The 288,358-nt window shown below is 41.2% G+C and overlaps 2 protein-coding genes across 2 annotated transcripts; one reads left to right on the top strand and one right to left on the bottom strand.

The window, feature by feature from the left end:
* Positions 1–89,341: 89,341 nt before the first annotated feature.
* BHLHE22 (basic helix-loop-helix family member e22) lies at positions 89,342–92,382 on the top strand. The gene has a single exon (XM_038391472.2). It carries the CDS (start codon positions 90,081–90,083, stop codon positions 90,963–90,965), a length of 885 nt encoding a protein of 294 aa, XP_038247400.1. The 5' UTR covers positions 89,342–90,080; the 3' UTR covers positions 90,966–92,382.
* Positions 92,383–100,290: 7,908 nt separating this feature from the next.
* LOC119852085 (cytochrome P450 7B1) lies at positions 100,291–284,799 on the bottom strand. Its single transcript, XM_038392969.2, is given in 12 exon segments — positions 100,291–106,576; positions 110,866–111,044; positions 117,393–117,599; positions 118,039–118,073; positions 118,075–118,114; positions 118,117–118,206; positions 118,209–118,393; positions 118,395–118,444; positions 118,447–118,553; positions 118,556–118,588; positions 125,494–125,630; positions 284,195–284,799. Coding segments are annotated over 12 exon segments (1,638 nt in total). The 5' UTR covers positions 284,479–284,799; the 3' UTR covers positions 100,291–106,285.
* Between the last annotated feature and the right edge of the window lie 3,559 nt (positions 284,800–288,358).

Raw genomic sequence — 288,358 nt, 5'->3', positions numbered from 1 at the left:
TTTCAGTTGGAGTAGTCTTGGGGTGCTATATCTTAGACCTCTCTGTAGCCACCTGCACCATTAAGGAGTTAAGGGCTGGGTGAGTAAATAAAAACTCTGGCCCTTTAGCTGGCACAAAACAACATTTTCCAGCCCTTTTCAGGATAGGAGCATAGAAAATGGGTATGCCACACAGACTGGGTGGGTTCCAAAATTACCTTGTTGACTGGAAGGGCCAGTAGGGCCAGAGGGTTGCAGGATGTCCAATAGATCATGTTGAGTGTCCTGGACCTCCTCAAAGGGTATATGCAGCTGAACTGCCATCCTCTGAAACAATACCTGGTACTTCCTGTGGGGAAGGAGATGGAGCAATTACCTCATCAGGTGAGGACAAAGACACACATCAAGACTGGCAAATCCAGTTTGACTTCCTACATGAACTCTGACAGAGCCAGTTAGCATCAGCTGGGAAAGGAGGATCAGTGAGATTCTTGCATGAATCCAGGTTGTCTGTTATACAGATCACACAGGACTGCGTAAGGTCAGAAAGTAGGATTGACCAGCCAAAGGGAGCCCCCAGCATATAGGGTACCAGTGATTTGCTGGGTAGTCATAATCAGGAAGAGGAGAAAGACAAAACCCACAGGAGGTCATAGAGCCAGAGCTCATTCTCCTCAGTGGGGAAGGCTCATCTGGAGCATCAGGCTCAATCCAATCCTGTTCTTCTGTCAGTACCAGTGGAAAAATGCTATGACTTGTGGATGCGGTAGGGGAGGATCCTCTTCACCTCAAAGGGATTTCTGGTGTTGAAATGACCTAAAGAAGATCAGGCCCAATAGAAGAAGGGATTGTGGACAGGGCAGAAAGAAAATATCCTCCAGAGAGGCAAAGGTTTCAGTCCTTCCTGGCATTCAAAGAGTCCTTGAGGTGGGGACAGATGGCTCCAGGGCATCCGATGGTCTGGTAATTGGAGGATCCCAGTCAGAGCGTGCCAGAACCATTGAATGGGGGTCCAACATGAAGCTTCCAGACAGGACTGGTGGGTGATGATCTTTTGACCTGTGGGATGGAGCTGAAGCCAATATGATTGGATCATTCTTCCTTCATGCCTTTCCTTTTAGGTCTGCCTAAACTCTGTGTCCAAATTCCTTAAGACCTGTACTTGAGTACTCTCCCAACTTGAGGGAGAGAGCGCCTTTTTCTTTGAGGCAAATCTGGACTGGGATTTGTCCTTATGCCTACAGTCATGTCCCTAGTCTTGTGAGAGGATTTCTTGGGCTTAACTATTTTGGCCTCTGCTCTGGAGCTCATGCTCAGAGGGGCAGTGCTTGCATTGATCATACTGTGGTCTCATGGACTTCTCCATGAAGTGCTTCTGCAGATGGAAGTCTCATCTCCCATGGGTTCAAGGAAAGAAGGAGCATCAGATGCTGCACTTGGCAGTGATAGGAGCCTCTCCAAGGCGGTATAGGCAGTGCTGGTGTTCATAGTTGATTGAGAAACAATGTGGGCAGGAGGTACAGTACTTAAACCCAGGATTCTTGTCATAGTCCCTCTCCACATGGAGAAGCTCCCTAAGGCAGTAAGAACTAACTATATTACCTATAAAAAAAACCCTAAAGCACAAAGTCCAAATTTACTAGAGACTATTTACAATACATATTTGCAGGTATTGAAAATAGAGGAAGATCACAATGGACACAGAATTCTAGCTCAGGCCAGGTGGCAGTCAGAAGGACCTGGAAAGATGCCACTCCACACTGCCCTTTGTGCCCTTAGTTCAGAACACAAAGACAGCAACTGCACATGCCCTGGCCAATAGACACCATTTGCTACAAATCTCCAGTCTCGGGCACAGACAGCACATGTGTACCCACATGGGGAATACACATAGGGACTAGCACTCAAAAGAAGAACCATTAATTAATTTAAGCAGTAACTCATACCACAACTAGTCCCATTGTATTAATGGAACTAATCTGTAAAATAAATTACTACTCAGTTTGCATACGAGTATCAGTCTGGCCCAGAAAAAGGAACACCACAACATGAGCAGAATTTAGCCCTAAATAATTAGAATACATACCAAAGAGAAAAAAGAGACCTTACTAAATATAAAAATCTGTCAATACAAATATTCTGTACCATGACTGTGACAAAGTATACAAAAGTTTAAAAATAAACAAAGATTCAACATGAATATCTAACATTCTTCTCTAGAAAAAAAGATAATTTGAAAAATAATGTGAGATGTAATTGGACTCTGGTTGAAAATTTCAAAACAATCTAGAGGCTTTAGATACATATCTTCCATTAACTTAAATCCACAGGACTGCTTTGAAAACGTCATCCAATATATTTTTCCTTATATAAAATCATGTGAATTTAGTGCTTGTGAAAGATGAAAAATGGTAGCCTTGGTGAGTGAAGTCCAGAATGCAGCACAGATTAATAGCACTGCAAGGTATTATGTGGAATCTTAGATCATGTCTCAACCCCAGTTTTGAAGGATTAATTCTAGAGCTAAAAGCTAAATCAGTCTCCCAGTCCATTCAGCCATTGGTTTCTTTGCTTTAAGCCTTAATCAGTATCAATTGGTGTAAACTGAAGTGGGGTCTGAATGATTTCTCCCTCCTCTATATTGAGGAAGTAGGGGAAAAGACCACAGGAGCAGACTATATTTGCATAGACACCTACTTTGTCTTGATGATTGGACAGACAGACCTGCCTTGCCAAAGTAATCCATTTTGGCTGTTTTGTGTTAAAATTCACTTTAGGCTTGGATGCAGGGGTAATGAAATGTTAATATCCTTATTGTACAACTAAAGGGCAGCAGAATGATACTCAACCTGCCCTAATTGAGGGGGTCACCCTAAATTTAAACCTCAGTCACTAAGTAGGAGGTAGTGATACCAATCCAAGCGAAAGTCAGAGGGAGTGGTGACAGATGTTCCTATCTGGTTGTGTAGACTCTTTGAACAGAGTCCTAAATACCATTTTATGCTCTTTACCAGTGATTAAAATGGATCACTCAGACTTGATTCAGAGTCCGGGCTTCTGTTCACTAATCACTAATCACTGACAGGCTGATCAGGAGGGATGAATCTTTAGATCAGGCGCAGGGACAGTGTTGTGGTAAAAGACAACACAGAGAATACAGTAGCAGCAAGATTCTCCACTACCTGGTTGCAGCGAGAGGCAGAGGTGATGGTGAGCAACAGAAAAGGCAGAAGTGGAGACAACAGCGGTGAGCAGCAAAGGCATTGCTTGACACAAACGCCCATTCGGGGTGGGAGGTGAACACACCCCTGAATTCTGGGACTTTGCTGACTTTAGACAGCCAAGTGTGAATGGGGTGCAGCAGATGGAAAGGGGTTTGGAAAGTTAAGGGACTTTCCCCCCCATTGGACTTTCCCACTGCAAAGTGGAAAACTGAGGCAAAGCATAGTGCCTAAGATATGGTGGGGTGGGTGTTTACTTACAGTTTGTATACTTTTGAATGATTGCTGTGGTGTTTTCCCAAATTAGTGCTAAGTTCCTTCTCCCTTTTAATCAAAGTATTCTACTGTTATACACAGACTGGGGAAGTATTGCCCTGTAGATGTGCCCAGATGTGGTGTTAGTTTTTCCAGAGTTCTGAGTGAGAGATTGAGCCAGTTCTGTTTTGTAATGTTACACTGCAGTCAGTGATTAGTATGACTGGCCCCTGCCATGTGACTGACCCCTTGTTACAAATTATCCAGATCATGTGATTGGGGCCAGCACAAAGTCTGGGTTCTGCTGTTTTTTTACATCAGACTATTATTACAAGGCCTACAGCCCACTGAATATTAACCAGTCAGCAACCCTATTCCAGGGTTAAACACTTTAAAAAGGAAAAAAAAAAAATGAATACCCATTGGCCATGATTCCTTTAAAAAAAAAAAAGGAGGGGGGCAGGGGGAAATCAAACCACTTGACACTGTTTGGAAGGTAAAATAAAGAGACACAAAATTGGACTGTTTCTGAAGCAAGAAGCTACAGGCTGTTCTATGGGAATCTTTAACCAATTGAGACACGACACACAGGTAAATCTCTGTACCTTACTCACACTGCATATTAGCAAAATGATATCCCAGGGGTTTGAACTTTATACCCCAAGTTAATTATTTCTAAAATTTCAGCATAAAAATACAGGGAGAGCTACCATAACAAGCAGACTAAATGCCCAGGGCAAACCAAGCCTTTTGTCAGAAACAGAAAATCCTTCTCCTCTCAGACAATGGGCTGTGAAATTGGGATACAGACTCAGCTTCCCCTAAGTTCCAGATACTTAGATCTGAGATTTTGCAGTTTGGGCCCATACCTGCTTTTAATGATAAAGATGGAAAGAAGCAAAGGAAAGCGATTAAATCTCATTCTTGTGGGGGAGAGGTTTCACCAACTTTGTGCTGAAGATTAAATGAAAAGAGCAAGGCTCAAGAGCAAACTGTGTTCCACACATTACCCTTCTTTTTATTTTTCACTCCTGTGCACTGACCTGAATTTCTTCTAGAGCAGTGGTTCCCAAATCCGGTCCGCCGTTTGTTCAGGGAAAGCCCCTGCCAGGCCAGACCAGTTTGTTTACCTGCTGCGTCTGCAGGTTCTGCCAATCGTGGCTCCCACTGGCCACGGTTCACCGCTCCAGACCAATGGGGGCTGTGGGAAAGGTGGCCAGCACGTCCCTTGGCCCACAATGCTTCCCGCCTATATAGCACTTATATAGTATGAGCAGTAAGGGGGAAAAGAAATTCCTTTGATCAGGTTCAGATTTGTTGCCTTTCAGGATAGGTCTACACTGCAGCTGCGAGTGAGCCTCCCAGCCTGTGACAGACTCGCATTAGCAGAGCTGGAGCTAGTTGCGCTAAAACTAACGGTGGGGATGTTGCAGCTCCAGCAGAGACTTAGCTAGTCACCCAAGCTCAGACGCTGGGGGCCAAGTGGGCTTGAGAGCCTGAGCTGCGGCCGGATCCTCAACATCCACACTGCTACTCATAGTGCACTATCTGAAATCTGTCTATTCACACTGGGAAGCTCACTCCCAGTTGCAGTGTAGACATGCCATCAGTTTCACTGGGTGTCCCACTGTCCTGGCATTATAAGAAAGAATAAAGAGCAATGCCCAATTTATGTTTTCTCCATACCATTTATTTTGTATACTTGCCTCATGCCCTCCAATTTGCTTCTTCTCTGAACTAAACAAGCCTAATCTGGTCAACCTCAGAGGCCTCAAGCCATTTTCACTTTCTGTGTTTGGACCATTTTATTTCTGCTATTTGTTTATTTAAAGATGAGGTGACCAGACCTGAACATAGTAGTCCAGAAGATGTCATAGGGGATACTTATAATACACAATAATTGTGTGTGTGTGTGTGTGTGTGTGTGTGTGTGTGTGTGTTCGTTCTATAGACAGAGAGAAATAGACAATATTTTCTGAATATTTATACCAGTAAATCAGTCAGTTTTCTCACTAGCAAATTTGTATGCATTGGTGAGATCCTGGCCCCCCATAAAGTCAATGGGAACTTTGCCATTGGTTTCACAGTGGGATCAGGATTTTATCTTGTATGTTTATTTTTAAAAATGTCAAAATCAATTAAAAAAAGACAAGAGCAAATTAACAGCATGCTTTAGGGCAGTAGTGGTGAAACTGATCTTTCAATTTTGGAGATCTTAGTTGTTGCATATGTACATGCACGTACGTACATGTTATGGAAATTCCTTCTGTACCTCATTTGATCAATTTTTCTTAGAACTATGCAGTGGAAAAAGGATCCAGTGGAAAGGCACAATAGGAATCTCAAAAGACTATTCCATGTCTGACACTTAGTGGTAGGAATTAGGTACTACAGTTTAGATCAGAGACTACAGTAATAAAGAGACACCTGGAAGTCTGTTTAAAAAAAAAAAAACCACCACCAACAACTTCCAGTTTATTGAAGTGTCTTTTAAAATGCATTCTAGTCATTTTCTAAAGCTACAGAATCAACAGGAATAAGAAAAAACTAGGGCTTCAATCAACTGTAATAGAACTGAGATGTAAGAAATCAAGGTATTTTAATTTAATTTGAACTAATCATTGCAAATCAAAATAACTTATTTCATATAAACTCTTAAGGGCAGTGACTACCTTCATATTTTTGTATATTGGCTCTTTATATTAAATAATATTTTCCACAGTGATGTTTAACCCTATGATCTCTATATTTGGGAATCTGGGAAAAAAAGACTAGCAAGTACGTTCTTTCCTCCCTATTTTTAAAACCATCCAGAAACTTAAAGGGAACTTAGTTTAAAAATGTCAATGAATAATTTGAAAAAGAGAATAATTAAATAAAAACCCATGTAGATCTTGAAATCAGTCCAAGAGAAATCAGAAGGGCACAGTTCCAATTACCTTATTGTAGGCAGTGAAATCTAATCTACCAAGAACATCCTTGGTTCTAATACAAAGACCCAATATTGCAAGTTCCCGAGAGACCTCAAATCCCATTGGCTTCTAGAAACCCATTGGCTTCTTGGTGTAATCTTGTTTATGTATAGAGAACATACTCAAAAAGTCCTGTTTCCCTGAACACAGTTGACATAACCAACAGAAAGTTATTTCCTTGCCTAGAAACCCCTAGAGACCCACTCCAGTAGGCTCTATACCCAATAAGCTCTGCTTATTTGCTTCCTTTCAGGCTTATTTTCAAAACTAGAGGTGGGCAGGAACCAACTGGGTTGAACCTGTTGAGCCTGAAAGAGTGCTTGACACATCCATTGGATTTAATGAGGTCAGTGACTGTCCTTGGATCTAAGAACCTCCTCTGCGATGGTAGCTATTAACACCTTTCAGCATAGCAATATCCATCAGGGTGTTTTATGGTCCCAACACCCTAGCAGCTAGAAGACAGAAGCAGCTTTCCTTGTATTTTTAATTTAACACATTAATTGCTTTATAATATTTATTGCTTTTAGTCAGGTACAATTTTAAAATGGAAATGAATTAGATATGTACACTTGCCATGTAAGTGGTAGTGAGGATATCCATGCACTCATTTACATTACTGAGAGATGCCTGCAATGCATAGGTACATAAATGCCACACTGCACCAGTTACTCCAGTATCCTGTCTCTAAGCACCGCCATTGCCAGAAGCTTCAGAGGAAGGTGCAAGAAACCCTAGAAGCTATGTGATAACCTGCCCATGTGGGAAGTTTCTTCCTATTCCCCAGTGACTTGGTGGTTGTTTTATGCCCTAAAGCAGGAGGCTGTTCTTATTGGACAGGAAAATGGCAGATGAAATTCAATGTTGATAAATGCAAAGTAATGCAAAATGGAACACATAATCCCAACTATACATACAAAATGATGGGGTCTAAATTAGCTGTTACCACTCAAGAAAGATCTTGGAGTCCCTGAATAGTTCTCTGAGAGCATCTACTCAATGTGCAGCAGCAGTAAAAAAAAAAAAAAAAAAAAAAAGCTAACAATGTTAGTACCCATTAGGAAAGGAATACACAGTAAGACAGAAAATATAATGCCACTATATAAATCCATACACCTCCACCTTGAATACTGCACATAGTTCTGGTCATCCCATCTCCAAAAAGATATCTTAGAACTGGAAAAAGTACTAAGAGGGGCAACAAAAATGATGAAGGGGTATGGAACACCTTCCATAGGAGGAGAGATTAAAAAAGACTGGGACTGTTCATCTTAGAAAATAGATGACTATGGGAATATGATAGAGGTTTAAAGTCATGAATGGTGTGGACAAAGTGAATAAGGATGTGTTATTTACTCCTTCACATAATACAAGAACTAGGAGTCACCCAAAGAAATTAATAGGCAGCAGGTTTAAAACAATCAGAAGTACTTCATACAACACATAGAACTCACTGCGAGGGGATGTTGTGAAGACCAAAAGAATAACTGGGTTCAGAAAAGAGTTAGATAAGGGCACGGAGGATAGGTCTATCAATGGCTATTAGCCAAGGTGGTCAGGGATGCATCCCCATGCTCCAGGTGTCCCTAAACCTCTGATTACCAGAAGTTGGGACTCGACAATAGGGGATGAATCACTTGATAAGTTAGCCTGTCCTGTTCATTCCCTCTGAAGCATCTGGCACCAGCCACTGTTGAAAGACAGGATATTGGGCTAGATGGACCTTGGTCTGACCCATTATGGCCATTCTTCTGTTCTTATCCACTTAACTGTCTAATTCATTTTTAGATACCATTGAGATTTGGACTCAGTGGTATCCTGTAGCAATAAGTCCATAGGTTATTAACCAAATGTAGAATTATTTCCTTTTATCGGTGTTAAACTGGTTGCCTTTCAGCTTCACAGCATGTTCCTTTAGTTCTTGCATTACAAGAAGGGTAAATAGGAGCACTCCATTTACTCTTTACCACTGCTTCTTTTGCCTACCTTTACCAGATCCCTTCTTCCCTTCCCTCTAAAACGTCCCAATCTCGTCAGTCTCTTCTAATTTTGAAGTCTCTCACATGGTTCCATGATCTATCCCACACCTTTGGCCACCTCACTTGCCCTCTGTTCACTAATCTCACTATTCCAAACCTCGGAGTTGCTTGCAACAGCTACCACTTATTTTAAATCAGGTGACAGATTTCCCTTCCCCCCCCCCACACCCTGTCTGCAAAGTACATAGCCACAGCCCAGAAACAGAAATATTCAGTCCTAACCAGTGATAAGTCTAATATTGTATCTCAACCTCAATAGATCTAGAAATGGGAGCTTTACCCCTCTGGAGAAGGCACTGAGACAGTTTTCTGATGGATCCCAGTACTTGCTTCTATCCCTAATTAGGTATAAAATAATGAAAGCACCTGGTTTTTCATGCAAAGATTCAAACAGGAGTCCCAATAAAATTTTAGAAAAATGCTCTAATAGTTGCAAGATTATTACACATGTTGTACAGATACAGGTCACATGACTGTGTAATATAAAGGTTCTTTTGGCTTATGTTTGGGGTGGCCTACATAACTCACTGTTCATGGCTTTGTGAGTAATGCCAACATCCCAAACTCATACTGATAAGACTAGCATACTGCTCAATGTACTCTATATAAGCCAGAGAGACAAGACATTTACAGATAAGCTAGTTTACAAAATTAGGCTGTCAATTAATCGCAGTTAACTCATGCGATTAACTCGATAATCATGGTTAAAAAAATTCCAATTAATCTCAGTTTTAATAGCACTGTTAAACCAATAGAATACCAATTCAAATTTATTAAATATTTTGGATGTTTTTCTACATTTTCATGTGTCAGTCCGCACTGCTTTGGATTGTTACCAAACAGAATCTGTCATCAGCATAACGCATGTCCTCTGGAATAGTGCTTGAAACATGAAGGGAAATATGAATCTTTCGTGCATCTGGTATGTAAATATCTTGCGACGCTAGCTACAAGAATGCCATGCAAATGGCTATTCTCACTTTCAGGTGAGATTGTAAACAAGAAGTGGGCAGCATTATCTCCCACAAATGTAAACAAACCTGTTCAGCTAATCTCTCAAACAAACAAGAAGTAGGACTGTGTGGACTTGTAGGCGCTAAAGTTTTACATTGTTTTATGTTTGACTAGGTTTTTTTGTACATAATTCTACATTTGTAAGTTCAACTTTCATGATAAAGAGATTCCACTACAGGATTTGTAGTAGGTGAATTGAAAAAAAGTGTTTCACAGTGCAAATATCTGTAATCAAAAATATAAAATGAGCACTGTACACTTTGTATTCTGTGTTGTAATTGAAATCAATGTACAGTAAAAGCTTTTTTTTTTTAGACAGGCATCCTGGGGAAATGGGGGGTGCTGGTAAATTAAAAATGCTGGTTAACTCAGAGGGAGGGGTTTGGAGTGTGGGTGGGTGCAAGGCAGGGGAGGATCTGCAGGATGTGCTCTGGAAGGCAGTTTGGGTCCGGGAGGGGGCTCGGGGCAGTGGCATGGGAGGGGGCTCATGTGCCAGAGATAGGGGGGCACTCACCTGTGGCAGCTCCCCACAAGCTGCTCCCCATCCCTATTGCTCCCAGCAGAGGCATGGCCAGGCAGCTCTGCAAGCAGGCACGCTGCCTCTGTCTGTAGGCACTGCCCCTGCAGCTCCCATTGGAGCCGCAGAGTCAGTGGTTGGGGAGGGGGGACAGAGGCAGTGTGCCTGCAGAGCCACCTGGCCCTGCCTCCACCAGCAACAGCAGGGATGGGGAGCTGCATGCAGGGAGCTGCCGAAGGTGAGTGCCCACCACATCCAGCAACCCGAGTCTCTCCTGCTCCCAACCCCCTTCCAAGTCCCCTCCCGGATGCAAACTGCCTCCCAGAGTGTGCCCCACAGTCCCTCCCATGCCCCAGCCCACTGCTGGCCCCATACCAACCGCACTATAAACCAGACTTTCACTACAGATCAGAAATACCTATAGAGCTTGCCAGTTGAAGTGCTGGATAAAAGAGCTTTTACTGTATTTGAAAATGTAGGAAACATCAAAAGTATTGACATAAATGGTATTCTATTATTGTTTAATAGTGTGATTAATTTTTTTAATTGCTTGACAGCCCTATTACAAATATTTTAGAGCTTTCAAAACTATTGGGAGTATTTTCCACATTTCTCTGCACGTAAAGTCAGGCAACTTAGTAATCATAGTTCAAAAGGAGTCATACAAACTTCTAAAAATGAACTAAAGTACATTTCCTATATATAAAAGTCAAGATTTAAAGTATTTTCAGATAGGTTGAAAAATTTCAATCTGGGGGAACCATGAAAATGTGTTTATGGCATCTAGTTTCCTCAGTTTTTTTTTTTTTAAATCAGAAGCCAAAACCAAAAAATTCTGGTAACAAAAAACAAAACATGTTCAATTATTATTGGCTAAAATTAAAAAAAAAAAAATATTCCATAACCCCCCCTCCCCCCCCCCCACACACACACTTTCTAACTCTCTCTAATCTTGGACCTTTCCAGGGCTAGAAGCAAGTGCTGGGTGTGCCACTGAGAAATTAAGACTCTCTCATCAGTGGTATGGAGCTCTGCAGTGGTATGGGATATTAAGCCTTGAACGTATCACGGGTAAAAAGACTGTCTTGGGTGGGTATAATTTTGAGGCAGAAATGCCACATTTTGGGGACAAGAATGAACCATGCATTTGGCAAGATTTTAAAAAAGAAAAATCTCTTTGACACTGTCTAAGTGTTTGGAATGTTAGAATAATTCCCAGGGAGTTAGATTAGTGGGAAGAGAGCAAGTCAGGTGGTGAAAGATACATGATCAATCACAGGGTTTTGCAATCTGTCGCACTTCCATAAATTCAGGGGGGGGGGGGGGTGAATATTAAAAAAAAAAGAGAATTACCCATTATAAGATGGTATGACAGCAGCACTGCACCACACTCCTTTCCATTAGGAGTCAAGTCCCCTGCCAAGTGTACTTTGCAATATGGGTACGAATTTTTCCAATTACACCTCTACCCAGATATAACTTGACCCGATATAACATGAATTTGGATATAACGCAGTAAAGCAGCACTCCGGGGAGGCGGGGCTGTGCGTTCCAGTAGATCAAAGCAAGTTCGATATAATGCAGTTTCACCCATGACGTGGTACGATTTTTTGGATCCCGAGGACAGCATTATATTGGGGTAAAGGTGTATTGTTTAACAATTTATCAATATAACTAATGGCACTCCAAGCCCTTCACTCACTCACCTTCATGTCAGCAAACTCAAGGCTGGTAAGACCTGCTATGGTATCATGGGAGTCATGTTCAAAGGATTCCATTTCACCAACAGCTTTTAGTCTTGAACTGACATTACACATCACCATCAGCGTCAGAAACTATATCAGGGTTTACAGCAACGTTTCTATATTAGCCTTTAAAGGATGTCCATCAGTTACGTTCTCAGTGGTCAGACAGGTTCATCAGGCAGCAATACAGGAAACTGTACTGAAATGTATTCTACACAAAAACAGAAGAGAACCACCTTACAATCTTGATAGCAGTGATAATCGGAGGAAGCTGTACTTTTCCCCCCCACACAGCTAGGTTTTCCCCCCCCCCTCATTGCCACTGCAGTCATCCTCCACTGAAAGCAGCCACTAATAGTGGGATGGTAGGATGCTAGTTTAAAAGCAGCATTTAATAGTATGTAATATAGTGCAGGAGTGTGTATTTGCAGCATTCCTTGTGCATTGAATAGGAAATACAGAAGCCACAGTGGGAAATTCAGCTGTTGTGGATGTTGAAAGTCCAGTTTTTAAAGGGTACCCACTGAAAGCAGTGTCAAAACATATTCTCAACTAGTACCTAGGTCTTTGTGCCTAAAATTCTCTTTGAAGACAAAATCTTTTCTGAAAAAAATATATAAAAATCAAGATCTCAGACAATAATCAGATGCAACACTTAGTAGCTCCTATAAATTGCTCAGGGAAGAGGATATTACCATTAAATCAGATTCATCTGGTTTGATCAATAGAGGTAAGCAGAGGGTCAGTTACCCTTTATCCAGATATTCCTTTTTATTTGCATTTGAGAAATGTATCCTGATAGATCACTGTGTATGGTGGAAATGGAAAGGGTTACCATCTTTCACACTGGGATTGCTGAGATCATCAATATGATTAGCAAGTCTATTCACAATGGACATGACGTGCTGTATCAACAATGGCTAACCTTTCTTATAAAAGAATACTGCAAAGTCTGAGGTGCTAAAAGCGTGCCATGAAAGGAGATGCTCACATAATAGAACTACAGAAAGGATTTAAGAAAATCAGTTCCAAACTCTTCTTAAAGAGGAATCCTGCATTTCAACACTACTGCTCAGTCTCAAGTTAAGAGTATGGCTAGTCAGCAATTCATTAGCATCTTCATTGGTTGCATAGGTTATTCACTCAGATCTAGGATAGTGAAAAATATACTTAGATCCCAACAAAAGCTGGGTGTCTCAGGCTTGTAAGCTTCAACACCTTAGTAAGAAAGGTCAGATCTATTAGCATGTCAAGATCCAAGAGTCAGACCTCACAGTGTCGATAGCACTAAACCATAGAGCCCTCACGCTAAACAAAAAACTAGCTCTGAATGTTTTGAGCCCCAAGTTGACATGAAGCTTGTAACTCCAATATGGAGGATCTAACGTAACAAAGCTTTGCATAAGTGCCATATTTACAGTAGAATCTGCTTTGATAGTTCATGCATCTGAGGACTCCTGCAATGACATCCCCATGGCTAGGATACAGACATGCCCTGACATCACGGAGGGAGATACACGCTATTGTATACGAGTAGTAGTAGCAGCAGCAGCAGCAGCAGCAACATTGTGGAAAATCCTGGTGCATATATTGACACAATTTTTCTGAAAGAAGTGTTAATGCTTATTAATTGAGAGTGTGACATCAGGGACATCCCTAAATAGCATGGTTCAGGATTCAGTGGCAGAACCCCTTTCCTGAAAGTGACCAGGGTGTTGGCCACCATAATAGGATCTGCACCAGTGCCAGGATATGGCTCCACCTGGGAGGTACAGTCCTTTCATCCCTATGCCAATCTTTGTCTTGCACAGGAGGATGATTTTAGTGTTCATTTCTATCCACAAACGACTTAGCTAGGCCAACCTTGCAAAAGTGCTGGTACATCTATATTTGTCTGAGGGCATTCTGCCACACCCTTCTCCCTTGCAAGGGAAACCATAATGCCTCTAGCACTTTGTCATAGTAGTGCAGGTCCATGCCCAGAACGGGGGCTCAGGCAGGGTTAGCAGTGTCACGATGATCCCCTGTTGATGAAGTCCCTTGGAGCCCAGTTGTATGTCAGCAAGCATGTTCTCCACATAAGGGATGCTGAGCCCATGCCCAGCAGCTAGCTGATTCCAATTGTTGGGAGGGTTCAATAAGTCCTATGGCCACCGGTTCTGGAGAAGTGTCCTTTTCTGTATAGGTGTCACCTGGGAACCAGTGTCCAGCAGGGCATCCATCTGCACACCACTGAGGATGATGGTAACAATCAGACACTTGCTGATTAATTGGGATCATTCCCAGACAGGTGTTGGACCTAGTAGTTGTTCCTTTAGGGTTTGGTCCCATGCACCAAGGACCTCTATTTAAAGCCACTGCCCACTCAGAGCATCACCTTGTGATGTGGCCAGCTTCCCCACGTTCCCAGCAGATGGGTTAGCCAGTCTGGTCGAACTGATCATTGGCCCTCTGCCCGGGCCCTCTCCCTCCCCACTTGACTTGCATCAGCTGGACAGCTTCTGCATCTGCGTCTCTACATGCTCAGCTCCTCCATGTGTATGGAGGACTCATCCAGGAGGTCCCTTAGCCTAGGTCCTGGCAGGGTAGAGGGGTGGGTGCCTGGTCCTTGTCTTCAAAGCTTGGCTGCTTGCTGCCAGGCTGCCTCTGTGTCTCAGGGAGTGGGGGTGTCAATGCTGTGGGTCTCCAGAGATGAAGTGAAGCTTTCCAGCCTGCATGGTCAGACCTTGACTGTTGAGTACAGATAATCCAAGCCCAGCATATGGGTATCAGTCCATCAATGGCTGTCAGGTGTTTGCGACCCAATTGCATCCACAGCCTTCTCCTCAAAGTCCATATTGGTATTGGACCCACAGTTGCAAAACCTGCCAAGCAACAGGGTCCTAAGCCTCTTCTGACAATCATTGCACCAAGTCCTGTTCTAGATCCTGGGTCAGAGAGGGTCTCATCTTTTTGATGGAGCAGAGGATCACTTGGAGGCTATTGGCAAAGCCTCAGTAGACTTGGGTCAGTCCACCCCATCGAGTGCAATCTGAGGCTGGTATGCATTGTGAGCTCAGAGTGGTAGGTCTTGCTGTGTGGTCTCAGTTGTCCCATCAGCTCCAAGCTGTGCATCAGTAAGAGTCCCTTTTTGCAAACACCAGTGCAGCAGCTGGCTCTCCTCCAAGCAGCTCCTAGTTCAGACTCTCTCTCCTCAGCTCAGGGCTACTGCTCAGTTCTTTCTTTGCTCTTCCTGAGCTTGATCCCCATCCTACCCAATCTGTTCACTGGCTCCAACCCTCCAATATGGTCTGTAGTTAATTCTATGTCCTTGTTCTGGAGTGGCTTCCTCCCTCCCCTGAGGCAATCAGGTTTGTGCAGAGTAGCAGGGAAGAGGGAAAAAGGAGGAGAAAGAGCTCTCTACCCAGTCCCAAACTAACTGGTGATACGCTGTTTCAATCCTGAAGCTCCAAGAGACAAATCACCTAAGAGAAAGTTCTCAGAACATCCATGATCTCTATTTGTGTGTGTGTTAAGACTTCAGTCTGCACATTGAGTCAATGCTTCATTGACTCCCCAACATGGAGTCCACAGCATATGATGTTTTTGGTTCCATGCTATAGCTCCGTGCTTGCATTTGAAATCAATAATATTTGCCTCATTGTGTTGATACCTTATCTTTAAGGTTTAGCTCTGCATCAGCATCACTCACCTTGAGTTTTGAGCATTAAGGGCCTGCTACCCATCAATCGTGCTGGGTTTTTGGTGATAATCAGCCAGAGTTCCAAGCTTCAGTGAGTACACTACATATTGATACTTCTGCCTGCATCAAGATTCAGCTTCTTGGCAGGGCTCCAAGCTTATGCTATGAGCCTTAAAGCTTTTTTGTACAAACGGTCCATCCACTAGCCTTACATCCTTACAGGGTTCTCGGGACAAAATATTGAACGCTTGTGAGGTTCTCAACTTATAGCAATGGGGACATTATAAGTAGGTAGCAGCAGACTTTCTGCCATGATTCTGGTGCTCCGTCTTATGGAGGTGACCAGTGCTTAGATATGTCTGTATGAAAAGCTGACTGCCGAGACTTGTCACTCAGTCTAAAGACCTGGGGCAATGGGAGCATCTTCCAGACTTTCTTCTGACACAAAAGAGAGAAAGCCAATGACATTCCCCTTCTACGGTCAAACCTGAAGCAGAGAAGGATTCTAGCACTCTCTACAAGGAGAGGGAGGGAAGTATGCAATATGGAAGCAGGAGGACAACTGAGGCCCACATACCACATTGGCATGGATTAGGAACCAGCAGTACGCAAACTAAGTTGGGGGGACTAGTGGTATTCTCCCAAACTCCACTCATAAACTGAGCTCTATGCACAAGCCAAAGTCTGCTGAAATCAAAATGCCATTCACAGTACCTTTTACAGAGGTTCAAAATATGATCGTGAATACTCAGCACGTTCTCTTGCTATGATCCCATAGCCTGTCTAAAGTCTCCACTGCTACATTGTGTCAATTCTGTAGTGGAACCCCAAAATTCACAAAAAGAAAAGGAGTACTTGTGGCACCTTAGAGACTAACAAATTTGTTAGTCTAAGGTGCCACAAGTACTCCTTTTCTTTTTGCGAATACAGACTAACACGGCTGCTACTCTGAAACCAAAATTCACAGGATGTCATGGAAGTCCTAAAGTGCACAAGATATAAGGCTCAAAAAAGATGCTTTGCATTCTAGGGAAGCCCTAAATCTGTCATGAGCAAGGTGGCCCTGCAGAAGAAACTTTTGTCTTCCTGATTCTGCAGATAACTTTTGTTACAATGGTAATGATTGGCCTGAACTCCCACTTAAATTCAATGAAAACCTGACCAGCCTAAATCTATTTAAATAATACTATTAACCAAAATTGTTGCAACAACAGTCTCCTAACTGGACTGAGAGAAGTCTAGTCTTCATTGACTACCCTCCCTAATCATCTAAACACAGTACAAGCCGTTAACTTTAATGTTTATTTTCTTGAAGCACAACAGGACTTCATTATTTGAATTACTGCATAAATCTGTAGCTTAGGAATAGTCATTGGATGAGCATTATTCATGGATGCAGAGGTCTTAAATGATTCAAACTCTGTTTTGCTCACATCCTCAATAATTACCACCACAAAAGAGAACACATTTTAAAGAACAGGATGTGAAATCAATGTTCTGGAGAATTTGTAAAACAAAATCTCTACAGATTTTTCTCAAGTTCTCTATGGATTGCTACTGACTTCTAATAGCTTAATCAGGAGACCCCTCCCTTCTCCCCCCCCCCCCCAAATGAGCAAGGAACAAGGCTTTTTAAAAAAAAAAAAAAAAAAAAATGGTTAGACTGCCCAAAACACGAAGAACAATTTTAGATCATTTTAAAGTTGTTATATACCTGTTTTAAATATAAAACTCACAGGATTTAAGTCACTTTGATTGTGTTACAGAAAGATGGGTAAACTGGGTGAGATCAAATAAGGGGAACCTTTGCCAAGAACTTAAACCAAAGCTTTTGGGAGATTCAGAAACTATTTAGTTAACTTAGTTGTCATGTTTGGGTTCTTCTGCATTTCTTGATTCTAGCCAGGCCCATAAGCAGAATACTAAAATATTTTTATCCTTTTGACCAGAGCAGTTAGCCAGTATCAGGGTCTTGTGGGTTGCTTCCATTATGAGTGGAAGTTTGATGACTATCAGAATTGAAACTATCCTGCCTATTTACAAGGAATGTACATCAAGTCCCATTTCCCTGATCAGTGAGAAACAGTGAGAGGCAGTTTCTTTGCTCACAGTTCCAAGAAACTTGGAGACAACGCTTGCTCTGGGCTTTTTCTCAGGACCATATTTCCAGTGCTTGTTTTAACTGTCTCCTCTTATGTTCTAATGTTACTGGGCTTTCTGCAGCTACTCTTCACACACTCACATTCCTCCACCAAAAAACAACAAACATACACAATACCAAGGCGCCCTGCATTTGCATTCTGCCCCCAGTGAAATGCCTCAATCGACATAGCTTGGATTCCTGATCAGCATTGCATGTGGCCTGTGTTTGGGTGGTGGCTCCTATTGTTTCAATTATTTCATTCCATAAAGAAGCTTAATTGTTTCTTACATTTATCCTGAATGAAGGGCAGCTGTTACACCTACCAGACTCAAGGGTGTTTCATTCAACACCTAACATCACAATATCAAAAAGGAGCCCGATTGCATGAAACTCCCAGCCCAAACCAGTGAACCTAAAAAAATCTGGATTAGATCTGGTCAAATAATATGGAAAAGTAATTCACAAGTCTTGTGTGACTAATCACTGCAAGTTCTCTGCAATTATTAGCTGGAATGTATTATTTGAAAGTTTAAGATATTCTGACATCTGCTATTTGTGATTTTCATAGATTTCGGTGCCAGAAGGGACCACTGTGATTATCTTGTCTGACCTCTAGTACCATAGGCACCGACTCCGTGGGTGCTCCAGGGCTGGAGCACCCACCAGCAGCGCCCCTATCAGCTCCCTCCCCAGCTCCTCCCACCCACTGGCAGGCCCCACGGATCAGCACCTCCCCCTCCCTCCCAGTGCCTCCTGTGAACAGCTGTTTTGCAGTGTGAAGGAGGCTGCGAGGGAGGGAGGAGTGAGGACACAGTGTGCTCAGGGGAGGGGGTGGAACTGGGCAGGAAGAGGCAGGGCAGGGGTGGGGTGGGGGTCAGAGCCAGGGGTCTAGCACCCCCCAGCCCTTTGGAAAGTCAGTCAGTGCTTGTGTCCTGTACAACACAGGCCATAGACCTTTCCCTAGAGCATATTTTTTCCTGGAACTTATCTTTTAGAAAAGTATCCAATCTTGATTTTAAAATTGTCAGTAATGGAGACTCCACCACAACCCTTGGTTCCAATGGTTAACTACCCTCACTGTTAAAAATTTACACTTTATTTCCAGTCTGAATTTGTTTAGCTTCCACTTCCAGCCATTGGATCTGTTATACCTTTGTCTGCTACATTAAAGAGCCCATTATCAAATATTTGTTTCATTGGGGATAATGGGCTCTTCAGTCTAGCAGAGTAAGGTATAACAATCCAATGGCTGGAAGTTGAAGCTAGACAAATATTGTCTGAGAATCCCTGATATTAATTACAATTTGAACAATCATTTTGAGTGTTGTCATGGCCATGTACCTAATTTGTTATTCTCCTGCTTGAAAATTACAGTAAACCAATCAGGGAGCACAAACAATACCATGCGATTTAGGTGATCAATCATACCGCATAAATAATCAGTTTTGAAAGACACTGAAATGTGTACAAAACTATCCAATGACTATTTATGAATAGCAAATACATTGGTAGGAATCAGAATCAATTTGCACACAGCTCATGAATAGAGAAAAGGGTCAAAGTTTCAACAAATATTACTGGGCAGTGAATGATTTGATCAGCTCCAATCTTTTGGATACCTATCTGAACCTTTTGAGATTTGCCCAGCTCTAACAGAAGAGTGGCAATTATAAGCCAAAAATTGAAGTAAGAATTAATTTACATAGTGAAACCACTACCCAGAATTTTCCATACACTTGCTTGTGTCATCAGAAAAATGATGTTTTTGGCTACCAGAAACAAAGTCCAGGTTTTAAATCTCAATATTTTTGACAAATTTGTGAAGTTATTTATGATGCATATTATGGCCTAGATCAGCAGTTCTCAAAAGGGGTCCAGGGCCCCTGTGGGGGCTGTGAGCAGGTTTTAGGGGGTCCACCAAGCATGGCCAGCATTAGACTCACAAGGGCCCAGGGCAGAAAGCCAAAGCTCCACCATGCAGGACTGCAGCCCACAGCCCCAAGCACCACTACCTAGGGCTGAAGCCAAAGTCTGAGTAACTTAGCTTCGCGGTGCCCCCTGTAGCATGTGGCTCCAGACAATTGCCTTCCTGCTACCCCCTAATGCCAGCCCTGGCTTTTATCTGCAGAAAAACAGTTGTTGTGGCACAGCTGGGCCATGGAGTATTTATAGCATGTTGCAGGGGTATGAAGGGGTGCACTCGCCCTGCATTGGACAGGGAAAGGTTAACCCTACATTATGGGCTGAGGAAGCCATGCCCCCTCAATTCTACTGGGGATGCTCCAAAGGGAGCAGCTCAGCTCACTTGGGGCTGACCGCTGGAGGGGAAGGGTGCACATTGCAGGCTCCAGCCAAGGAGCAGCCGAAGCCCAAGGCTGTGTCTGGGCTGCAGCATCTCCAGCTCCCAGATGCCAGGATATCCATGGAGGACCTGCAGAATCTAGAGTTGCTGGGGATAGTGGGGACACCAAGACTGCAGTAGCGGGAACCAGAGTGCTAACTCATTGACACATGCTCTTTCCACTACCAGGGTCCTAGGCTGGGGCCCAGTGGAAAGGGAGGGCCTGGGACCCCCTGCCTGGGCCACTACCACTCCATTTTTGTCCCTTCCCCGACCGAGGTCACTTTGTCACTAGGACTTCCTGCCCTGCTAACAGGGACAAATCTATTGGCTTTAGCCACTAGGTCTTGCTGCCCTGCTGACTGGGGTGAACCTATTGACTGTGACTACTAGGCCATTCTGCCCTGCTAAGAGGGACAAAGCCATTGACTCTGGCCACTAGGCCTTACTGCCCTGCTAATAGGGGCTAACATGGTCTTTGGCCATTAGGTCACATTTGCCCAGCTAACGGGGGTGAATACACTGACTTTGGCTACAGAGACATAAATGCAGACTACTTATGCCCTGCCCTACATCCTAAGAGGGATGGGATGCACTCACCCTGCACTGGATGGGGTCACTGCAACTCTGTCAGGGGGCCTTAAAAAAAAAGTTGAGAACCCCTGGTCTTGATCACCGATAGGACAGACTCCCCTTGACTTAATAGGACTTTGCATACTTGCAGGGGTCTGTGCTAGTGGATTCAGGTTCAGGAGTGGTGTCTATAACAATTCAGTAACATGTTATGTTGGTTCTGTATGACACTGAGTAATGAGAGTTTCCAATATGAATAAAATTCCTATAATTTTGAGCTTATTTGAGGAAGTTGGCTGACATGACATCCATGAACATTCATCTTGACAGAACTTGACCTATTAATAGTTCTATCATGATTCAACATCTCTAATACTGAAGTTACTTTCATTAACTGGATAAAGATTAGTTGCGACCTCAATGCTCATCTTGTTTTTAGCTTAAATCAAAAGTAGTAGAGGATAGAAATTACTTGAACTAACAGAGGAAGCAACAGATTGTGTTAATTCTTTGGCTAGAACAGAGGTAGGCAAACTGCAGCCCATGGGCCACATCCAACCAGCAGGACCATCCTGCCCAGCCCTTGAACTCCTGGCCAGGGAGGCTAGCCCCCAGCCCCTCCCCTGCAGCCTCAGCTTGACATGCTGCCAGCGCTCTGGGTGATGGGGCTGCAAGAACCACTGGCCTGCCCTGGTGCTCTAGACTTTGTGGTGGCGTGGCTGGCTCCGGATGGGCTGTGCATCTGCCAGTCCTGGTACTCTGAGTGGCATGCTAAGAGCGCGGGGTGGAGGGTTGAATAGCCTTAGGAGTCCTGGGGGGGCTGTCAGGGGGTGAGGGTGTGGATAGGGGTCAGGAAGTGGGGGGGGGTGTCCCAGGAGGGGGCAGTCAGGGGACAAGGATCAGGGTGGTTGGATGAGCCAGGGGTTTTGAGGGGGGCAGTCAGGGGGCAGGAAATGGGAGGGGATGGAGGGCAGGCTGTTTTGGGGAAGGCACAGCCTTCCCTACCTGGCCCTCCATACAGTTTTGGAACCCCGATGTGGCCCTCAGGCCAAAAAAAAAAAAAAAAAAAAAAAAAAAAGTTTGCCCACCCCTGAGCTAGAAGCACATTCATTCAACCTACGAATCTCAAAATCCCATTGTTAGAAAGACAAATAGTTAGTGTTTTTAAACAATTTGAATAATTTAAAATATTTCAGCAAGTTAAGAGTCTGGCTTTTTCAGCCCAGGTTTTTGGATTTCTTAAGCTTTACCCACATTTAGGAGGATACATTCTCCTTGGGTACATCCGCATGTTAACAGGATGTGCACACATAAGCAGATGTTGTGTGTCATCCTGACAACCTATCAAGTCCAGAAAATACACAGGAAGAGCTGGTGTGCCAAAAGTCAGAGGGAAGAGAATGACATTTTATTTTGATAGACTTTCAATTTCTTACCAAACAAAAAGCTAAACTTTCTCCAATGTCAGCTGGTTCTTTCCCATTAGAAAAGAAAGAATGTTTGGACATTTCCAAATGGGCACTGTTAAACCTGCCTGTCCCCAACTTCTCCAGGATAAATTATTTTGAATTAATTAATCTCATTCCACATGTTCTAGTGGGGAGAAAATGGGCTTGAGGTAGAGTTTAACACTTCTTAAAAAGTGACCCATACCGTGGAGTTCAGTTAAATCATAGAAGTTCTCGGTCCTCCAGTTCACAGAGAGGAAGCACTGTAAAATAAGGAATTTCTGTGTAAGATGTTCTCTCTCCCCACTGAAGTCAATGGAAAAATTCCCATTACTTCAGTAGGACCAAGATTTCCCCATGGTGTCCATTCCTCACTGTCCACTGGTCCCACAACACATCATATATGAACATAAGGAATGAAGAAATACAAAAAGTGCAATAAAGGTAAAAGACAACTTTTGAGGTTAGTACATTTTACTTTATTTAATATTTCTATACTTTTAGGGATGGGCCCAAACAGAAATCGCAGCTCCAAGCAACCCTTGGCTCTATGGAAATTTAACTCTAATCCTGCTTTGAATTTTGTGGCTTGGTCTTCCAGCTCTGTATGACGTTGATTTGATCAGGACTGACTATTGGATCTGGATCCAAATCTGATCTTTACAGCTCAAATTTTTTATTGCATTTTCCTGGCCGATAAAGTTTTTTCTTGAAAGACCATTAATTACCTCAGTTTTCAGAAGCCAAGCTCTTTTCAGAGTTACACACTACAGCACTCTTCTGGTAAATCCCGCTTGCTAAAGAATCTATACTATTAACTACATTCATCACCCCATTTGAATGTTTCAGTTATCTTCCATTTGGCATGCCTTCAGCATCAGAATGTTTCCAAAAGAGAATCTCTCAGATTGTGTCAGGTTTTCCTGGCATCCTTTGTCATGCAGATGATTTGTTGGCATGTGGCAGAGATAAAAATGAACATAATGAGCAACTACATGGAGTTCTGAGATGTGTCCAACAAGCCAGCCTCATTCTGAATGAGAAAAGTGAATTTGGAAAGGAGCAGATAAAATTTGTAGGACACATAATTGGCAAACTGAGAATTCAGCTGGACTCAGGCAAACTGAAGGCATTACTCATTTTACACAAACCCAAAGATGTTTCTGTAGTAAGAAGATGCCTAGGCATGACAAATAAGTTTGGGAAAATTCCTACCAAGTTTGTCTCATCTAACAAAACCCTTAAGAGAGCTCCTTAATGGTCACAAAATGTGGACCCAGAATAGCCCACAAGAAAACTCATTTAATAAAATAAAAACTACAGACATCTCCATCTTTTGGCACAATATTCTGTAAACTGTAGCAACAGATGCATCTTCACTTGGTTCAGGAGCAGAGCTCACACAAAAGCAGTCAAAGATTGTGACCAGTGACCTGTTGCATTTATGTTAAGAAGCTTCACAAAAACCTATCAGCAGTACTGCTCAAATGGAAAACACACTAGCAGTCAACACCTGTGAATCGTTCAGTGCCTGTCTGTTTAGATTGAATTTTAACATAAAAACAGACCACATTGGCATTATTGGGTTCAGAGACATTGGATGACCGTCTATCTAGGATTCAAAGGTTTTAACTACAGCTGATGCAATTTTCTTTCAACATTGACTACATACCAGGGAAAGAACTCATAGCAGTAAGCACTATCTAGAGCTTTGATTAAGCAGCCACCAACAGAAGAGGAAGAAGCTTTATGAAAACATGTCAGTCTACATTGACCTTCTTCTGGCAGCAATTCAAGCATTTGCCAGCCAATCTGAGCAAATTAGAGATGAAGGATTAAAAAAAAATGACACTTGCCAGAAATTGATTCAATTCTGACAAAGAGTGTGAAGTCAAAGGAATCAGCTTCCAGCAGACCTACTACCATATTGACAGGTCCAAATGACCTTCACATGGCTGGTGGCCTGCTTCTGAAAGGATGGCCCATACTTTACTACGGTACTTCAGAAAGAGATGCTCTCCAAAATCCTTGAGGGACACCAAGGTATAAACTAGTGCAGGGCACGAGCACAACACTCTGTATGGGAGCCTGGTTCTAGAAGGCAAATTCAGACCTTACTGGAAGGCCACAAGGTATGGAACAAGAAGAAAATTTTAAAAAACAAAGAAAGAAGCAAAAACAAACCACCAGAACAATTACTCTACAATGCTACCTGACAGACTTGGCAGCAGGTAGCCACAGATGTGTTTTTCTGGAAAGACCACTCATACAATAATGAATTCAATTGCTTTTTCAGATATATTGACTTGGCTATACTTACAGACTTCATCCATAAAAGTCATCCAGAAATTAAAAATAAATATTTGGAAGACAAGGAGTTCCTGAAGTCCTCGGATCTGATAATGGACCTCTAAAACGCTCCTAGAATTTGCACAGGACTGATTTTGAACATCACAGTAGTAGTCCACATTACTCCTAGAGCAATGGGGAGATGGAGAGCAATGCAGATTTTAAAGAGACACCTGCAAAAATCAGTGCACCCATTTAAAGCAGTCCTGGCATATCAGTCACTCTCTCTTGCGTATGAAGCATCTCCAACTGATCTTCTGATGGGAAGATGACTAAGGATGCCTGTATCTGTGGCACAGGTACACTTAAGCCCAAGTGGCCCAACCTGGACGAATTTTGAAAATTGGGTGCTTAAATAAAAATGCGGCAGCAACTAAACTTCAGTGTTCAGCACAGAACAAAAGCACTATCTGAACTGAGACCAGAGAACAAAATTTGTTTCAAAGACACCCAGACATTTGGAACTGTTCCAAACTTGGTAGAAACTCCCAGATCCCCCCTAGTGGAGACTCCAAAAGGACTTCTCCAGAGGAATTTTCATCTACAATATTTCCCAACACAATGAAGAAAGGATCTGGAACCTGCAGTTACTGTGTCAGGAAGTGTGCTCTCTTCATATGAAACTCCACACAAACTCAAGAGAAGTGAGAGCATAGTTTGGAAAACTGATCCAGCCCCCCTCCAAGACTTAATCTTTAGAATGGTGTGGAAGGACTACGCAACAGATAAGGAGACATAATAGTATAAATAGTTTTAAGGCATTTAAGTTTATTTTGAATTATTGTATGCACATTCTTTGGTTTAAAAATTTAAGTTTAGTCTTTTATAATAAAGAAAGGACCTGTGGAATGGTTAGAGAGTTCTGGTCCACCACAGTTACCTGAGAGAACCAGGATGAGTTGCAGTGAAGAGCTTACCAAATGTAGGAACTTCCTGGTTAAGAAGTTCTCCAGTTGCTGCTTAAAGCAGGGGGTCTTTGTATTTATGTGCTCATTCTATACTTCCCACATCAGTCAAGAGCTACCAACAGTGTTTATTTGAGCCTGGCGCCAGAGTTTTATAGACAGATCTCTCCACAAGTTGAAAAAGAAGGAAACAGTGATCTAATTATGGGGTTAGATTTCTCATTGGTAAAATCAGGATTCTGAAAACAACAAATTTAGCATCTAGAAGCATTCATTTGTTGTTAATTGAGCCCCAGAAAATAAGACAGAACGCCACTAGCCATCATCTTCAGCCCCCAACTAAAACCTCTCCAACGCATCAAGGATCTACAACCTATCCTGAAGGATGACCCATCACTCTCACAGATCTTGGGAGACAGGCCAGTCCTTGCTTACAGACAGCCCCCCAATCTGAAGCAAATACTCACCAGCAACCACACAACAGAACCACTAACCCAGGAACCTATCCTTGCAACAAAGCCCGTTGCCAACTCTGTCCACATATCTATTCAGGGGATACCATCGTAGGGCCTAATCACATCAGCCACACTATCAGAGGCTCCTTCACCTGCGCATCTACCAATGTGATATATGCCATCATGTGCCAGCAATGCCCCTCTGCCATGTACATTGGCCAAACTGGACAGTCTCTACGTAAAAGAATGAATGGACACAAATCAGACGTCAAGAATTATAACATTCAAAAACCAGTTGGAGAACACTTCAATCTCTCTGGTCACTCGATTACAGACCTGAGGGTGGCTATCCTTCAACAAAAAAAGCTTCAGAAACAGACTCCAGCGAGAGACTGCTGAATTGGAATTAATTTGCAAACTGGATACAATTAACTTAGGCTTGAATAGAGACTGGGAATGGATGAGTCATTACACAAAGTAAAACTATTTCCCCATGGTATTTCTCCCTCCCACCCCACCCCCCACTGTTCCTCTGATATTCTTGTTAACTGCTGGAATTAGCCTACCTTGCTTGTCACCATGAAAGGTTTTCCTCCTTTCCCCCCCTGCTGCTGGTGATGGCTTATCTTAAGTGATCACTCTCCTTACAGTGTGTATGATAAACCCATTGTTTCATGGTGTGTGTGTGTGTGTGTAATCTCACACACACACACACACACACACACACACACACACACACACACACCTCCTCTGTTTTTTCCACCAAATGCATCCGATGAAGTGAGCCATAGCTCACGAAAGCTTATGCTCTAATAAATTTGTTAGTCTCTAAGGTGCCACAAGTACTCCTTTTCTTTTTCCAGAAAATAAGGTTTCTGCTCGACTCATATGGGTGACATACGATCAAATGTTTTAATAGACTCTAGCAACAGTTCCATGATGTATTGATATAAGAAGGTGTGAAAACTATGGATTTTAAAACATCCAGACCTACCTTGCTGGGTATCTTTGTCTGCTTTATGGCTCTAAAACGCACACAAAAATATGGTGGAACGATGGTAAATGATTAACAAGAGTCACATAGGAAAGGGGTATGGGAGAGAATCTGATGACATGAAGTTACCTCATCTCAAAAATCATCTTTTGAGCCATATCCATTGACCATTTTCTTACAGAACAGGCACTAGACATTGTTTCACTTTAGGTAGACCAACTTCCTCCATGCTCCCCCAAAAATGTCCCAGCTCATGAGAGTTGGCTGGTCCAGGGGCAGGATGGCTGGGCAGCTCAAAGTCCTAGTGCTGTTCCTTCACTTTCTGCCTAGGAGTGAAGGACAGCTGAACTAAGCAGCTCTTAAAATTCAGCACCTTAGGCAGCCACTTATGGGTAGTCCTAATACCAGCCCTGTAACTAAGTATATTAGTAAGCAGAATTAGGTTGACATCAGTTGCCTTGCATTGATCTAGCTGTTCAAGTGTCTTCATTTAAATGTTACTCTCGCCGACAGAAGTGCCTTTCTACACTGATTAGTAACACCACCTCCCCACGTGGTGTAGAGTTGCGGTTGATGTAATGTGAGCACTGTGTTGCTTATGTTGACTGTTACGGGCTATCAGGACCATCTCACAATACCCATTGTTGACAATACAATTGATACAAGTGCTCCTGGTGAGGGCCCCCACCGCTGACGCAAGGAGCCAAGTGTGCACACACACAAGCGATCTAATAACTGCAGTGGTGTATGACAAGGTAATTTAGGTCAACAATTTTGGAGTTTAGACATGGCCTTAGAGACATCAGTAGAATACATACAGAGATGGAACAGTGAGCGGGATTCTGTTCTTTCAAATGCATTGTTAACATAATAGTCAACTACATTTCATTTGCAGAATCTTTGTTACGAATGTGAAACAGAACATAGGCTTGCCCAAAGGCAGGACGATTAGGGCAGTAGTTTGGGAAACCTGCATTCAATTCCTGCTCTTGCCACAAGCTCCCTGTGTCACTTTAGGCAAGTCACTTATCCCTTTAGGCTTAAGGTCCCCACTTGCAAAATGGGGATAACAATATTTCCCTATCTCACAGGGGTGTTGTGAGGATAAATATATTAAAATGTTATGAGACACTCTGATCTTACCGCAAAAAGCAGACCAATGATGCGCTACAGATGCCAGGTTGAATTTTCAGGAATGGCAGTGAGAAAAATCACCCTTTTTTCTTGTACGATGAGCAAATTATATATGAAAGTCACTGAGACACAATGAAAATTGAAGCTTCTAGTGCCATTTTTCAGAGCTAAACCACTCTGTCAGACTGTATCTTCTCAGAACATCTCTTAGAGAGAAGAACAGTCCCTTGTAGCAAAGCTATCCTGACTAAGTTTTTTTTTAAAAAGACATTCCTCAGAACTTAGCATTGTCTAACCATACAACTGAGTCTCCATTTTGAGTGCACTACAGAGCTGCTGACTGCATCATGCAGGCGAGTGCTGGAGACTCAAGGATTGAAAAAGTCTGTGGGTATGTCTACACAGGGATAAAAAACACATAGCTGGCCCAGGTCAGCTGAGTTGGGCTCATGGGGTTTGAGCTTTTGGGCTGGGAAAAAAAAAAAAAAAAAAAAAAAACCACTGTGTAGACATTTGGGCTCTAACCTGAGCCCCAACATCTACTCAGTGATTTTTAGCCCCACAGCCAGAGCCCAGAGCAGCTGACCAGGCCATCCATGCTGTGGGTCTTTAGTCCCTGGACGATGGACCCGGTGACAGCCAGATGTAGGGGTTAAATACTCTTTGTCTGGAAAGAGGCATGCAGATTTCTTGAATACAAAATGCTACCACTTCCAAAGTTCTGGATCACATCACATACTTAACAGCAAGATAAATATAGTTGCAATTGTGGAGTAGTGGTGAGAGTAAGTTGTCAGAGGAGAACATGGGAGATCTGCATACAAGCCATGTCATTTCTGGAGGGGATTTCTACATTACTTCTCACTTAAAGTTTTGAAAACTGCACCTCTGTATGTGTATCACCACATCATCATTATGCCTATTTCTATTTTTAGATGTCAGTAAAATTCAAGGAGTACTTGTGGCACCTTAGAGACTAACCAATTTATTAGATCATAAGCTTTCGTGAGCTACAGCTCACTTCATCGGATGCATTTGGTGGAAAAACCAAATTTGGTGGTGCCACAAGTACTCCTTTTCTTTTTGCGAATACAGACTAACACGGCTGCTACTCTGAAACCAGTAAAATTCAAATGATCTGCCCATGAGATTTAGCATGTTCCTAACAAACAGTATTGCTGTGCTTTTTATTCTATATAACAAGTCAAAGAGAATTCTAATGTACATAGTAGCATGGCTGCCTGAGGCAGAACTCCAAATCTGAAAAGTAAAGTTAAGATCCAGGTCTGGATGAGTCTTCACTCTCGTACTAAAACGAACCTAAAACTGGAATCCCAAACCTGTACACAAAGCTTGGAAAAGTTAGGATCAAAATCCACAGTTTGGACTCATGGGTTGCTGTTATTACTTGGGTAGTGCTTGAAGTGTGATAGGGAATTTATAGAAATGTAAGAGAGAAATGGCCTTGGTCCTAAAGGGCTTTCAGTGTAAAACCCAGATCCTGCAATGAGCTCCATGAGGACAGGCCCGTGAACCGAGCTCCACTGATAAGAAGTGGGGCTCCTTGAGAGTGCTGGGATTGGCTCATTGCAGAGCCAGCATCTAAGTTAAGATGTTCAGTGGTGTAATTCTATTACAGTCAATTGAGCTATGCTGATTTACCCAGCAGAGGATCTGGCCCAATGTTGCAAACAGGTGGCTCAGAGGAAGGGCAGAGAAAAGGAAGAATCAGGATTACAATTAAGATAAGATTGCTTGTTATTAGACACATGTAAAAAGCATTTTAAAACAAATTCATATACACAATTACCTATATAAAGCATTTATTTCACACTCACACATACCTATTTATTGATATAAAAAAAATCCAGTGTAATAGATGCCCACACTTGAACTCCTGCTTCCAGCACATGACCAGAACTCCCACATCTAACAAGTTCCAAGGAGTGGACTTCCGTCCCTCCTCCCATGTACATACCCAAGCAGGTAGCTGTGCCCCTGCTGAATGGGTGGCAGCAGCCCCCGGCTGTCAATTTCTTTTCCACCTTCCCTGTAGCAGAGCACCCAGTGACTGCTGCTCCTTTGGCTGTCATTTCAGATCAGCCTAGAACTGATGAACTCAGATTTCCCTGGGGTTTACCCTCAGGAATCATATTTATCTGCCTCAAATTCTGTCAATTTAAAAAAGTTTTTAGGAAGCGAGACAGAGAAGGAAAGTTGATGTTGTGCTCTGTATGGCAGTTGGTGTCACTCAGCCTTAGGTCATCTTTTCCTACTTTCTATTGATATTTGAACCCAACAATTACTCCGTGTGTGTCTCTGTCAGTTCAGCATCAAACTGTGATGAGTCTGAACTCTGCTCCCTTGGTGCCTGCCTGCAAAGTCCTATGATTGACAGGCTTCCTGTGGTGCATGTATGTGACTGGCACAATACCCTGCCAGGAATTTTCTGCCTCCAGATCACTGAATGATTTCACCCCTGAGGTGTTTTAAGGCACATTTCCCCTCACATCCCAAGGCGATGGGAAATATTGGGTCCCAAAGCTTCCAGCTTTTTGCCAACGGAAGAGGAGAGCAGCAATGCAGATCATCAAAGGAGTGGGCATCAGCAACAATGGTCCTTTACCTGGTCTCAGATCTCCAGTACATGGTCCCTGTCTCCTCCTTACAGGGCTTCTTTGCTGGCCAAACTGCAGGCTATATTCAGATGCTGCCTTACAAATATCTTAACCCACAGTACCTGGGCAATAGATAGCAACTCTACAACCACAAAAAGAAAAAAAAAAACAAGGTAGAGAGAAATGGACATTTCTCCAGTTCAATACAAGTCAGAGGAAATGACATGACACTTCCTTAGACCTGGGAGGGACCTTGAAGCTCAGAGATGTTGATGCTTATGCACAGGAACGACTGTTTCAGCCAGCACTTTGCCACCTCTGAGCTTTGGCACCTTTGAACACTGGTTCTTCTGTAATTGCAGATGTATTTGCTTTGATACCTCCAAATATCACTGCCTTGGTATACTAGCATCTAGCTGCTCGCTCTCTCTAGGCTTCAGAGCATTTGTGCATTGGCAGAAAAGAGTAAACCAAACATACCTAGAATAAGCACCAAACACAACTGGTATCCAGGAGCAATATACACAATGAAAACTTCTGCCACTCAAACGGTCACAAATGCCATGCTGTATATTGGTTACCCTTAACCACATACAGTAGAACCTTAGAGTTACGAACACCAGAGTTACAAACTGACTTGTCAATCACACACACACACCTCACTGGAACTGGAAGTGCTCAATCAGGCAGCAGCAGAGACCCAAAAAAAGCAAATACTGTACAGTACTGTGTTAAATGTAAACTACTAAAAAAAACAAAGGGAACATTTTTAAAAAAAGATTTGACAAAGTGAGGAAATTGTTTCTGTGCTCGTTTCATTTAAATTAAGATGGTTAAAAGCAGCATTTTCTTCTGCATGGTGACATTTCAAAGCTGTATTAAGTCAATGTTCAGTTGTAAGCTTTTGAAAGAACCACCATAGCGTTTTGTTCGGAGTTACAATCAACCTTCATTCCAGAGGTGTTTGTGAGGTTCTACTGTATTTGACAATGGGCTCTTCTATCTAGCAGACAGTGGCTGGAAGTTGAAGCTAGACAAAGTCAGACTGGAAATAAAGCATACATTTTTAAATGCGAATATAATTAACCAATGGGGGAAAAAAAAAAAAAACTACCAATAGTTGTGGAGGACTCAGTTTCATAGAATCTAAAGCCAGAAGGGACCATTAGATCATCTAGTCTGATCTCCCATGTATTGCAGGCCATTAAATATTACCCAGATACCCCTGTATTCATAGATTCTAAGGCCAGAAGAGACCATTGTGATCATCTAGTCTGGCCTCCTGTACAATGCAGGCCACAGAACTTCCCCAAAATAATCCTCCATCTCCAGCCATTTTTAAATCAAAAAATGTTTTATTAATAAAAAAGATGCTCTAGCTCAAAGAGGAATTATTTGGACTGGTCATCCTACTATGCGTACATTTACTGCCTGATGTAAATGCAGGCTAATCATCACGACCACTAGGGACTGTGCTGCCTAGCTGCAATAAACTTTGATACCACAAGATGGCAGAAATTTAGCTTTGTTATACAGCAGGTCACATGATTGCAGTGGTCCATTCTGACCTCTCAATCTACCCAAAGTGAGTTGAAGGTAATAATCCTAATGTTTTTTCTGAGACATATTTAATATTTCTCTCATGGGGGAGAAGTGGAAATCAAAGCACACTAGAAATACTGTGTATTAAACAGCAGCTAATGGGCAGGAAGACTGCTTTGTGAGACACTTAAAAGGACATTAGAAAAAAAAAAATGAAAGGAAAATCCTTCACACTGATGAAAGGTTACAGGATTTTAACCTACCACTCTACATTTTAAAAATAATTCAAACTATGGGTTGGATTTAACCAAACAACGATGCAAAAATACCAATACCAATCTTCAAACTCTGCTCCCCTATCTGGGGTGTAACAGCAAGAGCTCCAGGACCAGAGGAGAGTTATCACCCTCCCTTTTTCAAGAATTGGGCCCTAAACAATGAAGTGAGTGTCAGTGTTAACAGGACCACGCTGCTGGCATTTTCTCCCAGATGGAACACACATAAGATTGAAGCTATCCATATTTAGAATGAGAGATGCAAGATGCCTTTCTTTGCCCAGTATTTCAAATGAATGTGAAATATAAATTCCAGGCTCTCAGCTGACTTGTCAAATCTTACACCATATAAAGCATGAAGAATCTTCTTTTGTTTGAGAATTTTAGTTGGCCCAATATTAATTGTGCTAAGGGATCATGGTGATTAGTTCCCTATAAATGCATGGGATGATAGATACCAATAAATAAAGCGGGGGGGAAATGCTGCAAACATAAAAAGGAATAAGAAGAGGATCTATAAATACAGTAGGAGCAAGAGAAAGATGAAGGAAAGTGTAGGTCTACTACTTAGCAGGAAAGGAGAGATAACAGATGACATCAAGAAGGCTAAGGTGTTTAATGCCTATTTTGCTTCAGTCTTCACTAAAAAAAAAAAAGTTAATTGTGACTAGATGTTTAACACAATATCAAAAAATAAGGGATAAGGAAAACAAGCCAGAATAGGGAAAGACCAGGATCAATAATATTTCAATACTTTACATGTATTCAAGTCAGCAAGGCCTCATGAAATTCACCCAGGGTACTCAAGAAACTAGCTGAAGCAATCTTGGAACCATTAGCAATTACCTTCAAGAACTCATGGGGAACAGGTGAGGTGCCCAAGGACTGGAGAAAGGTATTATGTTTGTCTCTCTTTTAAAAAAAAAAAAAAAAAAAAAAAAAGCGGGGGAAAGGGGTGCCTAGAAATTATACACTAGTCAGCCAAACTTCAATTCCTGAAAAGATACTGGAACAAATCAAACAATTTGCAAGCACATAGAAGACACTAAAGTTATAAGTAACCGTCAGGAACAAATCATGCCAAGCCAATTTAATTTCCTTCTTTGACCGGGTTACTAGCTTGGGGCATAGGAGGAGAAGCAATAGATATGATTCACCTTGATTTCAGTAAGGTTTTTGACACAGTCCCACATGATATCCTCATACAAACTAGGGAAGTGTGGTCTAGATGAGATTACTACTGCATGGTACTATTTAATATTTTCATTAATGACTTGGATAATGGAGTGGAGAATATGTTTGTAAAGTTTGCAGGTGACAAGCACATGGGAAGAGTTGCAAGTATTGTGGAGGACAGAATTCAAAATAGAACATAAGAATCATAGAACCATAGGACTGGAAGGGACCTCGAAAAGTCTTCTAGTCCAGTCCCCTGCACTCAATGCAGGACTATGTATTATATAGATCATCCCTGACAGGTGTGTCTAACCTGCTCTTAAAAATCTCCATTGATGGAGATTCCACAACCTCCCTAGGCAATTTATTCTAGTGCTTAACTACCCTGACAGGAAGTTTTTCTTAATGTCCAACCTAAACGGCCCTTGCTGTAATTTAAGCCCATTGTTTTTTGTCCCATCCTTAGAGGATAACAAGAACAATTTTCCGTCTCCTCCTTGTAACAACCTTTTATGTACTTGCAAACTGTTATGTCCATCCTCAGTCTTCTCCAGACTAAACAAACCCATTTTTTTTCCCAATATTCCCTCAATGGGCATGTTTAATACCAAGAAAAGAAGACTGAGGAGGGGGAACTTGATAAGTCTTCAAATATGTTAAGGGCTGTTATAAAGAGGACAGTGATCAATTGTTCTCCATGTCCACAAAAATAGTTGGGTTAATCTGCTGCCAGGGAGTTCTAGGTTACATATTAGGAAAAACTTTCTAACTGTAAGAGATTACCAAAGTAGGTTGTAAAATCCCCATCATTGTTTAACCTGTTCTTAGAAACCTTCACCCACCCTCCGGAATGGTCTAGATCAGGAGTAGGAAAACTATGGCCCATGGGCCACGTCAGGCCCATTGAATCCATCTCTCAAGCACCTGCCAGGGAGTGGGGTTGAGGGCTTGCCCCAATCTGTGCTCCAGCCGGCGAGTGGGATCGGGGGCTTTTTGTGCAGCTCCTGGATGTAGCAGCATGTCCCCCCTCCAGCTCCTATGCATAGGGGCAGCCAGGGCCAGGGAGCTCTGCACGCAGCCCCCATCCCAAACCCCCCTCCCGTCTGCCGCAGCTCCCATTGGCTGAGAACCGAGGCCAATGGGAGCTGCAGGGGTGGCGGCTGCGGACAGGGTGGCATGCAGAGCTGCCCGGCACTGCACCTCCACATAGGAGCTGGAGGGGGGGACATGCCACTGCTTCCGGGAGCTGCGGGGCGGCACCTGCGGATGGGGCAGCATGCAGAGCCACCTGGCCCCGCCTCCACGTAGGAGTTGGAGGCGAGACTTGCCTCTGCTTCTGGTAATTGCTGCCTGGAGCCTGCACTCCTGAGCCCCCAAGCTACAAGGAAAAAACAAAACTGAAATTACAAGTGATTTGTTGGAGACCAGTATGGGGCCAAATAAGATGGCTGCCTGAAGCTCTGAAGGGATAGTTAACCAATCTGACCCCATCAACTCCCCAAACCTGTTAAACACCCCAAGGAAACAGAACAGAGTTGCAGAGGATAGATTCTCAAAAAAAAATTAGAAAATTTTAAAAAAAAAAAAAAAAAAACCACACACCTCACTAAGAAGAATGTTTCTGGCTCACAGTGAGGAGAAGTCTGTCAGGCTCCATGTGACCATATGGCAGCCAAATCAGGCAGAAATGGCTGAACTGAAGAAAAATCAAATGGCTATCAAAGCAGCCTTGAGATGATCTCCGAGTTTAAGACCCTGAGAGATGACCGGACAACCAAGCTTCTCGCAGTAAAGAAGGAAGTTGCTGACTTGGAAGAGAGTCACAGTGCTGGAGACTAAGAGAAGGAAGTGAGAGAGAAACAGAGCGACAGAGCCGCATAGCAGTGATAGAGCAAAGACAGAGGGATGCAGCTTCAACTGAATGACACAGAAAAAAAAAGATTTTAAAAAATGATTAGGGGGCTGGGGCACATGACTTAAAGGGGAGAGGCTGAGGGAACTGGGCTTATTTAGTCTATAAAAGAGAAGAGTGAGGGGAGGATTTGATAGCAGCCTTCAACTATGTGAAGGGGGTTTCCAAAGAGGCTGGAGCTAGGCTGTTCTCAGTGGTGGCAGATGACAGAACGAGAAGCAATTGTCTCAAGTTGCAGTGGAGGAGATCTAGGTTGGATATTAGGAAAATCTATTTCACTAGGAGGGTGGGGAAGCACTGCAATGTGTTACCTAGGGGGGGTGATGGAATCTCCCTCCTTAGAGGTTTTTAAGGCCTGGCTTGACAAAGACTTGGCTGGGATAATTTAGTTGGGTTTTGTCTTGCTTTGAGCAGGGGGTTGGACTAGATGACCTCCTGAGGTCTCTTCCAACCCTAATCTAATATGATTCTATTATTAATAAAAAAAAACAAAAAAAAAAAAAAAAGAGCTAGGGGAAATGACAGCAGCACTCAGGAGGGCAGATATCTGCTACAGATGTGGATTCCCATTTAAACTCTCATTCAGCTTTCAAAATCAGTATTACACAATAAGGGACTGTAAACAGGAAAAAAGTACACTCCAGTCACTTGGGATAGAAATCCAAGTCTCAGGCATACAAGACAACTCTCCAGAGATAGCAACTATAGAAAAGCTGTTGAAAAACTCTTGGCAAATGGTGATACCTGGGGGGGGGGGGGGTGGAAAAAAAAAGACAGGAAAAGACAAAAGACTCTAAACACCATACTGGCAATGGCAGAAGTTGAAGCTGAACTAGAGAACTCGGAAACCTGACCAGTAATCGAAAAACTAATAAGAAGGGACTTCTTGGAGTCACCAGGAATGAACAGCTGAACTGTAACTGTAATGTTATACAGAAAATAGTATGAAGTTTACTTTAATTGGAATAATCAACTGGGGTGATCAATTAATTGGGATGATCAATGTGCCCTGTATTTTAAAACATACAGTAAATGAATAATAAGAGGGGGGATTTCAAGGCTGGAGGAAATTGGAGAAAATAGAGCGGGAAAGGGAAGGAGCCTTTAGGAGTTGTGGGTAATTTCCACCCCTCCCCAATAACTCAAATGATCAGATGGCAATCTATTCCTAAGGGGTGAGGGTCACAGTCCCATAGGTGGAGAATGTACCTTCTTTGAAGTGCAAGAGAAACAGTCCAAGTGCTTATGGAGAGAGAACAGGGATTTAAGATTCAGCAAAGCAAAGTCGTTTGGGGACTGTTTTACAAGTTATGTTGGTATTTCATTTGCAGATTTAGAGTAAGGGGAATGCAGAAAAGGGGAGGGAAGGGGATTAATCAAGAAGTGGATATGGAAGTTTACAAAAAACAGAAACCAAGGTATATTCAGGCACAGAACAGTGAATACAATGTAATTAGAAATGAGAGAAATTGGCAACACAAGGGTATATGTCAAACAGCTAAAGAATCACAATCATTTCAGGTTTTTCCAGTAAGCTAAATAAATAGTTACTCTCAGTGTCTCTTCTTTTTAAAAAACATCTTTGATGGTCAAAGGGCTAAATGAGGTCATCAAAAGGAAAAAAGCCCTGGTAGAATTTAAAAAAAATTCCACTCAGTTATTCTACTTCAAGGAACTCTTTTTCACACGGGACAAATTATGGGCATGAAAGGTAACTTGTTAACAGATGTATTCTGCTTCAGTTAAAGAAAAGAAAAGTGGGCAAAATATTTGCTAAATATGTCCTTCTTCAGATTAAAGATGAATCTAAGGACAAGGAGGGATGATTTATATTGTTAAAAGGCACAACCACTGTGTTATTAACAACAGTGGGCCCAGTGTATCTCCAAACCAAAAAACTTGGTGTAAGGACTTCGTAAAGGGGTTGCAGCTGTCCCTCCATCCTTCTGGGAGGGAGTCCACATCCCCTCACTACAAGGCCTCAGGGAGGGCACAGTTCAGGGGGATTTAGCACAGGGGTCTCTGCCACTCAGCAGGGTAGAGAAGTAATGTCTATAAGTCCCAGCCCTCAGGCAGAGCAAGGCAGCATGCAGTTAAGAGGCTCTGGCCTGTAGCCAGGACAGCAGTAAAGTCTTCAAGCGCACACCCTCAAGCAGGCCAGGCAGCAAAGTCAGGAGGCTCTGGCCTGGGGCCAGGACAGAGCAATAATGAGTCCATACACCTGGGTCCTCAGGCAGGGTGGGACAGCAAAGTCTATAAGCCTCAGACCGGGCAGCACAGCAAACAGTCAGGGGTCCTGGCTCTGGTGGACCACCAACAAACGCAGTCCTCTTGGCGTATGGTGGGGTGGCTGCCACTGCCATCCCAGGGGGGGAGTGACAGGAGTAGGGGGATGAGGGCTCACCCAACTCCACTGCATGGGTCAGTGGGGAAATCTGGCTGCAACACGCTGGCCGGCTGTCAGTCAGCAACACAGCCAAACCATATTCAGCTCCCCTGGGCTACTTCCTACACTCCCATTCAAGGGGGGTTACCTGGATCCCTGGTTCATCATCCATCTCATTGGATGGACAGCTAACGGCAGCCCCAGCAACTCTTTGGTGTCTACGGTGACTGGTTGCTCTGGCATTTCTGCCAGATCTCAGGCACTACACCGGTTGCTCTAGGGTTCAAGCTCCAGCAGCAGGTGAGATACTTCCTTCTCCTCCAGCAGCTCCTCTCTAACCGAGCTGGAAGACCTGCTTTTTATACTTCAGGTTCCTGTCCCACCCCTCTGCTTCCAGTGGGGCGGGTGTGGGTGTCCTGGCTCTGCCCACCAAAGGGTGGTCGCAGCTGTCCCTACATCCGGCTGCGACAGAGGCCACACCCCCTCACTACAGACTTCTTTAAAACACTGCAACACTTTGAGGAAGGGGAAAATTATACTTGAAGGAGACTTCAATTGCACACCGACTCCTTACTGGGATAGATCTAATAAAAAAGACATTGGGGATATGAAAGCAGGTACAGCATTGACTTCTCAGTGCCAATTATTCAATCCTTCACACTGCTGGAGTGAATTGCACCCAGGGGAAAGAGATTACACATTTCTGCACAAGTTCGGCAGAAACTAGCACATTACATGGTCAGATCATGCACCAGTGGAAGTAATATCTGATAGCTGGGCTGGGTCCTGAAGATCACTTTATTGGAAAATTAACTGCTTCCTTCTCCAAGACAAAGATCAGGTTGCAGCAATTAAAAGGAATGTTGTTCAATATTTCCAATTAAATGATACAGACAATATAAAAAGAGGCCATCTCTGGGAGGCAGGTAAAGCAGTATTTAGGGGTCAGATGATTAGTAGAGCCTCTCAACTGAAATAAGAAAGAGCTCAAGAAAAAAATAGAAATTAGAACAGGAGCTAAAAAGGTTACAAGACATTAACAAAAAACACAGGTTCAGAAATAAAATTACAACAACTAACTAATATTAGAGGGGAAGTTAAGTATGTTGATGAGAGATATCACTAAAAAAGCCCTTGGATACACAAAGCAGGTGTTTTGTGAAAAAAAGGAAATAAAAGTGATAGGCTATTGGCTCAAAAGCTAAAAGGGATTCAAGATCAGTGTATTATTCCACCAATTAAGAACAATCAGCAAAATATTAAATATGTGCTGCTACTTATAAAAATCTCTATACCTCAGATACTCCAAACACTGAAATTATTCACAAATATCTGGAAGTAGCAGGCTTGCCAAAGATAAGCAAAATTGATAAAGAAACAAAACACAACAAGAAATCCAAGAGGCAAGTATGAAAAGCGATTAAAACTCCAGCTGAATTTTATGAAGTATTTAAGAAGATATTAGTGGGTCCTTTGAGAGGTACCTTCAATGCCATTTAGGGTGACCACATTTTCAAAATGCAAACAGGGGCAACATGCAGGAGTCCCGCCCAACATGTGTGGTCCCACACCCCTGCTCCCCTCTTCTCCCTGAGGCCAGAGCCTGGAGCTGGGCAGTAGTAAGAGCCTCTCAGGGAGCCCCAGACCCTCCACCTGCACTGCCCAAAAGTAGCCCCCAACCCATGTCCCCACCCCAGGTCACGCTGCCCAGGGCAAGTGGAGGATCCAGGACTCTGGGTCTCCCCACAGCACACTGAGCTCCCTGGGTGGCTCTTAATACTGCACATCTCCAGCTTCTGGCCTAGCCAGGGGCAGGGCTTCAGGGGGAAGAGGAGGAGCAGGCCCTTGTGGCAAGTGGGGGCTAAGGCCCAACTCAGCCCTCCCTCTCCGCCCCGCCCCACCACCACTGGGAAGAGGCTGGTACCACCCCTGCGCCTTGGGCTGCAGAGATTCCAGGACAAATGCTATCCCGGAGTCATTCAGCCTGGAACCGGGACTTGAAATGTATATTTTGGGACTGTCCCACCCAATTAAAGATGGGCAGTCACCTTAATGTCATGCTGTTAGGGAAGGAACTTCCACAATCTATGAAGGAAGCTACTGTGGTTGTTCTCCCAAAAGATGGAAGTGGCCTTATATTTTGCCATTCTCAAAGGCCCATCTTTGTTGAATGATGACTAAGATTTTAGCAAAAATATTAGGTAGCCGATTGCAGTCTATGCTCTCGGCTTATATGAATCCAGATCAAACTGGATTCATTAAGGATAGACAAATATCAGATAATATTTAGAGAGTACTTGGAATCATCCATAATGCAAGTTCAAAAAAAGATCCAATTCTCTTGTTATCACTAGATGCAGAGGAAACCTTTAACAAAACAGAGCAGAACTTTCTGTTTCAAGTCCTGTACCATATAGACTTTGGCTCCCAGTTCCTTAAATGGATAACTGCCCTTTACATGATCCAGAAAAAATCCCTGTGATTAATGGGTTATATCTCTCCTTTTTGAATTACATAGAGGGACTAACCAGGGATGTCCATGGTCTCCTACACAGAGGATAAGGACCAATGGATCCATCACAGAAATAAAACTTGTAGGAACACATGAGAAAACAGCACTATACGCAGAGGATGTAATATTTTTATCTAAACCAAACATGTACCTAAAAGTAGTTTCTAAAGACATCCAGGACTTTGGGAAAGCATCTGGATTTAAAGTAAATTATGCCAATTCTGAAACGTTAGCTATATATTTGCCAGACTCGCAAAAGTCACTGATCCAGAAAACATTTGGTTACAAATGGACAACAAATTCTATCTGATGAATCATAGAATCATAGAATATCAGGGTTGGAAGGGACCCCAGAAGGTCATCTAGTCCAACCCCCTGCTCAAAGCAGGACCAAGTCCCAGTTAAATCATCCTAGCCAGGGCTTTGTCAAGCCTGACCTTAAAAACCTCTAAGGAAGGAGATTCTACCACCTCCCTAGGTAACGCATTCCAGTGTTTCACCACCCTCTTAGTGAAAAAGTTTTTCCTAATATCCAATCTAAACCTCCCCCATTGCAACTTGAGACCATTACTCCTCGTTCTGTCATCTGCTACCATTGAGAACAGTCTAGAGCCATCCTCTTTGAAACCCCCTTTCAGGTAGTTGAAAGCAGCTATCAAATCCCCCCTCATTCTTCTCTTCTGCAGACTAAACAATCCCAGCTCCCTCAGCCTCTCCTCGTAAGTCATGTGCTCTAGACCCCTAATCATTTTTGTTGCCCTTCGCTGTACTCTTTCCAATTTATCCACATCCTTCTTGTAGTGTGGGGCCCAAAACTGGACACAGTACTCCAGATGAGGCCTCACCAGTGTCGAATAGAGGGGAACGATCACGTCCCTCGATCTGCTCGCTATGCCCCTACTTATACATCCCAAAATGCCATTGGCCTTCTTGGCAACAAGGGCACACTGCTGACTCATATCCAGCTTCTCGTCAACTGTCACCCCTAGGTCCTTTTCCGCAGAACTGCTGCCGAGCCATTCGGTCCCTAGTCTGTAGCGGTGCATTGGATTCTTCCATCCTAAGTGCAGGACCCTGCACTTATCCTTATTGAACCTCATTAGATTTCTTTTGGCCCAATCTTCCAATTTGTCTAGGTCCTTCTGTATCCTATCCCTCCCCTCCAGCATATCTACCACTCCTCCCAGTTTAGTATCATCCGCAAATTTGCTGAGAGTGCAATCCACACCATCCTCCAGATCATTTATGAAGATATTGAACAAAACGGGCCCCAGGACCGACCCCTGGGGCACTCCACTTGACACCGGCTGCCAACTAGACATGGAGCCATTGATCACTACCCATTGAGCCCGACAATCTAGCCAGCTTTCTACCCACCTTATAGTGCATTCATCCAGCCCATACTTCCTTAACTTGCTGACAAGAATGCTGTGGGAGACCGTGTCAAAAGCTTTGCTAAAGTCAAGAAACAATACATCCACTGCTTTCCCTTCATCCACAGAACCAGTAATCTCATCATAAAAGGCGATTAGATTAGTCAGGCATGACCTTCCCTTGGTGAATCCATGCTGACTGTTCCTGATCACTTTCCTCTCCTCTAAGTGCTTCAGGATTGATTCTTTGAGGACCTGCTCCATGATTTTTCCAGGGACTGAGGTGAGGCTGACCGGCCTGTAGTTCCCAGGATCCTCCTTCTTCCCTTTTTTAAAGATGGGCACTACATTAGCCTTTTTCCAGTCATCCGGGACTTCCCCCGTTCGCCACGAGTTTTCAAAGATAATGGCCAAGGGCTCTGCAATCACAGCCGCCAATTCCCTCAGCACTCTCGGATGCAATTCGTCCGGCCCCATGGACTTGTGCACGTCCAGCTTTTCTAAATAGTCCCTAACCACCTCTATCTCTACAGAGGGCTGGCCATCTCTTCCCCATTTTGTGATGCCCAGCACAGCAGTCTGGGAGCTGACCTTGTTAGTGAAAACAGAGGCAAAAAAAGCATTGAGTACATTAGCTTTTTCCACATCCTCTGTCACTAGCTTGCCTCCCTCATTCAGTAAGGGGCCCACACTTTCCTTGGCTTTCTTCTTGTTGCCAACATACCTGAAGAAACCCTTCTTGTTACTCTTGACATCTCTTGCTAGCTGCAGCTCCAGGTGCGATTTGGCCCTCCTGATATCTTTCCTACATGCCCGAGCAATATTTTTATACTCTTCCCTGGTCATATGTCCAACCTTCCACTTCTTGTAAGCTTCTTTTTTATGTTTAAGATCCGCTAAGATTTCACCATTAAGCCAAGCTGGTCGCCTGCCATATTTACTATTCTTTCGACTCATCGGGATGGTTTGTCCCTGTAACCTCAACAGGGATTCCTTGAAATACAGCCAGCTCTCCTGGACTCCCTTCCCTTTCATGTTAGTCCCCCAGGGGATCCTGGCCATCTGTTCCCTGAGGGAGTCAAAGTCTGCTTTCCTGAAGTCCAGGGTCCGTATCCTGCTGCTTACCTTTCTTCCCTGCGTCAGGATCCTGAACTCAACCAACTCATGGTCACTGCCTCCCAGATTCCCATCCACTTTTGCTTCCCCCACTAATTCTACCCGGTTTGTGAGCAGCAGGTCAAGAAAAGCGCTCCCCCTAGTTGGCTCCCCTAGCACTTGCACCAGGAAATTGTCCCCTACGCTTTCCAAAAACTTCCTGGATTGTCTATGCACCGCTGTATTGCTCTACCAGCAGATATCAGGAAAATTAAAGTCACCCATGAGAATCAGGGCATGCGATCTAGTAGCTTCCGTGAGTTGCCGGAAGAAAGCCTCATCCACCTCATCCCCCTGGTCCGGTGGTCTATAGCAGACTCCCACCATGACATCACTCTTGTTGCACACACTTCTAAACTTAATCCAGAGACACTCAGGTTTTTCCACAGTTTCGTACCGGAGCTCTGAGCAGTCATACTGCTCCCTTACATATAGTGCTACTCCCCCACCTTTTCTGCCCTGCCTGTCCTTCCTGAACAGTTTATAACCATCCATGACTGTACTCCAGTCATGTGAGTTATCCCACCAAGTCTCTGTTATTCCAATCACGTCATAATTCCTTGACATCACCAGGACCTCCAGTTCTCCCTGCTTGTTTCCAAGGCTTTGTGCATTTGTATATAAGCACTTGAGATAACCTGTTGATCGCCCCTCATTCCCAGTATGAGGCAGGAGCCCTCCCCTCACAGACATTCCTGCCTGTGCTTCCTCCCGGTATCCCGCTTTCCCACTTACCTCAGGGCTTTGGTCTCCTTCCCCCGGTGAACCTAGTTTAAAGCCCTCCTCACTAGGTTAGCCAGCCTGCTGGCAAAGATGTTCTTCCCTCTCTTCGTAAGATGGAGCCCGTCTCTGCCCAGCACTCCTCCTTCATGGAACACCATCCCATGGTCAAAGAATCCAAAGCCTTCTCTCCGACACCACCTGCGTAGCCATTCGTTGACCTCCACGATTCGACGGTCCCTACCCAGGCCTTTTCCTTCCACGGGGAGGATGGACGAGAACACCACTTGCGCCTCCAACTCCTTTATCCTTCTTCCCAGAGCCACGTAGTCCGCAGTGATCCGCTCAAGGTCATTCTTGGCAGTATCATTGGTGCCCACGTGGAGAAGCAGGAAGGGGTAGCGATCCGAGGGCTTGATGAGTCTCGGCAGTCTCTCCGTCACATCACGAATCTTAGCCCCTGGCAAGCAGCAGACTTCTTGGTTTTCCCGGTCAGGGCGGCAGATAGATGACTCAGTCCCCCGGAGGAGAGAGTCCCCGACCATCACCACCCGCCTTCTCCTCTTGGGAGTGGTGGTCGTGGAACCCCCAACCTCAGGACATCGCATCTCATGCCTCCCAACCAGCGGAGTCTCCTTCTGCTTTCTCCCCCCAGACATATCATCTGGTCCACTCTCCGCATTGGTACCTGTGGAGAGAACATGAAAGCGGTTAGTTACCTGTGTCTGTGTTACTGGAACCCGGACATTCCGCTTACCTCTTCTGGAGGTCACATGTTGCCAAGCTTCTTCACTGGCCTCTTGGCTCCTCTGTGCAACCTGCTCTACATCTTTAGAGCTTTGTGCCCCTAGAAGGCTATCCTGAGTTTGGTCCAGAAAATCCTCAGTCTCTCGTATACAACGCAGGGTCGTTACCTGTTGCTCCAGACCTTCAATCTTCTCTTCCAATATGGAGACCAGCTTGCACTTTGTACAGACAAAGTCGCTTCTGTCCTGTGGAAGAAAGACAAACATGGCACATCCAGTGCAGGTCACAGCAGCTGAACCCCCCCCCCTTCCATATCACCTACCTACTATGAGCTTCCTCAGAGACGTTGGCAAGATGTAAGCCTCACTGGGCTCACTCCAGGCGAACTCCCAGGCAAACTCCTGCTGTGAGCTGCTCTGCTGTCCCCGCTGCTCCGCTGCTCCGCTGCCGCTCAGCTGGTTCGCGAGGCTCCGGCTATTTTCAAACAGCCAGGCTTCCCTGACGCAAACACACAGACACCCTAATGCCCGCCCCCTGCAGGCTAGCAGCCAATCAGACACTCACTCAGGCTCTCTCCCTGCCCTCCCAGCAAACACACGCTCGGATACTTCCTCAGCAAGCAAACACACACACTCGGATACTTACCAGTCCCAGGCAAACTCCTGCTGTGAGCTGCTCTGCTGTCCCCGCTGCTCCGCTGGTTCGCTGCCGCTCAGCTGGTTCGCGAGGCTCTGGCTATTTTTGAGTGAATGAAGTGAGCTGTAGCTCATGAAAGCTTATGCTCAAATGCATTTGTTAGTCTCTAAGGTGCCACAAGTACTCCTTTTCTTTTGCAAATACAGACTAACACGGCTGCTACTCTGAAACCCATAAGATACACAGGAATTCAAATCTCAAACAACCCTAGAAGAGTTCTGTGATTTAAATGTCAAACCACTACTTCAGCAAATGAAAAAGGACCTCGAGAAATATGCACTCTCTTGGTGGGGAAGAATAGCCACAGTCAAAATGAATATTCTGCCAAGGATATCTTCCTTATCTGGGATAATCACAGAAGGATTTTGAAATAAAACCCTAGCAGGAATACAGAGGATGTTGTTAGAGTTTATATGGAACAAGAAAAGATCGAGAGAGAGAGAGCAGTTATTTTGTACAGATCCATTAAGCAGGATGGAGTAGCTGTTCCAAATATTCTATGGTGCTATCCAGCCAGCCAGCTCAAAGCAGTAGCGATTGGGAACACCCTCATCCAGCCAAACACTGGGTCTTTATTGAACAAGAAAATTGTGGCAGTGTAAACATCGCTAGGCTACCCTGGAGTAATGAAGAAACCACACTTGCCAGATATATACACACATCCTTTATCAAAGACTAGATTCATCCCAAAACATACAGAGCAGAGATAAGATCTGTTCTTTTCCATCAACAATGACACCAACTGCAAATAATCCAGATCTTAATCCAAATCACAAATCAGAGAGCTTCAAAGATTGGGAGAGCTAAGGAATACACACAACTGGACAGCTATTCAGTAAGAGAAAGATCTTGGAGTCATCATGGATAGTTCTCTGAAGACGTCCATGCAGTGCGCAGTGGCAGTCAAAAAAGCAAACAGGATGTTAGGAATCTTTTAAAAAGGCATAGCGAATAAAACGTAGAATATCTTATTGCCCTTATATAAATCCATGGTATGCCCACATCTTGAATACTGCGTACAGATGTGGTCTCCTCATCTCAAAAAAGATATACAGTACTGGCATTAGAAAAGATTCAGAGAAGGGCAATTAAAATGATTAGGGGGTTGGAACGGGTCCCATATGAGGAGAGATGAAAGAGGCTAGGACTTTTCAGCTTGGAAAAACGGAGACTAAGGGGGGATATGATAGAGATATATAAAATTATGAGTTGTGTGGAAAAAGTGAATAAGGAAAAGTTATTTACTTGTTCCTATAATATAAGAACTAGGGGCCACCAAATTAAATTAATGGACAGCAGGTTTAAAACAAATAAAAGGAAGTTCTTCTTCACACAGTGCACAGTCAATCTGTGGAACTCCTTGCCTGAGGAGGTTGTGAAGGCTAGGACTATAACAGGGTTTAAAAGAGAACTAGATGAATTCATGGAGGTTAAGTCCATTAATAACTATTAGCCAGGTTGGGTAAGGAATGGGATCCCTAGCCTCTGTTTGTCAGAGGGTGGAGATGGATGGCAGGAAAGAGATCAGTAGATCATTACCTGTTAGGTTCACTCCCTCTGGGGCACCTAGCATTGGCCACTGTCAGCAGACAGGATACTGGGCTGGATGGACCTTTGGTTTGCCCCAGAATGGCCATGCTTATGTTCTTAGTGAAGAAAAAGTTAGTTTTGATCTCTAAATAAATTAGAAATCTAATTGGTCCACTCTCCCCTGGTACCAGTACTTTCAAGTCAGGCACTATGTTTCTCAACTTTCTAGAAAACCTGTTGTATACAGAAAGGTAACTTTAATAGAAGCAATGGCATCCGGTCCATTAGGACAGGGGTTCCCAAACTTTTTTCTCTGGGGCACACCTATGCAGCTGCAATAGGGACTGCAACTCACCACTAACACTTCTTGAGGAAAAATTTTAATGATATCCATATAAACTATAACACTGTAAATAAATAACGTACATGTTTCCTTTTCATTTTAATGTAAACAATTGTAATGATAGAAATCCCTAGCAATATGCACTCAAAGAAATGCTTCAAGATCTTTGAAAACAAACCGTTTTAGTAAAACTACACTTTAAAAAAATGTGGTGTTTAAAACAGGGGAAAAACACTTTAAATTTATTAGAGCATAAGCTTTTGTGAGCTACAGCTCACTTCATCGGATGCATTTGGTGGAAAAAGCAGAGAAGAGATTTATATACACACACACACACACACACACACAGAGAACATGAAACAATGGGTTTATCATACACACTGTAAGGAGAGTGATCACTTAAGATAAGCCATCACCAGCAGCAGGGAGGGGGAAGGAGGAAAACCTTTCATGGTGACAAGCAAGGTAGGCTAATTCCAGCAGTTAACAAGAATATCAGAGGTTTCAGAGTAGCAGCCGTGTTAGTCTGTATTCGCAAAAAGAAAAGGAGTACTTGTGGCACCTTAGAGACTAACAAATTTATTAGAGCATAAGCTTTCGTGAGCTACAGCTCACTTCATCGGATGCATCCGATGAAGTGAGCTGTAGCTCACGAAAGCTTATGCTCTAATAAATTTGTTAGTCTCTAAGGTGCCACAAGTACTCCTTTTCTTTTTAAGAATATCAGAGGAACAGTGGGGGGTGGGATGGGAGGGAGAAATACCATGGGGAAATAGTTTTACTTTGTGTAATGACTCATCCATTCCCAGTCTCTATTCAAGCCTAAGTTAATTGTATCCAGTTTGAAAATTAATTCCAATTCAGCAGTCTCTCGTTGGAGTCTGTTTTTGAAGCTTTTTTGTTGAAGTATAGCCACTCTAAGATCTGTGATCGAGTGACCAGAGAGATTGAAGTGTTCTCCAACTGGTTTTTGAATGTTATAATTCTGGCTGATGTGATTAGGCCCTATGATGGTATCCCCTGAATAGATATGTGGACAGAGTTGGCAACGGGCTTTGTTGCAAGGATAGGTTCCTGGGTTAGTGGTTCTGTTGTGTGGTGTGTGGTTGCTGGTGAGTATTTGCTTCAGATTGGGGGGCTGTCTGTAAGCAAGGACTGGTCTGTCTCCCAAGATCTGTGAGAGTGATGGCTCGTCCTTCAGGATAGGTTGTAGATCCTTGATGATGCGTTGGAGAGGTTTTAGTTGGGGGCTGAAGGTGATGGCTAGTGGCATTCTGTTGTTTTCTTTGTTGGGCCTGTCCTGTGGTAGGTGACTTCTGGGTACTCTTCTGGCTCTGTCAATCTGTTTCTTCACTTCAGCAGGTAGGTATTGTAGTTGTAGGAATGCATGATAGAGATCTTGTAGGTGTGTGTCTCTGTCTGAGGGGTTGGAGCAAATGCGGTTATATCGTAGCGCTTGGCTGTAGACAATGGATCGAGTGGTATGATCTGGATGAAAGCTAGAGGCATGTAGGTAGGAATAGCGGTCAGTAGGTTTCTGATATAGGGTGGTGTTTATGTGACCATCGCTTATTAGCACCGTAGTGTCCAGGAAGTGGATCTCTTGTGTGGACTGGTCCAGGCTGAGGTTGATGGTGGGATGGAAATTGTTGAAATCATGGTGGAATTCCTCAAGAGCTTCTTTTCCATGGATCCAGATGATGAAGATGTCATCAATGTAGCGCAAGTAGAGTAGGGGCATTAGGGGACGAGAGCTGAGGAAGGGTTGTTCTAAGTCAGCCATAAAAATGTTGGCATACTGTGGGGCCATGCGAGTACCCATCGCAGTGCCGCTGATTTGAAGGTATACATTGTCCCCAAATGTGAAATAGTTATGGGTGAGGACAAAGTCACAAAGTTCAGCCACCAGGTTAGCCGTGACAGTATCGGGGATACTGTTCCTGACGGCTTGTAGTCCATCTTTGTGTGGAATGTTGGTGTAGAGGGCTTCTACATCCATAGTGGCTAGGATGGTGTTTTTAGGAAGATCACCAATGAACTGTAGTTTCCTCAGGAAGTCAGTGGTGTCTCGAAGATAGCTGGGAGTGCTGGTAACGAAGGGCCTGAGGAGGGAGTCTACATAGCCAGACAATCCTGCTGTCAGGGTGCCAATGCCTGAGATGATGGGGCGTCCAGGATTTCCAGGTTTATGGATCTTGGGTAGCAGATAGAATACCCCACGTTGGGGCTCCAGGGGTGTGTCTGTGTGGATTTGTTCTTGTGCTTTTTCAGGGAGTTTCTTGAGCAAATGCTGTAGTTTCTTTTGGTAACTCTCAGTGGGATCAGAGGGTAATGGCTTGTAGAAAGTGGTGTTGGAGAGCTGCCTAGTAGCCTCTTGTTCATACTCCGACCTATTCATGATGACGACAGCACCTCCTTTGTCAGCCTTTTTGATTATGATGTCAGAGTTGTTTCTGAGGCTGTGGATGGCACTGTGTTCTGCATGGCTGAGGTTATGGGGTAAGCGATGCTGCTTTTCCACAATTTCAGCTCGTGCACGTCGGCGGAAGCAGTCTATGTAGAAATCCAGGCTGCTGTTTCGACCTTCAGGAGGAGTCCACCCAGAATCCTTCTTTTTGTAGTGTTGGCAGGAAGGTCTCTGTGGGTTAATATGTTGGTCAGAGGTGTGTTGGAAATATTCCTTGAGTCTGAGACGTCGAAAATAGGATTCTAGGTCACCACAGAACTGTATCATGTTCGTGGGGGTGGAGGGGCAAAAGGAGAGGCCCCGAGATAGGACAGATTCTTCTGCTGGGCTAACCTGTTTCTTTAGTGAATCAAACTTGGTTTGTGTGTTTTGTTTTATTTGCTCAGTAATCTGCTTTGTTCTGTTTGGTACCCCTTTAACTACTTAAAATCTACCTTTTATACTTAATAAATGTATTTCTTGTTTATGATATAACCCAGTTTGTGCAAATCATAATGTGGGGGGGAGGGTAAGAGGCTGTCCATACCTTCCTCCACCTTGAGGAAGGAGGCAGATTTCGTAATATATCTTTGGGTCTGCACTCCAAGGGAGGTGGACACCTGAATGCTGGGACAAGTCCCTTAAGCTGAGTCTTCCCAGAGCTGATCTCAGTGTCTGTGTCATTCTGCAGTTGAGTGTGGCCCTATCTGTGTGGTGCTGGAGGAGGCTTAAGAGTCTGGCTCAGCAAGACACATAAAAAGTGGGCCCATGCTGGCAGAACAGGCGGGCTCAGTGGTATCTCAGCACATCAGGTAGCATCTTAAAAGAGGCAACTGTCACAGTGGCAGATTCAAGCAGGATAATGTGCACAGCTTACTGCCCTTAGACACTGGTGGTGATTTTGAGTGAGTTTTAAGTGGGTTGGCTAGAAAACAGACAAAGTGGTTACTCATTTGTTATTTTCTGTTTGCTTATTCTGGGACAGGAAAAGTAGGAAAATGAATGAAAGTGAAGCTACCAAGAAGTTGGAGCTCTACAGGTTGCAGATAGAGGAAAATGAAAAAATGCACCAGAGACAGGTGGAATTAAGACAACTGCAGATAAAAGAACAGAAAGCAGAAGAAGCCAGACAAAAAGCAGCCCATGAGAGAGCCATGGAAGCCCAGAAGTAAACTATGGAGCTACAAACCAAAGAAGAAGCAGCCAGGCAAAAAGCTTCTCTGAAGCTACAAGCCAAAGAAATGGAGGAGAGAGAAAAAGTGAGATAACATGAACTGGCCTTAATAGGGAAGTGGAACCAAAACCCCACACCAGGGGGCCCCACCTGTCCAAAAATCCACAAGTGGGAGCAATTGTGTCCACCATATAGCAAATCTGGGGACATTGCTGAATACTTCATCACCTTTGAGAGGCATGTTCCATGTGATTCCTGATGATCAAAAAATGACCACATTGGTTGCAAAATTGACTGGGAAAGCTCTGGACGTATTCAGTAAGATGCCAATGGATGATGCTTCCAATTATGGTAAATTTAAGGACTTGTTTTTGAAAGTTTCATATTACACCTGAAACTTGCAGTGTAAATTTTAGAAGCCTTAAGCATGGGGCTGGGTTAAGTAATGTGGCTTATGTGAACCAAATGAGAGATTTACTGGATAAGCAGGTGAGGAGGAAAGGTATTACAAGCTCTGAAGTGCGATTTGGTTGCTCAGGAACAATTCCTGAATATGTCTAGTGATGATGTAAAACAGTGTTTATGGGATAAAGAGGTGGAAACAGTTGATAAACTTGCAGCTTTTGCAGATAAATTTGGCCCATCCCAAGAACCTACTAGGAATAAATCACAGGCAGGGGTTTAAATTTTGCTGGGAAGCAAGGTCCCTGTTTTACCCCTGGGAAGAAGGAGGGTGGATGGTAGGCAGGACACTCACATCCCCAAGTTCACTCCTCCAGTTCTCATCCCAAATCTCCTGTAAAAGCAGAAGAGCCCAGAAGGTGCTACCACTGTAAATCCACTGAGCACCTGAGGAATAAATGCCCTGTGCCAAGTGGGAACAGGCAGCAGGCAACTCATGGAAATGCTGCTACCCAGAGAACAGAGGCACCTCAGGCAGTTGCCATATATCACACAGGATTTGTAAAGTTGCCACTGCACAACCAGGCAGTAAGCACATGAGGGCTGTCAGAATAAGTGGCAAGGAGCTCCCTGCCTGGACAGATACTGGCGCAGAAATTTCTGTGGACAGGAGAGACCTAGTTCAGGAGAAAGACAGACTGCCAGGACAGATGGCAGAACTTTTGTTAGTAGGGGGTCACAAAATCTTTGTGCCTTTGGCTAACGTGCACATGGAAGCAGGGGATTTGCAAGCTGAGTTGACTGTAGCAGCTGTCCCTCAGAATCCTACACAAATTCTTCTGGGGAATGACTTCTTTAAATGTGGCTAGGGTTGTCCATGGGGTCTCTCAGCAACAAGAAGGAATCTTGCGCTGAAGCCCCGGCAGGAAGGAGCAAAGCTACAGAAACTGCTGAGGAAATGGGAGAAACTGTCTTTTTAATTCCTCTACAGCCCTGCAAAGCAGTTTTCTACCAAAGGTGGGGGTGGCTAAAACCAGCTCGTGTCCTGTGGCTATCCTCTCAGTGGATGGAAGTGTTTTGCCTGATAGTAGATAGCCTGTCCAGGTTGCTGGATGCCAGGAAGTCGCAGTTAAGCACAAAACAGAACTCACTCTAGAATGCATAGGAAAATGTGTCCTAGAAGAAAGGTTAAGATATGGCCCTGCCTGTGTGCAGTGATGGAGGAAGCTTAAGAGCCTGGTTCAGCAAGACATGCAAAAAGGGGGCCCATGCTGGCAGAACAGGCGGGCTCAATGGTATCTCAGCACATCAGGTGGCATCTTAAAGAGGGCAACGCATCACACTCACCTTTAATTTTAAATAAGTCTCTTGCTGTTAGAGACACAAAGAAAACTTTGAATATTTTAACCAATGCAGCAATGTTTAGTGAGTCTGGAATAAAGCTGATTGAAAAAAAAACAACCAGGATTTAATTTTTCCCAAAAATATTCATAAAATCTGTCTACTTCCCCCCCACACACACACATCCCACCCAAAACTTTCAAAATTCAAAAGTTTTTCCAACTGGCTGAATTGAAAAAATTCAATTCTTTTTTTCTAGAATGATAGCTTCAAGAGGTGTGATCGGCCCATATATCTCAGTGAGGTGTTAAGTTAATCTCCATGACCAATTATGATAAGTATCAACATTGCCAATTTCATTGCTCATTAAGCCATGCAAGAAAGGAGAGTGTGGATCACAGATCTGCACAAATCTACTGCAAGTGACTTTATTTTGGCACCAGAAATAGGTTGCATTTGGGAGAAACCACTATTTCCCCCTCCAGTTAAGAAAGAATCAAGCCCATGTAGGCTCTAGCAATCAGTCATTAAATAAAAAAAGATATCTAAAAAGATATGCTCTAGCTCAGTCGTAGGATAGGCTATTTGATTACAATGGCTCCTTCTCCCCTTAAAATCTATTTATCTATGGGGTTACTTACACTGATGAAGAAACTGAAACAGAGAACTGAATTTTGCCCAGAGGGATTAGCTGCCTGTTGGCTCTGAAGTATTATTTGGGTGTTGACTCTGAAGCCCAATGATAGCTATACAAGGGTCACTGTGATATGATAAAGCAGCAACCTGGAAAGGGTTTAGGGGGTCCCTGCCTATCACATTATTGGGTGGATTACGTAGGGAAAAGGAAGCTGGGTCCAGGAGCTTCTCAGGGAAGTGGGTGTCCTCTTTCCTCCTTGCTGACTGAAGCAGGAAAAAGCCTCTGAGGATTGTAACCAGCATTTCTCAGGTGAGTTGGTTGATGTGTTCTTTGTTATAACAATAAACTGTGCTCTGAGGCACGGGCCTTAAGAAAGACTTGGAAATGGAGTTTCCCTACCAGGTAACACAACCCACCACCTACAGTCACCTTCACTAGTTGTCATTTTGGACAAAACATGCACTTAGTCTGAGGTTTTGGGCACAGATTTAAGACTGTGGACGGAGGTTTAATAGCACTAATCCATATACCTATGCCATCTGCAGAATAAATGCAAAATTTTTATATAATTTTATGAATGCAGTAACTTTTAATAGAGAATAGAAAGAATAAGGATATGACTGCCTGAAACTGACCTGTATGAGTTATAATTCCTGGATAGTTTTAAAATGGTAGGTGACAAAATTTCTTAAACAAAATGCAAACAAAAATAATTGACTGGATACATTGTAAACACATTAAAAACTGCCTAAGCAAGAATCATGGTCAGAAGATGTAATCTACAAAATATGATGGATCTTCATAATCTGTTTATAAGAATCTATACCATTAATCCTCTTAAAACAAAACAAAACCAAAATATCTTAGGTACACTCTTTGTGTTTCTCTGTTCATACTTATGTTACTGCCTGGTTTAAAAGACAATTTTTATCTAACTAAGTTATAGATCATTAAGCTGAAAAAAAGTTTGCCCGTTACTGCTGTTTTACCATCTTGCCCCATCTTGTCTCATTAGCAGGAACTGATTGAGCATGAAGGTGTTCCCTGGCTGTCAGTAGATAAAGTAGGTGCTCTTGGCTTTCATCTGTTCTGAATTCTCCTTGTCTCATTATCTTCACAAGGTCAGATTCTTTGATACAGGGACTGCTTGCTTAGCACTCCATTCTGGCAATTATTTGCCTGGCAATCTTAACCATAAGTAGATTGTATGTATATGGCAGCAATGAAAGTATCCACATACAGGTCAACAGCCATATATCCAAATACCGTTAGAAATGTGTTAATTCTACTTATATAATTGTTATGGCTCTACATTATCATATTGACTGAAACACAATGTACACATTAAAATGTATAGGTTTATACATAAACACTGAAATCAGAATCACAATTCATCTTTCCTTTAGAATCAATCCTAGAGTAGTTTTCCTATGTGATTCCTAAATAACATATTCATCAAAGGCATACTTTGCACTTTTCCCCTTAAATCCAAAAGAGTTGCTCTGTGATACACTGGTAATAGCAGAATCAAGTGGAGAAGTGTAGGTGAAAATTAACAACTATTGTGTAGATTTAATAAAGATTATACTAAAAGTAATGCAAGATATTTTGAAAGGGAAGTGTTTTTCTCTTCACTCTGTTTAATCTGAGAAAGAACAGAGGAAACCGACCAAGGACATCTCATTCATGTCATGAATGTAAAATGAAATAACATCAGGGACAATAACTCTTACAGTGGCAAATCTTTTTGCTTTCCTCGATGACAAATCCCACTCACATAGCTCATCAACTTTGACCCACAAAAATCGTATTTGAGTCACCTACATCTCCAAAGCTACAACACAAATGTACTTTTCACATTCTAGAGACAATACATTAGGCAAATACAAATATAAATGTTTTACATTTCTGTTCAATAACTACACCAGGATTACTTAGTATTACTACACCTCTAAACTAATTCTCATATCAGACTGTAGACATCTTTCTTCAGCTAATGTGATGAATCCTCAAAAAATCACTTCATTCTTAATGTCAGTGGTATTCAGATTTATGAAAAGACTTTCAAATTAGCTACTTAATTATTTTTTTCTGGAATATCTAAATAAAATCCATATTCCTGTGGGTACAATAATACTATGCACCTTTTATCTAAGGACTTTTAAAAGTATTATCAACTACATTTTACAGATGGGAAAACAGAGGCACAGGGAGGTTAAGTGAATTATCCAAGGATCATATAGTAAGTCAATGGCAAAGTCAGACTCAGGTCCACTAGCTCTCAGTTCCACAATCTAATCAATCTACTTAATACGCCACTGTGCGTACACACGGACAGCCGTGCATACTCTCCTATCCTTCATGCCAAGAAACTCCACTTGCTACCTAACCTCTTAATAGCTTAAAACTGCCACCACCCCCTGGCTCTACAGCCTGACACATCAATGCTCAGAACATCCCTTCCAAATCACTCATGCACCTCTGGTCTCAGAAAACTCATCCCCAGGCTCAAAACGCAATCCTCTCACCTTCAGTCACCACTAGTAATAATGGAAGCCCTATCCTTCTCCTTCCATCTTAGAAACCCCCTCTAGAAGCAGAAGCAGAGAGACCTATACTCAGAATTAACCCCACAGAAGGCTATATTCCCTCTACTGGCTGTAGCCCATGGACTTCAAGGGTTCGAAGATGCAAGGAGTATGTACAGATAGCCTTTTACTCTGCCTCTGTTAGGTAGTTCTCAATTAACCCTGCATCACTCTATATTCCCAGCACCTATTCCCTCTGCAACATGCAGCCCAAGTACTCCAACTTGAGCCCCAACAGGAACTTCTAGTGACAAGGTGAGCGCCAGTCTCCAAGGCTTGGCAGATCCAAATCTACAAGGGGCCTTCTGGTGGCAGCAGGTAGTACTGCACACTTCCATATATTCGCTACACTTTACAGCTGTGCTATTGTTGGTGGGGTTTGGCCGTATTGTCCTCTAATATGTAGCTTACCAACATATCTTTATAAGTAGCTTCCATTTTGCACCAGTGTAACTGAGATCAGAATCATGTCCAAAGACTTGCAGCTTCAGCATCAGGTTGGCAGGACTACATTCTCTGGGCCACCATCAGCAAGGTGGCCATCACTTGACCATGCTGTTTCTAGCAGCAGTGTTGTGCCAAGGCACCTGTCTCTGTTAAACACCACATCTTCTATTTGCCATTTATTGGATGGGAAGCTGTTTCAAGAGCAAAGAACACAAATTTTCTGTCATTGAACATTTTTTTCCAATATCACCTCAGAGCATTAGTGGGCCCATTATAAATTTGAGGACTAAAATTTTAAAGCAAAAAAAATTGCTTTAGGGATTTTTTTTGTTTTGGTTTGTATCCAAATCATTATGTTTGATTTGCCTCAAACACAAACAGGATTTGCTCTTTTTTGAATATTAATATTAAAAAGCTGAAACTTATTACAGAGAAGTGAAGTGAATTGTAACAGGCAAAAACTGATACCTAATCATTTCAGTGGGAAAAACTTTTCACTTTAAATTCTGATTTTAGATAAGTTTCAATAGGAACATTGGGCTCAGTCCTGGAGGATGTTGAAAGTTCAGAGAGCCAGAGCACACAATATTTGTTCAATACCACCACATTATGTAGAGACTTTTCTGTGCAGAAGTATGGAGAGTACTCAGCTTCCACTGAATTGACCACAGTTGAGGGGGAGAAAGTGTTGAGCAACACACAGGTTGTGCCCAGAACACATTAATGAAGCACTAGGTGATCGGTAGCCAGGGAGGGACTCAGTGGGGATGGAAGGAGAGGAAGAATAACATGGTTACAATGATGATCAGGGAAGAACATTTTAGAAGGTGCATTTTGGATGGTCTGGAGAGGGGTCATGTGTCTCTTGGGAATGCCAGAGAGTAGATGAGTAGAGCATGGACCAGTGTTTTAAATGGTGAAACAGAATAAAGGATTGATTTTCCATAATTTAGCCCAGAAATGCCATTTTCATTTCAAATATGGGAAATAGATATAAAATTAAAGAAGTTTCCTTCAAAATTCTCACAGGCCTACAACTCTTACTCAACTGAATAATACTAACTCAAGCAAAATGTTTCACCAATTTCAATGGGACTACTTGCCCAAGTAAGGGCTGCAGGACTGGGCCCTTAGCTAGGATTCTAACAGTTCTGCCTCCAATATATACACACACCATCATCCTTAGAACAAGAAAAGGATGAAGAAAATAATTCACTGATTTTAATAGGCTTTAAAAACCTCAGTAGTTGCTTAAGAATATGTTTAACATGAATCAGTTCTGCCTCCTGAACCAGAGTTTTATTAACATTTTTAATTAAATTAAAAATGTTAATTTTAGTGCTGGGAAAGGTTCCCAGTTGACAGCTACCGAGACTGTGAAGCCATCTATTTATCCAATGAACAGATACAGTCAAGCCTTCCTCATACTGCCCTTCAAGTGTCTCTCAAACCCATTCAAGGCAAAGAGGCTGTTCAACTGATACTTCCATTCAGTCCTTGCTTCCAAGACAGGCAAGAAGGGAGCTAACAGTGATGTAGACACTAGTCCACTGGGAATTAAACTAAAACCAACAACTCACCACACAAAGGCCAAATCACCATTCTGATGGTAGTGCACTCTCGACATCTCACATGACCTGGCTTTCATTGGCAACAGAGAAATGAAACGCTCCATTACTTAACCCCTGAGTCACCCAGTTCCTACAACCATTACAATTTAATAAGTATAACTCTCACTTTCACTACAGGAATCTCTCTTAAAATTCTTATTCCACACTATAAGCCTAGCCAACTGGGGTCTTCGGGGGGAGGAGGTGGAGGGGAGAGGAGGAAAGAGAGAGAGAGAAGAGAAGTAACCCCTGTCCCCAGATAATTAGGAATTGCATTAATAAAAGAAACAAACAAACAGTTTGAAACAGAAGTTCTTCTCACTTTATTAAAAATGGACAAATTTCGTTATCAGACAAAACTACTCACTGAAGCGATATTCAACAGCTACTTTATTTTTTTAATGCCATCCCTAAAAAAATAGTTGCCTATGACTGTGCACACAGACGCATCACTGCAAATGACCGTAGTATCTGGGGTAAAGCCAAGTCATTTGGTCGGGAGGGCAGTGGGGATGTGATATAAAAATTACTGTATCACTTGTAAAAAGAAAAGGAGTACTTGTGGCACCTTAGAGACTAACAAATTCTCTAAGGTGCCACAAGTACTCCTTTTCTTTTTGCGAATACAGACAAACACGGCTGCTACTCTGAAACCTGTATCATTTGTGTGTGTGTGGTGGGGAAGAAGACACTTTGATACTATTTGCAAGTTTGCCAGTCATTAACTTATTGGGCCAGTGGCTAACCAAGGAAGAAGCAATAGGATCCATTTCTAAAGAGATCAGTGGCCTCTTGTGCAAGAGAGTGCAGAGACAGAGGGTGGAAGAAAAAGCAGGCGCCATTAGTCCAGTCCCAAGCTGGGACAGCAGCAGCAGAAAGCTGCACTGCAGACCAGTACACTTTGCAAGAAAATTTCATCCCTTTCCACTATGCTTGTTTATTTCTCTACCCAAATCCTAATGACTTGAGCATTTTTGTCAAAATGAACTTTTGTTCCTAGTGGAAGCCATGTTACAGTATGTCTCCTACAGTTAAAACAAAAAAGCTTATTGATTTCACTTCGACAAAAAGAAAAAATACAAACAAGGACTAGAACTTAGAAGGAAACAACACTTAAGATATATGCAGTGTTGTTGTAGCCATGTTAGTCCCAGGATATTAGAGAGGTGAGTGAGGTAATATCTTTTACTGGACCAACTTCTGTTGGTGAGAGGAACAAGCTTCTGAGCTATACAGACCTGAAGACGAGCTCTGTGTAGCTCAGAAGCTTCTTCCTCTCACCAACCGAAGCTGGTCCAATAAAAGATATTATCTCACCTGCCTTGTCTCACTTCAGAAGATGACAGAACAGTACTATTTAATGGTTTAGTCAGATCATGTAGCTCTTCTGCAGAGATCCCTCTTATCTCCTGGTGCTTTGTTACAAAAACTTTCCCCACAATAAATACTAGTACAAGCAAAACTGGTAAGACTGATACAGTTCAGAGGTTGGAGTACAAGACTGGGAGCCAGATATTATAGAGTAATAATGCTGACTGTCACCAATTCTGTCTGTGGTCTTGGATGAGTCACTTATTCTGTGTATTAGACTATTGCCAAACTGAGAAGGATAATTAACTACAGTTGTGAAGAATTAAATGAAAGTTGTAAAAAACTTGTGTAGAGCATCAAACATTTCCACAGTGTGATCCACACCTTAAAGGGAATTTTTTTTCCATGGAGTACCTCTTTTTCCATTTGCAATTTCATGGAATACCGACTCACGTGATACGTAACTATACATGTGTAGAAACTACAGCAATTTATGTACATTGCAGAGTAACGCTAGGAAAGGAGTCATGTATTCTTAACTCTCGTTAAGGCAATGTTGCAGCTGGAAACACGAAAAGATAATATGTGACAGGTAGAGCTGGTCAAAAATTTCCAAGAAGTTTGGAGATTTTTCGTCAAAAAATGAGCTTTTTCAAAAATTGTTTTTGTTTTGTTGTTGCTGGGTTCTTTTTGAAATTGTCAACACTCAAAATTTTTCATGAAAAAGAAAAATCACAATTTTTGAAAAAAGCGTGAATCAAAGAGTCATTAAAAGAAAATTGGGTCCATTTCCAACACTTCACAACAAAAACTGCAAAGTTTCAGAATTTTTCACAAAAACATCACTTATTTTTTGACCAGCTCTAGTGACCAGAAAACTCTCCACAACCCAACATAAAGTTCTCCACAAACTGTAGTTTGAAAAATACCGGCTTAAAAAATGCCACATGGAAATGTTTCCCATTTAGAATCATGATGTCACCATTCTATTTCATAATTTATTACTGATAAATAATTAAGAGTTTAAAGTGGGAGTATTTAATCTTTGTCAGACCTCACACATCTTTCACCACCCAACATGAAGCATTCTTAAGAACATTTTATTGGGTCCTTTTATGTTATGTCAGTGATATTCAAGTTTGTGACAAAGCTTTCAGATTGTCATTTATAAAACACTAATATGCAACTATACTTTTATTTCTGGAATTTCTAAGAATTAAAGAAACATATTAGCCAGCAGTGTTGTCAACTCTCACAGCTTTACCCTGACTCCTATAAGATTTGGTGTTTTTCTTAAAGCCCCAGCTCTTGGAATCATGTTATCACATGAGAACTTCAGTGGGGGCTGATGAGGGGGGAGTGTTAAATAATTTTTTAGCCCTTATAGTTGTGGAGACTGAAATCATGGGCCTAATGGTTCAAAAACAGAACCCAGAGTTTATTATACAAAAATTTCAAGCCAATCTCATGATATTTTAGGACTTGTCTCATGGTTTAATACTCAAGATTGCCAATACTAAACCAGGCTTTGTGGGGAGGTACAAAAATAGCAATATAGACTTAGTTTGATCAATAGTGATATATAAAGAAGATCTCAGATCACTTTACCAAAAGTAGTTAGGAATCATTATCCCCATTGTACAAGCAAAAACAATAAACAAGCAACAGAAATTCAGGCAACCCAACTCTCAGTCCTGTTCTCTATCCATTGAATCATCTTGCTACACTTTAAAATAAATAAATAAATAAATAAATAAATAACCCCTTCAATAGTTGCCCCCTTTACACACACACCTAAAAATAACATTTCACAGCAACAGTGCTGAGTGGGGGAAAGCACAAGTCAAAGAACAGTTGGTGTGTGAGTCTTGTTGCATCTTGATCTAAATCTAACCACTTCTGCAATTCTTCCAAACCACTTTCCAGTTTGGTCAGAAAGCACAATGCAGAGCAGCATTACGACTTAAGACCAAGCTGCACCCACTGCCTACAGTGCCAAGGAACTATAAGCCAGTGATTCTCAACCTTTTTTTAATCTTTCTTACTTGGCAGAATTTTACACACACACTTTGAACAGGGGTATACAAGATGTAAGGTAGGTAAGGCCAAAGCAGCCCCTGCTGGTTAATTTAAATATAAAGTCCATCATTAACATTCAAAAACAAAGAGAGAAAGTGAAAGGGGAGAGGCACCTGTAGCATGTTTGCTGTTGGGTCTATCTTGTAAGCTATGCTATGAAATACTCTCAGTTATATGATTTGGGGCCAGATTCTGCTCTCTTTGAAGTCAAAGAACACAGGATTGGTCCCCTTATTTATCACACTATAATGAACCATGGTCATTAGATATTTGAGGCAGATCTGGTTTTTTGCTTTGTTTCCTGCCAGAGGCAGACATCAATAAGAGTACAACTGTTTTTAGAAGATACTTGGAAGTAAGCATTTTCATATATCAAAATTAATAAAAAATAACATTCATCTCTTACCAAGTCTATATATAATTTCAATGAGGCATCAGTAGATGCCTGAACTAATAGTCCTGGCACAATGGACATGATTCACATTAAACCCAAATGCACTCAATACCAAGCCAAATTCTCACTTACCTATATATGTAAAGCTATCAGTAGCCTCCAGGAGCAGATCTATAGAACCTGTAGCTGAGTCAAATTTGAAAGAGGTGCTTCCATGGTACCCCACTGGAAGGAAGAATTAACATTAGAGCAACCCTTCCACACTACCCAGCATAGTAGGGTTGGATACCCTGGTTTCTCCTGCTGTCTCCCATTAAGCCCAAGTCAGCTTGGCATAAATGGGAGTTTGAGGTGTGCAAGGAATGGGTCCTTGTTAAGTGCACAGAAACAGACTAAACAAACCAGAGAAGCTTGGACTTGTAGAAGTCAGCTGTCCCTGCAAAGAGATTGTATTTTGAAGAATTCATGGAACTGACAGAGCATAACTCAGGTGCTTAGAGATATGGATAGATGTAGCTACTAAAATAATACAAGAAAACACAGAACTCAGGAATGAATAAATCAGAGAATCATCACATTAACTATGAGCAATGCACATTCTCACATGGGACCTCCCAGGGTACAGACAGGAACCAGAGAACAATGAAGAGCAGCTAAGGTGCAGCAATAGAAACCAACTCACCTTTCAGTTTCTCTCCCCCCACAGCAAACACCTGCTTCCTGGTCACATACAGAAGCACTACAAGGACACTCTGTTCCTTTCAACAAAGCTAGCAGCTGCTCCTGGTGAGCTTTCTCTACCTTCCCTAAAAACCACACCCTGTCTATGCAGCCTCAGCCAAATCAGGGAATTGCTCCCCAGGAGGGTAAGGAACTTGTCAGTCAGTGAAAGCTGGGTTGGCTACAGCCTAGCTCAGCCGCAGCATTCTGGCCCCTAATAGAGCCAAGGGCAGTTGAAGAGCCTTACAACAGCTCAGTTTTTGGCCTGGCCAATGTGACAGGTTATTGTTCGAATATTTATTTAATATTCCATTTCTAAAACACTTGTTGCCATTCAAAGCAGTAGTCTCCAATCACCAGCTGTGGTTTAAAAACTTAATGTTTTTCATGGGAGACCATTAAGATTTGGTGTGGTTTTTTTTTTTCACAAAAAGGGATAGTAATAATGAGTCATATTTTCTTAGGCACCAATCCTGATTCATGTAAATGGGCCTTTGCCTGCGGAAGGCCCCATTGACTACAGTGGGGCTCGGTGCAGGGCAAAAAGCAGTTGCCTCTCAGATGCCACAAAAATACAACATCTTTCCCTAACACAGGGCCCATCTGATTGGATGTTCTTGGTTTGTTCTGTTGTTGGTCCCTCACACTAAGCCTGAATCTCTGCTGTGGAGAAGTAGGATGGAAGTAGGGCACATCTACCATTGCAGGCAGGATGGCTGGGGTTCATGGACAGCCAGGAAGACAGATTTTACAAAGGTTTAATAATTAACATAGAAAGCAGGCAACTGTTCATTTGTTAAAAGAATAATAGATGAAGACTAAAAGACAGCTAGCAATAAAAACAGCAGAATAAAAGTTAATAGAACAAAACAGAAACCAGCCATGGCTAACTAAAAGGGCAGTAAGGTATAGCCCCTATGCAACTTTTATTAATGGAACCAACAAGACACAATCCAAACATCCTGACCATACTGCTTGTATCCCATTGCCCCTCTTTTCATCTCTCTTTGTCTTTATAGACTATATAGCCCCTCCCCCAGGAGTGACTCAAGTCTCCTTCCTCGTGCTTGTTACTTGAAATAGCTTCTCCCCCACTCCTTGGATGGATTAGGTCCCAGGTTCTTTTTCGTGACAACTGGTGCTTCCACCCAAGGTGACTCCTCACTGTGCCTGGGACACAAGGGGTGCTGTCCCTTGGGAAAATGAAGAGTGCTGCAACTGCTGGCAAGGAGTATAAAACCCAATACACAAAAAACAATAAGCAGTGCTTCTATATTGTGATGCCAACTTTTCCCAACCTAGCGCTAAAAATTTCCCAAATCTGGTGAAAAATTCCCAGCAGTGCTTGATATAGAAGCACTGACAATAAGATGCATCAACACAAACCCCAGCACAGAAATGACACACCCAAAAATTACAATATAACCAAGGGGGACTTTACTGGGAGCAGGGAAATAGGGATCTGGGAAAGGAGAGGGTTAGGGTTAACTAAAAAGTACTTAACATTAACAAATCAACAAGTTCCCCACCTCCCAACACTCACAACTCTTCCCAACCCCCAGCTCCCTCCCTAGCACTTTCACAGGCACACTGAAGATCAATCCAGAGATGAGTGCTGCAGCACTGTGAACATTGGCCAGCTTAAACAAAATGGGTCCCGCCCGTGGGTGAGGCTGGGTCCTCTCCTGGCTCCCTGGTCTGGAGTCCAATGGCGGTCTCAGCTGGTTCTTGGTAGCAGGCACCAAATTGGATCTCATGGGAGCCTTCACCACTCTATTGTTCACCATTCCTTAGCCAAGTGCCACACCATTGTATGTAAGCTACCACACTTGGTAGTCCCTTTTCCTTCTTCTCTCAAACAGATTGCTACTGCAGGCTGCAAACACAACCTTTTCCATCTGAAATCTTGAATTACTCAGTTTAAAAACTTTCAGATTTAAAGTCACATGATTTGCCTGGGAAAGAGAGAGAACAACTCATGCACATTCTTCCAGGTCATTCACCGGACTCTTTTCTTGTTCTATGCAGTTTCTCAGTTACCTTCAGGAGTCCTGTTATATTGAAAGCAGTTCTGACTCCCATTAGAATGAGCTTGGAGTGTTCGTTGTAGAAGTCACTGAACTTCTGACTGAAGTCAATAGAAGTCACAGTTCTGTATCTGAGGCAGAACACTTAAGTGACCTCCAATTGATGGAGTAAGAGCCTGACCTGGTGTAATTTGACATAGCTCCATTGACTTCAATGGACTTGTGCTGATTTATACCAGCTGGAATTCTGATCCATGGACAGTAGAAGTCAGTGAGGGCTGTGTGTGCATATCTGAGGCCAGAATAGAGGAGGGAGACTTGGAAACTGCTTTACTTTTCCTCACCACCACCACATAAACTGCAGGTAGCTTTTCTTTTATCAATAACGCTCTGGCCAGTTTCAAATTGTTATTTTAAATGGGAAATGGAATATTCCAGTCTGAGGGCCAAATTCTCAAGTCCTTAGTTTTTAGGGAGGCAAACTCACATCACATTGAGTTTGCTTCAGTAAGGACTCAGCATAATCTGAGGACTAGAGTCTACCACTCTATCCTCACTGGCTGAAATTCATACCCTTTGCAAACAATTCTCATCATCCCCATGCACCACTTTAAGTCCCCCCTGAGGCCCCTTTCGGAGGACATAAGCGATGCAGATCCTGTGCTGGCCCTCTGCATAGCGTGAATTTCAGCTAATGTAAATGGGGCAGAATGTGGCCCTTATCCCTAAATTTTCCCTAGAACTGCAGATGCAGCAATATCTGCAGAATCCTGAAATGACGACTTTCAAGAATGCTAAAAGTTTCCAGCCTGTACTAAAACCATCAGCCCGGCCCAGCTTGTGTTCAGCTTTCTCTTACGCCGTGAGTGGACCTGAGCCTCTTCTTTTCTTTTGAGAGAAGGAAAGTCTCCTCCTTTGAAATGTGAAGAATACAGCTGGATCTTCTGTGCGGTAAAAAGCCCATCATCTTTAAGGTCAAACAAGTACAGACTCTCGAGAAAGAATAATTAATAAGGATATACAAGATGTCAGAACTCAAATTCCTGGGATTTTTCTAAAACATAGATAAATTGGAGTCTGACAAAAACAAATTGTGCTTAATAACCCTTAAAGACGTGATCCCTGAAGCATCCTGCAGTACTCTACTTTCCCCTTGTCCAACTTCTTTCATCTTAATTTATACCAGACAAAGACTAGTAAAAATAATGTTTGAACTTTAAGTCATAAAATCAGTTATAAAACCACTTACTTTATCACATACTTAATGGAAAAAAACCACTATTTCTTTTTTAAACTTTCTGATTATATCTAGGGACCACAATTTACTATCACCAGTGCCACTCAGAGGAAAACCGCAATACAATGTAAATGGTATTGGACTTGATTCTCTTCTCCCTTGCTCCAGTTTTACACTAGCATTAATTAGTCTATTGATTTCAATTTGATTTCACCAAAGTGAAAATAGAATCAGACACATTTACCATGCAGTATCCTGCTATCTAGATATGGCAGAGTGATGGGAGCAAATTATGCAGTTGCTTTATATCCTATTCTGGCTCCCCATCCATTTCCAAATCATTTTCAAGGTCCTGGTCCTTTATTTTAGTGCTCTTAGCAGGGAAGGGTCTACCAGTCTCACAAAACAACTCTCTTTTATGCAGCTGCAATCAGAAAGGACACTGATGCTAGAGGTGTCTGGAGTGAAATTCAGAGGGACTGGGGCAGGACCTTCTAAATGAAGGGCCCTCATCTGTGAAATTCACTACTACCCTTGACCGGAAGAAGCCAAAATCCTACCACAGAACATATCTAGAACCGCATGCAGGGAACTTCCTATGCTTTTGTTTATGTCTCATCATTTGCAGTTCATGTAGACAGTGTACTTGGCTCCACTCCTGCACCAATCATTTTCAATGGAAGGAAGTTTTCTCATTAATTTCAGTGGAATCAGCACTGGGCTTTGAATTGCGACTTCAGAGATTCCCAAGGGGAAGCCTTGGAGACTAGAAGCGGCACAAAGCACCAGATCTACATTTTTTCCACTCCTCTAAATGTTTTCTGTCCACTGCCAGACTCCTACACATGCAGACTCTGCATAATCACAGAAATGGTCCCAAGCCCCAGGCACAATTTATTACAGCTCAGAGTGGAAATAAAATCTGAGGAGATCCATAAAGGAGATGTGAGAGGCCGACTCTGTGGAGAGAGTGTCAGTGGCTGAAGAGAGCTGGCTCACGGGACACGGCGGGACATCACTGGCAGGGCCAGAAGCATTCTCTCAGTGGCTCCAGTTCATTTCAGGTGTTGGCAAGTTCTGGGAAGGATGCCCTTCAGTGGCGCTACATGGTGGGTTGATATAAACTCTCACTGCACAGTGAAAGTACACATACTGAAAAGACTGGGACGTTGCCTATCATTGTTTCCATATCTGTGGAACACCAGTGGATTTGGCAGACAGTTCTGCCACATTCTTACTACTTTAAACTGTATAGAGGTGAGAATTTGGCTTTGTGTTTCAGCTGCATCAGTTTCATCTTTTGGAGGCAGATAGTTATTGTTTCTTTTCCCTTTTCCTGTTAATCAATCATTTCCTGCCTTAGAAACTTCCTAGTATGTTAGCAAACAAAGAATATGGGGTTTTCCCCTTCCACAGTCTCTAAGCTTCGCTGCACTTATCACAGCAATTTATGCTCCAGTATGGAAAAAAAATCAAATGTGTAGAAGTCAGGTTTTTTGCATACATCATAAATTACAGCACCCGAGTTGGGCTACGTCTACACTACAGACCGCTATAGCTGTGCCACTGTAAGGTCTCCCAGGTAGATGTTCTATGCCGACAGGAGAGAGCTCTCCTGCCAGCATAATTAAACCATCCCTAACAAGCAGCAGTAGCTATGTGATCAAGAGAGCATCTCCCACTGACACAGTGCTGTCCACACTGGCTCCTTTGTCAGTAAAACTTATGTGGGTCAGGGTGGTGGTTTTTTCACATCCCTCCGACAAAAGTTTTACTGACACAAGTGCTAGTGTAGAAATAGCCTTAGATCAGGAAACACATATACCTCCACTGCCCACTTGTTACATTGTCAACCAAACACCTTTGTGCTTTCTCCCATGCTGCCCCACACGCTTGAGAGGTGCTCCCTGTAAACATCCACAAAGCTATCTCATTACCTACCTTCAAACCCCTCTTCAAAACTCTCCTTTGTTGTTAGGCCTACAAAAAAACTTGACAATGGTTAGGTTGCTGTTATTCAGAGACCACTGTCCATCATTCGGACCCGTATGTCCCATTGTTTCCATGAACACCTCTGTTTGTCTCTATCCATCTGTTGTCTCTTGTCTTACACTTAAACTGTAAGCCTTGGGAGCAGGCATGTTCTTTTGGTTCTATGTTTGTGCTGTGCCTACCACGATGGGGTCCTGGTCTGTGACTGAGACTCCTGGGTGCTACAATAATCCCAATAAATAATAATAAAAATAATAATGTACCCAAGAATCCATATCAAATAACCCTTCTCTTCATTGCACCTTGTGTATTTCAGAGTTTCTATCTCCATGTAAAACGAAAACATTAGAATAACACAGCATGAAGCCATTTTCTTATCAGCCGCAATTTAATATTCCTTCATGTCTGTTGTGCTGGCGAGAGATCTTGTAGGACTGCTACACTTGTAAGGGTGGCTTAAATTTTGGTTCCAATAAATATAAAATTTAAAGTAGATTGAGTTTAAATCACCCAAAATGTCAGTGGGAGTTTTGTCTGTTTGGGGAATGAACCCTAGAAAGGTGCTTAACAAACCAGCCAAGTGGTGAAAAACAGCTGCTGGACATAGTAAACTTCTTCATCTTTAACATGGGGTAATAAAATCTTTCCGATCTACCTCAGAGGGGTATTGTGAGATTTAATCAATTAATATTTGTGAAGCACTTTGAAATGCATGCAGGGAAGATTTTATAGGAGTGCTGATTATTGCTACTAAATATTAAAACTATGTGTTTGTTTATTGTGGGAAAGACCAGAATAAGAACAGTACAATCCACTGCTGTTTGTCTAAGCTTCAAAAACTTCTTTCTACTGTGAGGGTTCAGATTAATTTTAAGATAGGAATTTGGTCTCCTGGGACCAAATTAATTCTTGGTGTAAATCCACTGACTTCAATAGTCATGGATTTGGCCAAGATGTTTAGAGCAGTGATGATCTTGAACCAAAATCCTACAAACAAACAACCCTGAGCTTTGGGAAAAGTTGGATTCAGTCTTTGTGTGACCGCTGCCCTCTTCACCCACACACCAATGACTGATCTGGGGACCTCCAGAGTTAAAGCATGAGTTGCTACAGCTCCAGTTATGGAGCTAAGGCTCTGTAGATGGGAGCTGTAACAACCCATATGCTCTGTGGTTTGGCATGGGGGGTTGAGGAGGACACGTGTAACACACACTCAGCACTGGGTTACATTTGTGATTTAGGAACACAGGAATTGCCATCCTGGAGCCAACCCCTGATCCATTTAGTCTGGTACACAATCTGACAGTGGCCAGCACCAGAAGCATCAAAGAAAGCTGCAAAAACCCCACAGTAGGAAAATGTGGGCTAATCTGATCCCAGTGAAGGCCTCATCCTAATCCTACTATTTAGAGATTGATTTAAAACCAGCAACGTGAAGTCTTATCTATTTTTGTTAGCATTAACATTCTTGTATAGTCATCTAAACCCCCTCTTTGAATCTTGCTACATTCCTGTGGCATCCTATGGCAATGAGTGCTATCTAATTCCACAATGTGTGCAAATATATTTCCTTTTAACTATTTTGAATTTGTCACCTTTCAATGTAATTGAACATGTCCTTGATCTTGAATCCATCTCTAGCTTGATAGTGGAGGTTTTGGGTTTGGGTGGTTTGGTTTTTTGGGTGAGGGTGGGGGGGGTCCTTATTTCTTCATAGTATTTTTAAGGAGGGGCTGTTGATGTGTTATTTAATAAGTCACATGTCTATGATTAGAAATGTTCAATCAAAACACTGACTAAAAGAAACAGAAACCAAAGAAATAATTTTTGTCTTAAAATGAAATCCCTAGAAGATAAAACACTGAAGTATAGCATTCCTTGAGAGCTCCTCTCTTTCTGTGCCTTTAAGATTGTCAAGAATAAACTATGAAAGTTCCTGAGCCCTGCATACATTTTCAGAGTTGTTGGAGGGTATTGTATTATTGTCACTTTTCTTTACAACCTCTTCTTTGAAATAGTGTCAGCATTATATATAGTGTATCAGAGAGATTTCTATTAAAGAGAATAGTGAAGGAGCTCCCATCAGTGGGAGATTTAGGAGAACCACCACCAATCAGGACCAGTCTTCAGAAAAGAGACCAAAAAGTTCAGACACCTTATTGCACTTATTGCACCGTAATGCACTTATCTTCTTATTTTTTAATCTCTAGTGTCGGTTGTGGTTGAAAAGCTTTGGTGACAGCAGTGTGTTTTAAGGAGGGATTTTATAACATACAATTTATAACTGGTAAATTATATTGAAATTGGATATCCTTTCAATCACTCCTGAAATGTTTAAGTCTTCACCTGACTGCCACTGTTTTGCTGGGCAAGTGACACCATTTGTGTGACTGCTAGTAAGGGAAGCCCATTTCCCAACCTCAGTGAGAAAATTTAAAAACCAAACATTCACTGTTTAAATAGTAAATATTGATGGGTCTAATCTTAACTTTGAGGTCCCGATGCAACTCCCCTTAATGGTAATGGGAGCGGCAACATTGGCACGTTGATGAAAAAATACACCAGTCCTGTAAATTCAAGCGTATGACTCCCTCTGAAGCCAATGGGAGTTTTGCATCAGAAAGGACACTGTTTTAATATAACCAAAGTAAATTTCCCCAACAATTAATACTAGAAATGTATAGATGAAAGAAAACCAGGAAAATCAAACAGATGAATAAGTCCCCACCAACCTTTTATGCACTTAATGCAGGTGCTAACTGGGTCCACAGGCTACCTCAAAAAAATAAGCAAAAAACAAACCAACCCTCTTTGCTTATAGTATCAAGAAGCTGGGTAGAGAAAAATGCCAAAGCAACAGTGCACAATGCTACGCTATACTGGTGCTATCTGATCACATGTGCTTTTTCTAGATGGCTCCCTTCCAGATCTCTGACCAGAACATTGGAAGAACCAAATACAGTCTACGTATGAAACGTCCTCCCAGGTTTTACACTTGGCTCATCAGATAGTGGATGAGATTTCTGGGAGTTTTAGTTTATCTTAAATAAATGCCATGCAGTGTGAATGTTGCTGAAAAAGCTAACACTTGACTACCAAACCTTATTGTGTTAAAGGCACATTGAACTCCCTGTGAGTTTTCCATTAGATTTTAATAAGAGCAAGATTGGGCAGTTTCTAGTTATCTGAGAATAGTACACAGTAATGAAATGGCTTTAGCTGTGCTTCTAATTGTAATTTTAAAACTTTATGTTCATATATAATATGGAGATGAATGCTTCTCAGAAGCTGAGCTTTCAGAACATCTACTCTGAAGCTAACCTTTACCTAAGCTGTAGAAACCCAGGTTGTAATTATCAGACAGTTGTATTTATTTTGTTTAATATAAATATAATGAAGCAATTGAAAGCAAAACAATATATATTAAAAAGCTAATTCACAGTTTTAAATATCAACTGAAAATCAAAATATGCACCATTTGCAGTCAGCGACATTTGCAAACCACATATATTCGCTATGTACAGCTGGTGCAGAATTTAATTTGAACACTACTTATGTGCTATGCATGCTGCATATAAACTAGATTGTCAACTGTTCATTTCCAAAAAAGGAACTACAAGGTACAGAAATCAAACCTATCAAATCCAGGACTCTTCAGTTGCCGACAAAAAAACAATGGTCAGAAATGAGGATGAAAGGTCTGACCTCACTTTGAATTTCATGGCAGTTTAAGATAACACCTCATTGATTGTTTTTTTAAACATAGCAGGGTTTGTAATTATTTATGTGTGGTTATAAAATTCTTATCTCTCAGACACACCAGAATGACCCTTCTCTGGTGAATATACATTCCAGCTTTTTTTTTTTTTTAGTTTCTAATATTTTAAAATAAATAATTTATATCGCAAGTGAAGTTAGTGCTTTTAAAAAATAAGCGGTTGTCAGTTTTGAAGAGGGAAAGTCTGTTTATTCACATTCATCTACAGCACAGGCATTGCCAATATAAGTTTTCTTACTGTCTATGTAATAATATGATGCAGAGGAGGGCTGGTAAGAGATAAGCTTTATTTTCTTGCTATGGTCACCTGATTTGCATTACAAAAAACTGACCCAATTGGTGGGCACCCTCATACAAGGTAGCTTAGAATTGTCTAGGAAGCCCCACCTCTTGAGCAATGCAGTCCTTGTAACTGTACATTTCTGTGACTCTCTGCTGAGACTGCTAAAAACGTGCTAATTTAAGTCAATTTTTTTTTAAACAGTGGCCAATTTCATATCACAGAGGGTGAGTGCACATGCACCTGCATTCACGTGCTGGGAGTGGTCTATGCAAATAGGCGTTTGCATATACAAGTAGGTACATGTGCAATTTCTGAATTTGCGAAAGCAAATACCGTACAGTGCGGCTGGTCAAGAAATGGCAAGTATTTTCCATGCAACATTTCAAACAAAACCAAAATGCTATTTCATTCCATTTTTTTCACAGAACTTTCCAGATTTTTTAATTAAGTGAAGTGTTGATTTTATTTAATTTCAAGTTTAAAAAAATGGTCTTTCATTTTGGTATTCAAAAGCAGAAACATTTTCTCTCTTTCCCATTTCTCCCACTGGAATTGCAGGTGAAATTCACCCATTTGCAGAGAGTTAGCACAAAGGCTATCACCACTTAATCCCATCCAAAGCCTGATTTGGCACCCATTGCGGCCTGTGGAAATACACTTATTGATTTGAATGGGCATTTGATCAGGACCTTAGCCCCAGTTTTGAGAATTTAAGTGCTTTATAGGCTTCAGCCCCCACCAAGTCCTTTCAGATTTGCAACCCAATGGCAGCATGGTGTCCCCGACCAATGCTATTCTAGATTCCCCCTTGAGGAAGGGATGTTCAGAGGGCCATAAGGAACTGGTGAAAGTTAATGCTGGGAATCCCAGTGTGGTTGGGGGTGAAATGATGTGAAGACAGCTGGCCCTATTGTTCCATAGCAGAATTATATCCTTCCTGCTCTTAGGATGTTCCCTCCTCACTCACCACTCTTCATCCCCATGGAGTACCTATAGACAGGCTTCTAGAGCATCAAAGTAAAGAGTCATAAGCTGGCACTCCTTCCTTCTTCAGTGCCCACCCTGACCAGTCCTCTATTGATTTTAATCCCCACTCCCAATATTTGAAAACCAGTCAAATCTATGTTTTCCAAAGCTGGTTCAAAAGAAGAGTTCAGACCCTAGAGGCCAGATTTTCAAAGAATAGCATGGTGAGTGCACCCTCACCCCCAATATATGTGTGCACAAACCCCCACATACCGACCCATGCAGTGAAAAATCAGGCAAGTGCAGTCGCCCTGCAACTCCAGAGCTTGCTTTCACTGGGACTACAAGGTTGGTCTCCCTTATAGGAGAGGGACTGTATTTTGGAAAGTAATGATTCAGAAAAGTACAGAAAAGTAGGCAGCGGGTAGGTAGGGCTCAGCCCCCCCCCAAAATCTATCTCTGCTTTGTCATTTTCTGAGCCACTCCACTGCCCATGTGCTTGCCCAGCTTAGCAAGCAAAGCCCCGCATCCGGCAGTGCCACGATCATGAAGGGGGTGGGGTGGGTACTGCAGGAGTGGGACCTTGCCTGCACTCAGCACTGTGGCAGGCTACTCCAAGTCTGTGAGGGGTGAGTGCCAATGGGCTGGGCTCTACCCCACTGCTGTCCCTCTGCACCAGGCCAGGACAGAGACAGCAACCCCAACCCCCACACACACTGGATAGTGAGGCCTGCTCCCCCCCAAACCCCAGAGAACAGGCTCCTCCCACACACACACGGAGGGGCCCATCTGTCCAGTCCATGCAATTAGAGAGCCCTTCCCCAAAGAACTGGGAGCCCGGTGGCCACCCCTCCCTGACAGAAAGCAACCATTCCCAGTGAGGGGAGCCCTCCAGCACAGACCTCCTCCTCCCTCTGCAGCTGGGACAGCTCCTCAGACTCAGGGGCCAGCCCACATTGCATCTCACGTGCTGGAAGGGCTCACTCTCCAACACCACCCTTATGACCTCCCCTCTGCACCGGGCTAGGATAGGGAAAATAACCCCCCCACACACATCTCCCTCCCCAGTATGCACACCAGAGAATGGGGCCTGACACACACACATGGAGTGGGCTTTACTCAGCCCCACCAAAGAATATTTTTACCAGCTGCCTATACTGAGGGGTTGTGGTGAATAAGAAAGTGAACATGGGCTCCCAGTGGATGCAGTGACTAAGGATATAGCCTATGTCTACACTTACTGTGTGATGTGGAGTACAGCCATTACACATGTAGCTACATGCCACAATGAAAGTAGCCCCTGTCCACACTTGTCAGTGTGTAATCATATATAGCAGTTTTCAGAGTAGCAGCCGTGTTGGTCTGTATTCGCAAAAAGAAAAGGAGTACTTGTGGCACCTTAGAGACTAACAAATTTATCTGAGCATAAGCTTTCATGAGCTACAGCTCACTTCATCGGATGCATTCAGTGGAAAATACAGTGGGGAGATTTATGTACACAGAGAACATGAAACAACGGGTGTTACTATACACACTGTAACAAGAGTGATCACTTAAGGTGGGCTATTACCAGCAGGAGAGCTGGGGGGAAAAAACCTTTTGTAGTGATAATCAAGGTGGGCCATTTGCAGCAGTTGACAAGAATGTCTGAGGAACAGTGCGGGGGTGGGGGGGGGTGAATAAACATGGGGAAATAGTTTTACTTTGTGTAATGACCCATCCACTCCCAGTCTTTATTCAAGCCTAAATTAATTGTATCCAGTTTGCAAATTAATTCCAATTCAGCAGATTGACAGAGCCAGAAGAGTACCCAGAAGTCACCTACTACAGGACAGACCCAACAAAGAAAATAACAGAACACCACTAGCCATCACCTTCAGTCCCCAACTAAAACCTCTCCAGCGCATTATCAAGGATCTACAACCTATCCTGAAGGACAACCCATCACTCCCACAGATCTTGGGAGACAGGCCAGTCCTTGCTTACAGACAGCCTCCAACCTGAAGCAAATACTCACCAGCAACCACACACCACACAACAGAACTAACCCAGGAACCTATCCTTGCAACAAAGCCCATTGCCAACTGTGTCCACATATCTATTGAGGGGACACCATCATAGGGCCTAATCACATCAGCCACACTATCAGAGGCTCCTTCACCTGCACATCTACCAATGTGATATATGCCATCATGTGCCAGCAATGCTGCTCTGCCATGTACATTGGTCAAACTGGACAGTCTCTACGTAAAAGAATCAATGGACACAAATCAGACGTCAAGAATTATAACATTCAAAAACCAGTTGGAGAACACTTCAATCTCTTTGGTCACTCGATTACAGACCTAAAAGTTGCAATTCTTCAACAAAAAAACTTCAAAAACAGACTCCAACGAGAGACTGCTGAATTGGAATTAATTTGCAAACTGGATACAATTAACTTAGGCTTGAATAAAGACTGGCAGTGGATGGGTCATTACACAAAGTAAAACTATTTCCCCATGTTTATTCCCCCCAACCCCCCACTGTTCCTCAGACTTTCTTGTCAACTGCTGGAAATAGCCCACCTTGATTATCACCACAAAAGGTTCCCCCCACCACCACTCTCCTTAATAGCTCACCTTAAGTGATCACTCTTGTTACAGTGTGTATGGTAACACCCATTGTTTCATGTTCTCTGTGTATGTAAATCTCCCCACTGTATTTTCCACTGAATGCATCCGATGAAGTGAGCTGTAGCTCACGAAAGCTTATGCTCAAATAAATTTGTTAGTCTCTAAGGTGCCACAAGTACTCCTTTTCTTTTTGCAGATACAGCACTGAAAGGCAAGATGACCTGCCAGAGCCTTTCCTTCTGCTGGGGCCTTTTCCTGCTGTCTCCCCCTTGCTAGAGTCTTTCATTCTGGTGGGGAAAGGTCTGGCAGTGGGACACTAAATTGCTAAAAATAGCAGTGTAGAGACGGGGAGGCACTGCTAGGGCATGTAGAGAGCCATGTTCAGGCATGTAGGGCACTCTTAACTACTCTACTCACCTAAGCTGTGCCTCACCATCTACACTGCAGTTTATACCCGAGCTAGCTGGGCAAGCAGTGTCCGTCCTCTCCATGCTGCCTAAGTGTAGACATATCTTAACAGAACTAGCATGAGTCTTTAATGTATAGCAGGGTAATATAGAGTAGAAGTAGGGAGGGGGAAATTACCACAGTATATCGCATTAGTGGGAGAATTACTGGAATATAGTGTCCAGTTTTGGCATCTGTACCCTAAAATGGATGTTAACAAATTGAAAAGGGTTCCGAAAATAGTTACAATAATAATTCAAGATCTGAAATACCTGCCTTACTGTGGGCTCACTCTAGCTTATCCAAGAAAAGGTTATGGTTATTATCATCTATAAATACCTACATGGTGAAAAGTTTTCTGACAGTAGAGAGCTATTTAATCTAGCATACAAAGGTATAACAAGTTCCAGTGGCTGAAGATAGACAAATTCAGATTAGAAGTAAGGTACTATTTTAAATGAGGGCAATTAACCATTGGAACAAGTTACTGAGGACTGTGGTGGATTCTCCATCAGCTGGACCCTTTAAATCAAGTGTGTGTGTGTGTGTGTCTTTCTATAAGATATGCTCTAGCTCAACCAGAGGCTCTGGGCTTGCTTCTGGAATCACTGGATGAAATTCTAAGGTCTTTGTTATCATAATGGTCCTCTTCTGATCTTAAAAATCTGTGAACCTATGAATGACAGTTATTTAATTAGCAATGCAGATTTCATGTGTCAGTCCAGATTTTCACAGGTATAATGTGCATATGCAGGTTTTCACAGGCACAACACACACATGCAAGCGAATGTTTCCATAGCACCCTCCTTTTGAAACTTTGGCCATATGCCAGCAGTTACACATGTAGACACAGAAAGCCCCCCAAAACTAGCAGAGGTGTGTAAATGCAGCACACATGAGTGTACACACATGCAAAATTATGGGGGTCAAATCATACACAGGCTGCATGGCATAATGTGTGTACACACACACCCGGAGGAGGTTGTAGAAGAAAGAGCAATAAGGAGCTTTGGGCAAAGGCATGTTTCAAAGAAGTCAGGAGCAAAGTACTTCCTGCAATGGCTGGTGAAACACTAGTGCCTCATATGTGTAAACACATTTAGCTCAACCCAAACACCACAGTAAAATCTCAGAGACCGTTACCTAGGGGTAGTGGTTTTCTGGGACAAGAGGTGTCCAGTGTCATTCAGTGTACAATATGGTGAGCTATGGGTCCTTTATCAAGAATCTGCTCTGGCAATGTGAGTGGCCAAGATATTAGCCTAGGTACAGAACACGCTTCAAGTCACATCTACAGTACAAATTGGAAGAGTATTATGGGTGGGACTTTCAAAAGTGCCCCCACTGGCCTAACTCTGCTCCCACCAACTTCAACGGGAGCACTGGTAATCCAAAACTGAGCATTTTGGAAAATCCTACCTTGTAACGATTTCAGGAAGCAACCATGTTGTAACCAAGTCCCCTCGCTCAATTGTAATTGAGACAGTCCAGGCATGTTTGGGTGGGTCAGGCTCTGCTTGATCTGTTTACTCTGGAGTGGCCTTCAAGCTCATCTTCTTTCTGTGACTGTCACACAACCCTGAATCTGTGTGGGGCTTGTTCTGTAACAGCTGCTTGCTGAAGGATGATGAGCTATCTATTTGGTGCTACACAGGGATTTGGTGTATTGTTCCATGTAATTTCCCTGGTCATTGTAGTTCTCCATACTTTGATCCAAATCTTGCCCCGGGTACCCAGCCGGAGTAACTCAGCTCTGTGGGAGTTAAAGAGAGAGGAATCCGCCCCCAACAAGCCACAAAGGGGGAGCAAAACCATTCCACAGTCAAGCTGGCGTGGATTAGAACTCCCACCCTAGAGCCTCCATTCCATAGGGGAAAGGACCATAGTGGCAGATCCTCTGACCTTATCTCCATCATTCAAGAGCCACTGAGTGTGGCCTCACTGTGGTGAGCACCTGTAGAAATAGATGGGAGGATCTGTGGGACTTAAACCCAAGTCTGCAGGGCCGCAGGAAGCCAGTGCTTCCATACTACCAGGCAGCCTTTGCAGAGTCACTGTACCATACATCCTAGGAGACCAGTCCCTGCTGGAAGTGCTGCCCAAAGCAGAGATTTCCTTCTATCACCTCTGATTGGTCCTGGCCTAAACCTGGCAGGAGTACCAGGAAATTGTGCATGCCACAAGGCAGATCTCTGATCTGCTGTTGAGACAGACCCTGCCTCGCCCCTGCCCCCTGGTTCCTGACTACTAACTCTGGCTTGACGCTCCACTCTGGAATCTGGCTGCTGATTCTGACGGTACCCCTCAGGCCTAACTGCCCATGGCTCTAACCACTGGACTTGACTCCCATGCCTCGGTTCCTGACACTAGATTCCTAGACATGCAGGAAATAGAGAGCCTTGTCACCCTGACCATACCCCTCACAACAAAACTGTAGCAGTTCCTCCATTTTGGGAGGCCTCTGCCCCTGTGCATGGGAAAAGAGTTAGAATTTAGAATTGGTCCATAACTCTCTAGATCCATCCCAGCAACGTGACCCTCGAGATACACTTGAATTGCACCAGTGTAACTGGGATCCGAATCTGGCACAAAGGGTATAAGCACCATCATGTGTGCCAAGTTTTCTGATAAGAGTGGTTGATTAAACTTAGGTGAATATGCTCTGTCCACAGCAGCTGTGGAGCAAATTTGCCCTGACTCTGTCAATTATCTTTATCAGAGAATCAGAATCAACAGGATTAATATAATAACGTGTTAGGGGTTCATAATTCTCACTGCTCCTAGTTTTATACTACAGAATAATGTTGGGTTTCTCTTTAAACGTGGGTCCAATATTTCCCATCGGCATAAGTGGGTGCAACTTAGTTGTGTGCAGTGACTGTCCCCTATAGTAAATTTGACACATGGTGATTAACAATGCCAATATCTACAGTGCTGCAAATGATATGCAGTGACAGAGGGAAAACCTGCCCTTACTCACTAGGGTTGGGCTAAATGACGGGAGATAAACAGTCAGCTAAACAATGCTTAAAAGAGCTATTCTGCTAGCAGTTGGAATGTAACATACTGCTGTTCATTTAGACCCAGTCCAACTACTATTGAAGTCAATGGAAAGCCTATCAGGCCCAGATGTACAAAGGGATTTAGGCACCACTGCAATCTACAATACCCACACTCAGCTGCCACCTAACCCTGTACATACCTAAACTCACTAGTCACCTAAAAGCTTGCTGTAAAATTCCCTTAGGTATCTACATTTCTGCCTTAGGGCACATGTCAAGATGCTTATCTCACACTTAAGCCTCAAGGCAGGTGAAGATAGACTGGGAAATGCCTATCTCGCCTGTGGGGCCTAAACAGGTAGGCCTGCTCTGAACATACCAAACGCCTCACCAAAGAGGAGCAGGCCTCCCTGCTAAATGTTAGCCCAGCAGTTAGGGAGTTCCCTCAGGCTGTGGGGATGCTGGTTCAATTCTCACCTTTGCATGAGGAGATGAGATTTGGAGAGGGGTTTCCCACTTCTCAGCTGAGGGCCCTAACCTGTGGGCTCTTCTGATGTGGGAATGTCTACTGTTGAAGCTATTCCACTTCACATAAATAATTAAATATGCATTAGGCCAGTGACAGAGTACGTGACTGTATTGTCCAGTGAGTTAGGGCAGAGGTGGGAAATGCCTCTTCAAATCCCTTCTCCACATCAGTTGGAGGGGAGAATTGAAAGGGGGTCTCTCCCATCCTAGGGGACTGCTCCAACCACTGGGCTCAAGGATATAAGGGAGACCACCCTCAGCTGTTTTGTGAGGACTCAGATATGCACCACTGCTGTTCTTGCAAGAAGCAGCTTAGATGCATGACTCCATGACTCTAAGAGAGGGTTCCTTGCTGTGGAACCAAAGCAGAGATTGGTGCCTTCTTCCAGGCCAGAGTTAGGTGATGAACTTGGGCAGCAGAGCAGAGCAGGGCAGGGCAGGGCTGGGCTGGGGTGGGAGTGGATTTTAGGACACACCCCTCTCATTGGCACCTGCTATTGGCTAGATTACCAGCCCATCCCTTCCTACCATACTGGCTTTTGTGGATCCCATTTTCAGGTGCCTGTATAGGAGCCCTGGTGCCTAACCCAGAGTTTGTGGATTCTGGAGATTTTCAAGGTGCCTAAAAGTTAAGCATTGCAATGCCTACATCCCTTTGTGGCTCCAGACCCAGCTGCTCAGATTCTATGATGATGGGACCCTTAGAAACGGGGAGACAGCAGGGAGTTCTGGCCCTTGGAAAGAAGTAGCATACATCTCATCTAATGCTTAGGCTCTAGCTAGTGTAGTAGGGCCAGAACACTCCAGAATGGTGTTCTGGCACTGTATGTGTGAGGTCATGCCACATGGAGGATGCCATTTTATAGAATAAAATAGCCTCCTTCTCACAGCGTGTCCTGACATTCACCATACATGCAAGGCCACACCAACACAGGCAGAGTCTCTTCACTTAAAAAATCAGGACTGCAAGGGCTGGTTCCTAAATATACTCCTTTAAGGCTGTGTCAGGGCCAGGACATAAGCCGCTAGGCCTAGTAGGTAGCACAGGGCAGGGGGCCAGGCCTCCACACCAGCCAATGTTCAAAATCAGGAGATCTAGAACCAAGAGTGAGATACCAGGCTGAGTCAAAAAGAAAAGGAGTACTTGTGGCACCTTAGAGACTAACAAATTTATTAGAGCATAAGCTTTCGTGAGCTACAGCTCACTTCATCAGTAAGCCATGAGGTCAAGAGACAGGAGCAGGTAGCACTGGGTGAGCAGCGCAAAGCATGATGGAGCCCACCTGTACAGATGACGTCCTGTTCCTCCTTCTGGCTTAAATTGGGGAGAGGGCCAATCAGGAGCACCAGTGTTCCACCAATTGGGGCTGAGGAGCAGAGCCATCTATCCGAGCTGGGCTTCAAGGTCTGCTAGTTCTAATTAATACTATTAAGCCATTGGGTGGAGGGTTGGTGTGTGATAACCCCCAGGAACCTTATAGACCCAGGTTTGAGACCTGTGGGGCACAATAGGCTATTGCATACTGATAAATATATTAGCCAGACCCTTCTTCTCCTAAATGTTGTCCTGCTGCTATGCAGGTGTGTGTATTTAGGGGAGTAGGGATGGAAAGAGGCTCTCTACCCAGGTGTCAGTGCCATACAGGTAATAATTTAGTTTTAAGACAGAAGAGTACAATATCCAACCTTGCCTCAAGCAGCACTGTTTGTTTTAAATCTAGTTTGCATACCTCAAACCCAGCCAAGAAATCCACTGTCCAAATTTGACAATCTGAGGGGAAGGAAGCCAAAAAATAAAACACCATCAGTTAGAAATAAATAAATGTACATGTTAGTGCTACCTTGAACTTCAAATGATTCCTGTCACTGTGGTGGATTCTGTCTGTGATTCCACGCAGCCCCGCCCCTCTGGCTTTCTTCTACAGGAACAGTCAAATAAATATTTCAAGGAGGGCATCGGTAAGTCTCTGTGACAGCCTGGTTAAGGACTATGGAATGTTAAATGCTTTTGTCAGCCCTCAGGCATTTTCTACTCACTGTTTCTTATTCTCAGAAAGGAAGTTGTGCAAAAGGTATTTGGTTACTGAAATTCAGTTTGCTGAGGGGAGGGAAGGAACTGTGTCTTTCTTAGACAAACACTTGACAACAAATTGAAAAATATGAATGTTTCTACGGAAAATCAGGTGTTGCATTTTTTCACATACATTATTTAGTCGCAATCATCAGGTCCATCCATGCTGCACTTGCTGCAGGACCCAAGAGAGGGATAGGGCTGTGGGCAGTACACTGACTTTGTGATCCCTTTGATCAGTTCAGCCTCCATTACAACTTAGAGCAATCCAAAGACTGCTCTAAATTAGAGCTAGATATAATATTCCAGCATCCAGAGAGTACCTCAGCATGGCCGTATTTCTTCTCCATCTCTTTGTGCCTCACTGTGCTTCCTACAGGGGAAGGGGGAGAGTGTGGCATCTTTTAATTTCCATCACCAGGGCTCTGGCCATCCGGAACCAGCTGTAGGACTGGGGCCTTAGCTGGCAACACTCTGGAGTATGGCACAAGTTCAAACCCCAGCCCAATAGTTTGGCTCAAAAAGAACATAACATAGCAGTGCAGTATTAATAAGGGCTGGGCACTGTTACAAGGTGCTTTCCTCTTGGCTGTGAACTCTGCTATAATGTAAAGGTCTTATGATATGTTTGAAGACAATAAGGATTAACACCATCATTTCACCCCTCATTGAAACAGGTCCATATGGCATATGGTGTATGTAAAAATAATAAAATAAAAAGTTATAACAGAGAGGGAAAAAAAGATTAGATAATGTCACATAAATTATGTTATCTCCCCATTACAAATCATGGGATATTTAATCAGGTCCAGTCTATATGTAGCCAGGTTTGCTAGGTTCCAGTCTTTATACTACAGTGAAGGCAAATTGAAATAGCACACAAGAGAAAAAATATGACATAAAGCAGGGAAAAGTTCCTATACCTTGTATTAAGTGCCATTGCAGTCAATGTAACAGTGAAACACAGGTTGAGATTTCTCTGTTTCCGTGAACATGCTATCTTTTAAAGGATGTTACTCTCATATCATCTAAGCTTTGTGTGATATAAACAGCAAACGTAATTCTGAAAAAAGCATCCAGCACAACTGATTACCATAACCAGGAGTGCACACATTTAAATCAAAAGTCAGTTGAGTTGGAAAAGGTTTAAGTTTTTTCAATAAATTATTTTTATAATAACTATAAAAGTTATATAGTGCAGAGAGACTTCCTAGAGACAGATACTTTACTGTACCGAAATTGCTGGGAATACTTCCTGAGATATAAAGCTGACAATCAGACATCTGAGTATGCTTGAAAAACAACATCTACCAAAAGATTAAAGTATGATTTTAATAAAGTAATCCAAGGAAAATTCATTGTTCTTTTTGTTACTTAGTATTGTGGTTGTGGTGATATAAGGGGGCAATCATCTAGAATTTTAATTCACCTTAAAACACAGAACTATATCTACTCTATTAAATATATGGAGTGTGTCTCTTAGAGAACTATATTTCTTCAACACACTTTTTTACATTTTATGCTCACGGGAAGTTATTAAACATATAAAATTGCCTTATTTATAGAGTATAACTGAGTCCCTAGGATTCATTTGTATATTTTTCAATACAGTGACTGGCTTTGCTATTTAAGATACATTTTAAATCAGCTTTTAATTATATGTAATATAAGGAGGAGGGGAGAATTACTAGAGCAAAAATAGACCCATTAGTCTATGAGGAGGGTAATGAAATTAATTATGATTCCAAAATAGCAGAACTACTGAATTGCATTTTCTAGAAAAATAAAGAAAGGAGGTAAAAACAATTAGGAATAGAGACACGATGGTAATTATAATTGTTGATAGAAAGAAGGTAAGAAGATATTGGGAACAATGTAATACAGGAAACTGAGCCAGTCTGGATGATGAGCATTCTGAGGTGTAAAGGGAATTATTTAATGAACTTACCTAACCATGCACAATTATTTTTAAATATTCACAGAGACCTGGGGAGGTCTGAAAGATTTAGAAAGAAGGCAGCGTTTCTGGTCTTTTAAAAAAGGGAGGGTGGGTAAGTAAGAGAAAGAATGATCCTGTCACTTACCATCTGGTAAGTCTAACTTCAGTCTGTAGTAATATAGTGGAAATAGTATTAAAAGGAAAAAAATCTCTAAGCACCTAAGGGAGAGTGGAATCACGGCCAATTAGCAGCATGGATTTATAGAGGCCAACATGCTGCACATGAGCACATTTTTTTATATAATTGCAAAATGGTGGCTGAAGAGAGTACAGTAGATGTATTATACATGGATGCCTACGTACACAAAGGGATGTATGAGTTGCAGGAAAATTAGATAGGAGATTGCAGTGCTTTACAGTGACCAAAAAAAATCCAATGTGGTTTTTGGGCTTCTAACATCGTGACAGGGAAGGGATAGATGCCCCTCTCTCTGTACAACACAGATGAGAAGGCACTTAGGATACTGCTTAAGGACCTCAATAACAGGAATATGTTGACAAACTAGAAAGAGCTCAACAGCAGAAGAAAAAATATTAAAGGGTTAAATGAGTTGACGTGCAATGAAATATTAAAAGAACTAAATATGTGTAGCTTGGCCACACAAAGACTATAAAGGCCCAATCCCCCATTTCTTATGCTGGCAATTTGCCATTTCACTTCAGTTAGAGTCCAGTCTGAATACAGAGAGTGGGATTAGGTCTGCAAATAAACTATGGGGCAAATTATCAAATGGTATAAATTGTCATTGTCTATTGATTTCAATGGAGCTATGCCAATTTATACCAACTGACGATCTGCCCCACAGGTATATAAACAGAGCAGACAAGAAGGAGATTGAGGAATTAATTGTCATGAGTCTTAAAGCGGCAAGTGGATGGAATTAGGCAAAGCACAATTTAGGCTGAATATCAGGAAAAATATCGTAACGATGAGCTCAGTTACACAGTGGAACAGTCTGCTAATGAAAGTTCAATCAGCAGTCATTTAAAGATGGACAGAACAAAGCAGGGGGGTACATAGTACAGGGAACAAACAGTACAGGGGAGTCGATTAGATGGATTAAACAGGGTCTTTGCTATCTTTTTTTTTTTAATTGTGTTTTGGAAAAAGTGGTACCAAGTTCTCACTAATAAACTACTGAATATGCATCACATGACTGAAGGAGGCCATATCTTTAGTTACTCAAGAGGACAATGAAGTTTATTGAATTTCAGTGGGATCTGGCAACTAACTCTTTTAGGCTCACTTGAAAATCTCAGCCTAAAGGCTGGACAGGTTTGTTGCACCACATATAAGGGGTTTGAATGCTGTCACAAAAGCAATATCATCATTTTTCTCCATCCAGTGTATATTTCAGATACATATATTTAGCGGAGTGCCTATATATAAATATATTTATGCAAAACCTCTGGAAAGGCTTGTGTCTTTGTCTTCCAATAATATCCATTTATCCAACAGACTTCAGTTTTATATGTGAAACAGAGTGAATAATGTTGCCATTAGCCAGACCAAGGCAAAATCTTCTTTGAGTGCTGCTGTAGAAAGAAGTTCCTGAACTAAATTTTCCGTAGCTGGAGATCAAGACTGGTTATCTTTATTTCAACTTCGTGAATTTCTTATGGAATACCCCCAAAGGAATTACTATTAAACTAGGTTTCAGAGTAGCAGCCGTGTTAGTCTGTATTCGCAAAAAGAAAAGGAGTACTTGTGGCACCTTAGAGACTAACAAATTTATTAGAGCATTAAACTATTAAACTATTCTCCCATTTGCCAGGAGATGGTGCTGTGGATTTTAAATCGCCGAGTAAAACACCTTAGTAGACTGTGTCGTTCTTCGTCAGAGTTTCTTTTAAAATTTAAACAGCAATGAAAGAAAAACTGTAGCATCCCACAACTTTATGAGGGGAAAGGGCTGCGGTCTGAGTCAAACCAGACCAATTGCTATACATGAAATTGCTATTCAGCGAACAAAGGGCACAGAATATTTCCTCCCTACATCTAATCTGAGATAATGAAGTATTATTAAGTACAGTGCATTTTAAAAACAATGCCATCACATTACACTAGTGTTTTCACTTGATCCCACAGGTTTTCTTTCTGTCCAAAATGTAGGGAAGTTGATTCCCAGCCCTTCCGTCTGGATAACTGTAAGTGCACAACTAAAGGAGGTTAGGTATTTCTATTATAAAGGTTAAGTGTCAAGCACACTAAAAAAATGTTCTTTGCTTTTATTGATCACAATGCAATTGATCGCTAAACTACATCCACAGTTTCTTACTCAGCGCAGTTTTCTGACCGTCTTCGCGTGAAAAACTAGATGTAGGGAGAAATGTCCCTTAGGAGGGTGTATTTTGGGATTCGCATTTGCAGTATAACTAACAGCAAACCTGCTCCAAAAGTTACAGTAGTAATGAATGGGTAGCTGTACCCGACCACAAATCCCATCCTGTAGGGAATGCATCTGAAGAAGTGGGTTTTTTACCCACCAAAGTTTATGCCGAAATAAATCTGTTAGTCTTTAAGGTGCCACCGGACTCCTCGTTGTTGTCCTGTAGGGATTTACTGTAGGGGATACTCCGCAGAAATACACACGCGTTATTAGCTCTTTAAGAAGTCCCTTTTGATCCTTTTGCCCTCTTTCTCAACAGGCGCGTAAGCTTTGAATACCTAAGGTGCTTTAAAAACACTTTTCAAAGTCTTTGCTGGTGCGGCATGATTCCTGACTTTCAAAAGGATTCTCATCCTGCCTGGGAAAGTTTCCATTCTATCGGGCTTTTTTTAACCCTCCTATTGCTCTTTGAAACTGCTAAATGAACAGCTAATTGTATCGTTTTAATTACAAAAGGAGTTATTTGCTTAGCTCTGGGTGGGGGAAATCGAGGTAAGCATTCGAGGTAGATTTGAATCACAGAATAGAACTTTTCCCCAGCAACAAAACTTCAAGTCTATTCTTTTTCTTATCTTAAAATAATTACTCTCTGGGTTTTTGGGCGTTTGTAAGCAATTAAAGCCACAAGCATGTCCCATAAAGCACATGAAATTCTTTTGGGGGATTGCAGGGCCCAATTATTGTCCAATGTATTTCAGTGTAAGCTACCAAGCACATGGGGAGATTTCACAGGGTGTGATTTTGTAAGGATTGTTTACTCTCTGCGCTCTTTTAAAAAAACCGATCTTTCCCCAGTTGTTGAGACACACCATGATTTGTCAAGGGCCACACGTTCGGGTACAGCAGTGTAATTTTGAGACACACACACACACGCTTCTAGGCGAATTTGTAGGAGAAGCTGATGCGACCTGATAACGTTGTGAAAATAGTTCTTTTATTCGGACTGGACTGATGGTTGTCAAGGAGTCAATAAAATGTTTAGCAAGATATTGCTACGACGAATCTACAAGCATCTCGAGAATGGAAGAAACGGTGGGGGGAAAATAAAGAAATACTGTACATCGGGGGGGTTATAACAAAATATTTAAACTTGATATTTGGCTTTGCTGTCATTTAGGTTTGGTGTCAAATGCATGTAGCCGTATGTGGGGACACACTGATGAAGTCTTTAGTACGACCAAAAAAAAAAATTCTGTGTTCACGTTTTCAGTAATAAATTGTGTTGACTCTAATGTGTAATCTCGGAGGCCGTTATCATTTGAAGTGTTTCTTATTTTAGTGCTGGTAGATGGTTCATTAAAGGGTACAGCTTAATATTTGGGGCAAGCTGCCTTGCAGGGACGCGGTGCTCACAGCCAAACTTCAGAGAAATAAACTCGTCGAAAGCACGATCCTGCTTTCCTGAAATGGGCATCATGCTCTCAAACCTCCCTGCTCACCAAGCTTGCAAGTTGAAGCAGCGCCCCGCAGCCTAGGAAAGTTCACCCGCAGTTTATGCTTCTTGGGCACAACGGCGAAGTTGTTTGATTTGTTAGGGCGTTTTGTCGCCTTCCCTTCTTCACCTCCGCTCCCGGCTGCTTGCTAACGACAGAATGAAAGAGCTGAAAGTCTAGTCAGGGACATAGGGCTGTGTCACAATTAAACCAGGTAACGAGACACTGAGCAGATGTGTTTTCGTTGCACCGTAAGATAAACGCAGTGTTAAATGCCTGACAACTTCCCAGAAGCAATCAGCAAAAGTTTACGAGTGCATAAACCTCCAAGACCATTCCTCGGGTATTTTTTATAAGCCCCGCATTTAAAGCTTCTATAAATTCTTCTGCCTGCTTCCAAACCAAAGTTACTGGTGACTATTAAACAGCCACCTTCTTCAGAGAGCCCAGAGGAGTTTGATCCAGGATGGTTCACACCAAATGCGACTGGAAGAAGGGGGGGGGGGCTTTGGGGGAGGGTTGGGAGGAGGGTAGTAAATATAAGTTGAAGCTTGATAGACCGTGTGAACACTTAAGTATGGCAGATCAGGAGTGAATGAACAGAAAGGTGGTTGATACATATCAGAGATAGAGATGCAGCAGGCAGACACAGAAAGCAAAGAAAACAAAGGAAGATGGTAGATAGATAGATAGATAGATAGATAGATAGATAGATAGATAGATAGATAGATAGATAGATATTGTGTTTAGTCAGGTAAATACTGACACCCCGGATGATGGCAGAAAATGGACAGCGGCTATGGCCCACTCGGAAATTACAAAACTAGGTTTATGAAATATCATTGTTTATAACGTGACCCTATCCTGGTTGCACCTGTCCAAAGTGTGACAAAGCATTAATCACTCCGATAACCATCCCCTAGTTTTGTGATCAGGACTCTAATGATGATGAAATGTCTTTAGCACTGCAGCAACATCAGAGCCATGCAGTCTTTCAGCTCCCAAACTGCTTACAGAGCAGGTGAATACACCAGCCGAAAAGTTTCAAGCAAAAGAGAAAGGCAGGATTAATGAAGCCATATATCAGCCAGAGAGATTTCGCAGAAAGCCTCTCTCCGACGAAACAAACTGGGAGCAGTAAAATGTTCTCCTTAAACCATCAAATTACAATAATAGTATTTGTCATCCTTAAGTGATCAAATGAGTTTTACAAGTCGATATTAAACAGATAAAAACCTATTGTAATTATCAAGCTCTTTTTGTTTATGAAAATGAAGTTGCTAACTTGAAAACAATAAACCTAAAATGCCTCTGAATTAACAGAGAGACAAGGTGGGTGAAGTAATAATCTTTTAATGGAACAACTTCTGTTGGTGAGAGAAGCAAGCTTTCGAGTTTACACTGAGCTCTTCCTCAGGTCTGGGAAATAATGGATCATTTTGGATTAATAATGACAGAGGTTAACAGAAGCATCTATAAGAAAGAAACTGTAGATTTGAATGTGCACTTTTGGTTTCAACCAGGGACATTTGCACAAGCTAAATGCTCGACTGGGGGCGGGGGAGGGGAGATGGAGGCTGAATGGGGTGGGGGACTGGGTTTGTTTGTTCATTTTAAATATAAAGACACAAGGTGACTAAGGCTGTATTGTAGCCATGTCCTTGTTAGATGAAATCTCAGTCAATTACTTTGAAAATCTGCAGCTTGGCTTCTTTTTATTCTTTACAGGTGAATTCTTTACGTCTCTTGTTGTAGCCTGGTCCTTTCTTTCCTGAAACAAGGCACCCAACTGTTCTGATATTACCATTCAAAACCAGGTTCTGTGGCGAACCTCATTTGTGAATCTATTACAGAGATTAATAGATTATTTCTCCTTTTTCAACTAATTCTCAGTGGGCAAATTTAACCATATGGTAAGGAGAGAATTAGAATTTCATCACATTAGAGCAAAATGTAATGAAAAGAGTCCAACACCTGGGGCCATCTCGGAAAGACACAATTAAAAGGTTTTTAATGAAACCAGAGAAACCAAAAAATTCATAGCCTTCAGTAATCCTGCCACCTACGAACGATGCACTGGAGGTGTTGGGAAATATTGTTTTTACTGATGTCATAAGAATGAAAACCCGCCACTAAATACCATGTGCTTTCAGTGCGATTACAATAAAGGGAGAAAAGGCTGCTTGTCTCTATTATTCGAGGATCCGCAGGACACATTTTAGACAAATACTTGCGTTTACACTGTAGTGTGAGAACCTGAGTGTAAGGAAAGTGGGCCTTGAGGTGAGGAGTTGTAGCTGAAGCCCAAATACGTGACGGATGACATTAATGAATTACATGATCTCAAAGTTGATCTGATACATTCAGATGCACAAACTGGCCCCCATTTCTGAGTTAGGCAGGGCCGTCCTTGTAAAGTACCCTTATTGCAAGGAAGGAATCGTTGAAGAACTGATGGCTAGAAAAGTTGGTCATTGATTCCTATTATTTGCCCTCAAATTAGTGTATTGTAAAGCTGATGCTTTTATTTTTATTGACACGCGGGGGGTAATTGCCACCACGTAGCAAACCTGTAAAGTTTGGGGAGGGCGTGGGGGTGGGTGGGTGGAGGACGGGGACAAAAGCAGCGCCTTGCAGTTTGCTCTCAATTTGTTTCGAAAGGGAGAAAAAGGATTGTCTTGTCCGAAGCCGAGGTGAACCTTTCCGGCGAGGCAGCGGGGAGCAGCCTGGCTTTTGCTACTCCGCGCCATCGCTTTCCACAGGGAGAGCTAGGTGCGTGTAAACAGGGGTGGAGTGACTCTCTCTTGGTAAGTCAGCAGAAGTCGGCGGGCAGCGCTCCTCCGGTGGGCACCTTGGCGGTGCAGCTCTGGCATTTGCTGAAGGAGGCGAAGAGCAGCCCGGGCTGTAAGCAGGGCGGCTAGTGTGCTCACTGACGAGTGAAAGGCGCCGCACATGCCAAGCTAAAGGCAGCCGTGGGGTCCCTAACAGGACCCAACGTCTTGCAAACATATGCGCGAAGCTGTGTCTACAGATGGCGGGGAGAATAATGGAGCAGGCGCCTTTTATAAAGCTCTAGCTGCTGCCTGTCTTCAGAGCTGGGAAAGGAAACTCTTCAGACTCAGGGCCAGCGAGCGCCTGGGCTTGTTTGTCCCCGCTGTAATCCCATTAATTAAAGCGTTCACCTGATTGGGTGGAGAGCTCTGTCCCAACAGGCGAGTCTTCTTCATAATAACCTACTCGCCGAGCTAATGATGTAAAAGACTCCCCCGGCTGCTGGGGCCGGAAATCTCTTGAAGGTGAAGCCAAGCAAGATAAACGGCGGGCGCGGGGGCTGCTCGCCGCTCACAATGCCCGAGCGCATCCCCTGGTGAGCGCTCGCGGCCAGCAGAGGAGGCGGCGCCGGGCGGGCCGCATGGAGCGGGCGCTGAGCCTGGCCGCGGACGAGGGCTTCTTCCGCAGGACTCTCGCCGCCTCGGCCACGAGGATGGAGGCCGCCTTCCGCGCGCCCCCGGGGCTCGACCTGAGCCCCCCGCGCGAGCGCCAGCCCTCGCCCCTCCGCTGCTTCGAGCCCGGCGAGGCGGAGGGGCTGCTGCCGCCCGGGGCGGCGCTGGGGGCCGGCGACCCCCTCTCGCTGCCGGCCGGCTCGGTGTGCGGCAAGTACGGCGAGAGCACCAGCCGCAGCTCGGCGGCGGAGAGCAGCGGCGGCGAGCAGAGCCCCGACGACGACAGCGACGGGCGCTGCGAGCTGGTGCTGCGCGGCGGAGCCCCGCGGGCCGCCTCGCCCGGGGCGGGGGGCGCCGGGGGGGGCCCGAAGGCGGCCGAGGGCGGCTGCTCCAACAGCCACGGCCTGGGCGGCAGCAAGAAGTCGAAGGAGCAGAAGGCGCTGCGGCTCAACATCAACGCCCGCGAGCGGCGGCGGATGCACGACCTGAACGACGCGCTGGACGAGCTGCGGGCGGTGATCCCCTACGCGCACAGCCCCTCGGTGCGGAAGCTCTCCAAGATCGCCACGCTGCTGCTGGCCAAGAACTACATCCTCATGCAGGCGCAGGCTCTGGAGGAGATGCGGCGCCTGGTGGCTTATCTCAACCAGGGCCAGGCCATCTCGGCCGCCTCCCTGCCCAGCTCGGCGGCGGCGGCGGCGGCCGCCTTGCACCCAGCCCTCGGTGCCTACGAGCAGGCGGCCGGCTACCCCTTCAGCGCCGGCCTGCCCCCTGCCAGCTCCTGCCCGGAGAAATGTGCCATTTTCAACAGCGTCTCCTCCAGCCTCTGCAAACAGTGCACGGAGAAGCCTTAAAGCCCCCGCCAGGCGCTTCCACCCGGGCAGGGCAAGGAGCTGGCAGGGGTGCGGGGTGGGGGGGGGGGAGGCGGACGACGACTCGGGGCAAGGACTTGGGCGCAATCCTCCGTTTCTCGTGGTTATTAGGCTTAAGGTTTTTCTTTTCTTTTTTGGACCGGGCCGGGGGTGGGCTTGGGGGCTTTCCTCGTGGAAGTGGTGACTTGATCGCAACCAAGACCTCAGCGAAGTACAAAATCGCAATTGTGTGTGTGTGTGTGTGTGTATGCGTGTGTGTGGACACAAAGGGAGGCTGAGAAATAGCAGCTGGGGGAGGAAGAAGGAAGCCCCCCTCCCCGGCTGATGTATTTCAATCCCGCTGACTGGGGCTCGAGAGCTCTGCCCCAGCGAGCTGAGGCCAGGGGGCGGCTGGCTGGGGTGCGGCGGCGGGGGCTCCAGCTGCACGGCCATTCAGACAAATCAGAAGGGGCACTTGCAACCAATTTTTTTTTTTTTTGATGCTGAGCCAGGCGCCAAACAAACTTGAAACGTAGACACTTCTTATTTAAACGAAACCAAGAGACTGAACCGTTGCTATGAAAGACTGACTTGTATTTTTTATGGTCTCTGAACTTTGATCCTATGAAAATGCGCGAAGTTTTGGCGAGAGTCTTCTAAAGAGCGAGCGAGCGAGCAACACTCTACTCCGTGTGGCTGAAAGTATTGCATTTTTAAAACAAATATTTATGTGCACCTTGTTTCTTTCCACGTTGCAATGATGTATAAACAAGACATGATATTTATTTGTTCTTCTTTCAAGGACCCTTCCACGTCAACAATATTTATCATGTGTTAAGGTCACGGGTCTTATGTGCAGTTTTTTTTTAAATGCTTCTAAAATTCTGTTTTATGGATTAACTTAAACTGTGTGCCAAGTGTTTTAAAACGTTTATTTGCCAACCAGGTATACGCAGAACTATTGCTGTATCGGAGCTGCTTAGGTTTATGAAAGGTCGTCTGGATTTTAAGTTGCATCATCCCTGTATTTAAATTGAGCTTTAATAAATTGCTTCAGTCCAAAAATCACAGGAAAGGTGTATTCTTAATTCTCAATTAACCGACTTTTAAAAGGGGGATTCTTTGCATTATAAAGGGTAATACCTATTTACTTTTACAAGGCATCAAAGCAATAGCTCCTATGGGGGGGGGGAACACTTGCCAAGCTCATGTGTTCCCAGGCGCTGTTTTTTGTTTTTGTTTTTGTTTTTGTTTTATTTGTTTGTTTTGTGTGTGTGTGTGTGTGTGTGTGTGTGTGTGTTCCCCAAAGGTATCATTTAATTGCTTTCAATATGTATGTAAATTAACCAGTGTGGATGATTATTTAAATTGAAATACTTTGGGCTGATTTATAGAACGTGTGATTTTTTTTTTAATCTAAGGAAATATAAAATAAGGAGAAGAGCAAAAAGTGGCTATTTACCCAAAGTGAGCTTTCAGTCTGAGTTTGCATGGCTGGGTAGCTGTCTCTCTGCCATTTGTAAATCAATTCCCCTCCCCCTCGCCCCCTCCCCCCCCGCCTTCAAAAACGAGTCCTGCTCCTTTCCACTACTTGCAGATAATACAAATTCGGACTGTCAGGTTGGATGTCAAAATAGGAGCCGTCATGGATCTGTTGGCAGGTCATGGATGTGTAAAGAGTGATATATATTAAATAGGTCAATCAGATTATGACAGCAATGTACGATCGTTTGTATGTGTATCTATGTCGGAAAGAATCTTTATTAAAATATTTTCAACAAACTTTTTATTATGCTGTGCTTTGTACCAGTAAGGGGAGGGGGGGTTGAAGTATCCCCTTTCTCTCTGCCTTTCCCTGGGTGCCAAACGTACAAAAATAGCATCGCTCAGGGACTGTGGCATTCAAGTTCTTGACACGGATCCATTGTTATCATTCACCTGTTTAATTGACAGGGGATTGACTCGTTGCAAGAAAAAGAAATGAAAGCAGTAGCGAGAGACGGAGGAAGAGAGAGAGAAAAGCCCCCAAGTTTTTTTGTAGGACGATTGAAGGCTATCTTCACACTTCCAGCCTGGAGATGAAACCTCAGTCTGGGAGGGAGTTAATGCTGAAAAGATGCAAGCTGTTAGGGTTTTGGTATGTTCCCACATATGGCACTGTTAACATGAGTAACGGTCTGCAATTGATGACAAGAGAAGGGGAGGGGACACACACACAAACACACACCGTTTTTTGGTCCTCTTTGCTTTTTCTTGAACTCCCTGGGAGCTCGAGGCCACAGTCCAAAAGCGACTCGCCTTTCGCACCCGAAGAGCAGTCAGGCTCGATTAGAAATGTAAACAAACCCAAGTGCTGAAGTGACTATTGCCCGCGTTGATCTGGAGTGTGAGCATTTACACGTGTGCCGGCTCGGCGGAGGGATCCCGAGCGGGAGTCACTACAGTTCTTCCCTCCGTGGAGCCCAGACCCACCACCAGGTTTCCTTGGTGGGGTCGGTCGGAGCTGAGTGTATGTGCCCGCTGCATACAGTATGTCCTATTTACTGGCTCTGGCTAGTCGCAGCTTCTAATGAGAGCCCTAAATGGCATCCAGCGTGGTAGAAGGGGATACATATTTTCCGCTCCACTTCCCATCAAAGAGATTAATCAGAACCTGTAACTTTTCAGGAACCATAACTGTAAAGTGCCACGAAGCTGTGGGAAGGCAGCCCAGCCAGAGTGGGCAGCTCGGCCCCCAGGCGCAAGCAGAGCCGTCTCTCAACATTTACTAGACAAAGCCTGGGTGCGTCTAATTATGATTATTAAAACAATTTCCATGACGATGTCTAATATTATGTTAATTTGAAAACAACTGTGTATGAGAACTGTCGACTATAATACCTAAATTCATTTAATGAAACACATCGTTAAGGCAATTAAACCTCCTGGATGTGATTAAGGAACATAATTACGACACTGTTCTGCGCCATAATTGGGTGTCTTTAATCAAGGGGTAAAGTGATCAGCAACACAGCCATTAGTTTGTATTGTTCTGTCTCTGCTGTCCATCATTCTGATTAGGAATTAACCACAGCCACCCGTCTGACGTGTGTATGTGTGTGTATGTATTATAACATCTCAGGACACATTTGCTGCAAGAGTTGCTGCTTCATATTTCTCACGACAAAGGCGCCTTCCTTGAGATAGTCCTCTCGTAGGTGCGGCTGGCTTCTCAATTCTTGCTAGAATTAGTACCGCGTAACCAATTATGGAGTGGGAAAGGAAGATCCCAGGGGTTTCAATAATTCCGTGTGGAAATGCTATGATGATCTTTGCTATGGAAGGCAAGGTGAAGGCGGGGAGGAGAGAGGGAAGGGGGAGTCTTTATGAATCAAAGGGTGGGGCCAATTTTTAAAATAAGCCTGGCTTGTTCCTCTACTTTAGTTCAAACGCATCCCCTCCTGGGCTAGACACCAGCTGCTCAGCGCTGTTGAAAAACCTGCCGTGATCAGGGCTCTCTACAGAGCTGTAACTGAGCGGGCGCTATTTCCTGTGATCTGGGACGTTCTTTGGAAGTGCCTTAACCTGCGGATGAGTGACCAAAAGTTTGCTAGAGAACAGCGACTTGCTACTACAGCCCCTAGGAGCGGTTCTTCCCAGGCATTCCCTCGGGAAGCTTAAGTTGTCTGAAATTTGACATTTAAACGACCGAGCTGGCCGTTGAGATCAAAGCTAGTTCTGACCCACCAATGTCGCTACCGTTCCCTGTGTGCACGTAGGTGCCTTCCTAGTGGTTTCAATTAAAGTTGTATTTTTTTGCAGAGCAATCCTCCAAGCCCCCGCCCCCTTCGCCCCCAGCTGCTTTTATAAGCTTGGTGTGCGCCAGAAAGAGTTAGCAGAGAGGATCCGCGGATATTAGGAAAAACTTTTTCACTAAGAGGGTGGTGAAACACTGGAATGCGTTACCTAGGGAGGTGGTAGAATCTCCTTCCTTAGAGGTTTTTAAGGTCAGGCTTGACAAAGCCCTGGCTGGGATGATTTAACTGGGACTTGGTCCTGCTTTGAGCAGGGGGTTGGACTAGATGACCTTCTGGGGTCCCTTCCAACCCTGATATTCTATGATTCTATGATTCTATGAGATGGCTCAGAAAACAAGTCTCAATCCCGGCCATCGCCTCCTGGCGGAGGGGGGGGGGGCGGGTGACTGATCTGACTTTATTTTTGTCGGGTCTGTGACAGTTTCCCAGCCGGTGCCGCTTTTCACACTTCTTGCCTATTCCCCTGTAATCAGCAGCGTCGCTGGGAACTGACACGGAACCGGCACTTGCACTGTCACCGAGCCGGTCTTACCCATTGTCTCCGTCAACTAGCCGGGGGGGGGGGGATTTCCTCCCTTCAGCAGAACTGACCAGCCCCTGGAAGAGCTTTTGTTCCACTTCCAACACCCCGCCAAACCGAGCCCCTTCAACCAGCCCTCTCCAAAACCACCCCTAAGCTTCAGTTGCCAAGACAGACTCCCCCCCCCCCCCGCCTTTCCCCACTTCTAATCCTGCGACTGTCCCAGCATGAGTGACATTGACTTTCCTAATGTAATGACTTATGAAAGATATAATCATGTGTTAAATTGAATCCTTCGTTTAACTGTTAATGGTGTGCGCTGGGCACATTTACGTATTAGATGCTATGGTAACTAATTACCGCTAGAAAAAGGGATAATACACTTTCTAGACTTTGACAAATAATTATGAGTGTGCACAGCCCCGCTGGCAGCAGTTGCAGCGGATTTGCTGGAATGAGTCAGTGACTAAATGAATGGGTAAGTGAACTTGTGCGCATGGAGGGGGAGAGATAATGAATAGTGGTCAAGTGAGTTTTCTTATTCAAACCTTTAATGAAAATGTGATTTAGGATGGGGGAGGGGAGGAAGGCGGTGCTGCCTCTAAACGTAATTAAATTGCGCAATATAAACATCAGAAACATAAATACGTTTGCTTTTAATTAAAATGCAGCCGTCAAAGTAAATTATCCACGTGCTAGGAAAGTTTGCAGCGATTAACACTTTTTTTTTTTTAAGTGGGCTGTTGGTAAAATAAATGAGCCACTCGTGCGTATGGTATCGGCAGCATCCTTTAGAACTGTGATTTCGCCCAGTGCCAATACCCCCAGGGACGATTTAAACTGGGCTTTTAATCAGATGGCAGAGCGAGTCATTGCCTGACAGGTACACAACTTTAAAGGAAGTGTGCTGGGTTAATTGACAGGGGCTGGGTTGTCTGACTTTTGTTCCCCTTTTTAAAACAAGAGCGCCCGTTTTATATAAACATTAATTTAACAGGTTTCAGAGTAGCAGCCGTGTTAGTCTGTATTCGCAAAAAGAAAAGGAGGACTTGTGGCACCTCAGAGACTATTAGAGCATAAGCTTTCGTGAGCTACAGCTCACTTCAGCGGATGCATTTGGTGTAGACTTTCCACCAAATGCATCCGATGAAGTGAGCTGTAGCTCACGAAAGCTTATGCTCTAATAAATTGGTTAGTCTCTAAGGTGCCACAAGTCCTCCTTTTCTTATTAATTTAACAGAGTGCCATGGAGAAGCGAAGCTGCTGCTTCGCCTTTCAATCTGGAGTACGGATTCTTTAGCTGCCCTGTCTATACAGAGACTGCCACCCATTGCAGTCCGCTTTCCTGGTGCAGTGCAGCTAATTGTCCTGGGATTTGAGCTCCCTGAGGCTCGTTATTGCTCCTCCTTCTCTCCCATCAGGCAGCTGGAAATGCCCCACTGGGATTTTCCCCTTAGTGCTCTCGCTCTCCTGGGGCAGGTGGATTTCCAGCTCCGGCACTTCCTGGAGTTTGGCTTGTTGGTGTGGACAGAAGGGAAGGTTATTTCGCGGTATTTCTTTCTTCTCTTAACGCTCCGGCCGTGCCAGGCAAGACAGGGACAGAAGCTGGAGGGAGAATGTTTATTTCCTTCCCCTGAATCTTCACCCGTCCCGCTCCTTCAGCGAGACCCTAGTGGCCTCGAGTCTAGCAAAGTTCACCAGAGTTTAATAATGGGTTGTCCCTTCGCATAGAAAATACTGATAATCGTTCAGTCAGGCGTAGCAAGGGTTAAGTAGAGCAGGTACTATCGCTTCACGCTGGAGCCAAGATGAAGTACGCAGTTGCTTGATTTAGCTTTTCCTTTACACTGAGGGGTAACTCGGAAATGAAGGTTAGTTAGTCAGTGCTGTTGCTGAAGAAACACTGCAATACGTTTGGTGAGCAAAAGCTTGTGAGCTACAGCCCAGCCCCTTGGCTCTCCAGAATAATGGCTAGAGATCAGCTCCATTTCAACATGCTAATAGAAATTCTTTCTAATGGGTTTGCTTTCCTTTGCACGGGCTATCTTCATGCAGACTTTGCATGAGTTAAACGTTTCCCAGAGCCCGTACTCGCCCTTGTCCTCTCAACCTGATTCAGAGACGTGTAATACAACATGAAATAAATGTATGATGTTTCAAGCATTTGACTGCTGTATTTTTAAATTCATATCTGCACCTGTAAGAACTGTGATCTGTGACCGATTTGAAAGCTATAGCAAAATGATGCATTGTAGATAAACCACCATTTCCTTATATAATTGTCACAGATTAAAATAGAAAAGAAAAATACATTTCTACTAGGGGCAAAACTGAAACATTAATGACACTCAAACTGCTAGACAACCATAAATTAATCTCTTCATTACAACTTAGAAAGGTATCAGTGGTTATCCAAAGCAGCTATTATTTCTTCTAAGAAGTTTCAGAAGGAAGTTCACCATGCATTTTTACAAATCTTTGGCATTTGCCAACGTTTTCTAATATTCAAGTATCTCTTTTTATGGCTAACTGCTCTTTTCTTTTATATCAATATACATATTTAGGTCCAGGAATTCAGACAGGACATATGCTAACAGACTGGCTAATTAGGAAACCCCATTTCTTTTATCCCCCTCAAACAGTTACTGAAGAAGGTGGTGTTTTTAGGACTGTCTGGTCTCTCTCTCATTCTGAGGCCAGATGACTAAAAAGTCATAGGAGGTGTGTAATATTTTAATTTGAGGAAGTATTAAGTCATAACCCACAAGTGGAAATGAGTGCAAAGTACTATCCCTCTTGCTGCATTAAAATCTAATCAGATAACACAAAGTTAAATACTAAATTGTATCATTTAAAAACCTCAATTAAATTTAGTGGTGTTCCTGGACATATAGCCATGTTCTTAGAGTGAATTTTTAAAGTGTGTTGCTACATTAAAAATAAAAAGGTGTTCTCTTGCAAAACCGAGCAACATCAGGAGGCAATTAGTGTTTCTGCATTTCACAAACAGAATTCCTCTTCTTAGGATAATCTTCTAATCTATTGCTCAATCAACGTCCATCCACTTTTCATGTACAAGTCTTTAATATCCTGACCTCTAAGTGACCTGTATAGTTACAAATTTCCCCCTTTTTTGAGACTCTAGTTACATTGCTGTAAATATTTCAATTTTAGATGGCCACTGAAAAATATTTACATATTGAAGAGTGAATTAAATGGCCCACAAAACAAGAAAATAGAAATGGAAACACATCCTGACAGTATGAGGTTAACAGCTAAACTATCTGAGGAGAGATGCAGTAAGTGGGATGAAATGATCAAAAATAAATCATTGCTATGTCTTACAGTGTACATTTACTTACTGTATCTCTTAACTTGTACTTTCTCAACTCTGCTGTACTCTCAATCATTACTGTTTTGGTAAGAAAATTACATGTACTGTGAACAATTTAGGTCAACTTCTATAAAAATTACAGCAAATCATTACTAAAACGTCTATTAAACTTTCACAGGAATAGTTTGTCAGTATAGGTGAAACTTTTTTTGAATTTTTTATTTTGTTGTACAGTAATGTTTGAAAGCCAGTGCATTTCTACTATTATAAATAATCACGTACATAGTCGAGAATACAGTGAAACATATTGCATATAAATATGCATAGCAAAAGCAATTTAATACATAGAACTGTTTATGATTCACTGATAAAGATCACATTGCATCCAACATTTAATTTTAATTCAGTCCTTGCAAATGAAAAATATGCAATTGTATGGTGAATGCTTCTATAGATGCAATGAAAGTTTCTTGCTACTTGTTCATTGCACTTTATATGTGAACATATACATTTCTTTAAAGAATCCAAACTTTTCTAGAAGTGATACTTTTACCTAAAATTGTTGTAATTCTACTATTTTCTTGAGTTGTCACTCTATAGTCCTTACAAATATAAATTTAGCCAAATAAAATAACTAGCAAAAAATATTTCAGTTCCATTCAATTTCTTCTTAACCTTAAGTTTCTCTGTTGTCACAGTTAAAAATAACCTCATTAATCTGAATTGAGCATATATTATGTGTAAAAGTGATGTGCCAAGTAATTTTAAAGTATTGCACACAATAGCGTCAAGACCAATATTAGATAAAATACAGTACAATCAGCAACTAGTTTTTCACTCACACAGCTAGCTTCTGTGCAAGGACAGAACAGCAAGGACACTTCACTCAAAAATGTTCATTTATTAAAATCCCAACCACTATTGCCTTTTTTCTTTACAAAGCGAGGTAATTGTTTTGAAAACATTGTTATGCAAACTTATTTCTGAAATAAACCAAAGCTATGCAAATCTGCTTTCTGCTAAATATGTCTCCAAAAAAACCACACTGTTACGCCTGTTAAAAATATCTATGGATTATGAATCTAAAGACAATGTCCTCATCAATGTTTGACTTGCATATTAGAGAGCTAACTGAAGAATTCCAGCAACTGCAAGTAATTCTTAGAAAAGCTAAGTTTCCAAATACAAGGGCATATTTTGCCAGGTGTACATCAACAGCCACATTTCATTTTAAAAAAATGTTTTATTAATGACCTTTTGAGGTTGGAACATTTTATATCGTTTGTTATGCATTTTGCTGTACTCAGAGGTAGACAGGAGTCAAAGAGGGCCACATTTGGAAATGACTTTAATGGAGGACTTGCACCCACTCACACTACCTTTCAAGTTTGCCATAAGCATTACAGAAATATCTCCTTCCTTTACTCTCTCTTCAGGACTGGTTTAAGACGGACAAGATTAAATGGACTGAGTATTTTAACAAATGCACAGTGGTTATCATAATCTAACAGACTCACCTTTTTTCTCTTTAAAAATATCTTTCGTGGTCAAGTAACAGAATGCCATATTCTACATAAGTCAGGTTTTTTTTTTAAATGAAAGCAATATCTGTGGTATTGCATAAAGAATGTATGTTCAGATGTGAGGGGGGAGGGACAGACAAGGAAAGTCATTCAATATGCGAATAGATACATTCAATTTTATTGTAGCTTTAGAAATACAAAATTCACATAAAAGGTCAGATTAGTAAAGTTTCACTTTTCTTGCTCAGAAATTCACAGATGTACCTTATTCAGTCTAAAAGCCTTAATAATGGACATTAACTATTAAAGGAGAATCTGAACTTTGTGCATCTATTTATAGTATGTCAGTTTATGGAATTAAGAACAATTGACCACCTTTTAAACATCCAAATATTCAGTAATAATGAAATAAAATATAATTTCTACCCCTACAAATGAAGTACAAAGATCAGTGATTACTAATAAAAAAACAACAATTCTGAGAGTAGTGTAATACGATATGGCTTAAAGAAGTAAACTAATACCCATTTCTTATGTGGTTTTTAGTACATTAAAGCACATTGCTAGAGACATGGCAATGTAGCCAAATCTAATTTGCAAACAATTACACACAACTACTCATATAATCACACAGGGAAGCATTCTAATCCTTTCGAACAGGACTGTACAATTGCTTACATGGTTGCTAAGTACTGAACAGGAAAGAGCACATACTACCTACATAACATAAAGGCTCACATTTTAGTGTTCACATTGGTTCATGAGGAGTTCACCTGTTAAAAAAAATGTTAACTTTAAAAGTCAGATGGAGTCTTCTAGCAGCTCCCACAAGTCGCTGCACTGGAACTGAACTTTAATTTTATATTAAAAAGATGAACCTGCTGGGGCATGGGAGAGTGAGTTTTGGCAGCTGGCACAACCCTGGGCAGGGTGTTCCTGCAAGAAGCTGTTGCTGATCAGCAGTTTCACTTTTAAAAGGATTGGGCAGTGCACCTTTCTATCACAAAGGGGAGCAACATTGCAATTCCAGTGGCTTGAGTGGCACCTGAATACCTCCGGCCTGACATACGTAAGGAGTCCTATCCAACCCTACTAGGTCTGTGGGAGGGATGGTCATGACGTTGCAAGGCCTTTCAGGGAGGTAATGAACAGGGTGGAAAAGAGAGCAAAATACATGACTTTTTAAAAGAAGGATTAATGGCAATTCCACATTGTACACAATGAAATAGTCTTTACATATATGACTAGATATCCATCTTAGGGATCTGGTGACACTGAACACTACTCTAGGTCTGGTTTTATGGTTTAGGTTCTCACCAGAAACATTTGATGGGATTACAGCCTTTTGCTGCTCCCTGTCCCAAGCAGCAATCATGGAACTCTAGCATTCCTGGGTGGCTTCATGACTGGCTAAAGCCAACTAGACATGTCGGAGTTAATCATGTGGGTGTGTCCACTTCAAGCCCAAAGACTGTGGACTGACATGGTCCATGGGGGAATGCGGTCCTAAGCTTTCACTCACCCACTCCGAACCAAATGGTCTGTTCTGGGCAGACTTACTGCCCTCAGATTATGTCTGATCCAGTGGCTGTCACTTACGCAGACATCTAATTGGACTGGCCATGGTCAATATGACCCAGTTTGCTGGGGGTTATGTCCAGTCAGTCTTTCTAATAAAGCATGATCCAGAGGAGCAGCCAGATGAAATGCCCCATCTCCTCAATTCTCACACATACTTCTTAGCAGGGCTTGACCCTACTAACATATGCAAGATGAAGTTTGCTCTTTGCAGTGGATTGGAGTATGTGAGGCACTCTTATGAGAAGGCCACAATACAAGGTTGAGCCATTACTAGGCATGGATAGAAAGTCCGAAGATGGGGTCTTACTAGGGGATGCCATCTCTGGACAGCCAGTGTTAGGCATCTAGATTCTTGATGCAGCCTGGGTAGATCTGAGTCTGTTCAGCAGGGACTCTCGCTGCCTGGTTTAGGTTTGGTTATTTAACAAAAGCTAAGGCCAATTTACCTCAAATCAAGTGTTCAATCCCTGTGAGATGCAAGAACACCCTATACTCCTACTAAAGTGAGTAAATATGTAGAGGGTGCGCAGCACCTTGCAGGACTGTGCCTCAACTTCTTACTTGTGACCTGATGCTTTAAGATACAGCTGGGGATATAGATTTTTATTTGCTTGTTTGTACATACTTGTTTTATTTCTGAATAGATATTTATACCAACTGATCAGTGATTAATCTGAAACTAGTAATGTTTTTCATTCATTTTTGGCACTGTCCAAGTATGTCCTACTAAATTATGCTACAGCAAGTTATACTCTAATTCGAAATCCTAAAAGCACAGTATGAGTCAAAGAAGGTCTTATGTTTAAAACAAATTCTTACTTTTATTTTCACAGTTGCTTCACATTTGTTTCAAAATGGAATGCCAACAAAAGATTTATCATAATTGTGGCATGAGACATTTTACAGCTTACATTTAAGCAATAATGTCTATAGTCAACATTGTAAGATGTCAACATTTTCTCTCTCTCAATAAAACAGGTTCTAATGTCCAAGAGGATTGTGAGCAATGGCTGAATATAGAATAGCTGCGATGTTTGCCTAGAGAGTCAGTACACTAGTGACTAACCTGAATATGAAAGGCTGTATATAAAAATAAATTTTATTCTATTGAGCTGGAGTATACAAGCAATAAACAGCTTTTGCAGTTGATTAAATGTTGAAGCAAACTTAAGGCATTTAATCAACTGCAAAGCCCATTTAATATAAGTATACTCCAATACCATAGGTAGTATTGATATTCTATATGAAGACAAAATGTTCATTCAATATATCTCACAAAAACAATTTTCTTCCCAGAAGCCTGGGAGCTTAGATGTGCCAATCTTTGAAAGTCTTCCTAGTGATGCTGATTTTGGGGATATAGTTTACATGAATAATTAAATGGCCTCAGGCATAAACAACAAATAATACTAATCCTTAGTATTTACATAATGCTTTTCATCCATAGATCTTTAAGTGCTTTGCAAAGCAGGGAAAGATTTTCTCCATTTTAAAGATGAGGAAGACTGAGGCACAGGAATTAAGGCTTACTTTTAAAAAAAACGTCCACTAGCTTTGGTGCTCAATTGGAGGGAGACACCTTCGGCCTATTTTTCAGAGCATCTACAACTTCCAGGGAGGTCAAGTGAAGTTGTGGGTGCTCAGCACCTCTGAACATTAAGCCTTGGTGCTGTCAATTTAGGGCACTTAAAAAGGAGGCACTAAAAATGAATGAACGCTTGGGAATTTAGTGCTAAATGACTTGTTCCAAAAAACACTGAGATAAAGAAATTGTGGGAAGTTGTGTTCTTTGACTCCACATAGTCACTAATTACAACTCAGGAGAGTGTCTATAAAATGGTTATGGGACAAATTGGGTCTCTGCTCACATCCATGTAGCTAAAACAGCCTGCAGTAAATAGCTTTGCACTACAGAGACCAGTGCAAATCCGGTGTGGGACTGAGCAGGGGTTGGTTCCCTAACTAGTATTTAGGTGCTGCATGGCTCTCCAACATCTTTCCAGTTTAACTTCTATAAATGATAATTGTATGGTGGGAACACATCTTCAGGGCAGGCACTGCTCACGTGAAGTGACCTTGGCTTTCTGGCCCTGTCTCCAGCTGGGAGAGGAAAAAAATGAGATGAGGGGCCTACAATGTGCATGAGTGCTGAGGAACGAGGAGCTTATTTATGAAGCAAAACCCTGGGGTCCCACTTACAACTAGCTCAGCTCTCCCTAAAATCAGTCCACACCTCATTCTATGATTGTATGGGGTTACCACATCAGGCTAAGGGCAAAAGCATGCTCAGATTTGGGAGGTATATTAAGGAGGAATGTAGCATCAGTAAGAAACTGTGTGTAATTGATGTGGGGACAATTTCCAGAGGCTGTAGGATATGCTGAGGCTGAAGTTGTTAGCTTCTTGACAATTAGCAATATTCTTTAAGTATCACAACATTATTTAGGTCACAGCTTGAAATATGTAAAAGACTAGGGAAAAATGGCATTCATTAGAAGACACCTCTCTGTAAATACATCCCACTTTTAGATTTCTAAATTGTCTTATTCACCAGAGTTTTACTCAAATTCCTAGCACTTTAACTGCTTTTGAACCATCAGGAATGCGGAGTTAAAGAGTTAGGGGAAGTACCTCAACAGGAGCCAGTGATACAGACCACTTCACAGTTTGTAGGTATTGTATTCTAGTTCTAAACACAGATTAAATGACACCATCAACTTGAAAATTAGTCACCTTTTTAAAAACAAGTTAAAAGTAGTTTTAGGTGTTACTTTTGTCCTTGAATTCCCATACCAATTTTTGTGGTTTGCAATCATATTTTTCTAGAGTTTGAAAAATTTCTTCTTTTTTGTGTTGTGTGTGAAAGACAACAGGAGAAACTGGCAAATACAAAGTACTGTCAAATGCATAAAGTAAACAAGCCAAACAATTCTGTTTTCTTCTCTCTAATCTCTTTCAATCGTAATAATCCAAAATGTTACTGGTAATGCTATTAGGCCGAAATCTAATTTTTAAGATGATGGTGTCATTTTAAACAGGCTCACATTAAATGTGAAATAATGTAGCGTTGTGGCTCAGATAAATCAGTAGACAGTATGGGCCTGATTCAAACCCTATTAAAGTCAACAAAAGCTTCCCACTTTAATAGAGTTTGAATCAGGCCCTATAACAGTAGTAGATTCAGATTACTGATTTGTGTTGCATAAGTAACAAAACTGTTGAATTTCAAAAAGTACTCCTAAGCCAGTGAAATGCTGCCAGAACAACAACAAAATACTCCTACAAATCATATCCCTGTTAGCCTGTGATAAACCCCATTTACCAGAGGTTGGATTTCTCAGGGAGGGGATAGCAGAAGGACCTCTTCATTTGTTTTTCTGTTTACATGAAAATAGCTATAACCAAGATGGGCAGCACCACTAGGTGAACAATTTACCTGTAAATGCATTTGATGGAATTATTTATATTTTTGTTCCTGAAAAATATACCGAATATACTGATAGTGTAGAACAGTGTGATTTGAAATGGGGTGCAGGTTACTTTATGTTTTTTTTGAAGGGATGGGGAGGGATGAGAAGGATCTGAGGAGATACTCTCCATGGGAATTAAAAAAAAAAAGTTAGCTCTATTGATAGCAATTCACTCTCCTTTCCATTTGGCAGTATAATTTAAGCAAGGGCTCCCAGGAGCCCAATCCAGCACTTCATTGAAGTCGGTCTTCTAAACAAAACACTAGTATTTTCTCCAAGACTTTTCTTTAGTGCAAGGATGCCTGCAATCATAAATTTCGGGGGTCAAAGGTCACACTGGATCCTCCCAGAGTAAAATCCATCAGAGAGGAAAGTGGGCCCAGAAAACCAGCAAGACTGATTTTGCGCAGTTTCTAGTGAATGCTGTGCTGAGGGGAAAGGGGCTTGGGGATGGCGGGAATAAAAAAAGTCCCCTTTTTGCACCACACTGCTCTCTAGTTCCCTTTTATCCTTGGGCAGCAGGTTTCCCTGAACAAGTGTAATGACACGTCCAGATGGGTCAACTGTCTGTGGATTGAACCCGAGACCTTTACATCTAAAAGGATGAGCCTCTATGAGCTGAGTTAAAGGACCAAATATGTTAGCACCAGGGCAGCAGAGGGGACAAAAATCTCTCAAGTGGTCCAGCTACTAGAGGAGGACAGAGGCCCACATTGGGTTAATGTGGGTTACAAAGGCATGCAGCCACCAGCCACCCTGATTACGGTATTTCCCCCTTAGCAGAGAGGGTGTAGTGTGGAATGGCAACTAATGACTTCTATTGGCTCAGAGTATTGTGCAGGGTGAATGTCTCAGAGTTGCTGCTTTCTTCCATGCCCCCTTATCAATTTCCAGCCACTCCTGCTCTCGTGCCTGTGGAGGTGATCCTCCAGCCCCAAGACATTTAGCATTACTCTCTCTTCACTTAAACATACACAGGTAGGAGAGAGTTGAAAGCAGAACAGGAAAAAAGCAAAACGCTCTAAAAAGAAAATACACAGCCAGGAAACAGCAAAAAAGTGAGATTAGTGGGAAGTCTGCAATAGGCAGTTTACTTTTCTAAAAAGACTTTATCTTGTAACGAAAGGCAATATCAGAGTCTGGCAAGAGGATACCAAGGCCCATACGACTGTTGTCGAGCCCTACGGGCTTCTTTTCCACTAGTTCTACGTCTAAGTAAGCCAAGAATAAAATCAGAAACAGCTTCATTTCATTCATTGCAAAGAACCTGCCAGGACACATGCTGATTCCAGAGCCAAAAGGCATCAGAAAGTATTTCAGCTTTCTCCCCCCCTTGTAGAAGGTGGTTTTCTTCTTGCCATTCTCTATATAACGATCAAACTTATACACCTGAAAATAAAAGAGAGATGGTGAAAATTAACAGAGCAGTTACATGAGTGGTTTTATTTGCAAGAGGGTGCAGAGGGTGCTTCTAAAACCCTGAAGTAAGCTAAGAGCTAAGACAAGGAACTGACAGCTTCCTCCTTTTAGTCTGTTCACTTAAATTGAGTTTTATCCATCTTCAAATGACCTCACTGCACATTAAGTGGCAGGGGCCACTGTCTGGGTTGTTGAGAAAGGCGTGCTGCCCCTTTAAGGGCTAGAGAGTGTGTTAGTTGCAATGGCAGCTTCATAGCAGGTCAGCATGGGGACCCATTCTCTCACCAGGTGACCGGAAGAGAGATGGGACTATTTATGTCCAAGCCAGTGCAGGAAAAGCCTTCTTCTGTTCTAATAATGAGCATTTTGAGGCAGGGACAATGATCCTCAGGAAGAGCACAGTTTCTGTTTGTGAAGCATCCTATACATCCAGGAGGCTACATACATCACTACTACTACTAATTTGAAAAATTTGGCAAAATCCCATTGGTACAACGGTTTTGCTCTTTCTGGCAAGGAGAAAATTGATCTACTGCAACTCCCACCTTCCCTCTCACAGTGTAGATTGTTCAGGAACTAGCCCTGATAACTTACTATCAGTGTTCTTGTCAGTCGAAGATAGTTTCCATCTGTCTCACTTGTTCACACCTGACTTTCAATAGCTTGCTATGGAAGTTGCGTGCAAAGCAGGCCACATGTTAGTAAGTGCCCATAGCAGGAAGTGTTTTTCTAGAGTAAGTACTCTAGAATTTACTCCATTAAGTTTAGCCAGTATCTTAGGTCCCATAAATTTAACATCTTTCTGAAGACCTTTAGTGTCAGGGTAATTGTTAAGGGCTAACTTGAATTTGTGAATGAAGGAGATGTGGCAATCTTAGCTCAGTCCATGGTGAATTAAACCACTTAAAAATAGTCATGTATGCTTTGAATGAAAACAACAAAACACTTTCTGCTTATGGTCACTCGTTAGCACTTGGCCAGTTAGCATACATCTGCTATAGTGCAAGCTTTTGAAAGTTAGACTTGAACAAGCAATTCAGACAGAAACCATCTCAGCTGATAGTAAAAAAGTCATAGGAAGTTTACCAGGCAGGTTCCTGGTCAAGCCATACCATGGAGGAAAAAGTGGATTGATTAACTCTTTGCCAGAGAGACCAAAGACACTGCAATATATTAATTTTAATAAAAATACTAACATTTTCTGATTGCCTGTTCTATATGTGTCCTATAGAAAAATAAAATTACTAAGTTTCCATAATGCTCTTGAACATCAGTAAGAAACAGTGGTAGAGAAGCCTAGACTTCTGATTACCAGAACCCTGTTCTACCTATCAGATTAGAGGTTCTTAAACTGTGATCAGCAGGGCCTCCTGGCTGTCTGTAGGCTATCTTGAGAAGCAAGCAGTGGAGGTGTATTGGGCTGGTCCATGAGAAGATCTGACCAGCATTTCATAGTGGTAACAAATGCATACAATACTGGAGGATATGTGACTTCACATGCGAAGACTGGGAGATAATTTTTTAAAAAAGGTAGGAGGTGGCTTGAATTTTCAAAGGGGCCTAAGGGAGTTAGGTGCTCAACTTCCAATGAAAATCAACTCCCTGAAGTCCCTTTGAAAATCCCACTCAGAAAGAACTGTGCTACTTTTCTTATAAAAGTTGCTTCAATTTCAAGTAATATTTGTGAATACTGAAAGCCCAAAATATGATTCCTCTCTAAAAGTATCACATTTTAAATGCAAGTCCCAATGATTAGGACTAACTATTAGCTCTCTGAAACATGAGCTGTAATATCCTTCAGCTTGTTGTGATAACACAAACAGGATTCTGGATTTGCTGGGTCACAGATCGAGGTGTCCTGTGCTGTGCCAGCCCTATGCTTTCTTAGCGAGTAGGTTGAAGACTGAAACTTGGACAAGAAACTTGTTGTCTGAGGGACTGAGGAAAACAGGAAACTTATTAATACAAGAATGGAGCCAACAAGGAGAGCAAACAGTGGTGTGACATGTGTACTGACACACAGTCCCAGGAGTTTGGATTGATTTTTGTTGGGTTTTCCAGCAAGGAGCTGGATTTTTAAGAAAGACATTTTTATAGGGTAAGATTTTTTCTTCATGAGGAGGAAGAAACCACCCCCCCCCCAAAAAAAAAACAAACAAAAAAACTAAAAATCCAGAAGTGAAAACAAGAGGTAAAATTCCAGCTGAAGGTCTATGAAACTTGATAGCATTAATTTAAATCATTATGGAAACTGACCAAATTCAGGTGTCCAAATTTAAATCCATTTTTATCACAGAAGATATATGGCTCAGTTGGGAAGTATTATACAGGATTTCCTATATTGATTTTCCATTGTTCAGGATTTACACACTATCACTTACTGAAGCTTAGGCTCATTTATGTAGGAATTATAGGGTCACTTGACTACATTACAGAAACTTGACTTAATATTGCTGTTCATTTACTTAGGCTTTGAGGAGTGGAGAAAGAAGTCACCAACACATGGGTTAAACTTATGTAATATGATATCTAACCATAACATGTTAATTTCATCAGTGGCCTGAATTTAATATAAAAGTCTGTAAAGGTGAATTGTTAATACTGAATTAATCCACTGAGCTACCTGTTTTCCCAGAAAACGTTTCCCACCCATTATATTCCTCAAATATATGACAAACCCAAGACTGCTCTTTCATAAAATCCAGTCTGCATCTCATTCAACAGATGTGCACAATACAAATTCAAGAACACAACAGAAGTTATTTTCCCCCTTTTTGAGAGGGTCTTGAAATCAATGTACTATGCAACGTACTGATAACTCATTTGCCATCAAAATGATAAAATACGTAAACTAAAGTGATACTGTGAAAGCTGAGCAGATTTGATATTGAGAAAATATACTCCATCTATGGAAACATGGTATCACATTCTGACAATTATTTAGTAAGGGAGATGTCAAAAAGTGCTCAACAACTAATTTTATACATAGAGTTTTCCTTTTTTGTATATGGACAGATAGTTGGTTTTTACTAAGACATGAGATATTGTGTTCATATCTATAGCAGTAATTCCATTTACAATTTCTTCTTCTGGCCAGCCTTCCAACATCCTCAATTATGCTGAGTCGCACCTTACACTTCAAAACTAGTCCCATTGACTTCAATAGGACTACTTGTAGAGTACAATACTATTCAATATGAATAAGGACATCAGAATCTGGCTCTTTTCCTGCAACCTAATAAACACGTTTTTATTCTTAAATTCTGCTAGAAGCTAAACTTCTGAAAGCAGCACTTCTAAAACTGATTGCATGTTTTATCCAAGCGATCATCTTCTAAAAATGTGTAAACAAATCTAATTTCCCTTCTGAAACTGAACTATGATTTGGAATATAACTGCAACTGTCTTAACAAGAGTTTAAAGGAGAAGGATCCATAAACAACCACTTGCTTAGAAAATGAGGGGGTAGGTGAGGAGAAATGATTTAGTTATAAACTGCCACCTCTGTAAGATGCAGTTAGCATTGACTGGTCTCGCTCTGTAAAATCTCACTTCCTATACAGCACACTGGACTAGCAACAACAATCCTTCCTTCAGTAAAATCTATGCAAGAGTATGACTATTCAATTTGCATGCAGGTGGTGAACTTCTGAAGTCATATTAAGGCTGAGCCAGGGTGGATTAATTTCCAGTCTTTGATATTCATTAACTCTAGCTTCAGAAAAAAAATATAAGGAGATGACACAATTACCCTCAGAGCTTCACCGCAGAGCAACAGCTTTACAATCTCAAGTTCACAACATCATAATTGACCAAAAAGGGGTGAATCCCTATGAAGAGAGGTGAAAAAGCATATGGCTCAAGTAAGACACTGCTATTACAGGGCTTTGGAGAGTCAATGATGCTTTGGGGGCACTTAGCTAAATGGTCCACATTATTTGCTATTTAAAGTACCTTCTATTATTCAGCCCTTCTTGGGTATCAAATGATCCACTGCCAAACAAAACCCACATAAACCTAAAGTTTACGGTAGTCAATGTGCAATTGTCAATTTCTTTGAAAGCAGTAGCAGTCAGTCTCATCACCATATTTCTCTCTTCAGGCCATGAATCCTTTGACCTACAGGGCGCTAGAAAATACATCTGAAAGTAGGAAGATTTGTTCCACAAGAAGGAACAGCAGTAAAAAACTAATAACAAAAAGCACGGCTGTTGCAATGTGCCCGAAGTATGATGAATAGCACCAGCTGAATGTTTTACCTCAGGATCTTCATAGATCTCAGGGTCCATGTGCAAAATTTGAGGGTAAAGAGCTATCCAGTCTCCTTTCCTCAAACCGACTTCCTGATTTCCTCCAAGCTTGAGAATATAATCCTCTTGGCTGATCCGAATGTTCATGGAAGATGAGCACATTCGTAAACTCTCGTTTAAAGCGCTCTCTGCATTTAAACAAAGAGGGGGCAAAAGCATTAAAATATGGAAGATGATTGGAAGTTATACATGGCTACAGCTGCTGGATCGGTACAAGTTCAGTAGGGCAGGCTAAAAACCCCCGCAATCAAGCTAGACGCTACGAGGAGGTAATAAACTATCCTGGAGAGGTTGGGGGAAAAGCTGCAATTCTGAATCTTTAGATGTAATTCTCACTGATGGTTCTGAGGAATCTTGTTGGCTTTAGGCAGTAGTGAATTTTGGGTGGAAAGCCATTATTCAGACATCATGCTGAAAACAACACAATCGAAAGAGATGAATGAGTTATGCATTTACATATACTTTGGAGCAAATACCAGTCAAAGCACTGAAAAGACTATTTAGCCTGCCTTTCAAAAGCTGTTGGTTGTAATAGAAGGACTGTGAGAAAAATCATTTAACTTGTTAATAATGTAGTAATTTTGAGGTATTTTGAGGGCTTTTTTAATATCCAACAAGATATGCTGCCAAATTATGATTTCGATTATTTTCAGAGTGAATGTAAACAATTTGCCTGGCAATTTTAAGAGAGAAAATACTTTTATTGAATCATAAGAAAAAACATTCTTCTCAGTATTATGGCAAACAAGATTTCTATCATCATCATATCCTGGAAGGCTCCAGAAGCTGAATGTCCTTGCTTTCCCAGTGGCCTTCACCTTTGGCTCCTAGCACGACAGATTTTATGGCTAATTTCCGGCAATTTATCCTGGCAGTTTGAGGAGGAATTCCTTTGGGAATAATATGCATAATTTGCATAAATCATTCTGATAGCATGCATATCAGCATGTAGCTCCTGTCTAGGGCTGCATCTCTCACTTTGTAATCAAAACTGACTATTTTTCCACCAGCATGTATGGGTGCTGTAATATGCGACTTGATTCCTTCTAATCATCAGTGTGAAAAATAGCTTAAAATAGCGTTTCAGTTTCATATGATAATATATTTATGACTGTATTAATGCTCTGTATTCTAAAATAAACCTCCTCTAAATGTTTAGCATGGCACCATAATCCCAGCACCCAAAGGTTAGTTTATTACAGACAGTAGCTACACAGCATAGATACATCTGAAAAAGATAATAACAAACGTTCTTTCACTAAAAATTAAATCTGGTGTAGCGTGCACAGCAAATAAAGTGGCCTTGGATGCTTTCTCGCAGGAGGTTTTTCCTTAAGCGTGCATTTGTCTAAAGAAATGAGGCTGCGGTCAGCTTTGTGTGGCCAGCGCTGTGATTCAATGTGACGCACAGTGAGTCTGTGCATATTCTTTTGGACTGCCTTCGTTACTATAATCAGGCAGAGTCAAATCGGCTTGTTGGTGACGAAGCCAGAAAAGAACTCTGGTTCCAGAATATGGCCTCTACTGCGGATAGCCACAAGGCACCTGACACGATAGATTTCAACTGGCAGTGCTCTGGCAACAAAACTTTACATGGTACAAAGAAAAGGTCCAGCCTCCACTCTTGTGCTGTCTCCATCCTTGGAAAAATTGATAACACCATTTTAGTCTACAATTTGAAAATGGTAGCTGACATATGCAGCAACACTGTTCACCCAAGAAATCAAATAAGGAGGAGAAAATGAAAAGCAAAATAATTATGGATCTGCTGCTGTGAAATAGCAGGTTTACATTTAACATCATGAGCTACACGGTCACATCCTATTGGTTGACATTCTCCCAGGAAGCATGGCAGTCTGTTCCCATTGCAGTATCACAAATGACAATTGGGCAAGCATATCTTATGCAGAAGTTAATCACAATAATGGAGCACAAAGTGTGGCTTAGCGGTCAGATCGTAAATGACAAATCTGTTTTACCTTCCAGTACCAGTTATGTGTGGAAGGCGAGCTTGGCTCTAGCTCTGAGCGATCATGCCGATAATCATTAGATGACAAAAGTAATGAGTCACATTATGAACATCAAAGGAGAATGGAGCTTAGATGGGTTTGCAGTCTAACATGAAAAAATAGACACTCAGCCTTCCACAATCCCGTATGAATGCCGGAGTTATACATTGAGAAGAATGACAACTGCACAATAAAACTGCAGCCTTTACTTGCAGTTGTCATAGTTCAGCAGACACCAGCCAGTGCTACTGACAGACCAGCTGGGTAGCTTGGGAGGCCTTCCATTTTGCACTATGAGGTACAGTAAATTATCCAGCACGGTAGAGCAACATCTGTTTCTGTGCTGGTGCTGAACAAACAAGGCAATTTAAAGCATACCAAGGGATAACCAAGCAGCAAATGAACATGACCCTCATTTTTTCCCCTTCTTATACACATGAGATGCTAAACTTCATTGTACAAGTGCTACATAAAGGGGAAGCCAGGCTGTTAGTTGATAAGGTGTTGTCAGAGCGATTTTACATATTTTCTATAAAGAGAGAGACATCTCATAGTATTGTTATTCTTAGAACCCTCCCACTTCTGTCTTTATTTCTCTTATACCAAAGCTAGCACTCAGCTCTCAATTCATTCTAGATTTTTTTTAAAAAACTGTTTCAATATACTTATAAATATTCAGTCTTTAAACCTAATTTGCTATACTTAGTTCACATGCCTTCAAGCATTTGTCTTCCAATTTCCACTGAATAAATGCGTACTAATGAGAAATAGAGCAAGCTGCTGAGGCAAAGCTGGGTGACTTGAGCCTGGCTTGCCACCAGCTTGTGATAGGCAGGCAAATTGAGTTAAAATGAAAAGTCTTGTCAGCTGAAATACAACATGGTAGCCAAACAGCAAGCTGTCAATCATCCAGCCAAAACAAGGGACTGCAGGTAATAAAAGGTCATTGCGAATCATTAGTGCATTTGGCTTTCATATGCAAGTTCATTTTAATTAAACATGATCTCTATCTGTAAATGTTTTATAAAACTTATTGTGCATAATGGATTGTTAATTTTATACTAACGTTTAGCAAGTAATAGGGCACTATAATTATTAGGGTGTATTATAGAAAAATAGCTATTGAGTATGCAAATATTTTTGGTGATAATTTACATCATGCTTTTCAGTGTGCCAACATAAATGATAACGTCTGAAACAAGTATATCTGTGGCTTACTAAGAACTGAGCAGTACTGACCAGCACATGCTCGGGAATATATTTATTTTTTCAAATCCCAGCAACATTTTTTCATGCTTAATACTTGCATTGCAGCCATGGCTCTGTATTAAGCTATTTTAAATTTTTCTACCTTTTCATATACATACAATTATTTTTCAAGCAGTTGTCCTTTAGAAACAAATATCTGGAATTCGGCAATGTCCTGGGGCAAGAATACTTCACAATATGAATTAATGTAAAAATTATAAAATAAACTAAATAAGGAAAACATAGCTGGAACAAAATGTGTGCTAAATACCTTTACTATGTATTGTTTACTATATTAGAGCTCCATTGTGAGTCATAATGACATAATTACTCTGCACATACAAATAAGCACATTCTGGTTCCTGGAGAAGTCAGGACAAAAAGGAAATTGTGCTGTTCCAGAAATACCTGGGGGGGGGGGAGGGCTTTTGATTTGGTGACAGGTCTTAGTTTTTATAGACATCTAAATGATGGATTCAGCAGTCAGTCAAGCCATACTGTTCCCTAGACAAGAACATTTGACCACAACAAAGATATGTTTCTTTTGACAGATCTTGATAATTCTTCTTCTCCAAACTATGAGGAATCAAAGATCCTTATAGCTACAGTAAGACAAAACAGGGGTGCAGGAATCAGAACATTTAGAACAGGAAAAGAATAACAAGCACAAGATGACAAGGTGATACACATAAAAGAATCCCACCTGGTCTCTCTTACTCATGTCGGAACAGAGGGATGAATTCCTAATTTTGTATGCACTGGGTTAAAGGGTGAGATGAAAAGGGAAAAGCTTGTTCTCAGATGCTATGGTTAGAATGCTTTAAATGTACAGATGGGGCTGGATCCTGCTTTCTTTATGTACTCAAAACTGTCAGTGTAGCAGCTGGGAATTTTGGGTGTGCAAGCAGTACTGGATCAGCCCCACATTCCTCCCATATTATTATAGCTAGAGTCACTTTTCATTAAAGCATTTATTTAATGCACCTAGCTGTATGTGTATTTCTCTTTTTTATTGTTTTGTGGGACTGTATCTGTTCTTTTATGACTAAAGCGAAAGAAGAACTGAAAGCTGGCTTCTGTTCATACAACATTCGGCTTCATCTGATCAGAAAATTTATCAAACTTGTTACAAAAATAACCAAGGCGGAATCTGATGCCCTCACTTCCACCCAAACATATAAATTTACTGGTACTAAGGTACCACAAGGTTTAAAGGAACATCAGTTTGGATGATATATTTAATGTTTTTGAACTGTTCATCAGACATTTTGCATCAAATGATTTTAGTGAGGTACTTAAATTGGTTTGATACTTAATGGTACTGGGTGCAAATCATGAAACAGTTACTTTATGAAACTGTTTAATTTTTAAAAAGCTAAACATACAATTAGGACACACATTTTAAATTCATGATAAGGCTGTCTGGGCCAGCATGCTTATCCTTTTCCTTTTCCTTCATCCAGTCTTCCTGTTTTTCACCATACCACCCAGTCTCCTCTTCCAAACACATAAAAAGTTGTCTTTTGACCTCATTTAAACTTTCTCCTTCTTTCCCTGGTAACTTTTTCCATGCATCTATTAATCTTGGTATGAAGTAGCTCTACTCATGTTCCCAAACAACATATATTACATGCTTGGAAAGTCATGTAGTTCATGGACTTTCATTCAAAGTAACATTGTCCATCTCCTCTACATCAAAAATGTTCTTTATCAGTTTATAGAAGTAAATCTTCACCAAGAGACTTCAGCGACTCTGTAATGAAGGCAACTTTCTAAGTTGATATACAGTATGATGAGAGTATCAGTCTGTACCAAAAAGGTGGGGAAAAAACAAACTCAGTTTTACATTTGTTCTATGATAATCAACTCAGTTTTAAGAAGTGAATGTAAGGTTTGTGACACTTGCCAGATAAGACAGTCCTGGAGAATAGAGGCTTTTATTATTTGCAAAACAAGTAAAGCGTGGGCAAAGAATGAAAACTCTTCCCATCTTGCTCTGCTATTGTGTCTCAACAATAACCTGAAGGGATCTCTTCAAGGGGTGGAAAAGCAATTCAGGCCATGATCCAGTAGGGCAGTTAAGCACATGCTCAATTTCAAGCACACAAGTGGTTCTATTAACTTCAATGAAACTTCAGTCTTTATGTTCTCCTTCCGTGGTTGTCCATGCTATAGTGACAAGGGAGCCTTGTATCAAAGGATATGGTAGACATTTTCAGTGGCCTAAGAGTTAGGTGCCTGACTGCCATTTGTCCCTCTGAAAGTCAAACCCATTAGCTTTTATGATGTAGGTGTTTGTGCATTAGGAAATGAACAGAGACCATCAACACATTACAAAGGCCAATCCAGTCACTGGGTGGAAACAACTTTCTATGGCTACTAACATGGTTCACATTTGAATCAGTGACCTAGAAGACACTAAAAAGAAAAGGAGTACTTGTGGCACCTTAGAGACTAACAAATTTATTAGAGCATAAGTTTTCGTGAGCTACAGCTCACTTCATAGCTCACGAAAGCTTATGCTCTAATAAATTTGTTAGTCTCTAAGGTGCCACAAGTACTCCTTTTCTTTTTACGAATACAGACTAACACGGCTGCTACTTTGAAACCTAGAAGACACTGTAATTTCTTACCTATCCCTTAAGACTCTCCATATTATTTCAAGGTTTTATTCATTTTTATTACTAAAAATATTGGTTCTCATTTGCAAAGATGTGTCTGCTTGTGTTTGGTTAGGAGTCACACATCTGAGGCTGCCACAAAACAAAACAAGCTTTTTTTAATATCTAAAGATAAATCTGGTTTTGGAAATAGTAAACTACATTTTGAGCACAAATTGATTTTCCTAACTACTTTTATTCAGTTCAGGAAAGGGCCTTTCTTGGCAAAACACTACAGAAGTATCCGAAATGCATTAGCACTTCGGCAGATGCTCAGAATCAAACAATTTCATAGGCAAATAAACTTTTTTCAAATAATTGCAAAGCTTCGATTTAGCTTTTTGCATACTTTGCATAGTTAATTACCTAGGCTTTAATGTTTACATGCAATGAGAGTATCTACAGCTATAAACTACATAATTTATAATTGATGTAAATGGGTGTTATTATGTCAATTAAGCAGCTGTGTCCTCCACCTTCTCAGTGAACAGAAATGAGTGATAAAGTGAGTTTGCAGAAAGATACCCTCTTTTCTTCACAACAGATAAAAATAAATTACCTAGGTAGACCAGGCTGTCCAGTTGTTCTCTGGTGAGGTGGATGCTATATCCAGGCCCTTTCTTTTGACCTGTTGACTGCAGCAAATGGTCAATTTCGTCACGCACCGCTGCAAGAGCTTCTGGGTGCCACAGAAGATAATACATGGCCCAGAATGTAGCTGGAATCGTGTTTCCCACAGAGGCCCACAGGAAGGCAAAATGATGTGCTGGGAGAAAATAAGTGAAAGGAAGATTAATAGCGTTTATTACACTGATTAGATTTGCAGTGTGCTAATAAAAGATGTTAGGACACAGACCCAGCCAAGGATCAGTGAATGCTAATGAGGACCAATAGGCTTCTGAAGTCTAATTTTCTGCTTAATGAGAATAGTTTGAAATGTAATGGGGGTGGGGGGAGAAGAGAAGGGAAGTAAATGCAGCTCAGTTATAATCTCTCTCATTATCACCATTAAGTATCTTGTTTTACCACCTCAGCCAAAAAAAAAAAATCAATTATCATAGATGGTTGTTTCAGAGTAAAATATTTTATCATTAGCCAATTAGAAAGAACATAAAAAATTTCAAGGTCGCCATTTTGCCTTTTTATTTGAAAGGTCTATAGTAAATTATTTATTTTAGACAAGCAATCATTCATAAGTTTCCTACCTGCTTTGTCATAATCTTGGAGCAGCTCATATTTCTAATATATCTTTTCTGGCTTGGATCACTTCTGACCCTCCATCCATTTTGCCATGTTCCGAAGTAAAAAATGATGTATAAGCTCCTTCCGAACCTTCTTGGTAACTCCTAGCAACTCAATTGGTATGTTGCAACTAAATAGGGAAAGTTGGCATCGAACTTGGGTAAAGCAGGGCCATGCAGCTTCCATATAGTGTTATAAAATGGCTTCAACATTAGAGAGCTGCAGAACTTGTACATTTTTTCTGTTTTCCAGTCTGTTGCTTGAGAGAATTTCCATTCAAATATATGCTGGAGATTTTTCATCAAGTGGTCAGAATTAGTCCAAAGGCTTGCCGTGCAGGTATTGGTAAATTCGATGCAGATTTTTCGTTTAGGGTTTGGGAAATTGACAAAGAGGGATAGCCAAAAGGTTTTTGATGCCATTTTATCAGCAAATTCAGAAAATTCAAGTTGCTTGCTATTTCTGATCACATAAACTACTGGAATGGGTCCATGATAAAGGTAATATATCTACCTGAACAGAAGAAAAAAGAACCACATATAGAGATAAGTACTTTTGTGATACTACTACTACTACTACTATTCTATGTTAATTTAAGTCATTCCCCGCAGTGTTTCAAAGTGATAAGCACATAGAAAGCTTCAAAAGTTATTTGTAAAAAAGAGAGGGAGAGAGACATTACAATAATTCGTTTTTTTTAAAAAGTCAGAGACTTATTTTTGTAGTAGACGAAAATGAGGGAGGTCAAGTGTAGAACGAACTATTGTTTGAACAGCAGAGGGTGACGTAAATCATGGTACTTGCAGTCAGATGAATCATTTACTAAATTGGCATAACTCTTGAAAATACAATATAGCTTTATTATGCTTTTCAAAAGCACTTTGAAAACTGTACATCTTTAGATATCTTTTAATGGTAAAAAGGAACAAATAGTTCCATCTGAAAGGGCAACATATCAATAGCTTGAGGGGGGATGAAGTGGGAAATATGCTAACATATCAGCATGGCTGCTTTTTCGTCAAGCAGAAGAGAATAAATTAGGTGGACCAGGTTAGTCCTAATAACCAAGGCTACAATTTAACAATGAACTCTGCACACCTTCCAGCATATACTTGGTCCTGCCTCAGTGTAGCGGCTGAACTAGATATCCTACATTTCTATGATTCTATAGAGCCCACTGAAATCAATGGGGTTACCATGAATGAGCACAGGGGACCATCTACATGAAGGTCCATTGTAGGATCAGGGCCCGTGAGGTTTCCCATTGCCAAAGAAAACATGACAACTAAAAATACTTTTTCAGTCTTGTTTTCCTGACTTTTAAAATTTAACAGGATGATGCAGCTTTATTATGGTATCAACCAAATTATAACCTTGTGTTTATTTTAAAAAATAGTTTACTGTGCAATATACCATCGTTTTAAAACAATGGAAAAGTATTTTGGAGAGTATGCTATCCTTTCTTGATTTTAAACTAATCCCAAAGAAAGAGAACCCAATATTATCGCATCAGAATGCCACTAACAAAATACTGTATTACCTTTTCTTACATTCGTAATCAAAGAGATAGTGCTGAACTGATAGCAACATTAGAGAGAGAATTCACATTATTTTTACTTCCTTTAAAATGTTCCATTTATTTTTCTGTGTGAGATGGTTTTAGGATTAATTTTGTAGCTTCTTTCCCCCAAGGTCAATTACTAGTAAAGAGTAAGCTCAAACTGTCTGTAATGTGGTCATTGTCAGGTATCAAAAGAAATAATGCCCCCAAAATAAATTAATTCAGAATTTAATATAGCTGGGCCCATGCAAGTTTAAATTTACAGTAAGGTTTGGAGAAGTCTTAACTTGTGCACACATTAGAAAAAAAAGTATTCATTATAATGGTACATATATTCAGCGAAATATCCACACTATAAAAGAAGAAAAGGAACAATCCTTCCAAGATTTGAGCCTAATTCTGCCCTGCTGAATGGGTAAAAAACTACTTTTAATGGGAGCTGCACATGTGTAACTGAGGACTGGAATTTGGCTCTGTGTACATAAAGTAGCCACTATTTAAAAGTCACCGCAATTACCCCTCGGTAACATATAGTGGTATGTGAGATTCCATAGTTATTTCCTGTTCTGACTGTGGATACATATACTATGGTGTGGTAATATGAGTACATATTGGACTTCAACATTTCTGTTGAAATCAATGGGGTTTGCACCAAAACACATATCAAAGTGTAGAATTCCGTCCAAGGGTCTTTGTCAAAGAAAGACTTTTGAGTGTTTTTAAGTTACTCTTTGTTTGTTTTACTATATGTAATTCACTAATTAAACAATGCGGCAATTGGGGTCTTAGAGCTGCTTCCTTTCTTTTACTAAAAATAATCATGGCAGGCTAGTGGCAGTGTCAGGAGCAGAACTGAGGTTTCCTGACCGTGCTCAAGTCACTAGATAAAGAGGTCTCCTTACTAGACTGCAGGACGTCAATGTATTTTCACTCTCAGAATAAGCGCTTCTTTAAACTTATAACTCCAGAATACCGTAGATCTTTGTTGGAGATCTGAGTGTTGCCAACCTTCAGCACTCTCCTCACTCCAGCTCTTATACCTTTTCTCTTCAAGGCCCTTTACTGAGGCCACCATCTTTCTGACCAAGGGCTGGAAATAAAAAACCTTTGGTGTGATTTTTAATAAATATACTGGAGCGCTATTAACCCTAAAGAAGGTAGCTAGCTTTCCAACTTTGAGTTTACAGGGTAAACAATTTTAAGTTAAGATTTTTTAATTAATATTAATTTAAACCATCTGTGCACCATCTGCTTATATCACATGCAAAATACAAGTTTCTTTGTGATCTTTAATCAGACATTTAATAAATGCACATCAATTCTGATATTTTTTTAAAAATAAGCAACATGATTCTAAGCAAATGATCTTCAAGTAAACAACATCATTTTAATAAATAATCTTAAAACAACGTTTATTCAATGTTAGTGTAATTATAAACTTTTAGAAAGAAAAGACTTCACTCAGAATTTTCTATGATTAAGGATGTGCCACAGATGAACACTTCTATTAGTCTTATTTTCCAGCTGATAAAAAAGTGCCAAAATATAATTCATTTTTTGAGAAGTCAAATTCAGTTCCAAGCCACGTCACTGCCAAAATCACAAAGTATAGAAATATCTGATACAAGAACTCTCTTACCGTATTTACAAAATTCTAATGAGGGATGTTTAACCATACTAGAGAAGGCAAAAATTGCTGGTTTAAAAAAAAAATGTGCAAATTGTTAAGGTGCCTCCAAACCTCCTGTGCCCAACTAACTTAAGATTTTAGATCTCTTTCGAAATAAAGACCAAAACCTATAGGTCACTAGTTGCGGTTATAAAACGGTTGAAGTGTTACTAGCAACTGGAACCTTTAGCGATTTCTGTCCTACTTGCAAATAGAAGAACTACATAGCTATACCTGTTTAACAGTGTATTCATATTTGTGTAGCTGTGTTGGTCCCAGGATATTCGAGACCAAAATGGGTGAGGTAATATCTTAAACTGGACCAACTTCTGTAAAAGATATTACACCCACCTTGTGTCTGTAACATATTGTCAGTTATCTGGTATAATAATGTAAAAATATCTCCTCTATCTACATACAATCCCTCAGCAGCATTTTGGGACCTAAAACCAATCAACAAACTTCATTGATTTCAACTAAGTTGTTGTAAAGAATATTAGGATCATAAATTTTTTTTTGCATGGGCTAATTAAGCATCTCTTGCTCTCTTTTTTAAAAAAATTTAAATCATTTTATTCCCCCCACTGGGCTCCGTTTTCCCTTGTACAGAGTAGTGTCTACATACTGGTTGTAACAGGCACTAACAAATGCAGGCCTTCCTACATTTTTGAGTCATTATTCAGCACTTTAATAGGCATGGCCCCCAAATGCCTTCCCACTTCAGTTACCCTCAGGAGCTACCTCTCACAAGTGAACCCATGCCATCAACAAAGAAACCAAAATTTTGGTGCTCACCACAGCTTCCATCTGACTAGCTGTAGGAGCTAATTCCCAAATCTGCTAAAAAGTGCAGGATAACAGACCACAAACTCTCCAAAGTAGTGGCTTTAAATATTAAATCCATTCATACAGAATACACTGTAACAATTTAAAAGTCCTTTGAGGCTATTCAGCAATGTCTGTGGACACTAAAAATCCTTTTTCACAACCATTTGAGAAGATATGTCTGTACAGGAAAGTTATGCTCAAATTCCTCCTAGTTTAGTAAGCTGAGTAAACTCTTCTATTTAATAGCATAAAAACAAGTAAAAATAGCTGAATATTTAACTTGTTCCTGTAAAAGCCTTCAGATTCCTTATCCGTCTGTGGACATGTCTGTTCTTCTCTTCCCAATCCTTCAGCTTTTATTACAGCCACTACTGAGAATGTCTAAGATATCTCCGGTCAGCTTACACAGTCTTCTCAGAAAGAAAGATTGATGTAGAAGATATGAAAATTGTCAACTGTTGGTGAATCTTAGCACATAAATCAGTATTTGTATGATAGTTAAGAAATTATTGTAATAATACACTCTGGGCCATTTTTAATGCTAATTATGAATGACAAGCATTTCATATGATAAATAATGATAAGTTATTAAAATAAACGTTTGCAATGGACTTCAGTGCTTAAATAGTTAGATAAATTACTTTTCATCTATTTTTGGATTGAAAAGTTTTTTAATGGTATATATGTATATACATTTTTTAAAATGTACTAGGAGTGCTTTTAAAGAGGCTAAACGTACTTAGTATAATTACTATAAGATGTAGATTATCTTCTTTAAAATTGAGATTGGTTAGTCAAAAATACATTACTACAACAACCAGTATGGTTCCTAATCACGTATCAGTAAAAGTAAACAAAGTCTTATGTTGAAAAACAATTGAAAGACTTTTCAAGGGTCTTAAAGTTCTTACCTAGTTGGCTGTCTATTTGTTCTTGATCCTTATCAAGTAAAAAGGTTGGGTTTGGCAGTACTATCGCATAGAAACAACTCTTTTTTTTTTTTTTAAAAAGACTATCACATTTATGTAATCGTCCTCTTATTAGGAAGATTTTGCTGAACTGTTGACAATGATGTACAGTAGTGCTTCGCTGGTATGACGTTTGGGGAAAACGATTCTGCTGCACCACCACACAAAACCAATTAGAGAACTATTTTCTGCGACAGGTCAGGAATTTACATTGTTTCTCAGAGAAAGATGTGCTTTTTAATTTCTTTATTAAGATGACATCCATGTCCCTTGCGACTTTTCGGAATGACAATCATTTGCTCATCACATGGGAAAGTACAATCAGTGAAATCGCATTACCGGTACGGGGCAATGCCAGAAACTCCAAGCATCGTTCCACATTTTCCAAATGAACAATTTTGAGAATTGATAATTAGAACAATATATATTGATAGAATTTTTTGACAAGATCTTTATTCACCCACCGAGGGGGTAAAGTAATGATAGTACATATAAAACTGGGGAAGTTCTGTTTGCTGCACACACAAACATCATCTCTGTCAAATCACTAAAACATCATGAAATCCAGTGTGTCTTGGTATCTAAGATTATGATATGAAGTACTAAGCAAGCTTTAAAAAAAAAAAAGAACCAAACCAAACCAAACAAAACAAAAACAAACAAGAGGGTTTGCTACTATTTTTCTTTAGTGAACTCTCAGAATTCAATGTTTTAATATAGAATTATAGAAAGTGACATTAAAATTCACAAAACTTGGGATATTCCAAAATAAGGATAAATTTAGTTGTATAACTCACTCTATTTGCTTCACTATTTTAAGCACATATTGCATTAATCAATGAATCCCTCTGTACAATATCTAGAGATGAGAAAATGGATTAAAGGCAGAATTTTTACCATCACACTGAGATGGGATTTGTTAATTTAAATCTCAGTCACAAATTACTTTAACAGTTTAAATCACTAACCCTTATCTTATATTAAAATATGAAAAAGAGAGAGAGAAAGAAATGTCCCATTGACACACAAGTTCTGAAGTGTAACTGTAGCCAATTTTATTAGTATATTCATTAGGGCTGTCTTGCTTTGAGTTATTATTATTAGTCTGCATTCAGAAGGAGCCAATATTTTATAGACTATGAAAGTATATGAACAATAGTAAAGATTGTATTTTACCAAAAGTAGTTTCTGTGCATGTGCTGTAGTCACTTTATAAATAAAAACTTCTTTTAAATTTCAAAACAGCAAAGGAATGAATTAAGATAACAAACTTGCAGCTTGTAAAATTGCACATCTAAAAATTAAGCAATTTTTGGTTACACGGAGAAATCGTTTCAAAGATGAGCATCCTGTTTGTAAACTGATAACTTGAAACTGGTTGAAAAATGGTTTGGTTTTTTATTTAAAAATTTAAATATCTAAAAATAAAACCTTTCCCTGCTGCTGGGACATTACAGAGCAGACTTCATTAAGTTCACATTTTGTTCTGAAACTCCCTAAAAATATGGGAATGGTAGAAAAAATGAGAGTGCCTCCACTATACCAGTATTAATTCATGCTACTGTAAAACTGTTAATTTGAACTAGGATCACAAAAGTTGGAGAAGAAGACGACCCATTAAATAACTGAGTCTATCTATCTACACACTTTAAAAGATATAAAGAAAGCATTAGGGGCCATTCTGCATTCCTGTACCCCAAAGTTTCCAAATGAAATCAAGGTGACTTTTGTGAATGTAAACCAGTTCAAGATTAGGCATAAAATTAAGAAAATATAAAGTGCTGAAGTTACTGTATTTCAGATCATTATCTCAGACTCTATTATTATGCCATTATTATGCCAGGATGTATGGTTAGGCAAGAAATTTCCATGTTCTAATCCCGATTGTATCAATGAGTCAACGTGTCACTCACTTCCTAGTGCTCCTGTCAACCCAGATGTAGAAGTGGGTAAAAAATATATTCTGTACAATTTTTTATGAGTGTTTTCTAAATTTGATCTAATGTTTTCCAATGCAGTGTTAAGATTACATTAGTTCTCACTTCTATAGAGAATACAATCCATAGTAAATATTCTATCTACCTATATTACACAAGCTGGCATAACGTGTGCATATATTAACTCAGACTCTGTGTGCGTGTGTGTATGTGTGTGTGTGTGCACATGCACGTGCGTGTACACACACACACACACACACACAATTATAGTTGTGATTATATATAATACACATTAAAATATTTCATTTCCAAAGTAATTTTCATTGGTCATGTGGCTCTAAAACTTAGAACTGTAATAAGTACAGATAAATGCTTTTCAATAAATAAAATATAAAAATGTTCATAATTAATTTAATTGACGCAGAAGTCAAGAGAAATAGTAAAATGCTTCTCACCAATAATGTGTACAGTGAAAATGTCTCCAAATTTTCGTTGCTGAGATACCAAGAATTTGAAAACATCTTTCCTAAAAGTTAAGGCCTTCCCAACGAAAGGAATCCAACCATCTATTAACGGGGGTTCTCCGGTCCTCCTGTTAAAAACATTAGAGAAAAGGGTATTAACTTTGGCATGATAGCAACTCATATACACTAGATTACATGCACTATGTATATATATACTCTCAATATAAAATGTACTGTAGAGAAAGTTCTTCATATATGTGGCCTCTGTGCACAAAAAGCTTACTATAGCCATTATGAGAAATAAGACAAATTGAGGTGCTTTTACTACACAGCACAATGTCTTCCTATCAATATCAAAACGGTATACATGATCTACTGAAATCTACATTCTATAGAAAATCCTTAGATATGTGGTAATGCAAGTGTCATAGCAAAAGCTCTCTCATACAGTATTTTGCATGTCAATGTAAACTACATCAGAAGGCAATTATGATGGATTTAAGTAATTAGGAGGCTGACAGACCATAGAAAAGGGTAGCCATATAGATTTTTTACACTCTACCTAAACCCCAAAATGCTATAATTCTAACTAAGCATTTTTAAAAATTAGAGTAATAATGACCAAATTCTTAACACAGTTTTTAGTATACATCTCTCTGCAGTTTTTCTTCTACCTGTAAGATAGACATTTATGTGAATGGTTTATAACTGCTTTTCCATATAAGTATATATGCCAACTTATGAGAAGCATATACTGTGCATCACTTATATTTTAACAATAGTAGAGTGACATTTTAAGTTATAAGTTAGTTTTTTCCTTTTTTAATGCTGACCTACTATCCTATTCATAACAGCAAGTTTCCTACCTTAGTACTGATATTTAGTTGCCTGAATATGATTTGAGCACAAAAAGCAAGTCTGTTTTTAGAAAGGATTAAAACAAATATTCACGAACAACTGATTCTACAACCCATCTGTGAAGGTGACTTATACTACATGCAGAACAACTCATTCTGATTAATCACAAGATATTTACTAGCTTGAATCTAATCAAAGATCAAGGGATCACAAGCTTTATTACTGTCATACACAGCATGGATTTTTGTGTAGCGGGGTTAACCCTATCATAAGCTCCTATTTTTTCAATAAACTGTTATAACAGAAATTAAAAAAAACAAATTGTGCCATATCAATATTTAGCTCTTTAAAAAAATTAAAACCTCATTTTGATGAATGCACATGAATGAAATAAGCCATATGACTTGATCTCTTCCTACATTTTATATTAACTGACCACGCTCATTTTTCTAATAATTATATATAATAGCTTGGGAAAATATTTTTTTCCTTTCACAAGTGCTGTACTACAAACTGGAAAATATTTTTTGTAGCCTAAAAATATGCATTGGATACTATGACTTTTTTGGTGTGTGTGTGTGTGTGTGTGTGTGTGCGCGCGTGTGCGTGCACGCATGTGCGGGGTATTTCTCTTTTATACTTTTCTTAACCAACAAACGTATCATATAACTTCTAGCGGCGAGTACCAGCATTATTTGTTCAAGTGGCACAAAAATGGCCCTGGACCAAAGAAAACTTTGTAATGGTTAATTCTATTTAAAATGAAAACAGGAAAAGAACTAATCTGAGATTAGACAGAGGGCTCACCAAACCTGGAACTGTGACATCTTACACCATACCCTCAATTATCCTCTCAAAGCTTGTAAGGAATCTGGATGGTTTACCAATTTTTTTTTCAGACTATTAAGTCCCAGCAATAGCCTGCTTTCACTTCCTGGGGTGGACACTATGCCGCACAAGTAACATTGTGACAAATATTTAGATAGGCTTTTTGTCATATTTTAATTTAATGCATCTAATTTCACCCTCCATGCTCTGTCATTCGGTCAAAAGCTGTATTCCTCACAAGGTTTCCGCGGGGTAAAAAAGATGCTGCTCAGAAATCCAGGGGAAAATTAACTTAATGCTCCAAGTCTGTGGGATCACATCAGGGAGACATTTTGTTATCACAAAGACGTGAGGGTCATCGTTTGCTTCAGACATGTTTAGCTCAGCAGCAATAAGCTTAACACTGTTAAACACCATGTCAAGGCTATGCGTATTTCAAAGGAAAATATAACGTTAGTTCAACTTACGACCGATAGTAGACTGATAACAGAAATGTGTCTTCATTTTTACCTTTACTTCTCTTAGGAAGATGGAGGTCACCTTAATGACTTATAGATGTCTGCCGACATATAGCAAAGGGAACAGAGAACACTATATATATATTTTATAAGCTCCCAAAATATAATGCTTCACTGCACAAACTTTTAAGCAGTATAATATACCTGATTTCGGCTTCCTAAGCCATTCTCATCTCAATCTCAAATAAAGATTTCAGGTATATATGTGACAGTACATATTGACTAGAAATGATAGGTTGGTTTTAAAGCTATTTGAAAGAGCCATAATACAAGCCTCTAGAAACATTTAATATTTAATTATTTCTTTCAACTCCTAATTCATAATTCACTTTTTGTAGCCTTTACAAAATATGACAAAAGCCAAAGTTTAGTTGTCCCAAATGGGCTGTTAATATACGTATATAAGAAATAAAAAAAAATTCAAGCATTTTCTTTTTAGCATTGAGAGAATAAAAATATTGCTCTGACTTTTTTAAAAAACAAAACAAAAAATTCAAATTTGAACTGTTTAGTTCGCAGTTTATCAGTAAAACCAAGTTTGTATTCAAGATATCAGAGCTACTTACTAGCATTGATGTTATCTCTGTGTTACAGTGCACAAGGCAAGTCCGATCTAGCCTAATTGTTATAATAGTTTAATTCAGTCAACATAATTTGTAATTTATAGTATTCTCAGGCCTTTTCAACATTCCTATTACAGCTTTCATTCTCATTTCATTTCATTTCATTTCTCATTCTGCTTGTGTCCATGGGTAACTTTACTCACCTGAGTAGTCTCACTGAAGTCAATGAGACTAATCAGGCAAGTCAAGTTTCTTACATATGAAAGTGGGATTTAAAAAATAAAACATCAGAAACACATTTATCTTGTAATCTATAATTCGACAAACTGCTTAAGATGGGTAGTGAAAACCATGCTATCAGTAAATGGAGAGGAAATTTAAAACAGCATTATGCAAAGGCATTTAGCTATCATATACTGTTTGTAAATAGAAAAGGAGTACTTGTGGCACCTTAGAGACTAACAAATTTATTTGAGCATAAGCTTTTGTGAGCTACAGCTCACTTCATCGGATGTGAATTTGTTAGTCTCTAAGGTGCCACAAGTACTCCTTTTCTTTTTGCGAATACAGACTAACACATCTGATTCTCTGAAACCTGTTTGTAATTAGCAAACACAGATTATAAAAACTGCATTTTTTTTATCTGAAAGCCAACATTGTTCCTCATTACCAGGTTACAAGATTTTTATTGAATCTATTCAAGGAGCTAAGTTTTGGAATTTGTTGATTGTCTTTTAAGATTTTTTCCCCATTGGTCACCCAAAAATCAAATCACTGAATGAGCTGTGATTATTTAACTACTAAGGCACCATATTATTTTAAAAATGTGAAGATCACACCTATGTTGCAGTCATGCTCACCAGCAGAGAGTCTATAAAACAGAGAAAGACAGCAGACTTGAAAAGCAAATGATGTGAAGTACAGCTAAATATCAATAAAAATACAAATTAATTTTTTAAAAATCAAAAATGCCAAGTCTTCAAAATACTTTTTTTGGGGGGCAGTTAATATACGTGAATAATTTGGGAAATCAAATTTGGGACACCGTTCATTATATTCTGTGGATGTAAACATACTGTTTTTTCACTGAAAAAGAAAAAAGATCCCAAAGTTTGCAAGTATCATTATTATATATTGTCAGTAGATATCTGCAGTACAAAAGCTATTTTTTTTCCATATAAAAATATCTAAGGCTATTCTTTTTTTAGTTACACCGGTGTAACTTCATCAAAGTCTACGGGGGTGTCTGATTGTAACTGAGAGAAAATTTTTTGCCATTTCAGGAGTTATTTGTTTTCTAAAAGACAGCAGATGCCTATAATTCATCTCCAATTTATGCAAAAGCCAATAGTGTATCTATTGGTATAGCAGATGAACAGGTAATTTTTCTCTTTGCACATAATAAATCATAAGTGCGTTAATACTCATAGTTGCATTTCATGAACATAAACCTTCTGTTTAATAATATGTGTTTACAACCAGAAACAGACATATAGTAATCTCTTGCCTGGGATAAACATTAATCCAGATCTGTCTAGAAAAATTATACAATTCATTACCATAAGTAATCTCTATTGTGCCCTGTATTTAACCTTCATCTTTTTTCCTGTCCTATAATCTTGCAAATCCACTGGTGGTGTGCGATTGGCATCTGGTGTTAGCACAAACTTTGTTGCACAAAGAACAACTGAAAAAGCCCCACATGAAAGTGTCACTCCACCGGATACCAATGATTCAGCTGAATACTTCTGACCAACTTTCATTGAAGTTGCTGATAAAGGTCTAATAATATTGCTTGTCATGAAGAAGGACCTTTTCACTTTACAAAACATCATTGCCAAAAATTTAAAGCTACTGATTTCAAGCTTGATTTGATTTCTTGGTGGAGAAGTTAATTCCCTGCTCTAGTACTTCTCATCAAAGTATTAAATGTAACCACAAAGTAAAAAGCAAGCTATGCTGAATTTTTAGAAAAGGCAATGTATCGGTACAGATGTAGAACAAAAGCTATTATGAACACGTCAAAACAGTTTTCAGTTATTCATAGGTTCTATCATAATATTTAAACAACAAGACATGACAGGCAGTGTGTTTCTGGGGGCCTATGAACACTTTGACTGAGAAGTGAAGAATGAGGCCACAGGTTTCATCCCCCAGAAAGGTAATCCCCAGAAATGTGGTGCCTGTAGTGTCTTATTGCATTAGGAAAAAGAGAACAGAGGACATTTAGGACAGTGTGAGGCTAGCAAGTCTATGTATTTTAACTGACTCCTCTTTTGAATTAGTAGTTACAGAACTCTACCATATTCATATCTGGATACCAGTGTTAGGTACTCTATAAGTTAATGGATAGAGAGAATATTATTTTCTTCTAATTATTTGTTCAAACTTCTCAAAAGTATCTATAATACCAGCAGTTATTTTTCTGACTTCCAATGATGGCTTTATTTCATATAGGAAATTACAGAAAGAATTGCCATACTGTAGCAGATATCTGGTACATCTAGTTTGGTAACCTTATTCTAACTAGGGATGATATTTGAGGTTTTAGAAAAAGGCAAAACTAAGAACAGCAGCAGCTAAACCCCAAACCAAGCTATAATGCATGTGTCCAATTGCACCATGACAAACATTTGACTCCCATAGGCACTCAGGATACTTGCTACCTGAAGTGACTGGTATAAATACAAGATGCATAAAGATAAGACTTTGTTCTGAAACATGAGTTTTGATTCTTTTTATAACACTGATATAGTATGCAAAAACACAAATGTTCTTAATGCTCATAAAATTAGCCATTCCTTTAAAATATCCTATTAAATTATTTACCTTCACAATTTCCTGTAGCCATGAATTTCCCATGCTAAACCGATACTGTATTAAAAATGATTCCCTGAGAAACTAGCATGGGTATATGCAACTATCACAGTTTCAGGGTAACTGCACCTGTATTTCCCCCTCTGTGGTCTCTTGAGGGCACTCACTTAAAAGCTTCCAGCTCCCAGCCATCACGTCTCCTGGTAGGAGACCAACATTTCACTCACTTCTGACTGGGGGCTTTAAGGCTGTAAAGCTTCGTAATCCATACTGTATTGTCTGCCTAGAAGGCCAGCGTCTGTGCTTTGTTTTCTCTCAGAGGGCTATAACCAGTGTATTGCCAGCAGTTACAAGTTACCACAGAGCTCTTTCTAAGCAAGCACCTTTATTTTGAAGGTAAAAGCATCACTGAGAAAGCATATAAAACAATAAAAGAACCTGCACGCATGCTAAAAAACTTAGCAGAGGTCACTCCTAACTCCACCCTAGGGTTCTGCTAGGTGTCAGTCCTTCAAATCCCTCAACTGGGTTTTCCCTGTGGTTACAAGTTCACATCAGTCTTTAGATCAGGAACCAGTATGAAGGTCCTGAGTCAGTTTAAACACAGGCTATTTATCCAAAAGTCCTTTCTTTGTATGTTGGTCTCTGGAAAATCCAGTTTGAAACAGAATATGCAAGCCTCCTCTGGAGCTGGTACCTCTCTGGAGATGTTATAACCTGAGTGATTTGCCTTAATCATTCCCTTACAAATTGCTGGAGGAGCTGTGGTAACTTTCCTTCTGTGAAGTACATAAAATCCCTGGCCTACAATGTTACATTAACATATCAGACACTTAATACAATATGGTCTCCCAAAGATATTTCAGGAAGTTGCCCTATCACAGCAACCTTTTACTTTGAATCATCAGCTCACATGCATCCTAGGGTGGTGATAACCACATGTTGTTTCTGTCTAATGATTATATGGCTTATGTGAAGTGAAATGATTGCAACAGTCCATTTCTTAGTGGTCAGATATGGCGACCACTCACCTTTCTAATCCATAGATGTAATCCCTTCAGAACAGGTTGAGGCATAATGATAAGGCAGTTTGTGGAAGGTTGCACTGTTGCTGCCTATTCTGTACTTGGGTGTCTAGATGTGGGGATTTCATTTTTTACCGTTGTCAACTTTCCTGCTTCCATTAGCACTAATTGCACTTTAAAAAAAAAAACCCCACACACAAGAAAAGAAAAATGAAATCCTCAGCTGTCCCCAGTAGTGGCAGAGGTCCTGCATCTAGCATGTGGTGTTTCTAGCACTTACAGTCTTCATCTCGTTTACCGGAACACTTGAGTGATGCGTCTGCCTCTGCTCTGCACTCCCTCTTGATACTAGACAAAGGAATGCTACTCCAGGGAATTCTAAAACTCTAAGACTACATAAGGTCACGGGCTTTGTGAATTTTTGTTTATTGCCCATGACTTGTCCGGGACTTTTACGAAAAATATCCATGACAAAATCTTAGCCTTAGCTATACAACAAGTACAATACCCATTTCAATCCAAGAGTCAATAAGCAGACACAGGAATGAGAAGTGAACAGACCCTTATGGTTCACAAAATGGAGGATGGTTTATATAGGCTCAAGGAAAATTTTATAGCAGTAGATTACAGAGTTGGTTGGAAAAATGTTTCTTTCTTCAGTGTAAAATGTTGATAAAATGAAAAAAAAAATCAGTTTCATTGAAATTTTCCATGGAAAATTTTGGACATTTCATCAAAAACTGAAAATTTTCAGCTAAAGCATTTTTGGTTTTTTTTGACCAAGACAAAATTTCCCATGGAAAGCAGAATCTTTCTGGAAAAAATGGTTTTGCCTCAATTTTCTGTTGAAAGACAGTTTTAATGGAAATTTCTTTAACAGCCCTAGTAGATGTATCTACCTAATAGCACTTAGAAATTATAGTCATTGGTATTCCTGATTCAGTCACTGCTAGATAAGAAAGAATTTGACATTGTACATACAGGGCCAGATCCTCTGTGGAAGTAAATTGGTATAGCTCTATTGACTGAAATGGAGTTACACCAGTTGAGAATCTTTCACCCAGTACGTTGTAAGTCGCAGAAGTATTAATTGGTGGAGGAATTCATCATAATAGCTTCCTTACTCATTTTCTCCACAGATTACTTTTCTTTCCTAATAACCCAACAGGTAATTCCAAAATACCAAGGAAACTTCAGGACCCAGCAATCCAACCATAAGCTCCCAAAACACCGTCTCTCTTTCCTTTAAGAACTCCTCAGGTATTATATAATCAGCTGGATAGAGAGAAATAACATTATCCATATAATACACACTTCACCCTTCTTTCTCTTTCACATTGTCTATGAGTGAGCTGTGGAAATTGTCCATGAGTTTGCTCTTTCAAATTCTGAATTTGGAATGCCCAGGTAAGACATTATCCACCTGTTTTATGGGACATTATCCACCTGTTGGGTGGTACCTGACCTTCCAGGCAAACAGCACCATGGGAAAGTCATTTTGGCAGCTTTAAAAAAACAACAACATAGCACTGCCAAAAACCTCTTGGCTTAGCCTCATTGGTTGCTGAAGATTCCCATGATGATTCTGCAGAGTTTAGAAAAAGTTCCATAACAGCTGGCAAGGGTAGATTAGACTATAGCAAAAATCAAATTTAAGTGATATTAAATACTACATAAGAATTTAGCTTTAGTGCTGTTGATGGGCCCAACCCTGTAAAATGTTGCTCTGTGGAGTAAGAATATTTGTTCATAAAAATCAAGACTAATTTAGTGTAAGATTTTATGGATGATAAATGAGATAATACAGTAACTTCATTAGAAAAGTTTTGGTAATGGAAATATAAAGATAAACGTTCCCAGCATATACTTGAAAATATAGATTATGTCGCTCGGTAGCATAAACCAATGATAACATATAAAGCAGAAGCAAAGGTCCAAGAATCAATCCCTGGAAGACTTCAGAAGATTGTTTGTTAGTATGCTGTTACATAGCTGGAGACAAACAAACAAACCAAAAACCCAACCAACCAACATCAAAGAAGCCAGCCCAAAATCTCCATTTGTGTTCAAAATGTAAAGTTTTTTCATAAAAGCACAGGGGGAAAAAAAACAGTTCAGACTCAAGCAAACACTGGATTTGATCTATAACCTATTGAAATCAATGGTCTTGGAATCAGATTCACAATCCTTAAAATGCTACAGCCTAAATGAGCCTCAAAACAGTAATTCTTGGCAATATTAAAACTTTAAGTAACTCATTAAATACATCTCAAGTTATTGTTTTCTGTGAATGTATTTCTGGTCATTATAGCCCTGATTCTGCAAAGTGAATCCAACTGATATTAATGGAACTCCAGTTGAATATACATTTTAGTAAGGTTTTTGACAAAATCCCATTGGAGTGGAGAGTATGCTTATAAAATCTGCAGGTGACAGCAAGCTGGGAGGGGTTGTAAGCACTTTGGATGACAGAATTAGAATTCAAAAAGACCTTGACAAATTAGAGAATTGATCTGGTATCAACAAGATGAAATTTCAACAAGGACAAGAGCAAAGTACTTAATTTAGGAAGGAAAAATCAAATGTACAACTACAGAACAGGGCATAACTGGCTAGGTGGGAGCCCTGCTGAAAAAGACCTGGAGGTTATAGTGGATCACAAATTAAATATAAGTCAACTATCTGATGCAATTGCAAAAAGGCTAATATCTGTGAGGTAAACCCACAGTCAAACTACGGCTGCTTGCTCAGCTGACTCTCCAACAGAGGCCATCTACCATACCAGCAGGAGGAACCTAGACTGGAGGAAGGGGGGTGGTCTGCGACTGTGGGGTTTATTTCTGATTCCTCCTCAAGTCATGACTCCAGGAAGAGATCTTCTGGGCTGTGTCCACTGCCTTCCTGGACAACTTCGAGGAGCAGTGTGCGCTGTCTGGGCTTCTCTGCTCAGTGTCCCCGTCTTCCCCTCTGGATCCCTGATTTTATCCCCGTCACCTTCACTCTCATCCCTGTTTTTCATCTGTTGTCCCCTGTGATTAGTTGACGCCTGGGTCCAGCGGCTCCCCTCTTACACTATAGGAGAGGGCTTTTAATACTGGGTCGGCCTACCCCTGCCCATCCCCAAACCCTCAAAAGGTGCCCTTCCAACAAAGCTGTGGTGAGTCACCACTCAAGCATGCAGAAAGAGCCCAGCTGCACTAACTTATCCTTGCCACAGAGCCTGCAGTGACTAACCCTTCAGGTTTGTGGCAGCAGCCTATTCTGGAGTAGACAATAGGTCAGATGACCTCCAGGCTCAGATATTTCTCCAACCCTGCCACAGCTGCAGATCAGTCTGTGCATCAGCACTACCAGTTCAGGAATCGTCCTGAAGCCTCGCAGTATATCAGGCTCTTGAAACACCCAGCCTACACAGTTCCTGCCCCAGCGTTGCTTGAGCCCTATTCCAGTCTTGTTCTTTCCCTACTCTGAGCTTGCTCTAGCCCTGTTGCTGACCTGCTACAACCTTGCCTCCGCCTCCTGACCCTCATTGGATCCTCAGAGTCTTTCTGATTCAGGGAATATTTGCTTATGGAGGCTTTGAGTCTATTAAGAGATTGATTTTGCTCCGGTAATGTGGTTTGGCTGTACAAGCATGCAATATTAGCAGCTTTTCGGACTCAGAAACTCAGTTCACTATATGAAATCTAAGTAAAAATGATGAGGAACAGAATACATATAAAACAAATACAGAGATGACTGTTAATTGCTTTGCTGACCCAGACACCATAAAGCAAACTGGTGCCAGTTAGCCCTGTAATACAATTTCCTCTGATTTATTCTCTGCACCCTGCCTTAACACTATGTTGTTTGCATACCAGTGCCAAAGTGAAGTACCACAGGCAACTTTGATTTCTATGAGATGGATCTTTAGTTGAAATCAGTGGAAGCATGACAATCTACACCATCTGATGACCTGCCCGTACATCTCTAACCCAATAGCACTGCAAATGAACAACATTTATATTTATTAATTTTTAGAGACACTTTTTCAACTGTCTTCAACCAAACATAATGACTGGTTTCAGAGTATCAGCCGTGTTAGTCTGTATTCGCAAAAAGAAAAGGAGTACTTGTGGCACCTTAGAGACTGACAAATTTATTTCAGCATAAGCTTTCGTGAGCTACAGCTCACTTCATCAGATGCATTCAGTGGAAAATACAGTGGGGAGATTTACATACACAGAGAACATGAAACAATGGGTGTTACCATACACACTGTAACAAGAGTGATCACTTAAGGTGAGCTATTACCAGCAGGAGAGTGGGGGGGAGAGGGGGAACCTTTTGTAGTGATAATCAAGGTGGGCCATTTCCAGCAGTTGACAAGAATGTCTGAGGAACAGTTGGGGTTGGAGGGGGGGGGAATAAACATGGGGAAATAGTTTTACTTCGTGTAATGACCCATCCACTCCCAGTCTCTATTCAAGCCTAAGTTAATTGTATCCAGTTTACAAATTAATTCCAATTCAGCAGGCTCTCGCTGGAGTCTGTTTTTGAAGTTTTTTTTGTTGAAGAATTGCAACTTTTAGGTCTGTAATCGAGTGACTAAAGAGATTGAAGTGTTCTCCAACTGGTTTTTGAATGTTATAATTCTTGACGTCTGATTTGTGTCCATTGATTCTTTTATATAGAGACTGTCCAGTTTGACCAACGTACATGACAGAGGGGCATTGCTGGCACATGATGGCATATATCACATTGGTAGATGCGCAGGTGAGTAAGCCACTGATAGTGTGGCTGATGTGATTAGGCCCTATGAGAGTGTCCCCTAAATAGATATGTGGACACAGTTGGCAATGGGCTTTGTTGCAAGGATAGTGGTTCTATTGTGTGGTGTATGGTTGCTGGTGAGTATTTGCTTCAGAATGGGGGGCTGTCTGTAAGCAAGGACTGGCCTGTCTCCCAAAATCTGTGAGAGTGATGGGTTGTCCTTCAGGATAGGTTGTAGATCCTTGATGATGCGTTGGAGAGGTTTTAGTTGGGGGCTGAAGGTGATGGCTAGTGGCGTTCTGTTATTTTCTTTGTTGGGCCTGTCCTGTAGTAGGTGACTTCTGGGTTCTCTTCTGGCTTTGTCAATCTGTTTCTTCATTTCAGCAGGTGGGTACTGTAGCTGTAAGAATGCTTGATAGAGATCTTGTAGGTGTTTGTCTCTGTCTGAGGATTTGGAGCAAATGCAGTTGTATCATAGAGTGTGGCTGTAGACAATGGATCGTGTGGTGTGGTCTGGGTGAAAACTGGAGGCATGTAGGTAGGAATAGCGATCAGTAGCTTTCCAGTATAAGGTGGTGTTTATATGACCATCGCTTATTAGCACCATAGTGTCCAGGAAGTGGATCTCTTGTGTGGCCTGGTCCAGGCTGAGGTTGATGGTGGGATGGAAATTGTTGAAATCATGGTGGAATTCCTCAAGGGCTTCTTTTCCATGGGTCCAGATGATGAAGATGTCATCAATAGCGCAAATACAGTAGAGCATTCCTACCCACTCTTCTGCTGGTAATAGCTCACCTTAAGTGATCACTCTTGTTACAGTGTGTATGGTAACACCCATTGTTTCATGTTCTCTATGTATATAAATCTCCCCACTGAATGCATCCGATGAAGTGAGCTGTAGCTCACGAAAGCTTATGCTCAAATAAATTTGTTAGTCTCTAAGATGCCACAAGTACTCCTTTTCTTTTTTGCGAATACAGACTAACACGGCTGCTCCTCTGAAACCTGTTATTAGGGAAGAGACAGCAACACAATTCGAAAGAATAAGGAAACAAATGCTGTCCAGCACAAACAAACACCTACTCAGGTTTTTTATTCCCTATTGCACAGGATAAAATCAGTCAACGAAATACGCTCAGTGAATCCTGGAAAGCACCAAAAATAACATCCTCCACCAGCAACACAATACACATACACATAATAAGGTTTAAAAACGTCCAGGCCAGCCTTTCTGCCTGACGGTTCAAATTTTGACTTCCCAAATCCAATCTCTATCTTAACAAAATACTGAAGTAGATTGCAGGCCAATCAATTAACGACACTTAGAAAATGTATTTATCTATGTAGGGCCCGTTTGTGACTGGTTTTCATGTAGGATGTGTTTATGGTGGTACCTCTCCCTTAGAGCATCCATAGAAAGTCCTATGTGTGACCCAGGAACATGTTGGTGCCAAATGGCAGAAGGCACAGCGGATGCACAGAGTTTTACAGGTATTCCCTGGGTCAGATATATCCATAATAGTCCAAAGGGAAGCATGTGAGGTCTCTACCAAGAAAAAGTAGTTCACAGATGATCCTAATTGTTACAAGATGTTTGTATGGGAAATAGTTGGAGATATGTAAAATATTAGGTTCCAAAACTGTTGAAGTAAAGCTTAGAGAGAAGGTGGGTGAGGTAGTATCTTTTATTGGACCAACTTCTGTTGGTGCGAGAGACAAGTGAAGCTTGTCAGCCGAGTCAAAGCAAGCCCCTGAACAATGAACATCCATGGAGACAGGCTGTCTGGGCCAGGTGTGGGCTTGAAAACTTACAAACAAAAAGGATGCCCAAGATACGTCTCTGAAGAGGGGGTCTCCTGGGGAAAGACACAATATTCTGTAACTATATACAAAAAGAGGAGAGGGGCCAAGACTTTATTCTTCACTTAGGAGACAAGCTGACAGTGTGTCTTGTCCCATGAAAAAGGTATCACAGCCTGCCTGGCTGGAAAACACTTGTGAGCAACACTTACTGAGACATGAGTATCCTGTTCATTAAGTCTAGCCTCTAAAATGTGTTATGACTTCATGTTATATGTAACCATTTGTTTCCAATACTTCTACTTGCTATCACTCAAATCTCTATACAGTAACTTTTCACATAACGTTGTAGTTATGGTCCTGAAAAATGCAACTTTAAGCGAAATGATGTTAAGTGAATCCAATTTCCCCAAAAGAATTAATGTAAATAGGGGAGGTTAGGTTCCAGGGACATTTTTTTCACCAGACAAAAAACATATATAATATTGTACACAGCAATGATGATTGTGAAGCTTGGTTGAGGTGGTGAAGTTAGAGGGTGGAAGACAGTGGGATATTTCCTGGAGAATGCCTTACTGCTAAATGATGAACTAGCATTCGGTTGAGCCCTCAAGGGTTAACACATTGTTGTTAATATAGCCTCACACTCTACAAGGCAGCACGAATGGAGGGAGAGGAAACAGCATGGCAGACAGAGACAGAGACACACACTCTGTGTGTGGGAGAGAGGGAGAGAGATGCGTATCGCTCCTTTAAGCATGCTGTCCCCATTCTAAGTACATTGCATTTAAAAAAATCAGGAAGTTGAGACAGCAGCTGTGGCCAGCAAGCCCTCTCCGTCCTGAGTCCTGTCCTGTTCCCACAGTGCTCTATATGGAGAAGGGATAAGCGGGGGGCAGGAGCAGGGGTGAGGGGAACACCCTAACATTAGCCCCTCTCTTCCCCCCTCCCCTGCACAGCAAGCAGGAGGCTCCCAGGAGCAGCTCCAAGGCAGAGGGTAGGAACAATACATGGCAGTGTGGGGAGGGACAGCTGAACTGCTGGCAATTGGTAGCCTTCTGAGTGGCTGCTGCACAGGGAACTTAGGGGAGCAGGAGCTGATGGGGAGCTGCCGGTCCACCCTAGTTCCAAGCTCCCACCAGCTAGCTGCAATGGGCTGCTCTTCCTCAAGCAGTGGACAAAGCAGGAGGGTGCCAAACAATGTTATAAGGGAGCACTGCACAACTTTAAACGAGTAAGTTCCCCTCCCTAATTGATCAGCAATGTAACAATGAAACAACGTTAACTGGGACGACTTGAAGTGAGGAGTTACTGTATTCTGTTGAATAAACTCTTACTTGTTTTCACTATAAATATTTTTAAGGGTTGTGTGTTAAGCGTAGCAGTGATTTGAGGTGTAACAGGTGAGTTGGGGTGTACTGCTTCTTTGGGAGCAGCAAGTCTGTCAATGCTGAGGGTGAAATGGGCTGGATACTCCAGGGAAGTGCTCAGAGGGCTCGGAGATTGGAGTGTGCCTATCACTGACCTGTAGAAAGAGAGAGCGTCCTGTGTAGGCCTAGAAAGGAGCCCATGTGTTGCCCACGGCTGGTGGAGTTGAGGGCTGATCTATGTTCAGGTATGCACAAGGCTTCCTCATGTTAAAGGCAGGTGGAAGCGAGGTGCTTAACCACCACCTTTGTAACCCTAACCCTAACCCTGGTCTGGTGTGCAAGGCTGAAAACCAGTCTCTTACTAATACTTCTCAGTATCACTGGCTGGAAACTGGAATTTCCTTTCTGCATGAAATTCCAAAATTTAAAAAAAAGGTCATTCCAAAACACAAATGGAAATTGCAAAATTTCCTGCACAACGGGATTTCTGAAATTTCAGTTAGAAAAAGTCAAAACAACATTTTGGGGTGATGGGCAACTCAAGAAACCTGGGAGGCACCTGGTAGCCAGGGAGCCTGGAAGTGCAGGTTCCCCATTAATTTGCCAGGGAGAGGGGGAACCACGGAGATGGGAATGATTTTCTAACACGAAATCTAAATTTCTGGCAAAGTAGAAATCTTCCCATGGAGAGTGAATTTTCCACAGGAAAGTCATTCCAATGGAAAATTCCCATGCAATAATACAGTCTGTGATATTTGCAATCTCTGCACTTGGTGATCACAGACATTGCTTCCTTCACTCATCCACATAGGCACATACAGTCCCAAACTGGCTTAGGAGAACTTGTCCATACTCTCTCCTTGAGTTGATTTGTGGAACGCTGCACCAGTCCTAAAGGACAGTACAGCCTGCGCAGACACTTTGGGAAAGATGATGTCTCAGAAGGGCACATCTCTGAGCAGTGAAGTACACAGTTCCCCTTGTGGTGGTGTGATATGCTTTATTCTCTACTCAGGCCAGTGCCTAAATGTCATGCTTTGGCCCTTAACAGGTATTAATTTAAAAGAACTTCAATGTATTTCCATAAAAAATAGGTTTGATGATTGGAAAATATATTCCTTTAGCTGGTCTATGTCTGCCTTTTTCAGGTACTTAAGTATAAGCCCTATTCTAAACAAAGGCAAACGGGTTAAATTCAATGAAACTCCTCTATCTCTTAGATTGGTCTGAGCTAATTATGTTTATGCTCTGGAATGTATCCTAAAACTGGAGCTAAAGGATACTGTTAATCAAGTTAAAAAAATACATTCACCCTCCATTAATAGAAAGGTGAAATATTTTACAAATTTATTTGTGCAATAGTTTTGGGACTACAACTAGAAATTTTTTTAAAAAATCCACAAACCTTAAAGGACCAATTTGAACACTGTTTAATGAACAAATTAGTACCTTCAAGTAAAATATGTACTTGTTCCTGAATGGTCAAATAATTGTCTTAGGTTAATTAAAATATTTTATGGTATTTTTCAACAGGTCGATAATTCCAATTTGGGTAATTCCCAGATTGGTTTAAAACTGAACTGCAGATCCAAATCACCCAAACTTTAGGGAAGTTCAGATTTAGATGTCAGTTTCATGGGCCGAATTCTTCACTCATTTGTGAAGTGGTTTACACATATGCAGAGTGTAAAACGTTACTATTTTGATCAGGTAGCATTTGCATGCTCACTTTGCACAAGTGTAAATGACTACAGTGCAGTACAGTGCTAGACACTGGTGAAACAGGGCCGGAAGGTTGGGCCTCTCCATATTGGGATCACATGGAACACATTCAAACAGCAGATCTATTTCCTAATGCAAATTTTCTGTCTCGGATCCAAATCTTGTAATTACATTTTGTCTACCTCCGTCATTTTAAGTGGGCAAAGTAGCCTCTATTTATTTCCCTAATGTATTGTTTAAGGCTGCTGGGCACTGGTATGGCGGAAGATTTGAAATTTTAATGAAAAAACTCAACATTTTTCAATCAGCTCCTCTGGACACCATTAAAGTGGCTGCCATGTTCCACATGATAAGTGGCTGAATGCCAGAGGTGAATGGAGTGAGGTCTATATGTAGAATTTGAAATCCACTAAAAAATGTTAAGTTTGTGAAAGTTTCATTATAAATCAAATAATAATAATGATAAAAATATGTTAACCCCTAAGCATTTCCACTGTTGAGATAACAGTAGTATTGGCTTTAATGAAAAGGAAGTGTACCCTAGTGGATAAAGCAGGAGCAAGAGACTGGGATCCAGGACTCCCGAGTTCTCTTTCAAGTCCTGCCACTGACTTCTTGCGCATTTAAATTCTCTTCATCTACATTTCATCATTTGTATAATGCAAATAATGATATTTACCTAGCTCATGGTAATTCTGTCAGGTTCTAAAGTACCTTGATGTCTCAGATGAAAAGTGCTATGTATTGCAGATGCCACTTATTTTATTTATGACAAAAGGATGGATACCAACAATACTACATATTGATGGAGAATTTTTCAAAGTTTAGAATGAAATCCTGGCCCCACTGGAGTCAATGGCAGTTTACAAATCACTTTAATGGGGCCAAGATTTCTCCCAGGGTGTCCAAGTTGAACTGACAAGATAAACATGTGGGGTATATTGTTCGGCTACACTGAAAGGACAGGAGACATTTCATATGGTTTTAATCAGGCCACAACGTTATTATTCGATCCCTGGGACTACTCAGCAGATAAAAGTGTACAGTACAGGTAACCCAATGTTCATTCAATAACTTCCTGGGGGACTTCCACTAGCCCCCCCCTTTTAAATTCAGGTCCCCCCAGCCAACCCATTGTTGGGCCCTTACCATTCATGCTTCCCTCTTGTAGGAGGGTGAAGGTGGGCTATAAGAAAGGGGGGGGGATGGCTCCCGGCTGTACCAATCATAGGAGTCCCCAACCCCTGCCCCCACCTGTTCTGTTCCTTTAACCAACACCTCCTTTTAAAGTCCTTTACCAAGCCATCTGGTCACTGTAAACCTTCCCTATGAAGTACCTGCACTGGACATCCGCCCCACACTTACATAATGAGTTGTGATATACAGCCTTCCACCCTTCATGCCACACATCAACAAAGCCCTCCCCAACCCTGCTGTGGGGAAAGTGAAAAAATCCCAAATCCACCTAGGCTGATCTAGTGGTAAGGGAAAAATTCTTTCCCAACCCCCCTAAAAAGCGGTGGCTAGAGCAAGGCCCACAGCAGGTCTTGACCAAACCTGGTATTTCACCACCTAAAGGGGAGGGAGGGCTGCACCACACGGGCTGCCCCTTTTAAATCCAGGGGATGAGGCAGTGTCACCCCTTGCCCCTTTTACAGCAGTTTGACCTCTTTCTCTCCCCTCCCCAGCCATAAAACACTGTTCCCTTCATTCGACCAGCCAGCCAAATCCCCCCATCACCGCTTAAAGGTGCCGTGTGGTCATTGCTCTTAATTAACAAATCATCAGCAAGTCTCACCTTGCTGGTGCCATCTATATGTTGAGGATTTTTTGAGAAAAAACATCTTGAATAATAGGTTTTTATGAGAGCTGTCAATTAATCACAGTTAACTTACGTGATTAACTCAAAAAAATTAATCGTGATTAAAAAATTAATTATAATTAATCGCAGTTTTAATCACACCGTTAAACAATAGAATACCAATTGAAATTTATAAAATATTTTTGGATGTTTTTCTATGTTTTCAAATATATTGATTTCTATTACAACACAGAATACAAAGTGTACAGTGCTCACTTTATATTACAAATATTTGCACTGTGACAAACAAAAAAAATGACAAACAAAAGAAATAGTATTTTTCAGTTCACTTCATACAAGTAGTATCGTGCAATCTTTTTATTGTGAAAGTGCAACTTACAAATGTAGATTTTTTTTTTTGTTACGTAACTGCACTCCATAACAAAACAATGTAAAACTTTAGAGCGTACAAGTCCATTCAGACCTTCTTCTTGTTCAGGCAATCGCTAAGAGAATTAAAAAGAAAAGGAGTACTTGTGGCACCTTAGAGACTAACAAATTTATTAGAGCATAAGCTTTCGTGAGCTACAGCTCACTTCATCGGATGCATTTGGTGGAAAAAACAGAGGAGAGATTTATATACACACACACAGAGAACATGAAACAATGGGTTTATCATACACACTGTAAGGAGAGTGATCACTTAAGATAAGCCATCACCAACAGCAGGGGGGGGAAGGAGGAAAACCTTTCATGGTGACAAGCAGGTAGGCTAATTCCAGCAGTTAACAAGAATATCAGAGGAACAGTGGGGGGTGGGGTGGGAGGGAGAAATACCATGGGGAAATAGTTTTACTTTGTGTAATGACTCATCCATTCCCAGTCTCTATTCAAGCCTAAGTTAATTGTATCCAGTTTGCAAATTAATTCCAATTCAGCAGTCTCTCGTTGGAGTCTGTTTTTGAAGCTTTTTTGTTGAAGTATAGCCACTCTTAGGTCTGTGATCGAGTGACCAGAGAGATTGAAGTGTTCTCCAACTGGTTTTTGAATGTTATAATTCTTGACGTCTGATTTGTGTCCATTCATTCTTTTACGTAGAGACTGTCCAGTTTGGCCAATGTACATGGCAGAGGGGCATTGCTGGCACATGATGGCATATATCACATTGGTAGATGCGCAGGTGAAGGAGCCTCTGATAGTGTGGCTGATGTGATTAGGCCCTATGATGGTATCCCCTGAATAGATATGTGGACAGAGTTGGCAACGGGCTTTGTTGCAAGGATAGGTTCCTGGGTTAGTGGTTCTGTTGTGTGGTGTGTGGTTGCTGGTGAGTATTTGCTTCAGATTGGGGGGCTGTCTGTAAGGAAGGACTGGTCTGTCTCCCAAGATCTGAGAGAGCGATGGCTCGTCCTTCAGGATAGGTTGTAGATCCTTGATGATGCGTTGGAGGGGTTTTAGTTGGGGGCTGAAGGTGATGGCTAGTGGCGTTCTGTTGTTTTCTTTGTTGGGCCTGTCCTGTAGTAGGTGACTTCTGGGTACTCTTCTGGCTCTGTCAATCTGTTTCTTCACTTCAGCAGGTGGGAAGTGAAGAAACAGATTGACAGAGCCAGAAGAGTACCCAGAAGTCACCTACTACAGGACAGGCCCAACAAAGAAAACAACAGAACGCCACTAGCCATCACCTTCAGCCCCCAACTAAAACCCCTCCAACGCATCATCAAGGATCTACAACCTATCCTGAAGGACGAGCCATCGCTCTCTCAGATCTTGGGAGACAGACCAGTCCTTGCTTACAGACAGCCCCCCAATCTGAAGCAAATACTCACCAGCAACCACACACCACACAACAGAACCACTAACCCAGGAACCTATCCTTGCAACAAAGCCCGTTGCCAACTCTGTCCACATATCTATTCAGGGGATACCATCATAGGGCCTAATCACATCAGCCACACTATCAGAGGCTCCTTCACCTGCGCATCTACCAATGTGATATATGCCATCATGTGCCAGCAATGCCCCTCTGCCATGTACATTGGCCAAACTGGACAGTCTCTACGTAAAAGAATGAATGGACACAAATCAGACGTCAAGAATTATAACATTCAAAAACCAGTTGGAGAACACTTCAATCTCTCTGGTCACTCGATCACAGACCTAAGAGTGGCTATACTTCAACAAAAAAGCTTCAAAAACAGACTCCAACGAGAGACTGCTGAATTGGAATTAATTTGCAAACTGGATACAATTAACTTAGGCTTGAATAGAGACTGGGAATGGATGAGTCATTACACAAAGTAAAACTATTTCCCCATGGTATTTCTCCCTCCCACCCCACCCCCCACTGTTCCTCTGATATTCTTGTTAACTGCTGGAATTAGCCTACCTGCTTGTCACCATGAAAGGTTTTCCTCCTTCCCCCCCCTGCTGTTGGTGATGGCTTATCTTAAGTGATCACTCTCCTTACAGTGTGTATGATAAACCCATTGTTTCATGTTCTCTGTGTGTGTGTATATAAATCTCTCCTCTGTTTTTTCCACCAAATGCATCCGATGAAGTGAGCTGTAGCTCACGAAAGCTTATGCTCTAATAAATTTGTTAGTCTCTAAGGTGCCACAAGTACTCCTTTTCTTTTTGCGAATACAGACTAACACGGCTGCTACTCTGAAATAAGAGAATTAAGTTTGTTTACATTTATGGGAGATAATGCTGCCCACTTCTTGTTTACAATGTCCTGAAAAGAAGAACAGGCATTCGCATGGCACTTTTGTAGCCGGCATTGCAAGGTATTTACGTGGCAGATATGCTAAACATTCATATGCCTCTTCATGCTTTGACCACCATTCCAGCGGACATGCTTCCTTGCTGATGATGCTTGTTAAAAAAAAAAAGTGTTAATTAAATTTGTGACTGAACTCCTTGGAGGAGAATTGTACGTCTCCTGCTCAATGGTTTTACCCACATTCTGCCATATATTTTGTGTTATGGTATTCTTGTATGACAACCTAGCATATGTTGTTTGATTTAAGAACACTTTCACTGCAGATCTGACAAAACACAAAGAAGGTTACTATATCAGATTTCTAAAGATAGGTGCAGCACTCGATCCATGGTTTAAGAAGAGCAGAATCCGTCATCAACATGGATGCATGTCCTCTGAAATGGTGGTTGAAGCATGAAGGGACATATGAATCTTTAGTGCATCTGGCACGTAAATATCTTGCTACAACAATTCCATATAAATGCCTGTTCTCACTTTCAGGAGACACTGTAAACAAGAAGCAGGCAGCATTATCTCCTGCAAATGTAAAAAAAAATTGTTTGAGTGATTGCCTGAACAAGAAGTAGGACTGAGTGGCCTTGTAGGCTTTAAAGTTTTACATTGTTTTATTTTTGAATGAAGTTATTTTTGTACATAATTCTACATTTATAAGTTCAACTTTCATGATACAGAGATTGCACTACAATATTTGTATCAGGTTAACTGAAAAATACTATTTCTTTTGTTTTTTACAGTGCAAATATTTGTAATAAAAATAAATATAAAGTGAGCACTATACATTTTATTCTGTGCTGTAATTGAAATCAATATAATTGAAAATATAGAAAACATCCAAAAATATTAAACAATAATACAATACCATTTATTTAAACAGCCCAATTAATCACAATTAATCTTTTTAATCGCTTGATAGCCCAAGTTTTTATATTTCCAATTCATTAAAAATACTTCACATATAAGCTTGTCTTCATAATGTTGGAGTTTTCCAGTACTAACAGCTATTCTTTTCATATGTTATACTGTGTATCTTTAGTTTTATCATTTTTTAATTTAAAAAAGTACACTACAAAATGGAAATCAGAATTTAAAGATATTAGTAGCAATTGCTAACATTTCTATTCCAAACAGTTGCACAGTACTGATGCAATGTAGCCTCTTGTTAATGATACATCTGTCATTTTATTGACATCCCTACACAGCTTTATTCTCTTTTCTAATTGAGAGAGAAAGCTAGTTATGTCAATCTATCAACTGACATCCAAGTGCTTTTGTTCTAACGTAAATGGCAATAAACACCACTATTGTTATGCTAAAACAAAAAACATGGGAATTTTAACTGAAAAACCCAAGATAAAATATATCATGGATAAACTGAAACAGGCTTATCCTGTTCAGAAAAAAAGGCACATGTACATATATAATGAGTTAAAGGAAGATAATACATGAAATATTAATACCTGGTATCAAAAACAAACAATGCAAGAATAATCTCTAATATGTCTGCCTGAAATATATGAGGAGAGTGTTAGATCATAAACAAATCTCAAACAAATAGATGGCATCCATTGAGCAATAAATCCTCAGGGAAAAAACTAAGCTGCTGAATACCTCAAAATACTTACATGTAAGGACATGAGTCCCTCTCTACACTATTTAATCAAAGATATCTGCTTAATAGACTCTGGTATGCAGATGAACACACCCTGGATACGATTTCAGCACTAGCTGAGATATTAAGGAGGATTTAATGAACATGCCTCTCCTGTGATCTGATCACCATCTCCTCCTGAAGTAAAGGTTCCTCAGCAATCCTAACAGTGAGGACTTGCAATAACGGTTCATCCTAGGAGACTCTTACTTGTTCACATCGATGCTCTAGTCCCTGTTCTAACTAAAAACGTCATGGACAAGATGGTCACAAGCCAACTTCAACAACATTAGATGACCTCCAATTTTTAGACACTCAGTAGTCAGGCTTTAAACTTCACTATCACAAAAAACGGTGTCAGTCTCAATGGTTTAAAGCAGTGGTGGGCAACTTGCGGCCCATCAGGGTAATATGATTGTGGCCTGCGAGACATTTTGCTGACATTGTCCATCCACAGGCACAGCCCCCCTGCAGCTCCCGGTGGCCGCGGTTCGCCACTCCCAGTCAATGGGAGCTGCGGGAATATTTAGTTTTTCATCGTGGCTCTCTGAAAATTTATCCATGCCCCCTCATTCCCATATAGCAACAGTGACAAAAAATATTTTCTTTCATCTTTGACTAACAGATTGTGTCTTTTCCTCTCAGATGTGGGCCTTCTTATGATTGCCTGGAGGTCTGTTAGAGCCACGTAGACTTGAACGCTATCCTGGATTGCACAAAGAATCAGTTGGAGGAGAATGTAGCTGTTCACCTTTAGGTCTGGAAAGGTGTATTATACCTGTGCTCTATCCTTTGCATTGGGTGCCATTTCATTTCCAAGGTGGAATTCCAGACGCTGTTTGCTACATACAAACCCCTAAATGGTCTATGTCCCTGTTATCCAAGACACCACCACTACTTCTATGCTATATCATAGAATACTTTAGTTGACTTCCCCAAAAGTGAAGCTCATGGGAGCCAGGGGAAGTAGCAGGGCCTCTGGAATTCACTCCGCCTGGACAGACATTTGAACCCAAGACATTCTATGGATACGATTTAAGATGCAAATTTTGTCCAGGCTCTTCTCTAACTGCACGTTTTAGAATCACCTGGAATTTAGCCCTTTACAGCATTCTATGACACTTTTTCTTGAGGTTAGCTAGTTTGGTGATGGATGGGAGGAAGGGAATGATGTGGCAGAATACATGTTCTTTGTTTTGGAGAGTGTGTTAGATCTTACTCTAAACCATATAAATTTTTAAGTGATGCTGCTTTTCCACAATTTCAGCTCGTGCACGATCCAGATCATACCACTCGATCCATTGTCTACAGCCAAGCGCTACGATATAACCGCATTTGCTCCAACCCCTCAGACAGAGACAAACACCTACAAGATCTCTATCATGCATTCCTACAACTACAATACCCACCTGCTGAAGTGAAGAAACAGATTGACAGAGCCAGAAGAGTACCCAGAAGTCACCTACTACAGGACACGCCCAACAAAGAAAACAACAGAACGCCACTAGCCATCACCTTCAGCCCCCAACTAAAACCTCTCCAACGCATCAAGGATCTACAACCTATCCTGAAGGATGACCCATCACTCTCACAGATCTTGGGAGACAGACCAGTCCTTGCTTACAGACAGCCCCCCAATCTGAAGCAAATACTCACCAGCAACCACACACCACACAACAGAACCACTAACCCAGGAACCTATCCTTGCAACAAAGCCCGTTGCCAACTCTGTCCACATATCTATTCAGGGGATACCATCATAGGGCCTAATCACATCAGCCACACTATCAGAGGCTCCTTCACCTGCGCATCTACCAATGTGATATATGCCATCATGTGCCAGCAATGCCCCTCTGCCATGTACATTGGCCAAACTGGACAGTCTCTACGTAAAAGAATGAATGGACACAAATCAGACGTCAAGAATTATAACATTCAAAAACCAGTTGGAGAACACTTCAATCTCTCTGGTCACTCGATCACAGACCTAAGAGTGGCTATACTTCAACAAAAAAGCTTCAAAAACAGACTCCAACGAGAGACTGCTGAATTGGAATTAATTTGCAAACTGGATACAATTAACTTAGGCTTGAATAGAGATTGGGAATGGATGAGTCATTACACAAAGTAAAACTATTTCCCCATGGTATTTCTCCCTCCCACCCCACCCCCCACTGTTCCTCTGATATTCTTGTTAACTGCTGGAATTAGCCTACCTTGCTTGTCACCATGAAAGGTTTTCCTCCTTCCCCCCCCCCCGCTGCTGGTGATGGCTTATCTTAAGTGATCACTCTCCTTACAGTGTGTATGATAAACCCATTGTTTCATGTTCTCTGTGTGTGTGTGTGTGTGTGTGTGTGTGTGTGTGTATAAATCTCTCCTCTGTTTTTTCCACCAAATGCATCCGATGAAGTGAGCTGTAGCTCACGAAAGCTTATGCTCTAATAAATTTGTTAGTCTCTAAGGTGCCACAAGTACTCCTTTTCTTTTTGCGAATACAGACTAACACGGCTGCTACTCTGAAACCTGTGATCACTTTTTACAGGAGTTCTGAGCTGCATTCCTGATCTGTTCCCAGGAAAAGCATCACACAGACAGACAGACCCTTTGTTCCCCCTTCCCCCTCCAGCTTTGAAAGTATCTTGTCTTCTCATTGGTCATTTTGGTCAGGTGCCAGTGAGGTTACCTTAGCTTATTAACCCTCTACAGGTGAAAGGGTTTTGCCTCTGGCCAGGAGGGATTTAAAGGTGGTTACCCTTCCCTTTATATTTATGACAGTATGTTATTGAGAAATGCTATCGATGTTGATAATGCTTTGATGGAGTGTGTGCGAACTCCTGGTGGAGCAGGAAGGTTGTTCTGCTGGTAACACAAATGAATACAGCCCAATATCCATTTAGATACTCTCTTTTTAGAAATGGTCTGACCGTTCAATTGTTCTGTTAAGGGAGAAAGAGACTAGACAATTTTCTAAATGTTTTTGTTCTTTCTAGGTAAAAGGCTAGTGCTCTGTGGATGTCAAGTGTGTGAAGAGAAGTCTCCCTGTTGTCGGCATGTGGTTTCAGGAAAAAACACAGGTAAGTATATCAGTTGTTTTAGATGCAAGGGCGAGGCTACCGTGGGTATGAATTTGTGGTGTGGCAGTAGGATCAATTTGTCTTTATATAATGTGGTATAAGGGCAGGGTGTCATTAAGGCACCTAGCTCTCCTACGCTTCTTGTTGATGTGATGGTGATGAGCAAGGCCACTTTCATCGATAGATGTAGCAAAGAACAAGTCGCTAAGGGTACAAATGGTTTCCCCATGAGGCTACGGAGGACGAAGTTAAGGTCCCACATGGGCATAGGTTCTTTTAGGGTTGGGTAGGTATTCATCATGCCTTTTAGAAAACACTTAGTCATTGGATGAGCAAAGATAATGGCTCCATCCACATTATCATGTAACCAGGTGATTGCAGCAAGGTGTACTCTGATGGAGCTGTTGGATAGGCCTGATTTTTTAAGACCGTGGAGGACCCTGGGCAGTGGGGATGACCATGGAGAAATATGGTTAGCCTCGCATCAGGTGTGAAATCATGTCCACTTCTCTGTATATGGTTTTCGTGTGCTTAGTCTGCGGCTGTTCCAGAGTAGGTCTTTAACTTCATCGGAATAGTCTTTGTCAATACCCATTAGCCATGGAGAAACCAGGCCTTGAGATGGAGAAGGGCTAGATAGGATGCGTCAGTCATACCAGAGTCCTGTGTCAGGAGGTGAGGTATTAAAGGGAGGGTTCAAGGTGGTTTCACTGCCACCTCTCTCAGGTATGGGAACCATGTTTATCTGGGACATGTAAGTGCAATGAGAATGACCCTGGACTTGTCTTGCCTGATCTTGTGCATAACCCAACTCAGAAATGGAATTGGAGGGAATGCATACATTAGCGGCGCCTCCCATTTTATGAGGAGGGTGTCACCAAGGGAGACATCTGTGGTGATCGTTACTGAAGGAGCTTTGTGTTGGAAAGGGACACCTGAGCAGACGTTTTGTGGGTGCATCCACCACTCGAGAGAATCCTTTATCTTGCGGGAATGGTGAGTCGCCTGGTGAAGGAGTGCTTGTGTGTATATAGCAGGTATGAAGCCAGGCTTGTAGTCATCTCATATGTAGTCTGGCATGTTTGACGATGAAAGTTGTAGCAGCCATGTGTCCCAACAGTCGTAGGCACATTCTGGCAGATATCTGTGGGCTGTCCATGACTGTAGTAATCAGAGTGGTTAAGTTGAGGAAGCGCTGTTGGGGTAATCTTGCTGTTGCTCTGAGGCAGTCAAGATAGGCCCCTATAAATTCCAACTGTTGGACAGGGACCAAAGTGGACTTCTGAAGATTTATTTTAAGTCCAAGGTTTGTAAAGAGGGCCATTGTGGTTGGCGTGGCTTCTAGTGCTGCTTGCTATGTCGGTGCTCTTAAATAGGCAGTCATCCAGGTATGGAAAAATCATAGTCTGCGAAGGCGAGCTGCAGCAACGGTGAGGACCTTGGAAAAGACCCTTGGGTTTACAGTCCAAAGGGTAGCACTTTGTATTTGTAATGTTGATGTCTTAGAGTGAAGCGCAAGAATCTTCTGAGCGCTGGGTGAATGGTGATATGAAAGTAATCATCTTATAGGTCGAGAGACAAGGGCCTATCTTCTTTCTCTAATGCTGGAATTATCATTAATAGGGTCACCATTTGAATCGCTGTGTTCTCACAAACTTGTTGAGTTTGCATAAATCCAGGATGGGTCTCCATCCAATGTTTTTTTTCTGAGCGAGAAAATAATGGGAATAAAATTCTCTTCCACTTTGTTGAACTGTACTGATTCCACAGCCCCTAATTGCAGGAGGTGGTATATTTCCTGTTGTAACAGGGACTCGTGAGAGGGGTCCCTGAAGAGGGACGGGGAAGTGGAGTGGGTAGGTGGAATAGAAATAAATGGGATGGCGTAACCCTGCTGGATAATTTCCAGGACCCATCTGTCTGCGGTGATGTTGTTCCAGACTGGGTAATATGGTGACAGGCGGTCCCCAAAAGGTGTTAGAGTGGGGTTGAGATACAGAATTAGAGAGCGTAGAGGTCTCGGGCCCTTGACCAGATCTTCAAAAATGACTGTCTGGAGGTGGAAGGCTGGTCTTGATTCTGCCTTCGTCCCGTCTGCCTCTGTTTGCGGCACTGGGTATAGTGTCTTTGGGGCTGTAAGTATAGTGCAGCCCGGAATTTTGGGTTGTAAAACCTGCCCTTCTTTTTCTTGTTTCCAGGGCCATAGATGCCGAGAATCTTTAAGGTGGCCTGGGAGTCCTTTAAAGTATGCAAGGACATATTGGTGGATTCGGCAAACAGTTTCTGACACTCAAAGGGTAGGTCATTAACTGTAGACTATACCTCCCTTGGGAATCCTGATAGGGGGAGCCAGGATGCCCGATGCATGACTACGTAGGTCGTGCTGGAGCATGCTGCCGTGTTTGTGGAATTGAGAAAGGCTTGGAGGGACGTCCTTGTGATGAGAGCGCCTTCGGAAATGCTGGACTTACACGCTTCTCTACTGTCCTCTGGGAGATGTTCAATAAAAGATGACATTGTAGAAAAGAGATTGTGTATATATTTTGCGAGTAGTACAGATTAATTTGTGATGTGTAATTGCAAGGTGGTGAAAGAATAGGCTTTGCACCTAAAAAGGTCTCGCCTCTTCCAGTTCTTGTCATAAGGGAGGGATGGATGGATGGATGGATAGACTGACTGTTGCTGTTTGCCCCTCTGATTTACTGCCTCCACGACCAGTGAATTAGGAGTGGGGTGGGTAAAGAGAAATTCAGCCCCTTTTGCTGGCACGTAATATTTTTTGTCCCTTCCTTTTGCAGGAAGGAGGGGCCAAGGGTTGGTGTCTGCCAGATGGCTTTCGCAGGGTCCATTATGGCAGCATTAATAGTCAGTGCTATTTTTGCCAATGGGGATGCCTGGAGAATGTCAGTGAGCTTATGTTGGGTCTCAGTGAGCTCAGAGAAGATGTCGAGGGAGTCCTCTACCCTCTTACAAGGTCCTGAAAGGACTTGAAGTCATCCCCCAATGTGTGTGGTGGTGGCATGACTGTTTCATCTGGAGACAAAAATGAAATGTGTGTAGGTGGTAAGGTGTCTCCTTCAGGTGCCTCCTCCTGCTCTTCAATCTCCTCATCCTGGGCCTCTGGAGGTGCTGGGTTCATTGGCGAGGGACAAGGGGGCACTCTGGAGACCGGTGAGCTCGGTGGTCTAATATCTGGGCCCTATAGATGGCTTAGGGGTCCCAGTATTGCCAGTTGGGTGGGAGGGCCATAGGAGGTGGCAGCCAGGATTGTGGCTGCCAGGCTCACACGTCTTCCAGTAGCTGGTGATATGAGGGTCCAGCTTTAGGAGAGAAGTGGCAAGGGGTATACAGTTCTGGGTCATCGTCCTAATCATCACTGCAGAGGTGGCGCTGAAGCCCCTGGGTTGATGATCTGGCTTGGTCCAGACCTTTCTGGGGTATCTGTCAGTACCGAATAAGGGGATCCCTGGCATAGAAGAGACTGCTAGGTCTGCCTGTCTGGTGAAAAGTTGCTGAACCGGGAAGTTTGGTGCTGTGCATGGCAGCACAGTTTGAGAAGAAAGAGTCAGAACGGTCAGTACCGAGGTCTTGCTGAGTTGCGTATGTGCAGCAGGTGGTGCCATTACACTGGTCAGTGCTGGGACATTTTTCGGCATGGTCAGTGGCAAGCTAGGGAGCTTGGCTTTAGATCGCGCAGCTGACTGAAAGCCTGCCTGTGACGGATCCTTGGCTCCTCGGGAAGTCTCGGTACTGGACGTTCCCGGTGCCTGTCAGTCTGAGGCTCTCAGTGCCGTTGGTACTGGGGCAGATTTTTCGCTTTCTTTTAGGTTGATCTCGCTGTGGTGATGACTGAGACCAGTGTTTGGACACCTTTTTAGGGACATGGTCCTTAGAAGAGGTCTTGGTAGTGGAGCCCTTGTCTGAGACTGCTGCTGGCGACCGTTGGCAAGGAGGCATCCTGGACTCTGGGTTCTGGAGGCTGGCCTGAGGGATTTCTCCATCATTAGTAACTTAAGTTGGAGGTCCCTGGCCTCCATTGTCCTGGTAGTTGTTTTTTTACGAGGACACTTTTGGGGAATATGGGTCTTTCCTAGACAGTGGACGCACTGAGTGTGGCCATCTGAAATGGTATTGACAGCCTGCAGGTCAGGCAGCGTCTAAATCCAGGGGAACCAGGCATGCCTGAGGAAGGGCCAGCTCTGGAGAAAAACAGGGTAGCCCGTTTTTAATTGGTTGTCGTTGACAGAGGCCCGCAGGGTGGCGGCAGAGGGTGGAGGAATGTACACAATTTTTTTTTAAAAAAACATGGAAGAAATTAAGACTGTTAAACGAAGTTAACTAAGATTGAGAGGATAAAGGAAAAAAGAAGGAATATGAACTATTTGTGGATTTGAAGGGATGCTGCTATCCCTCCGACTCAAGCCAAGGGTAGTAGAGAAGGAACTTGAGGCAGTTGGCTGTGCATGCTAGGTTGCCATTTGGAGTGGCGCGAGATGGCTGCCACACATGCACAGCCAACCAGGGCACTGCTATTACAAACCTCTGATTACAGGCGCAGGGCGCCAAGACACCTAAAGTGGAGCACCCACAGGGACACTCCTTGAAGAACTTTCTGTCCTGCAAAAACAAAAACAAATTTTCAACTTTTGGTCCCCATTTGGGACAAAAATAAAATTTCGAAGTATCAGAATTTGCTTCAGGATGGAAATTCCTATTTTAACCAGCTGTAGAATGTACTACTACTACTTCAACTACAAACAACATATCCTCAACTGGTATTAATCACTATTACTGCATAATGTAAATGGAGCCAAGACAATCTACAGTAGCTGAGGATCTGGGCCAGTTATAATATTGACCTCAAATTGTTACACTAACAGGATAGACTAAATGGACCACAAGGTACAAGCATTCACAGAGCTTCAAGGGATAAAAGACTGGATGGTTTCACTCTGATCATTACAGCACTCAGATTATCAGAGAAATGGTAATTACATATATAAGCCTAAGAACTCTCAAGGAAGCCTTAGAGAAGCTGAACTGCGAATGAAACCTTCAAAACCATAGCAAAATCATGGGCCAAAATGGCAGCCATTGCATAGTCACAGAATCCTAGACCTTTGTAAAATATTGTCTCTGAATTTGGGGCTAGTTTGTGCTAGCACCAAAAGCCGGCAAGCCAACTATGGGAATTTTACTTAAAAGATTGGGGACTCCTGCAGTGACCCAGTCACCATAGTAACTCCTACACCATTCCCAACCTCCCATTTCCTCTGGCTGGTTTAAAGGACATGGCCAAGGGAAAAGAGGTATGACCAAGCCTTTGATATGCCCCAGCAAGTCCTGGCTGCTGTAACAGGCACTCAGGGACATTGACAGCCAACAGGACTTAGAGCAACCTTCAGGCTGTTCTAAGTTATACTGAGGGTCTGGGCTGGCACACAGCTGATCCAGGACTGGGGGGAACATAAAGTTAGCTTAAAGCCACCATTTCACATCTCTTTATGTAGGTGTGCTATTTTTTTTTTTCACCTGCAGTTGAGGAACTGAGATCATGGGTTGGTTACCAACTACATAATTCAATCTCCTGACTACTGCAATGAAGACGTTTCCCCTATCTTTCTTCTGGCCTCACATTATTTGTCTTGTGGGTCGCTCATGTGCCACCTTCTCTGACTGCTGTTTGATTAGATGGTGTCTTGCCTTAACCTTTCATTTTATTTTCCCTTTTGTAATTTGTTTTTGTTCAGCTTAACCAACATGTCTCTTTTCAAGTGTATTTTATTTCCATGTTACTTTCCTTTTCACTATCTCTGTTACTCAGTGCTGACGGTGCTCTCCCTCCTACCCCTCTGAGTGACAGTGACAGCTTTCAGGGGTAGCTAGCGGATTTGGAAACAAGAAGTATATGTCTGTAATGGTTTTATTTTGTTTTGTTTTTAAATTGTAAAACCAGACCTCTTGAATCTGGGAGCAGTTTCATACTGAAAATAAATATTGCCACAATATACATAACATCACTATGATCCCTATGCAATACCAATTAGATCTGAAGGAAAAGTCAAGATGGAACTATTATGTGAAATACATTGGCCTGTTCATCTAGAGAGGTTAAAGGTCAAATACTCAAAAGCCATTAGCTTTATATTTTTCTACTTACAAATGAACTATTATTGTGTACGGCTGCTTGATGATTCAGAAGAACTGTATATATAACTTCCATCCTTTACATGCCAGCCAGAAGACCCACAGAATGCTCATCTACAACTTGACATGAGAAATAAATGAGACCGAAAGTCATGACAATTCCTAAAGTTAGTCTCAAATTCAGCAAACATTTTCAGAAATATGGAGTGAAATATCTAGAAAGAATATGCCTCCTCCTGCTGTGATAGAAAGGGGAAAAATTATCTACATATGCACGCACATCCCCTCCACTCCCAATAAAGTCAATGCAACTTCAAAGCAGCAAGAGTGCAGCACTGCTATGGATCCGGCCCAGTAACTACATGGATAAGTAGCTTATTTTAGTGAAGTAATTAATGAACTGCATATCATAACTGAATGCATGGCATTAAGAAATGAAACTGCAGCCTCAGCTAGCTAAACTTGTAATAGCAACAGGCAACTCCATTAATACTGGTAAAGTACTAGTGTTTGCCAAGGAAAAGAGAAAAGCAAGGCAACAAAACTGTCCATAATTATGAAGGAAATCATCCATGTAACAAGCTGACTAATGTCCAGAAGCTGAATGACTCACAGTATTAAGAAAATTAGAAAGGGTGTTCAGTAGTATTAAATAATGCAGCGCACTTACATGGTCTTAACATTCTAGAAACACATGCAATACTGTGCAATTTAAGGCCTGGACTCCTGCAAAGAATTAAGCATATAAGTAAGTATTGTCAGGATCAGGGCCTACATTTAAAAAGATGTATTTTTATGTTTCAGGTTTTGTTTTGTACTTTGGGTAGGTTTAAGAATCTCTTATCATACTAACTAGGCTGTAAATATGTTTGTAGGGAGAAGGTAATCACATGCAACTCTCTCAACTGTATTTTTTAATTCATATAAAAAAAGTTTAATAGAGATTTTTACTATGTGTTGATGATAACCCATGTGAATAACGTGTGGCTTTGTTTTTGTCTAGCTGTTAGGCCACCAACTGAGGACTGTGAGTTTGCTCTTGCAGGTCCACTAGTTCAAGCAGTAGAAACTCATGCTTTTTGATTCAGAGAGGCTGAGTTAAATCCTCATTCAGGCCACCACTTTTAGCAATGCCCCCGGATAAGTCATGCACAAGAAGTGAATCTGGATTGAAAGAGCATGAGTCTGCTACTGCCTTGGAGCTAATGGACTTCGGCCAGATGCTAGATGGTGTAAAAGGTCATAGCTTCATTGAAGTCCAGCAATTGTGTGTTGAACAGTTAGGATCTGGCTGCAGATCCAATTGCTCCAAGGAAGTAAGAGATTCATACACCTTCATATGTGGTCCACTGCCATTAGAAAGGAACAAACAGCCATACTTCATTAGCATAGGTTACACTCAATCTGTGATGAATGATGGGGGAAAGTGTCATATAAGTACCTGATTAGAAAAGACAATGCCTCAAGAGGACAGTATAAATGATGAAAGAAAGAGTGCCTTTCTGGACTGCATTAGTACTCTCACAGTGGCTTGGCATCTCCATTTTCAATTTGCTCTTTGATAGCTGTTGCTAACTTGTATCCTAGCTAGTGTAGCTATGACAATGTTCTTATTATTTGTGTAAATGTCTAATAATTTCTTTAAAAAAATCCTTTTGAATCCTCATTGGTTTCCATCTCATAAATAGTTTCTTCTGCATGACAAAAGAACATAACCTTTCACCCAGTGACGATTGAGTCCTCTTAACAGCCTTTTGGGAAGGATTATATTTAAGATTTTAGGAAGTCTAAATATATTATATTTACTCATTTTCCTTTATCTAGTATTTTGTTGACTTCCATTGTACTGCAAAATACAAGAACCATGAAAACAATTGCTGATGGCACAAATTATTTTGGCAGGAACAGGGCTATGCTGAGGCCATCGGTAACAAATTAGAAGAAATAGCAGAAGCCAAAAATTCAGATAGCCAGTTGGATTTAAAAAAATCAAAACAAAACCCGGGAGACAGCCAGATTGTCATTTCCAGTGTTCTACAGGCTTAAATTCCAGACTGGAGTGCTATACTCCGACAACTTTACTCCTTGGTGCCTTATTATCTTTCATTCCTATAAAAAACCAGAATTAATCATTCCAAGGGATTATATTCAAGGTCAGTTGCCTGCACTTGAAGTCTATTAAGTTGTTGTGAAACAGAGTCTACCATTAAGAATGAGGGGGAATTTGATAGCTGCTTTCAACTGCCGGAAAGGGAGTTCCAAAGAGGATGGATCTAGACTGTCTCAGTGGTACCAGATGACAGAACAAGGAATAATGGTCTCAAGTTGCAGTGGGGGAGGTTTAGGTTGGATATTAGGAAAAACTTTTTCATTATGAGGGTGATGAAGCACTGGAATGGGGTTACCTAGGGAGATGGAGGAATCTCCTTCCTTAGAGGTTTTTAAGATCAGACTTGAAAAAGCCCTGGCCGGGATGATTTAGTTGGGGATTGGTCCTGCTTTGAGCAGGGGGTTGGACTAGATGACCTTCTGAGGTCCCTTCCAACCCTGATATTCAATGATTCTATGACTATGTTTATAGTTTGTAAGAAAGCAGTAGTATTCATTCACTGTCTTGTCAATTAGTTTCATTTGTTGATCCATTACTGTTTTAAATATTTTTCTAAATCAAATCCATTGGAAGATTTGGAAGACTAAAGACCTCAACCCTTCAAAAGGAAAACAGCTGTGTGGAGTCCCATTGGAAGAGATGTAAGAGTCTATACAAGTGGAATCTTATGCAGGATCAGGGCTTAAGGCATCATTCTGAAGTGCAATTACATATTATTAAAATATAGAAAGATTCTTGCTTAGTTTCAGCATTGTCAGTGGTCTCTAGAAAAACAAATGTGCCCGAAAGAGGCAACGCCCCAGTTTTTCCTCCAAAAGAACTTTAAGTTTGATAGCTATTTCAAACTGCCCAGTATTTACAACTACTACTAATGCTATTACAATAAAACAATAAACTACCAACAACATACTTTCCTACCTCACAGAGCTGTGGTGACAGCAAATTAATTAATGTAGGCAAGATGCTCCAATACTATGGTGCTGAGTATCACAGAAAAGCCTATTAAAAATGAAACTCAAGCCTCAAATGGCACAACTATGGAAAAGCAGTTGAGTAATAAATCTGCCATTTCTTTATACTGCCTTGTACTTATGTACCAGGCTGCTGCAACAGCAACACATCTCGCAAATATGGGATACTGCTAACAAATGAAACCTGTCCTATGCTCCCTATACTGGCTTCCCATGAAATATCAAGTCATTATCTTCAAGACACTCAATGGCCTGGACCTCAGATATCTAAAAGATGGCCTAAAGCTCTGAGATGAAGACTATGGTCAACAACTCCACTCCTCTGGCACACTGGAATTCTATAATAAGGTGAAGCTAATCTGTGTGGGTGTGGGTTCACTCACTGCAGGAGTACCTTCTCGGGGCCAGGCATGGCGTAGCAGCCGTCTTTCAGTCTGGTGCCACTTGCTGGTAGTCGCTCTGTCACTGTGGTGGTCGCTCTTCCCGTAACTTGGCCCCACAGCCAGGGCTCGATTGGAAGGACACTGGGTTATCAGAAAGTCCAACATAAAACAGTCCAATGTCCTCACAGGAATCTTTGGCCCCAACTCCAGGCTCATGCCACTTTGCTGTTGACTGGTACGGGAACCAAGGCCATCTTATTACAATGGGGCCAGCCCAAGGACCCTTACTGCACTACTTGACGGTGCTCAGATACTACATTGATGAACAAAAGTTAAACCCACATGGGCTAGATTAGTACTTTTCCACATCTATATTTTAGGCAGAGCTTTTTCCCCTTTAACGTCTATCACAAATATATTTGAAAATATCTTCATTTTTACTTGAAATGTAGCTCATTTTTCTTTTCCTCTTCTAATTATACTTCAATTTGCTTCTGATTATTTTATAAGCTTTTCTTTTTGAATGTGCATACTATCATGTGCATATGCACACTAGACAGAGATGCACACTCATTATCACGCAGAGTTAATTCAGCTCCCGCAATTTTCTCTAGAGTGAACCCTTCTCTCTATATCATGTGTACAATGAACTTTCTCCTTGCATATTATCATTTTTACATTAAAATGATGCAATTTTAAACGTTTATTTTCTCTTTGTATTATAAACACAAAGACTTCTAATTGAATAGTAAATGAGTAATTTAATTCTGAGTTTCTACTGCCATCTGTAACATTAGTAACATGCCTTAACTAAATTATAACCATATATTTAATTGGTTAGAATTTACAGTTCTTCACATGACTATACAGGATTACATCTTAATTCAGAGAACAATTTCTACAATTACTAGCAACAATATTCTGTATTTATTTGCTTGTAAAGCTGCATTTTAACATTAATTATTTGTGCTTTATATTATTTCCTCAGTTAAATTTGTTTTTTAAAATAACGCTAAATCCGAAAAATAATTATGTCTATTACTAATGAAAATCCTATTCAATACATTGTTCAATTTGAAGTTGCACAACATATTAGTACTGTACTAAATCTATAGGAGTGAGTATGAAAGACATGAGCAGAGTGATGTTAATCTCTCATTCCAATTTCTGTAGGCTTGTTTAATAACATCTTCAGCAAGGATTCACCAACAGGCACATGTATATATTTTAGCTAAAAATTCATTTGGGATCATTCATATCACAAAATCTATATAAAATAAAATTTAAAATGAAAACTTAAGATCTAAAGCTGAAACTTTAAATGCAGTTTAGGAGAGTTTAGACATATATTTTCCATTAATTTCTATGGAAGAATTTGTGTTCAAATCTCCAAGACTGCTTTGGAAATCTCAAACTCAGAAACTTTGTAAGACGTGTCACTTCCTTGATTGTAATGATGAAAAGAATACTTTCATTAATTTCAGTCTAACGTGTGGGAAATAATGTCCGAAGGCACCAACTTTCCGCCAATTAGTTTAGCTAGCTGTAATATTCACATAATTAGTTTAAAAGATGCTTTTAGAAACAATACAACACACTTCTGTGAATCAAAAGCAAATGTTTAAAAACTAAGAAAATTGGCAATACAATTAAGAAAGCAAATAGAAAGTGCTGAGATTACCTCATTTTTAACTACAAGTGGCACAAATGTTTACAGGGTTGGTTTTTTATATGAGGAACGTGACAGAATACTTGTATCCTCAATAATCAGAGACATGCCATTTTATACAAAGTTCAGTCCAGTCATTTTATTTGCATAAAATATCCCAACCTGCTTCTGAACAGGCTCTTCATCCTAAAAGATCATCTGTGAGATGTTTCATCATTGAAAAAGAGCAATGATCGTCAATTCAACTCTGTCCTACAGTTTGTCAAAGATTTGTTGTAAGGGGTTTCTCAACTCAGAGTCCCAGCAATAGAAGTATCTTGTTATAAAGAGCCAGCTGATGTTCTATTAGGCCAGATGTTATTGCTTTACCTCAAAGACCACAAATGTGAAGAGGTAATATTGTGAATGTACATAGGAACATAACCCATACTGGGTCAGACTAAAGGTCCATCAAGCCCAGTATCCTGTCCTCTGACAGCGGCCAGTGGCAGATGCACCAAAGGGAATGAACAGACAGGTTATCATCAAGTGATCCATGCCCTGTCACCCAATCCCAGCTTCTGGCAAACAGAGGCTGGGGACACCATTCCTGACCATCCTGGCTAACAGCCATTGATGGACCTATTTTCCATGAATTTATCTAGCTCCCTTTTGAACCCTGTTATAGTAAGGGCCTTCACAACACCCTCTGACAAGGAGTTCCAGAGGCTGACATTGCATTGCTTGAAAATATATTTTCTTGTGCTTGTTTTAAACCTGCTACCTATTAATTTCATTTGGTGGCCCCTTGTTCTTGTATTATGAGAAGGGGTAAATAACACTTCCTTATTTATTTTCTCTATACCACTCATGATTTTATATGTAAAAAACTGCCAGTTTATGGTTAGTCCTGCAGAGGTAGCCAGGTGGACATGAAGAGGATGCAGGCCTCCAACCTTCTTGTTCCCATTCAGAGAGGCCATCTCGATATAGTTGGTGAGCATTACCATTGCCACTAGCCCTCACAAAGTGGGTAGCCATAATCCCACCAATTCCTCCTTAGAGCTAGCAACACCTGGCTCTATTCTTTTAAAGAGTTATGGGGGGTGCTTATCAAGCATGCACTTCACCAAAGCCCCAGCAGCATTTCTGGCTGAATCTAATTGTAGCTAAGATTTTGATTCAACTAGAATTTCTGCAGGAGTTCCCTCTGCAGTGATGCCTAGCCAATCACCATGCAATGTAAGTGAGGAGAGGGAGATAATTACATATGTAGAGGGGAGCAGATGGCATGAAACTGAGAATGGAAGAAGGAAAAGGAAGGAAGGAATGAGGTTTGGGAAAAACATAGGGATGAGAAGGAAGTGTAGGGACAAAATTATTTAGACGAGAGGCCAAGAAGCTTTAATTTTATGTGTAGAGAGATGGGAAGTGCCTGTCTGTGTGCTTCTCTCTCTCTCTCTCTCTCTCTCTCTCTCTGAAGTGGAGGGAGACAAATTTATCAGTGGCATTTTGGAGAGGCCTGGTGGGGCTCTGAGAGAGAGTTGAGAGGAGATGAAACCAGATAGGCGAAGGTTACCATACTCAAAAGATTTCAGAGTAGCAGCCGTGTTAGTCTGTATTCGCAAAAAGAAAAGGAGTACTTGTGGCACCTTAGAGACTAAGGTGCCACAAGTACTCCTTTTCTTTTTGCGTATACTCAAAAGAGATGACCAAAGTGCAGGCAAGAATGTCAGCACAGAAAACTATGAGGAAAAAGGCAAATTTTGGAGATATCAAAGAAGAACTGGTGACAGGGTTTAATGAGGGCAGACTATAGAATGGGATTTAGTGTAATCTTTGATCCTTCCTCCCACACATTGATCTCTAAGATTACGGACCTAGGAGGCAAAAAGGATAGAGCTATTAATAAAGAAAGAGAAAGGAAAAGGGAGGAGGGATTAGGAGAAAAGGTGAGAAATTCAATTGTGAATGGATTAAGATTGAGATAGTACAAAAACACCCAAGAAAAGGTACCAGAGAGGCAGCTAAAAAGGCAAGACTAAATGGAAATAAAGAAGTAAATTTGGCAATCAGTGACATAGTTGTGGCAGCTGAAGCTATAAGAAACGTTCACTGAAAGAAAAAAAAAAGCAAGAAAAGGGACGAGATTGAGAACAAAACCACAGAAGATATCAGCAGATGGAGTCTTGAAAAGAGACATTAAAGGAGCAGTAAGCTAGGCAGAAAGAGAAGAATGCCGAGGTGGCCCAAAAAGCCTGTCTGCAGCAGGACAAATGAAGGAAGTTGTCTGGAACTGAGTTGTTTAGTATACCACATAGAGCTTAAAAGCTTACTGAATTACGTGAGACAGCAGAGGAAAAAATGTGCAGTTAAAAACTGGTAAGTGGACATGCAGCCAGCTGAGGTGATCTGCCAGCTCGTTCTGTACCCCGGGGAAGTACGATGCTTGTAGGTTTATTGAATGTTCCACACAGAAGTCCCACAGCCTGGGGGCTTCTCGGCACTGGGAAGCTTGCACTCCCTGTTTGTTGATACAGAACATTGTCGTGGTGTTGGTCGTCAAAACTGATGCACATTGTCCTGTTAAGTATGCTCGGAAGGTCTGGCATGCCAGGCGCACTGCTTTCAGCTCTCTGATGTGGATGTGGAGAACCAGATCTACCCGAGACCAGAGACCCTGAGTCCTGTGGTCTCCTAGATGTGCTCCCCAGCCCAAGTCTGATGTGTCCGTCACTAGCGAAAGAGATGGCTGTGGACTGGCGAAGGGGCCCCTGAGCACACCTCCTGAGGGTCAAGCCACCACAGGATGGAGTCGAGGACTGGGCGAAGCAGGGTCACGATCCTGTCCAAGCTGTCCCGAGCTGGTTGATACACTGATGCTAATCATGACTGGAGTGGTCAGAGCCCGAGTCTGGCATGCTGCACCACATAGGTACAGGCAGCCATGTGTCCCAGAAGCTTCAGTCAGTTTCTTGCTGTGGTAGCGGGAAACTATCTGAGACCTCAAATGATATCGACCAGGGTCTGGAACCTTGCTTCTGGCAGGTATGCCCTGGCTTGGGTCGAGTCCAGTACTGTCCCTTTGAATGGGGGACAGGGTCGATTTTGCTTTGTTTAGAAGGAGATCCAGGTTGTCGAAGGTGGCTCTGATGAATTTGACTTGTGCTTCCACTTGGGTCCTGGAGTGGCCCTTGATCAACCAGTTGTCGAGAAACACCTGCACCTGGTGCCTGCTCATGAATGTAGCAACGACTGCCATGCACTTGGTGAAGAACTGAGGCACTGCTGAAAGGCCGAATGGAAGGACTGTGAATTGGTAGTGGATATTGTTCACCACAAACCTGAGGTACTTCCTGTGGCGCTGAGTGACTGCAATATGAAAGTAAGCATCCTTCAAGTCGAGGGCGGCATACCAGTCTGCTGGATCCAGTGAGGGGATGATGGAGGCCAATGAGACCATGCAGAACTTGAGTTTCTTCACAAATTTGTTGAGTTCTCGCAGATCCAGGATGGGCTTGAGGCTACCTTTGGCTTTCGGTATTAGGAAATATCAGAAATAAAAACCCTCACCCTTGTGCTCCTGAGGAACCTCCTCCACTGCCCATAGAGATAGGAGCGACTGCACCTCCTAGAAAAGGAGTTGCTCGTGAGAAGGGTCCCTGAAGAGGGATTGGGAAGGGGGGGTGGAAGGGCAGGAGGACACAGAATTGGATGGAGGATCCCCTCTCTACCATGCGGAGCACCCAGTGGTCTGAGGTGATATGGGACCATGCATGGTAGAAAGGAGATAGGTGGGACGAGAAGATCAGGCAGGGTGGGTCTAGTCTTTGGTGTACACTGTCCCTGATGGTGCCTTCAGAAGGCTGGTTTCGGCCCTGAAGTAGGCTTGGGTTGTCCTAAGCCCTGGCCAGAGGGTTGACATGGCCTTTCCTGCTGGTCCTGTTTCTCCTTCTGGCCCGGTCCTGGCGGTTCTGGTGACTGAACTGCTGAGGAGGCTGCAGACGGAAGTGTTTCCGCAGCGTTGACAGTGTCTAGAGGCCCAGGGACCTGAGGGTGGCTCTGCAGTCTTTTAGGCTGCTTAGCCTCTTTTCCGTTTTCTCCAAAAAAGAGAGTCAACCTCTGAAAGGCAGGTCTAGTATGGTCTGCTGGACCTCATAGGGGAGACCAGAAACCTGGACCCATGAGCCTCTTCTCATGGCTACTCCTGTGACCATAACCCTGGTGGCAGCATCTGCCCCATTAAGTGCCACCTGCAGGGACACCCCGGAGATCAGTCTCCCCTCCTCAACCAAAGCCGAAAATTCAGCACAGGAGTCTGAGGAGAGCAACTCTGTGAATTTAGCCATTGCCAAGCAGGTATTGTAAGAGTACCTGCTTGTTAGATATTCAGAGTTGTAGTCCCCCCGTTGTGTATACATTTTGCCCAAATAACTAGTTTTTTTAGTGTCCCTATTCTTCAGGGAAGGGCCCTGAAAACCTTGCCTCTCCCACTGGTTAGCAGTGTCCAGAGAGTCAGGGTGGGGATGAGAATATAGTTGTATAGGTGTTCATAACCTCTGGAGGGCACAAAGAACCAACGCTCGTTTCACTTGGCGGTGGGTGGCAGCGAGGCCAGGGTCTGCCACAGGGTCTTAGTCATATCCGTAATTGTCTTTATAAATGGTAAGGCGATACAGGAAGGGCCTGAGGGGGCCAGGATGTTGACCACAGGGTCTGCATCATGTACCACTTCCTCTGCCTTAATGTCCAAACCCTGGGTGACCCGGCGCAGCAATTCCTGCAATACCCTGCAGTCTGCCAGAGCTGGGGCTATGAAAGTGCCTGCCAGCACCTCATCTGGTGAAAAGGAGGAGGAGGCCACCATAGGAGGTGGTTGCTCTCTACCATCCCGACCTGAGGGATCTCATGACCCTGGGGGGACTGTGGTCGTGGGCTTGGTCCTGGTGCCGCAAAGGGCGCAAGTATTGATGCTGACGTTGGATCCCATGCTGGTGCCGCTGTAGACACCTGGTGTAGCATCTGCACTGGGGTCTTTATCGACACCGTCGCAGCCAGTGTTGATGACAAAGTCGGTGCCAGTGCTGGTGCCGTCATAAAATCATAGAATATCAGGGTTAGAAGGGACCTCAGGAGGTCATCTCATCCAACTCCCTGCTCAAAGCAGGACCTAATCCCCAACTAAAACATCCCAGCCAGGGCTTTGTCAAGCCTGACCTTGAAAACCTCTAAGGAAGGAGATTCCACTACCTCCCTAGATAATCCATTCCAGTGCTTCACCACCCTCCTAATAAAAAAGTTTTTCCTAATATCCAACCTAAACCTCCCCCACTGTAACTTGAGACCATTACTCCTTGTTCTGTCATCTGGTACCACTGAGAACAGTCTAGATCCATCCTCTTTGGAAGCCCCTTTCAGGTAATCAAAAGCAGCTATCAAATCCCCCCTCATTCGTCTCTTCTGCTGACTAAATAATCCCAGTTCCCTCAGCCTCTCCTCATAAATCATGTGCTCCAGCTCCCTAATCATTTTTGTTGCCCTTCGCTGGACTCTTTCCAATTTTTCCACATCCTTCTTGTAGTGTGGGGCGCAAAACTGGACACAGTAGTCCAGATGAGGCCTCACCAATGTCGAATAGAGGGGAATGATCACGTCCCTCGATCTGCTGGCGATGCTCCTACTTATACAGCCCAAAATGCCATTAGCCTTCTTGGCAACACTGGCACACTGTTGACTCTCATCCAGCTTCTCGTTCACTGTAACCCTGGGTCGTTCTTCAGAACTGCTGCCTAGCCACTCGGTCCCTAGTCCGTAGCAGTGCATGGGCGCAGCCGGCACCGTAGCAGCAGTCTGAGCCTCTGACACCTCCGATGCCAAAGGCGTTGTTAAGGGTGGTGCCACAGTCAGTGCTGATGTCAGTGCTGTGGCCGCCGGCGTTGATGCTGGAGGTAATGGCTCAGTCACTAGTCATGGCAGAACAAGTGTTGCAGACGCCACTGATGCAGCTCCCAGAGTAGGATCCTTGGCTCCGACCCTGGCCTTGATGGACAGCCCACAGAGTCCAAAAGGGCCACTGAGCCGGGTTCTGTCATTGTGAGGGCCACTGCAGCAGGCAGGACCCCCTATGGTGCCTTGGACCTTCTGCTCCTGCTACAGTCAGACTGGTATGAGTCAGACTCCGACTCTGATGTTTCAGAATAGGAGGACCAGGACGGTGGTGCACCTCTCAACACAGAGTGTTCAGAGCCTGGGGACTGACTGCGCTCTCTGGATGGAGGAACTGGCGTCAGCGGGATTGGCCTGACATCATTGCCAGCTTTCCCTTTGATTGAACAGGGTGCTGGGATGGAGCCTGTGGTGCTGGTGTATCCTCCTACCTTGGGGGCGAGAATGGCACTGTGAGTCTCAGCACGTCCTGTGCTGCCTGGGTGGATGGGAGCAGCAGGTGCTCCAAGGGGTTCAAAGAGTGCGATGGGCCCGGACTTGACTGCCTCACTTGGGCAGGAGTCAACGTAGCCCCACCCTGAGCCTCAGAGTCGTGGCCTGACTGAGGTGCCACTGATGGCTGGTTCCTGGATCTTGCAGAGGGGGATCGGCTTCTCTCTCTCCTCTTCTCCTTCTGCGCTGGCGATTGGGACCGGTGCCGAGACTCCTTGACAGTGTCTTTCTTGGATGTCGGATCTCTTGAAGATGGCGCCGGAGCGCTCCGCGGTGAAAAAGACATACTGGGAGTGGGATGCCCGGCACCTGGGTCTGGCAGAGGTCGGAGAGCTACCTCCATGAGGAGGATTTTAACCCGCTGCTCCCTTTCTTTAAGAGTTCTCAGTTGGAATTCCTGACAGATCTTGCAGCAGTCTTTTTGGTGACCCTCGCCCAAAACTGTAACCAGGAGGTGTAGGGTCACTTTTAGGCATCTGCTTTGCGCAGTCCTGGCAGGTCTTGAAGCCCTGGTATATCGTGGCATGCCCGGGTGACAAATAAGAGGGGAACCCCCCGTAACAAACTCATAAGTGAACTAACTATGCTATACTAACCAACTAGAACTATCTATCTACAGTGAAAACTGAAAGTACTGCTAAGCTCCTTGCTGAAGCAAGAGCAAGGGGAAGTTCTAGCTACCATCACTGCCGGTAAGAAGGAACTGAGGGGGTTGCAGGTCGGCAGGGCCCTTTATTGGCTGCCAAGAAGGCATGACTCCAGGGGGCACCCAGGTCGACACCATGGATGCTGCTAGGGGAAATATCTTCTGGTTCCTGTGCACATGCACGCTCACACACCTGATTGGAATGGACATGAAATAGCACTCAAAGAAGAACTGAAATTCCGGCTTACAGCAGTAAAAGGTTTTCTGCCTAAAGTTTCCATCCTGTGTTTCAATAATAGATGTGCTATAAGATCTATTTTCAAAATATAAGTTTTTTAAAAAGTGTCTTTAAAATGTCTTATCTAGCTGCATCTTTTCCTTTCTATGTTGCCTACTCCCCCTACTGATTCATTTGCTGATTCAACCAATAGCTCTGCAACATACAAATTAACTGAGGAGAAACACAATGATTGGCTGTCTCTATGCCACCATTCAGCAATGAGATGGTACAAGAGGGGAAAAGAGAGACGCCCAAAAACCAGCACTGAATGGGAGAGGAGAAAAGAAAGGGGAGTGAATAGGGAGGATTAGAGCCGCAGCACAATGAGTACAGATAGTGTCAAATGCAATTTAAATAGCAGATGAGAAATTATGGAGGAAGAATAGAAGAGAGAAAACAAGATGGAATAGAGGAGTGGAGGCACAGTGCAACAGTGATCATGCATATCATAAACCATTCAATTTTATAAGAATAAAAATATTTTTATTAAAAAATTGAGCAAAAATTTAATTAGAATATTTTAAAATACATTTAATGGACACACTGGACATCTAGAACAAGCACAGATTAATTTCCTTCAGTCCCTCTTTTCTTTCTGAGTCACTGGAGGACACCACCACCATCGTCGTCTATATCAGGGGTTCTCAAGCTTCATTGCACCATGACCCCCTTCTGGCAACAAAAATTACTAAACGACCCCAGGAGGGTGGACTGAAGCCTGAGCCCATCTGAGCCCCGCCAACCCAGGCTTGGGAGGTGGTGGGGGGAAATCAAAGTCCAAAGACTTCAGCCCCAGGTGTGTGGGGAGGGGGCTATAACCTGAGCCTCACCACCCAGGGAGAAAGCCCTTGGGCTTCAGCTACAGGGCTTGGGATTTGGCCTTGGATGGTGGGGGCTTGAGCTTCAGCTTCAACCCTAGCAAGTCTAATGCCAGCCCTGGCGATCCCATTAAAATGGAGTCGCAACTCACTTTGGGGTCCCGACCCACAGTTTGAGAAATGCTGCTCTATATGGCTTGTAATTCAGGTGTCACTTTGGACATGACCTTCTTTATAGACCCATACATCTAGGTGGTGTCTAAATGTTACCACATCTTCCTGCACAATGTCTCTGAAATCTGGCCTTTCCTCTCTGTCCACATAGCCAAAACTCACCCTCAGTACCTCACTTCTTGACTACTGAATCCTCCTCCTATGTGGCACTGGCAAATGTCATCTTGGCACCCCTAAGTCCATTGAAAATGCTACAGCAAAGATCATCTTCTGAGTTCTTCACTCTGACCCTTCAGCCCTTTTTTGTATCCCTCCACTGGCTTCCCCTTTTCCACTGCATCAAGCACAACCTACTTGTCTTCACTTCTAACGTTCTTTATGGCTTAGCCCCGCTCCATCTTTCGTCCCTTACAGACTACTGAGCTTTCAACTCCTGACACCATGCTGCCAACATTACCAACCTTTATCACCCTTTTGGTCCATTTGTGCTTTCTTCCATGTCCCCCTACCTTTTGTAGGGGAGGAGCTCTGCAAAGCCACTATATTAATCTTCTTTTAAATCCCTGCTTAAAAACTTACCTCCACACTAGGTGAAGTCTACTGCTGGTGCACTGTGACCACTACTAATTATGCTAATCACAATAATCTGATTGTTAATTTGTGCTCTGCCTATTTGTTTTTTGTATTCACCTGTTGTGTCATTGTATACTTAAAATGTGACATCTCTGGGGCAGGAAACTTTTTTTTTTGTTATGTGTGTGTAAAACACATAACATAATAGGGCAGGGGTCAGCAACTTTCGGCACGCAGCCCATCAGGGTAATCCACTGGCGAGCCGCGAGACATTTTGTTTATGTGGACTGTCTGCAGGCATGGCCCCCCACAGCTCCCAGTAGCCACGGTTCTCCGTTCTCAGTCACTGGGAGCTGCAGGGGGCCATGCTTGTGGACGGTCCACATAAAGAAAATGTCTTGTGACCCAGTGGATTACCCAGATAGGCTGCATGTCGAAGGTTGCCAATCCCTGCTATACGGCCTCAATCCCTGGTGGAGGTCAGTAGGTGCTGCTATAACAACAACAATTCCGAGTCTAAGACTAAACTATTAAAATTAAAAGCCCTGTACTATAACACCGATATTAATGACGAAAAAATAAACACAGTCAAAATGCTTTTGACATGCAAAGTGTAGTGCAAGCAGCTCAAGATGAACTAATTACGCCAAACCTGACTGGTCTATCTTAACCTGTTTGCATTCTGTTCCATGTGTAGAGTACACCTACCACCTCTGAGCATATTGGAGCTACCCATCGCAGTACATCGCTAAAGTATTAATGGATGGAACTGGATAGCTCAGTGGCTGAATAGGGTCTTCAAAATCTATTCAGTGGGTCAAACCCAGCTAAGGACAATAATAATGGTCAAAAGTGTTTGCCATCAACTGGTTGTTCAATTGCCTATGTGAAGTGAGTTGGTGGTATCAGTCCAGCTCCTACTGGACAGGAGTGTTCATATCATAAAACCACCATCATTGGCAACCTTGTGAACAGTCCCAGAAGAGGGGCCAAGGAATCAAGTCTTACTTTGCAGATGAAGAAACGTGAGTGGCTGATGCCCATGCAGTACCTACATTGTGGATAAGTAAAAGGGTTCTCTGGTACTGTTAATTCAGCTCTTTTCATAAACCCCAAACACGCACAACAAAAAAGTAGTGCTAAATGCATTATGCGATTTTTCACATTGATACTGTAACTTGATTAGTTCTAAACCACATTTCTTCGACAAGTAAAAGGCAGTGGTCCTCACTGAGATCTAAGACCATACAACTGTGCCTCTGAAATCCACCTGGGATAGTGCAGCTTCTCACCACTCCACCTTGGTTGTGTGCTTTCGTGGATGTCTAGCCCACAAGAACTTTGAGAAATCTGATAAATTCTGAGATTCAGGGACACATTGTACCATTAAGGCACTGGTCAGGGATGTACAGATGCAGGGTTTTGATTCTGGCCTATTCACACTAAAAAGAGCTTTAAAACAAGCAGTGGTAATATTCCTTATTCATTTCAGGCAGTAGATCCCATGGTAAGTCTACAGAAGTTACTAAAGGATATATGTAAACTTTCAGTGGTGCAAATTTCCACTTTTACATTTATACATAATAAGAGAAATGGCTAAATATGTCATAGCAGAAACAAACCATCAGGAAGTCCTGGTATCTCTTTATGCAGTTATGAGAGACAGACACAGAGAGAGTTAGATAACATGGTACTGAAAATAAACAAAGGCTGAACATGCATGATCTACTCACTTTCCAAACTTTTTTTTTTAAATGCTGACAACGCTCAACTGGGCAAGACCTGCTTAGCTTAGTCATTTTCACATCCCCACTGCACTTATCAGCTTTGACAATATATATATTTTTTTAATCTCACCAGCAGAGAGTACAATCTTACTCAGGCAAGAAAAATGTACAAGTTGGGAAACTAAAAGTTCAGATATAACATTCTATGAAATCACACCAGTTTTACAATGGTCCATGTTTCTGATATTTTTATCTTAACACATCAAGGGTGATAGAAACTTCTTTTTGCTGTCAAAGTGATCAAGGGGAGGTTGAGAAAGAATCTATAAACAGATGCTGCCCAGTGACAAACCTTAAAGAACAAGACTGTGGGGCCAGATGTTTGAGTGACCTTCGGACTACAGAACACGTTGGTATGTTGTTGATTTAGATAGTTGTTGGCAGGAGCTTTCGATCCAGCAGCTGAAAAAAATCTAAATTATGGAAATATTTTTTCTCATTTCTCCCCTAACTACAAAACCTGAAACTACTGGTCAGTGGGGCTGATGGCTGTCAAAGAAGTTGAATTCACCACACAACCCTGCCAGTAGGTATCACATCAAAAGGGAGTTAGCTGAATGAACAAGAACATCTTCAGGCTGTGCCATTTTGCATCCCCCTCAACTTTCAACAGCTGTTTCTTGAGTGAATACAGATGCAAAATAATTATACAAAATGTTTTACATTTTCAATATACTACACAATGTAAATATAGATTCTAATAGCGTATATATGTGACGTAACAGATTATGATTAGAAAAGAAATTGATAAATGGAGTAGCAAACAGAATGACTAGTCAGTAGGTATCAACCAACAATGGAGGTTTCCCTAAATTATACTTTTAGCATGATCAATGGATGACATTAAATATCATTTTAAAAATCAAGGATAATTGATCACATACACATTGCTTAAGTCAAATAAACACTTTTCCTGAAAGGCACTAGAAATTATGATTTCATGAAAATAGTTTACTGTACATTTCTGGATGATAGCTCTGTGTCATCAAGTCTTTTCAGTTTTTGCTGCAGTAAAAAAAATCCTTCATTGAGATATATAGAAGGAAAAGCATTCAGAAACTAAAATTCTGATGGATATTCAAGTATGAACTACTACATAATGCTAGAACAAATACAGAAAGCAGAAAAAGTCTTGTTTTGTAACATTAAATGTGATTGAAGACTGTACAGTTCTTCTTACGCTTTTAGACGTTTTGTCACTTTACCTGGAGAAATATACACTGCTTATTCTGAATTGCTGCTGATGTCCAACACTTGTCAAAACCACTATCTGTCAAGCACTTCACAAAGTGTTGCAAAATGACAGTTCAGGATGTCTGAATAGATGGAGCCCCAGGAAAAACAGAACAGATAGAAAATTCATGACTCTAAACTACATCAAAGCGACTTCTGTCAACATCATGTCAAAAGAAGGAAAAAAAGAACTGTTCATTTTAGAGAGTTTGGAATTTTTTATTATTATATAAACATTTTTTTCAAGTATGAGCTAAGTGTAAGAAAAAATTAACTTGGTGTACACTCTTCCAAATGTGCCAAAAATACACTTTAAATAATCTAGGAATAAGGAAAGTTCTATCAGTAGATACTGTCTGGCAGTTAAAACCAATGACATCCAAAATAAATGTATGAAGTTTCTATCAGCTTAAAATAGGACCAACCATCTGGCTCCAAAAGGAATAAAAGTACTCTTCTCTGCATATTAGTTGAACTTGCAGAATCCCTACAACTGGATTAATTTTGTATTTCCTTTACAATCAGTTTTGATCCATCTCTGCTTAGTGTGTCAATTGCACAATATTAATTCAAAGCTATATTTCTGGACTAGTTTAGTAATATCAGGCATTATTGTAACTGAAAAACAAAATAAAACAAAATGACGACACTGGAAACAGTCAGTATGGACAACTCTTCAAAATTGTTACTCCAAATAAGATGTAAAATAAATGGCTTATGATATATGGCTTTGCATACAAGTTACGTATTATTTACTAAAATTCACCTACATAGAAAAATATGACCTGTATACATCTAGGAATGATCCCCCTGCTTTCTATCATGAATACCTTTCATTGTCGGTGATTGACATTGGTGCTAAACTCTAAGCCAGTTTGTTGAGACTGTGAAGATCTCACAGAAATAAACATGATAAGTGACCTCGTACAATAAATTATGCAGTTTACAGTTTTAGGAAACTTAAAACAAAATATCTTGGGATGTAAAAAACAATGTTTCACTTATAACATAATATGCAATAACAAAACATGGCATTTATATATTTTATAAACACTGGTAGATCCAGGTTTTCCTCTTTATTTTCCCTGAAGCCGTCTTTTTTTTTTTTTTTTTTTTTTGCCAATGTTTGGCTCCTTTGCACTAGTCCACTCTGACACCCAGTACCTAAAAGAGACCATAAAGCTGATGCTTCAGGCTGTAGACCCTGGCAATCGTGGCCACTGGTCCAGAAATCAGCACTTGCTCAATGGCACAAATATGCTCTAATTTTCATCTGAGAAACTGGTCCATTAACTGTTGGCCAGAAAAGTTGCGTTAGTGTCAAAACATTTGCAAGATATAAATGAGCATGAAAAGGACTAAACACCTTCTGGTTCAGAGATTAGAAACATGCTTTAGGATGTCCTGTTGAATGTGTAAATATGCATGGGAATTACAATCCATTAACACTGAAGTATGGTAGAAAGGATCTTTGTTTCTTATTGTAGGCAGAACTCAATATATCTTGCTTCCTACTTACAAAAATATGTTTATTACCTGTAACTGTACAGAGGTGTGTGCTTCACAGCAGCAGTGATTGGTAATAAGCCTCCTTTTCTCATTTACATTGATAGCAAGCATTAGTGAAGATATATGCATTTCATTTCATGGTTCAGAAAGAACAAAGTATATGTATATGTGATAGCAGTGGGTGGTTAATGAAATGGTCTGACAAACATAAGCTAATACATAATCATACCAGAATGTGGACTGGAACACCTGTTCCTGTTTCACAGATTTACAATTTTTAAAGAAAAGTTACTATTTGCAAGAATTGAAATCACTACTATTCAGACATCAATACGCTCTAAGGAAATTTTAGTAATTTTTTGCAAACACTAACAGGGGGGATTTTAATGATATCAAATCTCTTTTGCTTGGTCCTAAGAGTAATGAAAACTTCACACATGCATGAAGCTCCAGTAATTATTTTAAACTGCCTTCTGTTGTCCCCCTGAGGAACACGGTGGTATTTGTTTGATGCAGTTTAATTAGTGTCAGGGTAATTAATGCTATGCTATCTACATGAGATCAAAACCCTTTCTTTGTAACACTCTGGTAACTAAGAACTAAGAAAAGGAAGTGGTTTGAAAATGGGGAAGCACAGTAAGCTAGATTCAGAAATTAACCGATTTGCTCAAATCTGCATCCATTCATCAGAAATATTAAACCCATCCAGCAAAGTCAGCCCCTTCAAGTGTGAGCTCGGGATCATAATGCATTAGAACCGCACCATAAGATATGAGACCCACTGCCTCCAATGTAAGTGAAATTCTTTTTCTATGGATGTAATCAAATTAACTGAAACATTCATGGACACCATGCACCTTGTCAGTAGTTTAAATCCTTTAATAATGAAATTATATACTTTTGCACAACCAGATCACCATAGTTATTTATAAGCAGCATGTGGTGCTACCATGTGCTGATATATTTTTCTAAATAAAAGCATTGTTTGGTTTAATGAATGAATGTGATTCTGCTTTAATGCCTGAATAAAATTTGCATTTAATTGTAGGTGCATGTTCAGTCTCCACTTCAAAATAATGCCCTCTGCTAAAAAGGACTAAAGAGATACCAGAGCTGAGAAGTTAAACAAATATACAAAAATTCTAGACACACACATAACATGCACTACATAAATCCTTTTTAACTATTTCTTTGGTAATAAGCAACTGCAGTATAAATCTCACAACACACAAACTCAGACTGATTACAGGCTTAAGGAAATAGCTGCAGTTATCTTGACTGGATAAATTATTATATCCTAGAGGTTATTCTGTTTTTTCTAGTAAAGCTCCATTGGAAAAAAAAAAAAAGCTTGAGAATTTTTTTTTCCTTTGTAACTGATTAAATTAGAGGTTTGCCACAATGGCTTTGATACTACTTTTATTCAAAAGAACAAAATGTTCATTTTAGAAAAGGATCGCTGAAGTAGCACAAAAATGATACCCTTTCCCAGAATTATGAGATTTTTGTGAGGGTTTCTTACAGTTAACAGTCAGAGAGCAAACATTATTGATTTGAAGTCAAATAAAGTGGGTTTTTCTATTTTATAAACATACTAAGGATGGAAACAAAAAAAGCCCCATTCAGAAATGGCAAATATTCTGTCCTAGAGCACAAATGTTAACTCTATGACAGTTTGAAAATTGTGTTGGTATCCCCACCACCATTAAATTAAGGTTTATCTTTATAACGAGAAATTTCACTAGGTTATGCTAGCGGCATATCACAATCTAAAAAGGTTACCATTGAATGCTTCTTCTTGAGGTCATTCATTACTGAATACCTGCTGGGATCAGCTGACTAGCAAAATATGTTTTTTCACATCTTCAGTTCTGCTTCCTGCAACGTGGTTGTTTATCAATTAAAGTGATAAATATAAGTGACTTTGATAACACAAGCAACACATTATGTAGTAAAATAACCTCCAGAAACTCTGCCATAAGAACTGGAGGCAAAGTTCAACAACTGTGAAAGAACTATTAAAAAGGACACACAAACAAGTGACCTTGACTGACGAGCGCACTTCATTCCAGCAATAAACAGCGGCAGCGCTGATAAGTGTTCATTGGCGCAGAGAGTAATTCCCTATCTGTCAGCGTTGCTGGTGTGTGCGAAATAGTATAAATGAAACATACATAATGTACAGCAATAATATCGGGCATGCAGAACCTAATGTATCATCATCATTCTCGGGGCCCAGGTTTATGTGGCTGCCACCACTGAGTAAATGCCTTCTAGCCATGATAATTTCATTCTACTCTCTGTTCCATATTATAATTTTCATTACTAAAAGATACCGAGGAGCAATACGTTTCAATCAAGGGCTAAATAGAACACAACCTATAAGTGGGTATTTTATATACCTATATATATTTTTTTTCTTTCAAAAAAATTTTAGTCAATTTATGAATAGACGGGAATAAGCTGTAAATTTATGGATGACAAACTCTGTCTGTAGCAATGTCACAATGTCTGGAGACAGGCTTTACATATCTTGTAAAAGGGATGCCAGCTTTGTCTATCATCTCTCACAACAGAATTCAACCCTCTGGAGAACAGAGGTTTCTGCTCCCCTTCCCAATATATTTTCAAACAAGGTTAACTTTTACCAGAACAAAAGAAAGTTTCTATTGGGAAAAATAATACAATGGCTTATAAACTATGTATGCTCTTATTTTTATAACATAACCTTCACAACTAGACGACTACTGTTATTACCAAATCTGTGCATTTTTTCACTAATATATTTTCTTTTTTGGTTTCCTTTTTTTAAAATCCAAAACTTAATATATCTTTACAAGAAATGACAGTATTTTAAAAGCTTTCTGAAAATAAAACATGGAAATAAAGTCATAAAGCAGTAATCACTGTTACCAACACATCTGCAATTTACTTATGGTTTGATCCCACCCTACATCTGTACTATAATATCATGGAAAAGTAGAATAACGTGCACTGGTGGGAATCTCTGCAGCCTACATGATAAACAGTTTCCCTGCTGGCACCCAGCTAGCCTACAAACAGTGGGGATAGATGTGCATGCGTAACTCATCTGTGCTCAAGGATCCTCAAAATGGGGCCTAGTTTGACCACACGTCAGAGGTTCCTATGCACCAGTTATTCATATCCCACAAAGTCAACTGGAAGTATCAGAAACACAGTATTTGAGTGTAAGTTATTCCACTCATGACCCTCCTCAGGATGTGTTGCCAATGGACAGCTGCCTGGTTCTATGAGATGTTACATACCTATCAACTAACTAGGAGATCCAGATGCAAAAATCTAGCACTCAGGATACCACTGATACACCGTGAGGGAAATTGGGGGATGCATAAATCCACTAAATGGTTTATTCACTCTACTCATATAGGACCCAATCCACTAGGAGTCTGTCCGCTGACTTCAGAGGTCATTGGATGGATGAAGACTGAATGTAGATGTTTCACTGGAGACTCCTCGGGGTAGTCAGGGTTGGCACTGATTATTCTGTGTGAATGCTACAGTGCATTCTCTACCTGCTGCTATAAGTTGACTCTGATGCACATTTACACATTTATTTCACCTGCTTACTCTCAGTGTCAGCAGTCTGCACTGGCTGTTATGATTCATTTTATTGATAACATTCTTCATTTAATAAGTAATCCACCTATAATATACTGTATAGGCAGATCTCTGCAAAACTCAGTGACTTCCATGCATGGGAGTTTGTGGGAACCTTTTATTCCTGTTTCTACCTGCATATATTCACATAATTTTCAGTTTAATTTTCAGGTTCAAAGAAATCCACAAATTCAAATTGAAACTTACCCAAACCACTCAGTTTTGCCTGATTTTGGCTGGCATACCTGCAAAATCGTAGAAGTTGGGTGTTTCTTCCACCTGAAGTCATCACCAGCTTTGTTTGGAACTCAGCCTAGTTTCACTGACAAGTTCATGAACCAAAATGAACTGTTTGGCAAACCTGGACTAAGTATGAGATTGTATACAAACCTGAAAACAAGCAATTTTTGTCTGGTTGGGAGTTTCATTATGGAAATTTCACACAACTCCAAATATAACTCAACAGTAATATTTATTATATTTAAATGTTTCAGAACATCGCATTTGACAGAAGACAACAGACTGGAAAATTGCTTATACAAAATGCAATAGGGGGTTGCAGTATTTCCTGGCATGTGGCTTTCCTTTTCACTTCACTAACATTCACATCACACCACAAAGTACTGTATATCCCTCACTGCTTTCTCTTTGGAACTCAACTGCTAGGTGACAGAGCCCAGCATTAGCGTTCTATGATGTTTGGCCTTATTGCAATATGTGACAGTTTTGCTATTTGTTTTCTAACATAATCCCTCAGATAATATTATTTCATATTCTCTATTGGGATCCTGGCATGCCTTCAGAATAGGGTTGTCAATTTTCTAATTCCAGAAAACCAAACATCCCTGCCCCTTCTCGAGGCTCTGACCCCCCGCTCACTCAATCTCCCCTCCCTCTGTTTGGGCCACACATTATCACAGCTGCAATGGGCCCATTAAAGGTCCACTCCTGAAGCCCAAATACAAATCCATAGAGCACAATTATAGAAATGCACGTCTGTCCAGATACCTATACAAATAAATCTGTAGAAACTGACTCCCACACCTGTATTCATACACACGTGTATTTGTGTGTATACATCTAGCATGCACTAACACATATACTTCAACATTATTTATTATTACAATTGTTGTTTAATGCCTGGAGACCCCAACTAAGATCAGGGCTCCAGGGTGGTAGGTGCTGGACATACACATAAAAAGAGAGACTCTGCAACAAAGAGTTTATAATGTAGCTAGACAGAGGTGGGGAGAAATGTAGGATACATTGGCTCTTCTGCAATTACTAGTCAACAACAACATTCACTTTTTAAGAAATAACATTTCTTTTAGAGTTCCCTTCTCTTTTAAAAACTTGTTATGAAATCATACCCACATTTTATGTCATCAATTTTTTGTGCGCAAACCAGCAAAAGGAATAAAAGTCAAAGAGTTAGGCTACAAATTTTATTCATACAGGTATACACACATGCGGCAATACATACACCTCCCTACACAAAGACCACAGTCTCTTACACACATACAATGCATGCACACACACTTGTCTACACAGAGACACTTTTTCATACACTTTTCCAGGGGCTGCCTAAATCACCCAGCCAGGAAGGGTGGAGGGTGGGCTGGAGGGGAAAAGATGGGTGGGGTGGGTTGGAGGAGAGAGGATGGGGAGGGAAAGAGGCCAAGGACGAGAGCAGGGTGAGGATAAGAGGAGGCAGTGAAGGAGAAAGGAGAGGGCATGGGGGGGGATGGGGATGCAGGGGGAAGCGAAAGGCTACAGACGCATGAGGATGTGGGGGGCACTGGGGTGTATAGGGACATAATGGGAGTACAGCAGTGTATGGAGGTGAATGGGGTGCAGGGGTGTGGGGGGGTGAGGGACATGGGGGTGGCAACTTTGGGAGGTGGAGAGGATGGGTGGGAGAGTGCTGTAAGGGGTACAGGGCTGGGATGGTTAATGCATGTGGGGCAGGATGGGATAGGAAAGGGATGCAGTGACAGGGATGCAGCCCCATTCCCAGCACTTGGAGACGGGGATACCTCCAAATCCTTGATGCCGGTGATGGAGAAACATAACCAGTTAGACAGGCAGAACTACAGGGTCTCAATGTGTGGATCAAATGATGGTGTTCTGAGACAGGATTTAGGTTTATTAAGAACTGGGAAGAGCCTATACAGAAAGGATGGGCTCCACCTAAGCCAAAATGGAACCAGATTGCTGGCATATAAAATTAAAAAGTTCAATTTTTAAACGAAGGGCTGGGGGAAAGCCAATAGGTGAGGAGGAGCACAGGGTTTGGACAGAGACATCCTTTAGGGGAGGTTTTATTAAAGGGGATTCTCCATTCTAGAGGATAGGACAGAAGTCAATAAAGTACAGGTAGAAACTGAAGAGAAATAGTCAAATGAAAAAGAGTCCCATTTAATTCCATCACATGAAGGCAGACAACTAAATATTGACAAATTTTAGAAGTGCTTGTATTCAAATGCTAGAAGTCTAAATACTAAGATGGTAAACTTAAGTACCTGGTATTAAATGAGGATATTGATATAATAGGCATCACAGAAGCTTGGTGATGATAATCAATGGGACATGGTAATACCAGGGTACAAAATATATAGGAATGACAGAGTAGGCCTTTCATGATATGTCAAAGAAAGCATAGAGTCAAATACAATAAAAATCATAAATGAATCAAACTGTACCATGGAATCTCTGTGGATAGAAATTCCATGCCTGAATATATAAGGTATAGTGGAAGGAATATTTTATCGACCACCTAAGCAGAATGGTGATGCTGACTGCGAAATGCTCAGGGAGCATAGAGAGGCTACAAAAACAGAAAACTCAGTAATACAGGAGAATTTCAATTATCCCCATATTGACTGGGTGCAGAGATAAAAGTTCTAGACACCATTAATGAGTGCTTCTTGGAGCAGTTAGTTCTGAAACCCACAAGGGGAGAGGCACTCTTGATTTAGTACTAAGTGGCACACAGGATTTGATCCAAGAGGTAAACGTAGTTGAACCCCTCAGTAATAGCAACCATAATGTAATTAAATGCAACATCCTTGTGGGGAAAATACCAAAGAAACCCACCACAGTAGCATTTAACTTCAAAAAGAGGAGCTAACCAAAAAATTAGGAGCTAGTTAAATGGAAATTAAAAGAAACAGTCAGAAGAGTGAAATGCCTTCAAGCTCTATGGAAATGTTTAAAAAACACCATAATAGAGGCTAAGCTAAATGTATACCTCAAATAAAAAAAAACAGTAAGAGGACCAAAATCATGGCTAAACAGTAGAGTAAAAGAGCTGGTTAAGAGACAAAAAGACATCCTTTAAAAATTGGAAGTCAAATCCTACTGAGGAAAACTGAAAAGAGCATAAATTCTGGCAAGTCAAATGTAAAACGTTTAATTAGGAAGGCCAAAAAAGAAATTGCAGAGCAACAAGCAACAGACACAAAAACTAACATTAAAAATGTTCAAGAACATCAGCCTGCCAAACAATCAGTGAGCCCACTGGACCATCAAGGTGCTAAAGAAGCACTGAAGGAAGACATGGTCATTGTAGAGAAGCTAAATTAATTCTTTGTACTGGTCTTCACTGAAGAAGATGTGAGAGAGATTCCCACACCACAGACATTGTTTTTAGTTGATAAATCTGAGGAACTGTCCCAGATTGAGGTGTCAATAGAGAAGATGTTGGAACAAATTGATAAATTAAACAGTAATAAGTCATCAGGACCAGATATTGTTCACCCAAGAGTTCTGAAGGAACTCAAATATGAAACTGCAGAACTATTAATTGAGTTATGTAACCTATCACTTAAATCAGGCTCTGTACCAGATGACTGGAGAATAGCTAATGTAACACCAATTTTTAAAGGCGGCTCTGGAAGTGATCCTGGCAATTACAGGTTGATAAGCCTAACTTCAGTACTAGGCAAACTGGTTGAAACTATAGTACAGAACAGAATTATAAGACATGTAGATGAACACAATATGTTGAGGGAAGAGTCAACAGGGCTTTTGTAAAAGGAAATCATGCCTCACCAATGTACTGGAATTCTTTGTGGGGAGGGGGGGTGTAGTGGGGTTGTTACCCCACTCCAGCTCTGAAGGGTTAAAAGCAGCCTTGGGGAGGGCTGCAGCAGGGAAAGGGATTAAGAACAGCTGGGGGAAGCTGATTGTGTAGCTGATCACAGCTGTGGCCAGCTCAATCAGGGCCCAGGTGGCTCTTATAAGAGGGCTGTGGGCCAGAAGCAAAGGAGTCTCACTCTAGCCCTGGAGTAGGAAGGGCTAGCTGCCTGAGAGCAAGATACCTTAAGTGGAGCAGTGCTGGGGAAGGGAAAAGGAAGCTGGGGAGCTCCAGCCTGGTAAATCCCCAGGCTGCAGGCCTTGCTAAAGGCCAGGGAAGGTACTGGGGCTACAGAGGGGTAGCCTGGGAAAAGGCAGAGGCAGCTGGTCCGACCCCACTTACTGATGATGAGTGGTTTAGCGACTGCAGTCTGCCCCAGTGAGTGGGGGGCTAGGTGGTGACTGGCAGTAGTCAATGAGCCAAGGTGGGGATAGAGGGTTGGGGGTTCCCTTGGGTGGGGAGACCCAGATTGTGGGTTAATGTCGGGGGCAGAACACTGAGGTAGAGGGACACCAGCGGCAAGCAAGACACCAGCCTGCAGAGGGTGCTCCGGGCTGGAAGAGCTAATTTGCAGGACAACCAGCAAGAGGCACCATGCCAGTGAGTGGTCGCCTCACTACAGGGGGAAATAAACATATGGACAAGGGTGATCCAGGCAATATAGTGTACTTGGATTTTCACAAAGCCTTTGACAAGGGCCCTCACCACAGGCTCTTAAGGTGACTAAGCTCTCATGAATCAGCAACAGGTTAAAAGATAGGAATCAAAGAATAGGTACAAGGATCTGTACTGGGACCTGGGCTGTCCAACATATTCATAAATGATCTGGAAAAAGAGGTAAACAGTGAGGTGGCAAAGTTTGCAGCCAATACACAGACTCAAAATAGTTAAGTCCAAAGCTAACTGCGAAGAGTTACAAAGGGAACTCACTAAACTGGGTGATTGGGCAACAAAATGGCAGATGAAATTCAATGTTGATAAGTTCAAAGTAATGTACCTTGGAAAACATAATCCCAACTTTCCATAAAAATGATGGGGTCTAAATTAGCTGTTACCACTCAGGAAAGAGACCTTGGAGTCATGGCTGATAGTTCATATGTTTTCAGAGAACATCTGATGAATATGCAGAAGCAATCAAAAAAGGTAACAATGTTAGGAACCATTAGGAAAGGGATAGATAATAAGACAGTAAATATCATAATTCCATTATATCCATCTATGATATGCCCACACCTTCAATACTGCCACATCTCAAAAAGATGCATTAGAATTGGGAAAGGTACAGAGCAGGGCAACAAAAATGATCAGGTGTATGGAACAGCTTCCCATATGAGGTGAAATTAAGACTACTGGGACTGTTCATTTTAGAAAAGAGACAAATGGGAGGGGAAGATATCAGAGAGGTCTGTGAAATCATGACTAGTGTGGAGAAAGTAAATAAGGAAGCGTTATTTACTCCTTCACAAAAACCAGGGGTCACCCAATGAAATTAATAGGTAGCAGGTTTAAAACAAACATAAGGAAACACTTCACGCAATGCCAGGAACTCATTACCAGGGGATGTTGAGAAGGCCAAAAATGTAACTGGATTCAAAAAAGAACTAGATAAGTTCATGGAGGATAGGTCCATCAATGGCTATTAGCCAAGATGGTTAGGGACACAACCGCATGGATCATTTGATAACTGCCCTGTTCTGTTAATTCCTTCTGACACATCTGGCACTGGCCACTATCAGAAAATGGAAACTGGGCTAGATGGACCACTGGTCTGATGCAGTGTGACTATGATTATGTTCTTTAAATGCCTGCTGGTTTAACAGTCTGGCCCAAATGAATTAAGCCATTGCCAACCACAACGAATTGGAAGAGATGAGGGGTTTTTTTTGTTTTGTTTTGTTTTTTAAAGAGAGCTGAGAAAGAGATTACTAGCTGAGAAACACTGAAAATGGTTTCTTAGGGCATGTCTTCACTAGCAATGTTAACTTGTCTGTGTAGTCCCAGCACCAGTGCTAGGAGAGAGCTTTCCCAGTGCTATAAAAAAACCCACCTCCATGAGGGTAATAGCTACCAGCGCTGGGAGCGTAGCTTCCGGCGCTGGTGTACTATCTACTCTGCCACTTTAGAGCGTTGAAACTTGCAGTGCTCAGGGGGGTGTTCTTTCACATCCGAGTGAGAAAGTTGCAGCACTGTGAAGTGGCAGTGTAGACAAGGCCTCAGTCTATCCTGAGCACGTGAGGTAAGCTCAACCATGCAGCAAACCCGAAGCAATATCTTGGGACTTGCATCAACTTGCCAATCCACATTGAAATTTTCAATAGAACATAAAAACTTCCTTGAGTGCTTCCTGACATCCAGATGGTATACAGAATTTAGCGTCTAACTCAAGATAACATATGTAGGTGCAATATGGATCAGTAACTGGTTAAAAGATAGGAAACAAAGGATAGGAATAAATGGTCAGTTTTCATAATGGAGAGAGGTCAATAGTAGTATCTATACTGGGACCAGTACTGTTCAAAATATTCATAAATGATCTGGAAAAAGGGGTAAACAGTGAGGTGGCAAAATTTGCAGATGATACAAAACTACTCAAGATAGTTAATCCAAAACAGACTGCAAGGAGTTACTAAGGAATCTCACAGAACTGGGTGACTGGGCAACAAATGGCAGATGAAATTCAATGTTGATAAATGCAAAGTAATGCACATTGGAAAACATAATCCCAACTATACATATAAAATGCTGGGGTCTAAATTAGGTGTTACTGTAACCCACATACCTCCTGGGTGTGGTGTTCTGTCCCATCTAGTGGCACCAAGACCACTGAGAGAGATTAATGAGTCTGCTCTACAGCCTTAGCTAAGAGCCATGTGGCTTTTAGCTCATGCAGTAGAGGCTCATGCACTATGCTCCAGAAGCCCCCAGGTTCAATACTGCCTGCTGGCAATCGGGGTTGGTCGGTTTTACAAGTGCCACTTGTTACACTGACAGACCCCGGTTGTCGGCAGGCGGGATTGAACCTGGGACCTCTGAAGCTAAATGCAAAGGTTAGGTTATATGAAGGATTGTGGCCGCAGACATCAAATTTTTTTTTTATAATAAGTAAAGCACTGTTCCACATGTTATGCATACGCCTCTAGTAGCTGCTATATAGAGGACAAAAGCCTCCTTCTATTGCCAACTGTGTTGTTAGCCCCGTAACTCAGATAACAGATCTCTATACTCATGATGAAGGTCCAGGGTTCAAATACTGATGATGATGTCTGTTGGGGAGACTGTTGCAATTGTACATAATAGGATTTGTGGTTTTTGTTTGTTTGTTTGAACTGGGAAATTACTTAAATAAAAATCCAAGTTAAAAGGAAGTTATTTATGTTTATTAAGCACTCAAAAGTCAGGAAAGGCCAAAATTAAGATTGTCCATGTAACCTTAATTCACCTCCCTCATGTACGTATTCTGATACAGCCATTAGTTTCATGATTACATACTATTTTTTTCCACAGGGCACCTGCCTCATTCAGTGGTTAGGAGGGACAGTTCTCAGGGCATTAAGCAAGATTGTGTAGTGCATGGGCTGTTGTCTGTAGGACTCCAGCCTAAATTGCTCTAGAAGTTGGAAGGTTTGTAGAGAATGAGCCATGGAACCACAAGAGAAAGGCTAGTTAAGGTGAATGTCAAACAGAAAAACTGGTCTATCCTTGCCTTTACCATAGATTTCCTATGTGATGCTGGGCAAGTCACTTAAACTAAAATGTTGACAGGTAGCCTCTAATTGTGTGTTCCTCTTTTTCTGGATGTCCAGTTTGAGACTGCTGGGGCATAACTCTTTAGGAAAAAGCTGAGCACTCAATTTGTACTGAAGCAAAGGGATACTTGGATATCTGCAACTCTGGCAGTAAAGCAGTGTAGTCTGGAAGAAAGAGCACAGGATTGGGACTCGGGAGGTCCTATTTTCTAATCTTGGCTCTGCCACTGGTTTACTGTGTAGCTTCAGGCATGTCAGTGTTTTTATCTCAGTTTCCTCCCTTTTAAAATGGGGATAATAATGCTCTTATTTTGCAGGGAATTCTGAAGATTAATTAATTAATGTTGTCTAGACTCTCAGATATTATACTGAGGAGCACCAAAAACATGACCATGAGGAAATGAATAACTCTGTATTCAGCACGGGTTTGGAAATGGTGCGGTAAATAAGGCATAGGGCACATACTGAACGAAGAAGATAAAACAGAATATTGAACAGCTGCCTCATTCCCTGAACACTAGCCATGCTGTCCATGACGGAGGGATCCTGGTGCAAAAGAATAGTAAGTGATCATATAATTAAAAATTGTGTCATAATCAGTATGCACCAGGGAGCACTATTGAGGCTGAATGGACAAACCACATTCAGGCATTTCCTAACTTTCAAGTACTTGACTTTGCAAGCTAAATAACTTTCTCTCATATAGCATTTTTGTATGTAATATATAGAGACACCCTCTTCCTGGCTCTCAGTTCCTGTGCCAATGCAGCAAAGGAAATAGCTCTGATTCTTTTTTTGAACCAAACTGTGTGACAGATATGGCAATTTTCTGCAATATCCTTGGGAAATCTTACCAAATTAAGTTTAAGTATACTTGGGATCCATTGTATTAAATGAATGGTTTATGTATTATTGTGGGCTGGGTCTGTATGTAACCTCTCAAGAGGAAGATGTGATAGATGTGAGATTTGGGGGTTCAAAAAAGACTGTACTGAACAACGTACTAAACAAGAACAGACTATTGGAACAAAAAGTGTTAAGTGTTTTTTCTGGGGAATACCTAAGGGGAGGTAAATGCAAATTTCCCACCGGCAATTATGCAAAAACCTAGCTTTTTGAAGCTACACTCTGAGGAGTGAGCCATTGTCTGCTGATCACCTGTTACATAAGGCAAAGATCAAAGGCCCAAGCTATATGAAGGAAAGACTGAACTATTCATTGTGGTTCTGGTTCTGAATCTGAGACAGTCATGAAGTTGTAACCATAGAGAAAACCCAGCTGTGGGTTTTGAAGGACTGACACCTATAAGAGCCTGAGGCTGGAGCTGACCTTTGGTAAGCTTTTTAGCATGTGTGTGTAGGTTATTTTTAATGTTTTCTCTGTAATGCTTTCACCATAGAATAAATGTGATCGCTTATAAAGAGTTGTGTGATAACTTGTAACTGCAGACAATTACACTGTTTATGGCCTGTGGAGAGAAAGCAACGTGCAGATGCTGGCCTGTTTAGGCAGTCTGGCTTGCTGAGAATACAGCATAGGCAGGAAACTGTGCCACCTAGAAAAACCCAGGCCAGCTGGGAGAGAGATGCAGGTCTCTATACAAGAAAGGTGATGGCTGAGGAGCCAGGAGTGGGTGCCCTAGAGGGAGTACAGAGAAGGAATACAAGTGCAGTTGCCCTAGACTGTGACAAAGTGTTCTAAAAAGTCCTCAGACCTAGGCTTTGGATCTAAGACTTTAGAAAAGAAAGGGAATGGACCTACTGGTGGAGCCAATCTATAGATGTTCCCAGTCCTGCTCTTCTAGAAAAGAAAGGGAATGGACCTACTGGTGGAGCCAATCTATAGATGTTCCCAGTCCTGCTCTTCTTCTTCCATAAGATAAAAAAAAAGTGGCACAGTTCCAGCCATTCTCCTCAAGCTCAAAAAACACATATTCTGTAAAGTTCATGAGCAAAACAGGGGACAGGCTTGAGGCTGTTTCTGTTCTTCATACCTCAGATCCAATATTCAGCATCATATCTGTCTCTGGTTATGAAAAAATGTTCAGTTTAAATGGGAAATTAGAAGAGCAGATTCCACAATCCCTTGTTGCTCCAATTTATGAGCATATACTGCCCTGGTACACAGAGTTTATCAGAGCCTAAGTGGAAAATGTGTTGTGGGAGTCCCTTGTTAAAGTAATGGCAACACATTGCTGGCTTTCTGAGACCCTGTACACAAAGGAATTTCCTGTTGTACATATCTACCCACTGGAAATCACTGGAATCCTCCTTTCTAACATCCTTGTCTGAGAATGGACTAAGGCACATTAAATTGAAGCCAAGAATATGCCTGCTCTGGCTATATACTTATTCAAAGTCAAGGACGTTTTAAAGAGCAGCTCTAAGCTAATGTAGGGATGCCAGGCTATAATATTTTGTAAAATATGTATATGAAGTAAACACAAAAAAAACCCATGTAAATAATCTTAAATCGGAGATATAAGCCTTCACACAATATCCCTAAATGGTATTACATACGCTGGGTAATTCTTTAAAACAGATTACAATGCTGCTATGTTCAAAATGTGTATTATCCATCCTCACAGATTAATCATTTGAGAAATTACAAATCAGCATCTCTTCACCAACTACCCTCTCCCACAGCCCTTCTTTATAGCTGAGTATTCTTTACTATTGAAGCAAATGGGATTACTTATATGAGTAAGGGTTGGGCCCCAACCAACTGACATCCAGGGTTCCTCAAGGATCTAAAAAACCCTTTTATTTACTAAGAATGGTGTCTGATACAGCCCCCAGAAGAAGCAGAAGTTCCTCACTGACTGGTGAAGAGGTTGTTTTTCTTCAAGTGGAGAATGACTAATAAAATACTGGCTCAGCAATGAGTGCTTATTATACATTTTCTAAAATAAAATACAAAACATATAATACATTTCTTACTGTTAAAGATACCTACTGAAATTGCATCTCATCTGGTCTAGGATATAGATGTTGTCACCTGTACCATGCAAAAATCATAGTTGCAACATTGCAAAATACCTTGCAAAACATCAGTTATGCCCACACATACTTTTTTGATTCAGAAAAGGGAGTTCAAGTTTTAAAAACCACATGCTCTCTCTCTATTTTTATATACGTTTTTCTTAAATAACTGTAAACACAGTTTGCATTGAAAACATTTTGTTTTACTTTTGCAACTGGATCTTTACACACTTGGAACCCGATAAGATTTCATGGAAGCATGTGGACTTTCACGGAACAAACCCACACAGAGTATTTCCCAGGTCTTTGAACTAAAAACTACTGTGAGAGCTTTGTCAGAGTTAATTTATGTTTGTAAAATTCTAATATCGAACAAAAGTTACTTTGGGCCCAACTCTGGGAAATGCTGAGCACCAATACAAGCCATTAATATAAGTACAAATTGGTAGTCTTCATTTAAATAAATTGATGGTTAGCATTATTTAAAATAACCTTCTGAAAAATAATTCCACATGCTTAGAAGAAAGTAATACTGTATTTCTCACACAAAATTATCACAACCATCTCAAAATACAAAGAAGTCTACATCAGGGGTCACTAACTGGTCAATCGCAATCATCTGGTCAATCCTAGAGGATCTCCCAGTCTATCGCGATCTCCAGTGGTGCAGTGTGGCTGCCGCTGAGGCAGACTCCTTGTCTACCCTGGCCCCACGCTGCTCCCAGAAGCGGCCAGCATGGCCCCGGGGGCAGAGGTCTCCCTCTGTGCACTGCTCCTGCCTGTCAATTCCGCCCCTGCAGATCCCATTGGCCAGGAGATTTGCAGGGGCAGTCCTTGCAGAGCAGGGCAGTGTGCGGAGCCATGTGCCCCCCACTTCCACCCAGGGGCCGCAGGGGTGCATTGGCTCCTTCCGGGAGCGGTGTGGGGTTGGAGTAGGCAGGGAGCCTGCCTTGGCCTCACTGCACCCGCCGCTGACCAGGAGCCGCCAGAGGCAAGTGCTGCCCAGCAGGAGGCCACACCTCATCCCTGAGCCCCCTCCTGGAGCCAGCACCTCAAACCCCCTCCTACACCTCAAATCCCCTCCTGCACTCCAACCCCCAGCTCTGAGCCCCCTCCTAGAGCTAGCACCCTGTACTCCCTCCTGCACCCCAACACTGTGCCCCAGTCTGGACCCCCCTCCTGCACCCAAACTCCCTCCTAGAGGTTGCACCCCACACCCCCCCGAACCCCAACCCCTGCCCCAGGCTCAGCCTAGAACCCCCTCCCACACTGTGAACTCCTCAGCCCCAGCTCAGAGCCTGCACCCCCTCCTGAACCCCGATTCCCTACCCCAGTCCATTGAAAGTGAGTGAGGGTGGGGGTGAGTGAGCAAGATGGGGGGGTGGAGTGAGCGGGGCGGTGCTTTTGGGAAGGGGTGGGGAAGATCCTGGGTTGCCCTTAGATTCAAAAAGTGATCTTGGGCGTAAAAACGTTTGGACACCACGGGTCTACATGATAAAGTAACTACACTAACCGGAAATATCTGTAAGTAAATTAATTTCTATCTTATTAAAGTCTTATAAATATGATTCAACTAATGTTTCTTCCATTTTGGTAACTCTCAGTGGGATCAGAGGGTAATGGCTTGTAGAAAGTGGTGTTGGAGAGCTGCCTGGTAGCTCAAGAATTATAACATTCAAAAACCAGTTGGAGAACACTTCAATCTCTCTGGTCACTCGATTACAGACCTAAGTGGCTATCCTTCAACAAAAAAGCTTCAAAAACAGACTCCAACGAGAGACTGCTGAATTGGAATTAATTTGCAAACTGGATACAATTAACTTAGGCTTGAATAGAGACTGGGAATGGATGAGTCATTACACAAAGTAAAACTATTTCCCCATGGTATTTCTCCCCCCCACCCCACCCCCCCCGTTCCTCAGATATTCTTTTCAGAGTAGCAGCCGTGTTAGTCTGTATTCGCAAAAAGAAAAGGAGTACTTGTGGCACCTTAGAGACTAACAAATTTATTAGAGCATAAGCTTTCGTGAGCTACAGCTCGCATCCGATGAAGTGAGCTGTAGTTCACGAAAGCTTATGCTCTAATAAATTTGTTAGTCTCTAAGGTGCCACAAGTACTCCTTTTCTTTTTTCAGATATTCTTGTTAACTGCTGGAAATAGCCTACCTTGCTTGTCACCATGAAAGGTTTTCCTCCTCCCCCCCCCCCCCCCCCGGCTGCTGGTGATGGCTTATCTTAAGTGATCACTCTCCTTACAGTGTGTATGATAAACCCATTGTTTCATGTTCTCTGAGTGTGTATATCAATCTCCCCTCTGTTTTTTCCACCAAATGCATCCGATGAAGTGAGCTGTAGCTCACGAAAGCTTATGCTCTAATAAATTTGTTAGTCTCTAAGGTGCCACAAGTACCTTTTCTTTTTGCGAATACAGACTAACACGGCTGCTACTCTGAAACCAGTAAGTATTAAGAGGCTGTTAAGGTCAGATCTTTCTTTCTATTTGATCTGATCAGCACATTTGAGAATTAGCTTTACAGGTTAATTGTGTTACAGCTTTAAAGAAAAACAAAACAAAACATCTCACTTGTATATTCTAAATGTGAATTGGGGTCATAAGTCTAGTCATTTTGAGTGATCTTGAGTTGCCAGTTCAAAGGAGTACCTGATGTCCTCATTGACATGTAAAAATGTAACCCTAGCTTTGAATTTCAAAATAACTTATGAAAACATGACCCTTAACAATTATTTATTATTGAAATAATACTAACATTTAACTTGGTTTCATAAAAACAAAAACAAAAACAAAACAAAACAAAAATCACACCAAACAGGCCCTGACTCAGTAAATCACTTAAGCATATGCTTACTTTAAGCAGTGGAATAGTCCCACTGAAATGTGTGCTCACCTTTAAGCATGTATTTAAATGCTTTGCTCAAAAAGGAATAGAATTATTTGCATGCTTAAAGTTAAGCAAAGACTTAAGCATGTGCTTATTTGTGCCTTCTTACCATGAGTAATGTAAATGTCTGTTTACATTAATGATTTAATGTAATTTAATAACTACATAATGATAGTTTTAAATTAGTCTAAAATCAGCACATTCAGCAAGTACTAAGAAAATGACATTCTAAAGCTAGATTTGTAAATGCAACCATCTTTGCTATTTGTGAGAAGTATCCAGCCACTGGTAACAAACTGAAATAAGCTATTCCAAGATATGAGCTTTTATAGTGGTATAACTTCATTCACACTAGAAACTGCACCAATTTCGCCATATCCTACTAAACCAATATAGTTGAATTGGTACAAAAACTGAATGTAGTAGAAAAATCCATAATTAATGATGACAGTTAGCTTCATAGCCAACCTCAGAAATCTCTCTCACATTCTGGAATGAGGTAATTTCCATTTGAAAGACTCTGTGTGCAAATTCGTCTCCCTTCCAAACAACAAAAACTCAAAAGTTAAATGAATGAAAACTATGCAGTGGTTTCATCTGTGCACAACAGTGGACCAGGATTAGACCACCTAGCTCATATTAATGTGTAACCTAAAGGTGGGTTTGATTGAACCTAGTGGCTAGAGGTGATGCACTTACTTACTGAACCACTTAAAAAGCCCCATATCCCCTATTTTAATCCAAATTAATTTAAATCTGCCTTTCTAATGTCTGATGTAGCGTCCAACAAATTTTATAAATTGTTAAGACTTCTGTTCCTAGTTCTCCTCTCTGAAAACAAAATTAACTTGGTTCCTATGGACAACAGCATTAACACTGTCCCTTGGATAACAACACGTTTATTTAATTCTCTATATCTGTACCTGATGCAGAAAGCAGCAGTTCACCTCCTCAGCAACTCAGGTTACACAGAGCACATCTCCCCTGAATGCTGCTCACTCTTCTAGCTCCCTATTGAACACACAGCCCAGTTTGAGATCTTGGGCCCAGATCCTCAAACATATTTAGGTGCCTAACTCCCATTAATTTAAGTGAGAGTTGGGTGCCTAAATACTTTGGAGGGCCTGGGCCTTAGCCTTAGTCCTTATTTTCAAAATCCACAGTGAACTTATCCAGAATATATAACAAGCTGCTTTCCTTCCCTTAGATGTCAACCACTCGTGACAGCAATGCTCATCAGGAACAATGAACGCTCAAGGATGAGGCTTGTGTGCTCAGACACAGGGTTTTCTCGGTAGCTTGCTTTCTCATAAAAACAATGCTTAGCCTGTTGGCATTTACATAAGGATAAACAATAAATGGTGTCACTACTCCTCCAAGGATCGTTACCTTGTTGTGGTGGAGGAGTTTGTGTGTTCCAACAAATCCCATGCCTATGTTGTCTGAAGCCTAGTGCTCCTGGTAGGGCCACCCTAGGCAAACAGGTCTGTGGGGAGGTTCCAGACTAAAAACAATCCATCTCAAGACCCTCATGAAAGCCCAAAAATGACCACGACTCTCACCTGGACTAGGGATACCAGGACCTACCCTTGGAACTAGGCCTGGGTGGTGTCAGGCGAGTGTCTGATGGTCGGGCCAACCATGTAACCCAGCCAGGCCCAGCCTGAAAAGGTGACATGGACCCATCTTGTGGGCTCACCCCTGCGAGACAAAGGGTGAGGGTTGGGTGCGATGCCAGAATGGCAGCAGGAGGGATGGACCACAATGGACTAGCCCTCCACAATGGAAACTGGCTCTAGGGATGTGGAACATCACTTCACTGGCAAGGAAGGAACCAGAGTTGATGGAAGAGTTGGAAAGATACTGACAACACATAGTATTGGCTCTGGAAACAAACTTCGCAATCAAGGGGGGTCTCTTTCCTATTCAGGAGTGGCCCCAAGCATCAACGGGGAGACAAAGAGAACTGACTAGTAGTTACATCTTTTGGAGAATACCATTGCAAAGGGGCTGGTTAAACACAATGCTCGGTGGCCTTACATGCTATAATAAGTGCACCTATAAACTGAATTTGGCAAGGTTGGAGAGGAAGTACATTGAGCATCAGAAAAAAGTTGAAGATGCCAGGAAAAGTGCAGGGTGTGGACAAGACTCAGCTTATACTAGGTCCAATGGCATGGGTTTTGAGAAGAACACTGCTTCTTCTGCAGTAAGCTGGAAGTCTGAATGCATCCATTAAGCTCAGTTTCAACATGTGAGACAGGTGAAAAACTGTATGAAGCAATCACTTTTAGCGAGAACTTTGGAATACTAATGAAAGAAATGAGATATCTAGCATAAGGGATAAAGTGTCCACCTAATCCTTCTCCCTCTGTTGCTGTGTCAAGAGGTAGATCTTTTCAACATACAAATCCTCAGAGGAGCAAGGATTTGAAACTACTGCATAAAGCTTTAAAATGAGATATATGGCCCTTTCTGTTCAGCTACTCTGAAATCTTTAGGACCTTGTGTATCTTCCAGATTACAATTTGCCTGTGGCTAGGAGGCCACTATTCTGTGCAAAAAAACCAAAAATGGTCAGAACTATACTGTGTTTCACACACTAACAATTGTTTTTGGAGGAGTCTTGCTCACTGATATCTATCTTCTCAAATAAATTTCAAAGTAGCACCAGGAATTAAAATAAAAAATGCACTCACAATTAGTGAAATACAGATTTTAACTTTGGTATTTCTATGGGGCTTGTTAAAGGGAAGCTATCAACTTTAAATCCAATCAATTTAAGAAAAAATGATTTCAAAGCACTTTCAGGTATCTTTGAGATAATCTGCCAATTTTTGTGATTTTACAAAAATATTTGCCCATTTTTATTAAAAACTATTTTTCCTTTCCTGTTGCTGTGCCAAACATCCAAACAAAGGGGGAAACTGACTAAGACCCGTACTGACTTCAATGGGCTTCAGACCAGGTTTATATCAGGGAAACCAGGCAATGGACTAGAAACTAAATACTGTAAAAGGTGCACACAATAAACAAACTGAAAAAAATATAGGTTTTTCTTTTTTATAGTAAACTAACATGGAAAAACAGTAGAGATAATATATTGAGACAGAAGTGTGACTTAAGTTGGTATCATTTATGCATTTTGTTTGTTGTCCAAAAGACAGAAGGCACTTGTTAGCTAGCATTGATCTTAATTTCTCTTAAAACTTTAAAGTGTTTTGGACTGGAATGTGTGAGGGATTTAAAAGTTACTCCTTCCAAACAAGAAAAAAAGATTTAAACAGTTACATTACAAGTGTTCTAATGTCTCCGAGCAGCTGATACATTTAAAATTCAATAGCAAGGTCTTAGTCTTTTGAGATAATTAATACCTTCAAGTTTTGGGAAGAATGATCTCTATATTATTAAAATATACTGGATATCAGTCTTGAGATCTATAATAAAAGTTGATGTATAAGTGTGTATTCCATGTCAAAGTTTAGAAATCTTTAAATTTGTTGTAAACACAGATAATCAAACACTGGAAATTTAATTTAATTTATTTAATATTATTTAATCAAAATTAATAATTATGCAGGGACTGCACAATGGCCTGTATCAGTTAGTTTTATCCCAGAAATAATAAAGGTGCTTCTTAAACTCACGAATAGACCTATGTGAAATATTCATCCTGAAAACACCCAGGATCAACTGGCATTTGATTTTGACTCGCATTCACAAATCAGCAGTGGTTCAAATTTTGCTAGTGAAACATTTTTGAGGCAGGATACAAAACAATTAATATAAAATTTCTTCCTTTCTTCTTTGAATGGGACAAGTCATGATTGATCATCAGTTGATTCTTCAATTATTTGATCAATTGTCACTCCAAAGGAGGTCTCCAACTTGTAAGGATGGGTACGATGCGAAAGGTGCAACAGAGGGGACATCTCTAACAGTGGGTCAAAAATCTATCACTAGATATAGTACATGCATATGCTGACTTCTGTGGCAGTTGGCTTCATTAACAACAACAAGAGACGTGTGTGTATGTCCAAGATTAGAATTTAACCCCTAGACTCATCCTAAATGCTTTATAGGCCATTATATTGCTGGCTATTCCCCTGGCTACCAATTTGATGAAGTAAAAACCTGCATTGGTTTGGAACTCACAAGATAAAATAGCTGTCTACACTTTTTCACTCTTAGATCCTTGCTTATTGACTTTAAACTGTTTTTTGACTCTATTAGTCATACAAAAAGGTTTGGACAGAAAAAAATAATAATGATTGCTCTCAAATTTTTGCAACAGCCTCATATGCTTTACATGAAACAACATAATTTTTTCTGACCAAGGGATCAAAGAGAGATACTTTCCCATCTAAAAAAGAAAAGGAGTACTTGTGGCACCTTAGAGGCTAACAAATTTATTAGAGCATAAGCTTTCGTGAGCTACAGCTCACTTAATAAAAGTTGTCTAAACAAGATTCCTCTTTCCCTTTGTTGAAAGTAAAACTTTAAAGATTACAAATTAAGTCAGGCAAGGTATAATCAATCAATTTAAACTAAACTGGATGCACAGATATTAGGGCTATGTTTTGAGTTAGGCTCTGAATAGCATATGCCAGAAATTTGTTATTAATAATTATTCTTATAGCAGCATCAACCTCTATTGTTAAGATATCGTCACTCTTTTCACTCTAACCCTGCTTTCAATTGCTCACAACTTTCACCTTCCTGCTGAAATCTCCCATGTTTGGTTTGTGCCCGAATATGAATTTGTAAAGAAAGTTTGAAAATCAAATATCAGCCATAGTTGAGTAGGAGGAAAGTGACCTGAAAAAGATATCATAATGAAAACAATTATGCATCCTTTTTCTGGACAGCTCTACAGCCAAAACGGATTGGGTTTCAGAGCTTGTATTTGGCAAGAAAATACCTCATACTGAGAAGAAACGCCTTTGCTTGTTCCAGAGAAAACTGGCTTTAATTTGACAGAATGATGAGCCTTGGGGAATAATATACTGAATACTGAACATGCACAGTACATTCTTTTCACTACATTCTTAAAAGGCACGATTCAAAGTCTGCTAGAGTCAAAGGGAGACTTTCCATTGACTTCACTGGGCTTTGGATCAGGCCCAAACTGAATAGTTAAAGAGCAATTTGCTGCACATGCATATGTGGCTAAATCAGCTGCTTACTGATAAACATCATGAAGTTTATTGCTGTGAAATGGTAGGGATACCGAAGCCTGGGGAAAGAGGTCCCCCAAGGATCTTTGCAAGAGGTTGAGGGAGAATTCCTGCCACCTTATGAGATGCAAAGGCACAAGGACTCCACAAGAGTTCAATCTATACACAGAGCTACATTTTAAGTATTCTCACCTATATTCAAATAGATTTATTTCAAAATCTCATCAAGCAGCTGCCCAGCACAGAATAAATACTAAGTTTTTTTTTAAGTCTTACTTTGCTGCCTTTAAACAGCAAGACACCCAAGAGGGATACAGTATATTTTAATTCGAAGGAGTTTAGTTTCCAAAGTTATAATCCCCTGAATGTAGAAGTTCCAACAGCACTGCTTACAAACATCAAATATAGTGACACTATAATATTTTGAACCCTTAACATCACCACTGCTTAGAGGAATTGCTATGCTATCAACTTCTTAGCATTTTTTGAAATCACTGCATATCAACTGTGACCATTCTGCCTCACTTGATCACTCATTAGAAATGGTTTTACTCTACACTCTAAATCCACTGTCCAGATGCCTGAACAGCACAACATGCCTGCAGTACTGCTGTAACAAATCATTGTAGACCAACTGTAAGTACAATGCCCTGTGTTAAGGGATGAATCGTGGAACTGAGAACTGTGTCAGGTGCCAAGAAAAAGCTGCCTGCTTGATGCCAATCACTTTACCTGTCACTCTCTGAAATGAACTACTGCTTAGAGGAAATTAAGGTTTACATGATGTTAATGCTCTTGCTTGTTTTCTGGAAGACAAATATAGCATAACTCCTTTTGGTGCTACTCTATTTCTCTTTATAACCAGATGAATAAGTTTATCATAGAATATGATGCTCTTCACTCATGATATCCAAGCCAACAACTAAACTTCTCTCTAAGGCCTTGTCTACACTGGCAAGTTGCGGTGCAGTGAAGCAGCTTTCTGCTCTGCAACTCCCGAGGCGTACACACTGCCAAGCCACGTAGTGCACAAACTGCGCGGTTACAGCGCTGTAAAAAAACAAAAAAACAAAAAAAAAACACACCCGACAAGAGGCGTCCAGCTTTCTGCACCGGGGTTACAGCACCACGTTGCCAGTGTAGACATCCTGGTCGATTACAGCGCTACAATTGGCCTCCAGGAGGTGTCTCACAATGCCTGTTCTTGCCTCTCTGGTCATCGTTTTGAACTCTATTGCCCTGTCCTCAGGTGACTAACCGTGAGCCCCCACCCCTTAAATCCTTGGGAATTTTGAAAGTCGCCTTCCTGTTTGTTCGGTGACATGTGCAGTGGCCTCAGTGCATCTTTCCAGGTGACCACTCCTGCTCCACGCACCAGGTGATCCTCTGCTTGGTGCAATGCCAAGCTGCTAGACCTCATCAGCATTTGGCGAAAGGCGACTGTCCAGTCCCAGCTGCGCTCCAGCCATAGGAATTATGATACCTATGGACAGATTTCACGATGCATGACCGAAAGGGGCCATGACCGGGATACATTGCAGTGCAGGATCGAAGTGAAGGTGCTGTGGAATGCCTACCACAAGGCACGGGAGGCAAACAGCTGCTTCGATGCTGTGCCCATGAGCTGCCGGTTCTACTAAGAGCTGGACGTGATAATCGGTGGTAACTCCACCTCCACTGTGAAAGCCACTGTGGATACTTCGGTGGCTCATGTGCCAGTTGAGAGTGGACCAAGACAGGAGGAGGAAATCTTGGAAAAGTATGTGGAGGGGGAGGGGGATCCAGAGGCAGAGGATGACTTGGAGGTCAGAGATGCATGCACCCAGGAGCTCTTTTCTACCCCAGAGGAGGCTAGCCAGTCACAGCTGTTGGATCTTGGTGAAGCACAAACAGGAGAGGAGGCCCCTGGTAAGTTGATTTGATTTTGGGAATCGCTGAAGCGAGCTATTGGGAGCAGGAGGGTCGCAGAAAGCAGGCTTGTGTATGTATGATGCGTGTACCACCACATGCCTAGTCTGAGCAGCGGAACAGGCTGTTGATTGATTCCCTCACTTCATGGGAATCTGCCTCAGAGATCTCCAGGAAACTCCCGTAGAGATATTGGGCAATCCGCTGCCGCAGGTTCTTTGGCAGACCGGGTTTGTTTCTTGCCCCATTATCGGTAAATTTCCCGTGCCACTCTGCCATCACTGTGGGGGGGGAGAAGATATTGTTGCACACATGCCAAGGCGAACGCCGCAGTCTTGGAGAAGACCCTCCCTTGATTCCCTGCTCACCTTCAGCAGCGAGATATCTTCCATAACGAACACAGCCTGTGGAAAATGTGGGGACAGGAATGATGATCAGACCCCCCCCTTTACAGTGCTGGATCTTCCCAGGAGCCACGTGCCCAGTTTACAGTAGGGTCCGAGAATACTGATTTACCCTGTCCTGTGGCTACTCACCATTTTTGGGGTCATGTGGCTCATGTGTGCTTGCCTGGGGTCAGCCAGTTAGTGACCGGTATGTGAATAGTGGCTGTGTTTTAAATCACTGATTCAGTGTTCTGTGTGTTGCAAACAATACTGCTTCTGTAAAATGTTGCATTTTGGCTTCACAGAGATGACCTTGGGAGCCCAGCCTCCCTCTTTGTTATCACCAGCTGAACGGCTGCACAGAATTAGAAAGCGGCCACGAAGAACTAAAGAGGACTTTCTGTGTGAGGTTATGATGCACTCTGCAGCCAAAAAACAGGAATTGAAGGAGTGGCGGGACAGCGAGAAGAGGGACTGAAAAAGGAGAATGCGGTGTGCCAGAATGAAGCCATGGAGCGGCTCTTAAATGTTATGGAGCACCAAGCGGACACGCTCCAGGCAATAGTAGCACTCTAAACCGAGCAGCTCCACACCCTCCCTCCTCTGCAGCAGCTGTTGCAAAACTCTTTCCCATGCACCCCCCACACACCACCAACACACTCTTATTAACCTCCTGGCTCCAGTCTGTACCCGCGGCATTCCACTCCTCCCCCATCACAGTCCAGCACTGCAGACTCCCAATACCCACTGCATCAACACCCGTCCCTCTGCAGTTTAGCCCTGTTGAAGTACTGTACCCGCTGCACTGTACTCCAGAGGAGAAGGCTGGATATGATCCCTAGATATACACAAATCTTTAATGGTCCTGGGATCCCACCTCCTCCTGGGAACTTCCCTTTCCCCATCCCCATCCCCCTCAGTGCTGATGTGTTTTTTTTTGTTTGTCTTTCTCCTCCAGTTGTTGTTTTTTAATAAAAAAAAAGTGTTGGTTTGAAAGCAATCTTTATTCTATTAATTGAAAGAAAACAGAGCCCTGCAAAGCAACAGACAATTCTCTTAAACCTTCATATTGCATATTCTGCAAACAGTCACCTCCTAGCATTACAAGCACTGCACTCCTGTGCATAACAACAAATATTAGTGGCTTTCAGCTTCAAATTGCTGCCTCAAGGCATCCCTAATCCTTATGGCCCCGCACTGCATCCCTTTAATAGCCTTGGTCTCTGGCTGTTCAAATTCAGCCTCCAGATGCTGAGCCTCAGTGGACCAGCCACTTCCCTTCACAAATACTATGGAGTTTACAGCACACGGCTATAAGCACAGGAATATGGTCATCAGCCAGGTCCAGCTTCCCATATAGCAGCACCAGAGGGTGATTAAATGGCCAAAAGCACACTCAACAGTCATTCTGCACTTGCTCAGCCTGTTGTTGAACTGCTCCTTGCTGCTGTCAAGGTTCCTTGTGCATGGCTTCATAAGCCACGGCCTTAAGGGGTAGGCGGGGTCTCCCAGGATCACAACTGGCATTTTGACTTCCTCTACGGTGATCTTCTGGTCTGGGAACAAAGTCTCTGCTTGCAGCTTCCTGAACAGGCGAGTGATCTGAAAGATCCATGCATCATGCACCTTTCCGGACCAGCCTGCGTTAAAGTCCGTGAAACGCCCACGGTGACCCACAAGCGCCTGGAGAACCATAGAGAAATACCCCTTTCAATTAATGTACTCGGTGGCTAGGTGGTCTGGTGGCAGAATTGGAATGCGTGTGCCATCTATCGCCCCTCCGCAGTTAGGGAAGCCCATTTGTGCAAAGCCATCCACAGGGTCACGCACGTTGCCCAGAGTCATGGTCTTTCAGAGCAGATGTGATTAATGGCCCTGCACACTTCCGTCAACATGACTCCAACGGACGACTTTCCCACTCCAAACTTGTTTAGTGACCAAACAATAGCAGTCTGGAGTAGCCAATTTCCACAGTGGAATCGCCACATGCTTCTCCAATGGCAGGGCAGCTCTCATTCTCTTGTCCTTACACCGCAGGGCTGGGACAAGCTAATCACACAGGCCCATAAATGAAGCTTTCCTCATCTGAAAGTTCTGCAGCCACTGCTCGTCATCCCAAACGTGCATCACAATGTGATCCCACCACTCAGTGCTTGTTTCCCGAGCCCAAAAGCGGTGTTCCACTGTAGTCAGCACCTCCGTGAATGCCACAAGCAATCTCGTGTCATAGCTACTACGCATGGCAAGATCAATGTTGCACTCCTCTTGCTTTTGTAGTTTAAGGAATAACTCCACTGCCACTCAGGACGTGTTAGTCAGAGCGAGCAGCATACTGGTCAACAGTTCTGGATCCATTCCTGCAGACTGAAGAGGCAGAGCCTGCGGGACACGAACTGCTGAAAGATGGTGCCAAATGCAGGGATTGCTGAGATGTGAAGCAATGCATCGTGGGGTATTGGGACAGGACCCAGGATGCCCCGTGACCCCCTCCGCTTTCCCACAACTCTTAGCAGCAGAAGAGGAAGAGATGCTCTGTGGGATAGCTGCCCAGAGTGCACCGCTCCAAATACTGCTGCAAGTGCCGGAAGTGTGAACACGCTACTGCGCAGGCAGCTGACAGCGTGAACACACAACAGCGGTTTCCTTTCAGCACTCTCTGAACGGCACTGTAATTCTGCCAGTGTAGACATACCCTAAGTGATGGATTCCTCCTGAAGAGAGAACTCTAGAAAGACAGTGTACATTCTGAACTTTCAGGAATTACTCTATTTTATATCCCTGGGTACTTCTGTCCATCATAATCGCATACCTTTTCCTGTTTTGAGTCTCCTTATAGCACATCATAGTCTATCTTCTCCACCCGTAAACCTGTCAGGCAGCCAAAAAATTGCTCTGAGTAGCAAACAAGTAATTAGGATATTATTTCAAGGGAAATATTGTTATATTTTCCCTGGTACACTAATGAAACTGACTTTGTAAATGAGAACATCTTAAAATAACACATTCAAAATAAGAGGTGAACCTACAAATCTTTTATTACTGTAAAAACATTTGGCTCCAACAGGGTATAAATCAGCAAGTTTTTGCAATCTGGATCTCAGTATAGAAAACAAACTGGCAAGCCCGGGAGCAGTTTTCTTACAATTAACTTAATTGTAGAATGGCCCTGCCATACTAAAAACAGTAAAATGAATATGGTGTAATTGTTTTATAATGTTACAATGTGTTAGGATTTGTTTCTGCAATAGCTTGTAATACTATCCAGACCCTGATAGAAAAAGATTTCTTTTTTGCACATTACAGTAGTGGGGAAAATGTGCTACTTTCTTGTTACCAATATATTAAGCCTAGTAATATCCAGGCACTATAATTAAGATATACCTTAACAGGCTATCAGTCAAGACAACATCAATAGTGTGAACAGGACATATACCTGTGAAGTTCAGCACACAATTGTTGGTGTCGTAAGCAGGCACTGTACAAATTTTAGCATAATCTGAATTAGTAATTACTATTATAAAATGCAATGTAACAGAAACCATAGACTTCAGTTACATAATACAGATACATAACATGGGTACAAATTCAATTAATATGGATTAAAAGATAAGATGATCCAAGATACTGGACCAAGTTCAGACTATTTGATTTCATTGACACAGATTGGCATACATTTGGTGTTGCAAATGTGACCAGATCCTCACCTGCAGAACAGCCATGAAAATAATTCCTGACAAGATCTGCAGTAATCTCCGAAAGAAGTGTGAGTGTGAGTCTAGTTAGGGACTCTCTGTGTAACACCAACAGACCCCGGTCACCAGTAGGCGGGATCGAACCTGGGATCTCTGAAGCATAGTGTATGAACCTCTATTGCCTGAGCTAAAAGCCACATGGCTCTTACCAGGGGTGTTGAAATGGTGGGGGAGGGGGCCATGGCCCCCCCACTTTTACCAGCTGTAAGGACGAGAAATGGGAGAAGGGTGGCGATGAAGGGGTGAAAGGTGGGTGGGGGGCTTGAGGGGAAGGGTCAGCGCAAGGGTGGGGACTCGGGGGCATACTTCAGGCACCTGTGGCCCCCCCACCTTTAGGGTGCTTCTGCCACTCTTTGGTCTTATCCAAGGTTGTAGTAGACTCATAAATCTCTAGCTGGGTTAGGTGCCAATAGAGGGGGACAGAGCACCACACCAAGCAGATCTGAGTTACATATGTACTAAGCACACCTTCTAAATATACCCTGCAATGTCCCTCTGCAGTTCCGGATGACCTATGGGATGTGCATTCAGTGGGCTCTAGGGAAGCCTAGAACAGCTCCAACAGCAGTACCCTACTTGGCTCTCCATTTCCCCTTGTATGCATATGCAGAAGAAGTGGCCTAAATTTGCCTCATGAATTTTAAGTTGAGAGGCAGGAATGATACCAATACAATTTGGTGGGAAATAAACAAGGTCCGTCAAGAATGTTTATATTACAGATTAAGACAAAGACTGCAGAAGTATGCTGCCATGGGAAAGACTGCTGTAGGTATTACAACCTGTCGTAAATAATTATACTGATGCCTACTAATGATATAACTGAAAGTCTGCCAGCATTTCCATTATAGAAATACTTTCAGGGGAACATACCATGGCTATAACATGTTCCCTGGGCGTATTCATATAAAGTCTGAACCACAGAGTGAGCTTTAAAGTATTATCACATGGTTTGAGTCCTAGCTACCTAAGAAACCGACACTCTCCACATGTACTATTGTGACAAATCAGCTTAAATGATGCTTTTGTATTAATAACCCCCGGATTTTGAGGCTGATGGCAGTGCATTTTCAGTATTTGCATGGTCTTTAATGATAAGTACATACCCCAGAGATAAAATAAATATTATGTTGAAAAAAGGCCAACTTTATGTTGTATAGATTTAAATAAAATATGTTTATTGCTATCAGATGCTTGTTTTACATGCATAAAGATTTTAGCCAATTAGACTATATTGTGAATTAATCAGAATCACATTAGCAAAATTCATTCTTTAATGTTCAACTTCTCCTTTAATAAAATTCACCCTAATTCTAGGTTACCTAGACCTCTTTGGGGGAAAGTTACACACTTACAGGAATGGGTTTAGAATTATCCCATGTTTTTCCATGACTACTGCCAAGACAATATTTTGATACAACTCAAACTGGAAGCACTGAACACAGGTTGACATAAAGAACACCATAGATTATTTGAACAATCAAGAGTCAAATTCTGCCCTCATCTACATACATGCAACTGCAATTCTGATTGAAGTCCATGGTAATTTGGACTTCACACTGCACACCCAGACACTCTAAGTGAATATGTTTTTGTAGAATGATTGCTTTAATACAGCCACAAAAAACACAATGGGAAATTAAAGTCCATTAAGTTTTAACTGAAAACTTTAAAAGCAAAAATATGGATAATGTAGAAATAAAGCTGAAATATCATCTTTAATTCATATTAATCATAGCTATTACAGAAGTTTCATAACAGTAGGTGATATATATATATATATATATATATATATATATATATATATATATATATATATAAAATATATGTGCTATAAAATTTAAACATGATAGAATAATTCTAAGAACCTGCTAAATATGTATAATTCCACAACAAATGGTACGTATGCAAATATTCCTTTGTTGTGCCTGTTTCTTCTGGTCTTGTCTGCAGTTATCTATATGAAATTTATGAGAGTTATGTTCTCTGAAATGGAAACCAGATTCTTGCACATTTCTCTGTAATGCCTGAACATTACAAGAACAAAACCAATAAATACAGCTGGTAAAAGCAAATTGTGCCCAAAGGTACCCCGAATCCAAAATAGCCTGGACAGTGAGAAAAGTTAATGATGAGAATGTTCAAAATACAAGTGTGTGTCTACTTCAAGTCAACAAATGGAGAAAAGGGTGCATCTACAAACTCACTCAGGCTACCCACATTGCAAATCTGAAGTCAGCCAGTAAAACCCTGAAGTGCAAGCAGCAAAAAGCAACATACGTATGTGTATGATGCTCCTAATTATTGCCATTAAAACAGCAACAAGACTACTACATTAACCACCATTATCTGTGCACATTTTTGGTAGCTCAGATTGTCACTTAAATAAGATGCCTTTGGCCTCCAAATGCCTTCTATGTTTCACATTTTCTGTTGGGGTAGAGATGATAAACTGTATTAATTTCTTTAAACTTATTCTATCTAGTGAAAGCTGGGGAAATTTCTCTCTTTCTACCTCACATGATTTCTTTCCAGGAAGGCTGGTTTGATAATGCTGTCTTGGACTCATCCCTTTCCCTAGGCCTCCCAACTAAATTCATTCAAAGATCACAACCTATTCAAAGTGAAATTTCTAGGCTCATGTAAAAGGCAAGTTTGAACAACATATTATTCTTATCTTAGAGTCTTTGCAGTGACTATCAGCTGTTCATCATATTGATTTTAAAATTTACTTCAGGACTTTAAAATTAATCATCATGGTCTATATATTCCAATTTCTTTTTTCCATATATATCCTCAAAAGTGTTACAATTTTGTAATCAGAAGCTGTTGTCTGTTTCTCTTTTTCAGAAATCGTTCAGCACTAGAGCATATTAAGCAAAGATGGTCCATGGTTTGGGGTTCTCTCGCCAGTTAAAACTGTAAATACCATTTTAGATAATTCACAAAAAACCCAGCTGAAAATGCATCCCTTTATTCTTGCCTTTTTAATTTAAAAAATAGAGCTCAGATTAGAGTCCACTGCATAGTTTGAATACAGCAGGCAGGATTCGGCCCTTTATGTTACACTAATTCCTGTGCAAGGCTGGCTGCATAAATTGTACTTGAATTGTATTTTTCTATCCCGCTTGAATCCTTGATTCACTACACAGTGTCAATGCACTACACAATATTCAGTAGAACTACACTTATAAGACTGCTATTTTTCTCTTACATCTGCCGATATGCTTGCAATAATAATTATTGTCCAGAAACTGCCAAAACCAGATCTCCCGATATGATGTCACTCATTGGGGTGGAAAGGGGAGGAATGGCAGAACTTGTTTAATGTTTTAGCCCAGCGGTTTTCAAACTTTTTTTCTGGCAATCCAGTTGAAGAAAATTGTTGATGCCTGAGACCCAATGGAGCTGGGGATGAGGGGTTTGGGGTGCAGGGGTGAGGGCTGCAGGGTAGAGCCGGAATGAGGGGTTCAGGGTCTGGGCTGGGGAAGGGGTGCGGGAGGGGGCCAGGGCTCTGGGCTGGAGGTGCAGGCTCTGGAGTGGGGCCAGGGATGAGGGATTTTGGGTGCAGGAAAGGGCTCTGGGATTGGGGGGCAGGGCTCAGGGCTGGGGCAGGGGAATGGGGTGTGGGCTTGAGGCACAGGCTTGCTAGGGCGGCTCATGGTCAGCGGCACAGCGGGGGTGCTAAAGCAGGCTTCCTGCCTGTCCTGGCACTGTGGACCATGCTGCACCCCGGAAGCAGCCAGCAGCAGGTTCGGCTCCTAGTAGGAGGCGCGCAAGTGGCTCCATGCGGCTCTTGCCCACAAGCACCACACCCCCCTCCACAAGCTCCCATTGGCCGGGAACTGGCCAATGGGAGTGCGGAGCTGGTGCTCGGGGCGGAGGCAGTGCACAGAACCCCGTGGCCCCCCTGCCTAGGAGCCAAATCTGTTGCTGGACACTTCTGGGGCACAGCGCAGTGTTGGAACCAGTAGGGATTAGCCTGTCTAAGACAGGCAGCACCACCAGACTTTTAACGGTCCGGTCGGCAGTGCTGACCAGAGCCACTGCGACCCAGTGCCTTTCATTCCGTGACCCAGTCCTGGGTTGTGACCCACACAGTGTGAAAACCACTGTTTTAGCCCTTTCAAAAGGGATGAACTTAAATTGTATAGTCCCAGTCCTCATCTAACTTGGCCATTTACTCTAATGCTCTAGCAGAAAATCAAATAAAATTAAGAGAAGCATCATGTCATCACAGGACACATTTTCAAGTGCCCAGAACCCACAACTGGGCCAGATTTTACAAAGATCTCAGCTCCCATTAAGGCAACTACATAAAGGCCAGATTTTTGTAAGTACTCAGCAGCCAGTAGCTCCCACAGAGACGCTTATCAGATTTTCTAAATAGATCAGTACTCAGTGTGAAGAGTTCTTGTGCAAGTCTAACCAGGTATTTAGGTGCCTAAATGGAAGCTATAAACTCCTGGGAAAATCTGGCCCTATATCTTTTCTTTTGCACTCTTGCTACATAAATTTAATTTACTCTGTGTATGTGTGCATTACACACACACACACACACACACACACACGGGATCAGTTCTATTTACTGTAGATTCTTATATCATGCTCATCATTGTGGAATATGAGCATGGTGAAAGAAAGAAAGAGAGAAAGAGAGAGAAAGAGAAAGAGAAAGAGAAAGAGAAAGAGAAAGAGAAAGAGAAAGAGAAAGAGAGAGAGAAAGAGAAAGAGAGAGAGAGAAAAGAAAAGAAAAGAAAAGAAAAGAAAAGAAAAGAAAAGTTCATAAATAGCAAAATATAAGTTGTTTTAATGAATGGAATGGGTTAGAAATCATAACTAGCAGACCTTCATTTTGATGTATGATGCCAAAACAAATTGCAACTACAAATTATTGTGCTATAGCACAACACTTGGTCTTCTGCTAGCACTCATGGAAAAAAAATTAGAGCAAATGACCCATTTGACCTTACTGACAGGAGCACCTGAGGGAATCCTTTGATGCATCAGGAATGGTAAACCTGTTTAAATCATCACAGAAGTGCAATTTGTCCTTGTTTTACTAAAACAAAATAATAATAAACCCCCATTAAATTTTTGCCACCAAGAATAGAGATTTAAGTGTTAATATAAACGTGTAGGCTCTTTCTGGTAGGAAATTAGGAACTTGCTGATTCTCTGAGGATAAATGAGGTGGAGGCAAAAGAAAGACTATTTTCATACCATAAACATAATATTATAAATGAAATAAGAGTTGAATGAATCATGATAATATATGACTCAAATATATCTTTTACCTCATGGGCACAAATAATTAATCCACCAAAAGATTTAATTCCATAGCACTAAACTTCTTTCCAGATACTAATCATAGACCCCTACTGAAGTAACTAAATAAGATGAAAAGGTGTACCCTTTTGGTAGACGTGAGGGGCTAAACAGCAATCAGGGCATATGAAGACAGACTGACAGTAATTTCACCCCTTTAAGTCAACAAGGGAGTGTTCCAGCTGACATATGCAGCCTCTGCTTGCCCTTTGTCGTGTATGTGCTTCACCTCAAAAACTGTCAGTGACTTGTCAGAATCAATCAGAAAATCTAATGCTATCCTGCAATGATGTACAAGTTTGGACAGCATGACATCAAATTTCTAGTAGTGTGTGTCAAGTACCATATGAAAACAGATGTCCTCATTACTCTACTGCTTTGGTACAAAAGAGTACATCTTACCTTTCTGACCCATATTTGGGAATAGTATGATTGTAATAAAAGAAAGTAAACAACATATTTTCAAACGAGTCAGTTTATCATGCAAATAAAATTGGAATGCTACTCACCTTATAGCAAAGGGCTCAACATAACACCAGATTTCCTTGTCATATACAGTTTTCCTAGCAGGCTGCCTTTATATTCTAATGATTTAACAAATCAATAGTTTCAGACACAAATTTTAAAGTTCTGATCCAGGAATGATAATTATAAGTGAAATTCACACTGGTAAGGGGGGCCCACACAAGGCACAGTAAGGCTCTGTAAGTGGAAATCGCCAATGTTCCTGCATACTGCAGAGGTGTGCCCCACAACAGCTCCAAAAAGGCTACTATGGAGGGAGGATTGAGCCAGAGAAAGGATCACAGAATCAGTGACCACACACACCAGTGCCCCTCCAAAAAGGATATGAATAGAGGTGCTGGAACAATTTTTATAGTAGGGGTGCTGAGGAGCATTGAACAAAACTGTAAACCCTGTACATGATGGAAACCACTTCAAGACTGGGGATGCTGTCGCACCCCCAGTGCTCCTAGTTCCAGCACATCTGGATGTGAAAGGTAGCTGCATCTTACTGTCTGGAAGAGTGGCCATACAGAGCCTGGGGAGTCGGATTTCATTCTCAGACAGCTCCATACACAAAGCCCAATTCCTCAGGCACAAGGAGGGGTTAATTTTCCCCTAGCAGCACAGTAACTGTTGCTTTCAAACTAAAAATCTTTTAGATATTGTAACAAACTTGTGGGCACCTGGAACTTCATTGTTGTCACTATGGTGCACACCACATCAGAGCTTCTAGTTAGTCAACAACCAAGAAGCAAAACAGATCTACCTAGTCCAAAACCACAGCGTCCTACCACATGAGCTAACGTTGAGCCTACATTTTATGTTTGCAGTACAATGCCTAGGACACAACTGAGACTTTCTGACTCTCTCCAATAGATGGCAATGCTATGTACACACACCAGCCAGTTCATCACAATATAAATACTTACACCCTATTAAAATTAGAAGTAGTGTTTTGGATATAATCCAAAACAAGAACTGTGGGGGGGAAAAAAAACAGTTTTGCAAGCATACAGAGCCCAATCTTGAAGAAAGTGAGGTCATGACTAAACAGTGGCTGCAGGATTGAACCTATAATCATTGCACTTCTAGATACAAGCGGCATTTTGCAGGGTTGAAAATCTAGATGTTGAGGCAACTGAGTGCTCTACAAATATCTAAGATATATAGATCACAAGTAGTAATGAAAATTTAGATGGTAAAATGTCTAGAAAAGAAAATATGCAAACCTGAGATTCTTGAACTGGTACTTGTTTTTTGATTGTTTGGATAACAGTGTAGCTCAAAATTAAATTGCATTTTTAAAAGCTACAGTGGGTTGAAGTCAGATTGTTTGCTAAAAGAAGAATGCCTGTAGCCACCAAGCTTTGCAGTCATAGATGATGTCTTCCCCAGGGTCCTCAGGTGTCTGCTAGAGATAGGTGAATGATTCATGGAATAGGACCTACAGCTATAGACTTGTTTAAATGCAGCCAATAAGAGTTTCCCTTCACTTACTGCATATTTTTCTCGTTATCTAAATCTATTATAATAACTTACTGTATTTGACTAAACCAGCTCATTAAAAGGATTGATAAACAACTGCATAGTACAGCTACTGTACTCCATCTCTTAGAACTGCACCTAAACTCTATGATCCCTACTCAATTTAAAAGAAAATTTCTGAAAAAACAGATTATAGCAAGTTAGGGCTGTGTCTGATTTTAAGGCCAAATCCAGTCTCCATGGCATGCCACTATGCAGAGCTGCCTAAAGAGGCTGAAGACCCTAAAATGACATTGAGGCAGAATATGGAAACTCCCTTTGTCAGGCCTGTCACAATTGCCTTCTAAAGAGCAGTGAAACCTTTACCAGCTGGCATTGGATGGTTCTTAGAGTAACAGGGGCCATACAGCCTGAAGATGAGTACCAACTACAGGAAGCTGTCACACAGGACTGGAGCAGCATCCATAAGAACGAAAAAATCCTCACATATGGAGGAGGCTGCGAAGAGGTGGGTGGGAAGAGCCTATTCTTTCAATTTACAAACAGATTCATCTCCTAGGAAGGTGCAAATTGCACCTCCCTGTGCCAGGGAGTGCCACCATACTCAGGAGTAAATTCATCCCTTGGGGAGGCTAGGCAGTTTCCAGCACTCTCCCTTGAACCTTCCACTTGGGGAAGGCTTCTTTAATCTTTGAGATCTCCACTGGTGCTCCACTAACGGAGAGTGCAGGAGGGATGCTCTGAGTTAGTGCATTCCCTGGTTGTCCTGGCCACATTCCTCTCACATGCTAGTATCATCCATTTTGGGGGTGCACTGGTCTGCAGTGGCCTACCTAGCAGAGCGAAGGTTGCAGTTATTTTGTGCCCCTCAAACCTCTCTTTGGGGACTCTTTTAAATGCTGGGCATTCTACGCTAGGGTCTGCATCAGTGGCAGTCATGTAGTGAATCAGGTCCATAAGCTCAAACACTAAATTCCTCAGGGGAAGCAACGTGCTCTGATCTGCACAGGGCCACACACAATGTTAATGTTCAACGAACAAGGAGTGAAATAATCAATCAATGATTCCCATTCATACTAATGTTGGATTTGTGTCTATCAAAAAATTTGTCTCCAAACGCTTTCTAGCTTTTGTGCATACGTGTAGGGAGGAAGGAGAGAGATGAGATGAGTCTGTACTTCTCCTCATTACAGCTACCTCCTGTGGGAAGGTTGGGATCAGGGGAGAGGGTTGTTAGGAACATAGAAATTGCTAGATCAATCAGTAGAGCCCTGATCCTGATCTTTCGTCTCCTCACTAGCCCACCCATGCTGAAAGCAGACATAGTTTAACCCTTTTTAACTGAAAACAATATTTGTTTCCACCAACATCAGCATGTTGTCCAGTGCAACTCTGTTTAATAACCTATGGCACTGTTCTGACCTTGGAGTAATTATCTCAAACATTGCCACTATACAATGATTTTTTCCCCAACATAATGAATGAGGTATTAGTAAATATTTCACCCACCATCACCACATTTGTTTTTAGAGCCTTACTTTACTTAAATTATCACATCATTATTATCAATGTAAGGGTAAATCTCATTTATGCAGGAGACAGAGCTTTCTCTGGGGCTGGTCCGAGACCTTGGAATGAACTCCCACCCCCAGGATCTCTTGATCATCATAAACCTCACCACTTTCCACTCCAAATGCAAGGTGCACTTCTCCCACCTGTTTTCTCTAACACACAGAGCAGTGTGTGCATTTAAAAAACAAACAACAAAACACCTAACAAAAGAAAATATCATACTACACGCTCAATTCTTCTCCTGGGGAGAGGATGGAAGAGAATGAACCACAAGTGACAGATGTTAGTCACTTCACTTAATTCATTTCTGAAAGGTGCTGAGATACTACAGAGATGAGGGTAGTAGTAGAACATAAAAAGAACAGAACAGAAGGGCCAGAGTTTGCTTGGACCTTGTGAGGATACACAGCTGAGAGGTGCACAAAGAAGCTTCCCTGTCATTCTCCTTTTTTACCCAGACATATTTACATCCCCTGCACTCTCCTCAGGAGGCAGAAACTGAAAACACCATATACTGCACAATCCTTAGGGACAGCTCTGCTATAGACATACACCCCTGTCCCACATGGGCCAGGAAACTCCAGGATGCATAATGCCTCCCTGAGGCTGAATGTCTTCCAGCACAACTGCATGCCACCCCCCAATGCAGGGCAGCAACTAACTGCTGCAATCAAGCTGTAACTATTGTTGCACAAAAGAATTGGGAATAAAGCAGATATTTAAGGAATTGATTTTCTACATAATGAAAATCAATGAGGTAACAATACTTCATTAAACATACAGAATACCTTAACTACATTTATACTTGCTCGGCTCTTCTTAGTGATCTATTCAATTTAAGTGACAAGTGAGTCAGACTAACTCTAGCATTGCTGTATCCACAGATTAAACCTCATCTGTCATTGAAAAATTAGGTTAATATGATTTCTTGCTATAATGAGAATGCATCCAGTTTTTTAATGGGTCTTTTGCACTTGTGACTCATGTATGTGCTGTCGCTAAAAATATTTTACTAATTTTCTCCAAATACTAACAGGATTACAATTACTAAATTGTTCATTCTAGTAGTTACATCATTAAGACACTATCAAGGACAGTATAATTTAACTTCTTCAAACATCACATTTTTATGATAAATCAACAGTGCAGCAGATACATGTATTATGAAGTTAATGGTCTGTCTAAATATTAACAACGCTGATTCCTGAAGAGAAGTCTAGAATTTTAAAGACAAAACTGGGTTTATCAGATAGGACAGATTGCTGCTTGTCTGACTGACTTAGTTTGTGTGACAGAGCTACGAGCTGCCTTTGGGTTCACAAGTCCTTCAAAACCAAAGATTCATGCTAATAGAATGCTTTTCAGCATAAAGCACCCAACAATCAGAGTTAAAGTTTTATTTATTGGCTTTGACCATCTACTTCTGTTATCAACCATAAGGGCCCATACACTTCATCAACTCCTAACAATAGCCGCAAGCTTGGACAATCTGTCTTGTGTCTTCACTGGGTAAAACTTCAATGGAGCAGCATCGATTAAAGAGCAGCCCACGCATAAAATGGAAACTCATTAAATTAAACTTTTTCAAAGGGGGAAACTTCAGTTCCAATTGAATTGAACTGTTTTTATTTAGGAGATGAAAGGTCCATTACCCAGCTATACATTCATGCGCTCTTGGCTTCAGTGCTTTTTATTTGACTTAAACTTTTGGTTCCTTCCCATGTCTTTTTGGAGGCTTGAGAAACATAATAGGAATTCAGCCCTTATTGAGTTTGATTGGAACACAGTATCTGTGAACCTCATAATGATACTTTTTAGACCTTTATGTTTATTATTTTAATGTGGTCTCTTTTGTATTTTTGTTGTTATACATTTTGTTTGTTTTTTGGATTATTTTTTGGGCTTTATTGTACGAACAATTGTCCTCTTTTCACATGTATTTGCAGAGAAGTTAAATTAACATCCATTAAATAATGAATAGGGATAAAATAAAGCAGGTGTAGTCATTTACATTATAGATGGAAGACTGCATAAGCTGCTGATGTCAGGATCGCTTTTCTAAAGTGTTTATATGAAAACTGACTTGCAGCTTACTGCCTGAAAACCTCACCTTATATTATTATTGCCCTCATAATAAGTTCAACAAACACAGTTGGTAACCTGTGCTATATGGAAACTTCAGTTTAAACAGAGCATGCCTATAAATGAGTAATCTACCATATATTATCAAAGCTAAGTAATAATATTCCAAATGCTTTGATTTTAGATGACTGAACACTAAATGAAATGAACTATATTCTCAGTTACTTACATATACTGAATGTCAAGAGAAATTTGTTTAACACTGTAATGCTATACAGAAATATCCACAGCCTTTGCTGCTGAATACCCTGCCATGGTAAAAACAAAAAAACAAACCCCCCCCACAAATGCTTTACAAAATTTCATTATACCACATGCCTTTGTCTTCACACATCCTTCCATATATCACACAGCAAATGAAACACTGCTTATGTTGCTAAAAATCAATTTAAATATTTGTTATTAAAAAGCCTTCTTTCTAAATTATATTGGCACACATATATTTTTATGTACCTGAGAAAAATATACATCATGCGTTGAAATCTATGTAACATTATATAGAAGTGTCCCAATGAATTTTTAGGGCCAAATTCTGTCTTTGGATAAAATCATATTACTGCCATTGACTTCAGTGGGAGACATGGGAACGTATGCATGTGCACACACATGCAAAAAAGTAGATTCTGGCTTTTAAAGTTTACATAAAACCATAAAAAAGGATGAGAATGAGTCAGGTCTTCCAGTGCCCACCACCCAAACCAACAAGCAATGTTTTCTTGTGTGTGTCACATTATTGTTTAAAACAAACACTATGAAATAATAGGACACACTTTATAACTGAATTTACTCTAAATTTTTGCATGACAACTCATTGTTTGGTTGCACCTCAGTTTTTCTTATCCAACTTCAATAAGAACGAGCACATTTATAAATCTGCTTCCTGACATTATTATGCATTAATCTAGCATTTAAATAAGACAATGAGATAGAGTGCGCTCTAAAGGAGTAAGTAAAGTGTTAGGCATCTGGTACCCCTAAATTCTAATCATGGCTCTACTGCTTACTGACCATATGGATTTACGCACGTGATTTAGGACTTGATTTTTCAGAGGTGTCAAATACATACAACTCCAAGTGAAGATAATGGAAGCCATGGGAGCTCAGCATGTCTGAAAATCCCCTTAACATCTCTGCCTCAGTTTCCCCATTTGTCAAATCTTTATAATAAAACTTATCTACTTCATAGGGATGTAGTGAGAATTAATGTGTGCACAGTGTTTTTAATGTATAAATGTTTTGTATTCAAAGACCATTATTATTCATTTCACATTTTGACTTCCATTCTAAAACTTATGTTTTCTGTTACAAGGGTCAATATTATAGATCTCTGCTGCTTATTTTTATTATTTAAAACTCTCAGTTTAAGAAGCCATGTGAGATGACAGTCTACAAACTACTCAGTCCAATAAAATCTATAAATGTAGTGTCATACATTACTTTCCTACATAAAGTCACCATTGAAATGAAGGGGAGTTCTGAGTGTGCAAGGAATGGTGCTCAAGCTAAGACATGTCAGATCATTTTGCTATTTCATAGTTCTTGTATCAAATTCTACCTTCCAGGTTTAAAAAGAACAAAGATATTACGCATTGGAATATTAAGGTTTAATAGGCCTTAAAAATTAAGCTGAAAAATAGAAAGTCAAAATATCAAAGAAAAGACATAATTTTGCTTTGCAACCTCAGAACATTTCTCTATCTACATATGTTATGTGAGGCCCGAGCCATTCTGTGGCTACTTATGGCTAAAGTAAAGCCCACAAAAGAGAAGTATGGTCCAGAGTAGTGTTTCTGAACCTTTGTGCTATCAGGGACTGCCTGCCTAAACTGCATCAGGGAGACCTCAGGGCAGTACTGGTTCTTGTCCACGGACCGGTTGTTGAGAAACACTGGCCTAGAAAGTTCAGCAATGCAGCTAAGGACTTCCCTCAGTTTTATTTGAATTATCACCCACTGAGATTAGCACTCCACATCATACAATCTTAATCCAAATGGAGGCTGTTCCGATTAAGGTGGAGTACCAAATACTTGGTTATAAAGTCTTCACAGGCCTCACTGCTACATTAAGGATGAGGGTCGTTGCAATCTTCTCCATTTTGGGCCAAGTCAGGTGTGGTTATAGTGCTTTTAGCAAGTTTCCATAAAGTTGGGCTCCATGGTTTAAAATAAACACACACTGTATAAATCAAAATGAATACAGTTTACTAAACAAATCTCATTCCGAATATTTTCCTACTTTCACAAAAAATATAAAACACAAATCGGCACTTAAAAATAATCAGTGAATTTGCAAAGTTTGCTCACACTATGACTGTAGTCACTGGCATGGAGGTGCATTCCAATTAGACCTTGAAGAAAATTTGTACAGTTTTATTATCTGAATGTGTTTTTAGAAATGGCAATCAAATAATTTTTCCAATGCAAACAAGTGTTTCTAAGGGCTAATTATTCACAGTGCCGCTTGCTGATTGATGCCTGTAGTCATAAAAATTTATTTCGAGGCTGTATTTACAGTAAAACCAAACATGTTAGTGGCAAGTAGCTTAATCAAATTTAAGAAAAACAGACAGATAACTTAGGAGCTGCCTTTTTTTCCCTTTAATCCTCTCATTTGGTTTTGAAACATAAGGCCCCGTTCACTTCATTTAAGTCTCACAATGACTGGAAGCCTGATCAATCTGTCTTGTGTCTTCTTAGGGTGAAACTGCAATTGAGTGGAAGCAACAGATGAACAAAGCCCACATTCAAATCTGTAGCTCATTAAAATAACGTTAAAATAGGGTAAAATCTCAATTGTAAGTGAATTGTAGTTGGCTTCTTTCAGCTACATACATTTGATTAATAAACCATACATGCCTTAGCCCTGAACCAGTAGTCTTTAAAGTAAATTTCAACGTCCCAGTTTCTTTAGTCTTGAAACTGTTTTAAAAAACATTTATAAAGCAAAGCTTTAAAAAAAAAGAAAAGAAAAGAAAAGGGGCACTTTCCTACAGGCTATGCAGCTTGTGGGACATGATCTGTCAAAACCCATAATCAATTCAATATTCTGATACAGAAACTTAGCAAACCACATTTTGTGAGAAACCTATTTAAAAGTTTTTATAGCGAAGTGTATTGTTAATTTGCTTTAAAATATTTCCAAGTACATTAAATTAAAGAAATTACTGCACAAAGGTACATTGGCAGTCAATTAAGGTAATGTTGACTTGCTATTTTTAAACTGAAAACTGTCCCCAGCGTTCTCTGAGCCCCACTTCCAGATCAGATGAGAGCACCCCTCCACTCTTGCCACACATACACCTTTTCCTTCTTTATTCCCATCTTCCTTTGAGATGGTCTCTGAAGGGGGTCATATCCAGCCTATCAATGACCCAAAAGCATCAGCCACAAATGCTGCTCCACAGAGATACAAAGTTCTGCCTTCCGCCAAGAGCTAGTTCTGTTACCTCAAGAGAAAACCCAGCCAACTGCCAGCTCAGGAGCAAGGGATCAAGCTTTTGTCCTAAATGATCCACTACCTAGTCCCACATGAGCTACTATGGATGGCAGGTTTCAGAGTAGCAGCCGTGTTAGTCTGTATTCGCAAAAAGAAAAGGAGTACTTGTGGCACCTTAGAGACTAACAAATTTATTAGAGCATAAGCTTTCGTGAGCTACAGCTCACTTCATCGGATGCATTTCATTGGATGGGCAGAATCTATTTGGACCACCTATGCACATGGAAACTCCTCGACATCGCTCTCGGCTTTTATCATTATACATGTAAAAAAGCAAGTGAAGAGCTCGAAACTGGCTAGTAGTCAAAAGGAGAAACTGGGAACACTTTTGATCCCCCCGGGCTCCAAGAAACACTCTCAAGGAGCAATGAGACCAGCTTGTAGTCATGGAAAAAGCAGGCAGGAAACCAGATACTATGACAACAACAGGGATCATAGTATCATAGAATATCAGGGTTGGAAGAACCTCAGGAGGTCATCTAGTCCAACCCCCTGCTCAAAGCAGGGCCAATAGCCAAATAAATCATCCCAGCCAGGGCTTTGTCAAGCCTTACCTTGAAAACCTCTAAGGAAGGAGATTCCACCACCTCCCTAGGTAATGCATTCCAGTGCTTCACCACTCTCCTAGTGAAAAAGTTTTTCTTAACATCCAACCTAAACCTCCCCCACTGCAACTTGAGACCATTACTCCTGATTCTGTCATCTGGTACCACTGAGAACAGTCTAGATCCATCCTCTTTGGAACCCCCTTTCAGTTAGTCGAAAGCAGCTATCAAATCCCCCCTCATTCATTTCTTCTGCAGAATAAACAATCCCAGTTCCCTCAGCCTCTCCTCAAAAGTCATGTGCTCCAGCCTCCTAATCATTTTTGTTGCCCTCTGCTGGACTCTTTCCAATTTTTCCACATCCTTCTTGTAATGTGGGGCCCAAAACTGGACACAGTACTCCAGATGAGGCCTCACCAACGTCAAATAGAGGGGAATGATCATCAATGATCTGCTGGCTATGGTCCTACTTAGAGAGCCCAAAATGCCATTAGCCTCCTTGGCAACAAGGGTACACTGCTGAATCATATCCAGCTTCTCATCCACTGTAACCCCTAAGTCCTTTTCTGCAGAACTGCTGACTAGGCATTCAATCCCTAGTCTATAGCGGTGCATGGGATTCTTCTGTCCTAAGTGCAGGACTCTGCACTTGTCCTTGTTGAACCTCATCAGATTCCTTTTGGCCCAATCCTCTAATTTGTCTAGGTCCCTCTCATAATGACAGGTTTCAGAGTAGCAGCCGTGTTAGTCTGTATCCACAAAAAGAACAGGAGTACTTGTGGCACCTTAGAGACTAACAAATTTATTAGATCATAATCTTTAGCCTTTATTTATAAAGCTTATGCTCTAATAAATTTGTTAGTCTCTAAGATGCCACAAGTACTCCTGTTTTTTTTTTCTAGGTCCCTCTGTATTCTATCCCTACTCTCCAGTGTATCTACCACTCCTCCCAGTTTAGTGTCATCTGTAAACTTGCTGAGGGTGCAGTCCACGCCATCCTCGAGATCATTAATGATCACTGGACCTTGAATTTGAAATGTGTTGTAAAGAAAAGGAGAAGAAAGGGAGCACACCATTGCTCTTGCTTATGGGGTCTTACTTAACAGGATACCAGGATACAGAACCTTCCTCTTTCCAGCAGGAGTTAGACTGGGGAAAAAAGATGTGACACTCTTCCAAGTTCCATCAACAAAATAAGCACAGCCTCATGTGACTTACCAAAGTGAGATGCTACTCACAGTGGCTTGTGAAGATTTTCAAAATATGACCGTGTATTCTCAGGACTCTCAGTTCACTCCTTGGGCTTGGCTTCCTCTCAGTGGGACTTCCGTTATGTCCATAGTGTGACTTTCACCAGGGTACAATATGGACTGTTGAACAACTGTATTCCTTCAATTCTCCTGTCTGGGGTGCCTCTTACACTGCTTCACTGTGAAAACAACCACCCCCAGCCTGCTCCCACACAGCCTCGAGCACACATAGCCAATAGCACTCCCACCTATACTACCTGGTGCTATAGCCTGCCATTATTGAATTACATTACAGGGAACTCCCCAGAAAAATAGATTTTAAGTGATTGTAAGTAATGAGGCATAAAAATCAGAATTGGTTACAAAGAAACAAAAGGTAAAATGCAAACTAATACCTAACTTCACAAGCTAAAGGAATTCAAAGTGAAAGTCTCTCTCATTACTTCTTCTAACAGTCTTACTGTCTGAACTCTTTTAGAAATGGTATCTTCCCCAGTCCCGAGCTGTTTCCTTTGTTCTTCAGGTGTTGTGGCTGCCGTGAGTAGAGATGAAGGGAGAGGTGATCTGCGGCCTCTGTTCCCCATTTTTACCCTTTTCCTCTTCTTTGAGGATCAGCTCCAGATGGGGTTCAGAAGACAGAAATTCTGGGGAGACAGGAACTTCCAGCTGCTTCTTTGCCAAGATGTAAATTTCTTGCTCACGCCCTTTTTCCTGCCAAAGAATGTTCACTTAACCAGGTGATAGTCCATTTGATTTTGTTGGTATCTGGCTGAGGCACCAGTTTGCCTTTTGTCTTTGAGGAACTGGGCTGTGCCTGCTTTTCTAAACTTGGAATACGTCTCAGTAATACTATACAGTAGAATCTTATAATTTTACATACAATGTTGGCACACATATTTTACCAAGATAATAATGATCAGCACATTATGAATTTTCAAATATCATCTCAAGGCACACTTTGTACAGAATCCATTATAGTTTTGTAAAAAGGATGAACATAGGGATACAGACTGTCACACATGGGCTCTGCTAGGCTCCTTGGGCTCTTTCTTGACCGGGAGAAAAATGTGACTGAGTTCACCTAAATGCCATTCACACATGTATGAGAGTCACCAAGATGAGAGTCACCCACAGTAAATTGTGAAGCTCTGTGATCTTCCATATCCTTTTTTAAATGAGGAAGGAAACCATTTATGCTGACATTTAGATGATCAGCACTGGGCATGGAGTTCATACCCCATTGAGATAAATGGGACAGTTCACACCCTTCAGAGATATTGTTCCAGACAAGATGCAGACTCACATAGGTATCACTGCATCAGTTATACTCACTTCATATTACTAAAGTTTAGTTTCAAACTGTAACAGCTACAGACTTACTGTTTTACAAGCTGAGATTCTGGAGAACAAGTTGTTAGCTTCTAAAAGTTTCTAGTATGAGGCATGGACTTGTACAAACTATTGCCAAGCCCTGTCCCACACAGTGATGGAGGGCTTTTCCTATTAGCAGGAGGTAATAGCTACATAAAGCTTCTGAAGGTACATCTTGCCTGCAGAGTTAACTCGAGTTAGCTACACTTGCATTAACTCCTCTTGAATTAGCCTAGCTCAAGTGAGAGTGGCCACACTGTGAAATAACATTTGAGCTACACCAAGGAGTTCCATTAGCAGCACAGAGTGATCGTGTTAGCATCTGGAAAGCTATGTTAACTCAGACTGTAGCCTATTCCCCCTGATGGACCACCCAACTGGAGTTAAAAGCATCATTACACTCAAGTTTAGGGGGTTTGTGTGTGGATAGGACATAAAACATAAGAATGGCCATAGAGGGTCAGACCAATGGTCCATCTAGCCCAGTATCCTGTCTCCCGACAATGGCCAAAGCCAATGCTTCAAAGGGAATGAACAGAACAGAGCAATCATCAAGTGATCCATCCTGTGTTGTTCACTCTCAGCATCTGGCAGTCAGAGGCACAGGGACACCTAGAACAGGGGGTTGCATCCCCTTGTTAAACATCTTGGCTAATAGCCATTGTTGAACCTATCCTCCATGAATTTATCTCATTCTTCTTTTAATCCAATTATAGTTTTGGCCTTCACAACATACCCTGGCAACGAGTTCCACAGGCTGAATGTGCACTGTGTGAGGAAGTACTTTCTTTTGTTTGTTTTAAACCTGCTACCTAATAATTTCATTGGGTAGCCCTGGTTCTTATGTTATGTGAGGGGCTAAATACCACCTTATTCATTTCTCCACATCACTCATGATTTTACAGACCTCTATTATCCTTGGTTATCTCTTTTCCAAGATGAACAATCCCAGTCTTTTTAATCTCTCCTCACAGAGAAGCTGTTCCATACTCTTAATCGTTTTTGTTGCCCTTCTCTCTATCTTTTCCATTTCTAATATATTATATTTTTTTTGTTTTGTTTTTGAGATGATGTGACCAGAACTGCAAACAGTATTCAAGATGTAGGCATTCCATGGATTTATATAGTGGCATTATGATATTTACTGTTTTATGATCTATCCGTGTCCTAATGTTTCCTCACATTTTGTTAGCTTTTTAAACTGTTTCTGCACATTGAGTGGATGTTTTCAGAGAACTATCCACAGTGACTCTAATATTGCTTTCTTGAGTGATAACAGCTAATTTAGACACCGTCATTTTGTATGTATAGTTGGCATCATGTTTTCCGGTATACATCATTCCGGGATGTATTAGCAGAAGTGTTGTAAGCAAGACATGAGAAGTAATTCTTCTGCTCAATTGTGCTCTGATTAGGCATCAACTGGACTATTGTGTCCGGTTCTGGGCACCACATGTCAGGAAAGATGTGGACAAATTAGAGAAAGTCCAGAGAAGAGCAACAAAAATTATTAAAGGTCTAGAAAACATAACCTATGAGAGAAGATTGAAAAAACTGGGCTTGTTTGGTCTGGAGAAGAGAAGACTGAGGGGGGGACATGATAACAGTTTTCAAGTACATAAAAGATTGTTACAAAGAGGGAGGTAAATTGTGCTCATTAATCTCTGAGGATAGAACAAGAAGCAATGGGCTTAAATTGCAGCAAGGATTGTTTAGGTTGGACATTAGGAAAAACTTTCTAACTGTCATGGTAGTTAAACACTGGAATAAATTGTCTAGGGAGGTGGTGGAAATAGGGAGGTTATGGAATCTCCATCACTAGATATTTTTAAGAGCAGGTTAGACTAACACCTCTCAGGGATGGTCCAGATAATACTTAGTTCTGCCTGGAGTGCAGGAGACTGGACCAGAAGACCTCTCAAGGACCCTTGCAAAGTAATCATAGAATCATAATACTGTGGATTTAGGGTTGGGGCAGCACTCAAGTTATAATTCAAGTTAACTCTGCAGTAAATACAAGCCCTAAGTAAGTTCTACTGACTCACTGCCGCAGATCCCACTTGTTAACTACACAAAGATATGAGAGAGGAAACTATAGAAGAGACAAGGAAGTAGTGCAGGAGACTCTAGCCACAGCAAGACTTTGGGAGAAAGCTTAGGTTGAGGCTTATGGTTCAGCTATTATTAAATTTCCAATAAAGCCAAAATGCAGAAAGCACATGCAGGCTGTTTGGAGCAGAGTGGGAACACCCCTCCTACTCATGTAATAGGGATGCATTTACTACCCAAAAGAAGGATCAACTTTGGATGCTTATCTGAAAATATTTAGATAAAATTCTACAATATCTCAAGAGCGATTTGTCAGGTTTTTTTTGTTCAGCCAAGAGATACACTTGTGATTTCTTCACAGCTAAATAATTTACTCTCATCTAGAAGAATATGGACCTATTCAGCTTTGAAGTGAGTTTGACGTATAACTATTAGCTTTAGAATTTTCCTACTGGGGCCAATAAGAAGCTTTGAAATAAATCCACTGGATTAAGCCTCATTTCATTTTCTCATATGATTCACAAAGAGGTGACAATGTAAGCAAGGCTGAGCAAAACTAGGGCTTTTGTAAAGTAAAGAAATCTTACTTTATTTGTTAATTATTCTTTTCAAACACTGTGTCTTTCAGTTATATTTGTATTTGAATAATTAATATGCTATTTCACCTATCATAGTGGTTCGCTTGTCATTATTCTTGGCTCAAATTGTAAAATATAGAAAAGTTGTTAGGCTAAACTCAATTAACTATCTATTTTTAAGTAATTTTCCTTTGAAGTCTAGCTCACTGGGGGCTGGAGGGGCAGTTGAGAGAAGGAAAGGAAAAGGCAAATTGCTCAGGTAGAGCCCTGAGGGGAGAAAATCTCTGCAGCATTCACTCACTAGGCAATTTTTCCTAAATCATTTCAATTGTGGGAGGAAGGGGGTGGTCACCACACAGAATGGATTCCCCATGGATCTTCAGGTACTCCAATACCTTTGTAGTAAGCACAGTATAACAACCTGGATAGACTGGGGACTCTGCTAGCAGCTCCAAGCCATCTGCATGAAGGTACTGTGCCCCAAAACTGGTCCTCTATTGAGCCTATGAACCTTAAGGGAAGTTTCTACAATGCAGAAAGTTGCATGCAAAAGTTAATGTACCAGAAGAAGGAAATCTCAACTTGAAGTGGCCTTCTGAACCCAGAGCCTGGGGGAGAAATTTTGTTCTCCCTCCAACCCCATTGAACTTATACTGACTTGTTTTAATTCGAGACACTTTTTTCCCCCACATACCATAGATGCTCATTCAAATACATGAAATTACATTCACATTTATGGGAATAAATTATCTGCATTATCTAAGTTTAGAAGCAGATTCACCATAATAAAGATTTCACGGTGATGATGCTTAGAACACCCTTCTGTTGTCATAGATCCTGTTTGCTGATCAGCGCAAGAGAGTCTAGTGACCTGCAGTACCCACTGAGAAGTATTGTGCTACAATAGCTGTAGCTGCTTTCAGAAGACTGAAGAGCCAATCTAAGAGGGCAAATAAAAACCACCTGTGAACACCTTCAAATGAGAGGCACAAGCAACTGAATACATGTATAAGGGAGAAAATTCCCACTAGTTCATCACTGGAAAGAAATTGGCTTGAGACAGCAGGAAGAAGTGGGGAAAAATCACCCCTCAAAAAGAAGAGGATGATAATGGAATGTCATTTGACCTATAAGATTTTATGATTCTGGACACTGACTTGTAATTCATTACATTTTGTATTTATTTCACGCATAAACTCAGTTAACTTAGTCTTCTCTTATTGCTGTCATTAAATTTTGATTCCCTCATTCATTGCTAGAATTGGGGCATTTACACATGTCAAATCAAACGAGGCAGCCTTTAGCCTTATGTCAGGGGTGCAGTATAAAATCTTCACCTAATACTGATGGCCACTGAGGCATCCATATGAAGAAGAGAAGATGCTTCTATGAAGCACATATTGAAGCAGCTTCTCCTGGGCCAAACTGTGCAATCTCTACTTATATTGAGCAGTATCTTACTCCACAAGCAAACCCACTGAAATCCAAGGGACTGCTTATGAAAAGAGGTATAAATCAGTGTAAGGGTGTATGTGGATTCAGGTGTATCATCAAGATGTATCTCGTGGATAAAAGAAACAATTTCCAACCAACATAGTACTGTATATATAAAATGTATGCAGGGCAATTAGCAAACCTGTTAGATAATCTGAACACAAATTATCCACATTTTGAAAACTTAAATTTCTGTCCTCATACCAAAATTCAGACAGAAACCAAAAGTTTATCAGAGACATTTTAATTATCTGAATTTATCTGTAGGTAATAACAGTGTTATAATTCAATGTTATACTCCAGAACTTCAAAAATTAAAGGAAAGCTATACTGATTAATCACAATAATATGGATAGCTAAAAGAAATTTTTTTTTTAAAAAAGAAAAGGGCTATGATCAAAATTGTACTGTATACCAAAAAGCTGAGAGTCCAAGTGAAAGTAGAAATTTTCTATCCTAGTGCTGACTCCCTCACATAAAACATGGAAAAAGTATTGGAAAACCTTCCACACTTTGGGCAAACGGAATCATTCTCATTTCTGCAACTGTCCAGTTTTGTTTAGAGAACTGGCCAGTGACTGACCATCTCAGTCACCTTAGAGTTGTTTCAACAGAGCATAGGAACCAACAGCTATGAGAAAAGCAGAAGCTGTTTCCACCCCTAACATTTATATCACACAACAGTTTAGGACAGAAAATGAAAAATAGTACATCAAATTAAATCCACATCGGGGAACCTTAAACAGCGATGGGAGGGTATTTTCTGAAACTTGTGATCCATGTACCTAAACAGCCAAACTGGCATTTGACGAGTACACTGGGGCGAACAGCCTGCCTCTTGCAGAAACCTATGGGGATCTTTAATGGTCATAAGCAATCTTCATTTTAAATCTTCACCCAAAAGCAAGTGGGACAAATTCCATAGTAACATAAATGGGGCCAGCTCCACTGGCTTACACCCGTAGAGAATTTAGCAGCACAATGCTATTTGTGCAAAATGCAGCACAATGCCACCTACTGCAACGCTGATAAATTGGTTCAGAATCAGAACTGTCTCAGAATAAGAGAGTGTTACACACTAAACTACTTCACAAAGCCACTTCCTGAAACATAGTTTCCCTTAAAGGTCTCCTATTATAGCATCCACAAGCACAAGGTCTGACTTGGCTTAACTTCCACCAATGGATAAGATCACAACTCAAGGAGGAATGTCTGGACTAAAACAAGCACTATTTTGTTGAAAAAAAGCATGATTTTTAACCTGACTACATTTCAATATTTTCTGAAGATATCTCATTCCTGCCACCTCTACTGAATTTTATGGAAGTACAATCACTTATCTTTCCAACTCGCAAAATCTGAAGTTTAAAGCAATCAGAATATATATTTTTAAATAAAAGAAGATTAACTGCTGTTATTACTAAACTGAAATGGCATTTTAGTAGAAGCCTAGACCAAACTGAAAGCTCTGCTTCTTAGATTTAAAATAACACCACCAAGATTAAGATAAATTTCAAAGAGGTGGAGGAGATGGTTTTGAAAACATCAATTTTTCAATTTTATTTTCTTGAGGCAACAATATTGGATTTTTAAAATTATTATCTAATTAGAAACTTTGAACATAATTTTATTTAATAAATGATTGTATATAGTCAAGACAGAGAAAGATACTACACTGTGCTAAGATACTGTGGTGAAGGGAAACAGTAAAAAAACCCCAAAGTTAGGAAGTCATTAACACAGAAAAAAATGAAAAAGGACTTAAGTAGCATATAGGCCTTGTTACTAGCCTGATGCACAGGGATAAACTCCTCCTCCCCCTCGGCTTCAAAATATCCCATTGTTCATGGGAAATGGCAGACAGAACATTTACTTTCAAGCAGCAGTAGCAAAGAGTTTCAGTGAACACTTGATTCTCCTTGAATCTGACATTAATATAAACAAATGACAAGGAAACAAAAGAAATCTCCACAGCAATTTCAACATATCTGCATGAAACTTGGAGCAAAAATTCCCTGTGTACTGTATGTCTGGCTTTAATTCTCTCAACCTCTGCTCCAGTAAACAATACAGCAAGGCCGTATGTCACTCTACCGTAAACAACACAGCCTTGAACATTACAATATACTTTTAATTTCTTTTGTATTTTTGGCTCCAATAACAACTTCGCATAGATGTCAACTTAAACTTCCATTAAAAGCCTAAATATATCAAAAACATTAAAGTAAATATAATTTTAATTTCTTATAAGTACTAGTAAAGTAGGTATAGTATGAAATTAATATTGTATATGACTGAGTTAGGGAACTACATCCTACCACTGTCACAGATGCACTTGATCCATCTCTAACTTCTATAATCTATGATTACTTTTATTTTTCCAGAAATTCTGAACAACCTATTTATTCCAGCATTTCAGAGTCATTCATATGATTGGTTTCAGAGTAGCAGCCATGTTAGTCTGTATTCGCAAAAAGAAAAGGAGTACTTGTGGCACCTTAGAGACTAACAAATTTATTAGAGCATAATGCATTCGATGAAGTGAGCTGTAGCTCACGAAAGCTTATGCTCTAATAAATTTGTTAGTCTCTAAGGTGCCACAAGTACTCCTTTTCTTTATTCATATGATTGTCTTCTTACAAAAGATCCACATATCAACCACTAGAGGGTTAACAAAATAATAGTGGTAACCGAAACACCATTCTCTCAGTGAACAGAGCTTAACACACTGTACGAATGGCCATTTCTATAATGAAATAGCATCTATTATCGGTCTATTGCTGTGCTAGTCTATTTATGTTCAGTTATTTAAAGTCTCTGCCACTGTGGCCATCCTGTTCTCTAAATGCTTTACAAACATTTAAAATACAGTATTGCCAACATAGATGTAGTTTGACTTCTATATTTGGGGGGCAGCTCTAGCTCCATGGAGGGTGGCAGGGAATTCTGCGCCTCCCCTAGGCTTCCAATTTGGGGGGACAATGTCCCCCTGCACCCTAAACTACACCCGTGATTGCCAATCCCAAGTGTTCAAAAATCATGAATCAGCAACTCCCAGCCCCCCATTCCCCGCAAATCATCATATTGGCTTAAAGATCATGAGATATTTTTTAAAAAAATCAAAAATTGAGTTATTTTTATTACCTTCTAGTTTCTCACCCTTTTTGGGGGAGGGGTGATGTCACTCGTTTTCTCTGCAACCATAAGTGATAGAATCATTTTGGGGTATTTTAAATGAATGATGATATTCCTATGCAATCCCTTGACTTTGGAACTTAGGGTTTTCCCCAACACCCAACATCATGATACTCACAATGCAATGACGAGAGTTGGCAACATTGAAAATACAAATATATGCAATCAGCTATTTTAAAAAAATTTATCTCCTGAGAAAAAGGCCTTCCCAGCACCAAAGCAAATTGTTAAATCAAATTTTTCAAAATTTTTGTGCCTAGAAGTTGGATGCCTTCATAAAGTTTTAAAACTAAGGGATGGTCTAACCAGGAGTGGCCAACCTGAGCCTGAGAAGGAGCCAGTATTTACCAATGTACATTGCCAAAGAGACACAGTAATATGTCAGCAGTCCCCCATCAGCTCCCCCACTCCCAGCACCTCCCACCCACCGGCAGCCCCGCCCGATCAGTGCGCCTCCCTCTCTCCCCACACCGCCCGATCACCTGTTTCGTGGCGTGCAGAAGGCTGGGGGGGGGGGGGGGGGGAGCAAGGGCATTGCAGGCTCAGGGGAGGGGGCGGAGAGAGGTGGAAGAGGGCAGGTGGCAGAGCCCGGGGTTGAGCAGTGAGCACCCCCCGGCACATTGGAAAGTTGGCGCAAGAGCTGCATGTGGCTCTGGAGCCACAGGTTGGCCACCCCTGGTCTATACAAACACTTAGTTCACTGCAAGCTGGGATATAAATCTACCCTGCACTAGCCAGCCAAACACAGTCTGTGTGGACCCTGCTGCCGCTCACTAAAAGCTCCCTAGTGTGCTTTTACCTATTCCTATCCCTTGTTACGGATACACTTGATCCATCTCAATATTATTAATCAATCTACTCCTGTTTCAAAAATTGGAGTAGATAAAGTGCACTATGGAACTTTTAGTGCATGGCAGCAGGATCCACACAGGATCCACAGTGTGTGCCAGGCTAGATTTATCTCAGCTTGCTGCAAACTAAGCACTCTTATAGACAAGTCCTTAGGTACTAAAGATGAAGTAATGAGAGGCCTCATTGCAGAGGTGCTGAGTACCTGTGACTCTCACTGAAGTCAACGGGAGCTGTGAGAACTCACAAACTCTGAAATCCAGGCAGTATTTTGTTTTTTTTAAAAGGGCCTACCTACAGGTTTAAGTATCCAACTTTAGGGACCCAAGTTTGACAATTTTGCCCTTGGTCCTGTTTTATTTACATTTTCTATAATATGCCTAGCATATTGTCTATCCTATTAAAAAGGCACAATTCGGCCCCATTTTCAAAATGTTACTTTTTTTGGCAGGAGGGGGGCCAAATTCCAGCTAGAAATGGGGAAATGGCTCAAACTCTTTAAAAGGGCTTATGCTCATTAGGGGGACGAAAGTGAGCGTTTGTTTATTTGTTTGCTTTTTACAATAAGATAGCTAACTTGAGATATCGCCATTAGGATTTTGCAACAAGATAGCTAAGGCACTGGGTAATTTTACCTCAATATAGTTGTCCAAGGTAAACATAGCTATACTGAGCTAAAATTATCCTGGTCTCTTGTCTCGACTAGGATTTTACAATGAAATAGCTAACTCAAGATAGCTCGGGAGGAAGAATGGTCTACGGTTAAGGCACCAGCCTAGGATATTAGAGACCTAGGTTTAATACTCTGCTCCATCACAGACTTCCTGTTTGTGAATGTGTGTAAGTCACTTTGCCTCTCTGTGCCTCAGTTCCTCATCTGTAAAATGGGAATGAAAATATCTCTCAGAGGTGTTACGAGGATAAATACATTAAAGACAGTGAAACATTCTGATATCTACTGGTGAAGTGGTATACGAGTTATTATTATTTCCTTGTGAAGACACACACAAACAAGTATACAAATACACTATTAAAGTATGTCCCATATTCTGGCTGGCAACTGCCTTTCATACAGCCTCCTGCATAGATTATCAAGTGGGTGCCGGATTTGGAGAGATCAAGTTACCAGCTCAAATAGAGCAGCATATAGATGAACTGGAGCACAATGCAGAGCTGAATTAAAAGGGATCCACAACACTTAGCCAGCTCTGAATCCATACACCAAAGTTCCTCTGTATGCCACTACAGGACAAAACTGAAATTAAAGTTATAGCGGACAGAGATGTTAATTAGTTGCAACTCAACTTTCAACCTGCATCTAAGAAGTAAGACTTGCCTGATAAGAAGTGTTTTATACTGTTAAGATAACCTAATTTTCAGGGAATCCTTTAAAGAAAGGTGATCATGTAAAAAAGGAGAGAACCTAATGAGCTATGGAAGTATGTCGTCTATTTAGGCCAGTGGTTTTCAAACCATGGGTCACAATCCAGAATTGGATCCTGGCATGTCAGGCACTGGGTTGCGGAGTCTCTGGTCAGCACTACCGACATGGCCATTAAAAGTCCCATCGGTGGTGCTGCACGGCTAAGGCAGGCTAGTCCCTACTGTTCCGATACCGTGCTGCGCCCCAGAAGCAGCCAGCAACAGGTCCGGCTCCTAGGCGGGGAGGCCACAGGGCTCCGCGTGTGGCCCCCACCCTGAGCACCAGCTCTGTACTCCCATTTGCCAGGAAACGGCCAAGGGGAGTTGGGGGGGCGGGCAGTGCCTATGGGCGAGAACCGCGTGAAGCCACTTGCGCGCCTCTGCGTAGGAGCCAGACCTGCTTCTGGCCCCTTCCAGGGTGCAGTGCGGTTTCGGAACAGTAGGGACTAGCCTGCCTTGGCCGTGCAGCACCACCGATGGGACTTTTAATGGCCATGTCAGTAGTGCTGACTAGAGTTGCCGCAACCCAGTGCCTGACATGCCAGGACCCAATTCTGGGACAGGCAGGAAGCCTGCCTCCGCACCCCCGCTGCACCACACCCTGGGAGCTGCCTGAGCTAAGCCCCAATCCCGCACCCCAATCCCCTGAGCACCCCCAAACCCAGAGCCCCTTCCTGCACCCCAAAACCCTCATCACCAGCCCCACCCCAGAGCCTGCACCCCCAGTCCAGAGCCCTGCCCCCCTCCCCCAACCCATCCCCCTGCTCCAGCCCAGAGCCCCCTCCCACATGCTGAACTTCTCATGGCTGACCCCACCACACAGCCCGCACCCCAACCCTCTGCCCCAGCCCTAAGCCCCTCCCAAACCCCAAACCCTCGTCCCCAGTTCCGTTGGGTCGCAGGCATCAACAATTTTCTTCGACTGGGTCGCCAGAAAAAAAGTTTGAAAACCACTAATTTAGGCGTTTATACTGCCGCTTTCTTTGGTGTCAGAATGCCTTTATGTGATTTCTGCTGAAGTAATTTAAATTAAAATGGCATATAGGGAAAAGTGGATCCATGAACTCCACTAGGTAAACCCCGGTGTTAGCTTAGCCTTAAGTATATTCTTAAAGTTACTTGTTGATATATTAATCCTGGCCAAATTTTTCAAACCTGGGTGCCTATATATTGGCATCTAAAGCCATATGAAAGCATTCAAATACCATAACGGCCGGATTTTCAGAGTCACTCTGCTCCAACTGATCCCAATATATTCAATGATAGTTGCAGGTGCTCAGCACCTCTGAAAAATCATGCAATTTATTTTACACCTTCCTAGAGTCTATTAAATGATATGACTAACATCTATCATCTGTGGTTTGTTCAGTTCTCATCCCCAGGGAGAGAACTGTGTGTGCAGTGTAATATTCTGTTTTGGGAGAATTTTGTTTTTCATTTTTTCCTCTCTTGACTTTTCTCTGTCCATTTCTTTTCAGACTTTTCATTCTTTTATTTCTTTTGCTATAGACTTTTCTCTGTGGATGTGTACTTGTAAGCTTATAAAAAAGTTTCTAAAGAATCATATTCTTTAATACTTAAAAGAGGAAAATTATCTGACAGGGTCCTATAGGCTTCACTTTCTTCAAATAATTGAACTCTCTCAGAATTTTTAAAGCAAATCCATGGAGTTTATCATCAACCAACTAGCTAGCATCTACACTTCAGATGAAACGGTCTGATGTAGACTGAACCATGTCAGGTGGGAGTGAGGCAAAATAAAAAAGTATACCTATCAGCTGTTAATAGAACAATACTGAAAAACCTAACTCCTGCAAAACTGGGAGCATACCCAGTCAGTAGTGGCACAGGCTTTGATAGCGACAGAAGTTACTAATTTTTACAACAAATTTTTCCACTTATACCGAAAGCTAGAAATAGAATTGCAAATTGTAGAAAATGGTTTAAAGCTAATGTGTAAGAAAAGAAAGAGAAACCCAAACAAAACAGAGCTACAACGCATGATTGTTTACCTATAGAAAGAGGAGAATACATTTGAAAAGGTATTTTAATGCTGTGTTGTGTAACACGTTGCTGGTTGGTGCCGGTTGGTCACCTTTCAGTACACCTCACCCTTCCTCTCATTTGTGCACACGCACAGGCTTGTTAATATATTTTTTAACATTTTCTGCATTTATTTCTTGCACAGATTCTTCAGCCCCTAATAATCTCTGTCTGTGAATCTTATGGAGATAATGTAATTCCTTGTAACAGGATTCCTTGTATTGTTCTTTAGGACCGTACAAGGATTGTGAAAGACAATAACCTGGAAACATAAACCCACTAATTACAGTATATTCACTAAAATTCAAGCCACAATAATGCTTAAGTTTATACTTTGTTCTATTAAAATAAATAAAAGAAGATTGTAGCTATGTGCAGTAATTGGCTGATCATACAAACACTTATTAAATATAAACACATATGCTTTTGTAGATTTGTTAGAAAGATTCGTTAATTGCTTAATGAAAGATGTCTTTCAGATACTAATTCCTTCATTTAGTTCAACAGATTAAATTTTTTACAAGGAGATATTAGCATGCATGCAATGAAGTGACAAGGACAACTAAAAAGCTTAAAATATTAATGGATGAAGTGTAGTTTTCTCGGTTACTCTAAACTAAAAGCTATAATCTTCATTACATGCACTAAAGATTATTTTTTCCTCTACTTTCTGCATAGATAATAGTTATTTTTAACACAGAAATGAGCACCACAATATGTTTTGATTCAGTTGCTATATTTGCATCATAAATTCTGAAAATTTTAAATTGCACATGAATTATTCTGAATAAACCAAAGAAATCAGAGATTGGTTAACTTTAGTAGAATAGAAAATTGACATTTGAAGCCCAAGCAATTTTTTTTAACTGCAGTAGTTTTAGTATTTATCTTGTTTACGAACTGTCTTAGTTTACAGTTTGGGCATAGCAAAACCAATCAGCTGTAACTGATTAATAACTTTGGCACCATTGTGTTAATGTCAACAATTTCTGTAAAAGCAAATTACTAGCAATAGCAACAGACCTGCATCTTCATTTTTTGTTCTAAACTGAAGTTCAATCTGACAATCTTTTTTTTCCCCAGTAGGATGCAGAGAGCCCTCTAGCTTCCAAATGCGTTTCCTACTGTGATACATATTGGCCAGCATACAGCTGCTCTAAACAACTATTTGCATCTACAATGGGGTCATCCCACCACCTTCTTTTCAGATCAATATGATTGGTACAAACAATAGTTTGATTTTGATTGCTCTATAGTACGCTTGGGTAGAGCCTCTGAATGCAAGTGAATTGCTTAGAAACAACGGGCTGGTTCATCATCCAAAGCGTCCCTTTTCAAACAGCTGCCTCTGCCACACTCACCCTGACAAATGTCCAGAAAAACAGATGGTTTTAGCATTCATGGGTAGTTTAGTGAAAGCCCCAGAGTCAACTATTCAGGACATTTTATCATCTATTAGATAATGGAGCATTCTGTGATGATAAAAATTAAAAATACACTTAAAAATCCTATTAATTCAAACACATACACAAACAAACCAACTTTCTTACTTTTCATAACATTAGGGACCTGGTTTAAACAAACTACAGTTGGAAATTCAGAAGTGAGGATGAAAATTCATCCTTAACTCACTCTCTGGAATATCCATGGTATTATGGGAAATGCCAAGCAATGGGTGTACTGGAATACCTAGACACAAAAGGGGAAAGTTAATAACTGAGAGCTAGCCTGAACTTCGAATTTCCTGGCCTTTGCTATGGATTAAGCCTCTTCCTACATACTATTATCATGCACGCACTTGTATGTGTATTTGATTTTGTTTTGTTTTTTAATGCTACAGATAAAATGTTTTCAGGAAAGCACATTAGAACAGGCATAAAAGCCATGGTGATTCACAGAATCTGTGAATACCTGCTCCCAACCACACACAAGTGCTTAAGGGCCTGAAAGCATAAGAGCTACTGTGGTTCTGCTGTGCAAGTAGAGTGGGGGTGAAACATACCGATGCTGCTGAGCCGCTGTAACGTGATTGGTGAAGACACTCTATGCCGATGGGAGAGAACTCTCCTGTTGGCATAATAAAACCTACCTCCGCGAGAGGCAATAGCTATGTCGGTGGAAGAAGCACTCCTGCCGACACAGCATTGTCCATACCAGCACTTATGTCGGTATAACTTATGTTGCTCAAACAGATGACTTATTCACACCCCGAGTGACATAAGTTATACCAACATAACCTGTAGTGTGGACATGCCCTTAGTCTGCATCACCATGAAGGAAAGCAGGGATAAGTGTGGGCAGGAGGTGTGACTATGAAGAGCCACTGACCACAAACCTCAATGTGGAAATAAGAGGCTTGAGGCAGAGCACGTGTGATTTAATCAATGGGCTGCATCAGTAATTGCATAGTTGCTATGCATATGCTCTATGACTTTTGGGAGGATCCAATCACTGCAATCCAACGTGGAATTCGTCTATGAAAAGTCAGTATAGTCTGGCTTGGGACAAGGATGGGAGGATTTTGCTATCAGAAAATATTTAAAATTCATATTCTTCACTTGGTGGGTGTAAAGGTTCAAAATCGTGTGTGTGTGTGTGTGAGAAAAAACTTTCCACCCCGAACACCTGAACTAGTACTGCTCCAATCACAAGGCTATTACATAATTAGGCTGGATATGCTTATTGGGCCAAATTTTGCAGTCCTAGCTATCTAGATAGATATTTAGGATTCGATTCTGCAAGGTATTGAGCACAATGGCTCAGATCAACAGAATACTTAAGCACGCACTCAACCTTGATTTCTATGGAAAAACTCACATGCTTAAACATTAGCACCTGATTAAGTACTCTACTGGATTGAGGCAAGAGTGCTCAGCATTGTGCAAGATCAAGCCCTATACTATGCAAAATAGTGAGGTATCTGACGCAAAACACCCAAAAATCTACTCAAGTGCGTAAGGGCCTCAGGATTTGGTCCACTGAAAATAAAATGAAAAAGTAATGTATGTAATATTTACATTAACTGGATCACAAACATTAAGAATTAGACTGTTTAAAAGTTTTTTTGTTCTAAACCCAAAAAGCCTAATTTGCAAGTATTTTTGAGAAAATGTGACAAATATTTCAAGACGGACAAAGAAACAAAAAAACCCAACTGAAAACCATAAACTCTAAATTTAAATAGTGACTTAAAAAACTGAATACGTTTCACTCCCAGGCTCTCTGCTAAATTTCAATCTGGAAAAAAAATGTTTAAAGTCAGATCAGGAACCCCTGATAAAAAGGGATTTACAATGGAAACTTTCACAAAACCCTGAATAATAGTACCACAAAAACGTAGAATTTTAAATCCATACTGATATGCAGTACAAAACTCACTATATATGAAATCAGTGTTTCGCCATGCTGCCAATGGTGCCAGCCTTGAATGCTCACTTGTCCAGGTTTTTGCATCATTTTTTTTTCCATACTGTCTTTCTTGAATGAAAAGATCACCTTTAAGTCATCCTGAAGGTCACTACTGTCTCTTTTTCAAATCCCTCCCTCATTAATGCCTATCTCTGCTGTGACACCTACAAGAAGTCAGCCAACTAATCATGGCTTAATTGAGGGAAGGCATGGATACTGATTAAATAAATAAAAACCAATAATCTTTCAAAATGATTTGGAACTATCAAACCTTGCACCTACATAACCTACATAACCGTGTGATTTTACGAATGTGGTGCACTCATCCTTCATCTTCCTTCCCTCCAGTAATTTGTTGTACCAATTTGTACCTTTTTTTAGTCAGTCAGCTCTTTGAAGGTCTGAATCAAAGTTCACTGAAGTCAATGCAAGTCTTTTCATTGACTTCAACATGCTTTGAATCAGGCCCTGAGACAGGGACTATATCTTTCTATTGTTTGTATAGTGCCCAAACCCCACAAGGCCCCAATCCTGACTGAGGTTTGGGGTACTACTGCGAAACAAATGAACAGGATGATGAAGGGATGTGTGAGATGTGTTGGGAAATCAGAGGATCTCGTCCAGAAGAATAGTGAAAAATAAGTGCAATCTGGAGGCATTTTGTTGCCAAAAGATATGTTTGCCCTTGGTCTTTTATTTTCAGTTTTAATTTTCCTTATGTTATATAAGGATATTCACCCTCCTCTATTGTTTCTATATTTCCCAGTGCCTGGATTAGCCCTTCTCAGGGCAGAAGTTCTTGCATGTGATTGACAAGAGAGTCTGTTTTCTTCCTATTTTATATCCCCTCTTCTCAGATTTTCCTGTTATCCTTTATCCCTTTTCATCTTTCTCTCTCAAATTCTCTCTCCTTTAAACCTCTTATTTTTTCCCTCTCTCCCTAGATGATTATTCTCTCATTCTTATTCACTTCCTTCTCTCTCTGTTCACTGTACATCCTAGTTTTTCTTCTCGGTCCTCTCCTCTTCCCTAGGGCCCCAGTTCAGGAAAGCATTCTTATTTAGGATAGCACTTATGCATGTGCTTAACTTTATGGATGTGTTTAAATGCTGTCCTAAACCGGGGTTCAGGCCACCTCCATTCACACTCCCTTTCCCTGTTCCTTCCATTACCCTCTCCCTCCACACATCTCACCACCATTCGACCACCCACGTATCAGAGAGGTTGTAGAACACCAATTAGAAGTGCTGCAAGAGAGGCTCCGATGGCATAGAAATGGCCACTTCAATGCGCTAATGTCACAAGAGAGTAAATGGTCAGATAAAGAGCAGTAAGCCAGAGCACGGAGCACTGCTTTATGCAAGAGAAAAGTTCTTAAATACCACTACTGAACTTCTGTGGTCATGGTTTGTTGTAGGATATCAATTCTTGAATTAAGTGGAATGCAAAAGTACAGTACTATACAGGGACACTGTATGTAAAAATTATATTTTTGTTTGAAAATATTTTACCTAATATTGGGCTACTCACGTAAGTTCTCCCTGCCTTTGTTTCTCCTCCAACCATTTACTTGTCAGGTCTATTTAAACAGTAAGTTGTTTGGGGATGGAACTGTTTCTTACTATGTGTTTGTACTATGCCTAGCACAATGAGGCCCTGATCTTCACTGAGGCCTCTAGGCATGACCATAATGCTAATACATAAATTTAAGAAGTTACAAACAACAGTTAAGATGACAAGGGCTTTGGGTTACTTGACTATGGGATGCTGTTCCAGGAAGAAGGACTGCTAAACAGAGATGGGGTCCACCAGTCAAGGAAGGGGAAGAGCATATTTGGCTACAGACTGGCTAACCTAATGAGGAGGGGTTTAAACTAGGTTAAGGGGGCAGGTGACCAAAACCCACAGGTAAGTCAAAAACATGGAGACCTGGGAGAAGGGTCAGAATCTGGGGGAGCATGGGCTGTTATAGCAGAAATAAGGGAGAGCAGACAAAACTGGGGGGGGAGGGAGGATCAAATCAGTATCTTAGATGCCTGTATACTAATGCGAGAAGTATGGGGGATAAGCAGGAAAAACTCAAAATGCTAGTAAATAAACACAACTATGACATAGTTGGCATCACGGAGAGTTGGTGGGATAATACAAATGACTGGAATATTGGTATAGAAGGGTACAGCTTGCTCGGGAAGGACTGGCAGGGAAAAAAAGGAGGAGGTGTTGCCTTATATATTAAAAATGTATACACTTGGACTGAGATTGAGATAGAAATAAGAGACAGACTTGCAGAAAGTCTCTCGGTAAGGATAAAAGGCATAAAAAACCAAGGTTGATGTCATGGTAAAGGTCTACTACAGACCACCAAATCAGGAAGAAGAGGTGAAAGGCTTTTTTTTAAACAACTAACAAAATCATCCAAAGCGGAGGACTTGGTAGTGATGGGGGACTTCAACTACCCATACATCTGTTGGGAAAACAACACAGCATGACACAGATTATCCAACAAGTTCTTGGAATGTATTGGAATTTTTAATTTCAGAAGGTGTAGAAAACTACCGGGGGGGAAGGCTGTTCTAGATTTGATTTTGACAAATAGGGAGGAATTAGTTGAGAATTTGAAAGTGGAAGGCAACTTGAGTGAAAGTGATCATAAAATGGTAGAGTTCATGATTCTAAGGAATGGTAGGAGGGAGAACAGCACAATAAAGAAAATGGATTTCAAGAAGGCAGACTTTAGCAAACTCAGGGAGTTGGTAGGTAAAATCCCATGGGAAGCAAGCCTAAGGGGAAAAAGAATTGAAGACAGCTGGCAGTTTCTCAAAGAGACATTATTAAGGGCACAAGAGCATACTATCCCACTACATAGGAAAGATGGGAAGTGTGGCAAGAGACCACGCTAACTTAACCAGGAGATCTTCAATGATCTAAAAATCAAAAGGGAGTCCTCCAAAAAGTGGAAACTAGATCAAATTACAAAGAATGAATATAAACAAATAGCACAAGTATGTAGAGACAAAGTTAGAAAGGCCAAGGCACAAAACAAGATCAAACTAGTTAGAGACATAAAGGATAACAAGAAAACATTCTACAAATACATTAGAAGCAAGAGGAAGACCAAGGACAGGATAGGCCTGTTACTCAATGGGGCAGGGGGGAATAATAACAGAAAATGTGGAAATGGCAGAGGTGTTTAATGACTTCTTTGTTTCGGTTTTCACCAAGAAGGTTGGTGGTGACTGGATATCTAACAAGGTGAATGCCAGTGAAAATGAGGTCGGATCAGAACAGGCTAAACTAGGGAAAGAACAAGTTAAAAATTACTTAGACAAGTTAGAAGTCTTCAAGTTACCAGAGCCTGATGAAATGCATCCTAGAATACTCAAGGAGCCAATTGAGGAGATATCTGAGCCATTAGCAATTATCTTTGAAAAGTCATGGAAGAGGGGAGAGATTCCAGAAGACCGGAAAAGGGCAAATACAGTGCCCATCTATAAAAAGGGAAATAAGGACAACCCAGGGAACTGCAGACCAGTCAGCTTAACTTCTGTACCCAGAAAGATAATGGAGCAAATAATTAAGCAATCAATTTGCAAACACCTAGAAGATAATGAGGTGATAAATAACAGTCAGCATGGATTTGTCAAGAGCAAATCATGTCAAACCAACCTGCTAGCTTTCTTTGACAGGGTAATAAGCCTTGTGGATGGGGGGAAGCCGTAGATGTGGTATATCTTGACTTGAGTAAGGCTTTTGATACTTTCTCGCATGACCTTCTCTTAAACAAACTAGGGAATACAACCTAGATGGAGCTACTATAAGGTGGGTGATAACTGGTTGGAAAATCCTTCCCAGAGAGTAGTTATCAGTGGTTCAGTGTCATGCTGGAAGGGCATAATGAGTGGGGTCCCTTAGAGATCGGTTCTGGGTCCAATTCTGTTCAATATCTTCAACAATAATTTAGATAAGGCATACATAGTACATTTATAAAGTTTGCGGATGATACCAAGATGGAAGGTGTTGCAAGTGCTTTGCAGGATAGCATTAAAATTCAAAATGATCTGGACAAACTGGAGAAATGGTCTGAAGTAAACAGGATGAAATTCAATAAGGACAAATGTAAAGTATGCCACTTAGGAAGGAACAATCAACTGCACACATACAAAATGGGAAATGACTGCCTAGGAAGGAATACTGTGGAAAGGGATCTGGGGGGTCATAGAGGATCACAAGCTAAATGAGAATCAACAGTATAACACTGTTGCAAAAAAAAGCAAACATCATTCTGGGATGTATTACCAGGAGTATTATAAGCAAGACACAAGAAGTAATTCGCCCGCTCTGCTCCACACTGATTAGGCCTCAACCAGGGCCGGCTCTAGGCACCAGAAAAACAAGCAGGTTCTTGGAGCGGCACATTTCTAGGAGCGGCATTCCGGCGCCAGCCATGCCGCCCCTAGAAACATGCCCCCGCTGCCCCAGCTTGCCTCTGCTCCGCCTGCTCCTCTTAGCGTGCCACCGCTGCTCTGCTTCTCTCCCTCCCTCCCAAGCTTGCCACACGCGAAACAGCTGTTTGGAGCGGCAAGCCTGGGAGGGAGGGAGGGAGGGAGGGAGGGAGGAGAAGCCGAGGAGTGGCGCGCCTGGGGGAGGCGGCGGTGGTGGAGCAGAGGTGCGCTGAGACGGGGAGCAGTTCCTCTACCCCCCCGTTACTTCCTGCGCTCCCCCCCTGCTCACCTCCGCTCCTCCTGCTCCCCTGAATGCACTGCCTCTCCCTTGCCTGAGAGGGAGGGGGAGAAGCGGAGCGGCGGCATGTTCAGGGGAGCAGGCGGAGCAGAGGTGAGCCAGGGCAGCGGGTTGAGGGGGGGAGCCACAGGAAGCAATGGGGAGGGGGGAAATGCAGCACGCCCGGGGGAGGAACCGGGGCTGGGGATTTGGGGAAGGGGAGACACAAAAAAAAAAAGCAGGGGAGGCCAAAAATTTTTTTGCTTGGGGCGGCAAAAATCTTAGAGCCGGCCCTGGCCTCAACTGAAGTATTGTGTCCAGTTCTGGGTGCCACATTTCAGGAAAGATGTGGACAAATTGGAGAAAGTCCAGAAAAGAGCAACAAACATGATTAAAGGTCTAGAAAACATGGCCTATGAGGGAAGATTGAAAAAAATTGGGTTTGTTTAGTCTAGAAAAGAGAGGACTGAGAGGGGACATGATAACAGTTTTCAAGTACACAAAACACTGTTAAAAGGAGGAGGGAGAAAAATTGTTCTTAACCTCTCAGGATAGGACAAAAAGGAATGTGTTTAAATTGCAGCAAGGGCGGTTTAGGTTGGACATTAGGAAAAACTTCCTAACTGTCAGGGTGGTTAAGCAGTGAAATAAATTGCCTAGGGATTTAGGCATCATTGGGGATTTTTAAGAGCAGGTTGGACAAACGCCTGTCAGAGATGGTATAGATGATACTTTGTCCTGTCTTGAATGCAGGGGACTGGACTAGATGATCTATCGAGGCTCCTTCCAGTTCTATGATTCTATGTTTGAAAAAAGTTTAGAAAATTATAAATGTGTCTCATTTTTCGTTTTGTTTCCTGAGCACATTTGCCAGAACATAAACTCAGTTTCACTGTTCTCTCTGGTAAGCAGATTGTCCCCTGTTGTTTGTGGGGCTCTTGCAACACAAGAGGGAAGAGAAAAACACTTTTAAAAAGGAGGGAAATATAACTGTAAAATTACAAAAATTGTCACGGGGTTACAGAGGCAGGGAGAGTTTCTAAACCACTTCCAATTCATTTTTTTTTTTTTTAAAAGTCACTAGATTTCAAACTGATGGTGTCCATATAAGTTACCCTAAGTTTACAATACACAAGTTATAACTACAGTAAGTTAGTAAGGCAGAGATTTGGGATCAAAAAGTTCATTTCTGGAAGTTTACGCATTAATACTTACAAGTTATTTGCTGGCCACATGAAAAGTATCACATTATCTACAGAAACATCTATTTTTTTCCTGAGAACCAATATGGTTACAAACATTTTCTGTAGGTGCCATAAATTATTAGTTTAACAGAGAACTGTATATTGTACAACCCTAGGTTTTATTCTTCTCCAGTGAAGTGCTATGAAGTTCAGCAACCCAACAGCATCAAAATTCAGCAGAGAGTTCTGTTTTGCAAAATCAACATCATAGGAAGTTTAGAACTAAGTTATTCAGGGGTTAAGTGTAGGATTAGATTGAAGTATAGCCTGTGGATTCTGTGCATGATATACGCTGCATATGGATAGCAGTTCCATCTGGCTAGAGTAACTAGCAGAAAGATATAAGCAGATAAAATTACAGCTAATTTAGTAACACGCACCCACATGATATCAGTAACTTCAAGTCTAGATTTGATTGAAAATGTTTATAATTGTTACCATTTGCATCTCTTCACTGAACTTTAAATTCTTGTAAAAGTGCCTACATATAATTAAAATATGGACCTCACCACAGCAATTCATGGCTTTGTGATTTTTAGAGTGGATTACTGCAATGTAAAGTGTAACTACACTTGAAAACCCCTAAGAAGGTACAGGTGGTGTAGAATTCTGCTACTGGCAAGTTAAGCCACAGGGAACATAATATTTCAGATCTCAAGGAACTGCAATGGTCACCATATTCACTTCCAAATGCAATTTAAGGAGTTTATTTCAATCTATAAAGACCTATACAGCTTAGTCCTAGCTATCAAAGCCACAGTCTGTCTCCCAAAGAGCCATAGTTACAACTGAGGATAGATGGGCACTTTGACTAAGAATCCCTAGATCTAAAAGTCTGAAGCGGGTGGCCAAGCATTCTCCAGGGTCTCGTCTTAGGAATTTGTTTCCTCTAATAGTCCAACACAGCTAGAGAGTGTTGAATTTTACAGCAAAAAGCTTATCTCTTTTCTCAAGAGCTTGCTTCAAAATGTGCGTAGATGGGATGGGATGGGGGAAAAATTGTATTTTGGAAAATGACTTTTTTCCATTGGCTTCTTCCAGAGATGCAAAATACAGTGGGGTTTTTATTAAATTTTGGACATAAACCTTGAGACATGCAGGTAAATCAAACACAGTAAAAAAAAAATCATGTATATAAACCTATCAAGCTGTGAACTACAAGGATAATATTATGTACCTCCTACCCATGGTTGTGAGCACTTACTCACATGAGCAATCTCACTGAAGTCAAACTCATGAAAGCTAATCATATGAGTAAGGGCTTACCAACAGGAGTAGGGTCCTACCAAATTCACGGCCATGAAAAATGCATCACAAACTGTGAAATCTGGTCTTTTCTGTGCTTTTACTTTATACTATACAGATGTCACATGGAAGAGCAGCATTTCTCAAATTAGGGGTCCTGACCCAAAAGGGAGTTGCAGGGGGTCACAAGGTTATTTTAGTGGGGTCCTGGTATTGCCACCCTTACTTCTGTGCTGACTTCAGAGCTGGGTGGCCGGAGGATGATGGCTGTTGGCAGGGCACCCAGCTCTGAAGGGGTGGCACCCACCAACAGCAGTGCAGAAATAAAGGGGGCAATACCATACCATGCCATCCTTTCTTTTGCACTCCCAACCAGAAGCCGCCGCTCTCCAGCTGCACAGCTATGAAGGCAGTGCTGCCGCCAGCAGCAGCGCAGAAGTAAGGGTAGACCTTCCACAACTCCCCTACAATAACCTTGTGACCAACTCTTTTTTGGGTCAGAACCCCTAAAATTACAACACTGTGAAATTTCAGATTGAAATAGCTGAAATCATGACATTTATGATTTTTAAAATCCTATGACCGTGAAATTGACCAAAACGGACCGTGAATTTGGTAGGGTGCTAAACATGAGTAAGAGTTACATAAAGTAGACCTCCATTTCTACTGTTAATATTCTTCAAGTGGCAAAAAAAGAACAAATCTCACTTCAAGCCCCTTACAAATCATTTACTTTAGCCCAAGAACTGTTGGTGATGTGTTTACATGAAGTGAGTTGAGTTTCCTGAAGGGGTTATGTCGGCATTTTGTTTCAATGGTAAAATATAGCTGGGGACGAGAGAAAATGAGGAAGCTCAGAATAATGCTCCTTTAAATCCACTTCAATTTCTCCTACCGAGTTAATCAGACATGACGTTGATTTTATTCTGTATTCAGAACCTGTTAGGTATTCTGTCCAACTGAAATACAAACACTATTTCAGTTACTGAGACAAGCAGGTAGAGATTAAAAGAAGCATTGCTGAATCTCCTTTACATTTACAGTGGACTTTTTAATAATTATTATATACACTGTATATTGTCTGGAGATCCAAATCTTCAAAAACAATCATGACTTTTAAGAATGTAATCATACCCCATTAGTGATATTGGAGTTCACATCAGGAATAACTATTGCACTTTACAGAATTCAGCAGAGAGATGATTCTTCTCTAGTACTCAGTAGCAGCAGTATTTCAGGGTTTTTATGCTGTGGCTTTTACAGTCTAAACAGAAATTAAATACCTGCAGTCATAACTCATCCTCCAATTGCTTTAAAATGGACATTTAGCTCCTCAAAGGGGTTGACAATGTCTTTTTAAATTATAACTGCTGATTTATATCACTGTAATATGACAAACTAGGCAAAGTTTTCAAGTCTGGAGCTATAACAAGTATCCCTAGCACACACTAGCGGACAGAGTTCTTTACAAATAAAATAGGTCTGCTCTCTGCTGTCCAGCTAAGAAACTATCTTCATGGTAATTGTTCTGTACGAATAAAAAATAAAAAAATTTATCAGATTGCATATTTCACGTTTTCATTTTTTCAAATGAGATTTCTAGTCACCATTTACTTGTTGGAGCCCAAAGAAAATTGCACAGGCCCATTTTTGTATTTCTTGTATGTTTCCAAATCATTCCTTGCTATGCTGGTCCACTGGGAAAGAAACTGAAGTGTTCCAGAGTTCAAAAGCTGACTATCGGCCCAGAATTGTTAATGTGAAAGATTCTTTTGTTTGTAGCGGCTGTTACAAATCAAAAAGTAATTATATTTCAGAGAGTCACACAGCGTGATTTTTATCCTAACAAGAGTTTACAAAAATAGAACTATGTTATTCCAAAATGTACTGGAAACCAATATTCCTAGAATATTTTTTCATCCAATTCAAAATATGCATATGATATTAGCATGATTAGTTCTGAGGAAAACCACAAACATGAATGACATTCCAGTGTTTATAATGAAATTGTGTTTGTCTTAAGTATATTCAGGTAGTTCTGGGGGAAAGCAGCCTTTCCCCTGACCCACCACACGCAAAGGATATGTACAAAAGTAGTTCATGCACTTTATGGTGGAGAGGGAGGGCGTGGGGACTGTTCCTTCCTAGCAACACCAAAAACCCAAAATGCCCCAAATACGAGGAGTGGGCAGGAGATGCAGCCATGGCCCTGCTACTCACTTACCAGCCTGCAGAGTTCACCAGGCACACTACAGCAAGCTGGCTGAATTACCGAATGGGATAGTAAAACATGCACATTAGGGGTGAAATTCCAGCCCTATTAAAGTCAACAGGAGTGTTACCATTGACTTCAATGGAGCCAGGCTTTCACCCTACAATTTAGGGGAGGATGGGCTTTCCAAGTCACAATCCTTCCCATAGTTTCTTCTGTGCCAAAAGAAACTCTGTACAGCCTCCAGTACTAGGCAGAGCCCAAAGGTGGGATTTTCAAAAGCATTCAATGTTGGCCTAACTCTGTTCCTATTAAAGCTATTTTTACAACGGACTTTAATGGGAACTGAACTAGACCAACTCTGAATGCTTTTTGAAAATCCCACTCTAAACTCACAATCTAGCCCTTGCTATCATCATCAAACATTGCAAATTCTCAATCAAATCAGGTCCTGAATAGACAGCCATGGTATGGGCTCCTTTTGTAACTTGTTTTGTGGAACCTCTCGGTTTCATTAGGATTTGACATTGAAGTACAGACAAAGATTTGAGCCTTCCAAAACTGTGGAGTGAATTTAAATAGGGGTACTAAAATAGCAATTAACACTATTAAGACACAGATTTAGTTCTCAAGGGAAGATGGGTATAATGATAACAAAATAGTTTGTCTTGCTAAATTATTACAGTGCAGTATATCTGAAATTTTGATAAACTGTGTGATGCTACAGTGCTGTAAATAAGCTGGAAGAAAAACAACAACATTTTAATAAACCATGTGGAATAGGTTGTCCTTTCCTTCCTGCTGGGATATAGATATTTTTTCTGATAATAATTTTAAATAGCAATAATTATGGAGGCATGCATTGCTGATGCTAGATGACTGCCCAATGTCTACATTCTGCTGAGACCAATGATGGCTACCAAATTAAAGCATCTTATTATAGCTTAATAAAAGGGGGACGGGGGGGGGGGGGAAGACAGCAAATCTCCAGGCATTTTAAATGCACCCATCACTGTAGTATCTAGGATCCCTCTCCTGGAAAATACCATGACTGGGAGACTCGCATACCACCACAACACTCCAAGATGCAGGAGGTTCAGACTATCCAGGTCATTTGGGTCTCCAGCAATGAAACCTCTGAGACATGGAAGAAGAAACAACTAAGATGACAGAAGTTACTGAGTGCTATAAGGTGTGTGTATTTAAGGGTGAACGTTGCATCAATGGTTGGGTCCACAGCATATATCGGACTATCATAAAAACGTCCTTAAACTGACCTTGTTGATTTATAAAATAGAACTCAATGACAAATATTTGGATTCAGTTTCTAATTCCCAAGGTTGAGTCTACTCAATCGCAAATGGTTGGAAATAAATGTATTCTGGCCAGTCTACTAGCAGTAGATGGAGTCCATGTGACCCCTTCTCACGTGCACCCTAAGAAAAGACAGACTTATCCATGTATTTTAAGGTACTCCACAGCAGACAAGTAATTAATCCTCACAGTAGTAAACGCAAAGGTCCCCCAAAATATGGGAAAATCAGATATCTTTTCTTTCCCCGGACCTTTCTTAAAGTATCAGTGAAGAAAATGTAAGAAACTTAACACTGCAGCTCACACTGAAGGTAACCAAAGCTCTTTTGGGAATCTTGAATTCAGCAATGCCGGAGAATAAAATCCAGAGTCAAAATGAATCTTCACTATCCATTTTTACCCACAAACTTGCTTGCTGATAATGCTACAGTAGAGATGCATAGCACCCAGAAAAGGAGGTATGTGGCTTGCCATTGCTAGACTTTTGGGATCTACAACAACATGTAAAAAGTGCTGTCCTGGTGCAACCTATAAAGGAGATGTAGTCTCCTAAAAAACATTACAGCGTATTAGAAGTCTCAATCTGGAATTTTTAAAGCAAAATTAATCTCTTACCCCTCTTTTTGACAGATGCCAATACACAGAAAGGTTACCTGCTGTAATCTCTTATCAAAACTTAATCTATCATGCTGGTTTTAATTTAACATTATTACATTGTATTTTCATGTTAAAATCTCTCTTGTTTTCCTTCAGCTTTCTGAAACCATCTGGATTCTGTTAAAACTAACTTCTTAAAATCTTGTAAGGATTGTAAAATCTTGTAATGTCATCTCATATGATGACATTATGAGATTAATTTTCTAAAGAGAGGAAGAGATCTGTGTATGATCATAAATGCTCACCTGTAATGATATCTTCATGCAGGTTTACAGTAACTGTGTATGCAATCAGGGTAATTACACTTCAGAATGGGTAATTAGGTGCCTAATTACTCATCTGTTTGCACAATTACTCAAATTGCACTAACACATGTGGTAAATGTAGTAACATGTGCATGCACATTTTTTGTGCTCACAAAGTCTCTCTACCTTTTGAAAAGGTGGTCTCTCATGCTTGATGAATATTATATGTTGAGGGTTATTATAACACATACATTCTCTTCAGCTGTTTCCTGGAAGTTCTATGCCTTGTCCTTACCATTCCTCAGTTAAAACGAAAACACAGAATCCCTGTGAACATATTTCTAGTGTCGTAAGCAGGCTGATATAGGGTTTACACAATGCCTCATAAGTATTTTATAACTATTAGTTATTTAATAATGATCTAGCAACTTACACATGATTTGCTTCTCACTTTGTTTGTGTTCTGATTTCTTGTGCTATATATACAAACAGGCTGCCATATATTTGTGCAAATGGGTCAACATCCCTCATTTACTTTAAGTAAATTATCAGTCACTAAAAGGAGCGTAAGTATGTTATTGCTGTCTTCTGGGAGATGCACCCAGGAGTGGATTATAGCCCTGATTCACCCATGTACTTAAACACATGCCTAACTTTAAGCACGTGAATGGTCCGGTTTCAGTAAAGACTTCAGTGGGACTACTCACAAGTTTAAAGGGAGGGATGTACCTTGCTGAATTGTGTTCTATGGCAGGATTCATGGTCTTGGGCCCGGGGCCTAAAGGAGGCCCATGGACCCTCAAAGTTTGAATCTCAGGATCAACAGAGAAGGCCTGCTCCAAATCACATGAGGAAAGGAGGAAGCAATATTGGCAGAGCATGGAGTCAGAAGGCTTCATGCAGTTTAGCAAGGAGAAGGGTTGGATTTTCACGTGTTAAGATTCTGGTCAGGTTGGATCTGCACTCCATTTAGTCTTAATCCATCACTGGACACTGTCAATTGAATCTAAAACACAGGCAAACAACAAGGGAACAGCGATTATATTCCTTAGTGATAGTCCATCCTTTAGTTATGATTCATGTTATGATTTTTAACTTATGGGACAGGTGCCCAAAGCACTGGATGGACGTCTGTATTTGCATTTGAAAAATCTGCATTAATTACATACCCCTTCCATATTATCAAATCTCTAAACATAAAAACTGTGTTCCATTTTGGACATGATGAAAGTAAGTGATCTGAAGACCATCTTCTAATTTCCAGGACAGATCAGAAGTGATTGCTGAGGACTTTAAATATCCCATTTCATTCATCTACGGATCGTTAAAAGCCATGGTAAATATCACCAGCCAAAAATTCCTCATTAATAAATGTATTCATACCAGACCAAAAAGTTCCCTGAAGACTACTTAATCCAATGAGATCTTTGTTTTAACCCCTTCAGTTCTGCATTAAACCCAACAGAACAAATAAATAATACTTAGTTCTTAAAACATACATGGGGTCAACCCTCAAGTGGTTAAAGAATTTAATCACAAGGCAAAGCAGCCTTCTTCATACTAAGAGTTCACTATAAAGGAAGTAAATTATATATGTAGTTAGGATTCAAAAACACAAATCAGAGGAGGAGGAGGAGGAGGGTTAATAAATCTGTCCTCTGATGAGGATATTCTATTATAAAATCATTTGTAAGAATATTAACCTGTAAAAACAAATTGCTGATGGGTTCATGGGTTGAATGAGACTGTTATAAAGGGCCATTAAATGCAAAAGAGAATAGCTATAACCAGTTAAGGGCTGAAAGCGTAAACTAGAAGTAGATCTTTTCCATTATATTTGCACCATTCACACTGCTACATAGATGTTAAGTTATGAGAGCATTTTCATCATGTACACTGTTTTATAAAGGTTTATCACCCAGTGACACTCTTTTCTTCTCTTTATGCTGTACAAAAACAAAAACATTTTTCCTTCGGGTGGGAGTGTTTAATTCTCATCCACCAATTTTCAAATTAGAAATTCATGTCTTATCCACCCTGGAACTCTACAGATGATTGTCTGTAGCTAACAGAATTTGGGAATAATTAAGAAAGAGCTAGATAGATAATACGATAGAAAATATCATAATTTCCTCTATGTAAATCCACCGTACGCCCACATCTTGAATATTGCATGCAGATGTGGTCACTCCATCCCAAAAAAGATGTATTGGAATTGGAAAAGGTTCAGAAAATGGCAACAAAAATTATTAGAGGTATGGAACAGCTGCTGTATGAGGAAAGATTAATAAGACAGACTTTTCAGCTTGGAAAAGAGACAGCTAAGGGGGGATATGACAGAGGTCTATAAAAATCATGACTGGTGTGGAGAAAATAAATAAGGAAGTGTTATTTACTCCTTCTCATAACACAAGAAGCAGGGGTCACCAAATGAAATTAATAGGCAGCAGGTTTAAAACAAATAAAAGGAAGTATTTCTTCACACAATGTAGTCAACCTGTTGAACGCTTTGCTAGATGATGCTGAAGGCCAAAACTATAAGAGGGGTCAAAAAAGAACTAGAGAAGTTCATGGAGGATAGGTCCATCAATGGCTATTAGCCAGTATGGGCAGGGATGCAAAAACCATGCTCTGAAGTGTTCCTACCCTCTGTTTGCCAGAAGCTGGGAATGGGAGAAATAGGGTGATTATGAATGACTGGAAAACTAGTGAGATTATAGTACCACAAGAAATTGAAACATGAGCAGTTAAGGGAGGGTAGGGAGAGAGAGATTTTTAGTCAGGCTCTTCTGAACAAGGTTTTTTGTTCATTTTTGTTAATATCCATTTAACTCATTAACTTTGTAAATTCAAGCAATAAGTTTCAGTCCAGAGACTCTCTCTGACTGTAAATTTATATAGCACCTGCCATAAACTGAGCGCCTAATCCTGATGGGGATATCTGAGAACCACTGTAAGGTAAATATTAAAAATACCAAAAAAAAAATAAATCAAAACCCTGAGACACACTTGGGACAAAAGAGTTTTGTTTTTAACAAAGAGACTCAGCATCCCTAACCTCTTGACATTCCTCATACTTTTAAGATAAATCAGGCAATAACTTTTTTTTTTTTTTAAAGTTTCAGAACTTTTTAAATATCACAGGGAAATGTAAACAGGGAGGCTATTAAAGAGGAGCAGATCAGTGATAAGACTACCATGATACCAACTGGCTAAGCAGCAGTTCTGCAGAAAAGGACCTGGGGATTATAGTGGATGAGAAGCTGGATATGAGTCAGCAGTGTTCCCTTGTTGCAAAGAAAGCTAACAGCATTTTGGGCTGCATTAGTAAGAGCATTGCCAGCAGATAGAGGGAAGTGATTATTGCCCTCTATTCGGCACTGGTGAGGCCACATCTGGAGTACTGCGTCCAGTTTTGGGCCCCTCACTACAGAAAGGATGTGGACAAATTGGAGAGAGTCCATCAGAGGGCAACGAAAATGATCAGTGGACTGGGGCACATGATTTACAAAGAGAGGCTGAGGGAACTGGGCTTATTTAGACTGCAGAAGAGAAGAGTGAGGGAGGGATTTGATAGCAGTCGTCAACTACCTGAAAGGGGGTTCCAAAGAGGATGGAGCTCGGCTGTTCTCAGTGGTGGCAGATGACAGAACAAGGAGCAATGGTCTCAAGTTGCAGTGGGGGAGATGTAGGTTGGATATTAGGAAAAAACTATTTCACTAGGAGGGTGGTGAAGCACTGAAATGGGTTACTTAGGTAGGTAGTGGAATCTCCATCCTTAGAGATTTTTAAGGCCCAGCTTGACAAAGTCCTGGCTGGGATGCTTTAGTTGGGGTTGGTCCTGCTTTGAGCAGGGGGTTGGACAAGATGACCTCCTGAGGTCTCTTCCAACCCTAATCTCTTATGATACTAGTAAACAGAGCAGTGCAAACTAACTCCTAATAGGAGGTTGAAGTTTCTGTCCTGCCCTTCCTCACAAGACAAATGACAATACAAATAACTGAAGAGCTAAGATGTGTACGGAGAGACATCTCTAATATTCAGAAAGGTAATAGCACAGCAAATGCATCAGTCCTGCTATAATAATGGAAAAATGAAGGCCATTCTTGGTAAATGATCATGCATGTAGGGTTCAATGTCTCTCTTATACTTCCATTTTGTTTTCACCATAACTTGTCCTAAAAAAAAATATATATATATCTTGAGTCCTATCAATAGATCATGGGACTACTGACCAAGATATTTTTAAAATAAAGTATGACAAGGATCATGGAATACTGGTTCTACTAATATCACGAGGAAAGAAATGCTGATGAAAACCAAGACAAATGACATGATTTTTTTTTAAATCAAGTATACAGTGATCTTATTTCAAATCTGTTTAGATTACTAATCACAGTGAGCCAGAGCATGTCCTGATCAGACAGACCTGTCCACTGCAGAAGAGAGCTTCCATGACACAACCCCTATTTCAAAAACTCTACTAGTTACATATATCAGAGGGGAAAATTGATCATTTTTGCAATGAAAAGAATTGCTCATTTATTATGAATTCCTTTAGCATATTTCAAATTTTTACATTTTTGAAAAACAAATGCTCAGAATAAATATTTTAGAAATAATATCAGATAAGGAACCTTTTGGACATATTTCATCATTTCAGAATATACACTTTACACATGTGAAAATGTATCAAAGCCACAAATGCTTTGGTCAAGAAGCTTTACCCTTCTTGAATTGACTGATGATATCATATGTTCTAGAAATATTTTTATCATTTGGCATGCTGCTAAGCACCATATGGCACAGAACACTGACAAGTGAAAAAGGACTAGTTTTAAATATATATATTTAAAAAAAAGTTATACTTCTATAGAAGTATGAAGACATAGGCACAAATTCTGTAACTCTATTACAGTACAAGGAGACCATTAGGAAAGGTAAGAATTTTGAGCCCATTCAAAATCAAAAATTAAATTACAAAATTAAATCATTAAGGTAGCTTAAACAAGAAATATAACACTTTAGGAGGAATCTGAACTGAACGTAACAATTACCTTCTCACTCACTATTTAACACTCCTTTCACTAAACCCTGCAGTTACTGTAATAATGACATATTAACTCCTCCCTGGGCAAAAGAAGAGTAGTTGGGCTTTGTGTAGGAAACTCCATAGGGAACTGACAATGATGAAATCCACCCCCAGTTTGGGAACAGCCCCTTTGAATTTACTATTCCTGCTTTTGGGTTTGAACAGTAGTCACTGCCGCTGCCCCTATTTAGGAAATTTCAATGAACATAAGAACTTAAGAACGGCCATACTGGGTCAGAACAAAGGTCCACTTAGCCCAGTGTCCTGTCTTCCGACAGTGGCCAATACCAGGTGCTTCAGAGGGAATTAACAGAACAGGTAATCATCAAATGATCCATGCCTTGTCACTGTGACATTGCACCCCATAATGGTTTATAGAAGTATGCTTATGAGTGTAAATATGATTTAACTGGAATACGTTTTATGCTAGATATGCCATGTAACATATCTTTGCAAAGGTTATGTTCTACTAAATGTATTCATCCTATTCGTATGCCTGTATCATTTTTATATCTAAAGTTAAGAGCATTGGCTCTATGCTTGTATCTAAAACGTTTGCTGTAGGAAGCACATAAGGCAGATTTGGTCAACATAATGTGAAGGGGTTATTCAAGTAATTGGGAGTACTTAGCTAACAACGGAACTTGAGAGGTGCCAATCCACATCTGAGCTTTCCTGGGAATGTTCAAACTAACATGTAAACAAGGGCATCGGCTTGTAAAGGAACTGAGTCATGCATGGACATGTGATTTGCCCATGTGACTCCAAAACTCCATCTTGTAGCTGTGATTTTGCACAGGAAAACAGAAGAGGTTTCCACCCACGAAAGAAAGACTATATAAGGCCCTGGGAAACCTCTCCATTTTGTCTTCAACTGGCTCAGAAGATAGCCTCTCCACCCCAAAGAGATGTCTGAAAGAAACTGGAACAAAGGATAGTAACTACAGGATTGTGAGTGATTGCTGGACCCAGACTAGGAAGGAGTCTAGTTTGTCAAAGAAGCTTATTGGAACATCTCTGAGGGTTAGATTTACCTGCATTTAGTTTCCTACTGTATTAGGCTTAGACATGCGTGTTTTTGTTTTATTTTACTTGGTAATTTACTTTGTTCTGTCTGTTATTACTTGGAACCACTTAAATCCTATTTTTTATATTTAATAAAACCACTTTTTATTTATTAATTAGTCCAGAGCAAGTATTAATACCTGGGGGAGCAAACAGCTGTACATATCTCTCTATCAGTGTTATAGAGGGCGAACCATTTATGAATTTACCCTGTATAAGCTTTATATAGCGTAAAATGGATTTATTTGGGGTTTGGATCCCATTGGGAGCTGGGTATCTCGGTGTTGGGAGACAGGAGCACTTCTTAAGCCGCTTTCAGTTAAACCTGCAGCTTGTGGGGGACGTGGTTCAGAGCTGGGTCTGTGTTTGCAGCAGGCTAGCGTGTCTGGCACAACCAGGCAGGGCACTGAAGTCCCAAGCTGCCAGGGAAAACGGGCTTAGAGGAAGTCTCAGCACATCAGGTGGCAGTTCCCAAGGGGGTTTCTGTGACCCAGCCTGTCACAGTCGCCCATTCCCAATGCAGCCACATAAGCACAAATCAAAAAGCCCCTTCTTCAAGGACCCAGACTGAGACATAGGCACCACAGGCCTGTGTTCAGGGATTTGGCTCTTGGAGTCTGGTGATAACATCAGAATCTCGACTTTAAATTTTTAAAAAATTGAGTTTCTAGCACTCATGTTGGTGAAGAAATGATCAAAACCATGACTATACATAATCATTACAGGGGTGTTTGCAGAATGCCCAAAATAATAGCTCTGAGAGGTGCAGATCACCTCATTCACATTAACTCCAAAACCTATCACTCTGGCAGTCCCCACAAATACCATGGCAGCAAAGAACTGTGTGTGGCCCTTGCTGCCACCACCCCACAGTGGTTCTTCTAGAACACTGAGGGTAGATGAGGGCTGAGTCTTCACTCTTCTGGGATACAACCCAGCCCACTTAACATTAGAGAGCCATGGCCAGGGGAGTCGGAGGACTCCATCATGCGCAGAATGGAGTGATGGTGGGCCCCCATCAGATGGTTATTTTGTGTGTGGCCCCTGCCACTGTCACTTCAGGCAAGGGTGGGGCTATGGCACAGGAACAGGACCACAAGAGGCCCTTACAGTGGTGAGATAAGGTCCCTGGACTGCATTAATCTGGCCCTATTTCTCCATGGCAGTCGAAACAGGACAAGCACGAAGTCCCTCCTGTCCTCTCCCAGTGCACAGCGATGCAGAAGTTCCCTTAAGCAGCAATTCTGCCTGTGCCACCCCTATGGATAAGCATCACCGAACTCTTGTGCCGGCCCTCAGCCCTGGGTGAATCTCATTCTTAGAGAGATTCTTACAATTCTTACAACCTATCCTAGAAAACAATCCCTCAGTCTCACAGACCTTGGGAGGCAGGCCAGTCCTCGCTTACAGACCGCCCCGCAACCTGAAGCAAATACCCACCAGCAACTACACACCACACCAACAATCCCTGTAGCAAACCTCATTGCTGACTCTGTCCCCATATCTACTCTAGCAACACCATCAGAGGACCCAACCACATCAGCCACACCATCAGAGGCTCATTTACCTGCACATCTACTAATGTTATATATGCCATTATGTGCCAGCAAAGCCCCTCTGCCATGTACATGGGCCAAACCGGACAGTCCCTATGTAAAAGAATAAATGGACACAAATCGGACATCAGGAATGGTAATGTACAAAAGCCAGTAGGAGAACACTTCAATCTTCCTGGACATTCTATAACAGATTTGAAAGTAGCTATACTTGAACAAAAAAACTTCAGAGAGAAACAGCAGAACTAAAATTCATTTGCAAATCTAACAACGTTAATTTGGGCTTGAATAGGGACTGGGAGTGGCTGGCTCATTACAAAAGCAGCTTTGCCTCTCCTGAAATTGACACCTCCTCATCTATTATTGGGAGTGGATTACATCCACCCTGATCAAATTGGCCCTGTCTGTGAGGTAACTCCCTTCCCTTCATGTGTCAGTATACAATGCCTGCATCTGTAATTTTCACTCCATGCATCTGAAGAAGTGGGTGTTTTACCCACGAAAACTTATGCCCAAATAAATCTGTTAGTCTTCAAGGTGCCACCAGACTGCTTGTTGTTTTTGTGGATACAGACTAACACGGCTGTCCCTCTGATATTCTTAGAGAGGGTTGTTAAAATTGCAGATATACCAAAATGTCTGGAATTAATTCACATAGTCACATTTAATTGTTCTTTATAAATGGCAGGCCGATCAATATCTCTAGTTCTTTCAGCATTATAGGGGAGATGCAACCTATTGCTTTCTTTAAGAAAATGCGCCAGTTTAAAAGAACCAGGTAGTCATTTGGCTTTAATGCACATGCAGAACATTTTTCTCTTCTATTTTTCATTATTTTGGATTAAATGACATTATCAACGGAGTGAAGCAGTGCACTGGATATTTAATTAAAGAGATAGGACATGTTCATTCTCAAGGTTGAGAGGAGGGCTGTTCTCTTTTGACAAGCGAACATTTTAAGGTGAACTACAAAGCAAAACTGAAAACTGAGTTAAGTACAGATTTTTGTTCAGAATGCCCCTACTCACAAGGCTATAGGAGACATTAAGCACAAGTAGTTGACTTAATTAATCTTTTCAGAATTTTCTTTTCTTGCTGGGAAATCTTCTTGGCACTTTCTAGTTCAATTTTTTCCTAGAATGGGACATCATTAATGCCAGGAAGTCTCAATGCAAGCCAGGCACTCTGTGTACAGTATCCGTGATGTGCAAGAGTGAGGCATTCCAGAAATATATTTAGAGAGCCAGCAAGTATACGATATAATTAAATAAATAATTATATCACCACCACCACCACCATTAAGTCCTTCTCTTCCTTGGTCAGCTACTACTGCAATTGCTCCCTTTACTCTTAATAACGACCCATTTTAGCCAGATAATATTATGCTGTACATATCTTTTGAAAGCTTTAATGATTCCTTCCTATCCATCCCCTCCAACTTGATCAACACAATTCCTCCACTAAAGAGTATTTTCAAACACCTTCACATCTATCTCCTCTCTCTAGCCTCAGACCTCTTATTTCCCTCAAAAAATTTCTAATGTTTGTATCCTCGTCAATTCTGAACGAACTCTTCTTCTTCCACATATTCTATGTCCGAAAATGTACTACTACCTTCACAATACTCTTGTGCATGTATGTCAATGTTTTGACTCCTCCACTACTCAAATCCTCATTCAGACCTTCATCTCCTCTTTCCTTGATCTTGCAACTGTTAAATCTTCCATTGACTTCATTCAGTATTGTGGATGTATAAAAGTCAATGAGGGATATGTGGTTAAAACACTATGCAATGCTTTGAAAATTTAGAGTTATATATTAGTGCCACAAAAACATACCCCTCTGATTTCTAACAAAAAGTTAAAAACACAGCTATAAAGGACGTTAGCTAAACAAACCCACTCCAGTAGTTGATTTGAGTGCTAATTAATTGTATAGTTACAGCTTCTTGAGATACTAAAAATCAAACTGACAAAGCCATTTGTTTTCCCTGCCATAAAGTCAGATAAATCACAGATTATATAGGTTTGAAAATTTGTGTAGGATACATAATAATACTTACACAACAATGCTGGCACTTTAACACTGAACAGAGGGAGAAGTGTTCCTGTCCCGGGGGGGAAAAAAAAAGACCAGCCACCCCATCAAACGATGCCACTCCCTTGAGGGTGTTGGTAGAGAAGGAAAAAAATAGTTTATAACTGATGTCTTTTCATGAAAGCTTGAGGTTACAGACACCTTTTGCATCGTATATTCCCAACATCATGTATCGTCTGTATTTACTGGTGGATCATGGAAAGATAGCCATGAATGGGCACAGAGAAACTGGTAAGCTAGGGAAGTAGCAGGCTGGAATAAGGGTTAGCTTCCAAAAAATGAATCTAACTTATTTAGATGTTATGGGCATTCACAATAGCTTTATCTACATCTTGCAGTAATTTTCTCCAGCAAAAAGAATTATGAGAAAAAGAAGGTATGACAAACCAAGCTCTATTGAACTTCTTTGTTTCAAATTTCTACTAATTTTTGGCAGTAATTATTGCAAATTATTTTAAATCCCTTGGAAATGAAATTACTCTAATATTTATGTATTATAACCTTTTATTTTGAACCACTAGAAGACTAACTATGTCAATAATCTTCTATTCCCCCTGCTCCTTGGAAGTTCTTTCTTTTTCACTCCTGACAAAGTCCTAAAGCTTCCATCACACTTCAGAAACCAAGGCTCTGCTCAACTTTAAGGTAAGCATCACTAGTAACATCCTCCTGACCAAGGAAGAGCTTCCTTAACCAGCCAGAGGAGGAATCACTGTTAAGCAAAGTGAGCTGTTCTCTATACCATACGAGATGTACATGCTGGGCTTGATTCTAATTACTGATGTAAATCAGGTATAACTCTGCTGAAGTTAATGGAGCAGTTGAGGTCAATGGGGGTACAGCAACGTTAAAACTGTTTCAGAGTAGCAGCCGTGTTAGTCTGTATTCGCAAAAAGAAAAGGAGTACTTGTGGCACCTTAGAGACTAACAAATTTATTAGAGCATAAGCTTTCGTGAGCTACAGCTCACTTCATCGGATGCATTTGGTGGAAAAAACAGAGGAGAGATTTATATACACACACACACACACACACACAGAGAACATGAAACAATGGGTTTATCATACACACTGTAAGGAGAGTGATCACTTAAGATAAGCCATCACCAACAGCAGGGGGGGGAAGGAGGAAAACCTTTCATGGTGACAAGCAGGTAGGCTAATTCCAGCAGCTTTCAAATGCCTCTAGCTTTCATCCAGATCATACCACTCGATCCATTGTCTACAGCCAAGCGCTACGATATAACCGCATTTGCTCCAACCCCTCAGACAGAGACAAACACCTACAAGATCTCTATCATGCATTCCTACAACTACAGTACCCACCTGCTGAAGTGAAGAAACAGATTGACAGAGCCAGAAGAGTACCCAGAAGTCACCTACTACAGGACAGGCCCAACAAAGAAAACAACAGAACGCCACTAGCCATCACCTTCAGCCCCCAACTAAAACCTCTCCAACGCATCATCAAGGATCTACAACCTATCCTGAAGGACGAGCCATCGCTCTCTCAGATCTTGGGAGACAGACCAGTCCTTGCTTACAGACAGCCCCACAATCTGAAGCAAATACTCACCAGCAACCACACACCACACAACAGAACCACTAACCCAGGAACCTATCCTTGCAACAAAGCCCGTTGCCAACTCTGTCCACATATCTATTCAGGGGATACCATCATAGGGCCTAATCACATCAGCCACACTATCAGAGGCTCGTTCACCTGCGCATCTACCAATGTGATATATGCCATCATGTGCCAGCAATGCCCCTCTGCCATGTACATTGGCCAAACTGGACAGTCTCTACGTAAACGAATGAATGGACACAAATCAGACGTCAAGAATTATAACATTCAAAAACCAGTTGGAGAACACTTCAATCTCTCTGGTCACTCGATCACAGACCTAAGAGTGGCTATACTTCAACAAAAAAGCTTCAAAAACAGACTCCAACGAGAGACTGCTGAATTGGAATTAATTTGCAAACTGGATACAATTAACTTAGGCTTGAATAGAGACTGGGAATGGATGAGTCATTACACAAAGTAAAACTATTTCCCCATGGTATTTCTCCCTCCCACCCCACCCCCCACTGTTCCTCTGATATTCTTGTTAACTGCTGGAATTGGCCTACCTGCTTGTCACCATGAAAGGTTTTCCTCCTTCCCCGCCCCTGCTGTTGGTGATGGCTTATCTTAAGTGATCACTCTCCTTACAGTGTGTATGATAAACCCATTGTTTCATGTTCTCTGTGTGTGTGTGTGTGTGTATATAAATCTCTCCTCTGTTTTTTCCACCAAATGCATCCGATGAAGTGAGCTGTAGCTCACGAAAGCTTATGCTCTAATAAATTTGTTAGTCTCTAAGGTGCCACAAGTACTCCTTTTCTTTTTGTTAAAACTGTTGTAAGTGAAATCAGAACCAGGCTTTTTGTCTCCACAGCACTCCTAACAGTGACAAAGAGGCAGAGAGTTAGAATGATTTAGATAAGCTTTTTAGAGAGAGTTATGTGCCAGGTACCTCCATCTGAATAATAGCAATTTACATGGTTGTTAGGTATTAGAAAATAACAGACATCTCTCAAGTCCTTATGAATCATCCTACACTTTAAACAGAGTTTAATAACTTCAAAGGGACATATATAGTGTATATAGCATACGTCACTCCTGAACTTTCCAAGCACTTTAAATGTTCACAACTAAAAGCTAATGTTTTCACTGAGGCTTTCTCTACACCAGTGGTTCCCAAACGTGTTCCACTGCTTGTGCAGTGAAAGCCCCTGGCAGGTCAGGCCGGTTTGTTTACTTGCCGTGTCTGCAGTTTCGGTCAATCACGGCTTCCAGTGGCTGCGGTTTGCTGCTCCAGGCTAAAGGGAGTGGCGGAACAAGTTTGGGAACCACTGGTATACACATTAGGAATTTTAGCCACCAATCTACAAGAACCCCAAGCCTCCTCCAGCTGCAGGAATGTCTGGTGCTGCACCAGAGCTTCCTGCAGCAGGGGGAGGCACTCAGAGGTGAATCTGATCTCCTCTCCTCTCCCGAGAGCTGCCATGCAAGGGAAGGACAAGTCCTGTCCCTCCCCAGCCCAGCCAGGACCTGCAACTCGGAGCACCCTGGCTGAGGCGCTCCCAGAAGCAAGGGGGAGATCAGATTTCATGGGGAAGGGCTTATTTTAATTTCATGGTCTGCGACACGTTTTTCACGGCCTGTTTATGAGGTTCCCTGATGGATCCTTTATGGCTCAATATGCTCCCATCACACATAAATCATGTCTGGGAGTAACCCAGGTCATTTTAATCTCATCTTGTCTCCTAAGCTAGCCTCTCTTCTGTCTTCAGATCTTCAATTTTGCAGTATAAGAAACTAAATTTTGATCCTTAAACTAAATCCTAATTTAACTTTCTAGTCTAAACTTAATCTTCTAGAACTGTACAGCCATCATCTTCTAGCTTGGCTGCAGCTCTCATGTTTTAGCTGGGCAGTTTTTCTAAAGTAAAGTTTAGGTTAGAAAGTAAAACTAGAAGCTAATTTAAGGCTTAAATTTCATTTTCTCACATTATAAAATTAGGACAGGTGAAAGAGAGAAGTATAGAAAAGAAGTAGAGGAAGAGGATTTCTCCATCACCCTGACTGCCTATCAGTTGTAGTTGGTAGCCTTTTCTGTTGACAAGAAAAAAAAACAAACCTGTCTCCCTTAGCAGGAAGGAAAAGGGGTCTGATAAATCTACAGAGCCTTACAAAAGGAGTTTAAATAAATTATTTAACAATATGTACATTCCAAGTAAAAGAGTAATGGTTCTGCCAGTTTCTTTGCTACAATTTTATCTTATCCTTCCAGGATGAAAACATAGTTCCCAAAAGAAAGATATTTTGTACAAAATAACAAAAAGTAAGTTGCTTTTGAAAATTCAATTTAAAATTGAGCTGTTTTCCAACAACGATCATAGAATCATAGAAATGTAGGGGTAGAAGGGACCTCAAGAGGTCATCCAGTCCAGCCCACTGCACTGAGGCAGGACCAGGTATATCTAGACCATCGCTGACAAATATTTGTCTAACTGTTCTAAAAACCTCCAATGATAGGGATTCCACAACTTCCCTTGGAAGCCTATTTCAGTACTTAATTATCCTTATAGTTGGAAAGATTGTCCTAATACCTAATCTACATCTCCCTTGCTGCAGATTAAGCCCATTACATCTTGTCCTACTTCAGTGGACATGGAAAACAATTGATCACAGTGCTCTTTATAAAGAGTCCTTAGTATATTTGAAAACTGCTAGCTGCTCCACCACTACCACCACCACTCTTCTTTTCTCAAGACTAAACGTGCCCAGTTTTTTTAACCTTTCTTCATGTCTGATTTCTAAACCTCTTTATTGTTTTTGTTGCTCTCTTCTGGACTCTCTACAAGTTGTCTTCATCTTTCCTAACATGTTTCACCCAGAACTGGACACAATTCTCCAGCTATGGATTCCCCAGTGCCAAGCGGAGCTGGACAGTTACCTCCCATGTCTTACGTACAATACTCCTTTAGCCTTTTTTGCAACTGTATCACCTGGTTGGCTCATATTCAGTTGTGATCTCCTATTACCTCCAGATCCTTTTCTGCAATACTAGTTTCTAGCCAGTTATTCCACATTTTGTATTTGTGCATTTGATTTTTCCTTCCTGAATTACGTACTTTGCACTTGTCTTTATTGAATTTCATCTTGTTGAATTCAGACTAATTCTCCAATTTGTCAAGATCATTTTAATTTCTAATAGTGTCCTCTAAAGTGCTTGCAACCCATCCTTCCCAACTTTGTGACATCTGCAAATTTCATAAGCATACTCTTCACCCCATTATCATAATCATTAATGAAAACATTGAATAGCATCAGACCCAGGACTAAGCCCAGTGGGACCCCAATAGATACATCCTCCCAGTGGACAGCGAACCATTGATAACTACTCTCTGAGTACAGTCTTTAAATCACTTATGCATTGACCTTATAGTAACTTCATCTAGTCTGCATTTCCCTAGTTTGCTTAAGATACTGTCAGGTGGAGCAGTGTCCAAAACCTTATTAAAATCAAGATAAACCGACTACTGCTTTCCCCTTGTTCACTAAGTCAGTCACCCTGTCAAAAAAGGAAATTAGGTTAATTTGGCATGATTTGTTCTCGACAAATCCATGCTGACTATTGCTTATCACCCTCTTATCCTCCAGCTGCTTACAAATTGTTTAATAATTTGTTCCAGTACTTTTCTAGGTATTGAAGTTAGACTGACTAGTTTATAATTCCCCAGGTCCTCTTTGTTCCCACTTTTAAAGATAGGTACTATTTTGCCCTTCTCCAGTCCTCAGGGCCCTCACCCATCCACCATGAGTTACTGAAGATAATCACTAATGCTTCCAAGATTGCTTCAGCTAGTTCCTAAACTATTGTAGGATGTAGTTCAATCTGGATTCTCCGAAGACCAACAAACAAAGAAAAGCCTTTTGAATAAAAGCCTGAGTTTTAAGCTGATTCAGAGCTTTCTTCCTGATCCAGAAAATGGACTGATCCCCTGGTCCATAGAAGGCCCCAATCCTTAGAGTGGTTTGGAAGGATTTGGTCTACTGAGGCCTCGTAAGACTCTGTGTTTATTCTGACCTGAAGTTCTGATGAATCTGTAACCACAAAGAAACCCCTCAGGTGGGGTCATGTCTGGTGAGCTTTTTATTGTTTTTAATGTTTTGTCTGGAATGCTTTTTATCTTAAGAATAGGTAGGCTTGCTTAGAACAAGACGTCTGGTAACTGTTGACAATCAATCATTCTATTATCAGTCTCTGAAGAGAAAACAAGCAGGTTAGTTTAGGTAGTCACTCTTCGCTGGGAAATACATAGTGAAGGCAGGGAACTGTTTAGCATGCAGATACCCAGGTCAGAAGGGAGAGAGACATGCATCTCATCCAAGAAAGGTGACAGCCAGGGAGCCAGAAGCCTGAGACTGAGTGTCCTTGCTGGCCCACTGCAGGAAAATACAGGGTCCAGTTGCCCTGAACTGTGACAGTACCAACAGGAATATTGAAGCATTCTAAGTATAGTTAGTAACACACAACAGCAGGCATCCTAATGGATGAACTACATTTGATAGACATGGCACCATTAATACAGTGTAAAAAATTTGAAATACATTATACAGTGCTCATATAGAACTTTAAGCTCTAATTACTGGGGACTTTTCAATCACCTCAGCTGCACACTAGGAAGGGGTGACATCAATATACTAAATCTGAAGTATACAGAAGTATATTTCAAAATATAAAATCCAAGCACTTCAGAAACTTGATCATGAAAAAGGACAAACTTTACTATAACCAAAATGAGGAGTTTTTGGAAATCATACTTACAGCGTAAGATTAGTACCCAATTTTTTTTTTAAAAGAACTAGTAACTGCTAGACAATAAGATCATATAATACTGTGGTATTTTTTTATCCCATAAATAAATTAGAAGTTCCATTAGCCTTGAGAAAAATGTCATGATCCAGCAACTCACTTATCTGCTTAACTTTAAGCGCATGAGTAGTCTCATTGAATTCAGTTAGTCTATTCAAGTGCTTAAAATTAAGCAGCTGCTTAAGCTGGATCAAAGTCTTACAAAGCACTTAAAAACGTATTTAGGTAGGGCTCATAATATCTCTATCAAGCAGGCAAATAAACTGACATTTTACAGATGCTGAAAATGAGATTCAGACAAAGGAAGTAATTTGCTCATGGTCAGACTGTGTCAGAAGCAAGATTCTCTGTCCACACCTAAATCACAAGACTATGGCTCCCAGTCAAGTCATTTAACTTCACAGTGTATGTGATGGTAGAATTCTTAAATCCTCTATACTTTTGGCTTGGGTGAATAATGAATATCAAATATCCCCCTATTACAACATTCAAAGCTCATGCATGGTAGAACTCTGAAGTTCTGGGCTTCCAGGTCTGTTTTCATTCCTTCAAGGCATGTGGCCTCCAAAGAGACTCATGCTCTTTGGAGTTCCCCATGTCTCTTTTGCAAAACCAAAAAAACTTAGTTCCAAACAAAAAAATCTGTCATCTGTCAAAGTTTTGTAAAACTGATAAATTTAGCAAAATAAAAAAAGAAGGTGGTCTGATAAGAGAACTCTCACCCACCTTCTCTCTCTAAATTTAGTAAAACAAGATACCGAAGTGAATATTTCACTATTTCCTTTCTAGGTCTCTGTATAAATTATTGGACATGGATAAGGAACTTAGGGCAAAATCTTGGCCCCATTGAAGTCTATGGCAAAACTCCCACTGATTTCAGTGGGACCAAAATTTCACCCCTACTCTTTGTCTATGATACTGCAGAGACTGATGAGGCATTCTTAGCAATAAACAAGTTATAAAATTAAATGGAGAGAGAAAGAGGCCTAAAGATAAGGAAATGTCATTTGTACCAGAACCACACAGTTTGTAGCAATCAAGAGAAGCATGCTTCCATATAAACCGGTGATAAACAAATAAATTACAATAGTGAATGACAAGGAAGCTCCCAAAAAGATCAAGGAAATCTTAAATGTTCTGATTTTTGTCTCTGTCTAAAACTGTTGAACACCTGTCTGATTAACCAGTCAATAAGATTTAGCTGATGTCAAGAAGGGACTGCCATAAAAATTGTCAGAATCATAGAAATCAATGGTACCATGGATGGAAGAGTGGAAGCCATATAGTAGTTAGGTGTTCTAGAAAAAGTGGGGATCTTGAAGCTAGTCTTAATAAACTCAGAAAAATAAAAAATCATCATGGAGTAGCTCAAGTCACAATTTCTTGCCACACACAAAAATAAACCCCACAAAAAATGATTACATTAATGCAAACTTACATAATTATTTTTGAGTACCAGCATAGAGCAATTTATAAATGTAGGCACCCTTTGCTAGAGGGGCCTCTGAACTTTATAGGGAGTGTTCCAGGAGAAAAGCCTGTGCGCTGCAATCTAGCCTTAGAGACTACTACTCCCATAATCCCTTGGAGAAAGGGGGAGAGACTTCCTTGTGCAGGGAGAACAGGCTGTGGACTCCATTTTTGGAAAAGGACTGAGATTGTTGCTGTGGTGCTCTGTCTGTACCAGGAGCTGCTGCTAGGAAGCCAGAAGCTGCTGCTGAGAGCCTGCAGGGGCTTTGATTGAGCAGGAAGCCTCAGAGGCTGTTGGTGGCTTCACTGGAGTCAGGGCAGAGACTGGTTTCAGAGTAGCAGCCGTGTTAGTCTGTACTCGCAAAAAAGAAAAGGAGTACTTGTGGCACCTTAGAAACTAACAAATTTATTTGAGCATAAGCTTTCGTGAGCTACAGCTCACTTTATCGGATGCAACTGTTGCGGTGCCTAGAGCTGACTGATGTGGGCCTGCAGTGAAGGAACTGTGAATAATCCCCACTCTGGTTTGGCAAAGTACTTGCAAGGGAAGGGCACAGCAGAGAGACTGAGTCTGAGGAGAAGCAGAGTGATCTTCCCACCGAACCAGGACCCAGAGCTACTGAGGTCTGGTGGGGCCAGCTCCAGTCATCAGAGGGCTTGTGCAGCATGGTGCCTTGGCTGGACTGATACACAGAACCAACAGAGCATTGTTTCCAGCTGCAGGTCTTCAAGTGCACCCACACAAGCAAGTGTCTAGAATTCTGAATTCCAGAGGAGTGTACACTCTGGGGTGGCGTAAATGGTGGCAGTGTAAATGCCAGATACGCAAGTTTCATTTATTATTGTATACTATATTTGTTAATTGATTTTACTCAACTGCCCCTTATAGATTTAAATTAGTTGTGACATATAATCTTAGACTGTTATACCCTGATTTGTTAAATTGTTAAATAAAGGTGTGTTAACTCTAATTTAAGTATACTGGATGTATATTATTTATAATTGGTATTTTTGAGTTAAACCCTTGTCACAGATTATATTATTATTAGAATAACTTTATTCCTGGAGGTTCCCAAGGCACACCGTTGAGTGTGTATGGGGGCCAGCCCGGTGGCGGCACCGGCAATTTTAAATTTCTTTAGGAGTAAAGGGACTGCAGCAGAGGGGTGAATAGAGGATTTCCACCTCTCCAACAGCACCATGGGGATACTCAGGATCTTCTTTAATGTGAACAACATCAGGCACACAGGTGAGTGTTGCCTGCTGCCAAGTAACCCAGGGAGGAAAGGGGGGGTTATATAAATATTTGCAGATATAAAAAAATGTGTTGAAAGAAGATCCATTATGGTCAGGCCCAAAAAGAGCATGTGCAACTAAACGCAGAGCTCAGTTTGTTTCAGAGTGGTGGTGGGAGCACTTTCCCATATGTACATTGCTAGATACACTAGTGGTTCCCAACTTGGTTGGGAACCACTTGAGAGTGGTTCCTCTCTTGTGGCTTAATATTCACCTGTAGTTTCTTGCTAACACTACTCAAACCCCATAATCCCTTGCAGATGACAAATTTGTGAGATCAGGGTCAAACAAGAACCCCTGGGTGGATAACTGATGTGCTGGGTGAGCAGGCTAATTGGTAGAGATTGTACAGATTAGGAGTTGTACATCAGGTTGGGCCGTGGGAGGCTTCACCAGAGTGAGGACTGACAGAATGTTGTTGTTGAGAGTTTCTCCTCACTCCTCTCCTTCCCCCAACCCTGCACTCTGATTTGGGGTAGCACTGTTTTAAGAAAAAGTTGTAGTTCAAGTTCCACAACTTCTTGGAGCATCTCTTCCCCTCCTCTAAACCAACTGCTGTTCAGGCACAGAGGGAATAACAAAAGTGAAGACATGAGCATATGGAAGGGAATGGAGAACAGCCAGAGGCTGCTGCGGAAGGGAGGAGCAGGATGCAAACTGAACCCATCCACTCACTCTTCTCCTGCACTGGCTGCTCCTGGGTCCAGATATTTGCTAATTTTTTGTTTTGTTTTCTCAGTTGATGGGGTGCAACTGAGAAATCCTGTAGTAGAAAATAAATGGGAATAGAAGAAGATTAGAGGTGATGGCCATCAATGAGTCACTCGTGCCTTTTGACAGCTATGTTAAGATTCAGGTGGAATAACCAGGTGACTCACCAAAAAAGGAACTTAATTTTTTATTGTCATTGTGTCTTTAGAATGTCCCCTTACAGGTTACAGTGATAGAAGCAATGATCAGAACCCACTCAAATGGAGCTCAGGGGGCAGGGTCTCATTAGTCTAGCCTCTCTGCTAAGCAGAACAATGGGAAATGATAAAGACAGGTATTATATATTATAGTGAATTTGGTGAACAGTAAATATCCCAAAAAGGAATGAGTCACTACTCAGAGAACAGAAAGAAAGCAAGCATTTCTCAATATCTACTGGCAAACAAGTTAATGTAAAATATGGAGCCTGCTGAAAACCAATCACTGATGAAAAAAGTTAACAGTACATGACATATTAACTCTGTAGTCACATGATAATATAATTATCATTTGAATTACCCCAGTAGCACTCAAAGGCCTAAGTAAGGATAGGGAGCCCTATTATGCTAGGTGCTGTACAAACAAACTCGGGAAATTAGAGAAATTCAGAATGCTAAGTAATGTTTACTGAGCAGGGTGGGACTAAGCAGGGCAGAGAGTGGTTCTGTCAGCAGGCCCGAGAAGGGAAAATTCCAACTGACTTTGCCATGAGCAAGGAAATTTAATCCTCTGGTGGGATATAAATGCTCCAATCCTTCTCCTTGGAGGAAACACTGGCCACCAACAGGAGCGGGGAAGGAATTTCAGTACGTTGGCTGAAGGAATTTCAGTTAGCATTAATTTGATATTTGTCACAAGTTTATGGAAAAAGAAGCCCTCTCTTGTATTAGTGCTTCTTGAGGCTATAACTTATTCTATACCTGAATACAGGGCTGGAGTAGGGGGCCACAGGTGAAAGGGAGGTATTTTGCCATCAAACACACATTAAAGACCCTTTGTTCCTGGCCAATCCTTCCCATGAGGAAGGGGCTGGTTGAAGGATTTCAGCTGAGACGTATATCTCATTGGGCAGGGAACACTGGGGTACTATTCTGGTTTGGGTCCTACTATAGTTATTGTTTGACAGGGGTTACCCCTCTAGAGTAATGTTATTACCAAGTAACAAGTATTGGGATTTCCAGTTTCACACAGTATACAATGCTGCAGCTATTCACTTAAACCACAGCCATGCACGGAATCTTTATTCACCAACCTCATAGTGCCAATGTCCAAGATCTTATTCTTGGAGAGCACTACTATCACTAATAATTTAGCACTAAAAGAGTTATATCAGATCCATTTTACATGATGTGGTGATAGAAACAAACTGACACATCAAATCAACTCATCTTTTTTCTGTTAACATTTGCAATTGCAAAAAAAAAAAAAAAAAAAAAACTTCCTGTTTTCATTTTGATTAAAAACATCTGACATCTTTTAACTGTAATATTAGTCATTTTGCAAGTTATATTCCAACTGTAAATTGTCCATTTGAGTCTCCGTAACTGTTAAGGCACAACTCAAAGGCAAGATAGCACAAGCGTTCCTGGCTCCTAAACAGGAGTCTCAGTAATATTTACAATAACCCAGACATATTCCAGACACTGTACAAAATAAACTGAACAGTATTTTTAAACTTTTTCACTAAATGAAAAGGAGGCCGTGGATCATCTGGTTCATATTCACACAACCTTAAGTATCTTTGTCTGTGTGGCCTCAGTTAAAAAACTGGCAAATCCCAAAAAAACAACAACAAAGAGCTCTGCTTTACACAATGAACGAGGCAATAAACACAAACATTGATCCAAGCTTATGTTCTTGGTGAGGAAAAGGGAACAAAGAGCAAATGGTGTCAACTCTTGGTGATTTGACTTGGCAAGCGCTGTTAAATGTCTGAATTATCCAGCCTACATCCAGCAGGAGTCAGTGTAAAATGAAAAATGTTTATTTACAACATCAGCATGCAAAATGTTACACAGAATATGGCCCTCTTAGCATACAGTGGCATCCAAAAGTATCTTTCATCTTTTTTTTTAAAATTAAGTCCCTTTAGCAATTAAAAGACCTTCATTCCTTAGGGATGACTTTACCTCCCACTCAATAAGGGTAATTAACCACTGGAACATTACGGAGGTACGTTCTTCATTACTTGAACTCTTGAAAACAAGATTACTATCTTTCTAAAAATATGCTAACACTCTACCACAAATTACTGAGCTTGATGAAGGAACTACCAGCAATGACCTTTGCTATGCACGAAGTAAGACTAGATAGTCACAATGGTCTCTTTTTTGCCTTAAAATCTGAGTCTATTTCTGGAGGAAACTGGGAAGCTGTGTCCTGTTTCTTTAAACTGTACCAAGAAGCCAGACAGGAGGGCAGTGGGGGAACGTTCAGCGGATTCTCAGTGCTCTCTTTTGAGCTATTATCCTCTCAGCCCAAATAGGAGGGATGCACTTCTTTGGTTTAGGATTTTGATAATACCAAACTTAGTGTTAAAGCCTAGAATATATTGTATCTGATGTGATTCTGTACAATGTCAAAGGAAGTTCAAAAGAATAACACTTTTTTTTTCCATATTATATTATATATAGTGTACAAGCTTGGCCTAATATAGAATTTACCGCACATCAGTACAATTTCCACTACACAGAGTATGACAAACTATATCTTTACAGATTGCAGAAATAAAAAATGCTGACTCATTTACTCATTCTCTTCCCTTGGAAGTGAATCATATTTTTGACAATAAAGTGGCAATATCAAAAGTGCAGTTCTCTACTCACCACAAGCCACGTATTGTGCAAGCAACTATTGATGTGAGGAGATTATCCAACTCAACTGTTAACAATTCTGACACTCCTGAGCATTGACAGCTACCTTAACCCAACCTTCAAGAATATTATATGCAACCAACTATGACATGAACTTAATTATCTTCACTTGGACCTTCAAATGAGTTCTAATTCTGAACTCAGTTTGTTGCACTCCAGTGCCCAGGGATTAATTTGTGCAATACACACATACTCTGAAGACATTAGCTGTTTAGAAGTACATATATCTTTTTTGTACGATCATGTACTGTAGGCTAAGCTCCTCTCTCAGATATGGACATGTAACTCCCAATGCAATCAGATTAGCAGTACATGTTTCAAACTTGTATGTAGAAACTAATACTGACCCCAAATATAAGTCTCTCATCCCAGCAATTTCATTCCTATGCTCCATTTTACTATGGTGCAGATTCTCTTGTTCATGATAATTAAAATATCTTAGGTTACCAAAACCCCATTCGTGACTCATCTACGATGCCTGAATTACAAAAAATACCCTTCAATTTCTCCCACATTGTTATATCCACTTCTCTAAAAGGAAGTTTATGTGCAAGAACAGGCATTCAGTATGTGGTAACAGGCCATTACACACAGACAGGAAAGGCTATTAAACCTGCTTATTGGGAAAGCAGCTTTCACACATCATCACTAAAAACTAACTCTGAAATCTGAATTTTTTTAAAAAAGGCACAAACAAGTGGAACAACAACAAAACTCCCATCATATCGAATACAAACAGAACTATCCAAAGGAACACGGAAGCAGTACAAAGTCATCTGAAAATTCAGATTAGATATTCCAGCTCACAGAAACCAAATCAAACCTGCTTGTGATGTTGTTCTATATCTGTCTTACAAACTGAACCAATACATTTCTATTTTAAAGGCCAACTTAATTAATGGACTCCATTTTTGTTAGTGTAACTGCATTCACAAATAACTGAGTGTATTTTTGCATCCGGAATGAATTAGATTAACTAGTAATTAACTAGTAATAGGTTAAATAGAATTAACTAGTAATATTTTCACCATAAAAAAAAAAACAAGTACAATCATTTGTGGATGCAAAATTGTGTCATCAAAAAAGAACATGGGGTTGGGACCTGGCTGAAAATCAGGGGTGAAATCCTGACCCCAATGAAGTCAATAGGATTTTTGTCATTGACTTCAGTGGGGTCAGGATTTACTCCATGACTTCAAAATCCATGTAAGTGTTGTACTTTTGCATTCAAACTACATAACTACTTGGGGAAGTTACAGAGTTAGCTTCAATCTAGGGTTATACTACAGCAGCAAGTGAGAGAAGGAACAGTGATTCATCATGGCTACAATCTACCCCTCCACCAGAGGGGGCCTTCAGAGAGATAATGATACCCAGAAAATAGGCAGCACTGGCCAGGAAGGGCAGAGAGCAGCACAGCTGCGGAGGTACTGGTTCAGTGCATTCCTACTGCAGCATCTACTGGTAGGACCCCTAGTGGAAAATACAACTGCTCTTCCTAGCAGCTCTGCAGGCGAGACAGATAAGGCTGCCTCAGAGACTGTGAAAAAGAAAAGGAGTACTTGTGGCACCTTAGAGATTAATAAATTTATTTGAGCATAAGCTTTCGTGAGCTACAGCTCACTTCATCGGAACAGAGATTGAGGTTTTCCTCAGGGCATAGCTAGAGAGGCAGAAGTAGGGGAGTTTGGCCATTGTAACTAGGAATTATCCATACAATCATGTTTGGGTTTAATTGAATTTCAGGAGTTTCTAATTTTAAATTTTTTTTACTAACTACAATTAGAGTTGATAAATATATAATATAAAACAATTATTATTAGTAATACAAAAGGCATATAACAAAAAATTCAAAATTTTGAACATGATCTCATTCAAAGTGTTGAAAAGAAGCCATTTATCATATTTTCTAAATTTTTCACTATTTACAAATAATTATCAGAAACACTGACAATATTCATTTACCCAAACCTGGGAGTTTTTGGTAAATGAAAAATTATCAATAATCATTTTGATAATGTTTTAGATATTTTTAAATAAAGATTTAAAAAAGGCAACAACATTTTTGCAAATAATAAACAATTTGAACAAAGTTAACAAATGATGGTGAGAATTTTGTTTTCAATTAAAACAATTTAGTGCCCAAAGTTTCAATCAGCTTTAACTACAAAACTGTTGTAAGGTTTTGGCCCTTAAATTAATGACACTCACTATCAAGCTTAACTCCAGTTTCATAATTTTTTTGTCCATGATATTTTAAAGGGCTCCACTCCCTGTTTACTGTATTTTTAATACCAGTCAAAGTTGTAAAGCTTGGTCCAAAGTTTTTTTTAACAAGACTTTTGCTGCATTGCATCTTCCTGTACTAAAAGGGAGGACAGGAGACCCAAGAAAATTCTGCAACTGTCACTGAGCAAAGGTTTGATGACAGCTCCTGTAAGGGAGACAGGATTTGGTGAGCTGCAGTAGAGGAGGAGATGTGGAGTTCAAATTCTCTGTATCCTGGGGATCCTCACAGAATGAGAGAGGCTGACCCTCCGTGGTGCTGCCTGGCCCATTCTCAAAAGCCATGATGCCACTGATTATTTATGGGTATGTCTACACTACAGCTGAAAGCACGGTTACCAGCTCATGCAGAAAGACACACACTAGCTCTGCTCAAGTTAGTATACTAAAAATAGCAGTGTAGCAGAGCGGCAGCTCAGGCTAGCCACCCAAGTATGTACCAAGGGGGTCTGGGCAAGTTTGTACTCAGACAGCTAGCCTAAGCTGCTGCCTATGCTCTCCCCAGTTAAACTGCTATCTTTAGGGTGCCAGGTTGAGTGGAGCTAGGATGTTTGTCCATCTGTACCGGGAAGCACACTCCCAGCTTCAGTACAGACATATGTCTTTGAGTGGGACTGCAGGCATGGAGTACAAGGTAGTACCTCAGGGAGTACCCTCAGCTTCTGACAAATATTCACTTGAATGTCTGACAGGTCCCCAGAACAGCATATGTAGAACATCTGCTCCCTGATCCAATTTCTCCCAAGAGACCTAATCCTGCAAAGTTGCAGTATGTTCCCAAGGAGGGAGGAGCATATTACAAAGGGGGGCACTCTCAATTCTCCCTTTTTAGCTCCATTTTACTCTTCTTTTCTCCCTTCACATCTGCAAGCAGAGTGGTGGAACTGACCATTTGATCAGAGCCTGATCTAATATTTACTGAAGTCAATGGAAATATTCCCATTAATTTCAGTGGGCACTGGATCAGGCCCACAAAGAGAGAGTTTCAGAACATCAGAATATTGCTCAGAAAACTGCAACAAAATTGAAATCTTGAAAGCACAACCATAGTAATTTTTTTCTGATTTGAATTTACAAAAAGAGAGAAAGTACAAGCCATTAAGAAGGAACAAGATATGTTCTATAAGAGAGCCAAGATATTTTTTTTCCCCCGACATGTGCCAAACAAAGCAGAAGAAACAGAAGAACTTGGCAACATTCAAAAAGCCAGTTTGTAGAGAAAGGAATAAAGCCAAGCTCCATGTGGTTTAGAAAACAGAAAACTCTTGTACTGCAGGACTCCTGGTCAGCTAAAATTTTCCCAAAAGTGCACAAGGATATTAGTCGAAGTAGTATATTTATCAATAAAATCAGAAGATGATAAATAAAATAACACCAGTGGAACAGTTTACCAAGGGTCATGGTGAATTCTCCACCACTGTTTTTCTAAAAAAGATATACTTTAGGAATTATTTTGGGGAAGTCCTATAACCTGTGTTGTACAGGAGATCAGGTCACTAGATGATCACAGTGGTTCCTTGGAATCTATGAATACCACAACTTTAAATCAGAACTCAAAATCTGTTTAATATTTGAAAAATGTACTGCTCTATTAGAGTGTAATGTCACGTATGTTAAGTGTGTTAGTCTTGGACATGGAAACACGGACAAGTGTTAAAGCATGGGATTAGAAGTCAGGAGAACTGAGTTCCATTCCTGGCTCTGACATATACTTGCTGTGTGACATTTCTAAAAGAAAACTGGCAATTCTTATTTGGGATACTGCTTGAGTTCATATATGAGATTTTACCCTTTGAATTAGAGAGCTACTGCATTTATGGTAGTCACCCCTTGTAGCTTCTACATTTCCCACATCACTATACTAGGCTGAACCAGTGACAACGTACAGAACTGGGAAAAGTCTTCTATTTTATTCTATAGAAACACATAAATAAGATGAACAGGTTTCAAGACATCCCCACTTGGTCTGGTGCTCTGTCCCTCTCTGATGGTGGCAGGGTCACCTAGAAATCAATGAGCTACAGCCTAAGCTAAGAGAGATGGATCTTTTCACTCAGGCACTAGTCTCTCATGCACTGATATCCAGAGATCCAAGGTTCAATCTCTGCTATTGATGATTTAACCATGGTGGTGGCGATGATATATAAGCAAATATTTTTATGATTAAGGCAAACAGCTTTAACTAATAGAACAATTATGTCAGACAGTCAGTGCTGGTGTAACCACTAGGCAAACTAGCAGCCCCCTAGGGCGCCAAGATTTGGGGACGCCAAAAAGCGGTGCCCCAAATTTTTTTTTTTTTTACACTATTGCTGGAAAATGAATGAATAACGAAAAGAGAAACGTCCTTGAACTTGCATTTTAACTTGTCGTTCTCTCGTACATTACAGCTATAACCTACACCAGCTCTGCATTGCGGGTACAAGCGTACTGCTTCACTACAGTACAAAGTGGCAATGATGTCATTTTTCTCATCGCACGCAGCCATTACCCATTCTGACAGGCTGTTTATCATGCTAAGTTTACTAGTTTTCGGAGGCTGTTGACTGAGGCTAACTATTTTTGTTGTTTCAGATGTAAGACTCTGGCAATTGCTGCTGCATCATTTCGCTAATACTTTGTGTCAATTATGTGTGCGTATAGTATGTATTTGAGTGTATATGTTTATCATATGCGAATATGCGTTCGTAGGTTGTTCAAATTTGTCATATTGATATTGTCAGTTGTTGTTGTTGTTGTTGTATGACAGAGTATCTGCCATTCTAATTTTATAAATGTTATTAATAACTATAATTGGATATTCTAAAGGTAGAATAAAATGTAGTAGATTTTGATATGAAAGAATGAAAAAAGTATACACTTTTTTAGTCATGTATTTCTGATTATAATCAACATTGCTTAATTTTAAGGAAAAGTCATCTTGATCTCTTAATCAAATGTTTACATCAAACAGTTGATGAAATTCAATAGTGACTCAGTTAGTAAGTGACATGCATTCTCTATCCTTTACTTTTAATAGTGAACAAGAAAAAAAACTGATAGGAATAAAATTTCATCATGTTGCAACAAAGACTTGATGGGCTATCTACCTTGTCAATAGAACATGACATTGCTCGCAGCATTGACTTGGAGGAACTTGTTTCTAAATTTGCTAAACTGAAAGTGCGGAAAAATAAATTCTAAATTATAACATGTTACTCTGACACTGTATTGTGTATAATGTATGTGATTTATTTTAAGATCCATGCTATGTTGTGCAAAGTGAAAACAACAATAATCGTCAGGTTATTCATTTATTTTCATTAAATATGTAAACTAAATAATGAAATTAATAAATTTTCAAGCCAAAGGTGTATTAATTCTAATGAACAATGCCACGTTATGCAGTATTCATTTTTGAAAATTTATAATAAGCGATGCTCCGGGGGGAGAGGTGGGAGGGGCGCAAGGTGAAAGTTTCGCCTAGGGTACAAAATATCCTTGCACCGGCCCTGCAGATAGTACTTCCCATAACAGCACAAATATATGGGGGCAAAAGGAATCGAGCATCATCATAAGCCAAAGTACTTACCCTTAACCTCATACAGCTTGATTCTGTTTGTTCGTATAATTGGTATGATGTGCAGGTTTTCCCCCCAGAAATAAATTATTATGAATTCCCTGCAATACAGTACACAGGTCACTAACTGGTCAGGGATCTGCTGCTATGCATATCTTGTCCTCCCATTCCCAGGAGAGGTGGGACGTAAGTGGTTATTCCAGCAATTTTGAGTATTTTAGAGTATTCTGTGAGTCATTCAGACACAAGAACCAATACATCATTAGGTAGGAAAGAATTATTATCCCTATGTTACAGATGGGGAACTGAGGCACAGAGAGACTAAATAACTTGCCCAACATGCTACGTTATATTTGTGACAGAACCAGCAGCAAGCGCAGATTTTCTGAGACCCAGTCCAATGCCTTTACCAACTGCAAAACCATCCTTCCTAGACCATCCCAGGGAGGAGATGTCATTTCCTGGGGCCTCAGACAAGGAACAACCAAATCACATTACCAGTGCTTAAGCAGCTGAAGTGGCCATTTCCACAATTATGCCTCCAGAAGGGGAAACAGATTTGTCCCCTTGTATCTGCCCAGGCCCACCAGGCTTAAGATTTTCCCCCTGTGCCTTCTTTCATACCATCCCTTACACTTCAAATAACCACCCAATTACAGTTTGTCAAGTACCTTTATAGACTGCTTAATAAAGACCAATCTATTCTATGAGGCATTCTACCCTTTTCTGTTTGTTTGTTCTGGCTCATGCTTTAAGAATGCCAATCCTTTGGGGCAGGGACATTTGTTTGCTCCACACATTCAGCACACCGTATAATACGGTGTGCTATATATAGGATGGAGGCACCAGTCACAGTGCCATAGTTAAGGCTGAACTGATTTTGCACCAAAATAATAAAATAATTATCCCTTTATTTTATTCATTTTGTCCAATAAGTAACTGATAAAAGAATAAAGCAAAACAAAGTTCTATTAGCATTTCCTAAAGGAGAAAGATGGCCAGAGTTTCCTATCCAAATTTTGAAAAGACAAAACCAGAATATTGATTTTTAAGTGAAAAAAAATGTTTACAATGAGAAGCTAATAATTTTTGGGTCTTTTTGGCAACTAAAAATGACTACTTTTTTTTTTATTTCCATGGCATTTCCTGCACAAAAATCGGCAAAGCACGTATGGATGACGTCTAGAGATTAACAAAGACGAGACAAAGTACAAATTAAAGCAGAACGAAGTAGGTCAAACAAAGTGGGAGGGAAAAAAATAACTGTTGCTAGGTGGCAGTGTACCTTAAGCAAAGAATATTGTAAATCATAGATTCTTGTGAAGTTCATCACTTACTAGGATGCACGTTACTTGTTCCCATAATACCATCCTCCACACCTAGATGAAAAACATAAGCCTAGATATACATTAGGCGCAGATCTTTTTTGAGTAGACTGAGAAGCAGCACTGAAAAACTATTCATGAGACAGACCATTATGCAATATCCTCAAGAGAATAACCTCACAGTCCTTTTCTAGTTGCTTGAGAACTGAAAACCCAGAGAACTGAGACTGTACAGCTTGAAAAGAGCAGATTTGCTTATTGCATTTCATCCAACCATTGTTGAGCTCTAACAGAAAAAGAATGCAGAGAAATAAATTTTAACCACAATTTATATCTTTTCAACACAATAATGAATCAAGATGTTGAAAAACATAATAAATGCACTGTTTAAAACTAAATTATTTCATAGTTATTTAAGTAATTTAAATGTTTCTCTTCTCTGCTTAAAACAGAGTTAATTAGTCATTAGCTCTATTAATTTTAGCTAGGAGATGGAGGTGGAGATGTCTAAGACAATAAGAAGTGTGGAGGATGAAACTAACACACAGGTCATAAAAATGTCTATGCATTCAATGCCCTTGCAATAAATAGCATAAAAAGCAAGTTGTTAGGAAAAAGAGATACCAAGAGCAGAGGTTAGGATACGAGAAAATCTGTCATTCCTGATGTTTCCTCAAACAGAAAACTACCTTAACATATTGCCTAAATTAGCAGAGTGGTAAAAAAGACAGGCTGATGACATCTCGTGAACTACAATTCACTTGGTAAGAAAGCTGTTAACAGGCTCACAACTTGTCACAAAGAAGGACAGGATGTTCTGGAGACAAAAATGAAATCTAATTTCTTGTCAGAAATATCTGTCTGGGCTCAGGAAGGTAATCTCTTCAAGAAAGATTTTAGATAAATTTCAGTCTGTTTTTTTGGAAGGAGTCTGAACTAATGAAGAGATTAAAGTTGAACACAAACGTGATTCAGGGCACAGTCAAGCTGTAACTGAGGGGATTAGTAAGAAATGTCCCTGGGGGTAAATATATTCCATAAATTATCCACTTTAGGGTTCTTTGAAGCACGGGTTCTGGCCATCACCAGAAACAGTATATTGAATTGGAAGGACCATTGGTCTTCTACAGTATTGCAATTTTAAAATTGCTACATGGTTACGTTCACGTGAGTTACATGTGCTGTATATTTTTTCATTCATCTCAAAGAGTTAACTCTAAAGCCTACTGTTGTCTATTAAAATGTCAACCTTGTTAACTACTTCACAGCTGATCATTTTAGCTGACACATACATCTAACATTTTTAGCCATCATAACATTTCCAGATATCATAGTAGTAAGCATGGTCTTGTCATATTTGCAGCATCAGACCCATAGGTAAGAAATGTTTGTCTCAAGGATTTTAAATTTACATCATTAAGGGCCAGATTCTGTTTGCCTTACTTTGGACAGTAATCCCAATGACTTCAGTTGCACTATGCCATAAGTCAGGCAAGCAAGATATGTGCTGTTAAAACTCTCACTTGGATAGATTATCTGCATGCAGAGAACAACAGCTTGAGAAGAAAGAATTAGAAAGCCAATGCTGATTCAATAATTTTATGAAGATAAATGGGAATAATCTTCACAATAAAATGGCAAGTGCCTCCAGCTTTTTTCACATTAGAAATATTTCTGAATGGGGAGAAATGGGGAAAGAAATGAAGGAAGAACTCCCTGGAGACAAAAACATTCCTTCCCCAGCAAACTGCCCCGTTCCTCCAGAGCAGCCTTTCTTCCTTCCACAACAAGAGATATATCTCTTTGTGGCATGCAGGAGGTAGTGAGCATCATCAGACCCTGAAGTTTAACCCAAAATAATATTTGCTGTGACCAAGCAAACCTTTGTTCTTGGTTCTGTTTCTTCACTATCCCTGATGTTAAGCCTTGGTAAAGACTGCTAGAAGTCAGCTTTTCCTTTGTATTACTTATTATTACTATTATTGCCAGCATTAAAAAGATAAACATTTATTAAAAAGGAAACTCCTCCTCCTTCCTTTGCAATCCCCAAATATACTATTTAAGTAAGTTAACAAAGAAACTGCATTTACCTCATCCTGAAATCTGATTATGGCTAATGCAGACCTTGTTATGCAAGTAACAGCAAGCTATTAAAACTATTAAATTCAGTAACATTTAAGACCAAAATATTGCATACTGTAGGTTTGTTTGTTTTTTTTTTTTTTTTAAATAAGCCACTCCAAATAAAGGACCCCAATTCAGCAAACCATGCCTAACCAGCAAAGCACTTAAGTCCCATTGACTTTTATAGCACTTTAATTAAATCTGTGCTTAAACTGAACTAGGGCCAGTGCTCCCTTACCTTTGAACAAAACTGCAGCTTCAAAAGACAGTGACCCCTGCAACATCTCATGAGAGTTACAGGAATTAAAGAAAATTCTCTCAATTGTTTGGACATTTAAACTCCTATGCGGTCTGAAATGCAATAGTAATGGTCAACTAAGACTTCATAAAATATGAATCATTTTTCAGTCATTCAATTCAATAAGGTTTCACAGGCATGACAAGCTATACACCTGTTACCAAAGTTGCCAAGGGCTGGGGCTACACACTGGGTTTGAGGTTTGATCCTGTGTCCATCTGTCACCAGCATCCATTCCTGATGCAGTGGCAAGTTGCTGTATAGTGTGATGCCATCTCTGCCACGTTTCTCCTTCCTCTCTCAGTGTGGCAGTTTCTCCTCCTCACTTTTTGATTAAAAAAAAATCTTTACATTTGCCTTAGTTTTGCACATTTTATTGGAGCAAGGTAGTCTGCTAGTATGAAAGCTCTATGTAGGGATCTGTAGTATTCTAGCTGGATGATGTTTTGATTTGTTCTTTCCAATGTCAGGTATATTGGTGTTTTAGGCACTGATCCAAATACTGAAGAATTCAGTTCACAGAAAAGAAACAATGAGGAGTCCTTGAGGCACTTTAGGGACTAACAAATTTATTTGGGCACAAGCTTTCGTGGGCTAAAACCCACTTCATCATATGCATGGAGTGAAAAATACAGTAAGCCATATATATATTACAGCACATGAAAAGATGGGAGTTGCCTTACCAAGTGGGGGGTCAGTGCTAACGAGGCCAATTCAATCAAGATGGAAGTCACCTATTCTCAACAGTTGACAGGCAGGAGTGAAGTGAAGAAATATGACCACGTACCTTCTCTGAAATCACCAGTTCTCTTGTTGGAAGAAACAAAAACTAACATAATGGGAGAAACTAAAAGAAACACAGAAATCCCCACAACGTATCTTCTCTGTTTCAACATTATATCAGCAGGTTTCAGAGTAGCAGCCGTGTTAGTCTGTATTCACAAAAAGAAAAGGAGTACTTTTGGCACCTTAGAGACTAACAAATTTATTTGAGCATAAGCTTTCGTGAGCTACAGCTCACTTCATCGGATGCATTCAGTGGAAAATACAGTGGGGAGATTTATATAGATAGAGAACATGAAACAATGGTGTTTCCATACACACTGTAACGAGAATGATCACTTAAGGTGAGCTATTACCAGCAGCAGAGCGGGGGGGAGGGGGCAGGAAGGCTGAACCTTTTGTCGTGATAATCAAGGTGGGCCATTTCCAGCAGTTGACAAGAACTTCTGAGGAACAGTGGGGGGTGAGGGGAGGGGAGAATAAACATGGGGAAATAGTTTTACTTTGTGTAATGAACCTATCCTTGCAACAAAGCCCGTTGCCAACTCTGTCCACATATCTATTCGGGGACACCATCATAGGGTCTAATCACATCAGCCACACTATCAGAGGCTCCTTCACCTGCACATCTACCAATGTGATATATGCCATCATGTGCCAGGAATGCCCCTCTGCCATGTACTGGATAGCTTCTATGTAAAAGAATAAATGGACACAAATCAGACGTCAAGAATTATAACATTCAAAAACCAGTTGGAGAACACTTCAATCTCTTTGGTCACTTGATTACAGACCTAAAAGTTGCAATTCTTCAACAAAAAAACTTCAAAAACAGACTCCAACGAGAGACTGCTGAATTGGAATTAATTTGCAAACTGGATACAATTAACTTAGGCTTGAATAGAGACTGGGAATGGATGAGTCATTACACAAAGTAAAACTATTTCCCCATGTTTATTCCCCCACCCCCACCATTCCTCAGACATTCTTGTCAACTGCTGGAAATGGCCCATCTTGATTATCACTACAAAAGGTCCCCCCTCGCCCCAGCTCTCCTGTTGGTAATAGCTCACCTTAAGTGATCACTCTCCTTACAGTGTGTATGGTAACACCCATTGTTTCATGTTCTCTATCTATATAAATCTCCCCGCTGTATTTTCCACTGAATATATCCGATGAAATGAGATGAATTCACGAAAGCTTATGCTCAAATAAATGTTAGTCTCTAAGGTGCCACAAGTACTCCTTTTCTTTTTATTATATCAGCACTCTCTGTAAATAAAAGAGGGCAAAGAAGTGGTGAAGGCCAGGAGTATAACCAAACAACATAGGCATAATCTCACTCCAACATGACACACAACTTCACCTGAGGCTGAATGTGACAGGCCTCTAAAGTCTGGATTGTTTATTTGGTCTACGTGTGATATATTACACTCAGTTTTTCTTGCTAGGGTACGTATGAAGCCTAAGTGACACACCAAGTAATTGAACTTTACATGGAAACATGCCACACGCCTGACCCTGCATGGCTTGTACACCTTAAATTCCCACTGATTTTGATGTGGGTGCACAAGAAATCAGCCCTCTTGATTTATTATCAGCCCAGCACATTCTTGAGTATAATGCATGTGTCTGCATGTTGCACAAATACTTCACTTAAAAATTACAGACCTAAGACTTCTCCCAGCCCTGCACAGATCACTGGGTACATTCAATTCTCAAAACTGTGCCAAGTTTCAAACTTGGATTTTGATCCTGCCTGGCACCAGTACATGGAACCTTTAGACAACGTACAGCTGCTACAATAGTACCTGGTTTTAGCACTGCAACTGTAATAGGGGACGTATGTTCATGTCACTCATTTGGAGTTTGGTGTTTGTTACTTAGCTTATGCTCCAATAAATTGGTTAGTCTCTAAGGTGCCACAAGTCCTCCTGTTCTTTTTTGCGAATGCAGACTAACACGGCTGCTACTCTGAAACCTGTTACTTACCTTGTATTTCACATATAACTTTTAAGACCCACAGAAAACCTCTGGCTCTAAAACGACTGCGTGCTGGGCTCGGGGTTGTAACACGGGGCTCTCCAAAGGCTGCCCCAAAAGCAGCAACTCGGGACCTGGAAATTGGATCTCGGGCACTGGAGCTCAGTGCCGCTGTATCACATTTAGCGCCTCCCCCGGCCTTGGGCGGGCGGAGGTCAGAGGATAAACCTGGGCTCAGGAACGCCGCTCAGGCGGCGCCAGAGCTGTCGCCTTTCGACTCACTCTCCCCTCTCAGAGCCTCACTTACCCAAAGGGCCCGGGGGGAAGGGGGCAAATGTGGGTATTTACCCCTCGCCCCCCCGTTCGCACAAGGCCTCCAGGGAAAACAACCCGTGCGGGCACCGTACAGCGCCTGCCTCCTCCCCCGCCCCTTACCTTCTCCTCCTGCCGCAGGCGCACGCCGCCCAGAGGAGCAGAGCCGCGGCGGTGGCGAGGGCGAGGCCGTAGGTGTAGAGCGGCAGCAGCTCCCAGGGGGCCATGCTAAGGGAGCGGGCGCGTTTCCCGGCGGCGCTGCTGCTGCTGCTGCTGCTGCTGCAAAGGCTGCCTCGCTTCGCAGGGGAAAGTTTGTGTCTGTTGCTGCAAAGCCCTGCCCTGCCCTGCCCTGCCCTGCCCGCAGCTCCCGTTCCGATCCTCCCCCGGCCAGGGGCTGGGTTTGGCATCGGCGTCGCGGAACTTCGCCTACCCACTGGGCGAGCCGCCCCCTCCAGGATTGTCCCGGCTGCTTCCCGGAGGAGGGGCGGGCAGCCAGCCAGCCAGGCCTGGAGGAGGGCATGCGCCCGCCCCCAGGCGCAGGGTCTTTGCTTTCCTCAGGCTCGGGGGTGGGGGAAGTGGCCCCTCTCATCGGGGAAGGGGAAATAGATGAAAAATATGTTGCTGCCCTAAAAAGTCCCAGGGAATGAGTCAGTGAGGCAGGGAATGTACTTCTAGGAACGATCCAAGAATGCCCCAGAAAAGTAGTGCCCCTTTAACTACACTGCATAGTGAAACCGATGAAGTGAGCTGTAGCTCACGAAAGCTTATGCTCTAATAAATTTGTTAGTCTCTAAGGTGCCACAAGTACTCCTTTTCTTTTTGCGAATACAGACTAACACGGCTGCTACTCTGAAACTAGTGAAAGTAGTGTAACCCCTGCCCCAGTGTGAACACACAGAATATTAGGGTTGGAAGGGACCACAGGAGGTCATCTCCTCCATCCCCCTGCTCAAAGCAGGACCAATCCCCAACTAAATCATCCCAGCCAGTTTACATGGCTTTAAAGGTGCTTAAAGTGGTATAAAGAGCGGGAGTACTTGTGGCACCTTAGAGTCTAACAAACTTACTAGAGCATAAGTTTATAGTTCATTCCCATAAAATAGGCTGTACCAGGCAGGAGTGCCGGAACAATGTGTATAGTGGAGGTGCTGAGAGCCACTGAACTAAACTGTAAACCTCGTATATAATGGAAACTACTTCAAGCCAGTGGGTGCGGCAGCATCCCCTGCACCCTTAGTTCCAGCATCTATGATATGAGGATATCTGTCATAGTGTCTGAGCACCTCCCAATCTTTAACGTAGCTATCCTCACAGCAGTTCTTTATACCACCAGAACTGCATCCACACTAGGGGATTGTAGAGGATGGTAACACTGGCAAAAAGTAAACCCCATGGAACCTTTCATGGAAATATTGGGTACAAAAACTGTGTTTAGACCAAGCCTGAGCTGCCAGGAATCACAGAATCTTGGCACTTCCTCCAGGTGCTTTATTCTGTGTAGCTCAAGTGGTGTGTGAATTTACAGAGCTTCAGGGTTTCTGGTAACAATGTAATCAGAAGCTGCATCTCCTTTTGGTGGGGTGAGATGAAAGGTCCAGAGGTTTAACAGGTGCTGCTCCCAGACTGACCAGACAGAACCAGGGCGATAAATAGTGCTCTCTTCATGCATCCTCCCAAAGGAGAGCCAATCTTAAGGCTGTTTTAGGAGACCAATTCAGGAAGTGGAAAATTTTGGGAGGTCTACTTCCTATTTTGAAAATCAGTCATATTTCCTTGTGCTAATATTGGGGAGTGACTGATCTCATCACACTGTCATGCGGATGGGTCCAAACTAAGGCTATGGCTACACTGGCACTTTACAGCACTGTAACTTTCTCGCTCAGGGGTGTGAAGAAACACCCCACTGAGGGCAGCAAGTTACAGCGCTGTAAAGCGCCAGTGTAAACAGTGCCCCAGCGCTGGGAGTACGCGCTCTAAGCTAATCCCCTCATGGAGGTGGTGCCATGGGAAGTAGCCATGCCCTAAAACAAAAAGTAGGATCATTCGACTGTCTAAAGGCCTCATGGGGCAAATGCTATCAAACAAAAGCCAGATACCTTTACTAACCCTAAGGGCTTTTCTTCCCTGCATTTACTACCTCACGGTAATGAACATATGTGAGCTATCCCCAAATAAAAACACAATGAGGATAAGGCACTTTAATATTACCATGAGGTAAACTCACTGAGGTCCCATACAGAGGTACAGGGCTGACCTCAATGAGTTTACCTCATGGTAAAACACTGGATACAACTTGGGGCTGATCTTCACTGGTTTTTTACCTCAGGATAGCTCACCTGCATTAGTTACCCTCAGGTAAAAAACTCAGGTCTTTTTCAGTGTTGCCATCTCTTGTGAATTTAGCATGAGTTTCTTAGTATTTGATGTCTCATTTATACCCAAGTTCATGGAAACAACGGATTATATGAGAACCTCAGCTTTCTTTCTTTTTTTTTTTTAAAGTAAGATTCTAGCCCTCCTGGTTATAGGAAAAGGCTTGCAGATGTGACCCAAATGCACCATAAATAACTGAAGTCCAGAAGGCAAATAAAAAGAACCTACAATGTATTTATTTCTTTTTTTAAACTCATGATTTTTAAGCCAGTCTCTTGCTACTAGAAGACCTGACTCATGTTTTTAGAATGTTGAGGCTTGGCAATACCATGTATCTTGCTCTTCAGTTCCATGGACTGTTCAAGGAACTACTAAGGTACTACTCAAGGCAAATAAGGGGCTCAGAATCTGGCCCATAATGCCTATAACGGTGAATAGTCCCACTGAAGTCAAGGGACAGACAGCATTACTATAGTGCAAGGATCAAGCCTTTCTTACTGAAAAAAAAACCTGACATTTTCCTGGCATCTTGAGAATCAGAATTTAAACTTCCTGTCTAGGGACTTTAAAAAAATAAACACCCACCATTTTGGAAATCCCAAGGGATTTCCAAGAATCATTAGCTCATTGTGTCTTTGAGCTAATCCATTGTGAATGCAGCACATTAAAACTGAAAAGCACTCCATTGCAAGACATTATTACAGTCTGTTAAATACTTTCCATTTCACAAATGACCTCTGTTGTGAAAATCCAGTATTTTACAACTTCCTTACTGGGAGAATTCATAATCTGCATACAATTTTAATAGCCTATACAAGCTAAAATAATAAGCGATTTGAAATACTAAACATGGAACAGATTACTGGATATGGGAGAGGGAATAAAGAGTGATACAAAAGTGTTTTGTAATTATTAACATTTTCTTATCTACTGGCCAGAATAAAACAGGGGTAAGGTCATAATTTTGCAATACTGATCCTGCTCGGTACTAAGCACCAGCAAATTTCATTGGATAAGAGTGCTCAGAACTTTGCAGGATCAGACCTTACAAAATGCCTAACAGCACAGATTCTTTCAACTGTAAGGCACTGGTTATATCATTACCATCTAATTGCTGTTTGGTGGTCTATATGCAAAATGAGCCATCTTAGTCCAATTCTCATTGGACAGAAGTTTCACATAAAACACACCATTACAATTACTCATGTATCACCACAAATGTACATACTGGCATTTTAGCTGGGTAGGGAGAGAGGTCAAGAACTGAATTGACAGGAAGATTTAATAATCCTCTGACACCTAAAGTGGGGCCCTCCAGGTCAGAGTTGTCCGATAACACTGAAGCAGCTGCAGTGGGGAGGCTGAAATGAAACCCTGCGCTCTAGTCCTTGGTTTTAAAATGGTTTTCACCTCCCTAGCTTTCCCCACTCCCCTTCTCCTTCGTAAAGTCCAATTACTTGACGCTTTTTCAGAAGAAATGGCTTTCCCCATCAGTAAGTATAATTTTAGATTACCCTGTTTCTTTCATTGTCAGATTTGGGCAGCAGGATTTGACCTTACTCTAAAAACAAATTATTTCAAGACTTGCAAGCTCTCTTTTTTTTTGGTGCAGGGTTTCATGAGGCTATTATAGAGCTCCTAATCAATCATGATCATGAATAGGAGACAAGTGTGCATACTATAGTATTTATTAAGGATTAACAATACAATTCCAGTTGGATTGGGTTTTAAGTAAATGGCAAAACTCCACAGAATTCAAAACAGATCCCTTGAAAGCTGGTAGAGGTGGCTGCAATACAATGATGGATGAAGAGATATCTGCATATATGTGCTTTTTCAACCTGAAGGATCTCAAAATATTTTAGTTACTTATATAAACGTAATATTATATATAGGTGTTCATACACCATGCTG

This window comes from Dermochelys coriacea, chromosome 2, assembly GCF_009764565.3.
Source record: "Dermochelys coriacea isolate rDerCor1 chromosome 2, rDerCor1.pri.v4, whole genome shotgun sequence".
Taxonomy (NCBI): domain Eukaryota; kingdom Metazoa; phylum Chordata; order Testudines; family Dermochelyidae; genus Dermochelys; species Dermochelys coriacea.
Note: the sequence above shows the minus strand (reverse complement) of the source record. Positions and strands in the feature narration are given on the sequence as shown.

Coding starts and splice junctions, on each gene's coding strand:
- BHLHE22 (XM_038391472.2), top strand. CDS start 90,081: ATGGAGCGGGCGCTGAGCCTGGCCGCGGACGAGGGCTTCTTCCGCAGG.